The sequence below is a fragment of the Madurella fahalii genome (genome assembly GCF_045866475.1).
Source record: "Madurella fahalii IFM 68171 DNA, scaffold_1, whole genome shotgun sequence".
NCBI classification, from domain to species: Eukaryota; Fungi; Ascomycota; class Sordariomycetes; order Sordariales; genus Madurella; species Madurella fahalii.
In genome coordinates, this window is record NW_027263971.1 from 6,999,905 (window position 1) to 7,281,746 (window position 281,842).

The 281,842-nt window shown below is 47.8% G+C and overlaps 55 protein-coding genes across 55 annotated transcripts; 30 read left to right on the forward strand and 25 right to left on the reverse strand.

The window, feature by feature from the left end:
• Nucleotides 1–19,274: 19,274 nt before the first annotated feature.
• Nucleotides 19,275–20,561, reverse strand: MFIFM68171_02077 (uncharacterized protein; the record flags this gene model as incomplete). Its single annotated transcript, XM_071057499.1, has 4 exons — nt 19,275–19,347; nt 19,504–19,975; nt 20,068–20,330; nt 20,443–20,561. 4 exons carry the CDS (start codon nt 20,559–20,561, stop codon nt 19,275–19,277), a joined length of 927 nt encoding a protein of 308 aa, XP_070913600.1.
• A 17,981-nt stretch (nt 20,562–38,542) lies between these two features.
• MFIFM68171_02078 (uncharacterized protein) lies at nt 38,543–40,142 on the reverse strand (the record flags this gene model as incomplete). Its single annotated transcript, XM_071057500.1, has 2 exons — nt 38,543–39,428; nt 39,511–40,142. 2 exons carry the CDS (start codon nt 40,140–40,142, stop codon nt 38,543–38,545), a joined length of 1,518 nt encoding a protein of 505 aa, XP_070913601.1.
• Nucleotides 40,143–42,164: 2,022 nt separating this feature from the next.
• Nucleotides 42,165–43,634, forward strand: MFIFM68171_02079 (uncharacterized protein; the record flags this gene model as incomplete). The annotated part of the gene is made up of 2 exons (XM_071057501.1): nt 42,165–42,637; nt 42,704–43,634. 2 exons carry the CDS (start codon nt 42,165–42,167, stop codon nt 43,632–43,634), a joined length of 1,404 nt encoding a protein of 467 aa, XP_070913602.1.
• A 1,350-nt stretch (nt 43,635–44,984) lies between these two features.
• Nucleotides 44,985–46,657, forward strand: MFIFM68171_02080 (uncharacterized protein; the record flags this gene model as incomplete). Its single annotated transcript, XM_071057502.1, has 4 exons — nt 44,985–45,155; nt 45,254–45,370; nt 45,510–45,978; nt 46,110–46,657. 4 exons carry the CDS (start codon nt 44,985–44,987, stop codon nt 46,655–46,657), a joined length of 1,305 nt encoding a protein of 434 aa, XP_070913603.1.
• Nucleotides 46,658–72,645: 25,988 nt separating this feature from the next.
• On the forward strand, nt 72,646–73,152 carry MFIFM68171_02081 (uncharacterized protein; the record flags this gene model as incomplete). The annotated part of the gene is made up of 1 exon (XM_071057503.1): nt 72,646–73,152. The coding sequence occupies one exon, from the start codon at nt 72,646–72,648 to the stop codon at nt 73,150–73,152; it is 507 nt and encodes a 168-aa protein (XP_070913604.1).
• A 912-nt stretch (nt 73,153–74,064) lies between these two features.
• On the reverse strand, nt 74,065–75,297 carry MFIFM68171_02082 (uncharacterized protein; the record flags this gene model as incomplete). The annotated part of the gene is made up of 2 exons (XM_071057504.1): nt 74,065–74,879; nt 74,940–75,297. The coding sequence occupies 2 exons, from the start codon at nt 75,295–75,297 to the stop codon at nt 74,065–74,067; spliced, it is 1,173 nt and encodes a 390-aa protein (XP_070913605.1).
• Nucleotides 75,298–76,720: 1,423 nt separating this feature from the next.
• On the forward strand, nt 76,721–77,297 carry MFIFM68171_02083 (uncharacterized protein; the record flags this gene model as incomplete). The annotated part of the gene is made up of 3 exons (XM_071057505.1): nt 76,721–76,791; nt 76,843–77,001; nt 77,246–77,297. 3 exons carry the CDS (start codon nt 76,721–76,723, stop codon nt 77,295–77,297), a joined length of 282 nt encoding a protein of 93 aa, XP_070913606.1.
• Nucleotides 77,298–77,372: 75 nt separating this feature from the next.
• On the reverse strand, nt 77,373–78,253 carry MFIFM68171_02084 (uncharacterized protein; the record flags this gene model as incomplete). Its single annotated transcript, XM_071057506.1, has 2 exons — nt 77,373–78,043; nt 78,202–78,253. The coding sequence occupies 2 exons, from the start codon at nt 78,251–78,253 to the stop codon at nt 77,373–77,375; spliced, it is 723 nt and encodes a 240-aa protein (XP_070913607.1).
• A 503-nt stretch (nt 78,254–78,756) lies between these two features.
• Nucleotides 78,757–80,495, reverse strand: MFIFM68171_02085 (uncharacterized protein; the record flags this gene model as incomplete). Its single annotated transcript, XM_071057507.1, has 2 exons — nt 78,757–80,117; nt 80,180–80,495. The coding sequence occupies 2 exons, from the start codon at nt 80,493–80,495 to the stop codon at nt 78,757–78,759; spliced, it is 1,677 nt and encodes a 558-aa protein (XP_070913608.1).
• A 2,205-nt stretch (nt 80,496–82,700) lies between these two features.
• Nucleotides 82,701–83,270, reverse strand: MFIFM68171_02086 (uncharacterized protein; the record flags this gene model as incomplete). Its single annotated transcript, XM_071057508.1, has 1 exon — nt 82,701–83,270. One exon carries the CDS (start codon nt 83,268–83,270, stop codon nt 82,701–82,703), a length of 570 nt encoding a protein of 189 aa, XP_070913609.1.
• A 2,055-nt stretch (nt 83,271–85,325) lies between these two features.
• On the reverse strand, nt 85,326–86,803 carry MFIFM68171_02087 (uncharacterized protein; the record flags this gene model as incomplete). Its single annotated transcript, XM_071057509.1, has 2 exons — nt 85,326–85,798; nt 85,855–86,803. 2 exons carry the CDS (start codon nt 86,801–86,803, stop codon nt 85,326–85,328), a joined length of 1,422 nt encoding a protein of 473 aa, XP_070913610.1.
• A 2,200-nt stretch (nt 86,804–89,003) lies between these two features.
• On the forward strand, nt 89,004–91,864 carry MFIFM68171_02088 (uncharacterized protein; the record flags this gene model as incomplete). The annotated part of the gene is made up of 6 exons (XM_071057510.1): nt 89,004–89,611; nt 89,661–90,379; nt 90,438–90,726; nt 90,794–90,896; nt 90,951–91,054; nt 91,312–91,864. The coding sequence occupies 6 exons, from the start codon at nt 89,004–89,006 to the stop codon at nt 91,862–91,864; spliced, it is 2,376 nt and encodes a 791-aa protein (XP_070913611.1).
• A 568-nt stretch (nt 91,865–92,432) lies between these two features.
• Nucleotides 92,433–93,789, reverse strand: MFIFM68171_02089 (uncharacterized protein; the record flags this gene model as incomplete). The annotated part of the gene is made up of 2 exons (XM_071057511.1): nt 92,433–93,033; nt 93,095–93,789. 2 exons carry the CDS (start codon nt 93,787–93,789, stop codon nt 92,433–92,435), a joined length of 1,296 nt encoding a protein of 431 aa, XP_070913612.1.
• A 4,694-nt stretch (nt 93,790–98,483) lies between these two features.
• On the forward strand, nt 98,484–100,217 carry MFIFM68171_02090 (uncharacterized protein; the record flags this gene model as incomplete). Its single annotated transcript, XM_071057512.1, has 2 exons — nt 98,484–98,645; nt 98,718–100,217. 2 exons carry the CDS (start codon nt 98,484–98,486, stop codon nt 100,215–100,217), a joined length of 1,662 nt encoding a protein of 553 aa, XP_070913613.1.
• A 925-nt stretch (nt 100,218–101,142) lies between these two features.
• MFIFM68171_02091 (uncharacterized protein) lies at nt 101,143–101,517 on the forward strand (the record flags this gene model as incomplete). Its single annotated transcript, XM_071057513.1, has 1 exon — nt 101,143–101,517. One exon carries the CDS (start codon nt 101,143–101,145, stop codon nt 101,515–101,517), a length of 375 nt encoding a protein of 124 aa, XP_070913614.1.
• Nucleotides 101,518–112,632: 11,115 nt separating this feature from the next.
• Nucleotides 112,633–114,627, forward strand: MFIFM68171_02092 (uncharacterized protein; the record flags this gene model as incomplete). Its single annotated transcript, XM_071057514.1, has 1 exon — nt 112,633–114,627. One exon carries the CDS (start codon nt 112,633–112,635, stop codon nt 114,625–114,627), a length of 1,995 nt encoding a protein of 664 aa, XP_070913615.1.
• A 12,186-nt stretch (nt 114,628–126,813) lies between these two features.
• MFIFM68171_02093 (uncharacterized protein) lies at nt 126,814–127,893 on the forward strand (the record flags this gene model as incomplete). Its single annotated transcript, XM_071057515.1, has 1 exon — nt 126,814–127,893. One exon carries the CDS (start codon nt 126,814–126,816, stop codon nt 127,891–127,893), a length of 1,080 nt encoding a protein of 359 aa, XP_070913616.1.
• Nucleotides 127,894–127,932: 39 nt separating this feature from the next.
• Nucleotides 127,933–128,300, forward strand: MFIFM68171_02094 (uncharacterized protein; the record flags this gene model as incomplete). Its single annotated transcript, XM_071057516.1, has 2 exons — nt 127,933–128,132; nt 128,207–128,300. 2 exons carry the CDS (start codon nt 127,933–127,935, stop codon nt 128,298–128,300), a joined length of 294 nt encoding a protein of 97 aa, XP_070913617.1.
• Nucleotides 128,301–129,358: 1,058 nt separating this feature from the next.
• MFIFM68171_02095 (uncharacterized protein) lies at nt 129,359–130,966 on the reverse strand (the record flags this gene model as incomplete). The annotated part of the gene is made up of 7 exons (XM_071057517.1): nt 129,359–129,428; nt 129,491–129,754; nt 129,817–129,906; nt 129,972–130,131; nt 130,200–130,519; nt 130,584–130,649; nt 130,749–130,966. 7 exons carry the CDS (start codon nt 130,964–130,966, stop codon nt 129,359–129,361), a joined length of 1,188 nt encoding a protein of 395 aa, XP_070913618.1.
• A 3,694-nt stretch (nt 130,967–134,660) lies between these two features.
• MFIFM68171_02096 (uncharacterized protein) lies at nt 134,661–135,506 on the forward strand (the record flags this gene model as incomplete). Its single annotated transcript, XM_071057518.1, has 2 exons — nt 134,661–134,783; nt 134,859–135,506. 2 exons carry the CDS (start codon nt 134,661–134,663, stop codon nt 135,504–135,506), a joined length of 771 nt encoding a protein of 256 aa, XP_070913619.1.
• Nucleotides 135,507–136,358: 852 nt separating this feature from the next.
• MFIFM68171_02097 (uncharacterized protein) lies at nt 136,359–136,844 on the reverse strand (the record flags this gene model as incomplete). The annotated part of the gene is made up of 1 exon (XM_071057519.1): nt 136,359–136,844. The coding sequence occupies one exon, from the start codon at nt 136,842–136,844 to the stop codon at nt 136,359–136,361; it is 486 nt and encodes a 161-aa protein (XP_070913620.1).
• Nucleotides 136,845–139,017: 2,173 nt separating this feature from the next.
• On the reverse strand, nt 139,018–139,373 carry MFIFM68171_02098 (uncharacterized protein; the record flags this gene model as incomplete). The annotated part of the gene is made up of 2 exons (XM_071057520.1): nt 139,018–139,260; nt 139,317–139,373. The coding sequence occupies 2 exons, from the start codon at nt 139,371–139,373 to the stop codon at nt 139,018–139,020; spliced, it is 300 nt and encodes a 99-aa protein (XP_070913621.1).
• Nucleotides 139,374–139,402: 29 nt separating this feature from the next.
• MFIFM68171_02099 (uncharacterized protein) lies at nt 139,403–139,788 on the reverse strand (the record flags this gene model as incomplete). Its single annotated transcript, XM_071057521.1, has 2 exons — nt 139,403–139,479; nt 139,536–139,788. The coding sequence occupies 2 exons, from the start codon at nt 139,786–139,788 to the stop codon at nt 139,403–139,405; spliced, it is 330 nt and encodes a 109-aa protein (XP_070913622.1).
• Nucleotides 139,789–142,305: 2,517 nt separating this feature from the next.
• Nucleotides 142,306–142,662, reverse strand: MFIFM68171_02100 (uncharacterized protein; the record flags this gene model as incomplete). Its single annotated transcript, XM_071057522.1, has 1 exon — nt 142,306–142,662. The coding sequence occupies one exon, from the start codon at nt 142,660–142,662 to the stop codon at nt 142,306–142,308; it is 357 nt and encodes a 118-aa protein (XP_070913623.1).
• A 25,207-nt stretch (nt 142,663–167,869) lies between these two features.
• On the reverse strand, nt 167,870–168,592 carry MFIFM68171_02101 (uncharacterized protein; the record flags this gene model as incomplete). The annotated part of the gene is made up of 2 exons (XM_071057523.1): nt 167,870–168,244; nt 168,296–168,592. The coding sequence occupies 2 exons, from the start codon at nt 168,590–168,592 to the stop codon at nt 167,870–167,872; spliced, it is 672 nt and encodes a 223-aa protein (XP_070913624.1).
• Nucleotides 168,593–168,714: 122 nt separating this feature from the next.
• MFIFM68171_02102 (uncharacterized protein) lies at nt 168,715–169,173 on the reverse strand (the record flags this gene model as incomplete). Its single annotated transcript, XM_071057524.1, has 1 exon — nt 168,715–169,173. The coding sequence occupies one exon, from the start codon at nt 169,171–169,173 to the stop codon at nt 168,715–168,717; it is 459 nt and encodes a 152-aa protein (XP_070913625.1).
• A 769-nt stretch (nt 169,174–169,942) lies between these two features.
• MFIFM68171_02103 (uncharacterized protein) lies at nt 169,943–170,407 on the forward strand (the record flags this gene model as incomplete). The annotated part of the gene is made up of 2 exons (XM_071057525.1): nt 169,943–170,018; nt 170,085–170,407. The coding sequence occupies 2 exons, from the start codon at nt 169,943–169,945 to the stop codon at nt 170,405–170,407; spliced, it is 399 nt and encodes a 132-aa protein (XP_070913626.1).
• A 594-nt stretch (nt 170,408–171,001) lies between these two features.
• MFIFM68171_02104 (uncharacterized protein) lies at nt 171,002–171,586 on the forward strand (the record flags this gene model as incomplete). Its single annotated transcript, XM_071057526.1, has 3 exons — nt 171,002–171,098; nt 171,177–171,498; nt 171,550–171,586. The coding sequence occupies 3 exons, from the start codon at nt 171,002–171,004 to the stop codon at nt 171,584–171,586; spliced, it is 456 nt and encodes a 151-aa protein (XP_070913627.1).
• A 9-nt stretch (nt 171,587–171,595) lies between these two features.
• Nucleotides 171,596–172,208, forward strand: MFIFM68171_02105 (uncharacterized protein; the record flags this gene model as incomplete). Its single annotated transcript, XM_071057527.1, has 3 exons — nt 171,596–171,941; nt 171,999–172,121; nt 172,189–172,208. 3 exons carry the CDS (start codon nt 171,596–171,598, stop codon nt 172,206–172,208), a joined length of 489 nt encoding a protein of 162 aa, XP_070913628.1.
• A 63-nt stretch (nt 172,209–172,271) lies between these two features.
• Nucleotides 172,272–173,575, forward strand: MFIFM68171_02106 (uncharacterized protein; the record flags this gene model as incomplete). The annotated part of the gene is made up of 8 exons (XM_071057528.1): nt 172,272–172,339; nt 172,401–172,654; nt 172,774–172,842; nt 172,899–172,998; nt 173,064–173,105; nt 173,169–173,197; nt 173,271–173,414; nt 173,478–173,575. 8 exons carry the CDS (start codon nt 172,272–172,274, stop codon nt 173,573–173,575), a joined length of 804 nt encoding a protein of 267 aa, XP_070913629.1.
• Nucleotides 173,576–174,443: 868 nt separating this feature from the next.
• Nucleotides 174,444–175,350, reverse strand: MFIFM68171_02107 (uncharacterized protein; the record flags this gene model as incomplete). The annotated part of the gene is made up of 4 exons (XM_071057529.1): nt 174,444–174,451; nt 174,502–174,652; nt 174,730–174,903; nt 174,988–175,350. 4 exons carry the CDS (start codon nt 175,348–175,350, stop codon nt 174,444–174,446), a joined length of 696 nt encoding a protein of 231 aa, XP_070913630.1.
• A 1,745-nt stretch (nt 175,351–177,095) lies between these two features.
• On the forward strand, nt 177,096–177,317 carry MFIFM68171_02108 (uncharacterized protein; the record flags this gene model as incomplete). The annotated part of the gene is made up of 1 exon (XM_071057530.1): nt 177,096–177,317. The coding sequence occupies one exon, from the start codon at nt 177,096–177,098 to the stop codon at nt 177,315–177,317; it is 222 nt and encodes a 73-aa protein (XP_070913631.1).
• Nucleotides 177,318–177,994: 677 nt separating this feature from the next.
• Nucleotides 177,995–179,843, reverse strand: MFIFM68171_02109 (Kinase-like domain-containing protein; the record flags this gene model as incomplete). Its single annotated transcript, XM_071057531.1, has 2 exons — nt 177,995–178,966; nt 179,043–179,843. The coding sequence occupies 2 exons, from the start codon at nt 179,841–179,843 to the stop codon at nt 177,995–177,997; spliced, it is 1,773 nt and encodes a 590-aa protein (XP_070913632.1).
• A 4,385-nt stretch (nt 179,844–184,228) lies between these two features.
• MFIFM68171_02110 (feruloyl esterase) lies at nt 184,229–185,086 on the reverse strand (the record flags this gene model as incomplete). Its single annotated transcript, XM_071057532.1, has 1 exon — nt 184,229–185,086. The coding sequence occupies one exon, from the start codon at nt 185,084–185,086 to the stop codon at nt 184,229–184,231; it is 858 nt and encodes a 285-aa protein (XP_070913633.1).
• Nucleotides 185,087–187,209: 2,123 nt separating this feature from the next.
• Nucleotides 187,210–191,530, forward strand: MFIFM68171_02111 (uncharacterized protein; the record flags this gene model as incomplete). The annotated part of the gene is made up of 3 exons (XM_071057533.1): nt 187,210–189,458; nt 189,528–191,171; nt 191,524–191,530. 3 exons carry the CDS (start codon nt 187,210–187,212, stop codon nt 191,528–191,530), a joined length of 3,900 nt encoding a protein of 1,299 aa, XP_070913634.1.
• Nucleotides 191,531–195,808: 4,278 nt separating this feature from the next.
• Nucleotides 195,809–196,495, forward strand: MFIFM68171_02112 (uncharacterized protein; the record flags this gene model as incomplete). The annotated part of the gene is made up of 1 exon (XM_071057534.1): nt 195,809–196,495. One exon carries the CDS (start codon nt 195,809–195,811, stop codon nt 196,493–196,495), a length of 687 nt encoding a protein of 228 aa, XP_070913635.1.
• Nucleotides 196,496–202,281: 5,786 nt separating this feature from the next.
• On the forward strand, nt 202,282–202,708 carry MFIFM68171_02113 (uncharacterized protein; the record flags this gene model as incomplete). Its single annotated transcript, XM_071057535.1, has 2 exons — nt 202,282–202,325; nt 202,381–202,708. The coding sequence occupies 2 exons, from the start codon at nt 202,282–202,284 to the stop codon at nt 202,706–202,708; spliced, it is 372 nt and encodes a 123-aa protein (XP_070913636.1).
• Nucleotides 202,709–202,836: 128 nt separating this feature from the next.
• On the forward strand, nt 202,837–203,088 carry MFIFM68171_02114 (uncharacterized protein; the record flags this gene model as incomplete). Its single annotated transcript, XM_071057536.1, has 1 exon — nt 202,837–203,088. One exon carries the CDS (start codon nt 202,837–202,839, stop codon nt 203,086–203,088), a length of 252 nt encoding a protein of 83 aa, XP_070913637.1.
• A 2,373-nt stretch (nt 203,089–205,461) lies between these two features.
• On the reverse strand, nt 205,462–206,689 carry MFIFM68171_02115 (uncharacterized protein; the record flags this gene model as incomplete). The annotated part of the gene is made up of 5 exons (XM_071057537.1): nt 205,462–205,503; nt 205,594–205,776; nt 206,000–206,245; nt 206,330–206,395; nt 206,528–206,689. The coding sequence occupies 5 exons, from the start codon at nt 206,687–206,689 to the stop codon at nt 205,462–205,464; spliced, it is 699 nt and encodes a 232-aa protein (XP_070913638.1).
• Nucleotides 206,690–209,741: 3,052 nt separating this feature from the next.
• Nucleotides 209,742–210,728, forward strand: MFIFM68171_02116 (uncharacterized protein; the record flags this gene model as incomplete). Its single annotated transcript, XM_071057538.1, has 2 exons — nt 209,742–210,163; nt 210,221–210,728. The coding sequence occupies 2 exons, from the start codon at nt 209,742–209,744 to the stop codon at nt 210,726–210,728; spliced, it is 930 nt and encodes a 309-aa protein (XP_070913639.1).
• Nucleotides 210,729–212,714: 1,986 nt separating this feature from the next.
• Nucleotides 212,715–213,985, reverse strand: MFIFM68171_02117 (Rhodopsin domain-containing protein; the record flags this gene model as incomplete). The annotated part of the gene is made up of 4 exons (XM_071057539.1): nt 212,715–213,494; nt 213,568–213,638; nt 213,693–213,729; nt 213,797–213,985. The coding sequence occupies 4 exons, from the start codon at nt 213,983–213,985 to the stop codon at nt 212,715–212,717; spliced, it is 1,077 nt and encodes a 358-aa protein (XP_070913640.1).
• A 1,491-nt stretch (nt 213,986–215,476) lies between these two features.
• Nucleotides 215,477–217,412, forward strand: MFIFM68171_02118 (Heterokaryon incompatibility protein; the record flags this gene model as incomplete). Its single annotated transcript, XM_071057540.1, has 3 exons — nt 215,477–215,576; nt 215,633–215,799; nt 215,853–217,412. The coding sequence occupies 3 exons, from the start codon at nt 215,477–215,479 to the stop codon at nt 217,410–217,412; spliced, it is 1,827 nt and encodes a 608-aa protein (XP_070913641.1).
• A 2,490-nt stretch (nt 217,413–219,902) lies between these two features.
• MFIFM68171_02119 (uncharacterized protein) lies at nt 219,903–221,064 on the reverse strand (the record flags this gene model as incomplete). Its single annotated transcript, XM_071057541.1, has 2 exons — nt 219,903–220,697; nt 220,807–221,064. The coding sequence occupies 2 exons, from the start codon at nt 221,062–221,064 to the stop codon at nt 219,903–219,905; spliced, it is 1,053 nt and encodes a 350-aa protein (XP_070913642.1).
• A 3,881-nt stretch (nt 221,065–224,945) lies between these two features.
• MFIFM68171_02120 (uncharacterized protein) lies at nt 224,946–226,978 on the reverse strand (the record flags this gene model as incomplete). The annotated part of the gene is made up of 2 exons (XM_071057542.1): nt 224,946–226,780; nt 226,864–226,978. The coding sequence occupies 2 exons, from the start codon at nt 226,976–226,978 to the stop codon at nt 224,946–224,948; spliced, it is 1,950 nt and encodes a 649-aa protein (XP_070913643.1).
• Nucleotides 226,979–227,983: 1,005 nt separating this feature from the next.
• Nucleotides 227,984–228,789, forward strand: TRPA1_1 (Transient receptor putative cation channel sub A member 1; the record flags this gene model as incomplete). Its single annotated transcript, XM_071057543.1, has 2 exons — nt 227,984–227,994; nt 228,096–228,789. The coding sequence occupies 2 exons, from the start codon at nt 227,984–227,986 to the stop codon at nt 228,787–228,789; spliced, it is 705 nt and encodes a 234-aa protein (XP_070913644.1).
• Nucleotides 228,790–229,784: 995 nt separating this feature from the next.
• Nucleotides 229,785–232,351, forward strand: MFIFM68171_02122 (Heterokaryon incompatibility domain-containing protein; the record flags this gene model as incomplete). The annotated part of the gene is made up of 2 exons (XM_071057544.1): nt 229,785–230,773; nt 230,842–232,351. 2 exons carry the CDS (start codon nt 229,785–229,787, stop codon nt 232,349–232,351), a joined length of 2,499 nt encoding a protein of 832 aa, XP_070913645.1.
• Nucleotides 232,352–242,868: 10,517 nt separating this feature from the next.
• On the forward strand, nt 242,869–244,377 carry MFIFM68171_02123 (uncharacterized protein; the record flags this gene model as incomplete). The annotated part of the gene is made up of 8 exons (XM_071057545.1): nt 242,869–242,932; nt 243,080–243,175; nt 243,247–243,300; nt 243,384–243,416; nt 243,486–243,622; nt 243,799–243,818; nt 243,870–244,188; nt 244,258–244,377. 8 exons carry the CDS (start codon nt 242,869–242,871, stop codon nt 244,375–244,377), a joined length of 843 nt encoding a protein of 280 aa, XP_070913646.1.
• A 961-nt stretch (nt 244,378–245,338) lies between these two features.
• On the reverse strand, nt 245,339–245,767 carry MFIFM68171_02124 (uncharacterized protein; the record flags this gene model as incomplete). Its single annotated transcript, XM_071057546.1, has 3 exons — nt 245,339–245,377; nt 245,442–245,527; nt 245,596–245,767. The coding sequence occupies 3 exons, from the start codon at nt 245,765–245,767 to the stop codon at nt 245,339–245,341; spliced, it is 297 nt and encodes a 98-aa protein (XP_070913647.1).
• A 2,104-nt stretch (nt 245,768–247,871) lies between these two features.
• MFIFM68171_02125 (uncharacterized protein) lies at nt 247,872–249,626 on the reverse strand (the record flags this gene model as incomplete). The annotated part of the gene is made up of 3 exons (XM_071057547.1): nt 247,872–248,092; nt 248,153–248,604; nt 248,662–249,626. 3 exons carry the CDS (start codon nt 249,624–249,626, stop codon nt 247,872–247,874), a joined length of 1,638 nt encoding a protein of 545 aa, XP_070913648.1.
• Nucleotides 249,627–254,326: 4,700 nt separating this feature from the next.
• MFIFM68171_02126 (Aldehyde reductase 2) lies at nt 254,327–255,441 on the reverse strand (the record flags this gene model as incomplete). Its single annotated transcript, XM_071057548.1, has 2 exons — nt 254,327–254,643; nt 254,712–255,441. The coding sequence occupies 2 exons, from the start codon at nt 255,439–255,441 to the stop codon at nt 254,327–254,329; spliced, it is 1,047 nt and encodes a 348-aa protein (XP_070913649.1).
• Nucleotides 255,442–255,948: 507 nt separating this feature from the next.
• On the forward strand, nt 255,949–256,912 carry MFIFM68171_02127 (uncharacterized protein; the record flags this gene model as incomplete). The annotated part of the gene is made up of 3 exons (XM_071057549.1): nt 255,949–256,240; nt 256,345–256,655; nt 256,736–256,912. The coding sequence occupies 3 exons, from the start codon at nt 255,949–255,951 to the stop codon at nt 256,910–256,912; spliced, it is 780 nt and encodes a 259-aa protein (XP_070913650.1).
• Nucleotides 256,913–258,772: 1,860 nt separating this feature from the next.
• MFIFM68171_02128 (Omega-amidase NIT2) lies at nt 258,773–259,750 on the forward strand (the record flags this gene model as incomplete). The annotated part of the gene is made up of 1 exon (XM_071057550.1): nt 258,773–259,750. One exon carries the CDS (start codon nt 258,773–258,775, stop codon nt 259,748–259,750), a length of 978 nt encoding a protein of 325 aa, XP_070913651.1.
• A 2,459-nt stretch (nt 259,751–262,209) lies between these two features.
• Nucleotides 262,210–263,511, forward strand: MFIFM68171_02129 (uncharacterized protein; the record flags this gene model as incomplete). Its single annotated transcript, XM_071057551.1, has 3 exons — nt 262,210–262,337; nt 262,393–263,201; nt 263,267–263,511. The coding sequence occupies 3 exons, from the start codon at nt 262,210–262,212 to the stop codon at nt 263,509–263,511; spliced, it is 1,182 nt and encodes a 393-aa protein (XP_070913652.1).
• Nucleotides 263,512–264,420: 909 nt separating this feature from the next.
• Nucleotides 264,421–265,008, forward strand: MFIFM68171_02130 (uncharacterized protein; the record flags this gene model as incomplete). Its single annotated transcript, XM_071057552.1, has 2 exons — nt 264,421–264,757; nt 264,947–265,008. The coding sequence occupies 2 exons, from the start codon at nt 264,421–264,423 to the stop codon at nt 265,006–265,008; spliced, it is 399 nt and encodes a 132-aa protein (XP_070913653.1).
• Nucleotides 265,009–265,562: 554 nt separating this feature from the next.
• On the forward strand, nt 265,563–267,162 carry MFIFM68171_02131 (uncharacterized protein; the record flags this gene model as incomplete). Its single annotated transcript, XM_071057553.1, has 5 exons — nt 265,563–266,048; nt 266,173–266,207; nt 266,294–266,339; nt 266,654–267,004; nt 267,076–267,162. The coding sequence occupies 5 exons, from the start codon at nt 265,563–265,565 to the stop codon at nt 267,160–267,162; spliced, it is 1,005 nt and encodes a 334-aa protein (XP_070913654.1).
• Nucleotides 267,163–281,842: the final 14,680 nt, after the last annotated feature.

The following is a 281,842-nucleotide window of genomic DNA, read 5'->3' on the forward strand; positions in this document are numbered from 1 at the left end:
AGACCTGAGTATAAATATACTGTGAGGATCAAGGATCCAAAGGTAGTAAGATCAGAGTAACTGGGTACGAGTAGTGCATATGCAATGCAGGAGTAGAGTACTCGTTAGAGGTGGGATAGTGGTCTCATTGAACTCTACCTCTCTTCTAAGCTCTGTCTCTCACCCTCCTTCTTATACCCATGATAGTATCACTAAGGCTTACTTCTCTGCTCTACTACTTTGTCGTCCTCCTTGCTAATATGCTCCTTCAACGCTCATCTAACGTACTATTTGTGCTATTCCAGCTTAGTGTCGTTGTTACTTCTGAGGCTTGCTTATGCTGCGGCTCTGAGGTTTCCGGACCCATTTTATGCCGGCCCCACTCAGCTAGTCCTTACAAAGCCTCTCTCCTTCCAGGCTCCTACCCTCAGGAGCTATCCGGGCTACACATTCCTTCGTAGGTAGTGCTACCGACAATCTGTCTATAGGCTTTATATGTATTAGCTACGTATTTACCTGGCCTATATAGCATTCGAGGTACTGGCTATTAGGATATCGCCTATAGTGCTTTCTCGCGGTCCTCGAATTGCCGCCACTTCGTCTCTCCTTCCTTGCCTTTCCCACCGTACATACACTTGTAGCTGTAAGAGTTTATTATTACACTGGTGCTACGGGTTGTAAGTATAGAAGTATTAGGGTTATTACGTTGTATAGTATTAGCGATTATTTAGCTATATGTTACTGCCCTTCTCTAGTCTTTAATAATAGTGTATATACGGCCTCAATAACTCAGAAGCAGGGAGAAAAAGGGGGTTTTACTAAGGGAAGGAAGTCAGAGTTAGTAGTTTAAGGTAATTACATTTAAGCTATATAGTTGTAGTATAGAGGTAGCTCTGCTCTTACTAATTGTAGTCTTCCTAGCTCAACTATCTCGAGTTTCTTTATACTAGGTTTTGACCTTATTTTTAGGAGGAATAGAGCCTCCCCTAGCTCTGGGTATAAAGAGCACCTTCTTTATCCCAGTTCCTTTCCTCTCTTTTTCTTCACGGTCTTACTCTCGTAGGTTACGCTCTTCTTACTCCCTTATCTCGCTATCCTCTTCCTGTACCTTCTATACTCCGTTGCCGTTTGTTTTATATTTCTATAGTTCGGTCTACTAACTACTTGGTATATTGTAGTTGCTATCTCTATTCTCGCTATACTGCTCTCGCTCTACTACTCTCGCTCTACTCTCTATATTCCTTTCCCCTACCTAGTCCGCTATATCAGATAAACGTCCTATAAGTAGCGCCCTCTCTACTCTAATAGGGTTTCTATATACGCTAACTACTCCTTAGGCCGAAGATGATGAAGAGCCCGGTAGCCCCCCTAAGAAGTCCAAGGCCGCTCCTACGTCTACTGGTTCCTCGGTAAGTTTTTTAGTCCTCTCTTTTCTCACCTTCGCTACTTCTAACCTACTTATCTAGGCTGAAGAAGATGTCACTCTGTCCTCCTCGCCTACCGCCGACACTTCTAGGACTCGTAATAAACTCGCTGAGGGCGTCCATTGTATCATCCTGTAAATATCCCTCTCTCTAACTACTCCCTGCTGGTTATACATAGCTGCCGTATATACCTCCGCTGTATACTGAAGAAGGGTCCCTCCGCTAGCTATAAGAACTAAAAGAGCTCCAGTACCTGCTACTTCCGCTATGCGTACTACAACTATATCTGCCTTCCGGTAGGTCCTCCTCTTCTTATTTTACACTGCTCTTACAGCGTTTATTAGCGGTATCTAACTCTTATCAGGCCCCTCCCGATATACTGAATGCAGTAGTATGGTTTATAGAGGCCTTCGACTATATAGAGTTCCTTACTGCTAGTAAGGATATAAAATTTTTTATTTTTTTTTTTGACTTCTTCACTACATGTTTCTTACATTAACAGTGCTTTTCCTTAGGTTGCTGGTCTGGAAGAGGAGGCCTAAGAGACTAGCAATACCGCCCTATACACCCTCAAGGATTTCTCTACCCCCCGGCCCCGGTCCGCTGAGGTCGCTGCCCACTGTGCTAGCGCTAACTACGTTAGTCGTATACTGCGTCTCCGCTGTAATAGCAGCGTTACTGCAGGTTCGTTGCTTACCGTCCCTGCTCTTGTTAGCCCTTCGTCTACGTCTTCGGGCGCCGCTCCTGAACTTCTCCTCCTACTGGAGGCGTAGACTGTGGTTCTAACTAACATCTAGAAGCACTTAGACGATATAGAGGTACTGCTTTCGGGCGTTACAGACTATCTCGCCCCTATCGTAGAGGAGGGGGATATCGAGGTTGAAAGTAAGGAGGAGTAGATAGAACGCTACTTAGATACGAGTTTTTCGTAGATTTTTTAGTACCCCCTTGATAAATTAAAGCTTTTTCCCTCGCCTAATATGCCCCTATATACTTATACTCTATACTACCCCTACACCTTCGCGAACTTCGCCTCGTATACTCTCAATAGCAGTCTATCATTTAGGTACTCTCTAGATTTCTAGGTATTATCCTCAGGTAGATAGCTTTTCTATTTAATCAGGAACTATCTATTTCTCGCTAAATCCCTATAGTCGATAATAGTTTCTACCTCGTAATACTACTCCTCCGGCTCGACATCGACCCTTTCGCACTACTCTTATACTTGTTCCTCGCTGCCCTTAAATAGCTTAAGCAGAGTAATTAGGAAGACTCGATAGATATAGTAACGTTATAGAAGGTCCAGCTCGTATACCATCTTCCTATCGCCGATAACCTTAAGGATCTTTATTAGGGATAATAAAGCACCTAGATCAAGGGTACAGTACCCGGGACAGGGTCGCAACGTCTGGAACAGAGCTTCGGCATCTGGAACAGAACTCTGGTACCCGGAATAAGGCCACAACGCCTGGAACAAGGCTACAACGCCCAGAACAAGGCTCTGGCACTCTGAATAGGGCGTTGGCACCCGGAATAGGGCACTGGCACCCGGAACAGGGTCCAGCATCTCTAAACGCACTATAATCTCACCTGTGGAGCGAAGAAATCTCGTATTCAAGGAGATTTTCAAAATTAGCTCCACAGTAAGCAGGTGATCTATAATAAGCCCCCTTTCCAATTATCTCGAAGGTCGAAACGGCCGACAAGATCAAATCTATAATAACTACGGCTTTTCCTCACTTAGATAGAATCAACAATCAAGCACTTTGAAGTCTTTTCTTCACCTTCCTTCTTTCTATCATCCACTGTATGCCTTACCTTGTGCACAACTACACCTCAACAAAGGCTCATTCCGAGAAGCTGGGCCTGGAGATTGTTATAGATTTTGATACCGTCCTCCGCGAACAGTCTAAGAGATATCGTAATGGAATTTGCTATAACGATTGGAAATAAGGTAGTATTCCTCTGGATAGAGAGGAGAGACAAAAGAAACGGTTGTGATAGTTGTAGTAGGAGAGATATGGATAGGTCTTCTTAGGGAAGGAGTCTAGACAGGTTGACAGTAAAATGATGCTTTGACCCTTATCGCTCCTTTAGAACCCTAGTGGTTTTCCTCTTATTAGTTCGATAACTAGTTGAGATTTTATTCGAGGTCGTGTCCTATCTCTGTTTTTCTCTTACTTCTATTTTAGTCCCTTCTAGTTAGAAGGATATTGTTATCTGCTCGGCCGGCGATTGCTTATAGGATTAGCAATTCTATGATTTCTATTATCTTATCCGTCTCTAGTACCGGGGCCGTTGAGGTCTATAATAGCCGGATTAGCATATTTCCTAGCTGAAGTAGCTTGTTATCCTGAGATACAAGTACTCTATTAAGGCGAAAGAACTTTTTAACTCTATTAGCTATAAAGGAGGTCTTAATAGAGACGCTATCGAGTGTCTTCAGGAGATAGATGTTATTGTCCTTGACCTCCCTGATAATAAAGGGACCCTTCTAATGGTATTAGAACTTGTAGAATATACTTATATCGATCCTTCGGACTATATTGTAGACCAGGACGAGATCTGTAAAGGGGTTGTTCTGGGAACACGTTGAGGGAGATGGATCACGATGTCTTAATACCGAAAAGACCTGGACCAGCGGGCAATATCTTAATGAACAGCCTCCTATCAATTACACAGAGACTGATTCTTACGGATCAGAAGTCCCCCGCGTGAGAGGGTTTCCCACGGGGTTCTTATCTACCCTAGTACAGTGACATCATCCACCGTCATTTGGCTGGTTCTCCCGGTCTTGCCCCGTAGCTCTCATTACAAGATCTCCTTCGTTAACTTGTGTAAAGAGTTGTTCACAGGTACGTTGAGAGAGTTGGGATATGATATACCAGTACTGATAAGTTAACGATTGTGGGTAGAAGTCTTCACGAATAGCCTCCTTCTATTGACAGAGACTGATCCTTACGGATCAGAAGTTCCCCCGTATGTACAGCTGCAACATAGAGTTCTTATCTACCAGGTAACGTGACATTATTATAGGGCATTCGCCCAGTCGTCCTAATTCCATTAAGAGGCTCTCGTTACAATTATCCTCTCTCTTCAAATAGCTTGTCCGCAGACCCATTGCAGACGCGTTATTAAGAGGTTCCGTACTATTAGGGTAGTGCCGTATTTGCATTAGAATCGTAGTATATACATATAGGTTTCGCAGTCGCGTTGCTATAGCAACGCGGTTTGGTATACGCACAACCTCAATACCAAAACAAAATATCGCAATCCCTTTATTAGCAGGTTATCGTAGAAGAGTCCCGTACATTGCGTACGCATAGCCAGTACACGGCTATAAATTGTAGGTATATATAGCCCATCTTATATAAATATAAATACCCTATATATCTTCAATTGTGTTTAAACTCTTCCCTCTTTTCTTCTTTAAGTTCTCGTCTCGTATACACCGTCGTTTCTCTATTCTCACTCATCGTATACTTTTCGCCTCCGCCTCCTGTATCGTAACAATTAGCTACCTCTCGTCGCCGTCGTCCTTATTACAATAAACGTCGGTTCAGCTTCCGCTTCGCAGTTAATGCCGTATATACACTATATCAGTACAGCTCAGAAATAACTCCAACGCGTTAACGTACTTACAATCGACATTATCTACGACTTCAGCCGTTTCTCCTCTTCACGTTATACAGGCTGCTAGGAGAAGAAGGAAATTTGCTCTATAGTAAGTTACACCTGTTTTATATTGTTTTCGCGCCCTAACTATACAGGCTTCGGGTAGTATAATCGGCAACTCCGTCGATCCTATATTAATACCCGCGTTTGGTAATATATTAGTCATATATACAGAGTCCGATATATAGGGCAATAATATCTATACTTTTATAGAGGAGAATCGCTAGGCTATTATAGCTATTAATAAGGGCCTACTAAGCACCTTTATAGCTATAGAGATAGTATATCGGCGTTAATTCGGCCTAGCTAGTACTAAGAAACCCTTTCCTATAAGTACTATAAAAGGTAGATTTCGTATTTAACTCGACTAATTATCGTCTATAGCCTACTTACATTATATATATATCCTTAGTAACTACTTATCACTAATTCAATTCGCAGCTCCTTCCTCATCCGATTTAGGCCGAAAGAGCTACTGGCTCCGAGATTTGTCTTCCGATTCTTATCCCCGAGTTTTTACTAACAAATCGGTAGTTCGCTAAAGAGGGATATATCTAGAATATATATATTACTACGTACCTAGAGATAGGGGATTTAGAGTTCGTAGTATAGTCGAGTACTGAATATTTATTCTTTATAAAGGTTCGGAAGTATATATAGGTGGACTTACCTGAAGAGAATTAGTATATACTCGTATATTAGTTAGGAGGTTTTATCATCTATATTTCTAACAGTTCTTTCTAAAGGGTTTAAGGCGTTTTTATAGGTATTTCGATATTAAGGGAATGATACTCCAGATAGTAGTTTATCTATAGATCAATTAATCTCTTGTTATTTTTTCTTCTATTACAAATTATACTCTTTTCGGAACTAGGCAATAAACTTCTATATATTACCTATATCCGACTCTACTATCTACTAATTATATTCTAGGGGCTACCCTATCTATTTAACTAAATAATATTATTCCCTTTTAAAACATTTCTTATCCCGAATCTCTTCGACTTTTTATTCTTCATTATCCTCTAGTTCTAGTAGAAGTATTCGGAGTAAATTGTCCTCTATTCAACTGTACTAGAGTTCTAATAACGATATAGGAAATATATTATATAAACGATTGTACTTCTCTAGTAAAGCTAAATAGTAGACCAATAATCTAACCCGGTTTAGAATACAAAACAGGCCGATGAATTTCAGTATCAACTTCTTAGATATCTTAAACTTCAAATTCCAGGTAGATATTAAAATAAAACCTCTTCTTTTAAACTCCTTTTCTATATAATTTTCGTTATAGTATTGCTTTTAGGTCGCTACTACTTCTAACTAGTTCTACTCTAGCTATTTTCTTAATTCAGTAAGTTTTTCTACTCTTTCGATTACAGTAAGTACCCTCTTCCTAATAGCATTACCTTCGATACAACGGGAAATCAGGGGTTAATAGCCTATAAAAGCTTCAAAGGAACTTATCTTAATTATTGTATTAATAGTGTTATTAAGAACGAATTCTACTTCGGGAAGGAGGTTTACCTAGATAACCGGGTTCTCGTATATAAAACAATGAAGGTATTAAATAAGTATTTGGTTTACTTATTCTATCTATCTATCGGTTTATAGGTAAAAAGCGGTTAAAAGGCACTAGTATACTTTCTAAAGGTAATATAGATTGCTCTAGAATTATAATATAAAGACGGACCTACAATTGCTAATACAACCGTCCACAGCACCGTATTTAAACTCGATTTCTCTATAGACTAGCTTAGCCAACTCTTGGCTAGTAATAGTAGTAGAAACGGAGAAGAATCAGTTTATCTTCGTATACCGGTCTACAATCACCAAAATAGCATCTTTCTCAGAGCCGTCTAGAGTACAGATCGTAGGAAAACCTATAATAAAATCTATAGTGACCTTACTCTAAGGTCGTATAGGAATCGGTAACAACTTAAGAGACCTGTACAGCTTATATTATTATACCTTATTAACTTAGTAAACATAGTGAGTTCTATAGTAATCCTTTATATCTCGGCTTATACTATACTAGAAGAACTTCTATTACAGTAATTCAAGAGTTTTCTTAGTACTAAAATAGTTTGCTATCAGATCGTTATAAAATAAACAGAGTAACTCCTACTTAACAGCCTTTTTAGCTAGGACGAATAATCGTCCTAGTACTATAATTCCTGCTAATTTTCTAATACCTATTTAGGAAATACCTTCGGGTTTTGAATATAATTTATAAACTTTTCTTTGATTTTCAGAATTACTAGATCCGTAGCTTATAGCTCTAGGATCATTTCTATTATTGATTTCGACGGGTCTATAGTATAAACCACTTCTAATCAGGTATATTCTCTCGTATACCAATAAGGAATAATTTATTCTTACCCTAGCTATCCGGCTTCTTCTCGGTCCTAAGACTTCTATAAACGAATCTTCAGCGATCCGATAGTAACTTCTAGGGGATAACCTATTTCTTCGGGTTCCCAACTAGCTAATTTATTAGGGTCTTATATATAGGTAACTTCGCTATCTTCTAGTATATAATAGACATCTTTGCCCTTCCCTACAGTCTCTCTTTCAACCTGGTAACTAGTAGATTTACTAGGGTTTCATATACAAACTTCTTTACTCTCTTCTATACAACAGACAATTTTATCCCTTTCCGTAATCAATACCTTAATCTGGTTTACCCAAGCAATTTTACTCTCTATTATAGGCATCTATTTAAGCTTATCTAGGCTTTCTTAGTCCTTATAATCGGGTCTTCTCGAGGGCCTATCAACCGGGTTTTGTTTTCCAGGCTAGTATTTAATAGTAAAGTCAAATCCTAATAAATATATATACCACTTAGCTTAGCAGCTATTCAATCGGTTCTACTTTATAAATCCTTATAAATTATTATAGTCTGAAAACACAGTAACTTCGTACTAACTGCCTTCGATATAGTACCTCCAATGCTTAAAGGCCTCTATAATAGCTATTATTTCTTTATCCAGTATACTATAGTCCTTAGGGTACCTAGAGAACTTAGCTGACTAGAATATAACTAGATGTTTTCAGCTACCTTTCAGTACCTAAAACAAGACAGCTCCTATTACGAAGTCAGAGGTATCGGTCTCGATAATAATAGGGAGATTAGGATCAAAGTGGTATAGGACTAGCGCCTCGTTAAAGGTATTCTTAAGTCGGGTAAAAGCTATATACTTATCATCTTATAATTGAATATCTCTTAGTTTCCGTCCCTTTTATAGGCCTCTCAGTAGGTTAGTTAAAGGTAAAGCAATTTTAATATAATCGCAAATAAAACGGCGATAGAAGTTGCAAAACTCTAAGAAGACTTGAATATTATAGAATAATTGGGGTTCTAGCCACTCCTGGATTATCTAAATTTGCAACAAATCTATAGCAATACCTTTATAATTGAGGACATAGCTAAGGAAATGAACTTTATTCTAGTAAAAAGAATACTTACTAGGGTTACAATATAGTTATACCTCTTATAACTGTCCTAGGACATATCGGAGGTAGGTCGTATAGGCATCCCAGTTAGGGGAGAAGATTAAGATATCATCCAAATAATATATATAATAGTTATTTAGAAGTCCTCCTAATACTATATAGATATAGCTCTAGAAGGTTACTAGAGCATTTATTAGGCTAAAAGGTATAATAAGATACTCAAATAACCTATATCGAGTTCGGAATACAGTTTTCTATTCGTCTTCTTCTCGGATACGAATCCTATAATATATATCTTTAAGATCGAGTTTAAAGAAGAATTTTACTCTAGAGGCTCGATCTAGAATTTCCGAAATTAGGGGCAGTAGGCAACGATTTTTAACTGTAATACAATTAAGGCCATAGTAGTCTATATAAAGGTATAGAGTACTATCCTTTTTAGGTACGAAAAGAATAGGGCTTGTTATAGAGCTCTAGAACAAGCGAATCTAACCTTTTACTAGATTTTCCTCTAAATATTCCCTAAGAATTACAGGCTCCTTTTATAATAAAGGATAAATTGGTCTAATAGGGAGTATTGTATTAGAGAGTAGATTAATAGCGTGATTAATGTTCTTATAAGAAAGTAAAATACTTATACTATTAGGGTTTATAACGTCTATAAAATCCGTAATTTTAGAGGGGATTTCGTCTGGTTTTCGAGGGGTTTTCTCTTCTTCCTCCTCCTCTAAGAATAGTGCCTCTAGTACGTCTAGGTATTAGATAAAGGAATAGACTTTTACTTCTCTCCAGCATATCTTCTTAAATTTCTTAGGGCTTTCTGTACGAACCTTATTCGTTTCTATTATAAACTACTATATATAGTCGTAGAGGAAAAGCAAAATCTTAAATAAAGTTAGACTTATTATTCCTAGGAGGATAGGGGAATCATTAGTAATAATAGGGTAATTAATAGCGGTATAGGATATAGATATCTTCTTAATAACCCTTTAGCAGTCCGTTAATCCTAGAGGGACCTTGTAAATATTAAAAACCTCGATAATATAGAAACTTAGATACCGGATATAGGGCGATTCTATACCGATCTATCGGAGGTTATTCCACTTTATAAATTCTATACTAACTATATTAATCTTAGCTCCGGTATTTAGATTAACTATAATAGGTTTAGGGGAATAACCTAGTAGGATTCTGATAGTATGTATATAGGTTTCGGTAGGAACTTCTATTCTGAGGTACCGGTATAACCGGAGTTCACGCCCACCAGTATCTACTATTTCCCTAGCGATTTCTATAGAATCCCCTAGTCGGGAACCGGGTAACTCTACTAACCGATATACCTTTCTAGAAGCAATTATTAGCGAAATAGGTATTACTACTATAGATAAAACAGGTTAATAGATTTCTATAACTATCCGTTGGATTCAACTGGTCGGAGTATAAGAAGAGCGCTATAGGGTAGTCGTTAGATTTAGTATATAACGTCGGAAAGTAGGGGTTATACTAACGATTTCGATAAGACGACCTTCTTTAAAAACGAGATAATAGTTACCGATTCGAAGATAAATAAGAAATATAATAGGACAAATATTAGAGAGATTCTCGATATTTTCGGTACTAGAATCCTAGCTAAATTTTAGTAGCTAGCTTAACTATTTCTTCCCGAGTCTCTAGCTTATTATAGATATATAGGTTGATATAGTTGATAATCGAAGGCGAAAGTTTAGTATAAAACGTCCTAGCACGGCTCTTATTATCTTGCTATAGAAACTAGGCTTCGAGGGATTCTAGATATTAATAGAAATCTAAGGGGGACTAGTTCTCTCGTTATTTAATATCGTTAAGCTATTTAGCAACTATAGTCTCAGAATTAGTAAGGTCTCGAATATAATTCAGTATCTATTCCTTAAAGGCATTCCAGTCCTTTTCAATAGCTTATCGTTTAGTTGTCGAAAGGTTATTATAGTAACTATACTATCGGTTATAAGGCTTCTCTTCTATCTAGTCTAGGGCGAAAAGGATCCGATTTATATCGATCTTAAACCGCTTTAAGTCCCCTAGGAATATTCGGTATAAATCTTAGAGCTATTCTAGGCGGCATCGGTAAGAGATATTATTAGGAAGCTGGATAAGGTTCTTCACTTTAATCGCTCTAATATACTCTTAGTCGCTAGATTCCTCAGAGGGAGACCGGTATCGCCTTCTTTTCAGGTAGGAACCGCTAGGTAATATATCTAGCTTATAGAGCAGCTACTCTTCTCGCTCTTATAACTGTTTCACTTCCTCGAGTCGTTGGATCCAAGAACAGAGCGATTCTAATAGGCTTTTCGTAGCGTTTCGAAGGCGAAACCTAAGGGTCCAATAAGATATAAGAGGGTATAGGCGGTCGACTAGCTGCTATAGATAACTCGGATCAATATAGTATTATAAGGTAAGTAGGGGATTGCCGCCCATTTCCTTAGCTATCTTCTCCGGATCCAGGGGTTGTAGGGGTACTCATCGTATAGGTTATCTCGGTCAACGATAGAACGAGAAGGATTAGAATTGTAAGGAGTTGTTCACAGGTACATTAAGAGAGTTGGGACACGATATACCAATACCGATAAGTTAACGATTATAGGTAGAAGTCTTTACGAACAGCCTCCTTCTATTAACAGAGACTGATCTTTACAGATCAGAAGTTCCTCCGCATGTGTAGCTGCAACGCAGAGTTCTTATCTACCAGGTAACGTGACATTATTGTAGGGCACTCGCCTGGTCGTCCTAATTCCGTCAAGAGGCTCTCGTTACAACTTGTCCCTCTTTGGGCTGTAGATAGTACTTACCTGCTATATCTCGTCTATTCGCCAACCTCTTCCAGGCTACATTGACCCGGTCTATTGTAATGTCTATATTATACTGGTTATGTTAAAAGGACTTTGACTCTTAGCTTAATTAGTTATGTTGTTGCCTCTTTCTGACTCGTCTACCTCTCTATACAGAGGGAGACGATACCTTCCTAGTTGAGTAATCGCTAAAAAGGTATGTCGTTTTCGATTAGGGAGATAGGGTTATATTCGTATACGAGGCAGAAGGGGGTGAATCCTATCGAGCTCCGGACGGTAGTCCTATCTGCTATGAGGATATAAGGTAGGAGACTCTTATAGTTTTTACCTATCCTTCTTGTTATCTTTACTAGTAACGAGATAATAGGTATATAACCTGCCTCAGAAGTCCTATTCGCCTTTGAATTGTATAGCGAAATAGCTATACGTTGAACCGATATCTCCTAGAGAATCTACTCTACCTCTGCCTTGAATTCAGATCCTCTATCAATAATCACTTATATTGGAAGCCCCTAACGAAGTAAGATAGACCGTTTAATAAAGTCTGCTATAGATGCTATAAGTTTCCTCTTTAGAAGGACTGCTTCTACGAAACTAGTAATATTATAGCCAGCCTCTAGAAGGTATCCTATATACTTGTTTTTATATTGAATATACTATATATCGAGGTTCTAGATAATAAACGGCTAGGAGGCTTCTATAATGATATAGATTACTAGATCGTCGAAGTGTTTAAGTATCTACTTCTGATATTGCTTATATAACCGAATCTACTTGTCGATACTGACGTATATCCCCTTCTAGTAGTAGTGGTCTATAATCTGTTAATACATACTCTCTCGTCCTCGATAGCTGACCTCGTCGCAACATATAAGGAAGACCTTCTACTACTCTACCGCCGTATCTACAATACGCCGAGGCCTCTGGTTAGAGGTACGGGGACGAAGAAATAAGTGTCTACCTTCGATAATGTACTTTAACACCTCTATCTTGAATCGTCATCTCCTCTATCCAGGTCTGATGTAAGTTGGTTCGGACAGCATCGTCAAATACTATGCGATTTACTGCGATGTTTCCGAATAGCCTTCGGCCAATTCCTATAGGACAAGACAACTATCTTTATCTACCTCGATAATCATATAGGTAAAGATCTGAGTATCTATCTAGTTATTAATATTATCTTCGACATCCTTCTCTATCTAATTAAAGAGGCTAGGCAGTTTTCGGGATAAAGAGTCTGCTATAGTATTCCTAGACCTTGGGATATACTTGACGTTGAAGTTAAATAGACGAATCTAGGCAATCTACTATATTATAAGTGCCCCTAGTATATCACTTACGACTGTCGGAAACACGGCACCTCTGAATCTTGGGAAATGACAATTGAGGATCTTGTGTGTCTTGTTTTCATTGTCTTGCCTGTGTTCATTGTCTTGCTCCCGTCTATCTTTGCTGGAGAGTTTGCTCTTTTTATAGACGAGATACGCGTACAGGATGACGTCTGTATAGTGGTGCAGTTAGCTGCCAGCCTGCTTTAGCTATTTAGAGCACATAGGTTTGACTCCTGCACTAGATCCTGTGATCCTGATCCTTGGACTAGCGCCTGACCCTTTTGACAGTACCTTCTTCAATTCCCTTTTTTCTCAGCGTCTCCTCGTCCGGTCAGAGGGGGAGAGGCATTTAATGGAATGAAAATAGGAAAAACAACGATCTAGAAAGGATAAAGAAGTATATTTAAGGAAAAGTATATAAAGATCCTGACTAGTAGTATCATCTACAAAGCTAATAGGTATATCCCCTTTTTTAAAGTCAATCTAATTAGGGATTTCATCCTCTGTCCATACCTATCTCTTGAGTACGGAGACGGCTAGTTAGTTCGTCGATGCCCTTCCGACTGTCTTTTTAGAGATGATATAGGCTTTAACGATCTTATCTGCTATCATGACGTTAGTTGAGATTAACCGCCCCTTCTTAAAGTCAAACGTCAAGTTAGTATCCTTGGAGAACGGTATCCATAGGAGGATATTGTAGTCGCTATTCTTATCTAGAAGAATGAAGAAGTAGGTAGTAACCTGTTGTTCTGCTAGGCAGATCTTTGCCTACGTTTCTCCTTTGAATAGACGAGCTTTATAGAGTCCTCGTAAGACGATCTGTATCTCTTGTACCGGTAGGACGCATTTAATAGCAAGTCTTATCGAAATATAGTTGTATTCTAATCCCGAATTGAAGAGAGCGAGTTCTTTGTCTAAGATATAGGATTCGAAGTTAATATATAACGATAGTAATAGGTATGTATACGTAATGATGCCTAACTCGTTTTTCTAGTTAAATGTTAGACTGTTAAAGGTTTTCTCAACAGACTGTCTACCCTCTTGTAGATTGGGCCTGTAAACTGATTGAAATAGAGTCATTTTTAGAACTCTCTATGGACAAGTCTATAAGTTCTATTGTTAGTGATCCCAAAAAGTATAAGGATAGTCTGCTTTGTCTAGTCAGAGGAAGGTTCAACTATGATCTGGCTTATATTTATTTTAAAGGAGGTAGGCTGGGTAGTGTTTTCTCTCGGAGTCGTCTTACCGATCGATGTTAGGGATAGAGGTGCTGGACCCCTTATAATCAATGACTTCAAGCCTACTAGAGAGCTATATAATATACGTAATTAAGGCTTTCTTATAGGTAGGGAAGGCTTTAATAAGGTCCTCTATTATTACTAGTACTTTAACTACTATAGTCTTTTCGACCAACTAGTAAACTGGTAGTTTCTCGCCATCCTCTTTTTACTAAGCTGTCTTCTCCTCTTGAGAATCCTTAGGAGCTGTTATAGTACTTTCTAATATACTCTCCCTCTGATTAGAGGAAGACTATCGTCGTACCGACATAAGAATAACTCTAGGCCCCTTATCAGAGAGCCTTATACGGATCTCGTCCTCGATATCCGCTTCTACTTATATTCATTTAACGTTCTAGGTTTCTAGGGAACCGTCCTCCTAACTCTCTATAGCAGTCCTATCGTCGTCCAACTACTCCTCTGTCTTAAGAACCATCTTCTATACCAAGGTCTTAGGTCTTCTCTATGTAGTAAAGAAATTGAGATGTTCTGGCTCTATATAGTTAAAGATAGACTTGTCTCCATCTATATAGAGAGCTAGGTAGTTAACTGAAGTCCTTAGAGCTAATGCCTCTATAGAGGGTACGATAGATATAGTCTTATCCCTTAAAAGATCTAGATTCGGCTTATATAGCTTACTCTCAACGTCCTTATACTCCGAGTACCATTTTTAATATACGGTATAGCTGCTATGGCCTGGAATAAGAGAGGTATAAGCCTAGACGAGATCAGCAATCCCTGTATATATACTATTAACAATGTCGGCAATGTCCTTCTTAATTAGACAATAGATACGATCTGGCTCTATCTCGAGGAACTACTCGCGGTTGACGCTTTGATAGGCCAGTCCTCGAGCTTAATCCGCTATCTTGACATTGCACTGTATGATTATATAGCCTAGCTTGTTATAGTAGTAACAGTTGCTGTTCCTAACTATTATGCTTAGACGGTAAGTACTGGAGCCCACTCTACCTTGTCTATAATGCTAAAGGACTAAGGAGCTGAGTTCTTCGATTTCCTAGGTATTGATACAGACTCCAACGTTCTTGAGGCTATTAAACTGTTGTTGAACCTCCTTGAGCTGCATTTTCTAAATCGTAAGGGCTTTGAAATCGTTAATCATTTTGTCGAGGTCCTCCTCTATCTGATTAGAAAGAGAGACAGCTATATCTTCGTCGTCTTCCGCTCTCTCGTCTATAGCGACGGCTGTAGCAAGGGAGGATGTACGATCCTTAGTGGTCTCCTGAGGCTTAACCTTCTAAACTTGCCTATCGACAAGAAAACTATCTATAGCGATACTAAGAAGCTAGTTATGGAAATGTTACGTGGTGGGAGCCTAGATAGGCCAGACGGCCAGGATCCTAGAGGTCATGTGATCCCAGGATTCTGGAACCTTCTCTGGACACTAGCCCATCCCTGTCATATATTACTGGGCTCTCGCACTCTTGACAGTGAAGGGAGAGAACAACGAATTTTGATCATTTCTTACATTTTCCCACGTAACAGGAAATCAGCGTATCCTATAGCCTTGATATCGTTCTTCTACTTTCCTCGTCCTAGGAGAGTGATCTGTAGGTTGTTACTTATCTTAGTCTAGAACAGACTTGCTGCTGAAGTTTTAGTATCTTTGATCTTGTCACTTGGGAGCCGGGTAATAAGACGATCCTGCTCTGCTAGGGTATTGACTAGAGCCGGTATAGTTGACTCGATACGCCTTATATAGAAGCACTGAAGCTTAAGTACAATGTTCTTATCTTAATGAGAGTTCTGGTGTTTCCAATACTTATATAGATCTACCTTAAAGGTCTCCTAGTTAACGGGCTCGGGTCAGAGGGTCTTAACGATTGCTTGTATATCTACGTCGCACTACCGTTCCTATCTTCATACCGTATCGACATCCTCGTCGATATTGAAGTCGTTATAAGCGTCCTCGAAGTACTCTAAGTACTCTGTAATCCTATAACCGTTAAAGAGGCTAGTTAAACCGAAGTCCTTAAGGTAGGAGAATCCCATATTCGCGATAGACAGTATGTTAGTGAAGCGATTCTTATCTGTCTAGTTAGAAGGAGACTCGTTAAATAGTATATTAATTGGTGTTTCGTCTGATGTCCTTCGCTGAGAGGTAGTAAGATATAGTAGTCTAGTACAGCCGAGGCATCCTTCTATTGGCTAAAATTTTGGATATCTCTATTATCGATAGTTCTATTAACAATGACAATCCGATGTCTGTTGTTAGATAGGTTCTGACTTTCCTAGTAGGTTAAACGTATTCTTATACTTTGTCTCCCTCTGATTAGAGGGAGGATAATCTGATATGAATAACTTTGTCCCTTCTTAATATGTATTTCGTATCTAGACCAAGACCACTTACTATATCTGACTACGAAGTCGTTCGAGTCCTCGATCCGTCAGTATTCCGTACCCTAGCACTATAGCTAAGATAGCTAATAAAATCTTTACCAGGATCTTGACCGTAATATCAGTAGTCTTCCGGCGAATAGCGATCTAACTTGTTAGCGTCGTAACTAGTATTATAATTTCCGAATTAAGGTTACCGCCCTCTATGGAGCCTAACTAGTAATCTACTCCAACCCCGGCATCTCTCCTAATCTTCGACGATAGCTGGGAAACAAGATCCGTTTGGTTAGAGGGAGATAAAACTTTTTGGTACGAGATACCGCTCCTGGCTAGAGGAATTCTTGCTAGAGGAGTATATCGTCGAGACTGGTTCTGACGAACCACCTTGGGCAGTGTCAATGGTATTTGACGTGAGGCAACAAGTCCGGCAATCCGATTTGGACCCAGAGCTTTGCTCCTCCCCGACAGAGCCCCCATTTGAAATGGAGCGGAAAACACACATCCACTCCATCAACAAAACAACAAGATAACAAAACAAGGGGAGGACAACGACTGAGAAACCTGACAACAAACCAGGATTCCCAGCAACGCGGCTTGGACCAAAGTAGCAACAAAGACAGGTAGGACTCCCTCTGGTCAGAGGGAGACCGCAAAGACAGCTCCCAATGGAGCAAACAGATCGAAAGAAAGAATTGGTTGAACTGTTGATCTTGATTGTCCTTAACTGTCGAAGGCCGATAGTCAGGATAGTCTTAAATACAGAAAAAAAGTGGGCCCTCAGTCCGATCACTTGATCCAGCCCAGAGGGCCGGGAATCCGATACCCCGGACCTACACCGCCGGACCTGAAGTCCCAGAGTTGTCTTAGAGCGCTATCCGGCCAGTGCACTATTCCCCATTTCACTATATCTATCTCCAGGTCAATAAACTCCTATATACCTGATATTTCCATTTGTTTATAGAACTCAGTCTTCTATGGTTCTTAGTTCTTCGAAGATCTATAGCTAATGGTTACAGTTGTTGATATCGTAATTGGTTGAAGGTTATATATACGAAATGATATATAGATAGCTTATTAGCGTATAAGACTGTTAATTGTCAGACATAGCATGTATTCAGCTAGAAAGAGTAGGATATATTGTGTTTTCTATAAGTGTTATTCTGGTGAAAATTCATATCCCTAGGTAGATGTAGTTTTATCTACATAGCTAAGACTTAATACTTTATAGCCTTATCCCAAACTACCCTTATATCTAACAGTTATCTTATAGGCTTGGTATTTGAGATAAGATATAAGAGGGGGATTAAAAGACAACTATTCACTATATGGTAGCTGTAACTAGTAGAGAGAGGAGAGGAGAGGCACTGCAGTATAAAGCCACTAATGGTAACCTAGGTCAGGCTGAACACTATTCTGCGGACCAATGCTTCGGAGGGTCGGGACGTTGGGCATTGGACATTGGGTTCCCTCACCAACTGAGCGGTTCCGGTCAAAGTTTGACTGTCAAACTCGCCAAACTTACCAAACTGACGAACCTAGCAAACTTTTAAGCCTACTAAATCAACTAAACCGACGAGACGGAAAGAAAATAACGGTCAACATGACCAATCTAGCATGTATATTCAATCCAACAATCCATCAGGCTCCACCAACCTGACCGGCATGGCCGATGTCGCAAACCTGCCAGACCACAAGTTGGCTGAGCCGGCCGACATGGTAGACCTACCCTTACCTACCTAAGCCGGCCGGTATAATAGGCCTCACCGAGGGACTGATGACCGGCCGATGATCATGTGCTTTGGATACCTGAGATATGACTTATGAATGCTCGTAAAACGGCCAAACGTGTAAACAGCCACACGTAGAGAACCTAGCAGCCCATGACGAGCCATGAGGAACCTTGGGGGATACCGCAAGTCAATGATCCCGAGGGCTATAGATGAAGGACTTGGTCCACTGACACGTCCTGCTGATAACATATGCGATGACGACATGTACATGCCATGTCATGCCTAATGGGTGCCATAGAATGGGATGTTATGGGTTGGGATGGTATGGGGATACAAGAATAGAAAAAAAACAGACGAAGGACCTTCTCGGAGGGTCGATCGATGTCGATCGAATCAAACAAACTTGAACTTTCAAGTTTGGAATGCTAGAACGAAAGTTGCCAGATATTTCCCGCTGGGCGAGAGGATGACCTCGTCGGGATACTAAGCTGACAAGTTCAGTCCTCCGGGCTGCTAGCCTGGGATTGGAGGGATTAAAGGGTACGAAGACCACTCACGTACGGGTTTCCCGTTGCTCTTATCGATTTGTATTGTGCAACCGCGTTAGCGCCTTCGAGGACGACGTACAGATATCCGCCTTTTAGGTGTATCGCTGCGTGGCGCGGATCACTTCCCGGAACGGGGCCGGGGTAACGTCCACTAGGTCGAGTTTTCCTGTTTGGTTCGTATCAACAGCGTGCGTCCAAATGGAGTTCCGCGCGTCCGTGGCGTACAGGAACCGTCCGTCGGCGGAGATGGCTATGCCGTTCATCAGTCCGGCCGCAGTGGACCACCAAAAGCTGCGGGGGCCGAGTACGCGATGCTCTGCACCACGCCCGTCGGAGCTCCGGTTTTGGGGTCGGTGCTAAGCACATTTCCGCACCCCGGGACCGCGCCGTACACCACGTAGAGGGGCGTTCACGCAGCGATATTGAACTGTCCCGTTAGTGGGAATAGCCAAGTACAATTCCCTGCCCCGACCAGAGGGATGGCTGCCGAATGTATAAGCGATGACGCGTTGTGAGCTGTATATAAATGCCAGTTGTCGTCACTAATCCCGCTGCCGTAGAACGCTTTCTTGTCAGCCCAGATCCATCCACCATGACTGCCCCCCCCTCCGCGGTAGGGAAGCGCCTATTCTGGAACCTCCAAGAGCCCCTCCAATTACAAAATCGTTCCCTCACCCTGACTGACCCGATGTGGTACTCGGTGAGTCTTGGATCTGAAGAAAGACGACCAAAACGGCTGCGTATCTAGATACACATGGAGAGCCCGCGGGGCAACTTGGTTAGTAAATTGAAAGTAAGAAAGAAAACTTAAACGTCGTACTCAGCACCAGGATCCCTCCGTCGTGCGTCCCTCGTTAGAGGGAAGAGGAGAAGGATGAAGAAGGTGAAAGCGGTGCTTACCCAGCCGTAGCAGCCAAAACCTCAAAAGGCTTGACGGGGGTCCCCCAAATCAAGACCGATAAAAGGCCGACGAGGAAGGCAGTGATAACAACCAACTTGATCCCGAGAAGCTGGATGCCGGCCAATATCCACAAGGGGACAACAAGCACCGCGAGCGTCGAGAGGAAGAGGAGCAGGTCGGCAATCCGATCAGCCGTCCTGTCCGAGATCTGCACGGAGCTTGCACGATTGGTAAATATAACGTATCTGATCCACCTAGTAATCGGAAGTAGGACGTTTTGTTCAAAGACTTGTCTGATGACCGGCTTTTGTATGCTACCGACAGGGATGAGGTCCTCAGCTTCTACAAAGAGGGCTTCTTTCCTGCTGATTGGGTTGTCCCTGTTGTATAGCCAAGTCTTGACGTTCGTCGAGTGGGCATACGGCGCTCTTGGCCGAGCTCGGAGCCCGAGGTAGGCGGAGAGCAGCTCGTCTACATCATAAATAAACATAGTATTAGCTTTTGAAGCAGCATGGGATCGATCATCTGACCTAGAGTGGTGTGTTAGGAGATAAGGGACTCACCATACTCGCGTAACTTCTTATGAGCACTATCCAGAAGCTCCTTTCGCTCGGGCAGGTCTTGCCGAATCGTCCCGCCACCGGCGCCGCTGGCATTGCAGGCGATGGGCTGCTGATCGAGCTCGTCGATATCTTCTTCAATCTTAACTAAATTGTCCTGCAAGACGAGCAGGACTCGCGCGTGGAGCTGGTCGAAGCGGCGCAAGACGAAGAAGTCGTCATCTGAAGATAAAAAGGCGGTGAAGTCCTTGTATCCTATACATTCCCTAATTTTGTTTCGCAGGTTAATTAAAGGGAAGTGCAATGCTAGCTATTTGAATGATTTTTTTTTTTTTTTTTTTTTGAGATATTAAGGGGTGGTTGGAGGGGTTTGTTTACCGAGGGTTTCCACCAAGTTCGACTTCCGTCGACCGCCGGTGACTCAGCGAGGCGGTGCTGGGCAGGTGCGATGCCCGAGTTGTCATGACGCCTGAACGCAGGGACCAGAACCAGCTCATTATGGATCTGGTTAATACCGAGCCAAGTTGATTCCTATTGCAAAAGCGGAACCGCAATTGCAGAGCAGCAATTGCACCTTAAGTGTCACAATTCCGGTCTAGATCAAGGATGCAGCCTGAGCCGCAAGAAATTGGGAAAAGAATTGACAAAAAAAAAAAAAAGATTGGTAGGTTGTCACATCGCGCCCTAATCCGCTGTTTAACAAGATGGTTGCTGTATATCTGCCCAACTTTTTTAGTCCAGACGCAACTTGACCGTTACAGCTCTGCCGCGTGGGCAATAGTGATGCGTGTGTACTTGCGGCGAGTGAGCTGGCGAGCGCCCTGTGTGCTGTCCAAGATGTCTTGGCAGTTTGCTAGTGGTCCGACAGCCAGCACGGCCGTGACGCTCAATTAGATGCGCGCCTGCGTAGCTGCGCCGGTGCCCGATGGCAATCACCTTCGCTAACCAAAGTTTTACACACTTGCGTAAAGAGAGGCGCACGAGGCGCACGAGGCGCACGTAAATGCCCTAAGACAAACAGCCGCTGGCCAATCAGGAGGACGTTTGGCAGGGAACTGCATCAATTTCCACACAAGACCAGGCAGAAAGATACCTAGGTACTTTTAGCGAATCCCAGTATAAATGTACGTAGTCGTAGAGCCAGTCCTGAAAGGCACCTACCTAGCTTTCCACACAAACTGCTCTACTTGAAGCTCTTTGCTAGAACAGCCTGTTTGTAGCCGCGGTAGTGCTATCGGGTGCTTTCGAACCCAGTTTCTTGACTGCCCACTACTTTGTAGCCCAGCCCCCTCGGGTACGGATTGTCACACCGTGTTTCCCCAGGCAAGATAGACAGCAGTCTAAGGAGCCTGACACTAATAAGTTGACTCGGTATTACCACTACATCAATTGTCATTTGTGCTCCAACTCCCTAACCCTTCGAACTCTCCCTAGTTGCTGAATCTGCGACGGTACCGTACTGTTGGATTGGGTGAGCCGGCAGGGGAAGAGGCGAGAAAAACGAGTTCGGACTAAAAATGGAAGCGCCGGAGTCTTCTAGAATTTTAGGGACAAAGGAAGAGGGGAAAGAAGAGGTGAAAAATGAGGCGGAAATAGAGTTGGAAAAAGTGGAGCTAAAGGCGCGGAGACCCTCGTATAAACGGTGCGGCAAGGAATTCCCAAGAAAGAAACGCAAGTATCGGCCCTGCACTATATGTTAAAAGACGCCGTTTAGATAGAGTTTCAGCTGTTCTGCAGTCAGGATTAATGGATCCGCACTCAATATTTTCATCCACTCGGTCTGATCCCGTGCGTTAACGTCGTTTCACCCCGGGATAAGCCATTGCTGTCACGTTCCTATCTTGGTACCACGATCGTTGTAAGCGATGATATTGGTGTAACGCACGGCTTCAACTTCTATCTGTCAAAAGGATCAGGTGCCAAAGGATCAGGATCACAGGATCTAGTGCAGGAGCCAAACCCATGTAACGTATATTATAAGCGAACGGTCCACATAAGCGAACGGTTCACTTTCCAACGCGACGCGCCACCCTTGCACTCAACACAGATTTTCTCAACAACCCAACATGCCTCCTACTTCAAAGGAAGCCAGGCTAATCCTGGCCCTTGACGCTCTTCAAAATGACAAAAACCTAAGCCTACGAGGTGCAGCAAAGGTCTACAACGTCAGCCATACTACTCTTCGCAACCGTCGTAAGGGCCGGCCTACGCGACGCGATATTCTAGCCAACTTGCGGAAGCTTACGGATCTCGAAGAGCTGACGATAGTTCAGTATATAGTTGAACTATCTGAGCATGCATTCCCACCTAGACTGAGTGGTGTGGAAGATATGGCCAACCAACTACTACGTGTACGCGACACGCCCCCTGTCGGCAAGCTCTGGACCTACAACTTTGTCAAACGCCAGCCAGAGCTCCGGATACGTTGGATACGTCGGTACGACTACCAGAGGGCCAAGTACGAGGATCCAAAGGTTATTGTCAAAAGGGTCAGGCACTAGTCCAAGGATCAGGATCACAGGATCTAGTGCAGGAGTCAAACCCATGTATTCTAGTCAGCTAAAGCAGGCTGGCAGCTAACTGCGCCACTGTACGGACGTCATCCTGTACGCGTATCTCGTCTATAAAAGGAGCAAACTCTCCAGCATAGATAGACGGGCGGGAGACACGGAAAAACAACAATCAACTCGAGATACAACACAATCAAGAAGGACAAGACACAAAAGTCCTCAACTGTCATTTCCCAAGATTCAGAGGTGCCGTGTTTCCGACAATTAAGAGTCTCATTCGCTCAACCTCCGATTAGCAAGCCAACAAAGGAAGCACAATCAAAAGCATCCCTGAATCCGATTCAAGATGACAACCGTCAATAACGATAAGACTATTGTCCTGAACAGCTCTGACGACTGGGAATCCTAGAACCTGCAGTTCCAAGCCCAGGCCGTTGCCGGGAATATGTGGGCCCAGATTCAAGGCCTGACCCCATTTCTCAACGAGCCTACGGCTCCGGACCCAGCACGTCATAAACACAAGAGCCCTACTCAGTCAACTACTACGGCTAGAGGCCGTACCGAGTCTGTAGTTGAGGACGACCAGACGGCAACCTCGGCTACGGGTTCAACCACGTCAGCAATTGGAATCAGCGATCTTACGGCAGACGGTTTTCGTACCTTCCAACTCGAATAGTCCATTTACCAAGCCGAGCTCAAGAAATACGAGCAACAAACCGATAAGATCGAACGGCTAAAGCAGTAGATTCTGAAGACAGTCAGTCCACATTACCAGCTTACTTCCTGCGACCCGACCGAAACAATCTCAGAATGGTATTCGGCTCTTCAAACCCAAACCGGTATCAGCAACGACAAAGCACTCTCAGACGCTCGGGAGGTCTATCGACAAGCCGTCAAACCCCTCGTACGAGTCCCCAAGGACCTAATCAGATGGTCCGAAAATTGGGAGCAAGCGCTCTCTAACGCCCAAAGGAAGAAAGTTCCTGAGGCTCTATCGACAAGCGCCTGGTTCCAGGATTTCACTGATACAGTAAAGCCGATCATAAGTCACTGGGTTACGGCCTATAAGCTAGTGAAAGGAGCAAAGGCATCGCAGTTAACCTTGACCTACCGAGAGGTGGCTAACGACTTTCGGGAGGAGGTAAAGCAGTCAACGAGAGCCTGCAGACCGGGTAGCCACCGGATAGCAAAAGGCGCGTTTGGCCCTTCCTTCGCTGCCACAAAAGGTGGTAAAGAGGCCCATCAGGAGGACGCTTCTGATAGCGAAGTCGGCCCTGGTAGTGATAGGGGGGAACAAAATAATGGTTAACGAACGCAACAGGGTGGCTCTGGCGGTAGCAAGCCCAAAAAGCGGAGTAAAGCTCCGGGCAAGGCCGAGACCCCAGAGGGCAAAAGACCTAAAATAGGGCCAAGGAAGGCCTTAGGCACAGCTATAACCACATATCCCTGTTGTGGCCAGTTCCACCATTTGCAGAGATACTACTATGCCTTTCCGGAATTAGCACCCGAAGGTTTTACTGAAAGAGACCACGTTCGGATCAGGGTCAACGAGGCCTTGAAGGATCCAACGTTACAAAAAGAAGTCGAGAAGCTGAGGCATCAGATAGAGTCACAGAGTTGACTAGGCCGGAAAATCGGCCACTGCCCTAGCAGTTTTCTGATTACAAAGACAGCCTTCTTAACAACTGAGTATCCTTTAAAAAATTCAGCTATCCTAGACTCTGGAACTACTATTTACATCTTTAACCAAAGACACAGGTTCAATAATTATAAGAAGGCCGAGCCTGGCGACTACGTATGGGCCGGCGACAGCCTAGTACCTATCCAAGGGTACGGAGATGTAGATATCCAGATTCAGGGGCACTAGATACCGGAACGTTATATCTTACGGCTTCGAGATATGGCCTACTGCCCTGGATTTGTCTGCAACCTAGTCTCTTTGCGGCAACTGCGAAAGCAAGGAATCTGGTGGGATACAAGTCCTGGCAACAACTGCCTACGGAGGTCCAACGGCTTCGTCCTTGGCTACCTAGTGGATCGATACGACCAATTTATCCTAGAAGACCTACCTCATACCTTCTCCAACGCAGCCTTCGTCACACGCCGTAACAGGTTCAATACCTACACTCAAAGACGGCCCAGCAAAGCGATTGCTGACTTGTAGCATTTACGGCTTGGCCATCCTGGCCCACAGGCGTTGGAACACCTGGTCCAACACACCCAAGGCGTACGAATCAAGGGGCCCACTACAGTCGAATGTAAGGCGTGTGGAGTCTCTAAGGCCAAGCTTCAAATCCGACGACAACCCAGAGTCCACGACGAAGGTCCAGGTATACGCTTTGCCATTGACCTCTTCGATTTCAAAGAAGGGTATAACGGGTACCGATATCTGTTGTTGATAGTCGACAGATGGTCCGGGTTAGCCTGGGACTACTACCTTCAAGACAGGGAGGCCGAATCTATCATCTCAGCACTCGATCATTTCTTTAGTACCCTAGAGCAACAATACCAACTACAGCCTAAGGTAGTGGAATGCGACAACGAATTCCATCAGCCAGTTATTAAGGCCGTCTTCACACGACGCTTCATCAAGGTCGAGCCTTCGGCACCCAATACACCAGCGCAAAATAGGGGCGCCGAACGCTCAGGAGGTGTGATCATAGAAAAGATCAGGGCAATACGAGCCGGTGCTAAATTTCCTGCAATACTTTGGCCAGAGATTGCCAGAGCTGCAGTCTATCTATATAACCGGACCCCCAAATACGAGTACAACTGGAAGACCCCGTACGATCGATTCCATACCTACCTTGCCCACAGAGACAGCGTAGTAGTGGAAGACAGGAAGCCAGACCAAGCTCATCTCCGAGCTTACGGCTACAAAGCCTTTGCCTTAACAACAAGCGCTCAAAAAGGGGTATTCAATAAACCGAAAAATCTTCGGCAATGGAACCCAAAGCTGGAACCAAGAGCCTGGGTCGGCTACCTTGTCGGATACAGCTCTTCAAATATCTACAGGATCTGGAACCCGGTAACCAATAAGGTAATCAGCACAAGGGATATGATATTCAACGAAGGGGAGATCTTCAACGGGGACATCCAAGCCCTAAAAGACGACTACCTGCATCTCCAACTCGACGAACTAAGCCACCTTCTTACAACTATACAACTACCGGAACCAGAGATACCAAGATCCACGGCACTAGAAGAAGTTATCGAACTGCCGATACTAGATGCCGACGAGGACCACGAAGAAGAAGCAGCTGAAGAAGCGGCTGAAGAAGAGGCCGAAGAGGAGGTTGAATTTCTATATACATCCTCAAGATTTAAGCCGTATCCTACACCTCCTTTATCGCCGCCAGCTACATTATTTGCAGCTTCGATCCAACAAGCCGATCGTCAAGCCGTACTAGATTCAACCTTCAAACCCTGGATGGCTGCCTTTATAGCAGGACGGTTACAGCAACCAGTTGGCGTACGCGAAGGTCAGGTACTTACGAAGGCAATGGTACAACGACTTGCCAGACGGCCTTACGGCCTACAGACCCTCCACAGCCAAGATCTACCTCCACTGCCGAGATAGCACCACCAGCTCAAAGACCACCCATTCAAGGACCAATTTATCCAAGCCGAAAAGGATCACTTGCAAGTAAATGCCGAAATGGATTGTTGGACCAAAGTCGACCGGCAAGAGCCGCAGAAGGAAGACAAGTACGTATTAGGTTGTATATGGGTATATACCTACAAATTCAACCAAGACGGAACCTTTAAGAAATGCAAAGCAAGGCTAGTTGTTAGGGGTGACCAACAAAGACCATCGGCACAGGAGACCTACGCAGCTACCCTCGCTGCTAGATCATTTCGTATCGTAATGGCCATTGCGGCCAGATTCGACCTCGAATTAAAACAATTCGATGCAGTCAACGCCTTTGTCAACGCTACTCTAGAAGATGCTATCTATATACAGATGCCTCCCGGCTATAAAAGTCCTGGCAAAGTCTTACGGCTAAAGAAAGCCCTATACAGCCTCCGCGAGTCAGCACTACTTTAGCAAAAAGAACTCAAAACAACTCTCTCGACCCTAGGGCTCCAGGCCGTCCCACACGAGCCCTGTATCCTAATCAAAGACGGAATCCTGATCTTCTTCTATATCGACGATATTGTCTTGGGTTATAAGAAAGAAAAGGCAGCCGTCGCCCAGATACTGATCAATTTGCTGCAACGAAAGTACCAGCTTACAGGCAGGGATGACTTACGATGGTTCCTGGGTATCGAAGTTATAAGAGATCGATCAAAAGGATTGATCTGGCTGTCGCAAACGGCTTACCTTAACAAGATTGTCAACCTAGCTACGACGAGCCCAACGGCCAAGATCCCAATAGCTACGGCCGAATTGTTACCGTACGATAGTAAAGCAGAGCACCCGTCAATTACCAGTTATCAGCGGAAGACTGGGTCTATCCTATACGCCGCTGTAATCACGAGGCCCGATATAGCTTTTGCAGCATCACGGCTAGTCAGGTTCAATACGAACCCTGGGCCCGAGCACCATAAAGCCGCGGACCAAGTCCTCCACTACCTACATCACACACGTAAACTGGCCTTACGATTAGGGGGTGGCGACGACTATATTGTTGCCAGTAACGCCTCTTTTGCCGACAACAGCCTTGATCGAAAGAGCTCCCAGGCGTACGCTATGAAGCTGTTTGGTGGGCTTATAGGCTGGAGGGCTAACAAGCAAGAAACCGTCACCACATCTACTACAGAGGCCGAATTACTAGCCTTGGCACAAGCCGCCAAAGAGTCTCTCTTCGTAAGCCGACTACTGGCCGACCTGTCAGTCAAACTGGACGACCACCACATCAAGATTCAATGTGACAATCAGCAAACTATACGACTTGTCACGGCTGAAGTGGCTACCCTCCAGACCCGACTACGGCACGTGGATATTCACAACCACTGGTTGCGCCAGGAAGTGGCAAGCAAGAAAATCAAGGTGGAATACACGCCCTCAGCCAAGATAATAGCAGACGGGTTAACTAAGGCTCTTAACTATCCCTTACACCAAAGATTCATCAAGCAGCTAGGACTGATACAGATACCCAGTCTGCAAGAAAGAAGTCCAGATTCAAGCTCCTGATGGGTTGAATCTGAGGGGGTATGTCAAAAGGGTCAGGCGCTAGTCCAAGGATCAGGATCACAGGATCTAGTGCAGGAGTCAAACCCATATATTCTAGTCAGCTAAAGCAGGCTAGCAGCTAACTGCGCCACTATACGGACGTCATCCTATACGCATATCTCGTCTATAAAAGGAGCAAACTCTCCAGCATAGATAGACGGGCGGGAGACACGGAAAAACAACAATCAACTCGAGATACAACACAATCAAGAAGGACAAGACACAAAAGTCCTCAACTGTCATTTCCCAAGATTCAGAGGTACCGTGTTTCCGACAGTTATTAGCAAGTGATTTACACTTATATAGAACACTAAGGCTAAGTACGGTATTGTAGATGACGATATCTATAACTTCGATAAGACTGGGTTTATAATAGGGATTATCTCTGTAGGTATAGTTATTACAACCTCTGACGGCTATAGCAAGGGAAAGCTAGCCTAGCCTGGCAACCACAAGTAGGCAATAGTGATCCAGGGTGTCAATGCCCTTAGCTGGGTTATCCCTCCCTTCATTATCTTAGCCGGGTATTACCACCTTGCCAACTAGTACCGAGAGTACAACCTTCCAGCCAACTGGCATATTACGACTACCGATAATGGCTGGACTACTAATGTAGTAGGCCTAGATTGGATCAAGCACTTTGACTACTACTTAAAATCTCGGAAAAAGGGCATATACCGGTTGTTGATCCTCGACGGCCACGAAAGCTACTACTCGACCGAGTTCGAGCTCTACTACAAGCAAAACAATATCATTACGCTCTGCATACCTCCACACTCTTCCCACAAGTACCAGCCACTTGATATTGGCTGCTTTAGGCCACTGAAGCAGGTATACAGTCGCCAAGTCGAGGATTTAATACGTATATATATCAACCACGTCAGCAAGCTCGAGTTCCTCTATGCCTTCCGCGAGGCCTTCTTTGCTTCTATGACAGAGAGCAATATATAAGGTGGCTTTATAGGGGCTGGCCTTATACCGTATAATCCAGAGAGGGTGCTTTCTACCCTGGATATACAGCTTCGTATACCAATACCCCCAGCCTCACAGTTGAATACCGTACAACTTTGGATCTTCTAGACACTATACAACCCCCGAGAAGCCGAATCGCAGTCAATACTCATCAAGACTCGCATTACCAACCATCAAAACAGCTCTCCGACTTCGATGTTAGCTACTATAGATCAACTTACTAAGGGTACAATGGCTATAATACACCAAGTTGCTCTTCTATAGTCAGAGGTCTCTTCGCTTCGCAAGGCCAACGAGGCACTAAGCAAGTGCTGGAGAGCTAAAAGAATACGTATACAGCTTGGGAGATCACTTACTATACAAGATACACAGGATCTACTAGCCCAGAAGGCCGTGGGTAGGGAGGTAGTAAGAGATATACAGCCAGAAGGTAGTAGTACAAGGGGGGTCGTACGAAGGTTCGGTGTTATGGTGTAAAGGGGTTGTTCTGGGAATACGTTGAGGGAGATGGATCACGATATCTTAATACCGAAAAGACCTGGACCAGCGGGCGATATCTTAGTGAACAGCCTCCTATCAATTACACAGAGACTGATCCTTACGGATCAGAAGGTCCCTGCGTGAGAGGGTTTCCTACGGGGTTCTTATCTACCCTAGTACAGTGACATCATCTACCGTCATTCGGCCGGTTCTCCCGGTCTTGCCCTGTAGCTTTCATTACAATTTATCCTCCCCTCCGTGGAACCTGTCCTTAGGTTCATATCATCTGAAATTAGAAGGGTAGAAGTTGGGATGATATCGGGTAGATATCGAGTGCTGTTCGAACCGTGTAAAGTCCTTTGCCCCGGAGGTTATGTGGTGAAATGAGGGGTGACAATTTTTGTATTCGAGGGGTTTTCAGTAAAATTTCGGTTGCTGCCCGGGTTTGGTAGGGTACGGCTCTGCGGTGCCAGTACTCCACTTTTCCGGCTCCGGTATATGTCCCGAATTATCGTTAAATTGCCCGGATTTCTATCCGATTTCACGTATTACTCTTTTTATAGAACTTGAGTAGTGTATACGTATTTATAATTATGTAGCTTGTGTATAACTGCAAATTGCAGATGTATATTGACCCTCTTTGCTCGGGTATAAATACCCCTCTCCTCTCCTACTTCTTCTAAAATTTTTCTTCTTTAGGCCCTCTTTTATATATTGTTTCGTTCGCTCTTCGTCCTGCTCCTGTACGTAGCTCGCTGCCTGTCCTCGCCTCTCTCTCCTTCTCTCTTACTCTCTCTTACTCTCCTTTTCGTTGTTACTTCGGCCGCTTTTCCGTCGCGATAGACGCTTTTACCACCTTCGCCGCCGAGGTTATGCTGTATATAAAGTGCATTCACTTGGTATTTAAAAACATTAATCTTCGTTCCAGCGAGGTCCTTATAATTAACTGCTCTTTCAAGTAGTTAACTTCCTTACATTACTTTTACTGTAATATAAAGAAAGAATTGTATATACCGGTAAGTTATATATATTTTTTAACTGATTGATAGGGGATTTGTTGACGATTATAGGCTGCTACTAGAATAGTTAGTAACTCTATTGACTTTATAATTCTTATTAATACAGCTCGTACTATCGTCGACTATTATATAGAAGACGCCGAAAGCGAATTTAATAAGGAGGGTAATTGCCTTTAAGTTTCTATACTATCTCGCTATAGCTATAAAAAGATTGCTACTACTACTAAAGATCTAGTTAGGGCTTTCGATGCTGCCGAGACCGCTTATCGCTACTAATTCGGTATTTCCGGTACTACTAAGCTATCTTCTATAAGTACATTTATTTTACTTATTTTTATATATAATTTACTGATATTTCGATAGCAAGCTTATATAGTATATTACTCTATAGTCGTACTATATAGTTAACTCCGCCTATAGTAGTCGTCCTACTCTAGCTAGAACCGCAGCTATAATATCGAGGTTAGTCTCAGTTACTATATCTCTGCTACGTTATCACTGACTTTTTATAGTACGAGTCCGAGGTACGTGCCTAGGAGGTACAGTCTGCTACTCGTTTGTTGCTCGGCAATATTGGTTTTATAGGCTAGTCGGGCGTTAAACGCCGTTTCCTTAACGTAGTAAAGAAGGAGGTCGCTGCTAATATAGAGGAGGATACCTAATAGGTTTGGGTAGAGGTAGCTCCGGACTTGGTATTGGTACCGACTTTAATTTTTTGAATATCGTATAGTTTTCGGGAGGTTTTTCTTTTATTTAGGTTAGGGTTAGTGTCTGGGATACCCTGGGATATAGTTTTATATAGGTAGATATTAATTAATATCTTATTACCTATATTTTCGCTAATTTTCGTATATTTTTCGAAATTATAATACTAACTTTAATATATTCACTATATCTTCCTCTAATACCTATTGATTATACTCCGAAGGCCAGCCTATCTATTTAACTAAAAAGAAAGTTTTATCCTAAAATCGTCTTTTATTTCGAATCTCTTTAACTTCCTACTCTCCGTTGTCCTCTAGGTCTGGTATTAATATCGTAGATATATTATCTTCTTTTCGACCGTACTATAGTTCCAACATCGATATAGGAAAAATATTATATAGACAATCGTATTTTTCTAGAAGTACTAGCCGATAAGCCAGGGATCTAACTCGATTTAGGATATAGAATAGGCTAATAAACTTAGGTACTAACTTCTTCAGTAACTTAAACTTCAAATTTCGGGTTAACAATAAAACTAAACTTCCTCTTCTAAACTCTCTTTTTATATACCTCTTATTGTAATATCGCTTCTGAACTGTAACTACTTCAGCCTAATATTGCTCTAGCTGTTTTCTTAATTCAATAAGCTTTTCAATTCTTTCTATTATATTAGGTACCTTCCTTTCTTAAGTATCGTCCCCGATATAATGTGAGATCGGAGGTTAATAACCTATTAGTATTTTAAAAGGATTTATCTTAATTATAGAATTGACAGTACTGTTAATGATAAATTCGGCTTCTAGAAGAAGATTTGCCTAGGTAATAGGGTTTTAATATACGAAATAACGGAGGTACTGAATGAATATCTGATTTACTTACTTCGTTTGCCTGTCGGTTTATAGGTAAAAAGCTATAGACAACTGTTAATATACCTTTTATAGGTAATATAAATCGCTCTAGAACTGTGATATAAAAACAGAACCTCGATTACTAATATAGCTGTTAATAGGGCTATACTTAAGTTCAATTTCCTTATAAAGGAGTTCTACTAGTTCTTAGCTGGTAATAGTAATAGAGACTGGAAAAAACTGGTTTATCTTAGTATACCGGTTAATAACTACTAGAATTATATCTTTCTCTAAGCTATCTAGGCTCTTCACTATAGGAAAACCTACGATAAAGTCTATAGTGATCTCGCTCTAAGGACGTATTAGGATCGGTAACGATTCGAGCGATATATATAGCCTATACCGTCTTACTTTACTGACTTAATAGGTATAGTAGGTTCTATAATAGTCCTTAATATCTTTAGTTATGCTATATTAGAAGTACTTTCGTTATAGTAATTCGAGAGTCTTCTCGATATTAAAATGGCCTACTAACAAATTGTTATAAAAAAGCTAGAGTAACTTCTACTTAACGGCCTGCTCTACTAGGACGAATAATTGTCCTTGATATAGCAATTCTTACTTGCGTCCAAGTGCCTATTCGGGCGAAATACTCTAGTTTCGTACTGAGTTTAGCAACTTTTCCTTGATTTTTAGAGTTACCGGATCTATAGCTTATAGCTCTAGAATTAATTCTTTTATAGACTTTAATAGGTTTATAGTATAAACTACTTCTAGTCGAGTATACCTCTTTATATATTAACGAATAATAATTTACTTTTGTCTAAGCTAATCGGCTTCTTAGTAATCCTAAGGTTCTTATAGGCAGATATTTAGTAATCCTATAGTAACTTCTGACGGACAACCTATTATTCCGGGTTTCTAACTAGCGAGTTTACTAGGATCCTGTATACAGGTATCTTCGCCTTCTTCTGGTATATAGTGGGCTCTCTTATCCCCTTTTGTAGTCGTCTTTCCGACCCGGGTACTGGCCGATTCGCTAGGATCTTCTATACGAGCTCTTTCGCTCCTTTCTGTGTAGTAGGTAAATTTGTTTCTTTCTGCGATCAGTCCTCTAATCCGGTTTACCCGAGCGATTTTGCTCTCTAATATAGGTATCTATTCGAGTCTAGTTGGACGTTCTTTATCCTTATAATCTAGTCTTCTCGAAGGGCTATCGGCCGGGTTTCGCTTTCTAGGCTGGTACTTAATAATGAAGTCAAATCCTACTAAGTATATATACTATCTAGCTTGCCGGCCGTTCAATCGGTTTTGTTTTATAAACCTCTAAAGGTTATTATAATCTGAAAATATAGTGACTTCCTATTGACTCCCTTCTATATAGTATCGCCAATATTTAAAAGCTTCTATAATAGCTATTATCTCCTTGTTAGGAGTTCTATAGTCTATAGCCGGTCCAGAAAACTTCGCCGACTAGAATGTAATAGAATGTTTTTAGCCCTCTCTCGGGATCTGTAATAAGATGGCTCCTATTATAAAGTCAGAGGTATCTATTTCGATGACAATAGAGAGTTTAGAATCAAAATGATATAAGACCGGTATATCTTAGAAAGCCTTCTTAAGTTATATAAATACCGTATATCCTTTAGCCTCTAACTAGAGGGATCCCGGTTTTCGTCTATTCTATAACTCCTTTAGTAAACGAGTTAATAGTAATATAATATCTAAAAAGTTTCGGATAAACCGATAATAAAAGTTATAAAACCTTAAGAAAACTTGAATATCTCGATAGGATTAGGGTTTAGGCCAATCTTAGACAGTTTGAATTTGTATTGGGTCTATACCGATACCTTCTAGAGTGAGAATATAATCTAGGAATTCCACTTTATCCTAATAGAATGAACATTTACTGGGCTTATAGTATAACTGTACTTCTTTTAGTTATTCTAGGATATATCGGAGGTAAGTCGTATAGGTTTCTCGATTAGGGGAGAAAATTAAGATATTATCTAAATAATATATATAACAATTGTCTAGTAATCCACCTAAGGCTATATGGATATAGCTCTGAAAGGTAGTAGGAGTATTTGTCAGGCTAAAAGGTATAATAAGATACTTAAATAAACCGTATCGAGTATAGAAAGCTATCTTCCATTTATCTCCTTCTCGGATGTAAATCCGGTAGTAGGTGTCTTTGATATCCAACTTCGTAAAGTACTTTGCTCCGGATATTCGGTCTAAGATCTCTAAGATCAACGGTAATGGATACCAATTCTTAACGGTTATACAGTTAAGTCCTCGATAATCTATATATAAGTATAAAGTACTGTCCTTCTTAAGGATGAATAAAATAGGACTTATAGCGGAACTCTAGGATAAACGAATACAGCCTTTTACCAGGTTTTCATATAGATATTCCTCTAAAATCGAGAGTTTATATCGTGATAAAGGATAAATCGTTCTAACTAGAGGGGTAGTATTAGGAAGCAGATTAATAGTATAATCAGTACTTTTGAAAGAGAGTAAAATATCTGTATTACTGGGGTTTATAACATCTACGAAGTCCGAGATTTCTGGAGGGATATTATCCGGTTTTCGAGGGGTATTTTCTTCTTCTTCCTCTTCTAGGAAAAGTACCTCCGGTATATCCGGATATTGTATTAAGGAGTAAATAAAGGCTTCTCCTCGATATATCTTAAAGAATCTTTTAGGACTTTCGATTCGGATATACTCCGATTCTGCTATAAACTACTAGGAGGAACCTTCAGGGTATAATAAGATTTTTAAGGACGTTAAACTTAGTATCCTAAGAAGAATAGGGGAATTATTTATGATAAATAGATGATTAATAGCGGTATATAGAATGTATATTCTCTTGGTAATTCCTTGGCAATCCGTTAATTCTAAAGGAATTTCGTAAATACTAAATGCTTCGGCAATATAATGATCTATATATCGAATACAGGGTGATTATATCCTAATCTATCGGAGTTTATACTTCTTTATAAACTCCAGGCTAACGATATTAATCTCTACTCCTGTATCTAGATCGACTGTTATAGGTTTCAGGATGTAATCTAGTAAGGTTGCTGAAGTATATATTCGTTCTTTGACTAGAACCCCTAATTTATTATCTTTACCGATATAATAGGGGTTTATATCCGTCGGCTTCTGCTATATCCCTGGCAATATAAACGGAATCTACCGCTACAGATACTGGGGTACCTAGTAGCTTTGCCTACTGACACTTCCTTTTGCAGGTAGTTATTGGCGAAATGGATATTACTGCTGTAGATAAAATAAGTTAAAGGATTCCTATAGCTGTCTGTAGGATTCGATTAGTTAAAGTGAGAAGGGGTTGACGTAGGGTGATTATTATATTTCGTATATAGCGTTGTTAATTATAGGTTTCGGGGGTGAGTTCTATATAATAATGCCCTTTATAGACGAAATGACGTTTTGTAGGTTGGGGGAGAATAAGATAAATAAGGAGGATGCTAGGTCGAATACTAGGGGGTTTCTTGAGGTTTTCGGTACTGAAAACTGTATTAGATTTAGGTAGCTAATTTAACTATCTCTTCTCGAGTCTCTGGCTTATTATAAATATATAGGTCGATATAGTTACTAATTGTAGGTAAAAGCTTTATATAAAAGGTTAAAGTATAAGCCTTCTCGTCCTATTTAGGAAACTGGGCTTTAAGGGATTCTAGGTATTAATGAAAATCCAAGGGGGACTGAGCTTCTCGTTATTTAGTATTATTGAGTTACTTTGTAATAGTAGATTCCTAATTAGTGAGATCTCGAATATAATTTAGTATCTAATCTTTAAATATCTTCTAGTCCTTTTCGGCCTATTATTGTATATCTGCCGAAAGGTTATTATAGTGGCTGTACTAGCGATTGTAAAGACGCTCTTCTATTTAGTCTAAAGTAAAAAGAATTCGATTTATACCCGTTTTAAATCACTTCGGGTCTCCTATAAATACTTGCTACAGGTTTTAGAGCCATTCTAGGCGATGTCGATAGGTAGTGTTATTAGGGAGTTGAATCAGATGCTTTACTTTGATCGTTTTTCGGCTCTCTTTAGGATCGCTAGATTCTATCGAGGAGGAACGATATCGTCTTCTTTTCAGAGGGGGCTTGTCGGGTGATATACCTAACCTTCGAAGTAAACCCTCTTCTTGTTCTTATAAGTTCTTTAACGCTTCCAGCTGTTGAATCCGAAGACAGGTCGATTCTAATAGGTTATTATAGTATAGAGCAGGATATGGGATTTGAGAGTCTGAGACGGTATAGGAGGATATATAAGGTCGAATATTTGGTATCTCTAACCGATGAAGACGAATAGGATTTGCGGGCGATTGAGGCGTATTCTCCCAGGAACTCTCCCTTCGTTCCGATATATTTAAAGTGCTGATCGTGGGTACTATCTCGGCTAACGGTAGAACGGAAGGATCAGAATTGTAAAGGGGTTGTTCTGGGAACATATTGAGGGAGATGGATTACGATATCTTAATACCGAAAAGACCTGGACCAGCGGGCAATATCTTGGTAAACAGCCTCCTATCAATTATATAGAGACTGATCCTTACAGATCAGAAGGTCCCTGCGTGAGAGGGTTTCCTACGGGATTCTTATCTACCTTAGTACAGTGATATCATCCACCGTCATTCGGCCGGTTCTCCCGGTCTTGCTCCGTAGCTCTCATTACATATGGTGTGTGTGGCAAGCCTGGCTATAATGTATGTACTTGCCGGGAGGCTGCAGAATCCTCGGATTCAGCTGTTTCTAATGTAATTATCGTTGGTTCCTAGTGTTGTTGTGTTGCAATTGCAGATAGTATTTGTAGGGTTGTAGAAAGTGGACCGTTCGCTTATATAGACCGTTCGCTTATATGGACCGTTCGCTTATAATGTACGTTACTCTATTGAGCTAAGGAAGACTAGCAGCTAACTGCGCCACTGTACGGACGTCATCTTGTACGCGTATCTCGTCTATAAAAGGAGCAAACTCTCTAGCAAAGATAGACGCCAGAAGGTACACAATCAAGACAATTAAGACAACACACAAAAACCCTCAACTGTCATTTTTCCCAAGATTCAGAGGTACCGTGCTTTCCGACACTATCTAACGTACTTGATAAGCGAGTCGTGGGTATAACGAGTTGTGACTTCCATAGCGCGACGTGTTCTCTCTATCCCTTGTATTATTTTTCTCCTATAACCCAATATATCCCCCCTTCAAAGGAAGCTAGGGTAATCTTAACTCTCAAAGCTCTTCAAAACAACGAGAAATTAAAGCTTAAAGCTATAACCAAGCTCTATAACGTGCTACCTCTAACTCTCTATAACTAATATGTTGGCTGGTTTGTACAATGTAATATTACACCCAACTTACACTAGCTTACTAATTCTGAAGAGATAGCTATTGTTCAGTATATCCTTGAACTAGATTTACGATCTTTTCTGCTAAGACTATCAGGTATAGTGAGTTGGGGAAATATTCTCTAGAGGGCAAAGCTCTACTAATCAGAGATAGAGTTGCTAGGATAGTGCCCTAGGAGCTGGAACTTGCTGTGGACCTATTTTTCTTTCGCACCATAAATAGGGCCGTTCTGACCATTGCTCCTTAGACAGAACAATTAATTCAGCACTCTTTTCCACACTTGTTGCAGCCTCCATTGACGAGCTTTCTTTGTATATAAAGTGATCTCCTTTAGTCTCTAGTATATAGACTTATTCTAGAGGCTAGTTGTAGCTAGCTATAAGTAGCCAGCCTAGGTACGTCATACACTACTCTATAGCTTGTGCATATATATATATATATATAGATCTCTAGAAATAGCCTTCAGAATAAGTTTATAGTTATTACGAACATTTTCGAGGTTTATATCATAGAATCCAATATAAAATAAAAAGTCACCAACTTCAATTATAAGTTTCTTAACTATAAGGTATCATATAATATAGTAATTTATTTAGCAATTGAGATCTAATTCTAATATATATTTTAGATTTCTAATAACGTATTTGATAAACGACTCAACTAGGCAAGTAAGTCGACTACTTTCTACTATACTATAACAACTATCTACAATTACAATAAAACAACACTATGAACTAACTATAATTACATCAGAAACAACTGAATCAAATGATTCTATAGCCGCTTAGTAAGTGCATACATTGTGGCTAGGTTTACCACATACACTACAGTACTGAATCTTCATACAAACCCCTCCTATACTACCACTATCTGGCTGCATTTCTTGCACTCCCTCCCTATCCACAGTCCCCTGGCCTAGTGCCTCTTATACACCTTGTACAGTAAGTGATCCTCCAAGCTGTATATATGTTTTTCTAGCTCTCTGGCACTTACTTAGTACTTCGTTGGCCTTGTAGAGTGAAGAGACCTCTGACTGTAGGAGAGCCACCTAGTGCATTACAGCTATCGTACTTTTGATAAGCTGGTCTATAGCAGCTAATTGTGAGGATTGAGGATCCAAGGGTAGTAAGACCAGAGTGACTAGGTACGAGCAGTGTATACGCAACGCAAGAATAGAGTGCTCATTACGGGTGGGATAGTGGTCTCATTGAACTCTACCTACCTTCTAAGCTCTATCTCCAGCCCTCTTTCTTATGCCCATGGCAGTATCATTAGGGCTTACTTCCCCACTCTACTGCTTTATCGTCTTCCTTGCTAGTATACTCTTTCGACACTTATCTAACGCGCTACTTATGCCATTCCAGCTTTGTGTCATTATTGCTTCTAAAGCTCGTTTACACTGCGGCTCCAAAGCATTAATAGGTCGTCGTTTGGCACCGTGGAGCCGATGACCGGGCTCTGGTGGCTCTGCGGCAGAACCCAGCCCCGACTTCCGCTCTTATGGCCGGCAGGAGTAGCAGCCACTGGCGTGATGTCGAATCGCAGGATAACCATGGCCGCCTTGGCCAGGACGGCCGTCGTAGCAAAGTGCCGGCCGGGGCAGATGTTTCCCCCGTGGCCCCACGGCTTAAAGGCCGAGTTGTTGTACTTTGTCTTGCCATCCGTAATGAAACGCTTCGCGTCGAACACGTCGGACCGCGGGCCCCAGTCGGCCAACCCCGAGTGCTGCACCGACGCGGGCGTGACGAGATAGCCCCCTGCCTTGAGCTTGTACTGGCCGCTGAGTGTATGGTTACGGACAACCTTGCGAACCGACATATTGTTGCCGTGGAAACGGAACACCTCCAAGAGCGTCGAAAAGAGCGTAGGGCAGCGCGTCTTGATCGTGGCAGCGTTCAGGACCAGCAAGTCGGCGTCGTCCGGGTCGTTGTTGGTCATGGCCGCAAAGAGCTCCTCACGGCATAGCTCCAGCAGGCTCTGGTCCGAGACGAGATGCCACACAAGCCAAAACGTCGTCGGTCGCGAGTTTCCCAGAAGCGTGGCCGTCAGGATGACCTCGATGCGCGCAATCTCATGCTCGGGAATCCCGTACGACAGGAAAAAGTTGTAGCGGGACCGCAGGAGCTCCGATGCACCCGGGTCCTTGTGCCCGCCGATGCCAAAGTACTTGATGTACGCTCTCACCAGTGTCTCGCGGCCTTGGATGCCCTCTTTGGCGGTCAGAGGGCCGAGACCAAGCAGGATGGGAAATAGAGCCAATTCCATCGCGCTGTAATAAACACAAAACAAAAGGCTCTTTGTCAGATTTTGTTCTCTTGGGCCACTGCATGGCAGAAGCGCTAGACACTCACTTGTAGTATCCCTCCATCTTGGGGTCGTGATACGGGTTGTGAGGCCCGAACACGGCCTCCGTCATGCCGTTGGTCGAATGGCGCTTGAGAAACTCAAACATGCGCACCGTGGTGCCGACGGGGGTGCGGAGCTTGTCGCCGTCTAGTGAGGCAGAGTAGGCCAAACTAAACGCCTCGCCAAGCCTGTCGAGCTCGGGCATCTTGGGGCTCAAGGCGCTGTGCATGGCCTGATGGAAACCCTTCATGAAGTTGCCGTCGAATCCCAGGTCCTTTCTCAGTACCTCAACGGTCGGGCGGCCCAGGCCCATCATGTTGGCGGCCACATCGGCGAGAATGGGGCCCCATGAGATGGTCGGGGAGGGCCTGTGAGCGGCCAGGGCGAGGGATGGCGTGTTGATGACATAGGCGCGAACTCCGGGGAACCGCAGCGTGTAGACGGGGAGATCGTGTCGGGCCCTGAGAAAGACAAAATATGACATGCCCTTGGTAATCAACCCAACGTAGGGAGTAATGAAGGGAATCCCGGCGGCGATGACAGGGGGCTCGTCCTTATCTTGCGTGTAACGCAGAACTGCCCGCAAAAGCAGGTACAGGACCGGCAAGACGGTCAAGGATAAGATGGCGGCCAGCATGATGTTGTTCTGCACTGACTAACGAACCGAGGAAAAATAAGGTATGTAGGTGACTTCTAGAATGCACGATATTGGTAGTATGATCTCTATGAGGCGTAGGTGCCGATTCGCTAGTGGGCAAGTGTAACAAGTCTGGTAGTATTTATACTGGTGGTTCCTAGAAGTGGCAGCTCTGGACTCGAGTGATGATGAAGTTGATACAACACAGACCCCATCACCCCGTGAAACCACACCGAGTGCTGTGGTTCTGCCCTTCCCCAATCACTCTCAGCTCTTCCGAGGCGCAGTAGGCATCTACCTAGTGGGGATGTACCAGGTACATGAAGCCATCAACGTATTTCGACGTGATAGTGAACCTGCCTCGACACGAGGTTTCACACCAACCGCTCTGCAACGTGATAACAGGACCGATACCTCCTCCAAGTTTATTCGGCTGGATAACAGAGTTTAGATCTCGTCGGCATTGGCGGTGCTCGATTTACAGGGCCCAGACACTGACTAACAAGTCACCTTTGTTTGTTGGGCCGGAGATTCTGCGTCGCGCTTGGTGTAATCTACACAGGGAAGGCAATCAGAGCGACGATCAGCGGGAGGATATGCTGTAGGGCTGCAGCAGAGGGGCGCGTGTCGAGCGGACCAACGGCAGCAACGGACCACCTTGGCCCGGCACTTGTGATAGGCTCAAGGACTTTGGTCGCATGGGCGTCCAATCACCGTCCTTTGTCCAAGACGAAATTTCGCCCGCATTAAGCCATGTGTCTAGGTATTTACGGGACGTAGGTAATACAAGGCCCGGCGTCTGTCCGGCCGTTTCCAGTGCTCCTACGCAGCGCGGCTCGTTGGAGATGGATTTTGATGGGCTCGAAAGTGCCTCGGGTCGTGACCCTATCGTCCCTATCCGGAATGGGGAGAGAGGGGTTTAATGTATTCCATCAGGGACCACTTACTAGTGGATATCCATGCCTCACCTTTTCCGCAAGCCAACACCTTCCCTTTGCGCACAAAGCTTTACTTACCTATTCCCTGCCATAGCAACAATTCCACAGACTCCGTCTTTTCGCTCCTGCGACCCAAATAGGAAGAGTGGCGTTTACCGGCTTCGCATGATGGGACCTGGGCTGGTTTACGCATGCGGCGACGGGGGAAATAGAAACCTAGAATACATAGAGGTGATGGAAACATTTAGTTGTAAAGGCTTCATTAACTAGGGGGGGGGGGGGGGGTTGGTCGCCAATATTCGTCCAGTAAGGTACTGTCCCGTACTGTACCTAACTTCTAAGTAGTATACCTTATGTACTGTACTGTACAACTGGCATACGGACCAGTGACCACTGCCCCAAGCTTCCTGCAGTCGCAACCAACAGCTCAGTTGTTCCCCTCCTGAAAGGCAATGGAACCTACCTTGTAAGGCGCACGGGCTGCACATAAGGTAGGAGTTGCCGCCGGTTAGCCGGTGCCAAGACACAAATCACACTGTCGATTCAATTTGCGCCGTTGCGGGCGTCGCGTCTTTCCGTCTTCCCTCTCGAACTCTTCTGGGTTTATAGGGGACCAGATTTCGGTCCCAGTTCCCACCTACCACCCTTTCCCCTTGGCACCTTGACAATTTGTGTGTGCTAGCTGATTATTCACCGCCGCTGACGATTTATACTACTTTGGTCTTTTTTCGCGATGGCATCGTTGAGCGCGCACTTATTTGCCGCAGTCCCTGGCTGGGCATCCGGTCTCCATCTCTCGACCGTACTTCTTGGCCTACTCGCGGTGGCATATCTCTCTCTTTGGGTGATTCTCTACGCCACTCAGGACAGCAGGGAGCCACCGTTGGCACCATGCAGCATTCCTATCCCCTTTATTGGTCCCATTATTGAGATGCAACTGAAAGGGACCAAGTTCCCCCTGTACATGAAGTGATTACTTTTTGTATTTGTTTTTCTTTGTTCTTTTCCTATTCCTTTCTTTCTTGTTGCGGGTAGAATCATGTGAGATATCAAAAATCGTGAATGCTGACCACAGTCGTCGCCAATGGCGCCACATGCCAGATCAAAATACCCCAAGCCCATCTACACCCTTCGTCTCAAACCCGCCTCGCACGTGTACTTTATCAATTCAATAGACCTTATCCCCATCGTCCAGCGGCACTTTCGCACTCTCTCGTTCGACCCTCCCATCATCGATGGCGTTCACAAGATCCTGGGCGTGAGCCAAAACACACTGGACATCATGAACCAGGACGTGGTCGCCGACGGCGACGCCAGTTACCTAACTCGGCTCAACAAAGCTGTCCACTCCCTTCTGAGCCCCGGACCAATGCTTGCAGACATGAACAAGAAAGCCGTCTCTGCGCTGGAGCAGTCTATCTCCGAACTAGTAGCTCAGGGGCCGACGGCTGTCGACATGCTTGACTGGGTGCAGCGGACAGTCATGGGCGCCACCACCGACAGCGTGTTTGGTCCTCGCAATCCGTTTCGGGACCCCGATAATGTGGCTGCATGGATGTCAGTTTCCAGTCCCTTGCTTTTGGTGTCTTTGTTTGCTCCGACTGACCGGAATACGCAACACAGCGAGTTTGAGCGAGAAGGAATGCCGCGTCTGGCCATGGGCGCCTCGGAGCGCTTCATTCCGGCGGCCATTCGCGCGAGGGAGACGCTCTTCAAGGCATTCGACAAGTACCTCGCCGATGACTCCGTGTCCGAAGCGTCCACATTCTTTCAGCGGCGCATAGGTTTCCACTTCCGCGAAGGCATACCGCGCCGCGACATTAGCAAACTAGCAGTGGCTGACAACATTGCTTTCAGCTCCAACTTGGTGCCTACCGCATTCTGGCTACTGTACCACATCTACGCGGATCTCACCGTCCTCGCCGAGTGCCGCAGCGAGGTAGCCGAAGCAGTTAATGCGAGTGGTAACAACAACAGCATCAGCCACAGCACGACGCAGACCATCAGCTACGAGTACATCAAGAACTCGTGTCCCATTCTACAATCGACCTTAAAGGAGGTATTCCGGCACCATGGCGTAGGCCTCGTCCCGCGTCGGGCCCTGTCGGAGCTGATGCTCGATAACAAGTACCTGATCAAGAAGGGGGGCCTGATCCTCATCCCGTACACGGTCCAACACCAGGATCCAGCCAACTGGGGACCCAACCCCGAGCAGTTTCGCCACCGTCGTCACCTCAAGCCTGACTCGGAAGACACGCTGTCGGAATTCGTCAGGCCCAAGCAGCACGAGGGTGCCGCGCTCAGGGGGTTCGGATACGGCGCCCACCTGTGCCCCGGCCGCCACTTGGCCACGGCCGAACTGCTGCTCTTCACGGCACTGATTATGCTGCGTTTTGATATCCGACCTTTCCCCGATGGGAGCGAGTGGCCCAAGTTGGAGCCAAGCGAGGCATACCAGGTGGCTGCCCTGGGACGGCCAGACCATGACGTGCGGATTGAGTTTCGACCTCGCCCGGGAGTGAGCCAGGAGGGATGGGTAGTTGACTTCAGCTAAAGCTAAATATTCTAATTCTTCATTCCTCACTGGACCCCGCTGCTCGTTGGCGCATCGCGAGGCAAGATCGGGAAGGGCGAATGCGTTACAATACTGTCCCGCAGCGTAGCACTGGCAATACATATAGCACAGAGATAACGTTGCCTGTCGAGGTACCACATCGCCCTGCAAATCTTGATGTACTCGCACGCGGTGTATTCGTACCTTGGGGATACATGGCCTGCACATTTTGCAAGCGACTCCTTGTGTTGGGTGTGAATGGGGGCTTGTGAAGGCACAGCAAGGCCCTACCGGTACCCCTCAGAGACCTGGTGAGAAAGGAATTAGCTACGCCACTTCATTACCTCTACCAGTTCTACCACCTCTACAACCATACGACTCAAGGCACACGCTGCCAAGTGCTGAGAGTGCCACTCGTTGGGGGCAACAGCACAGACATGCATCGCCGTAGCAGTGCAGCGGCATGGTCAACAGTGACTGTTATCTGATATTAGGACCCATGTCACCGTACAACCAACACACCATACAACCAACACACCATACAACCAACACACCATTCAACCAGCACATCATACAACCAACACACGATACAACCAACACCATACAAGCAACGCACCGGACTACCAACACACCATACAACCAACACACCGTATCAACTTACCTCGCCACCTACCTGGCTTGAAGTCAGGAAGATTCCTCGGTGGAAGAGCATGAACTGGATGGCATTTTGGTTCTAGTAATCAATATGATACCTAAAGAAACCCGCCGATGAGATTCTAGGCAAACACTGCACCCTATAATGCGCATTCTTCTGTGGTCTGCCTGACAGGCCGCCCCTTGTTAAAACGGTCAACTGTATCTATGGGCCAATGGAAGACGGGATAAAAGCCTGTTGGGTTAAAAGGAAGAAAGGGAATCTCAGCGAGTCGCCACCTCCTCGATCGGCGGGCTCGCTGGCCGTCTGCCAACCCCGCCAGTAAACTGGCCACATCTAATGCGACACACCATCTGTATCTAGATTTTCTCGTTACACAGGACGCAGCCTCAATAGGGTTGCCCAGAGTTCGAACGCCACCTCAGGCCCTTGACATTAATTAATGCATAGAAGCTCTCTCGAATCGGACAGGAAGTTCAAGGTTGCTCCAACTCAATCACCGATCTACTCAGGGACCTATATCTTAAGTTACCCTTTCCTAGACCTCCGTCTTTCGGCGCGTGTCTCCCGCTTGGTCTGCCTTCTGACGAGGCAATCCTTTTTTTTTTTTTTTTGGGTCCCGCGTACGGCTCTGTCTCGTACGGAGAAAGAAAAGAAGAGACATTTGGCAAACCGCAAAAGCTCACAACGCCAGGATGGCAACCACCGCCGTTCTTCCCCCACATAAGGACGAGCGTCCGCTCGTTCTCGGCGTGACAACCGTTGCCACCGTGATTTGCACAATCTGCTTCGCTCTCCGTGCCTGGCAGCGCACCGAGCTCAAGGTCAAGTTTGGCGTCGACGATGGCCTCATCACTGTGTCATTTGTGGGTTTTCACGTCCCCCCTGTCTGTCTATATTCCCTCTGGTACCCAGAGAGATGGTATAACTTGAACAGATTGTGCTGATACGTGTGATTTCCTAGCTGATGATGTGGGCCATCTATGCCGTCTTCGCGTGCCATGTCATCTACGGCGGCCTCGGTGACGACCTGGTCGCCCTGTACCTTAATGACCCGCAGAAACTGAGCGAGTTTATCAAGGTACGCAAAAAAAAAAAAAAAAGGGGGGGAGGGGGGGGGGGGCAGCCTGCCCACTACCACCGACGTACCTTGGCTGCCTGCCTTACCAAAATAGGTGGCGCATCCACTGCAATCAGAACTGATGCGGAAGACAACACAGTTCGTATACGCGGAAAAGCTCGCCATTCCCATCGTTCTCACCGTCATCAAATGCAGCATTCTGGCCATGTACGTGCGCTTCTTTCCCACGCGCTTCATGAAGGTCAGCTGCTCGGCGGTCGGCGTCTTCATCGTCATCTTTGGCTTCGCCGTCTTTTTCCCCAGCGTGTTTGTCTGCACGCCGATCGAGAAGAACTGGAACCCCCGTGCCGAGGGTACTTGCAACCAGGCGGCCGACGATTGGACCGCCTGGCAGGACGGCATCCCCGAGTTCGTCACGGCCATTGTCCTTTTCGCCCTGCCAGTTTACGAGGTCTGGTGTCTCTCCTCCTCGTTCCGTAACAAGGTCGCCATCAGCGCTGTCTTCCTCGTTGGCAGCCTCAGTGTCATTGCCAGCGTTGTGAGGTTCGTCATCGCCTACCGGCAGCACGCCACGCTCGCCCGCGATCGCTCCAGCAGCCAGGGCATGTGTACGTGCCCCCGCTCCCATCCCTTGTATACCTTAGCTGCTTGTCATATCTGCCCTGCCCTGCCTCATGCACGAATACCAGCGTCAATCAAATACATCTTTGTGCCAGCTAACTCTATCTATCCGGAACAGTCAACATGAACGGAGCTAGGATGGTCGCCCAGCTCATGACGTGGGTCCATGTCGAGATCTGTGCAGGCTTCATCGCTAACTGTCTCCCCTCGCTGCGGCCGCTCGCCGTGTTGGTCCTGCAGGCGTTCGGCCTGGTGAAAAAAACCGAGTACCACGGCGAGCGCCGCAAGAGCCTACTGACTTTTGGCCGCACGGGCGCCCAGCACCCGGCCAACAGCCGCGACTATTTCGCCCGGCTCGAAGCCGGCGGCGACACGACGCTGACAGCTCGGACCTTTACCGAGATCAAGGCGTCCAAGTTCAGCAACAGCAGCGGCGAGGCCATAGATCGGATCGAGCCTGTGTTCCCGGGGGGATCGCCACTGGATGGGGATGGGCAAGCGTACGAACTGAGACAGGGCCCTTGGACTGGGGCCCGGGGGGTGACCGAGACCGCAGTTGTTCAGCAGTGTGTGTCGGTCTCCCTGGCTGGCGACCTCCCAGCCGACAGCGGGGAGAATATCATTCGATGTTGCTGCGGTGGAGCGCCACATCACAAACAATGCTAAGATACCTTACCTGCTGGAGTGGCCTGATAGCTACTGTCCTAGGCGGTCGGACCACGTATACGGAGTACGGACTGTGCTGATGGCAACCCGCCTTTGCTGGGTATCATGATGTAAAGGCGAACTTCGATGGAGAAGTCCGCCATTCCGTTCCCTTATGACGAAATGAATTCTCGGCAGCTACAAGTAAACAAACATAACGTTTATTATAAGCGAGCCGTAAATATAAGCGAGCCGTAATTTTTCTCCACAACGCACCTTCTCTACCTTCCACTGTCGGAAACACAGCACCTCTGAATCTTGGGAAATGACAGTTGAGAATTTTATATATCTTGAGTTAATTGTATGTGTTCTTGCGTTCTGTATTAGAGAGTTTGCTCCTTTTTATAGACGAGATACACGTACAGGATGACGTCCGCACAGTAGCGCAGTTGGCTACCAGTCTTCCTTAGCTTAATAGAATATATGGGTTTGGCTCCTGCACTAGATCCTATGATCCTAATCCTTTAGCACCTAATCCTTTTAACACACCCCCTCAGATTCAACCCATCAGGAACTTGAATCTGGACTCTCTTACAGACTGGATATCTATATCAGTCCTAGCTACTTGATAAATCTTTGGTGTAAGGGATAGTTAAGAGCCTTAGTTAACCCGTCTGCTATCATCTTAGCTAAGGGCATGTATTCCACCTTGATTTTCTTGCTTACCACTTCCTGGTGTAACCAGTGGTTATGAATATCCATGTGCTATAGTCGGGTCTGGAGGGTAGCCACTTCAGCCGTGACAAGTCGTATAGTCTACTGATTATCATACTGAATCTTGATGTGGTAGTCGTCCAGTTTAACTGATAGTTCGGCCAGTAGTCAGCTTATAAAGAGAGATTCTTTAGCAGCTTGTGCTAAAGCTAGTAATTCGGCCTCTATAGTAGATGTAGTAACGGTTTCTTACTTGTTAGCCCTCTAACCTATAAGCCTACTAAATAACTTTATAGTGTACACCTAAGAGCTCTTTCGATTAAAGCTGTTATCGGCGAAGAAGGCGTTGCTAGTAACAACGTAGTCGTCGCCACCCCCTAATTGCAGGGCTAATTTGCACGTATGGTATAGGTAGTGGAGGACTTGGTCCGCAGCTTTGTAATGCTTAGGCCTAGGGTTAGTATTGAATCTAACTAGTTATGATACTATAAAAGCTATATCAGGCCTTATAATCATAGTAGTATATAGGATAGATCTAGTCTTCTGCTAATAACTAGTAATTAACGAGTACTCTACTTTACTATCGTATAACAACAATTCGGCTATAGCTATTAGGATCTTAACCGTTAGATTCGTTATAGCTAGGTTAATAATCTTATTAAAGTAAGCTATTTATGATAGCTAGATCAATCCTTTTGATCGATCTCTTATAACTTCGATATCCAGGAACCACTATAAGTCATCCCCACCTGTAAACTAGTATTTTCGTTATAGCAGGTTGATTAGTATCTAAGTAACAGCTGCCTTTTCTTTCTTATAACCTAAAACAATATCGTCGACGTAGAAGAAAATCAGGATTCCGTCTTTGATTAAGATATAAGGTTCGTATAGGACAGCCTGGAATCCTAGAGTCGAGAGAGTCGTCTTAAGTTCTTTTTACCAAAGCAGTACTAACTTGCAGAGGTTGTATAGGGCTTTCTTCAGCTACAGGACTTTGCTAGGACTTTTATAGCCAGGAGGCATCTGTATATAGATAGTATCTTCTAGAGTAACGTTGATAAAGGCGTTAACTACATCGAACTGTTTTAATTCGAGGTCGAATCTAGCCGCAATAGCTATAACGATACGAAATGATCTAGCAACGAGGGTAGCTATATAGGTCTCCTATACCGATAGTCTTTATTAGTCACCTCTAATAACCAGCCTTACTTTATATTTCTTAAAGGTTTCGTCTTAGTTGAACTTATAGGTATATACCTATACACAATCTAATATATATTTATCTTCTTTCTACAGCTCTTACCGGTCGACCTTGATCCAACAATCTATTTCGGTATTTATTTACAAGTAATCCTTTTCGGCTTGGATAAATTGATCCTTAAATAGGTAGTCTTCGAGCTAGTAGTATCATCTCGGCAATAGAGGTAGATCTTAGTTGTAGAGGATCTATAGGCCGTAAGGCCGTCTAGCAAGTCGTTATACTATTACCTTCGTAAGTGCCTGACCATCGTATACGTCAACTAGTTACTATAACCGTCCTACTATAAAGGCGGCTATCCAGAGTTTGAAAGTTAAATCTAGTATGGCTTAACGATCGGCTTATTGGATCGAAGCTATAAGTAATACGGCCGGTAGTGTTAAAGGAGATATAGGATACAGCTCAAATCTTAAAGACGTATATAGAAATTGCACCTCTTCTTCAGCCTCTTCTTCAGCCGCTTCTTCAGCCGCTTCTTCAGCCGCTTCTTCAGCCGCCTCGTCTTCGTAGCCCTCGTCGGTATCTAGTATCAGCTATTCGACAACTTCTTCTTCTAGTGCCGTAGATCTTAGTATCTCTAGTTCCGGTAGTTATATAGTTGCAAGAAAGTAACTCAGTTCGTTGAGTTAGAGATACAGATAGTCGTCCTTTAGGGTTTAGATATCCCCGTCGAAGACCTCTCCTTCGTTAAATATCACATCCCTTATACTGATCACCTTGTTGGTTACTAGGTTCCAGATCCTGTAGATATTTGAAGAGCTGTACCCGACAAGGTAGCCGACCCAGGCTCTTAGTTCCAGCTTTAGGTTCCATTACCGAAGATTTTTCGGCTTGTTGAATACCCCTTTTTGAGCGCTTGTTATCAAGGTAAAGGCTTTACAGCCGTAAGCTCGGAGATAAGCTTAGTCTAGCTTCCTATCTTCTACCACTATACTATCTCTATAGGCAAGGTAGGTATAGAATTGATCGTACAGGGTCTTCCAGTTATACCTGTATTTAGGGGTCCGGTTATATAGGGAGACTACAGCTCTAGCAATCTCTAGCCAAAGTATTGCAGGAAATTTAGCACCGGCTCGCATTGCCCTAATCTTTTCTATAATCATACCCCCTAAGCATTCGGCACCCCCATTTTACACTGGCGTATTAGGTGCCGAAGGCTCGACCTTAATAAAGCGTCGTATAAAGATAACCTTAATAACTGGCTGATAGAATTCGTTATCGCATTCCACTATCTTAGGCTGTAGTTAGTTTTGTTGCTCTAGGGTACCGAAGAAATAATCGAGTACTGAGATAATAGATTCGGCCTCCCTATTCTAAAGGTAGTAGTCCCAGGCTAACCCGGACCACCTGTCGACTATTAACAACAGATATCGATAGCCGTTATACCCTTCTTTAAAGTCGAAGAGGTCAATGGCAAAGCATATATCTGGACCTTCGTCGTAGACTCTAGGTTATCGTCGGATTTAAAGCTTAGCCTTAGAGACTCTATACGCCTTATATTCGACTATAGTAGGCCCCTTGATTCGTACGTCTTAGGTGTGTTAGACCAGGTATTCCAACGCCTATAGGCCAGGATGGCCAAGCCGTAAATACTACAAGTTAGTAATCACTTTACTAGGCTGTCTTTTAGTATAGATATTGAACCTGTTACAGCGTATAACGAAGGCTGCATTGGAATAGAAGCGAGGTAGGTCTTCTAGGATAAACTAGTCGTATCGATCTACTAGGTAGCCAAGGACAAAGCCGTTAGATCTCCGTGGGCAGTTGTTGCCGGGACTTGTATCCCACTAGATCTCTTACTTTCGCAGTTACCGTAAAGAAACCAAGTTGCAGACAAATCCAGGGCAGTAAGCCATATCTCGAAGACATAAGATGTAGGCAGTTCTTGATCGGCGTTGCCGTATCTATTGCCATCGAAGTTGTGACAGCTGGTACCTCTGAATCTAGATATCCACATCTCCGTACCCTTAGATAGGTACTAGACTGTCACCGGCCTATATATAGTCGCCAGGCTCAGCCTTCTTATAATTATTGAACCTATATCTTTGGTTAAAGATATAAATAGTAGTTCCAGAGTCTAGAATAGCTGAATTTTTCAAAGGATACTCAGCTATTAAGAAAGCTGTCTTTATAATCAGAAAACTACCAGGGTAGTAGCCGATTTTCCAGCCTAGTCAACTTTATAACTCTATCTGATACCTCAGCTTCTCGACTTCCTTTTACAACGTCGGATCCTTTAAAGCCTCGTCGACCCTGATCCGAACATAGTCTCTTTCAGTAAAACCTTCGGGTGCTAATTCCGGAAAGGTATAGTAGTATCTCTGTAAACGGTAGAACTGGCCACAACAGGGACATATGGTTATAGCTATACCTAAGGCCTTCCTTAGCCCTATTTTAGGTCTTTTGCCCTCTAGGGTCTCGGCCTTACCCGGAGCTTTATTCCACTGCTTTTTGGGCTTACTACCGCCAGAGCCACCCTATTGCGTTCGTTGACTATTATTTTATTCCCCCCCATCACTACTAGGGCTAACCTCGCTATTAGAAGCATCCTCCTAATAGGCCTCTTTACCACCTTTTGTAGTAGCGAAGGAAGGGCCAAACATGCCTTTTACTATCCGGTAGCTACCCGGTCTACAGGCTCTCGTTAACTACTTTACCTCCTCCCGAAAGTCGTTAGCCACCTCTCAGTAGGTCAGGGTTAACTACAATGCCTTTACTCCTTTCACTAGCTTATAGGCCATAACCCAGTAACTTATAATCGGCTTTACCGCATCAATAAAATCCTAGAACCAGGCACTTGTCGATAGAACCTTAGGAACTTTCTTCCTTTAGACATTAGAAAGCGTTTACTCCCAATGTTACGTGGTGGGAGCCCAGATGGGCCAGACGACTAGGATCCCAGGGGTCATGTGACCCCAGGATTCTGGAACCTTCCTGGGCACTGGCCCATTCTTATCATATATTGAAATGGGGGATAGTGCACTGGCCGGATAGCACTCTAAGACAACTCTGGGACTTCGGGTCTGGCGGTGTAGGTCCGGGGTATCGGGTTCCCGGCCCTCCGGGCTGGATCAGGTGATCGGACTGAAGACCCATTTTTTTTCTGTATTTAAGACTGTCCTGACTGTCGGCCTCGACAGTCAAGGACAATCAAGATCAACAGTTCAACCAAATCTTTCTTTCGATTTGCTTGCTCCATTGGGAGCTGTCTTTGCGGCCTCCCTCTGATCAGAGGGAGTCCTGCCTATCTTTGTTGCTACTTTGGTCCAAGCCACGTTGCTGGGAATCCTGGTTTGTTGTCGGGTTTCTCAGTCGTTGTCCCTCCCCTTGTTTTGTTATCTTGTTGTTTTGTTGATGGAGTGGATGTGTGTTTTCCGCTCCATTTCAATATTACTGGGCTCCCGCACTCTTGACAGTGCAAGATAGACAACAACGAACTTGATCTTATTTTTTGACTTTCCCATGCGACACCCAATTTTCGGACTATCTGATTAGGTCCTTAGGGACTCGTACAAGGGGTTTAACGGCTTATCGATAGACTTCGCGAATGTCTGAAAGTACTTTGTCGTCACTGATACTAGCTTGGGTTTGAAGAGCTAAATACCATTCCAAGATTATCTCGGTCAGGTCGTAGGAAGTAAACTAATAATATAGACTGACTATCTTTAGAATCCACTGCTTTAGCCACTCGATCTTATCGGTTTATTACTTATACTTCTTAAATTCGGCTTAGTAAATAGACTATTCGAGTTAGAAGGTACGAAAACCGTCTACCGTAAAATCGCCGATTCCAATTACTAACGTAGTTGCAATTACTGACGTAGTTAAACCCGTAGCCGGAGTTACAGTCTAGTCGTCCTCAACTACAGATTCGGTACGGCCTCTAGCCGTAGTAGTTAACAAGGTAGGGTTCTTATGCTTATGACGTCCCGGGTCCGGAGCCGTAGACTCGTTGAGAAATGGGGTCAAACCTTGAATCTGGGCCCATATATTCCCGGCAACGGCCTAGGCTTGGAACTACAGGTTCTAGGATTCCCAGTTGTCAGAGCTGGTTAGGAAAATAGTTTTGTTGTTATTGACGGCTATTATCTTGAATTGGATTCAGGGATACTTTTGATTGTACTTCCTTTATTAGCTTACTAATTGGAGGTTGAGCAAATAAGACTCTTAATTGTCGGAAACATAGCACCTCTAAATCTTAGGAAATGATAGTTGAGAATTTTATATATCTTGAGTTGATTGTGTATATTCTTACGTTCTGTGTTAGAGAGTTTACTCCTTTTTATAGATGAGATACACGTACAGGATGATGTCCGCACAGTAGCGCAGTGTGAGGACCGGCTGGGTAGGGTCGGCGTGGGCGCAGGACGGAAGCCCCGAAGCCGCAGCGCCGGCGGGGTCGTAAAAGCAACAACAACGCTAGGCCAGAAGGGCGAGGATATCGTATCAGAGGAGCGTCGAAGGAGCGTATAAGCAAGGTCGATGACGGGGCAGCGAGCGGGGTAAGTGAGCCCAGACGCTGTCATTATAGAGTATAAGGAGGGGGGTGGAAGACAGGACTTAGGAGAGAGACAGAGTTCAATGAGACCACTATCCTACCTCTAACGAGCACTCTGCTCCTACGTTGCACGTGCACTGCTCGTACCCAGGCACTCTGGTCCTACTACCTTTAGGTCCTTAACCCTTATACGTTGAACTCTTTGCCTTCCGGGCGACTAGACTGTCCGGGGCGAGCATAGTACTAAGGCATCAGCGTACTACTCTCAATCAGCTTGCAAGCGAAACAGAAGGCTCGCTTATATCGAATAGCCAGCCTTCTAGTATCGTACAACTTCCTGATATTTATGAGATTTCGGACGCTCAGGTTCTTAATTCCCTTAGTATGACCTAAAGACACCTACCTGCGGACGAGCCGCTTATTAACCGCTCTCCTGTAGCGCAGATAGACGTACCCCTATCTGAGTAACAGCAGCGACTACTTGATGAGGAATGACGGCTCGACGAGTAGATTGCTGTTACGCGCCGGGAGGCTATACTATACTATAAGAGAGCTGAGTTTAAACTACTCCTCCATCAGAATTAACGTATGCTAGAACTAGCGTCTCTAGCTAATTCTATAGTATATCTATCCCAGGAGGCCCTTTTGACCCCTCCTAAGCCCGCTCCTATAACCCCTGCGAGCGTAGTACCCTAGTAGCTTAGGATAGTTGTATAGGTGGGAGTAATGTAGAAGACCCCGACTCTTACCTATCCTACATATAATAGGTCTAATATAACCGCTCTTTGTAATTTTCTCTTCGACTATAAGACGAACTTCTGCCTTCTCGGCAACGTTCTAAATAGCAACTATATATTATATATAGTAAGCTACCTATATAGAACCCCTAAGAATGCTTGGGTTAAGCATATTACTGAACAGGAAAACGACCCTTCCTTCGACCCTACTCTAGTAACGTAGGAGGAATTCGTTGAGTTCCTTCATAGTTAGCTCTCAGATCCGGAGACGTATACCCTCTCTATAGCTATATAGCTTGATAACCTACGTCAGCACGACGACGAGATAGTAACAGAATTCGTAGATCGATATACAACTATTACTACCGACCTCCCCTACTAGATAGAGGAGAGTTAGCGGGTAATTGGCCTCCTCCCGAAGTTCTATAGAGAGATTTACCTAGCGATTACCTACCAAGCTACCTTACCTACTACTTACTAGTAGCTAGTAAATACTACCTATCGGATTAAGGACAGTCAGTGGGTTAAAGGGACTTCAGGATACTACTCCCAACTACAACCCCCGCTAGAACCCCCTATAGCACCAGAGTCTGTCGAGAGAGGTGCCTAAGCTCTATTAGTGCGACTAGGGTACAATATCGTCTATTATAATTGCAGAAGGGAGGGCTATATCGCTAGGAACTGTCTATCAGAGCCGTCTAACCCCCTAGTACCGGAGAGGGCGGACAAGTAGTAACAACGCTGCTATACCTATAACCAGCTAGAGTACTATTCAACTAATTACCCTTAGATGGTATACCAGCACTGCAATCAAATAGGGTATATATTACTTCGGTGCCCTAGCGACGACCCTACTACTAGCAGCAACTAGATCCCTCTATAGGAATGCATAGAAGCCGTAGCAACAGAGAAATAGGATAACACCGGGGATACCTCTCGTCGTATAGAGTCCGATATAATAGTCAGGATACAAAGAAGCTGGAAAAAGGCATTTACGATACTCGACTCAGGAGCAGATTATAATCTAATCAGCTATAGCTATCTTACCAAGTACTCTCTCCTTAAGCACTTCGAGCTATCAGTAGGGATTGCCGGTATCGGAAATTAACCTATACGAACCTATAGAGTGTATCCCCTTTATATACATACCATCGACTGTAAAGGCAGAGCTTAGACGTATCTTCTACATCTTGTTGTCGCAGATATTGAGCCCTTTATCGTCCTACTTGGCTAGCCCTGGCTCGAAATAGCTAACCCCGATATCGACTTCTAGGCTAAGACATAGGCTTACTTGCCTAAGGTACTGCGAATAGGCTTATACATTAAGCCTAAGTAACAGTAGATCGGATCGGTATTTGCTCTCGCAGCTGTTATCCCCTCTAATGAGGACCCTACTAATATAGCATATAAGCTGGAGCAGCTGTAGCTCCTAGAGGCTTACCGGGTATATAAAAAGTTATTCTATAAGTCGGGGATTCTGCCCTTCCCCAAGATATCAGTAAAGTACTATATTAAGCTCATAGACGATATACAGCCGCCCTAGGGACCAATTTACCCGTTGGGGGTAACAGAACTTAAGACCCTATACAAGTAGCTCAAGGCTGCTACTGAGAAGGGCTAGATATAACCCTCTATAAGCCCTATAGGCGCCCCTATCTTATTCGTCCTAAAAAAGGGGGGCGAATTGCATTTTGTTATCGACTACCGAGGGCTGAACGCGGTAATATATAAGAACCGTATACCTATCCCGCTAATTAGAGAGATCCTTAACCGTCTATTAATGGCTAAGATCTATACCAAGATCGATTTAAAGGATATATACTATCGTATTAGGCTTAGCGAAGACGACGAGTAGAAGACTACCTTTCGTATACAATACAGCTACTACGAATTCTATATAATAGCGATAGAGCTAGCTAACGCCCTAATGACCTTCCAGATATACATTAACCAAGTGTTATCTAGGCTAGTAGACGTTATATATATATCATCTACTTAGACGATATCCTGATCTATAGTAATAACGAAGCGGCATATAAGCAGTATATAAAGGAAGTCCTCGATCGATTAGAGAAGGCTGACCTCTATACTAATCTTAAGAAGTGCCAATTCTATACTACTGAAGTCGAGTTCCTAGGGTATATAATCTTACTCGAGGGGATCGCTATAGAGCTATCCTACGTCAAGTCCGTTATACAGTAGCCGCTCCTTCGTAGCATATACGATATTCAAGTCTTCCTGGGATTTATAGGGTTCTACCGTTGCTTTATTAGGAACTATTCGAAGATTTATGCCCCTTTAACAGACCTCCTATATAGCAACTAGAAGCGCCTATTCGAGCTTACGAAGGAGGTAACCGAGGCGTTCGAGCTACTCAGACGTAAATTCGGCGAGGCTCCTATCCTTAGGCACTTCGATCCCTCCCTACCTATCCGTATAGAGATAGATACCTCGAAGCACGTAATTAGAGTAGTACTCTCGTAGCTCTATAAGGATCGTTAGCACCCTATTACTTTCAGATCGAGGAAGCTTATACCTAAAGAAACGTACTATAGTACCGGAGATAGGGAGCTACTTACGTTCGTCGATACGTTCCGAACTTGGTCCCAGTATCTCCTTTATACTCAGGTCCTAGTTATAGTCCTAACAGACTACCTTAACCTGGAGTACTAGAAGACTAAGAAGAGACTAAGCTTATAGCAACTGCATTAGAGCGACGATTTAACTGTATTTGACTTTGTTATTAAGTACCGCCCTGGTACTCAGAACCCTGCTAATAGACATTCGTATAGGCCAGACTATATAGAAGAAGAAGAGGTAGGTAAAGACACTGAGAACCTGCTACTTTAACTTCTATAGAATAGGGTTAAGCATAGGCAATAGGAGAACCCTAGCCCCTACCCCGTTGTTGCTACAGCCCGAAGACTACTCCAACTGTCTGCTATAGTTATGCTGCTGCTATATATAAGAACAGTAGAAGATAAAGAAGTTATTAAATAAGAAAGAGAAGAATTTAAGAGGTTACTACTGAACTAAGAAGGCTAGAATAACGTTATAGTCTAAGAAATCTGGGACTGTAACGAGAAGCACGGCCACAGCTCTATAGATAAGGACAAAGACGCTATATCAGATACCAATAAGTAGATACACATCACTAGCACTAGCCCCCCTAATAGGCTGTCCTATAGTTTTCGTTCTATATTCGGTACCGGGGGCCTCTACTATCGTATAGGGAATAACTCTTACGATAAGGCTATATCTAATCACTGTATGCCTATCGTAGGCGCCGCAGGCGCTAAAAACGGAGATTACGGGACCTAGGCGATAGGAGGGTAGCTGTCTTTAGAAGAAGTGTTATTCAAGGAGCAACTAAAAGATTAATAGCTTCAGTCTAACACTTACAAGTAGTAGTATAGGAGCGGCGAAGGCTCTTAGAGAGAAGGAGAGGACGAGCTTATCTGTTATCAAGGCAGAGTATATATTCCCCTATCTCTTAGATAGAAGCTGATTGAGAACTATTATAACGTACCGACCGCAGGCTATAGAGGCTTTAGGAAGATGTAGGAGTGCCTAGGGCGTAATTACTTTTAGCTGTCTATAAGAGAGGATATAGTAGCATACGTCAATGGTAATTGTATGACCTATCAACGTACGAAACCGCGTACGTACCGCCTTTACGGCTTATTCGTAGTGCTACTAGTACCCGACGGACTATAGTAGATAATTACAGTAGACTTCGTTACAGGCCTACCAACCTCGATCGACCCTCGGATAGGCAAGGCGTACAATACTACCTTAGTTATAGTAGACAAGTTTATAAAGTATACCCTCTATATCGCAACAACTACAACGTTTATAGCAAGTACCTTCGTAGAGCTATTCTTCGACTATATCTACCGACTCTTCGGACTTCCCTAGTCCATTATATCCGATAGGGGCAGCCTGTTTACAAGCTCCTTCTAGAAGACCTTATACGAGCTCTTGGATATCAAGTAGCATCTAAGTACTATATATTACCTACAGATAGATAGGTAGATAGAGCGTTAGAACTAGATACTCGAATATTATTTATACGCGTTCTGTAGCTATAATTAAGCAGATTAGGTATATTATCTATACCTCGCAGAGTATACCTATAACGGTTCCTACTATACAGTAATACAGTTAACGCCAGCCTTTCTTCTCTATAGGTTCTACCCCCGAAATCCCCTAGACCCTACAATAATCCCTAAAAGCTTAGTTCCCGCTATAGATAAACGAGTAAGACGCTTATCAGTAAGCCGTAAAAAGATCTATAATATCCTCGTTGCTACCAATAGGAACTACGAGAAGTAATATAATCGGAAACAGGAGAACAAGGCGTTTAAGGTTAGTCAGTGGGTCTAGCTCTCGATAAAGCACCTTAAGTAGTAGTATCCAAGTAGTAAACTCGTAGATAAGTATCTAGGACTCTTTAAGATCTTCAAGGTTATCGGCAATAGGAAGATGGTATATAAGCTGGACCTTCTACAATGCTATCGTATCTATTGAGTTTTCCTAATTACCCTGCTCGAGCTATTCAAGGGTAGCGAGGAATAAGTGTAAGAGCAGTACGAAAGGGTCGATATCGAGCTAGAAGAGTAGTATTACAAGGTAGAAGCTATTATCGACTATAGAGGTTTAGCGAGAAATAGGTAGTTCCTAATCAAATAGAAGGGCTATCTACCTAAGGATAATACCTAGGAACCCAGGGAATACTTGGATAATAGACTACTATTGAGAGCGTATAAAGTGAGGTTTACGAAGGCGTAAAGGCAGTACAGAGTATAAGTATATAAGAGTATATTAGGTAAGGGAAAAAGCTTCAATTTGTCTAAGAGCATTAAAAAACCTATAAAAAACCTGCGTCCAAGTAGCGCCCTATCTACTCCTCCTTACTCTCAACCTCAGTATCACCCTCCTCTATAATAGGGGTAAGGTGGTCCGCGATATACGAAAGTAGCGTCTCTATATCGCCCAAGCACTTCTAGATGTTGGTCAAGACCGTAGTCTATGCCTCCAATAGGAAGGGGAGCTTAGAGGCAGCGCCCGAGGGCGAGGACGAGGAACCGGTAGCAGCAGGGATAGCGAAAGACGAACCTATAGTAACGCCGCTATTGCAGCGGAGGCGCAGCGTACGACCAGTACGGTTAGTACTAGCACGGTAGGCGGCGACCTTGGCTAACCGGGGCCGGGGGGCAGAGAAATCCTTGAGGGCGTGTAGGGCGGTATTACCAGTCTCCTGGACCTCCTCCTCTAGACCAGTAACCTGAGGAAAAGCACCGTTAGCATAAGAAATATATAGCTAAGAAGCAAAAAAAAAAATTTCTAACTTATATCCTTACTAACAGCAGGGAACTCTATACAGTCGAAGGCCTTTATAAACCGGACTACAGTATTCAACGTATTGGGGGGGACCTAAAAACAGTTAGACGCTGCTAATAAGCACTATAGGAGTAGCGTAAAATAAGAGGGGGAGGACCTACCGGCAGACAGACATAGTTGTAGTACATATAGCGGAAACAGCGGGCACTAGAGCTCTTCTAGTTCTTACAGCTAGCGGAAGGACCTTTCTTTAGTATATAGCAGAGGTACAAGCGGCAGCTGTATATAATCAGCGGGGAGCTAGCGGCTAAGGGAGGAATACTTATAGAATAATACGGCGGGCGCCCTCGGCGAGCTTATTATAGGCCTTAGGGGTATCGGCGGTAGGCGGGGAGGACGGAGCGACGTCGTTTTCGGCCTAGAGAAGTAGGTTAGGAGTAGCGAATATAGGAAAAGGGAGGATCAGGAACCTACTAAGGAGCCAGGGGATGTAGGAGCAGCCTTAGACTTCTTAGAGGGATCGCTAGGCTCTTTATTATCTTCAGCTTAAGAAAGGATCAATATATACAGAGACCCTATAAGAGTAACAAGGGCGCTACTTATAGGGCGTTTGTCCGATATAGCGGACTAAGTAGAGGAGGGGGGGAGTATAGAGAGTAGAGTATAGAGAATAGAGAGTAGAGCGAGAGAGCCGAGCGAGAGTAGCGAGGGTAGAGACGGCGACTACAATATACCAGGCAGTCAGTAGACTGAACTATAGAAGTATAAAACAAGCGGCAGAGAAGTACAGAAGGTATAGGTAAAGGATAGAAAGGTAAGGGAGTAAGAAGGGCATAACCTACGAGAGCAAGACTATAAGGAAAAAGAGAGGAAAGGAATTGGGGAGAGAAAAGCCCTCTTTATACCCAGAACTAGAAGAGGTTCTACTTTTCCTAAAAATAAAGCGAAAGATCAGTATAAAGGAAGTTCGAGATAGTTAAGCCGGGACGACTATAATAAGCAAGGGCAGAGCTGTCTCCCTGCTACGACTATACAACCTAAATACAATTACCTTATACTACCTACTCTAACTTCCTTTTCTTAGCAAAAACCCTCTCTCCTTACTTCTAAGTTATTAAGGCTGTATATACACTATTATTGAGACCAAGGGAAGGCAATAATACATAGCTAAACAATCGCTGTACTATATAACGCAGTAACCCCGATACTTCCGCGCTTACAACCCGCAGCGTCTACATAATAACAAGCTCCGGTGGCTATAAGTACCTACGTAGCGAGGAAGGCAAGGAAGGAGAGACGACGCGGTGGCAACTCGAGGACCGCGAGAAAGCACTATAGGCGGTATCCCAATATCTAGCACCTCGAGCGCTACGCGGGGCGGGCAACCACGCAGCTAGTACGTACAAGGCCCGCAAACAAGATTGTCGACAGTATTACCTACGAAGGGGCACGTAGCCCGGATAGCTCCTAAGGGCAGGAGCCCGGAAGGAGGGAGGCTCTGTGAGGACCGGCTGGGTAGGGTCGGCGTGGGCGCAGGACAGAAGCCCCGAAGCCGTAGTGCCGGCAGGGTCACAAAAGCAACAACAACGCTAGGCCAGAAGGGCGAGGATATCACGTTAGAGGAGCGTCGAAGGAGCGTATAAGCAAGGTCGATGACGGGGCAGCGAGCGGGGTAAGTGAGCCCAGACGCTGTCATCGTAGAGTATAAGGAGAGGGGTGGAAGACAGGACTTAGAAGAGAGATAGAGTTCAATGAGACCACCATCCCACCCCTAACGAGCACTCTGCTCCTACGTTGCGCGTGCACTGCTCGTACCCAGGCACTCTGGTCCTACTACCCTTGAGTCCTTGACCCTCACACGCAGTTAGCTGCCAGTCTTCCTTAGCTCAATAGAATACATAGGTTTGGCTCCCGCACTAGATCCTATGATCTTGATCCTTTGGCACCTGATCCTTTTGATATCCACAACGTTTTCCTCTACCAAAAAATATAGTACCGCCTTCAAATGAAGCGCGGTTAATCCTAGCCCTTAAAGCTCTTAGAAAAGACCCTAAACTTCGTCTTTCTACTGCAGCACAGACCTATAATATTCCTTATAAAACTCTCCGTAACCGACGCGCCGGTCGGCCTGCACAACACGATATTCCAGCCAACTTATACAAGCTTACGGATTTAGAGGAGAATACAATTATTCAGTATATATCTGAGCTATATACGCGTATATTTCCTCCTCGGCTTCGTTTTATAGAAGTTATAGCCAACTGGTTATTACGCGAATGCGACGCACCCCCTGTCGGTAAGCTCTGGGCTTACAACTTCGTTAAACGCTAACCAGAGCTCCGAACGCGTTTTTCGCGTAAATACGACTACTAGAGAGCTAAATATAAAGATCTAAAGATTATTGGCGAGTAGTTTACACTTGTATATAATATAAAGGCTAAATATAGTATCCTTGATAAGGATATATATAATTTCGACGAGACTGGCTTTATAATAGATATTATTACCCCTACTATAGTAGTTACTACCTCAGATAGCCGTAGTAGGGCTAAAAAGGCCTAGCCTAGTAATCGAGAGTGGGCTACTGTTATCTGTCAGATAAAATGCAGATTTAGCATTCTACGACTAACAATCGTGGAGCTCCTCACCTTTTGGGTGTTTGGTGTAGTTGGTAGTTTGCGACAATTAAGAGTCTCATTCACTCAACCTCCGATTAAGCCAGCCAATAAAGGAAGCACATTTAAAAGCATCTCTGAACCTGATTTAAGATGACTGCTATCAACAACGATAAGACTGTCTACCTGACCAGTTCCGACGACTGGGAATCTTGGAACCTGCAGTTCCAAGCCCAGGTCGTTGCCAGCAATACATGGGCCCAGATTCAGGGTCTTACTCCATTTCTCAGCGAACCTATGGCTCTGGACCCAGCACGTCACAAGCACAAAAGCCCTACCCAGTCAACTATTACGGTTAGAGGTCGTACCGAATCTGTGGTTGAGGACGACCAGACAGCAACCCTGGCAACGGGTTCAACTATGTCAGCAATTAGAATCGACGACCTTACGGCAGACAGTTTTCGTATCTTCCAGTTCGAATGGTCTATTTACCAAGCCGAGCTCAAGAAGTACGAGCAACAAACCAATAAGATCGAGCGGCTGAAGCAGTGGATTCTGAAGACAGTTAGTCTACATTACCAGCTTACTTCCTACGACCCGACCGAGACAATCTCAGAATAGTATTCGGCTCTTCAAACCCAAGCCGGGATTAGTGACGAAAAGGCTCTTTCGGACACCCGCGAGGCCTACCGACAAGCCATCAAACCTCTCACACGAGTTCCTAAGTACCTGATTACCTGGTCCGAAAATTGAGAGCAAGCCCTCTCTAACACCCAAAGGAAGAAAGTTCCCGAGGCCTTATCAACAGGGGCCTGGTTCCAGGATTTCACTAATACGGTAAAGCCGATCATAAACTAACGTACGTGATAAGCGAGCCGTAAAAACAAGCGAGCCGTAAATTTTCCCCGTAACCCACCCTCTCTACCCTTCGCGACGTTTTCCTCTACCACAAAACATGCCATCGCCGTCAAATGAAGCGCGGCTAATTCTAGCCCTCGAAGCTCTTAGAAAAGACCCAAAACTTCGTCTTTCTACTGCAGCAAAGACCTATTCTGTTCCCTACAATACCCTCCGCGACCGACGTGCTGGTCGGCCTACACGACGCGATATTCCAGCCAACTCACACAAGCTTACGGATTTGGAAGAGCAAACGATTGTTCGATATATAGTTGAGCTATATACGCGTGTATTCTATCCTCGGCTTTGTTATGTAGAAGATATGGCCAACCGATTGCTACGCGAACGCGACGCGCCTCCTGTCGGCAAACGCTAGGCTCATAACTTTATTAAGCGCTAGCCAGAACTTCGGACGCGTTTTACACGTAAATACGATTACTAGAGGGCTAAATGCGAAGATCCAGAGATTATTCGCAAGTGGTTTTCACTTATATACAATACGAAGGCCAAGTACGGTATCCTTGATAACGATTCGTATAATTTCGACGAGACCGGCTTTATAATGGGCATCATTATCCCTACTATAGTAGTTACTACCTCTGATGGCCGTAGTAGGGCTAAATAGGCCCAGTTTGGTAATCGAGAGTGGGCTACAGTCATCTAAGGAGTGAATGCTCTAGGCTGGGCTATCCCACCATTTATCATCTTAGCTAGGCAATATTACCTTACCAACTGGTATTAAGAGTACAACCTTCCAGCTACCTGGTATATTGCAACAACCGATAATGGCTAGACCACCAATGAGAAAGGCATGGATTGGATTCGGTACTTCGATTTCTATATAGTATCTCGTACGAAGGGTAAATACCGACTATTAATCCTCGACGGCCACGATAGCCACTACTCCGAAGAATTCGAGACCTACTGCCAGGAACACAATATTATCACACTCTATATGCCTCCGCACTCTTCACATCTACTTCAGCCATTAGATGTTAGTTGTTTTAGGCTGTTGAAGAAGGCGTATAGCTGCCAGATTGAACAGCTAATGCGGATGAACATCACATATATCAGCAAACTAGAGTTTCTTTATAGGTTTAGAGAGGTGTTTTTTGCTTCGGTTACGGAAAAGAATATCCAGGGGGGGTTTGCCGGAGCCGGCCTTATACCGTACGATCCAGAGAGGGTAATATCTAAGCTGGATATGTATATTCGGACTCCAACACCCCCAGCCTCAAGCCTAACCATAGCACTACCTTAGGTCTCCCAAACGCTATATAACCCTCGAGAGGCCACCTCACAGTCAGCGTTTATCAAAACTCGAATTTCCAACTATCAAAGCAGCTCTCCTACCTCAATATTAACTGCTGTGGATCGATTAGTTAAAGGTACGACGGCTGTGATGCACGAGGTAGCTCTTCTCCGTACAGAGGTCTCTTCGCTATATAAGGCCAATAAGGAGCTTAGTAAGAGACGGAGAGCCAAAAAAACACGTATACGGCTTGGAGGTCACTTACTGTACAAGAGGCACAGGATCTACTGGATCAGAAGGCTGTGGGTAAGCAGGTAATCCAGGAAATACGACAAAATGGTAGTGGTGCAAAGGGGTCTCGTACGAAGATTCGGTGTTGTAGCGTGTGCGGCAAGCCTGGCCATAATGCACGTACGTGCAAGGAGGCTGCAGAATCGTCTGATTCATCTGTTTCTGATTCAGTTATTGTTATTTCCTAGTATTGTGGTTGTGTAATTGAGGATAGCTGTGAGGGGGTGGTAGAAAATTTACAACTCGCTTGTTTTTACGGCTCGCTTATCACGCACGTTACTGGATTATAGCCTACAAGCTAGCGAAAGGAGCAAAGGCATTGTAGTTAACTCTAACCTACCGAGAGGTAGCCAACGACTTTCGGGAGGAGGTAAAGCAGTCAATGAAGGCCAGCAGACTAGGTGGTCACCAGATAGTAAAAGGCTCGTTTGGCCCTTCCTTTGCCCCCACAAAAGGTGGTCCCACAAAAGGTAGGAAAGAGGCCCATCAGGAGAACGCTTCTGATAGCGAAGTCAACCCTGGTAGTGATAGGGGAGAACAAAACAATGGTCAACGAACGTAACAATGTGGCTCTGATGGCGGCAGGCCGAAAAAACGGCAAAACAAAGCCAAGACCCTAGAGGGCAAAAGACCTAAATTAGGGCCAAGGAAGGCCTTAGACACAGCCATCATAACCATATATGCCTGTTATAGCCAGTTCCACTATCTACAAAGATATTACTATGCCTTTCCAGAAATAGCACCCGAAAGCTTTGTCGAAAGAGACTATATTCGGGTCAGAGCCGACGAGGCCTTGAAGGATCCGACGTTGCAAAAAGAAGTCGAGAAGCTGAGGCATTAGATAGAGTCATAGAGTTGACTAGGCCGGAAAATCGGCCGCTGCCTTAGCAGTTTTCTAATTGCAAAGACAGCCTTCTTAACAACTGAATATCCTTTAAAGAATTCAGCTATCCTAGATTCTAGAACTACTATTTATATCTTTAACCGAAGAGACAAGTTCAACAATTTCAAGAAGGCCGAGCCTGGCGATTATATGTAGGCCGAGGACAGCTCAGTACCTATTCAAGGATATAGAGATGTGGATATCCAGATTCAGAGACACTAGCAACTACAGCCCCGATAGCTACAGATACGGCAATGCCGTCGAAAGGCCACCTATATCTTACAGCTTCGAGACGTAGCTTACTACTCTAGGTTCGCTTATAACCTAGTCTCCTTACGGCAGTTGCGAAAGCAAGGTATCTGGTGGGATATAAATCCTGGTAACAACTGCTTACGGAGGTCCAATAGCCTTATCCTTGGCTACCTAGTAGATCGATACGACCAGTTTGTCCTAGAAGACCTATCTCACATTTATTCCAACGTAGCCTTCGTCATACGCTGTAACAGGTTCAACATATACACCTAAAGATAGCCCAGCAAAGTGATCGCCAACTTGTAGCATCTACAGCTTGGCCACCCTGGCCTACAGGCGTTGGAGTACCTAGTCCAGCACACACAAGGCATACGAATCAAAGGGCCCACTACAGTCGAATGTAAGGCATGTGGAGTCTCCAAGACCAAGCTTTAAATTCGCCGGTAACTCCGAGACTACAACGAAGGCCCAGAGATACGATTTGCTATAGACCTCTTCGACTTCAAGGAAGAGTATAACGGCTACCGATATCTATTGTTGATAATCGACAGGTGGTTTGGCTTAGCCTGGGACTACTATCTTCAGGACAGAGAGGCCGAATCTATTACTTCAGCACTCGACCATTTCTTTAGTACCCTAGAGCAACAACACTAGATACAGCCCAAGGTAGTGGAATACGACAATGAATTCTATTAGCCAGTTATCAAGGCCGTCTTCATACGACGCTTTATTAAGGTCGAGCTTTCGGCACCTAATACGCCAGCGCAAAATAGAGGCACCGAATGCTCAGGGGGTGTGATCACAGAAAAGATCAGGGCAATGCGAGCCGGTACCAAATTTCCAGCAATGCTTTAGCTAGAGATTGCCAGAGCTGCAGTCTACCTGTACAATCGGACCTCTAAATACGGCTATAACTAGAAGACCCCGTACGATCGTTTCTATACCTACCTTGCCCACAGAGATGGTATAGTGGTAGAAGACAGGAAGCCAGACTAGGCCTATCTCTAAGCTTACGGCTGTAAAGCCTTCGCCTTAACAATAAGCGCTCAAAAGGGGGTATTCAAAAGGCCTAAAAATCTTCGGCAATGGAACTCAAAGTTGGAGCTAAGAGCCTAGGTCGGTTACCTCATCGGGTACAGCTCTTCAAATATCTATAGAATCTGGAACCCAGTAACCAATAAGGTGATTAGTATAAGGGATGTAGCATTTAACGAAAAGGAAATCTTCAATAGGAATATCCAAACCCTAAAGGACAACTACCTATATATCCAACTTAATAAGCTGAGCTACCTTCTTACAACTATATAACTACCTGAGCCAGAGATACCAAGATCTACAGCTCTAGAAAAAGAAACTATTGAACGGCCGATACTGGATGCCGACCAGGAAGAAGAACTAGCTGAAGAAAAGACTGAAGAGGAAATGCAATTTCTATACACGTGCTCAAGATTCGAGCTATATCCTACACCTTCTCTATCGCTACCAGCTGCTTTACTTACGGCTTCGATCCAACAAACCGATCGACAAACCGATCGTTAAGCTGATCTAGATACAACTTTCAAACTCTGGATAGCTGCCTTTATAGCAGATCGATTACAGTAACCGGTCGGTACGCGTAATAGCCAGATAGTCATGAAGGCAATGGTATAACGACTTGCTAGACGGCCTAATGACCTACAAACCCTCCACAGCCAAGATCTACCCCCTCTATCTAGGTGGCACTACCAACTCAAAGACTACCTATTCAAGGATCAATTTATCCAGGCCGAAAAAGATCATTTGCGAGTGAATACTGCAATGGATTATTGGGCCGAGGTCGACTAGCAAGAACCACAGAAAGAAGATAAGGATATTTTGGGTTGTATATAGGTATATACCTACAAATATAACGAAGATAGAACTCTCAAAAAGTGCAAGGTAAGGCTAGTTGTCAGGGGTGACTAATAAAGACTATCGGTATAGAAGACCTATATAGCTACCCTCGCTACAAGATCGTTCCGTATCGTTATAGCTATCGCGGCTAGGTTCGACCTTGAATTAAAGTAGTATGATGTAGTCAACACCTTTATCAACACTACCCTAGAAGACGTTGTCTATATACAGATGCCCCCTAGCTATAAGAGTCCTAGTAAGGTCTTACAGCTAAAGAAAGCCTTATACGGCCTCCGTGAATCACCATTACTTTGGCAAAAGGAGTTGAAGAAGACTCTCTTAGCCGTGAGGTTCCAGGTCGTCCTACACGAGCCCTGTATCCTGATCAAGGACGGAATCCTGATTTTCTTCTACATCAACGATATTGTCCTAGATTACAAGAAGGAAAAAGCAGCCGACGCCCAGACCCTGATCAACCTACTGTAGCAGAAATACCAGCTTACTGGTAGGGATGATTTACGGTGGTTCCTAGGTATTGAAGTTATAAGAGACCGATCCAAAGACTTGATCTGGTTATTACAAACAGCTTACCTTAGCAAGATTGTTAACCTGGCTATAACGAATCTAACAGCTAAGATCCTAATGGCTACGACTGAATTGTTGCTGTACAATAGTAAAGTCGAATACTCGTTGACCACCAGTTACCAACGGAAGACTAGATCTATTCTATACGCTGCTATAATCACGAGATCTGATATAGCCTTTACAGTATTATGGCTAGTCAGATTCAATACCAACCCTGGCCCCGAGCACTATAAAGCTGTAGATTAAGTCCTCCACTACCTATACCACATACGCATACTGGCCTTGCAGTTAGGGGGTAATAACGACTACATAGTAGCAAGCGATACCTCTTTTACCAATAACAGCCTTAATCAAAAGAGCTCCTAGGCCTACGCTATAAAGTTGTTTGGTGGGCTTGTAGGTTAGAGAGCCAACAAACAGGAAACCATTACCACATCTACTACAGAAGCTGAACTACTAGCCTTAGCACAAGCCACTAAAGAATCTCTCTTTATAAGCTGACTACTGGCTGAACTATCAGTCAAACTGGACAACCACTGTATCAAGATTCAGTATAACAATCAGCAGACTATACAACTTATTACGGCTGAAGTGGCTACCCTCTAGACCTGACTATGGCACATGGATATTCACAACCACTAGTTGCACCAGGAAGTGGCAAGCAAGAAAATCAAGGTGGAATACACGCCCTCAGCCAAGATAATAGCAGACGGACTAACCAAGGCTCTTAACTACCCCTTGCACCAAAGATTTATCAAGCAACTAGGGCTAACGCAGATACCCAGTCTACAAAAGAGAAGTCCAGATTCAAGCCCTTGATGGGTTAAATTTGAGGGGGTATGTCAAAAAGGGTTATATATCAAAAGGGTCAGGAAGCTGGATCCTAGATCTGTAAAACACGAACCCGGATCAGTGTGATCCGGATTAGTATGACTCGGATAAGTGTAATCCGATCTCTCGGAGACCTGTCAACCCGGGTCTCCGTAGTCCAGGAAATTGGGAATAAGAAGGAAGTTCACCTCCGTTAGACAAGGAAGAAAACAAGATATCCTCAATTTTCGATCCTGAATTTCTATCCTAAATTTAACTCCGAACGTTCAGAGATGCTGTACATCCGACAATTAAGAGTCTCAGTACCTCTTTAGTGCTAGCTGATTAAAAGGTCGTGGGTTCGATTCCCACGTAGAGCAGATCTGCCACCCGGCGAAAAGCGCCAAGACCTTACATAAGCTCAAGACGAGGTGCGGGTAAACGGAGTTGGTGGTCTCCAGGAGGCAAAAGGTCTCCAGCCCTAAACCCTCAGGATGTCTTTAGAGCTGAGGGGATGTATCAGATAAAATGCAGATTTAGCATTCTACGACTAACAATCGTGGAGCTCCTCACCTTTTGGGTGTTTAGTGTAGTTAGTAGTTTGCGACATTATCTAGAGGGTAAATGCTCAAGGCTAGGCTATCCTACTATTTATTATCCTAGCTATATAGTATCACCTTGCCAACTGGTATCGAGAATACAACCTTCTAGCTACCTAGTATATTGTAATAACTGACAATAGCTGGACTATAAATGAGAAAGACATAGATTAGATTCGGTACTTCAATTCGTATACAGCATCTCGTACGAAGGGTATATATCGGCTATTAATCCTCGACAGCTACGAGAGCTACCACTCCGAAGAATTCGAGATCTACTGTCAAAAACACAATATCAAAACACTTTATATGCCTCTATACTCCTCACACTTAGTTCAGCTATTAGATGTTGGTTATTTTGGGCCGTTGAAGAGGGTATATAGCGACTAGGTTGAGTAGTTTATGCGGATGAGTATCATATATATTAGTAAGCTGGAGTTTCTCTATGGGTTTAGAGAAGCGTTTTTTAATTCGATTATAGAAGAGAATATCCAAGGGGGCTTTACCGGGGCTGGCTTTATGCCGTATGACCCAGAGAGGGTAATATCCAAGCTGGATATACGTATTCGAACCCCAATACCCCTAGCCTTAAGCCTAGCTACCATACTACCTTAGGTCTCCCAAACGCCACACAACCCTCGAGAAGCTACCTCACAGTCAATGCTTATTAAAACTCGAATTTCCAACCATCAGGGTAGCTCTCCAACCTCAATACTCACTGCTGTAGACCAATTTACCAAAGGAGCGATAGCAATAATGCACGAGGTGGCTATTCTTCGTGCAGAGAACTCTGTACTATGTAAGGCCAATAAGAAGCTTAGTAAGAGACAGAGAGCTAAAAAAACACATATACGGCTTGGAGGGTCACTTACTGTACAAGAGGCACAGGATCTACTAGATCAGAAGGCTGTGGAGAAGCAGTTAGTCCAGGAAACACGATAAAGTGGTAGTGGTGCAAGGGGGTCTCGTACGAAGGTTCAGTGTTGTGGCGTGTGCGGCAAGCCTGGCCATAATACACGCACTTGCAAGGAGGCTGCAGAATTGTCTGATTCATCCGTTTCTAATTCAGCTATTGTTATTTCCTAGTGTTGTGGTTGTGTAATTAAAGAAAGTTGTGGTGGGGTGGTAGAAAAATTACGGCTCGCTTATATTTACGGCTCGCTTATATTTACGGCTCGCTTATATTTACGGCTCGCTTATAATATACGTTACCTATATACAAAACTACTATACACGGCTCTGTTGTCTCCTCTATTCACTGCCACCAGTTTTGCCAAGACCATTGAAATGGTGCAGAAACACACATCTACACCCACATTCCCATCAAAACAAGGGGGAGGACAAAGATGGCCAAAGTGCCAGACAGTCAAGAGAGACAAGACAGGCCAGGCGACACCACCACAAATTGGGTCCCTGCAGCCTAAACAAGGTCAAAACAACATGTGCAGATAGAGCTCCCTCTGGTCAGAGGGAGATCTCTTTGCACGCAAAAGAAGCTCGTCAATTGAGCCCGTAACAGGTGTTGAAAAAGTTCTGAATTGATTGTCCTGTCTAAAGAGCAATGGCCAGGACGGCCTTATGGTGCGAAAGAAAAATGGGCCCACGGCCAGTTCCGGCTCCGGGGCACCATCTTGGCAACTGTGGCCCTCTGGCCAGAGGGATCCTGATCCCTGGGGACTGTTTTCCCCAACTCACCATAACAATGTAGAATGACACAGAATCGACCAGGTTTCTCTCTAGACTGCGTCCGATACTTTAGATTGACTTCCAAAGCCGCCAGCGGTGCCATTTCTGCTTTGCACATAACCTAGTGTTTAGTTCTCCGAACTATTCGCCATTCCCAACAGAGCCTTATCTAAGCCAAGTCAACTTCCACCATTACCATATTCCTCGCTCTCTTAGCCACGTTATACGCAATGAAGCCAACACTTTTCCTCATCACTGCCATTAGCTTTCTCGCCCCCCTCGTCCAAGGGAGCTCTCTTGGACTGCAATGTCAGCGACGAAACAGTCATCCCAGCTTCATCCAACAAGCTGGTTGATCGCCAGGGCCCGATCCAAGTCATGCTCTGCAGAGGTTTCAGTGACATCACCTGCTGAATGTTTCCGGCAACACCCGGCATTTGCTGTGAAGTTTAACCATTGATGCTATCACAACTCCCCGCCCCCAATCTTCGATATCCTCCTGGCTAACCGGCATATTTCTCTGTCCAAAGACTCCCTCCACAGTGTCTGTTTGAGTGTTTTTACTGCAAGCCAATGTGCGCTTTTTTCTCTCACATTCTTTCCTTGAGTGTCACAACTTTCTTCTTTACTGTCGCGTTTGTATTCTCTTCTTGGCGGAATGCGGTGCGGGGTAAATAGGAAGTGGTGGTTGACAGCGGTAGTCGGCAGGGCGGTATCAGACAGGGAGCCGGAGAGACGGAGCCCGGAGCACGACCGTGCAACGGTTCCGTAGTCGATAAGTCGGCCAACGTGCGTCTCCTTCGGGGCCGAAAAATACCCCCCCCCCCGGGGGGATGTCGCGTGAACGTTCAAAGACCTGCGTCTGAACTATTAAAATGGACACGATCTCCCAGTCTGAGAGAGCAAAGCGAAGCTCCAATTTAAGACCAAGACCTGTGTATCCGGCAATCGCAGCGACCACCAGACCAGAAGGCAATATTGCTGCTCCGAGTGATAACCTGATAGGGACTTGGGCTAACGCCGCTCGCAGATGTGCACTTGGAAGAAGACTTTTTGCACGGGCAAGAATGGGACTTGCCAGTCGGAATTGGCCAGGGGGCGAGATGACAACTGCGGGAATCTCTGTAGTGACCTTCAAGCCACAGGCTGGACGGTGTTGCGGAAAGGCACTTGCCAAGCCTGCAATTATGCCACCCCTCCAGACAACAGCGACTCTGAGTGAGTGCTACACTAAAAAGGGAGGCTCGTTCGGAAGCTGGGGCTGGGCACACAGACGCTTTTACTAGGTTCTTAGTCCGTCCGCACTCTCTCGCACATACATAGCGAGAACTGCAACCAGTCAATCAATCACTTCAATAGCCTCCATGACCTGCATTGCGTACGAAGTGAGGTCCGTCTCTAATATGATAGCGTGGACGTGTGGTTGTTGAAACTTCCAACATCAACCCACGGTGCTGCACATACTGTAGTACAGTGCAGTATGTATTGTACAGCACATGACCTAAATACATTCTACCGACAATCAACCGATGCTCCATCTTTGAGCTGTGGGCGCTTCCCTCAGTTCTCTTTGCTTCGCTCTCCATTCGCGACCCGCCAGGCTCGAGTTACGTACAATGGCCCAAGAACTACCGCTCAACAAGGTAAGCCTAAGAGCTTTTCTCGGCAGATTTGCTTTTTACTGAATGCCTCTAACTCGTCGCAGCGTGTCACCGACATGCTCCAGAAAGAAAGCCCTATGCGTATCGCCGTCTTTCTACGAAGGAAATCGCCCTTCTATTCGCTTGGGAACGACGAGGTGGTTGCCAAAGCATGCAGCACCCTCGGCATCGACCCGGTAGCGAGCCGCGCCAAACTCATGACCATCTTAAAATGGGAACGCATAACCATCTTCGCCTTCAACGTCTGGTATGACGACTACGACTGGGCCACGGCACACCACAAGGTCGACCTTCCCGTTATTCTTGTCGATTATGGGAAGAAATTCTCCTTTGTCAAGGTGTGTACCCAAGGGTTTTGCGACGAGGTCAACGACTTCGTCGCACGCCAACACGAGCTCCACGGCTGGGATGCGAAACCGCCCTATCTGCAAGACCACACGCTCTCGGGCGTAGTGCCAACATACCCAAATCCCCGCTGCGTCAAACTTGTAGGGCCGGATGGCATTGCACGCCGTCAAGTGAAGACGCCGCCGCCGGGATCGACCACCGCATACCCGTCCTAGGGTAGTCGAGTTGTCTTTTCCTCCTGCAGGGGCAAAGAGGGGAACCTGCAGAATTTCTGCAGACCAGTGTGGAGGAAGCGTCGACGTCGATGGTGGTATCACTGCCTGCCCTGCACCTTCGAATCTGCACTCCGCTGCAGTGCAACGGCCCCGCCAGATCCGCAGTCCCCACACCTCCCCACGAAGTGCCACCACACCCGTCCGGCCGACGCCGTATCACAGCTACCCCCGACTTCACGTCATCGCCTCGCCGGACTTCAACCCGATCTACAGGCCCTGGACTTTTTCTTACAAACCCAGCATGCAACGCCCCTCTTATATTCACAACCCTCATACGATAAATTCTTGGAAAAAAAAAAAAAAAAAAAAACTCGCTACTCTTTACGCTCTCAATAAAAATTCTGTTTCCTTCGCTGTTTGATGGCTTTCTTGACGTGCTCGCCATCTTCTCCCCTTTGTTCCTCTCCGTACCTGTGATCGAGAATACGTATACAAATCCGACGACATCTTTGTCCATGCTGTCCGCGTGCCCGCCCCACAATGCGGGGTTGATGGAGGGGAAAGTGGCCCGTGCAGAAACCCAAGATCAGACGAAGCCGCCGCGTCGGCAACCTCAACCCGCAGACCAGGTCAACCCTCTGCAGCGCGCTTATACCCTTGGAGCATGGCCAGCCAACAATAATGGGCACTCAAGGCTCGTTTCGATACAGGGAGTAAATGTAGCCCTTTTCCGCTTCCTCATCAGTCTGCGCAGTGTCGAGATAGAGAGCGATGGGTTACCCCCGCACGGCGGAAAGGTCGAGCATCTAAGGGCATTCATTAATCTCTACAAGTCAAAGAACACTAAGGAAACTACGTACTTGAGCGAAGAAGCTAATTAACAAAGCCCTCGTCTCGGCCTTCGGCCCACTGCTAAGCCGGGGAGGGTAATGCCCATGCGCTGCGGATACCGTCGCACCACCTCTTATACGGGCGGCCCCTGAACTCTTCTTCCTCGTCCTCCTCCTCGCTACCTTCCACCTCGTCATCATCGGGTGCATTACTCTCCCGTACTCTTTTCTTGGGGCTCTTGCTCCGACTCTGTGAGCCGCTGGTGCTGCGCGGTCCAAACTCCGCCAAGTACTGATCCCCCGACATCTCACGCACCGCCTGGGCGAATGTTTGGGCCTGCACCACCAGCAAAGAGCGGGCAACCGGGCCGGGGAGGATGAACGTGCATTGTGCAAAGATGGCCCAGGCGAAACGCGCAAAGAGAAACTCAACCGCGACCTGCTTTAGCGGCTGTAACTCCACGTTGTGGTAAAGGGCGATCAGTTCATCGTCGGGCTTCCCGAACGGAACATGGCTAGTCCAAACCCCTTGCTTGGGTACCAGGACAAAACGTCGCGCGTCGAAGAGTTTGTGGACATCAGAGCGGAGGAGTATAATGTTTCGTGGATCGTCGGTTGTTATGCGATCGGGCCATTCAGCGTAGCGGAGCATCGCGTTATCAGCAAACCAGGAATACTCGGTTCGCGGGACGAGATGCGCGCTCTCCGTACCCAATGAATGATTTGTTAACCGGCACGAGACGTCGCGCGCGAGGACTATGCTTGCGAAACCTGCTTCCCGCGGCTGATCTGTTGCCGTCGGAATAGCCAAGTTGGGGTGGAGCCAAGAATCGGGGAGATTGTCGTGGGGGAAGCGAAAGGATGCAAAGTCAGGGACGATAGGATATCTTTCGTCAACTTGTACGCCAGAGGAAACCATTAGCGGAAATAGAGTCTAGGTTTAGATGAGGCTATTACCACTGTCAGGCAGCCGAAAGTAATAATCAGACTCTGTCAGAACATCGTCGGGACCCGCGAGGACGGCAGGGCCATCTCGCGTTGTAGATAGGAAGCCGTCCCATCTTGAGTTCGCGAGAAGTGCGCAAGCGACGCGCGCCGTCTCATGATGCACGCCGCCAGGACCATCAAGGGCCGAGAGCGGGAACAAGATATTGTTTGTGTCAGGATAGCCAGGGTGGCGGAACAGAATACGCTTGACGATGTTGGACGGAACATATACTGATTCGGGGTGAGAAGGTTTGCGATAGCGGCAGCGAATTGAAATTGGTACATTGCCGGGAAGATTTGGCGGGGGAGTGGATGAGGTTGGGTTCATTGCGTGTTTGGGAGACTGATGGCCGTGATGTATCGTCATTGGGGTCAGACCTTCAACTGAGATGATTAATTAATACACCTTCCCGAAAAACCACCCCACCTAGGATGAGCCGAAACTGCTCACGTGAGTCGAATCATCCTATTATTCGCCCTGGTTGTAGGCGAGCGATATCACTGGCCCGTCCGTTGGACGAATTAAAAGCGGCCGCACCTCGTATTCGCGGGAGACGAAATTGCTCAGAGGTTTTGGCCCGTGCACTACAGGGGTGATTTCAATTGGTTTCAATCAATTTACCGCGCTGGGGACTTGCACGAAATCCGCCTTCAACCCTCCGAAAACCAGTTCAGATTTTCCTACCATAAACCAATTAAAAAATTCTTTTTTCTACTAAACTTTTACCTTAATCAGAAGAGATATAGAGCCCTCTTTTCTTTTTTTTAAATGGTGGCTTGGGTGTCGCGGTAAAGTATTGTTCTTCAATGCATATAAATCGGCCTCTTGATTACCTTCAAAAACAGGGCTGGGCGGCCTGTGCAATACCCTCTAATACTAATTACAGTGTATATCGCCCCTGTAGTGCACGTGCCACAACCTCTGAGGGATAACGGCTCCCGTATTCGCCTCATCGTGGCTTGCGCTCCAGCACCGTCGTTTAAATGTGAAGAACACAAGCTTCTGATGACATTCGCGCCCGGCGTGCTTCGCTGCTGCGATTCGGAACCTCTCTGAACCTCTAGAGTAATATCTCAAAATTACAGCTTCAAAAACTTGGGTTGTACGCTGAGCTAGGTACATTAAGAGCTAGCATCATGGTGGATGCCATCTGGAATAAGCCCAATTATCTATATTCGCGAGTGCAAAGAGTGCGGCCAATTTGGCACATTTTCCTGCATTCTCTCGCTGAACTCGAAAGCTGAGAACCGCATCCACTGTATGCACCGTTCTCGCGGCAAAAGAAACCGCAAAACGTCTTCGTGCAGCCCACGCGACGATAAATGCAGCGATGAATCCCACGACTCCTCTTGCTAAGACGGATGTACCCTGAATGCAACCTTCTCGCTGTGAAAGAGGCAGGCAACGTGGCTCACTTTGGTGGCCTTGTTGGTATTCGCGCGCGCCAAACGAAAATAGGCGGGGCATGGGTCCGCTACTATAGTTGCCGGCCGATGTCACGGCCCAATAATCACGATCCAACAAGAACCATATGCTATCAACCCGAACTAGTATCCATATTTTGTCCCGGTGCAAGGCCAACAGGGTTTGGTCTTTCGGAGACGCCAACAACGACAGCAAATGGCTATATAATCATGAAACGACAGCCAGTCCGTCTAACCCGCCAGACAACCATCGACCTAAAATCTCCAACCTTTTCAAGCCTCGGCATTGTTCCCTATTCTCCTCCCTAGTCATTCGAGCCATAAGAATGGTTTCCAACAAGAAAAGATTGTACATTGCACTGTACCCCAGTGGAGTCGTCATTAATGAAGAACGAAGGTGGTCAAGCCCCTCCCCTGTCTCCTAGCCCCAACTCATGGCTTTCCACAGGTACCACTGGAGCTTTCTCATCGGTCCCAAGGTCGAGGACAAGCCCCAGGTTCCCGGCATGCGTTACCACGTCAAGAATCATCCAATCCAGGGTTGGGTGTACGAGGAAGTCCCGTTGGCCAACGCGCAGAGCACACCAACAATCTCCTCGCCCGCATTGTGATTGCCAAAGATCGAAGACGAAAGTCGGCTCGTCGAGATTCTTCGCACGACGCCCGTGGTCCAAAACGATCCTAACTGGCGTTGCCGCACATGGATCGCTGACGCTTTGTCACGGACGGCCAAGGACGGTAAGGCCGTCGGGACCTCGCAGTTGGGCTGGGGCGAGATCGAAGCACTGGCTCGCGATTACGTGGCGAGGAAAGCAATAGCAGGGAGGTATACAAGCGGCGATAGATATGAGGTCGCCGAAGCCGACATGGGATATGCTTGAAGGGAGAGAAGTTGTGCCCTAGACTGCAGGAACGTTGCTGCGTCTGGGAGACCAGTCCTAATAGGAATCACGATGTTCCATGTTGGTAAACCGCTTCCTAGAATTCCCCCCACCACTTCTGGCGTGTGATCTCCATCCTCAACTCCACGGGGTACGAATCAAGGAACCTGGCAATTGAATCTTGCCAAGCCTGCCGAGTCAGGTTCCCATACCATGCGGAAGTGTATTCCCAGTAGCAGGGATACCATCCCGCGAACTCCCAATCGATGATGCCAACGACTCGGTTGCCACGGACTAAGATGTTGAAGGGGTTTAAGTCTCCATGCGTAAAGACGGGGGGGGGCCACGGTCCGTCCTGCTTAGCAACCATTTCTTTAATGTCCTTCCAGTCTTGGTCATCTTGGCGGTCTGCATGCTCCTCTGGCCGGAGATACTCGCGGAGCCAGAGGTGGAAGTCCTGAATTGTCCTGAACGGCCCGAACCTAGGCCGGAATCTAGGAATGCGGGAGTCCCGTAAAGAGCCTCCTCTACAGCTCTCAATCCCCGTATCTGGAGCTGGTGGGAGCGCCCTTAGCTCCTTCATCATGCCCCGAAGCTGCGTGAAGATGCTCTCGCGATCAGCATCTGATAGGATCTTCCAGGCCTTTGCGAGCGACTGTCCATGGATCCGCTCCATAAGGATGAAGGCCCGGTTCTTGTGGATAAAAGAGCAGTACACGTGGGGTACCGGAATGGAAGTCTTGGCAGCAACGAAGTTCATGGTAGCGGCTTCGGTAAGGTGGACAAACGGTCCCGTCTTGACAATAAGGTGCTTGGAAATGGGCACGCAGGCCCATCATGTCGGTAGAACCGTGCGGTGGTCTGAAGCGCGAGGAGGGTAAAGATACGGTATAGAAACGTATCATTGATAGCCAAGTGGCCAGTACCCTCGTGCTGTGTGGCTGTATTGTCGGTAACGGGGACAAAGGGTCGCGACATGTCGAGATTGTTACAGAAAGTGAGAGTGTTGGTCGCAGACTAAACCCATGCGGAGAATGCTAAGTCCCCTGGGGGTCCGTGCGCAAGTCCCCGCACGTCAACTTGTCCCGCACAGCGTGAATGCCACCAGCAAATCGTCCAGTTCGGCGTATGGTTGCTATTCGAGTAGGTACCATACGGGCGCGAAATCTATTGGTGCGCCACGTCCAACCCAGCTATGGACCTCTGGTTCCTAGGTTTTGAGGCCAGAAGAGAAATACCGACTGTGGTTGGTTGGTAGTCAGCGAAACGCATGAAAAGCAAGGCTCCCACTGGCCCGATGCGTTTTCTATGCCGAGCCTCACATTGTCTAGTGTAGGGGGAAGAAAAGGTCCGTTTACAGCACAACGCTACCCTCTGTCAGTAATTTTTTGAACTAATACGTACTCGGACCCCTTTAAGGTACCTGCCCTGTACTGTACAAGATACACTCTGCTGCCTGGCTTTTTGCCAAACACCTTGATTTATACTAATGCAATGATCCGCTCCTCTTGCTGTTGAAAAGCCCTCGCCAGATCAGCCCCAGTCTTAAAATGCCTTTCCCATATTACCGAGGAGGATGATCGCTGCAAGCCAAGCACACCGATTCTACGAAAGGTATCCGAGGAGCCATCAACCAGCTGCAAAACAAGCAAGCCCTCGCACCTGTTTTCAAGCTGATGTGGGTACGAAGTGTCCTCGATCGCGCGAATGCAGGTCACAACACCCCTGTCACTGAGAAAATCTTCTTGAAAGCTGGAATAGCTGACGGAGAATTCGATGCTGCCGGCACCCACACCCAGATCGAGCTTGCATAGATAATCGTAGTGGCCCGGTTCCGCCCGCTTTAAAACCCCAGAGAGCGATCGAGTCGAGACTCTGACGCGCAGGGAAGAGACACTGCCGAACTCGTTCCCAGCGCCGCCGGGTTGCTGGATGCAGTATTCTTTCAGCGAGAGGTCGCACGTCATAGCGTGAAATATCACACACCCCTTCACGGACGCCCATGACCAGCTGGGCGCAATCCATTCTGACATGGCAGGAGGTCTGCCGTAGGCCGAACTGGAATCGCCCTTTCGGTACCACATGAGATCGCTGCGGAAAGTATGTTCCCACGCGCCGGCTAGATAGCGCCCCGGCTGCACGTTGCTTGCCGCGAACCTCCTCGCGATGCCGGCCAGTCCCGGGAGCCTATCTCGGTCGTATGTCAGGTTGAGCTCCGAGTACATGCCCACGATGTGATGCCATAACCCCGAAAATGCACTCCTGTCGGCGGGGGCCTTTGGGGATTCCCAGAAGCCCCGGACGAGTTTGCTAGGCGCGGGTGAGTCCGTGGGACTCCAGTCGGACGAGCATCTCTGAACGCACTCATAAGCGATTCCAGCGGCGGTGAAATGGACGACACGGGGCGATAGGAATCGTTCCTGAAACACCCAAGCGCGCTGAAGAAGCGGGTGGATTTCAGAGTCGGTGGAGGTCCAGTCTCCGGCCAACGTGATCGAACCCAAGTGGTACCCAGTCATCTCGCGAAAGAACAGTTGCCCCGGCGCATCAGAAATACCACTGGGAGCCGGAATCTCGACGGCCAGGAGGGTTGGCTCCGGATTGAAAAGCCTGTCGCGCCCATCCCTTGCCTTGGTAGCCATCAAGGTAAGGAAGCCGTTGCCGTACACTTCAGACATGCTGGCCGCCTCGCGCCGCCAATCATCTTCGTCGTCCTGGACGATGCAGATGGAATCGATCCGTAGAAACTCCTTGCCCAAGAGTCTCGTGAACACAGCGGCGTCTTGGAAAGTCTGGGGAAGGGTAGACCAGGGGCCTCGGTCACATTCCGCTGGAGTGTTGCCTTGGTAGTAAGGCAATCAGGACGAATATGGCCCCAGCAGTGGCTCAGACAGATATAGTCACCACACATCCCGTTCGACACCATGAGGCTCCCCTTCGGAGGCTGAGTCGGGCCTCGGTCGGTGATCCTGAGGACCCTGGTTGGAAGTGGCGGTTCGGGTGCCGGTGTGCACATGTCATGGTGTTGTGCGCATTTGTCCATCCAGTATTCCAAGGATCGCACACACGCCTGAGGGTCGGTCCGCGCGCGGGGATTTGGATGCTTCTTGACGAACGTGTCCGGGAGGTGACCGGGGTTGGCTGAGGCCACGTCCGAGACAAAGTAGAAACTGGGCAAATACCGGTCCCATCCCTCCCTACGATATTCACCAAAAACCATTCGACATGATCTCCATTCTTCCGCGCGCTGGGAAGCGCCGATATAGTGCCTTCGATATCACCGCGCAGACTTTGCAGCCACGCCAACCGGAAACTCGGATAGCTCTCAAGCTGAAAGTCTTCAATTGTGTGCTACACGCCGGAGTCCGTTCATCACGGAAGATGAGACACGGAAACGCTCTCCGCGGCAGACTGGATAAACAAAATCCGCAATAAGGAGCCGAAAGTATGCGTGATAGGTAATCGATAAGGTCTTTTTGGATTGGATCAGCGACCAACGCCCGATAGAGAAAACGAAGCCAAAAGTACACGATCCAGCTTTCGGCGATGCTCCCCCAGCTGCTTCTGTGGGGAGCCATTCGAGGGGGAAGGCAGTAAGCCTGAGAGGAGAGACGATTTGTGCCGGAGTGGATTGACAACAAACAAGAGCTGACATGGGACATGGCTGGACCATCGGCCGGGCACAAATACCATTTTTCCGTCTTGGCTAAGGTACCTAGGTAGGTTCAAGCCTGTAAGGGTACCTGTAATGGACAGCTGATCAGCGCTGCAAGTCTCAGAGACCCCTCAACGCAGAAGCGCGAGCCACCAGTAAACATGCAACGCAAAGCTGCCACTCCAATCATGTACTGTATGTGCTGCAATTGTTGGAACGAAGGCCCCAGGCACAGGTTACTTGGACAGCCTTGGCAAATGAGTCTGTAATTAGACGATGCCCAACCTCCAAAATAGTGCATTTTCTCCCTCCATTAACACAATCAACAATCAAGCAATATTACCAGAATATGGCCACATCATTCAATCATGCTAGAACTACTATATTGGATACCTTACGCTGAGTTCACCAAGATCCGGTGCTTCAACCTATGTCGGTTCCAACATCAAATCTACCTACCTAAAGACGCCCAGCTGTTTGTACTGCTGTCCGCCGCCGCTTCTAAAGAATCCGGTACCTTTATCTATGATTACGTAGCAATTTCCATGTTCATAGATCCGTCATGCAAATTCTTCGTCTCAAACGGCGTAGCTACCCTACGCTTCGGGCCTCTGTTTGATGCCAGGGAAGACCGCATCGACTAATTACATGATACAGGTTGGACTGCGGTATGGCTACGCCACCACCAGTGATGCAGAAGTCTTCCTCAAACTCAACTACGGCTGCGCTATAACCCTCTTTTACTCTCTAGGTAGCCAAGCCTAGACCCGAGGTCGAGGAGCACGGGGCCAGCTTCATCTGCTGCCCTGATATCAGCTAGGTAATTTATCGCGCTTGCTGATTATTTAGCCGTCCGCGACTAACTTCGACTTGACAACTTAGGGCGGACATGTGGCTTGAAAACATGGGAAGTCAACGTGCGGTCTATATTGCCAAGCGGACTCGTCGCAATGCCAGTTGGCGTTGGTTTTGCATTGCGGGTTCTGATTGGCTGATTTTGCGTGCCAGAGTTAAACCTGTAAAAAACACCCAGGCGCCAAAGCTGTGTGGTTGAGATCCTGTACTGCGGAGAGTTACCAGGTAGGTATTCCCCTAACGAACCGGCGGGATTACCCGCTGGCGCCGGCCGCTTGAAGCAAAGCCCTCAATGCAACCCCGGTTAAGTCATTGGATCGACAAACAGGTAGCAAGCTCCTAATACTTTTGCCAATAAATGTCAACCCCAACCCCAACCCCAACCCCTGTAGAGCGGCCGCATAAGACGGGTTCGAATCCCACCGATGGTGGAACAGCCGCGTTTAACAAACTAGATGGTCATTAGTTTTTAAAGAACCAGCCATTTCCAGAATACGAGGAGTTCTCGGCATACAGTGTTGTATTATTGGATCCCAGGTTTTCAGCGTGGGTGGACCAATCGGAGCTGGTTAGGAGGTCATGCCACAGCACGGTCTAAGACTCACTCAGCCTACACTATTGGCTCCCCGGGCAACCATCACGCATTCGGCTAGGTGCCAGGGTGGTCATCTCTTCCGAGGGCTGCAGTCTGGCTGCAGTCAAAAACCACCGGGTTCGCTATCTGTAAATCTATATATGTGCCATACAGGACTTCCTTGCATCCTTGCCTTTCTCTGACCAAAAAAGTGAACCCACAAACACTCACTTCCGGTCATTTACCTCTAGCACCGACGCAATGCTCATCCTCCTCCTCGCTCTCTTCTCGGGGCCTGCCCTCTCCTCACCCCCATTGACGACCAGCCAGCCACCACCGCTCTACACCATCCCCTGTACCATGGGCAACAACGCACCGTGCCCGACCTCGTGGTTCTGCACCCCGACGGAGCCCTGCCGGACCAGCAAGCCCTGCCACGGCGTGTGCTTCACCACGCCGACCCTCCCGCCGGTGATCCCCTGCACGGTTGGAGACAACGCGCCGTGTCCGACCGGGAGCACCTGCACGCCCACTATGGTCTCCACTCCCGGCGTGCCCTGGGGCGGCCAGTGCATCTCTGCGCCGACGCCCACGGGGACCATCTGCACCGTCGGCAACAACGCGCCTTGCTCCGCGGGCAGCACGTGCACGCCCACCATGACGTGCACGCCGGGCCTCCCCTGCGGCGGCGCCTGCATCGCGACGCCCACGCCCGTGACGCCGACGCCGTGCGTGGTCGGGGACAACGCGCCCTGCGGCGCGGGGAGCACATGCACGCCGACCATGACCTGCACGACGGGGACCCCTTGCGGCGGCGCGTGCATCGCGACCCCGACACCGCCCGTGTCGACCATCTGCACCGTCGGCGATAACCGGCCCTGCTCGCGGGGGAGTACCTGCACGCCGACCATGACGTGTCATCCCGGGACGCCGTGCGGGGGGGCGTGCATTGCGGCGCCCACGTCGACAAGAGCCTGTCATTGATCGCACTGCAGTAACAAGACATGGGAAACGTGGTTATAATTAGGTAGACGAAGGGCATTTTGGGGCTCTGATTCTGAGGGTGATTCGTCTGACGTATAATTATAACAGGGGATAAATTCCCCGGCCGGACAGCTCGCCGTCGTTATGAAGAGAAATAAACTGAAACAATCCAGAGGCGTGCACTTGGTTGGAATTTTTCTGCGGGTATGTTGAGTCCTCTGCCAGCGTCCCGTCTTCCCCGTCCCCGGCTCTAGCTACTTGCGCCACCGATCTTGAACCCGGAGAAGTTCGTGTCACCGTGACATGTTTGGCGGTTCGTGGAGCCCCAGCCGGTTCCCGGGCGGCCGCGACGTTGGCGCCCCTCCCCTGATGGGCCATGGCACAAGCGAGCCTAGAGGGGTTGAAGACCAGGGAGGAAATTAATATCCAGGAAGCCATGTTGTGGGGGCAACGACAACGTGGCCAAACTGGTGGTCAAATGGTGGTCTTGGGTAGCTGGATGTATACATACGCTGGTATATTGCATTGTAACTGATATTATATTTTGTTATAGCGATGTAAAAGTCATTCTGAGGAACGCTATAATGTTTGATATAACGTAGGAGAACTTAATGAAATAGACCCCCGCTATAAGCAATGGACTTTAAGTGCAAAATCGCTATTGCTTTAGTCTGTAGAAGAAAAGTGCTACTTCTAACCTGTAAAAATCGTGCTGTAATTCCTCTTTTGGAGAAAATCATTGCCTCTGAGACTAGCGCTTGTGAACACGATACAGAGCTGTAGTTTCCGGCTTCCAACACTGCTATACTTTATAATAGAGACCTAAGTAGTATTATTAGAGCTCTCAACAAGGGCTTGATTTGATAGAGAGGTGCTAATTACTTTGCTAGCGCGCGTTTCGGGTTCTTGCATGTTGTGTTCGTCTATATTGCTAATATTCTTCGGAATGAGGCGTTTGGAGTTGATTTGGTACCGCAAACGAGCAGAGAAATATTTATATGCCGCACGAGTAGATCCACGGACCTAAGTGCTGTCCAATAAGGTTGAATTCTTGATGTAAACGCGTGGATTGCGGCGCAAATAGCGGTCAATCCATCGTGGGCTAATGGGGTTTATCGCCGCCCTCAAGTAGCACCTCTTTCGCGAGGGCTACTACTTGTTTCTTGCTGGGGCTCGGCTAGCCTTTTCCTCGTTTAAACACCAATCGTCAAGGAAGTCATCTTGTGCAGGAGGGAGCCGCTGCTCTGGTATTTTGCTTTCTTTAACTGGTGTCGTGCCGCGGAGCCTGTAGGAGAGTGTGGAGGGCAAGATGCCGTATAATTAAAGCCGCGGCCTGCCGCTGGGACATGCCCCGGCGGACCCCAACAATTGCGGACTGGACATTCTGCTCCTTGACAGCGGCCATTTTGAATTTGGTATGGTTTGCTGCAAAATGGCTGAGCCGTGTCGCGTTGAAAAGGTGGCGCGTCGGGTGGGCGCGTGTTCCATCGTGGGGAGTATTTGGACATTCATGAGAACCCAAAGGCCTGTCATTCTGGCTCACTACAGAGCAGGGGCAGCTGCATCCAATTTTTGCCCGGCCCACCGTAACGAACAGTGCAACATGAGCACCTGACTCCGTTTCGTCGTCATATGCCCTCGGTTTTGAGAATCGTCGATATCTCTCGGCATCGAACAATCCGATGGTCCGGGGCTTGACAACTAGAATGCAGCTCCTGATTAGTTCCTCCAGAAGCGGACGCCATCAGACTGGTATCCGCTGATTGGCGGCGGACTCAGATCTTTTGCATGCAGCTCAGAGTGTCTTTGGATAGCGACAATGCATTATTGTTTCCACGTTGCTTGACGCGGGATGCTGCACTCGCTCCTGTGGGATTCATTCTTACAAGGCGCAGAGGTGATTCCGCTTGTCACAGCTCACAGCCACGCGAGAACAAGGGAGACTGGAAATTTCCTATAATTAGGTGTGCTCCTTCCTTATCTCATGCCACCACTACGAGCGCTTTCCTCAGAATGATGCGGTCGCTAAATGTCTTTCCATCCTCCTCCACCTCGGCATCATCCTTTACGACCGGCCCAAAGACGATGAAGACGACATCGTACGTCTCGGAACTAGCGATTGGCCCTGTTCCCCTCAGGCGTTTATTACAAATCTCAATCTCAGCACCACCCGCGCGTCGGAGTGGAATTGGCTGCAGCCACAAATAGGTCGACCTGCTCTTCCGAACCGCAAACGCACACTCGATAGCCTTGCTGCAGACCTGGGAGAGAACCTTAATTGTCTTTGGACCCTGCCTGATGACCGCTGAAAACTCTTGATAGATCTTGTCCGCCAGCCGTCGGTGAGGCTCGGGCTTCCTACTTCCCTTAGGCTGTTCTCGGAAGAGGAGTCGACCCATGATCTTTACGGTAAGAGTTCGCCATATCGTCATGTCCTCTCTGTGTGTCTCATCAACTATGCACATTCGATTAGTGGTGCGCGAGGTGTTGCGAGACGGAGATGATGCTTACTGGTAGATTGGCCATCCCCCGCCATGAGCCGCTCGAACCCCGCGAGCCCTCCCTCGATCGCCTCATCGCCGCAACCGAAGAATGGCTTGGCGAAGAGCTCGGCATGGATTAGGTTCGCAACCAGACTTCTAAACCACGCCAGCTTTGGCGGGCTCTCCGAGTTTTCCCAATCGTCGCTGGGGAAGCCTGACGACCAATGGCTCTTGGCGATGCTGGCGGCTGTTGTCTTGTCGACGTTAAATTCAAAGTGGCGTTGAACCAGCGCCTGGATCTTGCTTTCCAAGCTCATGAAGAGTTCTTCTATTTCGCCATCTGGGATGTCGGGCTCACCGCCGCCCAAGCAAAGTGGAGTTGCCGGCCCATTTATGGTCGGCGGCTGATGCTTCGGCTTTGAATCCTCGGTTGGCTTGGGATCGTCACCGGAGTTGTGATGTTCCAGGCCAGCATCTGATGGTGAATTGTTGGTCAGATCGTCGACCAGCGCCGGATCATTGGCGGCTAGTCTTGGTATGTTGTTGTTGGTCGAGCCCAAAGTATCAGTCTTGCCACTCGCACCAGGATCTAGAGATTGGCCCAGAGAGGTAGGAAAGACCGCATCATACATCTTTTTGAAGTCTTCCTCAAGAACCTCAACCCTCATCGCAAGCTTACCCTCCAGATCCTGGATTAGGTTGAAGTGGGTATGAAGCCGATCGACTCTCTCCAAGGTTGCCTCAAGTCGCTCGACCTTGACGACGGCCTCCTCGAGCTTTTCCAGTCGCCCGCGGATTTCCCTCTCCAAACTGTTGATGCGCTGCTCTGTCTCGTCACCCTTGACCTTGACGCAGTCCATATCAGTCTGGAGGGTCTTCAACTGGCTCTGGAACTCAGCAGGGTCCACGTCGGGCCCCGACAGACCGGTTGACATCGATACGCTGGCATTTGAGGATCCGTCATCATTCTGAAACATGTCACTAATTGAAGAGGATGGCGCTGCTGACAGCGACGACGACAAGGACGATGAGAATGTCAACGAAAGGCTTGGGGTCACTGGCTCGGTTGACTCCTGTGACCGAGCTGTGTTGGCTGATGGACCAGTCTGGATCGGTTGTGCGGTCCGGGTTGGCTGAGTTGGTCTATTCTCTTGCGTTTTGGCCTGGGCTTGCTGACTTAGATGTGTCGATTGGCCGGACCACGAAGCCTTCGGGTTCTGGATGGGCTGGTATGTTTGAGTCGACGGTAACATCTCGGTAGTCTTGGCAGTCTGAACTGGCCAGGCAGGTTCGGATTGGGCTGGCTGGGCTGGCTGGGCTGATTTCATCGATCCCGGAGCCACCTGCACCGGCAGTGTTGTCGTGGTTGACTTGTTTGACTGGGCTGTTGGAGCTGTGATAGGAGTTGGGCTGCGGGGAGACACCGTGGACGTTGCAGCCCGAGTGCTGAGGCTCTCCAACTTCCCTCTTGTTGCAGGATGCTCAATTTTCCCCTCCGATGACCGAGAGTTTCCACCTGCTTCTCCTTTCTGCACGTACCCGTCAATGTCTAGGGACGGGAGTCGTTGCGTCTCAGCACCCTGAGGTGAGGCGAGGTCGGATTCCTTCACGACCGGCGGCGTGGTCTCCCCGGAGATATCCGTGGATACGGCCTGGGGCCCTTGTGATGCAGACTCATCGATCCGCTCTTGCCCTCTTGAAGCAGGGCTAGGGTCGTGCTGCTGGGTTTGATTGTTGGAACGCGGCGCAACGACAGTCTTGCACGATGAGGGTACTTCTTCCGTGGTGGAGAGAGTCAGGGGGGCTCCACCGGCAATTGCTGAAGTCATCACGCCCGTAGGACTTGGAGGTCTGGGAGCCGGAGCGATGCCTTCAGTTGTTGTCTCCCCGACCTGGCCCGACTGGCCTTTTGCGCCGTTTGTTGACGATGTCTGTTCCTTCGAGGGAGCATGACCCGCGGGAGGAATACCCTGTGTCTGTTTGACGTCTCTGCTATTGGCAAATACAGGTGACTTGATTATGCTATCGGTATTGCCCGGGGTTGGAGGTGTGTTGACAACCGGTGTTGTCACAAGTTTATCTGACGCGCTCTGAGGCTGCGAGAGCCTGCTGCCATTCGAATTATGTCCCATGGTGTTTGTTTGGCACGCCGAAGAGATGGATAGTTAGAAGCGAATTTCCGATAAACGGAGGAGCAAGGACTTGGCGAGATGGCAAGCTGTGACAGTAAGGTGAGAGGATTCAATTCCTTCGGCAGCAAGATGCATGACTGTCCACGATGGCACTAAATGCGCCATGAAAGACAAACACTCACGACTGTCTACATTCGGTGAATAGCAAGGCTTTGGGAGGCCCCGGCAAGTGCGCCTGCAGTTGTGAGCTGGCACACACACCACCCAATCGGATCGCACGTCGGGCATCAGAACCCAACTCACACTTGTGACAATTATCACTCCGTAGAATTACTAGTGATGAGGCTGTACCCGCTGCCTTGGGCCGTAATCACGAAGCCATTTCATGCACTGCAAACTCAGCCCTCCAGGTCGCCAGTATTTCCCAATTGTTTCTGACCATTCAGTCAACAGCTTCGCAGGGGGGTTGGCTGCGCTGGGGCTACATTGACCCAGCGGCGGTCAGCACGCCCGATTGGGACGCAGCCATTTACGCTCAGCCCCAACCTCACATGACAAACAAATGGTCCCCGTTGCTCGCATTCTGCAAGCCACTGACGACGCTCTTCGACGTGGATGATCTTGTTTTGACAGCTCACCATGTTGAACGCCTTGAAGCCCAAGGCAAACCAACGCTCAGCTGCTTCGATATGCGGGCTTTCACCAACCCCCTTTTCAATGTTTGGGGCCATGGGGCTCACGTTTGCTTCTCCAAGCCCAACAAGATTTCAGTTCACTAGTATCCCTTGAGGACATTGACACGTGGATAAACTCGAGTTGAGAAACAGCATTACACAAATCCTTGTGCCATTGCCGCATCGTTGACCGTTTTTGAATATTTGTGTAAATTTGATGCCCAAGGCGGCCTCTCTGTCGCCGCTTTTCGAACTCATATGATGGGCCGACTCCGGCCTATTCTGGAGCGCAGGCAAGCACAATAAGTCTTCTTTTCCTTTAATCAATCATTTCAAGAGACACGATCTTGACGGTTACCACCTTGCCCATCATGCCCTCCGCAATGCCTCAGTTCATGGATGGTCTCAAGGCGGGACTACCCCTATCTACCACGACTTCGGCACGCAAAGCAGGTCCAGTGTCGTCTATTGATGCATACTCAACTTCGACAACGGTTGGTGTCTCAGCTTCCACCGAAGTCACCGAGGCCATTGAAGTCGCAGAAGCTACCGAGGTCGCTGAGACCGAGGTTACCGAAGTCACTGTAGTTGCCGAAGCCGCAGCGACCGTTGACATTTCTGATGTACCAATCGCATCACCCAACACTACCTGGGCCAAGGTGCCAGAGATGTCCACCTCCAAGATTTCCGAAGCGCCGACGTCCCAGTCCTCAGACTCCTCGGCTGGCATATCCTACACTAGATTCGACTCTTATGAGATGGTCAGCTCACCCGCCAAGGTCTCCAAAGTGACCAAGACGACTTCCATCTCAGAGACTGGGGCATCGACTGTGGCATCCGACATGTCCACGTCTAAATTCGCCATTGCCATGCGAGAACCAAAGCCAGTCAAGAATTCGTTCAAGAGCTTGGGCCTCAAACACGGCGTTGCCGGCAACAAGCTGGTCATTGGTATCGACTTTGGGACGACCTACACCGGGTAACTTGCCTGCCCCCGTCTTCAAGCCCACACCGCTGACATCAGCAAGAATTGCCTATGGCCTCACATCCGACCCCTCTCATATCAAGGTCGTCAAAGAGTGGCCGGGCCGCGCCGTCCGTGGGCGGAACGACATTGTAAAGATCCCCACCATCATCAAGTACGGCGCTATCAAGGACAACAACGTCAAGGATGTCGACTTCGACTGGGGCTACAAGGTCAACGACAACGCCAATGGGGTGATCCGTGGGTTCAAGCTGGGTCTCGACCCGAGCAAGCGTGAGTTTTGGACCGAAGCCGCCGGCATACCCGCCGAGGACGACATGGTCCATTTTCATGAGGAGACAGCAAAAGTGGAGATGGAACGCCTGTTCCGCAGCACCGTCGATATTGTGGCCGATTATATCGGGGCCGTGTACCAGCACGCCATGGCCAAGATCCGCAAGGCCGAGGTTGCCGAGGTCGCCGCCCTGCCCAAGGAGTTCGTTATTACCGTGCCCGCCATTTGGTCCGACATGGCCAAGAGCGCCACCCTGTGCGCCGCCCGCGATGCCCATCTGGATCTGAAGCTTGTGGGCCCCGGGGATCTGGTCACCGAACCGGAAGCCGCCGCGCTGTACGCACTGCAGGGTTTCCAGAACAGGGGGCTCCGGAAGGGCGACACCTTTGTCCTGTGCGACGCAGGAGGCGGCACCGTCGATCTGATTTCGTACCAGATCACCTTGCTAGAGCCGAGAATGCAGGTCAAAGAAGTTGTCTCAGCGGCAGGTGCGTTGTCCTTGTTTGATCTGACAACAAATAGCTAATAGAAAAAAAAATAAAACAGGTGGCGCTGTCGGATCCCTGATGATCAACAACGGCTTTGAGCGCTACCTCCGCCAGATCCTCGGTGACGACGTCCTCTCAGAGATGAAATCCGGAGACGGGACCTCGTTCAACACGGTGATGCGCGAGTTTGACCAAAAGATCAAGCCCTACTTCTGCTCGGCCGAGCAGTGGGACGACGGCGGTGATGAGGATGATGAAGGGGTCGACGACATCATCAACATTCCCGGGGTCAACATCAAGGATGACCCGGAGAATAACGTATTCCAAAACACGCTCACCATCACAGGGTAAGTACTCGATTTACTCGCTCATCTCTCCGCTGATTGAAGCCATGCTTACTTTATATCGCTGTAGTGATGTCCTAGAGGAAATATTCAACCCTCTGGTCACCGCGACGCTGAAGCTCGTGCGCCAGCAGATCAATGGGGTGAAGCAGAAGACGGGGCGCGGACCAAAGGTACTTGCCTTTTCCACTCGCTCCGCCAAGTCAATTTGAGACTAATGTTTGCAGTACATCCTTCTCGTCGGAGGTTTCGGCGCCAGCCCGTATCTCAGTCGCCGACTGGAAGAGATGGTCAGTTCAGAGTCCATTCAAGTCATCCGACCCGACGACGCGTAAGTTCATTTTCTTTAACCCTAATGACATCCTCTCTCCAACTTCGATCCCACCTCCATTCTCATCACCTTTGCATTCTTCTCCCACTCTTTTCTCACCCCCCTCTCTACCACCACTCACCAACTCTCAACTCTCAAACACTCTCCAAGTCCTTCCCCTGAGCCAAATCCAACCCCCCCACCCCCACCCCTTCCCCCGCCGGTCCCCACCAACCAGTTCCCCCGCCGAAACTAAACAGTAATTATAAATAAAACAGGCAAGCCGCCGTAGTAAAAGGCGCAGTCCTTTACAAAATGCCAAACACACCTTCCGTAATCGCGAGCGTAGCCCCGACCAACCTCGGTGTCCGCGCAAACGTGCAGTATAACGCGCTCGAGCACCCCGCCTCGGTGGCGGCGCACACGTTTACCGACTCCAACGAGGGCGTGATGCGCGTGCCCAAGATGACGTGGTTCATCATGAAGGGGTCCGACCTGAACCGGGACGACCAGGTGCGGTTCCCGTGCTACAGGGACATCCCTCTCGATTACGAACCCGACAATCTCCGATTCGAGGACGAGCTAGAGGAGTCGGACGAGAATCTGCCGCCGCAGTTTCCGTGGGAGGGGAAAGGCGTGAGGAGGAAATGTGTCCTGACGAGCGATCTCCGCGGCGTGGACAAGAGCCAGCTCGTCAGACGGAGGGACACCAGTGGTTCCGAGTACTACTCGATCCACTACGAGCTGGTCGTCACCATCCAGCCGGCCCTCATGACCTTTTCGGTCGAGTGCCAGGGCAAGACGTTTGCTCTTGCGAATGTGGAGTTTTAGGATCGGTGTACAGAGCTGGAAGTCGAGAGAAATAAATTAGATTGGATTGTTTACCGGTAGAATTGATCTCTCTTGTAAACATGCTACCCAATACCCAGACCTTTGATCTCCGCTGCCGTGACTCCCGTTTTAACTATGTTCAAACCATCGACAAAACAAGTATGAGGTCCAGTTGTATCCATAGCGAGTGATCAGCGTCAGGAGGTGTGGTAAGAAGGCTAGCTCTGGCACGAGTTCGCTCACACACTTCGCCGGGTGCGAGAAACTGGAAGGCAGGGTTGTTGGTGGATTTGGGAGATAATTAGTTTCACCCTGGCGGATAACCTTTGGCTCGACCCTAACCTTTATCTTAAAGCCTTATTCCAGCCTTTATTATTTATGTTATATATATCTCTTGTACAAATTGGTCTTAGCTGGTAATATAGTTGCAGCTCCTTATTTCACTACGATCCGCAATCTCTTTCGGGTAAGCCAAGATGTCATGGGAATACATTTAATCCTTCACCTAAAGATGCTATTCAACGCAAAACCTCTTTTTACTGCCTGGGCGCTTAAATGGCGATGCGTGTTATGCCCATTCCCCCCTTTTTGCACGTTCGCAGAGCTGAAGCAGAGTCCTTGCAGCCCACTCGAAATCATCGAGCGTCAAGTAAATCTGACCACTGATCCTGCACCAGAACTGGCCGTCGTAGAGCTTGATTGGGAGGTACGTCTCGTACTCAGCAGGCGTGAGCTCCTGCATCCACTTTGCAACCTTTCGTCCACAGCTCTCGTCGATAGCGAGATCCTCAAGTGTCAGGGGCAGTCGCACGTTGGTGAAACAACAGTGCTGAAACGAGCTTGATGAGCCCCCGAGGACCTCGGTGTCCAGAATCTCAGCCATTTTAGCTCCGCCCTGACGTGCAATATCTTCGCAATACTGAAGGATCCTGGCTTCGCCGCCGCAAACTTCCGACCTAAACTTGAGCGCCAGGGGGATGCAGCAGTACGGCGTGTTGTCCGTTGTCGACACTTTATCGAAGAGCCGGGAGAAGTACTCGAGCGGGTCCATCTTTGCGCGATCATCCCTGGCCTCGTAGCCCCAGGATGTTGGAAGGGTGGACGATATCAGCTTTTGATTCCGGAAGGGCACATACAAAACAGCGCACCCTCTGGGGACCATGAGCCACCTGTAAAGTGTCAGTGCTGGTACAAGGTGATCAGGGCCTCAAACTTGAGAGTTAGGCATACTTGTAGCAGTTGCTGACCATGAAATCCGGTCCGACTTCGCCGAGGTTCGTCAGGTCGATATGGCCAAGTCCGTGGGCGCCATCAATGAGGCTCATAATGCCGAGTTCCTTACAAGTTGCCACCAGTGTTTCCCACGGAAACCGTGCACCGGGAAAGGTGAGAACCGTGTCAAACATGGCGAGCTTTGGCTGTTTGCCTTGAGCCTTTACTTCCTCGGCGGCAAGGCGGAACCGGCGCACAATTTCGTCATCTTCGATGGGATAGGTGATATTAATCTGGTGAGACGACACCGGACAGGTCTCGGATAATGCCTGTATGGTTTTTGCACATGCTCCGTAGATAGTGTTGAAGTAGAGAACAACATCCCCTTGGTCGAAGGACAGATTGCGAAGGACGGTATTCACGCCAGTGGTGGCATTTGGGACCAGAACAACTTCACCAGGGTCAGCCCCAAGAAGAGGCGCCACAGCTGATCGGCTCTCTTTGAGAAGCTTTAGGTAACTGTACCGGATGAAAGTATCTGGTCGTGCTTCGGTTTCGAGTTGGAGCTGTCGTTGGTACTCCTGAACCATTCTCGGTATCGTTCCGAACGACCCATGATTGAGCGGCCGATACCCCTCGGCGAATGAGAAATGCTTGGAGCGAATTTCAGCCCCAAATTGGGTGAGCTTGATATTCAGCCCTTGTGCATGCATGGCAGCCTTGCTACATCTGCTCGACAACGGTGAGTGGTGACAACAATGCAGCTGGGTGGGAGGTTGATCTATTTCGGATGAAAAGAGGCAGAGACCTTCATCAATGGGGGAATGACGGGGTCCTACAGGCGGCAAAGTCTGTGGCGGTCGCTAAGTCCCCAAAACTCGATGCAGGTGGGTTTGTAATCGTTACGGAGGCGGCCCCTGTTCGGGAACGCCAACAGGACCTCGTCCGGCAAAACATCGGGTGAGCGATGCGCCGAGCCAGCTGAGTCAGCAGCCGCAGTCGTGCAACCCCAGAGTATTTTGCTCCGCATCACAACCGTATGACCTCTGTCGGTAGAGAGGCTGAGGCGTATAGGCGGCGAAAGATGTCCATGATGAGGAACGACAATGACCAAAAGAACTGTTGTTTGTTGCACCGTTCCGAGCCCTTTTGTATCGGGTAGTGGCTTGAGAAGATAGGCTTTGATGCCGTCGCGCGACATGCCGGTATCTGATATATCGTCATTGATGACCGCTAGACGATCCTGGGACTCTGCGCGGCCTTCCTTCAGGTGGCTAGGGATTGAAGATGCAACGGTTCCCTACTCCAGTGCATCTGCCGTATCCAGCTTATCTTTGCCAAGCCCGTAAAAGAGCTTTTCGTAGTAGGATTGCCGATACCTGAGATATTATCGCCTTCTGCTGATTGTCTTTCCCAGTCGATCCGTAAGCTACAGTTCGATATTACTAAACTTTAATCGTATATATTAAATATCGTGAGATTCAAAGTGAGAGGTATTGGTAGATCTTATATTAATATATCGGTTATAGGGTACTAGGTTCCGAATCGTTACGGTAAGGCAAAGGAGGTAGTTGACTATATTAGCTATATTGTCAGCAATTTAGCTAAGCTCAGTATCGGGAGAATTGTCTTCCGAGTCACTATACGCGATATCCTCCTCTTTCAGACTATCCTGATCTCAGGGTATCTATTCCCCGCTGGTAATGGCTATAGCATTCTCAATTAACTAGATAAGGTCTATTAGGAGGTTGATGACCTAGGCTTTAATATAGGAAGTATCGCGGAGCCGATAGTCCAGGGAACTCATGCCCGTTTTATATGCTCCGATGTTTCTGTCAAAAGGGTCAGGTGTCAGTCCAAAGGATCAGGATCACAGGATCTAGTGTGAGAGCCAAACCCATGTACTCTATTGAGCTGAGGAAGACTGGCAGCTAACTGCGCCACTGTACAGACGTCATCCTGTACGTGTATCTCGTCTATAAAAGGAGCAGACTCCAGTGGAGACAGACGCGAGGAAGACAAGACACACCAAAAATCCAAAACTGTCATTTCCCAAGATTCAGAGGTGCCGTGTTTCCGACAGTACCGTATCCAATCTACTCTAGAGCTGGTGCGTACCCCAGAGTCGAGCACCCAGACCTCCGACACCCTTCCTAGTCCAACCAGCGTGCAGTTGGAGGGCCCGCCAGAGCGGCGGTGAGTAGATTTTTTGGATTCCAGGGCAAAAGTCTTCGATCGGAATTGCTCCGGTAACGGAAAAGCTCCTGCCAGCGTGCCAACCTCTGCGCAGGGCTCGGTGGGTATATAGGTGGTTGGTTAAGTGTGAACCCCACCGTGGATATAGCTATTTAGTGCTTAGTATAGTGGCTAACGGCCTATGAATACAGAAGGTTGAGCTCTGAGAAACCGTATCCAGTGCCTTGCAGGCACATCACACCCAGTGAGAGCTGCGGACCGCGCTGTACCCCCTGTGCCCTTGTGGCACTTGTCAGATAGGATGCTGTCATGATGCCCCCCGAGCATCCAGTCAGACTCGAGCTGACTGGCAGTCTGGCTATGCCAGGCTGATAGCAATGCTAAGCCACTGAACAGACGTAATGCTCGTCATGCAACACAGTCTATGAAGAACCAGATCTCTGACTCTGCCAGAGACCCAACACAGATCACAATCAATTCAATCATATCTGAACCCCATTCAATCCAAGGTGCCGTGCTTCTGACCGCACTACGTGCCACACTGGCCAAGCCTGTATTTCAACAACATGACTTCTAAATACTGCTTGGTGATGTCCATCAGACCTGTAAAGGTAAACACAAAGGTAAGGAGGTCGGTCTCCTCTGGATTAGTAAATTTGGCATGGTATTTGATCCCCTACTTGTCGAACTCCTTGATCAACGTGGCTGTTGGGGTATACCCACCAAGCTTCCCTTTCCGAATTCGTTGCTTGGCATTGTAGATGTCCTTCCAGGTATAGCTAGAATTGGGGAAGTCATTACGAATGAGAGCGGCCATCTCTCTAGCACGAATACCGTTGTGTTCAGAGGCGTGGGCGATGGTGGTGAGAACTTCTTCTGTGAGCTTGCGATGTTGGGGGTGCGTAGAGGGGTGAGAGGAGGCCGAGTGATTGTGAGATGCCCTTTCCCTTTCCTCCTCGAGGCCGGATTGTAATTGCCACAGAGTAGGGGTAATCCTCTTGGCTATAGCTCTCCACGGGCAACCGCATTTTCTTGTTCCATTTTGACGAAGGCCAGTACCTCCGTCTCCCCTGGGCTTGCTGGTGCGGCCACAAACAAGGTAGTACCAAGTATATTCCCCCTTCTTATTCTTGCGGCCCTGTTGGCGTGTGATTGAGAATCCCCTCGCTTGTGACCAGGCGTTGACACGGACCTGGAGCTCCTCAACGGTCGAGGCTGTAAGTTTTGGTGGATCGGGGATAGGTTCTTCGTCTGAGGTCTCGCCGCCCTGTTCAACCTCTTTTTCGCCGTTTGTCGCTTACAATGCCACCCCGTTCAGACCCGCTGAAGGTGTGGCCTAACTGCGCGATTGTTCTATCAATTGAACTCTCTCGATCTCTTCCTGCGCGCAAAATCTCTGGCGTTGCACGACTTGCGGTTGCTGACTCAGCAGACCCGGCCTAACGCTCACCCAATGTTTTGCCGGATGAGATCCCGCAACTAACGTTAGGTGACAAAAAAAAAGCCGCACTCACAACCAAAAAAATTCCCCTACACAACCAAAACTTAACGTACTTGCATAACGAGTGGCCTACTATAACGAGTAGCCCACTTTCGTTCGACGTCAATCACTTTATATAAGTTAATTCAGCTACAATATCTCAAAGTCGATGAGGTCACAAATCACCCGAGAGCAGGCGCTGGGCCTGAGGGTGCCGGGGACAGTGATGAGATGACGAGGCCACGGCTCCCTTGTGCACAACGTCAGATTTGATGGAGTCCAGACTGCGTCAGGAGGTCCATATCTGAGTCCCCGGCCACCACGACAGAAAGGTTCTGTGGGCATCGAGGGTTTTGAGGAGGGGCCAGCAACCGGTACTAACTTTTTTCATCATTTAACCGCTGGGCCACTTTGCCGGGGACAGTGATGGGATGACGAAACCACAGCTGCCTTGTACACAACGTCAGATTTGATGGAGTCCAAGCTGCCCGGGGAGGTCCATATCTGAGTCCCCGGCCACTACGACAGAAAGGTTCTGTGGGCATCGGGGGGTTTTGAGGAACATTTTGATTGGTGTCATAATTTGATGACTTCGAAAGGAGGGCAACGGAGACGTGCATCGAACATGTACACCGCGGCTGCGCGTCCGCGGCACCCCAGCACCATTCCCGGCGGTCATACAGCAGCATGATGGTTCAAGGCAGTATACAGCTCAACTATGACAATCCTGCGTCGGCCGGCTCCTGCAACCTTGGCATCCAGAAGTTGGGGAAGAAGGACGTGGCTCTGGGCCCGTGCAAGTTGGAGGGTATGTGTTTGTACTTCCATCGTACTTTTGGCACGTTCTTTTTCGAAAAGGGCAATCAACAGATCTTTCTCTTCGTGATCAGGCATCAACACACGTGCAATCCGTGCAAGGGCAGTAGCTGCCAGTGTAGCACTTTCTGTGATCCTTTTCGCGATCGTGTAACCCCGCAGCCTCGCTAAGGCCCCTGACAACAAACGGCCAGAATTTACAACACCACCTCCACAATAAGCTGAGTTCGAGGCATTTAATTCGCAAATCTCAAGCGTCTGCGAGCCCTACAACACAGATTACATCAACGTTAGACAGGCTGACCTGATCTTTATACAGGACAGTACAAGACATATCTTCAAATAATGTGGCTAAAGGATCTTGTTGGAAGTGAGCGCTGGATCTTTGCAGCCGGGAGCGCCCATTAACAGGCGCCAGATTACCTAAGCGCACAATACGATAAGCTTTCCTCAGCTCCTCCTGCCCAGGCGCGATCTGAGTGCAACCATACCACAATGGATCAATTGAATCAAGCTCTACGGATCGTATTTGTGTGTGCCTAATGAGCCCGATTTACTTGAAGAGTGCTACAGACTGTAGTTCCCAACACTATCCAGTTCACCTTGGCGGATGTATATGACCAACCGAACCAGGTTAGTTTTACTCCCTACCAATATTTTCGGAGCACTGAACCAATTGTATTTCGCTGGATTTGGTACTCATCTCTGGTTTGCTAGAGCTCTCTCACCATGCAAGTGCATTCACTGTTTCTGTCTCTCAGTGGCTACAGACACAGTGCTGCCGATGATTGGGCGTGGTGCCGGCGGCATCCGGTGTCGGCGAGAAGCGGGGGATGGGACCCTTTTTGGCGAGAACTAGCCACTTAACCTACGAGGGTCAATTCAATTCACGAAAAGCCATCCGCCTTTGTCTGAATGGACAATCATAACTACATCGCCGAAATTGAACGGGACCGTGAAGATGAGAAGGAGCGAGAACGCGAGGCGGCCTTCAACCGTTATACTTACATTGGCCGCACCACTAGCTATTGGTTTGAGATAGAACGAAATGGAATCGTTGTAGAAAGCGATAGGCAGGTACGTCTTCCAACTCGTATATAACCGCAGTTCCCGTTAGCTTAACGGGCGGCCTCTGTCCTGCTGTTCTAGGAGAGAGAGGAATTCGAATGGGCTAGGGAGGGTCAAGAAAGCGAACGCACGAAGGTGCTGCGACGCGAGTTCGACGACGACTGGATGCAAGTCTTGGACAATAACTTTGCCACGGCATTCTTCGATGAACTTGAACGCTTCACTCGTGGCAGGGTTCCTCAATATTGCGATGCTTATTCTACAGGCCTATGCAAGCGATGTACAACATTTAGAGCCGACGTGGACGTGCGCAAGATGTTGAAGCCATGTTTCGCGTGTCGACTTCTACCATGGCGGTCCATGGCGGTCAAGGAGAGACTTAGGTTTCTCAAGACTCCGTCTCTGAGGGTGTGCGTGCCTCCTGCGAGTAGAAAGGACGCACACTCCGGTATACAGATCGGATTTCCAGTCCTGCCGGGACCACTCTCTCAGATTCGAGTCGACCTCTTCAAGCAGTGGCTTCAAGCTTGCGACGGGTACCATCCCGTATGCCATCGAGACTACGGCCAACTTCAGGACTACAGCCAAAGGGATAGCGAAGAGGAAGCGTTATCAAGACTTCCCACCAGAGTCATTGACATCAACTTCGGCACCCACTTGCGCCTTAAAGATTTCAGCAATGTTGACCGTTACAAAGAAGACGTTCGGTACATCACCTTATCCCACTGCTGGGGCAACCTTCCCGACGAACGCAAACGTCAGTACTGCCTCACAACCGAAAATATCAACCAGCGACTTAAAGACGGCTTCTCCATCGCCGAACTCCCCAAGACCTTCCGCGACGCCATCACCATGACCCACCGACTCAGCATCCCCTACCTATGGATCGACTCCCTCTGCATAATCCAATATGGTGACAATCTGGCCGACTGGAAGAAAGAAGCCGCGCGCATGGAAACCGTCTTCCGCAACGCCTACTGCACCATCGCCGCTACATCCGCCAAAGATTCAGACACAGGTTTCCTCCTCCCTGACTCTGATAAGCAGCGAGCCTCCTACTCCTCTTCCTCTTCCTCCTCCTCCTCTTTCTCCTCCTCCTCACCAGAGTACCTAACCCTCCACTCCCTCCACGGCCCTGTTCACATCAGCCCCATCGCCGACAACTTCGAAACAGACGTCAACAACGGTCTCCTGAACACCCGCGCCTGGGTCCTCCAAGAGCGCGCCCTATCGGCGCGAACTATTCACTTCTCAACCTCTCAAGCCTACTTCGAATGCGGCCACGGCGTCCGCTGCGAGACGTTAACACGGATTCAAAACTCAAAGAACCTATTTCTCAGCGACCCCGACTTTCCCCGCTCACTACGGCTCCGCGCTGGCCGTGATAGAGTCCTCCTTTTCCAGGATCTGTTCACGACGTATTCAAGGCTCGGAATCACGGTGCCAACGGATAGATCACTTGCTATTGCGGGCTTGGAGAAGAGGCTGGCGGGGGTGTTTGAAACGAGGTGCTGCTTTGGTGTGGTGGAGAGGTATCTACATCAGAGTTTACTGTGGGAGAGGTCTAGGGAGGAAAAATAGAGAGGACGTAAGAAAGGGAAAATGGGTAGGATTACGTATCCCGAGGGTAGGGAAGTCCCGTCTTGGTCATGGATGGCGTGGGAGGGTGGTGTGGATTATTTGGATATTGGTACGGAGGGGTTGGAGTGGGATCAGGATGTCAGTCTGGCGGAGGATGGCAAGACGTTGACGGCGAGGGTGAGGCGATTTAGTAAGAATTGTTGGGTGGAGAGGAATGGTTCTTGTTCGTTTGGTGTGTTTGAGGATGGAGAGAATGGGGGTGATTCTGGATGGGTCCGATTTGATCGGAAAAGGCGGATTCATTTGCGCAAGCATAGGTGTGTTATTGTTGGGAGGGAGGAGACCTCATATCGCCCGGGCCTGCTTGCTCCTTCGCTGGATGGGTGGGATTACTACGTTTTGGTTGTGGGACAGGTTGAGGTAGGGCGACGGAGGGTGTTTGAAAGGATTGGCGTCGGGTGTATTCCAGTCGGGTGTATTTCGTTTCGTGGGTCTGAGAGGGTGATGGACACAATTGTTTGACTGTTGATTGCGTTCAGACGTCATTGTTAAAACTGGCCTTGGGCACCTTCCACTAAAGGTACTGTCACCATGTGTTTGACTTATGATTCTGCTTGATGTGGAAAATCTTTCCAAGAATCCTTGAACAATACCTATGTATACCACATCCCCCGGTTACTTGGCACTATTATCTACATATCACCATGAAGCACTGACAAAGGAACCGGGATCTTATTGAAAGCTAAGTACGACCATCAACGGTTTCCACCCTTGGCTACCCTTCACGAACAGACAAACGTAGACCCTTCAAATCCATCTCAATCTTGGCCCAGGCCCTGGGCAGCAGGATCCCCGTCATCCAGTAATTTCCCTGATAGCCCTTGTCTAGCAGTACAAATATGTTCCTGACCTGGGGTCCTGACGCATGGACCCAGCGTGGTGGAAGACCAATGTCCCGGGCAGGTTGGTCCTCGCCTGGCCCGTATCGCCGGGGCGTACCATGGCAAGGACAAAGTCGGCTGACTTTGAAGGTTTCGGTGCGAGTCCAATTGGTAAACGCCACGAGCACGGCGTCGGCCTTGCCGCATACCATGGACGGGTCGCTCTCTGTCTTAGGCAGCTGTCGGAGCTCGCGGAAGCAGGTGAGTACATGGCCTTTCGTGGACTGCTCGACAAGATGACCCCTGTTCTCGAAGGCGAGGGCCCCGAGGGATCCGGTGGCCACTTTGTGGGGGAGAAAGGCGTAGGCGGCTACGGCCTTGTTCTGCATTTAAACACCAGCTTCCGCCTGCGCCAGTAGCGATAGGAGTCGGAAGCGGGCGTTAAGCGCATGAAGGGCCGTCACCAGCCTCGGCTGCTGCAGTGACGAGGCCACGGCCGGGTTGCCCATGCCGTGAGCACATCTCCCTCGCTGACAAGGGGCTTTACTCCCACCATCGTTTTGGGTGCTGAGGTCGACCTGGGCCTGACGTTGCAGTTCGGCTACCGCCGCCTTGGAGAGGAAGATGGTGCGGGACTCGACGACGGGATTCCGCAAAAGGTCCGAGGCAAACCGTAGCCCAAACTTAAGCATGGCTAAACACGTCAGCCGCTGCATGGCCCAGACGTAATTGCTCTCTCCCCGGCGGGCGTGTCTGTGGCGGCGCATATGGCGTCCTCTCGCGCACCCAGAACGGGCGGGACTTGATTGCCACAGGGACGCCGTCTGGTATCGGCTTCGAGAGCGGCTTCATCGTCGACGAACTAGACGAGTACGCGCTCGCCTTCAACCTAAGCACCAACCCCAGGAGACGCTTGTCAAGGTCAAGCGACCCGTGTCGATTCGGGCCAGATCATTAACCTAGTCAACGCAGCGGCTGACTTGGACCTTGAAAAGCCTGAGCAAGAGGTGATACCCTTCCAGGATGTCAATGTCTACGCGGACCCTTTGGGCTGCATTATTGGTACCCAAGTTTACCCGCCGGACTTCGTTATTCAGGGCAAGGCATTCATGTTCGACAAGAAGGTGGATATCGACTATCATATCGGCAGCGAAGACCTAAAGCTCAAGGGTAAGATCGAGGGCTTTATACTAGATCCCCTAGCTCTCCGTGGCAGGAAGCGTACCGACGGTATGTAGGACAAGAATGCCCTTATCGACTTTGAAATCACTGAGAGGCAGTGCTTCGAGGTCAGCGGGAGAGTGGTATTATAGGACCTCGAAACCAGCATCTTCGTCAAGGCCTAGGTTATGCTAGCCTAGAGCTCGAGTTTAACTTTGAGCTGGCGTGGAGCGACCTGCTCAACTTCTAGGTAGACGGCAAGCTAATCAAAGCTGTTGCTACTACCTTGGACGAGGATGCCGAGAAGGGTGTTGTTGCTAGGAAAAAGGGCAGTGCTACTGCTCTAGCTAATCTCGAGGATATAGACTTCTAGCTATATACCCTGATAGAGTAGTATATCCTAACCGAGATCTCGGAGGCAATATGAAAGTGATTGGAGAGCGTCTGGGCGTCAGTTTACAATGGGATCGAGGAAGCTAAGTGTAAGGTAGACGAGGCTAAAGCCGAATTCGAGTGAAGTGTAAGGAGGCCAAATAGGGGGTACAAAGGACATAGGCTAAGTTCGATATTACTATCGAGGACGTCTAGGCGGACCCCTATAAGAAGGAGGTGTACTAGTAGGGACGGCTGTAGAATGAGCGATATATCCTCGAAGAAGAAAAGTGTACTGACGAGCATATCTGTACTGCCACTACTATCTTAGACGGTAAGCAAAAGGCATTCTAGGACGCTATAGATGAAAAGAAGTAGTACCTAGCTTAGAAGTGGTACAATAGTAAGGATGCCGTTAATGCCAAAACCCTCAACCTCTAGAGGTTGTGTAAGACCTTTTAGAGAGATTTAAGTAGCGCTATCTAGATGCTAGAGAGTGCTAAGTCGCGTATAAGAGATGAAGAATGTAAGATTTTTTTCCCCTTTATACTATTTTTGCTATACTAGACTTTGAGATACTAGTAGCTATTTCGAGGTGTATAGAATGAGTTAAAAGGGAGGTAAACGAGGTAATTTATAACCTTGATAATGTAACATAGTACAAAATGTTATTTAAGATAAATTACTTATCTTAGAAGCTACCTCTATAGTAGAATAGTATTCGTTAGCTAATCGCTCGAAATCTTTATAAACATTCTAGGTTAGTTATTCTAGAAGCCTAGCTACTTACCTTGAAGGTAATACTCGATGTAGCTCTATTTATCCTCGATAGTACGAGGTTTATTTTGAGACTATTACTTATAATATTATACTTAAACCTTTAAACCTAACTAAGGGAGCTCTCTTATCTACGAAGTTGTTATAATGAAGTGGAAAAAGTGCACTAATCACATGGTGCTCTAAGATAACTCCGAGACTTCAGGTTCCCAGCCCTCTGGGCTAGATTAGGTAATCAAACTGAGAACCCACTTTTTTTCTGTATTTAAGACTGTCCTGACTATCGGCCTTCAACAGACAGAACGATATCAAGAATAATCAATCAATTCTTTCTTTTGATTTGCTTGCTCTATTAGGAGCCGTCTTTACAACCTCTCTCTAATCAGATGGAGTCCTACCTATCTTTGTTGGCACCTTGGTCTAAGCTACGTTGCTGGGAATCCTAGTTTGTTGTCAGGTTTCTCAATCGTTGTCCCATCTCTTGTTTTATTATCTTACTGTTTTGTTGATAGTGTGGATGTATATTTTTCGCTCCATTTCAATAAGATAACATTTTCGAAGCTATATAAGTGGTTCTCGACAGCGTAGTAGTTATATACTCGGTAGATATTAAGATAGTAAAGAGAGCCATAGTTATAACTAAGATAACAGCGTTGAGGATTAAGTAGAAGGTAGTGACAATAGAGGATATATTACTCGTAGCTTAGTAGAGAACTCTTGTAGCTATATATATCGTAGTAAGGGTATCGACTTTATTACGTTCTAGATAACCTTTGAAGTATTAGACTTTATATAGATATAAGAAGTTGTTTACAAGTACGTTGAGGGAGTTAGGACACGATATACCAGTACCGATAAGTTAATGATTATAGATAGAAGTCTTCACGAATAGCCTCCTTCTATTGACGGAGACTAATCCTTATAGATCAGAAGTTTCCTATATATACAGCTGTTATACGGAGTTTTTATCTACCAGGTAACGTGATATTATTGTAGGGTATTTGCCCAGTCATCTTAATTCCATTAAAAGACTCTTATTATAACCATCCTCTCCCTTCAAATACCCTGTCTATAGGTCTATTGCAAACACGTTATTAAGAGGTTCCGCGTTATTAGAGTAGTATCGTATTTGCATTGGAATTATGGCGTGTACATGTAGGTTTCGTAGTTACGTTGCTATAACAACGTAGATTGGTACGTATATAGTCTCAATATTAAAATAAAATGTTACGATCCCCTTATCAGCAGGTTATCGTAGAAGAGTCCTATATATTATAGTATGTGGTTAGTGTACAGCTATAAATTATAGGTGTGTATAGGCTACTTTGTATAAATATAAATACTCTACGTATCTTCAATTCTTTCTGAACTCTTCTCTCTTTTCTTCTTTAAGTCCTCGTCTCGTATATACCGTCGTTTCTCTACTCCTACTCATCACGTGTTTTTCGCCTCCGCCTCCTCTATTATAATAATCAGCTATATCTCGTTGCCTCCGTCCTTATTACAATGAATGTCGGTTCAGCCTCCACTTTACGGTTAACGCTGTATATACACTATATCGGTACGGCTTAGAAATAACTCGAGTATACTAATGTACTTACAATTGACATTATCTACGACTTCGGCCGCTCCTCCTCTTCGTATTATACAGGCTGCTAGGAGAAAAAGGAAATTTACTTTATAGTAAGTTACGTCTATTTCACTTTGTTTTTACGCCCTAATTGTATAGGCTCCAGGTAGTATAATCAGTGACTCCATCGATCTTATATTGATATTTATATTCGGTAATACATTGGTCGCATATATAGAGTCTGATATATAGGGCGACGATATCTATGCTTTTATAGAGAAGAATCGCTAGGCTATTGCAGCTGTTAATAAGGGCCTGCTAAGTGTCTTTATAGCTATAGAGATAGTATATCAGTATCAATTTAGCCTAGCTGGTACTAAAAAACCCTTTCCTATAAATATTATAAAGGGTAGCTTTCGTATTTGATTCGACTGATTATCGTCTATAGCCTATTTACATTATATATACGTCCCTAGTAACTACTTATTACCAACTTAATTCGCAGCTCCTTCTTTATCCTATTCGGACCGAGGGAGCTACTAGCTCCAAGGTTTATCTTCCTATTCTTATCCCAGAGTTTTTACTAACTAATCGGTAGTTCGCTAAAGAAATATATATCTAGAATATATATATTACTATATACCTAGAGATAGGGGACTTAGAGTTCGTAGCTTGGTCAAATACTAAATATATATTCTTTATAAAGGTTTGAGAGTATATACAGACGAACTTACCTAAAAAGAATTAATACATACTTATATATTAGTTAGGTTATATTATCTATATTTCTAATAGTTCTTTCTAAAGGATTCGGGATATTTTTATAGGTATTTCGATATTAAGGGAATGTGTAAGAGGGCGCGCAGTAAACCACTCTGCCAATGAACCAAAAGATCCGCCAGTTCAATCACTCCGTGATTGAATGCTGCGCACCACTTGTTTATATCACGTACCTGTGACAACTATCCTCCCCTCTGGAAGAGCTCGCCCCCGAGCTCCTTCGCGGCGGCTTCCGACCGCTAAGGATAGCAGGCAAGTGTCAGACCCCCAATGATCTGCATGACTCGTAGTAGAGTAGAGAGCCAATCTACCTGTAACTGGATATCTGCTGCCTCTCGCAGTGCTTAGTAGGCCTCTTCTCTCAGCCAGGGTTGCCACTCTTCTGCTGTACACCTATCAGTGGAAGATTATCCGCATCCACGTCATTTGAGTCTTGACGAAGCGTGCCGCCACCATGTCATACGTCACTGTGAGCACAACGAAAGAGGTTGCCACCCCGCACCCGTCGCAAGTGCCTAAGCTTGCATTCGAACGTAGGACCTCCAGTACACCCAAGGAGTGATTGAACAATTGTAAGAGGGCGCGCAGTAAACCACTCTGCCAATGAACCAAAAGATCTGCCAGTTCAATCACTCCGTGATTGAACGCTGCGCACCACTTGCTTATATCACGTACCTGTGACAGAATGATACTCCGGGTAGTAGTTTATCTATAGATCAATTAATCTCTTATTATTTTCTCTTCTATTACGAATCGCATTCTTTTCAGAACAGGGCGATAAGTTTCTATACGTTACCTATATCCGATTCTACTATCTACTAATTATATTCTAAGGGCTATTCTATCTACTTAAGCAAATAATACTACTCTCCTTCAAAATATCTTTTATCCCGAATCTCTTTAACTTCCTATTCTTTATTATCCCCTAGTTCTAATAGAGGTATCTAGAGTGAATCATCCTCTTTTCGACCGTACTAGGGTTCCAACAACGATATAGGAAATATATTATATAAACGATTATACTTCTCTAGTAAAGCTAAATAGTAGGCTAATAATCTAACCCGGTTTAGAATATAAAATAGGCTGATAAATTTCGATATCAACTTCTTAGATATCTTAAACTTCAAATTCCACATAGATAGCAAAATAAAACTTTCTTTTCTAGACTCCTTTTCTCTATAATTTTTATTATAGTATCACTTTTAGGTTACTACTACTTCTAACCAATTCTGTTCTAGCCGTTTTTTTAATTCAATAAGTTTTTCTATTCTTTCGATTATAGTAGGTACTCTCTTCCTAATAGCATCGCCCTCGATATAACAGGAAATCGGGGGTTAATAGCCTATAAGAACTTTAAAGGAACTTATCTTAATTATTGTATTAACAGTATTGTTAATAACGAATTCTATTTCGAGAAAGAGGTTTATCTAGATAACTGGGTTCTCGTATATAAAATAACGAAGGTATTAAATAAGTATTTAGTTTACTCGTTCTATTTATCTATCGGTTTATAGGTAAAAAATTATTGAAAGGTATCGGTATACTTTCTGAAGGTAATATAAATCGCTCTAGAATTATGATATAAAGACGGACCTATAGTTGCTGATATAACTGTTAATAGTACTATATTTGAGCTCGATTTCTCCATATACTAGCTTAGTTAACTCTTAGCTAATAATAGTAGTAGAAATAAGGAAGAATCGGTTTATCTTTGTATACCGATCTACGATTACTAAAATAATGTCCTTTTCGGAACCGTCTAGAGTACGGATCGCGGGAAAACCTATAATAAAATCTATAGTGACCTTACTCCAGGGTTATATAGGAATTGGTAACGACTCGAAGGACCTATATAGTTTATACTATTATACTTTATTGACTTAGTAAGTATAGTAGGTTCTATAGTAATCTTTTATATCTCGGCTAATACTATACTAGAAGAACTTCTATTATAGTAATTCGAAAGTTTTCTCGGTACTAAAATAGCTTACTATTAGATTATTATAAAATAAGCGGAGTAACTCCTATTTAATAGCCTCTTCAGCTAGGACAAATAATCGTCTTTAGTACTGTAATTTCTATTGATTTCCTAATACCTATTTAGATAATACCTTCGGGCTTTATATAGGATTTATAAGCTTTTTCTTAATTTTTAAAGTCACCGGATCTATAGCTTGTAGCTCCAGGATTATTTCCATTATTAATTTCGACGGGTCTATAGTATAAACTGCTTCTAATCAGATATATTCTCTTGTATACCGACGAGTAATAATTTGTTCTTACCCTAACTATCCAGCTGCTTCTTAGTCCTAAGGCTCCTATAAGCGAACCTTTAGTAATCTGATAGTAACTTCTAAGAGATAACCTATTACTTCAGGTTCCTAACTAGCTAATTTGCTAGGGTCTTATATATAGGTAACTTCACTATCTTCTAGTATGTAATAGGTATCTTTACCCTTCCCCACTATCTCTCTTTCGACTCGGTAACTAGCAGATTTACTAGGGTTTTATACATAAACTTCTTTACTCTCTTCTACATAACAGATAATTTTGTCTCTTTCCGCGATTAGTACCTTAATCCGGTTTACCCGAGCAATTTTGCTCTTTATCATAGGTATTTATTTAAGCCTATCTAGGCTTTTTTAGTCCTTATAATCGGGTTTTCTCGAGGGCCTATCGACCAGATTTCGCTTTCTAAGCTAGTACTTAATAGTAAAGTCAAATTCTAATAAATATATATACTACTTAGCTTAGTAGCTACTTAATCAGTTCTACTTTATAAATCCTTATAAATTATTATAGTCCGAAAATATAGTAACTTCGTGCTAATTCCCTTCGATATAGTGCCTCTAATATTTAAAGGCCTCTATAATAGCTATTATTTCTTTATCAGGTATACTATAGTCCTTAGGGTACCTAGAGAATTTAGTCGACTAGAATATAATTAGATGTTTTCAGCTACCTTTTGGTGCCTAAAACAAGACAGCTCCTATTACGAAGTTAGAGGCATCGGTTTCGATAATAATAGGGAGATTGGGATTAAAGTAGTATAGGACTAGCACCTCGCTAAAGGTATTCTTGAATCAGGTAAAAGCTCTATACTTATTGCCTTATAATCGAATGTCTCCTAGTTTCCGTCCCTTTTATAGACTTTTCAGCAGATTGGTCAAAAGTAGGGCGATTTTGGTATAATCGCGAATAAAATAGCGATAGAAGTTGTAAAACTCTAAGAAGACTTAAATATTATAGAATAATTGGGGTTCTGGCTACTCCTAGATTATCTGAATTCGTGATGAATCTATAGCGATGCCCTTATAATTGAGGATATAGCTAAGGAAATGAACTTTATTCTAGTAAAGAGAATACTGCCTAGGGTTACAATATAGTTACGCTTCTTATAACTATCCTAGGATATATTGGAGGTAGGTTGTATAGGTATTCTAGTCAGAGGAGAAGATTAAGATATTATCTAAATAATATATATAACAGTTATCTAGAAGTCCTTCTAATGCTATATAGATATAGTTCTAGAAGATTACTAGAGTATTTATCAAGTTAAAAGGTATAATAAGATATTTAAATAACCTATATTGAGTTCGGAATACGGTCTTCTATTCATCTCCTTCTCGGATGCGAATCCTATAGTATACGTCCTTAAGGTCGAACTTAGAGAAGAATTTTGCTTTAGAGGCTCGATCTAGAATTTCCGAAATTAGGGGCAGTAGATAACGATTCTTGACTGTGATGTGGTTGAGGCTACAGTAGTCTATATAAAGGTATAGAGTACCATCCTTTTTAGATACGAAAAGAATAGAGCTCTAGAATAAACGAATCCGACCTTTCACTAGGTTTTCCTCTAAATATTCCCTGAAAATTATAAGCTCCTTTTGTAATAAGAGGTAAATTGGTCTAATAGGGGGTATTGTATTAGGGAGTAGGTTAATAGCATAATCAATATTCTTATAAGAAGGTAAAATGCTTATACTATTAAGATTTATAACGTCTGTAAAATCTATAATCTCAAAGGGAATTTTGCCTAGTTTTCGAGGAGTTTTCTCTTCTTCCTCCTCTAGGAATAGTACCTCTAGTACATCTAGGTATTAGATAAGAGAATAGACTTTTACTTCTCTTTAATACATCTTCTTAAATTTCTTAGAGCTTTCTATATAAACCTTGTTCATTTCTGTTATAAAGTACTATATATAGTTGTAGGGGAAAAGCAAAATCTTAAGTAAAGTTAGACTTATTATTCCTAGGAGGATAGGGGAATTATCAGTAATAATAGGGTAATTAACAACGGTATAGAGTATAGATATCTTTTTAGTAAATCTCTTAGCAGTCTATTAATCCTAGAGGGACCTTATAAATACTAAAAACTTCGGCGATATAGAAACCTAGATACCGGATATAGGGCGATTCTATACCGACCTATCAGAGGTTATTCCGCTTTACGAATTCTATACTAACTATATTAATCTCAGCTCTGGTATCTAGATCAACTGTAACAGGTTTAGAGGAATAATCTAGTAAGATTCTGATAGTATATATACGGGTTTCGGTAGAAACTCCTATTTCTGAGGTACCGGTATAACTAGAGTTTATACCTACTGGTATCTACTGTTTTCCCGGCGATTTCCATAGAATCTCCTAGTCGGGAACCGGGTAACCCTACTAACCGATATACCCTTCTAGAGGTAATTATTAGCGAAATAGGTATTACTACTGCAGATAAAACAGGTTAATAGATTTCTATAACTATCTATTGGATTCAACTAATCAGAGTATAAAGGGAGTACTATAGGGTAGTCGTTAAATTTGGTATATAACGTCGGAAAATAGGGGTTATACTAATGATTTCGATAAAACAATCCTCTTCGAAAGCAGGATAATAGTTACCGATTCGAAGATAAATAAGGAGTATAATAGGATGAATACTAGGGAGATTCCCGATATCTTTGGTACTGGAATCCTAGCTAAATCTAGGTAGCTAGTTTAATTATTTCTTCTTAAGTCTCTAGCTTATTATAGATGTATAGGTTGATATAGTTGATAATCGAAGGCGAAAGTTTAGTATAAAACGTCTGAATACAGCTCTTATTATCTTGCTATAGAAACCAGGTTTCAAGGGATTCTAGATATTAATAGAAATCTAAAGGGAACTAATTCTCTTACTATTTAATATCGTTAAACTGCTTAGCAACTATAGTCTTAGAATTAGCAACGTCTCGAATATAATTTAGTATCTATTCTTTAAAGGCATTCTAGTTCTTTTCAATAGCTTATTACTTAGTTATCGAGAGATTATTATAGTAAGTATACTATCGGTTATAAGACTTCTCTTCTATCTGGTCTAAAGTAAAAAGGATCTAATTTATATCGGTCTTAAACCACTTCAAGTCCTCTAAGAATACTTAGTATAAATCTTAGAGCTATTCTAGGTGGTGTCAGTAAAAGATATTATTAGGAAACTAGATAAAGTCCTTTACTTTAATCGTTCTAATATACTTCTAGTTATTAGATTCCTTAGAGGGGGACCGGTATCACTTTCTTTTCGGGTAGAAACTACTAGGTGATATATCCAGCTTATAGAGTAGCCGCTCTTCTCACTCTCGTAACTATTTTACCTCTTCGAATCACTGGATTCGAGAACAGAGCGATTCTAATAGGTTTTCGTAGCGTTTCAAAGGCGAAATCTAAGGGTCCGACAAGGTATAAGAGGGTATAGGCGGTTGAGTAGCTGCTATAGATAACTCAGATCGATGTAGTATTATAGGGTAAGTAGGGGATTGCTGCCTGTTTCCTTGGCTATCTTCTCTAGATCTAGAGGTTATAGAGGTACTCATCGTATACACTATCTCGGTCAACGGTAGAATGAGAAGGATTAGAATTATAAGAAGTTGTTTATAGGTACGTTAAGGGAGTTAGGACATGATATACCAGTACCGATAAGTTAACGATTATAGCTAGAAGTCTTTACGAACAGCCTCCTTCTATTGACAGAGACTGATCCTTATAGATCAGAAGTTCTCTGCGTATATAGCTGCTACACGGAGTTTTTATCTACTAGGTAACGTGACATTATTACGGGGCATTCGCCCGGTCGTCCTAATTCCGTCAAGAGGCTCTCGTTACAATAGAAGAATATGATCTGGGTTGATATTGCCAAGGCCGGACTCGACGCCACTCAAGCCATTACGTCGATAATTTTATAGCTAGTAAATAGCTCGTTAAGCGGTTAGCAGATATACTAAACATCGAGCTAGTTAAACTAATAGAATTCTTCAAGACTATTACCTAAGGTAAACCTTTCATAATCTAGGTCAAAGGCACCATTTAGATCAGCCCTATAATATTAGCACTACCTAGAGCCTGCTAGACGTACTAGACTTTATTATCATTCATTGTAAAATGTTGTAAATCTATAGAGAACGTGTTCGAGCTTTTCAAAGTGAGCAAATAGGAGAGAGAAAATTGTTTATAACCCCGTTACACCCTTGCTTCCCGAGCTTGTCTAAGAGCGGCTATCTCCCTCTACAAGGGCAGGACGATTGCATATGGCGCAAGCCCCTCCTCATCCACTTTCGCTTCGCTCACGCACCTTCTCCTCGAAAGGAGAAGAGGGGTGTCGTCGTCGCGTGTGGCGCGGGGGAGCGAGGCTGTATACCCGGCGACATACCTTCGAGTTACAACTCAGGCGCTGCGTAATCCTTCGGAGGGAAAATTTACCGAAAGGTTTAACGGTGGTGGCCCGATCGCGGGAACTGCCGCCGATCCCGGACGTTGGACCGCACTGGGAAACATTTCGGCTGAGGTTTTTTTTTTTAAAAAAAAATAAAAATAAATAAAAAATAAATAAACATAAATAAATAAATAAATGGACCGTCTCAGCCATTCGCTTCTCCAGAGGCTAGCCGCGAGCCGTGTCGCCATCGAAGCAGTCGAACCCGTGATCGACGGAGGGCGGTTCGCCGCAAAGGCAATTGCCGGCGTGCCCTTCCTGGTAGAAGCCGACATCTTTTGTGACGGCTATGATGTTATCGCCGCAGCTATTCTCCATCGTCGCCAGGGCGACCAGCAATGGATCGAGACGCCCATGTGCCAGTTGGCGAACGATCGCTGGCGCGCCGCCATCACCTTCACCGGGCCAGGCTATCATAAGTTCAGCATCATCGCCTGGCGCGATCTTTTTGCGACTTGTCGGATCGAAATTGCTAAGAAGCACGAGGCGGGGCAGAAGATGACGCTCGAGCTGGAGGAAGGCAAACGTCTGATCGAGCAGGTACTTTCCGCCCATGAGGGTGCAATTGGTAGCGACCGGTCGGCGCTCAAGGCACTGCTGGACGAAGTCAATGCATCCATATCGGAAGGCGACAGGCTTGCTGTCCTGATGAGCGACGGCGTGGCGGCGCTGATGGCGCGCTGTGCTATGAGGGTGAACCTAACCAAGACCGAAACTGCCTTCCCCGTTTTCGTCGACCGTGAACGGGCGGCTTTCAGCGCTTGGTATGAATTGATGCCGCGCTCGCAATCCGGTACTACGGACAGGCATGGCACCTTCGACGACATCATCACGCGGCTCCCTTACGTGCAGGGTCTCGGCTTCGACGTGCTCTATTTTCCGCCGATCCATCCGATCGGCCGCGTCAACCGTAAGGGCCGCAACAACAGCCTAACACCTGGGCCGAACGATCCCGGCAGTCCCTACGCTATCGGTTCCGCGGAAGGCGGGCACGACGCCATCCATCCCGAACTCGGCACTTTGCAGGATTTCACCCGTCTGATACAGGCGGCGCACCGGCACGGGCTGGAAATCGCGCTGGATTTCGCCATTCAGTGCTCGCCGGACCATCCCTGGATCATGGAGCATCCCGAATGGTTCGACTGGCGTCCGGACGGCACGATCAAATTCGCCGAGAACCCACCGAAGAAGTACGAGGACATCGTCAACGTCCATTTCTATTGCGATGCCATCCCCGGCCTCTGGTATGCGCTACGCGATATCGTGCTTTTTTGGCTGGGGCACGGTGTACGCATCTTCCGCGTCGACAATCCGCATACGAAGCCCTTGCCCTTCTGGGAATGGATGATCGGAGAGTTGCGGCGGGCCGATCCCGGCGTTATCTTCCTTGCTGAGGCCTTCACCCGGCCGAAGATGATGAAACGCCTCGCCAAGGTCGGCTTCAATCAGTCCTACACCTATTTCATCTGGCGCAACACCAAGCAGGAACTGACGGACTATCTAACCGAGCTCACGCGCGGGGACTGCCGCCATACCATGCGGCCGAATTTTTTCGTCAACACACCCGACATCAATCCCTATTACCTTCAGACAAGCGGCAGGCCGGGCTTCCGGGTGCGACTATTCCTCGCTGCCACGCTCGGCGCCAATTATGGCGTCTATAGCGGCTTCGAACTCTGTGAGACCGCCGCCATACCGGGCAAGGAGGAATACCTCAACTCCGAGAAATATGAGATCCGCGCCCGGGACTGGGATCAGCCGGGCAACATCAGGTCGGATATCGCCTTCATTAACCGGTTGCGGCAGGAGAACCCGGCGCTCCGGCAGTTCACCAACCTCAATTTCTATAACGCCTGGAACGATGCCATCCTCTATTATGGCAAGTTCTCTGACGATCTTTCCAATTTCCTGCTCTTCGCTGTCAATCTCGATCCACATGCGTCTCAAGGTGCGCAGTTCGAGGTGCCACTGTGGGAGTTCGGCCTGGCCGACGACGCGATGATCGAGGCTGAAGACCTAGTCATAGGCGAGCATTTCGTCTGGACCGGCAAGATCCAGCATATGCATCTCGATCCCCACCACCGACCTTATATGGCTTGGCGGCTCGTTACGTCGGGAGGCCGAAGATGATCAACATCTCAACCCGCAGCATATCCCTATCTAGCATATAGAGAACCCGCATACGCTTGGAGAACTTAGGCTTGGTTTTAAATCTCTAGGGGAAACCTGCGCTAATAGAGTGGTCATCTCTGTACAAAGTTGGGTGGCCCAAGGCAGCCGAGGCACCCAGAACAGCCACCTCGCCGTCGAAAATCGAACACTGGGAAGCGAGGATGAAATCGCTCGCATTGCCATCATTCTACATTCTTTGGGGTACTCACTCCGCACTTTCCATGTTTATAAGTATGTTATATCCATTGTTCACCTAATCTTTGCTCTCTTCGTTTTCAAGCAAATACATTTACACCTATAATTCCTTGCTTCTGTATTGGAATTATTTTCCTCCTTAGATCTAAGTAGAGCAATGTAGAATAAGAGTAACAGGCATTAGCCTAGTATGACGATTTTGTCTAATCTAATACTTCGGAAGAGATTTCTAATAGTAACAATGATGTAGGAAATAGATTCAGAGTAGCTAAATAGTATACAATAATGTATAACCAATGTTTTAACATTACAATTAAGAGGTTAACTGTATAAAGACTTGTTTACTAGTAAGGCTACGTAAAGAGTAACTATAACGTGCGTGATAAACGAGTCAGCTAGACAAGCGAGTTAGCCACTTTCTAATGCGACGCGTCTCCTCTGTATAAAACACTAAATTCCTCCACAGCCAACAATGGAAACTATTTCGTACGAAGCTAGGATAAACCTAGCACTCACTGCTATTCAACGGCACCCAAAGCTTAGCAACAGAGCCGTAGCAAAGATTTATACCGTTAATAAGGATACCCTCTGTGACCGACGTACTGGCTGGTCTGTACGATGTAATATTCCAGCCAACTCGCGTAAGCTCACCGATTTAGAGGAGAAAACGATTGTTCAGTATATTATTGTGCTATATGTATATGTATTCTACCTCCGGCTTTCGTACGTAGAAGATATAGGCAACCGATTGCTATACGAACGTGACACGCTGCCTGTTAGCATACAATAGGCTGACAACTTCGTCAAATGCTAACTAGAACTTCGGACGCGTTTTATATATAAATACGACTACTAGAGAGCTAAATTGTCACGTGGGATTTCAAAAATAAGATAAAATTTGCGCTGTCTAAGAAAGCTCTGGGCAGAGTGTGCGGGAGCACCGAAATATATGACAGGAAGTGGGCCAGTACCCGCAGAAGGTTCCAGAATCTCAGAGGTCATGGGGACCCCAGGATCTGGGCCACCTGGCCCATCTGGGCTCCCACCACGTAACATAAATAGGAAGATCTAAAAGTTATTTGCAAGTGGTTTGCCCTTATATACAACGTTAAGGTTAAATACGGTATTCTTAACAATAATTTATATAATTTCGACGAGATCGGCTTTATAATAGGCATTATCATCGCTACTATAGTAGTTACTACCTTAGACGGCTATAGTAGGGCTAAATAGACCCAGCTTGGAAATCGGGAGTAGGCTATAGTTATCTAAGGAGTGAATACTCTAGGCTAGATTATCCTACCATTTATTATCTTAACTAGATAATATCACCTCGCTAACTAGTATTAAGAGTATAATCTTCCGGCTAACTAGCATATTGTAATAACTGATAACAGGTAGACTACTAATTAAAAGAGTATAGATTAGATTCAGCACTTCGATTTTCATATAGCATCTCGTACGAAGGGTACGCATCGACTACTTATCCTTAACGGCCACGATAGCCACCACTCCGAAGAATTCAAGACCTACTACCAGGAGCACAACATTATCACACTCTATATACCTCTACACTCCTCGCACCTACTTCAGCTATTAAATATTAGTTGTTTTAGGCCGTTAAAGAAAACATATAGTAGCCAAATTGAATAGTTGATACAGATGAATATCACACATATCAGCAAGTTGGAATTTCTCTATACGTTCAGAGAGGTGTTTTTTACTTCGATCACAGAAATGAATATCCAAGGGGAGTTTGCCGGAGCTGGCCTTATACCGTACAACCCAGAGAGGATAATATCTAAGCTAGATATGCATATTCAAACCCCAATACCCCTAGCCTCAAGCTCAGGCACAGCACTACCTTGGCTCTCCCAAACACCACATAACCCTCGAGAAGCCACTTCACAGTCAGAGCTTATCAAAAATCGAATATCTAACCATCATAGTAGCTCTCTAACCTCTATACTGGCTGCTATAGACTGATTAGCTAAAGGTACAATGGCTATAATATATAAGGTTGTTCTTCTACATACGGAGGTCTCGGCACTTCAGAAGGCCAATGAGGGACTTAGTAAGCAACGGAGAGCCAAAAAAACACGTATACGGCTTGGAGGATGACTTACTGTATAGGAGGCACAGGATCTACTAGATCAAAAGGCTGTAGGTGAGCAGCTGGTCCAGGAAACACGACAAAGTGTTGGTGGTACAGGGAGGTCTCGTACGAAAATTCGGTGTTGTGACGAGTACAGCAAGTCTGGCTATAATGCGCGCACTTGCAAGGAGGCTGCAGAATCGTCTGATTCATCTGTTTCCAATTCAGTTATTGTTATTTCCTAGTATTATAGTTGTATAATTGAGGGTAGATGTAGTAGGGTGGTAGAAAGTGGCGTACTCGCTTATCTAGCGCACTCGCTTATTACGCACATTAAAAAAATGGACAAAACTATAGACCCTAGTTTTAATCTAAAGAGTAAAGGAAAGAAGACTCTATTTAACTTATAAACTTCTAAAAACACTAGTAAAAGTAAGGCTATAAGTTCTACAAGTAGTAGCAAGTAGATTCAGAAGTATAAACTAGCTAATAACTCTAGGGATTTATTAATTAGCTCTCCTATAAAAAAATAAGGGTTGTATTATAATATTTCATAAATATTCTCATATTAGTTCTCTATCTTCTACTTCAAACTATAAATAGTACCTACTAATAGATAATTATTATAGAATACCTCTACTACTACAAGAGTTATAAAAACTCGTTAAAATAGATTATATAGCTATATTATAGAGTGGTATACTATTGCTAAGTATTTACACGATTGTCTTTAAGAGGTAGAGGATGAGATTGAGACTATAATACAGGAGCTTCTAGATAATAAGCTGTAAATGAAGGACTGGTACTAGCAGAGCCTGTAAAATAGGTTTATTTATTATATTGTTTGAGATATCTTTAGATTCTTCTTCGTTTTATAAATAAGAGACCTATAAAGGATATATATCTACCTCTTTTATAATATAAAGCTGTAAATAATATATATTTGCCTCTTTTATAATTTAAAACTTTAAGAATTTAAGAACTATTCTATTAGAACTTCCAGATATACAATATGTTTTAGTTTATACTGCTCTTTTTATAGATCCTGAAAATAAATAGAGATATTACGAATAGCTGTAACTCGAGATATTACTATATAAAGCTGTCTATAAAAAAATATAGACTCTCGAAAACCAACCTTAATATAAGAAAAAGATTGACCCTATGCGTTAATAATAGATATTACAAAATAGAGCTAGATAGAAAACTGAATCTGTAAAATAATATAAGGAAAGCTATAATAATTTGAAGAAAGTTTGATATAAGGTATTATCTGTAACTAGCTTATAAACTCTTCTAAGAGAATTCAGCTCTTAATAACAAACTAGTCTAACCATATAATAACTAAATAGGTTTTGTTATATAATCCCTCTTGAAGGTGAAGATTTCGAAGTAAAATAATAGAGATATTAACTTTTAACTCTAATATAAGAGGAGTAATAAAAGTAAAATCTAGAGAAAAGAGAAACTTAGGAGATAAAACAGGGGTGTTAATACTACTCTCTAACAGGTTATCAACTGTATTTGAAGAGAAATACTGTTTGCTCTTCCTAGAAAAGTAGATAGAACTATAGAGTTAATATCTATAACTATAACTAACTGAGAATATAGAATAGCCTAGTCTATAAAAAGAGTATACTCAGTAGCTGTAAAAGCTAGGATTTTCTAGAGATAGACCTATTGAGTTGGCTTCTTTTAGGAGAATCAGTGAGTGAAGGTTAGTAATAGATCTACATACTTATGGAATTCAAGGTTGTAAGAGAGTTCTTAAAGCTACTATATAAAAGCTCTATTTTCTAGATCTACTCCTTGAATCTATATGTTCTCTATAAACTTCTAGACCTGTAACTGTAGCTAGATCTGAGACTTTTGAAGGTAAGCCTATACAATCTAAGTACAACTTTCTTATTAGATAATAGGAATGATTTGAGTAAGGTTACCTCTAAGAATTGTAGAAATACCGCTAAATAGACTGTTATAGCTACAAATATTCTGTAAAATATAGTCTAGTACCTTGAAGTAAAACTGATGCTATATTAGAACTTTATTCTAGATAATATGCTTAGCTCTCTATAATAGAACTGCTAGTAATATATTTTAATAGAAACTATAAGATAATAACTCTATAATATCCTTAACAGGTATCTTGAACTGAGAGTATAAGGTTTGGCTACCATTAAGAAGTAGGGTTATAATTCTAGAAGAAGTAACATAGAGTACAACTTACCCTTAAGATCTGTAAAACAAAGAGAGACAATGGTAAAGAAAAGTCTTCCCAGTCCTATCTAGACCCTATATAAAGTAATAGGTAGTTTATAGATCCTAGTTAATATAAGAAGTAATCTTCTTAATAGAGTAGACTAGCCTAGATTTAGCTTTAAGCAGATATCTATAAATATAGAGTATTATTATTTAGGGCTATAAGAAAGCTCGAAGGTTAAGAGGTAGTTCCTATTAGTAGACTGCTACTTATACTAAAAACCAGGGAGACCAAAGTTCTGTGAAATCTTCCCAAACTCTATAAACAACTTGTAAAGTAAAAATAATCTGTAATCAAGATAGAGATCTTATAAATCTTATAGGATATTTGTAAACTGAGTAATATATAATAGAAGGTTATTATAGAGAGAGTCTTAAAACTAGAACCATAGATCTAATAGATCTACTATATCTCTAGTAAGTAGGTATATAATAAATAGATACTATAAAGCTTAGTTACTCTACTAAGTATAGATCTCCTAGAAGTAGTCTACTTACCGCTAGTCAAAATTAAGTAATTTAGCAGCTAAGTAAGTAACCTGAAAAGTAGAATAAATACAGCTATTAATAGTTTATAAATGTTTAAAAGACTATAGACTAAGGATATTACAAAGCAGAATCTATGGGAAATATCGCTCCTCTAAAGTAGGAGAGATATACTATATATAAGCAATACAAGTACCTCATTAACAAATTTTCCAAATACGATTCTCCTTACCCTAGATATGTTAGATAGAGAAATTAATATATAATAAGTTACAGGAACTGCTATATATAGTATTTGTTAATATATAAGCTTAGAAAATATAAAAAGAGCTATATATAACTCTAAGCTATAACCCTAACCCTAAGCTAATATCCTCTTAGCAATATAAGTGAGTCTATATATATTGCAATTGATTTAATTAACTTTGAAACAGGATTAAGAGATTGAAATCTCGGTCTACGGAACTAAACTGTATGAAACTTGGCTCTATGGAACCAGATCTAAGGCACTTATACCATATTAGATCAGACACTGATCCGGATCGCTGTGATCAGTTACGGACCACAGTGATCAATATCTGTGCCCATACGATAGTTTCGTATCTCTGTACCTGGAACCTAAGCTTGAAACTATAGATCCAGATCACTGTGATCCGATGCGATCAAACGTGATCCATATACCCAGACTCATATCCATAGATCTGGATCCCAGTAGTTCAATGCAAGGAAATAAAAATAAGAGGGAGTTTCGCCCTCGTCTCCAATTCCTAGATAGTTAAGTGAAGTAAGTAAGCAAATAAGCAGTGACGTCTGGCACGTACATATACACAATAAAAACGAACGATCAATTGCATTTGCTTTGAAAAAACACTTTGCACTTGAGATTTAAACCCTGAACCTCATCTTTATCAATCTTCATACCTATCACTATACTTACCAACTGTGTTCTCTATTGCAAAAGTCTCCCGCTCTCACAGGTTAAATAGTTCTATCCCAACCTTCCGCTTCTCACCTTGCTCTGTGCTAGGTAAAAAGGAGATCTGTGTCTCTTGACAGCTTTGATATACAAGAGCTAGTAATTCTATCAAGTCATTCTACACTTACTACTAGAAATTAAGGTGATTCCTTTATAAATATTATAGTAGTTCTATATTCGATCTATTTACTTTTAATTATATACTTATATAAGTCAAGAGTTAATATAATAAAAAACAAGTTTAAACACTATATAGTAACAAAAAAAACGTTAAAGTAAAAAGAGTTTAGTAAAATTATTAGATAAATTATATAGGGTATTGATATTTTTAGTTCGACTATAAATTCGCTAAGGATATAAGACCTTGAAGACATTTACTATCCTATGGAAGTTATAACAATGAATGCTAGATAGAACTTAGTACTGTTTCTAAGCTAGAGTTATCCTCTCTTATATTTAATAATTTAGCTACTTTGTACTTATCTATATCTGGGAAGAAGTAAAAAACGAGAGAATCTGGAAGTTAATAGTCTATATTATTAATCTCTACTATACTACTTTTGGTTTTACAGCTTTATATCAACTACATTATAATGCAGCTTAATGTTCGATGGTGTATAGAGGTATAAAAGCTGACTACTACCTCGCAATCCTCTAGAGATTTGTTAGTCTATATAAGAAGAGAATCGTAGATCTGATAACTTACAAATCTTTATATTACCTTTATAATCAATTAATACATTTGAATATATTAGTTCCTGGTACTTAAGCTTATTCTTCTCTAGATAAGAAATTCTACTGAGTATCTACTAATATTAGTAATAATATAGTAGTCAACTAGGAGAGAACTAACCTATCCTAACATCGATGCTAATCAGATTTCATTGAGAAGAGGATTTTTATATGCTATGTCGTATAATAACAGCAGTATAAACTGAAAATAACTAAAAATATATTCTTGAATAAAGAATGTTTATGTAAATAAAGGGACTTTTTATATCGAATTTGCCGAATAGATTGTAGTTATATCTTTATATCTGGTCTATTACTAGTGGAAAGTTCTTACATAAGAAAGCATCTTTGTCTATAGATAAGTTATTATCTAAGAACGAGGTTCTATATAATACAGTAGATTTTATCTCTACTATAGTAACGTACTTGTTATTACCAAACTGCAACTTATAAAGTTGTTTTTATTTCTTCTAAAGTAATATTTAGATAGCTAGTATTGGCTTATATACATTGATTTCCAATATTATATTTCTTATCTTTATAAACTCGGTAATTGTAATATTAGGTCTATCATTATCCTTCGCTCAACAGATTGGCTCAGAGATATCCCTATCTCTTTCTTCGTTATAGCTAACTAGACTATCTATACTAAGATGCTTTGCTAAATATATATTATCTGGTTTCAACTACTTCTTTATAAAAGAAGGTAATGCTACTGAAGTGAAGATATTAGTCTATTGATGACTATTGAGAAAAATAGTACTACGTTTTACTATTTGGAAGAGTATTACTATAAGCTAACCTAATGGTCTACTACAGTACTCTAGTAAGGGAGATATTTAATTAGAAAGCTTGGGTGAATATACTCTTTTAGCTATTTATAAGAGCTAAACAAAGTATATTAAGAGGTCTAGAATGTGGACCCTATTAGATTAGGCTCATTTAGGACTTACTATATAATAATAGTTATATTATAGCTTTGATAGGGTTAGATATTCGATTATAAAGTATATCTTATATAGCTATAAATCTAAAGAGTAATTCTAACGTATATGATAAGCGAGTGACCAGAACAAGCGAGTGACCACTTTTTCACCACCCCACCACAACCATCCTCAATTATACAACCACAACACTAGGAAATAACAATAACTGAATTGGAAATAGATGAATCAGACGATTCTGCAGCCTCCTTGCACGTACGCGTATTATGACCAGGTTTGCTGCATACGCCACAGCACCGAATCTTCGTACAAGCCTCCCCTGTACCACTACCATTTTGTTGTGTTTCCTGGATTACCTGTCCACCCATAGCCTTCTGATCTAGTAGATCCTATGCTTCTTATACGGTAAGTGATCCTCCAAGCCGTACACATGTTTTTTTGGCTCTCCGTCTCTTACTAAGCCCCTCATTGGCCTTGCCTAGTGCAGAAACCTCGCTACATAAAATAGCCACCTCGTACATCACAGCCATCGTTCCTTTAGCTAACAGGTCTATAGCAGCTAGTATAGGTGTTAGAGAGCTACCCTGATACTTGGATATCCGGGTTTTAATAAGCTCTAACTGTAAAGTAGCTTCTCGAGGGTTATATGGTGTTTGTGAGACCCAAGATTGTGCTGTACCTGGCCTTGAGCTTAGGGGTATTAGGGTGTGAATGCGTATATCCAGCTTAGATATTACCCTCTCTGGGTCGTACGGTATAAGGCCGGCTCCGGCAAAGCTACCCTAGATATTTTCTTCTGTAATTGAAGTAAAAAAAGCTGCTCTGAACCTACAGAGAAACTCCAGCTTACTGATATATATAATACTTATCCGTATCAACTACTCAACTTAGCAGCTATATACCTTCTTCAACGGTACAAAACAACTAACATCTAATAGCTGAAGTAGGTACGAGGAATACGAAGGTATATAGAGTATAATAATGTTGTATTCCTAGTAGTAGGTCTCAAATTCCTCGGTATAGTGACTATCGTAGCTATCCAGGATTAATAGCCGGTATATACCCTTCGTATAAGATGCTATATAGTAATTGAAGTACTTGATCTAATCAAGGTCTACTGTATTTGTAGTCCAGCCATTATCGGTTATTGCAATATACCAGGTTGCCGGAAGATTGCACTCTCGATACAAGTTAGTAAGGTAGTATTGCCTAGCTAGGATAATGAATAGTGGAATGGCCCAGCCTTAAGTATTTACTCCTTGGATAACCGTAGCCTACTTATAATTACCAAGCTAGGCCTGTTTAGCTCTACTATAGCCATCTAAGGTAGTAACTACTATAGTTGGGGTAATAATACCTATTATAAAGCCGGTCTCATCAAAATTATACGAGTCTTTGTCGAGGATGCTATATTTGGTCTTAGTATTTTATACGAATATAAACTACTCGCGAATAATCTTTAGATCTTCGTATTTAGCCCTCTAGTAGTCGTATTTACGTATAAAACGCATACGAAGGTCTAGCTAGCATTTGATGAAGTTGTAAGTCCATCGTACGCTAACAGGGGGCGTGTCGCGTTCGTATAGCAATCGGTTGGCCATATCTTCCACGTATATATGCCGGAGATGGAATACACGTGTACACAGCTCAACTATATATCATACGATTGTTTGCTCTTCTAAATCCGTAAGTTTACACGAGTTGGCTAGAATATCACGTCGTGCAGGCCGACCAGTACGTCGACGCCTAAGGGTGCTGCGATCAACGTTATAGATATTTGCTGCAGTTGTAACCTTAAGATTTGGATCTTTTTCAAGAGCGGCAATAGCCAGAATTAATTGGGCTTCGTTTGAAGTAATCTCCATTTTGCGTTATTAAGAAATTGAGATGTTGGTGGTAGGGTGGTATGTTTGGTAGAAAAGTGGTCACTCGCTTGTTCTGGTCACTCGCTTATCATATACGTTATAGCTTAAAAAGATATCTCTAAGAATAGTGAACTTATAAATTAATATTTTTAAGATAGTATTATATTTACTAGCTATAGTTTTAGCTATTAGATACTACATTAAATAAGTGAAATTGTGTGAGAGTTAAGGACCTGAGGGTAGTAGGACTAGAGTGCCTAGGTACGAGTAATGTATACGTAACGTGGGAGTAGACTGTTCGTTAGAGGTGGGATGGTGGTCTCATTAAACTCTGTCTCTCTCCTAAACCCTGTCTTCCACCCTCCTCTTTATACCCTACAATGATAGTGTCTGAGCTCACTTACTCCGCTCACTGCCCCATCATCGTCCTTGCTTATATGTTCCTACGACGCCCCTCTAATGCAATATCTACGCTCTTCTGGCTTAGCATTGTTGTTACTTCTTATGACTCTATCAGTGTTATAGCTTCGGAGCTTCTGTCCTATACTAGCACCGACCCTTCCCAGCTAGTCATCACAGCTAAGCTAGACCATTTATTGACTATCAACAATAGATAATAGTAATCGTTATACCCTTCCTTGAAGTGGAAGAGGTTAATGTCAAAAGGATCAGGTGCTAGTCCAAAGGATCAAGATCATAGGATCTAGTGCGGGAGTCAAACCCATGTATTCTAGTCAGCTAAAGCAAGCTGGCAGCCAACTGCGCCACTGTGCGGACGTTATCCTGTACGTATATCTCGTCTATAAAAGGAGCAAACTCTCTAGCAAAGATAGACAGGGGCACACAACAAGACAAGCAAGACAATCAACTCAAAACACACATAAAATCCTAAACTGTCGTTTCCCAAGATTCAGAGGTGCCGTGTTTCCGACAGTTAATAGTAAAATGTATACTTATACCTTCGTCGTAGTCCCTAAGTTGTCGCTAGATTTGAAGCTTAGCCTTGGAGACTCTATATACCTATAACGAGAGTTTTTAGACGAAGGTCAAGAAGACTAGCTAAATGATGGTAGATAATGTCACAATACAGGATAGATAGGAACTCCGTGAGAGAACTCTCTCATACAGCGCACTTCTAATCTATAAATATCAGTCTCTATATAGTCAATGATAATAGGAGGCTGTTTATAAAGTTATTACCCACTAATCGAGATCTTTTCGGTATTGAGACATTGTAATCCATTTCTCTCAACGTATCTCAGAGTAATCTCCTTTACAATTCTGATCCTTTTATTCTACTGCTAGCCAAGATAGCACCTACCATAAGTACCTTCTATAAGTTGGAAGCAGAGTCAAGTCTAGGGGAAAATACCTCCCAATCGTCTACAAATCCTATATGCCTTCATCGGTTGGAATCACCAGGACTTTAACTCCATATATCTTTATATACCTTTTCAGACTCTCAGATTCCGTATTAAGCTCCATACCCTAATAACCTATTGGAATTCACTTGTCTTCGGATACAATAACTAGAAGTACTGAAGCAACTATAAGAATAAGAAGAGGGTTTACTGTCGGAAAGCACGGCACCTCTGAATCTTGGGAAATGACAGTTGAGGGTTTTGTGTGTTTTGTCTTGATTGTCTCTCTCTTCTCTCGTCTCCCTTAGAGAGTTTACTCCTTTATAGACGAGATATATATATAGGATAACGTCTGTACAGTAGCGTAGTTAGTTGCCAGCCTGCTTTAGCTGACTAGAGTACATGTGTTTGACTCCTGCACTAGATCCTGTGATCCTGATCCTTTGACACCTGATCTTTTTGACACTATCCTCAATTACACAACCACAACACTAGGAAATAACAATAACTGAATCGGAAACAGATGAATCAGACGATTCTGCAGCCTCCTTGCACGTACGTGCATTATGGCCAGGCTTACCGCACACACCACAGCACCGAATCTTTGTACGAGACCCCCTGCACCACCACCATTTGCTGTGTTTCCTGGGCTACCTGCTCCCCCATAGCCTTCTGATCTAGTAGATTCTGTGGCTCTTGTACAGTAAGTGACCCTCCAAGCTGCATACGTGTTTTTTTTTTTGGCTCTCCGTCGCTGTAACGGTCCCAGGAGTGTATTGCAACTATCTGATGACGACTCTACGAGTACACTGAACTTGAGGAGAAGAAAAGAGGAAAACTTTGCAGACGAGCGGGCCCTCTGACTAGGGCGAGCGCGGTGGTCCGAGCGTGCCATCAGCGCGTTCTGGGAATAGCTTCATCCAGGGGCTTAGTAGTCTGTGCTCCCGTGGCATGGCCAAGGGTTGCCGAGGCCTGTGCCGGGCTCAGCTCGTTACAGTCGCTTACTAAACCTCTCATCAGCCTTGCAGAGTGCCCAGACCTCAATATGGAGACAAGAGATAAGGAATCAAGAGGGATATTGCCATATTGGTGGATACGGGGCCCAGAGAGTTGGGTATAAATGACAGCAAGATGACCGGACTATAGATGGGATGAATTCTCATATCCAACACAGCTTGTACGGTCTTATTCATTCCTTCAACTTCACTGACCTATTACAAAAGATCTTGAAATGGCTGGCACATCCTTCTCAGAGTCAGGCTACGGCGGCGGCAAGAGGCAGGCCCTCACCCCGCCAGAGTCCCCTACGAAGGCCCAGGCACCGGCCAAGCCCTTGACTCACGGCCATGGCCACAAGAAGACGGACAGCTCGAGCAGCTTCAGCCATGTCCTCGAGCACCACATCACCGTCCCTCGGCCCTCAACCCCATCAAACACGATCGAGGTGCCCGCCATCCGCTCACCAGATGCCCACGCCGAGCAATACATGAACGCCCTCTCGGCATCCCCCTCGATGAAGGAGCGGCGCGTCTCACGCAACTCCTTCGGCGCCTCCCTCCCCATCCCACGCACGAAACGCAAGTCCAGCTTGAGCAGCGTGACCTTTGCCGACGTTAAGGACGCCCTAGCCGACGCACCGAGCAGCAGCAGCGGCATCGCGCAACCAACCCGCACCATCCTCGCCTCGCGCGTCCAAGACATCTTCAAAGACCAAGTCGCGGCGGCGAAGAACATGGCCTTCGTCTTCGACATCGACGGCGTGCTGGTGCACGGCGACAGGCTGATTCCCGAGGGGAAGCGCGTGCTGGACATGCTCAACGGGAACAACCAGCTCGGCATCAAGATCCCGCACATCTTCCTGACCAACGGCTCCGGCAAGCCCGAGGCGGCGCGCACCGAGCAGCTGAGCCGCATCCTCGGCAACCCCGTGTCGACCGACCAGTTCATCCAAAGCCACACGCCCATGCGCGCCCTGGCCGAGTACTACAAGACAGTCCTCGTCGTCGGCGGCGAGGGCGACCGGTGCCGCGACGTCGCCGAGGAGTACGGCTTCGCCGACATCATCACCCCGGCCGACATCGTCGCCTGGGACCCGTCCATCGCGCCGTACCTGACCTGCGCAGTCGTCTCTACCCGGCCACGACGCGATTTCTCGCAGATCAACATCGAGGCGATCCTGGTGTTTTCCGACTCGCGCGACTACGCCACAGACATGCAGGTCATCGTGGATTTGCTGCTGTCGGAAAACTGCCGGCTCGGCACGGCGGCCAAGGATCCCGTCTCCCAGCGGATTCCGATTTACTTCTCCTAGGGCGACATGCTGTGTCCGACGGAGCACCCGTTCCCGCGCATGAGCCAGGGCGCGTTCCGCATCGGGCTCGAGGCTATGTATAAGGCTCTGACGGGAGTCGATCTGGAGCGCGCGACGTATACGTACGCCGACGAGGTGCTGGCTAGTTGGATGGAGGTGTTGCATGGCGAGGACAGGCTGCCGGAGAACGTGTACATGATTGGGGATAACCCGGCTTCGGATACTGTTGGCGGGAACATGTATGGGTGGAATACGTGTCTTGTTAGGACGGGCGTGTTTAGGCAGTGTCCTCTCGGGGGAATTCCGGGTGTAGCTTCTCCCTCATCCTCGACCAGCTCCTTGCTGAGTTTCTGGAAGTTGACGAGAGCCTGCTGGAGAGAGTCTACCGCATTTTTCACTTCTTCTAAAAGGTACATGCTGGCTCCGTTCCGTCTCTGCTGATACGCCAATTCTTGTCGGAGCCGGCCATTCTCCCAAGTTCTTTGCTCGATAAACGTCCATGTTCCAGCACAGCAGAGCTACCTAATCAGCGGCCATAAAAGTGAGCAACCCAGCGGTATAACTAACGCTAAAATGGGCGACCCCGCGTTCGACTGTCGGTTCAACAGGGATGCTCGTAGCCATGATTGTGTTTACCCTGGTGGTCGGCTTCTTGGAAAATTCCCTACATGCCAATATGGGTACCAATCACGCTGGTAGTAAGAAATCGGGCTCTCTTCACCTCCAGCTCGCCTCCCTGTTCCTCACGGCTCGTACTGAGGTCACCGTGCTACGAAGCTTGCCAACCCGGCACCTGGCCCGCCCTTCCTCACAAGATGAATTAGGCTGCCTGCTCTGAGAGAGCTATAGAAGAGGCTCCAGCCAATGTCTGTTCTACATTGTAACGAGTCAGCGCAGAGATGGTGGGGGTCAATGTCCTGGCTAAGCGGACAGTTTGCCCCGGAGAAGAGATGGTGTTAGCCAAAGTGCCCCGCTTTATCTGTCGGGATGTTATATAGATGGCCACAGATCCCACAAACTTCATGTTCGGAGCTTCTCCATGCTTGCCCAGGGTCCCAGGCGGCCAGCTTGGTGCCAGAACATCGTAATTACAATCAGAACCACGACTCAAATATTTATTTTTTTTCTTTTTGGGGTGGGGATACCAAAGAACAACAAGAACATATAAGCAATATAAATCACATAGTCGCAAACTCTTTACTAGTCTTTAGACAGAGAGTGCCGTGCTCCTTGATAAAAGAGAGATAGGTTAATTACGTAAATAGATCGCAACACGACCAGCCAAAGGAGCTCCCAGTACCTGCACGGGACCTCGCCTGATCCTAACAGACCCGCCTGAATGGAGGTATCCTCGAGCCAATAAAAAAAAATAAACAATCTTCTCTTCGTTCTGGAGCTATTCTGTGTACGGGGTTCCCGGGGAAAAGGGTCATCTTTCCCGTTCAAAGCACTAGATCCGTACTTATCAGAGCACAATATCCATCGTCTCATCCTCATTCAAGTATTCTTTGTTGCGGTATCGCTGAGCAAGTTTACTGCGGGCAGGTTACTTAGTATCCCGCCATGCTAGGACAATGAGACAGGAGGAGGAACATACGTGAACTCGATAGTACCCGTAGCGATGGTCCTCAACCCATCGATAAACTTCAGGAGCTCATCACGCTCCCGTTTGCTGGCACCGCTCACCATCTTGAGGAGTCTGTCGGCGATTTCGTCGAAGCTGTCGCGGTAAGCTTCCAGTTTTGCCATCAGCTCGCGGATCACGTCGTCGAGCGGCAGACCCTGGTGGTACATGACAGCAACGGCGTTGTGGACGCATCCACCAGCCAGCTCCTTCTTCAGCGATAAAATGTCGTTCTCGCTGGTTGATGTGACTTGTAAGCTAAATGGTCAGGACTTGGTGTCAAGAGAGGGAAAACTGACATGAGGACAATGGTGGTAACCTCATCCAACAATGACTGCATCTCGGAGGATTTCATGATCCAGACCGGTAACCGCAGGCCAAGCCCAATTCTGTCTCCCGCGCTCAGCACATGTAAATTACGTAGACGCTTCGCGCAGGCAGCACTCCCACTCACTGTGCGATGTAGCCATATTGACGGACGGCAGATGTGTAGAGCCGGACCCGCAAGTACGCCTCCAGGTCGTCCGAGACTTTGCTTTGCAGGCGTTCTCTCTGCTCGATCTCGCAATGGTCAATGTACTGCTTGATCTCCTTGTAGAGCAGCTCGCGGAAGACTGTGTAGTGTTTGCGTGAGTACTTATCGAGCGACCCGATAACCACTACACTCTTCGACTGGACAAACCTTTGCTCGTGGTAGGCTGAATCCTCTGGCCAAACTCTTTGAAGACGCTATTGGGCAAGTTTGGACTTGGAGGATTCCATTCAGGACCCGGCTGGAACCAGGATGACATCTTGAAGATGATGCCCGTCTGGGGCGGGACCGGGGGCAACCCTAGACAATGCCTGGTATAGTCAAGGACCTGCTGCCGATATCGACAAGACAGGGCAAAGTCTTGCGAGACGGACCCGTCTCTCTCGTCCATGGCGTCGTCGCAGTGGAAGAGCCAAAACGAGTAGAGGCCGCAGGTGTAGAGCTCATCCCAATCGGCGTCCGGAAACCAGCTGAACACTCGGGAATCAGTTGCTGTCGAAGATCAACGTCAGGTAAGTAGTCATTAGTACATACCAGGATGTAAAGAAGGCAAAGTCGTACTTTAGAGCCCGCCTCCGCATCTCCTGGTCGGGATAAACGCTACCAAGAGGATTGTTAGTCTTTTCATAAGATTTAGGGGTTTTTGGAGGGGGAAGATTAGGAGGGAGAAAAGGGGGGAGGGGGCCTGACTTCACTAACATTTCGGTAATCCCGTCGAGCCGAGCCTTGAGACGCTTGTAGTACTTATTCCGGCCGCCACTAGGCCAGTTCGGGAATAATGACAGCATATCCGGGACATGCATGACTTGTCCCGTCAGCTTGGCGATCAAGTCGGCATGGGGTTCGTTGTTAGGGGGCGGCACCCTGCCGCTCTCGGCGGACTTTCGCGACAATGTAGTATGCTCTACGGAAGACATTTTATGCAACGAAGCGGGTGTGAGGCATTTTCCCTTGGGCATCGAGGGTGGGAGGACACAAGAGGAGCAAGGGACGGGACCGTCGCGGCTCTCCTTATGGCTACCCAAGAGCGAGGAGAGACCGGAGAGACCGGACATTTTAGGTGAGCGGGCAGCCAATGGCGTGTCGTGGTGGAATTGTGCCGCTAGGTTGGTTCGGATTCCTGGGCCTGCCGGATTCGGTGTCTGGCATGGTGGAGATGGGGAGAGGCTCAACGAATGGGTTCTATCCACGCGGTTTTGCAGACCCCATCCAAAACTTCGGACCGCATATGCTAGTTGCGTTCCCGGCAAAACATGCATATAGCCTCCAGTTCCCGGGTTGCCCCCAGGGAAACAGCTGATTGCTAGCCCCCTGTCGTTGCAGCGTGTTGCCACACCCCGTTGGCAGGACACGCCGTTGGATTGGGGCAGTTTACTCGGCTGTCACGCTGTGATGATGCAGACTAATGCTTGCTACGACGAAAAGGCCGCTTGCACACTCTACCCAGGCCGCGTCGCCTCGGTATGGCAAATGCAGTATTACTCCCAGATCACACCGCTAGACCTAGATAGGAATGCTAGACGACGTTCCGGCCCACAGGGACGGGTCGCTTGTGGGACTAAGGGATTCGTGTCGGAAATGCCAGCCCGCCCTTTGACCTGCCGCTGGCCCACCGGGGCATGATAGGGACGCCATGTCCCACCCATTCCCCATCCCTTTCCCCTTCCACAGCGTTTTCCGCAAACTCGATTCCAACTTGCCGCCACGTTCCCGTCACTGGACTCTCCGGCCCTCACAATGGTATCGCTGGACTGGGTGCCAAGCCTGTTCTCATCCCTTAGGGGGTGTTAAGGCTGCAGCAGCGCTTCTAGTGAGACACACTACAATATCCTCTGTATGGAAAAGGTATGTTTGATGGGAATCTAACACACGAAACAGTTAGTAATCATCCCGGCCGCTCGGTTTATCTACAATATTTACTTCCACCCCTTAGCCGGGTTTCCTAGCCCGCTCTTGTACCGTGGATCCAACCTAGGGAAGATCTCTCAGTAGATAAGAGGCAATATTACCAACAAGATCCATAAACTCTACCAGATCTACGGTCCCGTCGTCCGTATCGCGCCTTAGGAATTGTCCTATATCAGCGCCCAGGCATGGAAGGACATCTATACGGGCTAAAAAGGCAAGGAACCTATGCCGTCGAATACAATATACGGCGAAAATGAACTCGAGTTCTTCGGCGGCTACAGCATCATATAGCAGGCCTGGGTGGCGGCGAACACTTTTGTAGATACATATCACGCTCGTTTTCTATCCTTTCTTTATCCCGATAGGCACAACTCTTGTCTTCCATTCTCGGGAAAGCGCCCTATCCCGGAGTTACTAGTATCATTTCTGTTCTCATATCGCTTCCTGCGGTGTCACAGTACATAAGCAGCCTGTAGACTCAACAGTACCCACCTGAACTGTTGTAACCGTCCCAAAATTGTGGTCTCAACAGAGGGACATTACCAGTCTTCGCCCTGCTGCCATTCCTCGTTTCTGGGTTACGCGATCAGCATGTTAGCGATAGCGTCCTCACACAACAGGGTTCGGGGCAATATGAGTGGATTACGAACCCGTCGTCAACCTCAAACCTAAGATTCGGGGGAACAAATTGTTGTGCTCAATAGGGCTCAAACCCGGGCTGTGAGTGGCAGGTGGTGATGGCTCGAGGCAGACCAAGTCTAAAGGGCTTAGTGGGTGGGGCTGAGACACGCGCTAACAAACCCGAGTTGTCCTGTATTGGGTGTTCAAGCGTCCCACCTGTGTTTCGCCATCTGGCATGTGGTAGGCTGCATCGGACTGTTAGCTGAGGTAGACAGAGCCGGGACAGCAAGCCAACCGAAACCTGCAGCCAGAATAGTATGCATGGTACGTGCGTCCATATTCCTCGTGGTACACAAAAGCAGCCAGGGATACCGTCTCGTCGCTGCACAAGTTTTAGGCGGGGCGGGGTTGCGGCAGCGGTACTAACTGTTTAATTTACTGCTCGTTCTGGAGTGCCGCCTAAGCCAACGGACTGACATTCGTCATCCGTACCCGACATGAGGGGAAGCAGCTGGAGAGGAGAGCTCCGATCTTGTGGGAGGGGGAAGGGGAGGACCCGACACTCTGGTTCGCCCTGCTCTGCTGGAGCTAACCGCAACACCCAGTTAACCCCGCTTCAAAAGCCCGGGGGGCACACGAGGCATGGCGGTGCCAGCTCGCTTACCCAGAAGGGGCTGCTGCCGCGACGATCCCCATCCCAAACGGAAATAGCTCCCAAAACTCAACTGAGGAACAAACTCTCATCCGAGCTCGCACGGAAGTTCTTGCCACGCAAGCAATCCTAGTGGGTAGCGTACCTTAGTATCGGTACCATCATCACAGCCACGAAGGCATGCGTTCGAATTCTGAACACCACACTATTCCCCATTCAATTTCACTAGGGTGCCACGCGGGGACTCCACTCAGTTAAGTACCAATGGTACCGCACACGTTCATCTTGTGAGTAATTATGTAATAACCCCAACAATCACCCCGACGAATTTTGGCTGAGCAAAGTATACGCTTATCGCACAACCCAGCACAGGACGACGTGTTTGATGGCAAAGCTTTTATCCGTGCCGGCCGTGGACAAGTTTGCGATGCCAAAGAAAAATGCTTCTGTTGGGTCGCTGATCCAGGCGTCATTTCATCAGAGTATCAAAGGAAGTATGCTGATGTTCCCCCAATGAGCGAGGCTAGAAACTCCAATTCCGGAAGACGATCTCCCAAAGCAGACAGCCTCGTCATGGCCGGCTTCCCAGCGTCAAATCCTCCAAAGTGACGTCGGGAAAAAAAATACAGCACCAACGACACCGCTTCGGAAATCATCGAGTGCAGCGGCCTCCACGTGTCGCAATTAAGAGCCGGGTTATTCAAGTTCATAGGCCTGGGGATCATCCCAATCAAACCCGCAGCGGGGCCAGCTTACCAGCAACCTGGCCGATCCTCAATCGTCGGCAAACTCGGGAACAGGGCTTTTGCCTCCTGTCCCGGTAGGTATCGAGACGCCACGATTGGGCTAATCCGACATGCGCCTATACGTATTGGATCAGCCAGCGTTAAATAAATGCATGTCGATCCTAGGAGAAGCAGGCAAGGCGCCGTGGAACCGCCGAGTTCCGAGTTACTATTGTTTGACTGTTGGCAGTGGAAGTGGGGACTTTGCTGTGCATCTAACCAACGACTTGGGTTGGGCAAGGCCGCGAAGGTACATCCGTAGCTGTTGGCAAACGCAAGGCATGACCTGCAAGGCACTGATTGGCTTCGGAAGCGCCCCAACGACAGTCGGCGGTTTCGTGACACAAACAGCAAGCCTCACTGCAAAACCCCGCCCCAACATAGCCACATCACGCAGAGGTGGTCAAGCTCATGGCCGGTGATAGACGGTCTCCCTCGCGTACGTCTAAATCCCTTCTCCCACTCCCAGATATATTCGAGCAGCCCATAGACCCGCAGGCGGTGTCTTCAACTACGCGCCGGCACAGTCGTTACAATATGCCTAGTGTCACAGGACGCCGCCGTCGCCATGAGAATCGCCGTCCGATCCAGAAATCTCGCCGGCCAGCATCGACTGCCAGCCGAGTACATCTTGCGGGGCTGATTATGTGGTTGCCTCGGCGGGACGGCCTACATAACCATTCCGAGCTCCCCAGCGGGTGCTACGAACACCCGGTGGTAGTCCTCTCTCCACAGGCATCAGCTGCAGACAAAGTCGTGATTCTAATCGTACGCATGATGTGTCTCCGAGAATCAAGCGGAGGCAGTTAGAAAACTAATGACTCCGCTCGTCCAACCGTGTAGTTGACATCCTTCGGCGAAACGGACGTCATCACCAAGTTCCCAAACAACCGCAGGCTTCGGTGCGCGTACCTGCCCATCCACACAGCCAGTCCGCATCCAGACACGGACCTGCAGCTCCATCTCGAGAAGCCCGCGGTGCTCCGGCGGAAGACCTATGCCAATACCCGGGAGAAACACACCGTTCCTCTTGACATACTGCGCGCCTACAACCGCCAGGACCTCCGGACCCGGTACGCGTTAACCAGCGATTCATACAAGCAACTGATCCAGCACACCGACTTCCTCGTGCCAGTCTACTCGCTGCCGAGCGGCCTTCTTCGTCTCGACAACGACGATGAAGGCGGCATAATCTCAATCAACATCTCCGCGCCGGACGTACGCCAAACCAGCCCCGTCCCGCAACTAGGACGCCCGGCAACCCCCCCGCGACTGGCATACGGCACAATCCTCCCGGAGCCGCCGAGGCCGTCCGGCCCCGTCCCAGAGCCGCACCGGCCCACCCATGGGTTCTCCTACATCCCGCCCAGGCTGGCGCGCCCCGCACAGCGCCGTCCTTGTCAACGTTTGACACGCTGCCGCGCTATCATTCACGCGCTCGTCCGAGATATAATATTAGTCGTATTGGATATACCGCCAAGTAGGTCCTAGCACTAAGTACTATCGCTGTGGTGTTCGGTGCCTTTTTCTTTGGGTTGCGGTCGGCGTTGGCGTATCGCGCCGAGCTGGGGCATGGATTGCTGCGCTGCGTGAGCTGGAGCGGGCTTCATGCATTCCGGTTGGTGAGGGGAGCGGTGGAAGGGGTAGTTCGTGGCGCGGTCTGACCTGTGGAGCGAGTTGCCGCGTTGCTGGTTAGGGACCGGGCTTGCTTGAGCGGTGGCGTTCATGACACGTTTCTATGAGAAGGGTTGCCTGGCTTGGCCCTGTTTGGAAAGAAAGAAATTCGGACGTTTCCCTCCGTTTCGCGACTCGACGCAATGTCTCCTAAATGGATGATGGGCTAGGGCATATAGGACCATGCTAATGTCATCCCCGTTACAAGACAATCTCCGAGATAAATGTCCTTGAATCAGTCGGATTCAAAGGTTTCGCTGGCTTTAGCCGCTATACATAGACATAGAGTAAGAGCACGGCATGCTGGCAGTGTAGCACTTCAAGGAGGAATCCGGATCTTAGAAAGAACCAGACAGTAAGCGGATTGCGGGGGATAGGAAGGCGCGAGTCTTGGAGTGCATGCATCGTGTTATCGGGGGATATGTATGAATCGCGGTATAGGGGCAGCTCCACTCACAATATCGTCGATGGCTATACCAAGGGCGTTGGGACATGTTCGGGATGCCCAGGCCTAGCAGGCAATACCCCCCTTGTCATGGGCCCCTTCACAGCGCGACAAATAGAAACCGTGATGCCGGTTTTTTCGAGAAGCGTCTCCGTTAAATGATGGACTTGGTGCAGAGGGGGGGCCTCGATAACCTCGAGTGTTATAACCTTAGGGCGGGGGAACTAAGATGGTTGATTGGCGAGCGCCGACAGGTCGTGGTAGATGGTCGGCCAATGGAATACCGCACCCAGGCGCAGGCGTCGTATTGACGGCGGTAATCTGGCGAGAAAGTCATCGGAAACGGCCAGCGCATACCGGCCACTTCGACTAGAGCTACGAAAGCATAGTCCGCAGAATATCAGCTGCTCTAACTCAAGGGCCTCCAGGACTGAGAATGATGCTAAGGGCAGGCCCGAAATATCGCTCTCCACCATTAGCCAGTCACTGTGCTGTATGATTCGCTTGACATCACTAACTGCATCATCCTGGCCGCTCTCGTCGTTGCTGCCATCTAGTTCCCCCGGCCCAGCCTCACGTACAGAGTAACATAGACGGCGCAATGTAGCCTTCACGGGACCGAGATGACGCTCCGGACTGAGAATATCTGTGGCGTAAATATCGCCGTCGCTGTACTCCAAGACTTCCAGCACCGGACATTCACGGGGCATCGTCGCCAACTGCGAAATGAAAATGCCGTTGAGGGCCAACTAGCGCAGCCTCTGGAGGGGTAAGCCCCAGGGCTTGTGCATATATCTTGACATCGTCATCCCCCCGACACAGCGGCGCAGTCCGGGCGATGAAGTCTTCAAGGTCTGGCGCCTGGCGTATGAGATTCCTGGCCTGGTAAAGACGATACGTTGTTCCCGCAAGGGGGTGTTTCTTGTCGCCACGGAAACCCAGGCAGGTTAAGGCGGGCAGTGGATACCACCAGCCGGTCCAGCACCAGCCATCACTCCTGCGCCGCTCAAAGCCGACCTCGAGGCACAGCTGTGAGAGGTTTGGCGTGGATGCTATCGCCAGCTCGCCGAAGTTCTCGATGGATGGGCGGTCGCGGGTTATTGCAGCAGATAGCGCAGATGGCCGACGATGCGCTCTGCCGGTTGGCAATAGAGGCCATCGGGGCCGCCAACGGACTTGCCGCAGGTAATTTGGGTCTGTACAGGGAGATTGCTTTCACGGCGGCAGCAAGGTCCTGCCGCTGGAGAACGGCGAAAAGGAAGGATGCCAGCCGCCGGTGTTGGTCGTAGTAGCCATCTCTCTCGCGGGCGTGTTACCAATGGAATAGGACAGGCTGTGCAATCTGCTGCGGTCGCCTGGAGCACCGGCTGAGCCGTGCGAGGGCTGCCTGGCCCGGCGATGCCGCGTCAACGACATCTGGTGCTGTGCCAACTACTCGAATTTCCTGACAGTGCAGGCAAAGCGAGATGCCGATCTGGAAGATGAGCTCGGTCGGTAGGTCTGCAAGGGCGACCATCGCGCCGTGTGCCGTGTGCCGCGATTGACGATTGCAGAAAAGCTCCGAGGTGGACAATGGTGCCTGCCTTGTCCGAGCGTCCGAGCATGGTGTAATTACTGCTTGGTACAGTATGGTGCAGACTATCGGTGGGGGCTTATCTGATATGTAGTAATTACGGTTAATTACTGTACCTGAATGTCTTTCCATGGAAGCCTCACGGTTGCCTCTCGCGCTTCTTTTCCCGGCGGGAGTGAGTTTCGTTTCGTCCGCAATTGAAGCATAAGAGGCGGAATGCAAGAAAGGGAACCACCAGAACCCCGCCGCCGCAGACGTCCGGCACTGTCGTGCGTCGACTGCCGCCGGCGCAAAGTCTCTGGCCTTGCACGACTGCGGTTGCTGACTCAGCAGACCCGACCCAACGCTCGCCCGAAGTTTTGCCGAACGAGATCCCGTTCGCGTTCCCGCACCGGGGCCGCCTCCGTAACGACTACAAACGGCGCCGGCGACGGAGGCCGGAAGGCGTCGCCCATTCTACTTTGTTCACACACATCGAGTCTTCCAGAACGCGCCTCCCGCGCATTCGCGATGGCGATGCATTTTCGGCGCCAGGATCCCGCCCCCCTGTTGGGGATGCGAACCAACTGCGTCCGACCCTCGAGGCTCGGTGCTGGCCTGGCTCGCGCATGCCGTCGTGGCCTCCCTCCTTCCCCCTCCCGAACCCCAGAATCCCTTCTTCTCTACTTGCTCGTCATCCTTCCTACTCCTAACGCACTCCTTGGCTCACTATGACGGTACAACAGCAGTTGCGCTTCTCCGAGGTGGACCAGGAAAGCGTTAATGCGCTCCTCCAGGATTACTTGGACAGTGCCATAGAGGAGGAGGGCAACGAGCAACCCTTCGTTGCTCCGGCCACGCAAGCGGAGCGCGATAGAATATGGACTGCCTAGACGAGTATGTCTTCTCCCCCTTCCCAAGCTTCCCCAACACGAACCGAATCTCGACATTTCCTGCGACAACGTGCTGATGTGTTGCTAATTTTATCATTTCTAAAGTTTCTGTGGACTTACCAGAAAAAAAGAAGGTGAAATTGACAGCCATGGTACTCCCCTGATGTATGTATTTGTGGGTGCCCAATAAGCCCAATTGTTGATTGAGAGCCACAGACTGTAGTTCCAACAGGTGCTACACACTTGGGTGTGTGCTACACGAAAGGGACATGGGTCGGATAGCATTTCGTCGGTTGTACGAATTATAATACCCTTTTCTCTGGTATAAGGAATACGGAGTTCCTGTTCGCACGGGACGCCTTGTTTTCTACCCGTCACTGACCAAACGATAGATACTCTGCCTTCTGTTCTGCGCGAAGCCCACCATCTCTGCACCTGCTACTCCACCTTAGGCCCTCCAGGAGGGAACGGAACATTCTGGTCAAGCCACTTGGCATTGCCGGCATCGTACATGAAGTAGTGCTGGTAAATACCCGTCATGTCAAACGTCGTCGAAGGCGTTCCCTGATTATCAATAACGGTCGAAGTACGGTCCTTCTCCTCGTACCAAAGGCAGATGCTCTCGCGTGGCATATACTCGCCGTGTGCCCCCTTGATAAGTTTGTTGACGTCGATGTAGATCTGCGTGTCCGTTAGCTTCTTCGATGTATATATGACAGAAAGGAGGGATGAATTACGGGCTTCCACTCTTCCGTGTCGGGGTCTTGCAGACCGATGATGACATGGACGGGCATGTAGTCGTTCTCGCCGACATTCAGGGAGTTCAATCCGCATTGGGATCATTGTCGTTTACGACCCATTCGCCGACGCTGTTCAGGTTATATGACTGTCCGGCGCCGCCTTTGGGAAATCAGCAATGATTAACGGGAAAAAGAGCCTCAGTGGAGGTAACATACAGGCTTGCCAGACACCAGAGTATTCGACCTTAGCTCCAGGGGCGGGGACTTTCGTGGCCCAGTTTAGACCATACTGGACCTTCCAGGAGATGTTCATATTCGGGGCAAGCATGTTGGAGGTGTAGACCACCTTGAAAATTGGGTCTCCTTTGGGGCTCGAGACGGACTTGGCGACCTGCAGCTGGTACTGGTTATTTAACAAGATATTCAGGTCATTGCTGTGCTCTTGAACGGTGACGGTATAGGTCGTCATGATGAGATGTTGTTCGATGGCCAAGTTAGTCCGATACTGATCACTGCTGATGCACTCTTATCAAGTTGCTCAAAAGATGGGCATCATCGCACCTTTATAATTAACGTCTCCTATGCTCACAAGGCAGATGCATGCCCGATATTACGTCGCACGGAAGTGACCCTCAGAAGGACATCTGCTAATGGTGGGATTAGGAATTCTGGGGCGAACTGTAACTCCGCTGTATCTATCCTCGTTGGTGATGTCTTGACCTATCACAAGAAGGTCAAGCGGCTGAGCTAGCCTAGTAGTAACTATTCTACCAATAGAGGTTTTAATATAGCCGCGACTACCGTATTGGGCTGCGAAGATCGAGAGGGCATCTCCCAAAGATAACTCAGGCGTCAATGACACCCACGGCTGACTGGCGCGCTAGCAGAGTGAGCAGTCTCGGCACGGTCGCTACTGACGCGGTGGTACTACATCATCTCGTACGGCAGCACCCCAATGTCGGCAACCCCCCACCGGTGATGGTAGGACACATTTGGAGGCATCTAATAGGCTTCGTAGGGGCAGCACATTTACGCTCTGAAACGTACTATTGGTAGCTGTCTGACCCACAACTCGATTAGTGTTACAACCTGTCTTTTCTCAGTAGCTGCGAATAGGTTGCACTAGAGAGCATCCCTTATATGACGCCGATGCAATGAATTAAGCCCAATGTCGTACGGTGGTCATGCTGTAATGGATATTTTAGTTTGGCAAAAGCGGCCTAGACTGTCCCGACTGTTGTGATTGCTGCCCGAAGTCCGAAATATGATTTGAGTGGCCCTTCTGTTGATACATTGTGCGAATTGCGGAGGAGGGTGGATAATAATGGGGGAACGGGTCAGCCAGGCGATATGCGCGTTACCGGCAAACCTAGGCTCCTGCAACCCTTGGTGCCCGCCTGAAGTCGTTGTCAAGATGACGGTCTTCAGCGCGTGGGGTTTGATTAACAATTTGGACGACCATCTTCGGCATTACGACTGAACCGTTGATTAATATAGATTAAACTCCCAGCACCCATACCATCTCAAACCCACAACGGCTCCATATTCTCATGCTAGCCGCTAAATACCTGCTCGCCAACGTATCTAGTGAGGCACTTGACCAGCTGGACGCATTGGCATCGCGACTACCTCGGTATTGCAGATAGGGAGTTTTTAGGGGGTAGAAGATTGTAACTACCGTCCATACCAGATTTCAGAAGATTGAGCGCATTGTTTGATAAAGCTTTCCAGGTGCATCAATCACGCCGTTATGTCGTCATTGCGGGCAAGAATATCCTTTCGATGCGCTGGATTGTGATGTAACCCTCATGCAGTAAATGCCGGTGCTCGGGTGTGAACTTCAGAGGTAGAGAGGCAAAGCTTAATTAACACAGTCGCGCCAAGAGCCTATAGCACAGAAAACCCATGCGATTCAAAGACACCTGGCCAGCATTGATGGAGCGGCCTGTGGGGGCCAAACTGGCTTTCGTTGTCTGATCCCACACACCTGACATTGTCTGTATACCCAAGTAAAACTTACCATCACTTCCGCAATAGATACATGTAAGTACCTGCTGTATCAGCTCATCGGTTAGGGGTTTGACCTCGAGAGTCTAGATAACTACGTGGGGTTATAAACTAATCTTGCGACAAGGAGCCAGGCATCGACGAAAGACCCCGTGGCTCCGAGTAGACCCTCTGGAGCAGTTGGGCATTTCTCGGGCCTGATAACTCACACAAATCCAGCGGGACGATTAGCAGAGAGTTCCGCTGAGTTGGCGTTCCTCTAGGCTGCATGGCTGCCTGACCCCGAATTGAAGGGGCAGTTAAAAGGGCAGCGATACATCAGTGCGATCTGTTATACACTTCGCCAAACTGCCTCGCCATGCAGTCTAGCAGTCAGAATGAGATTCGTTATAGTCTGGAAGTCCTCTTTGTAGCAATTCACTCTACCCCCAAATCCCAAATTGAAACACCCCAGCCGTCGGCACGGGGTGCGGGACCGGGACGGCCTGGGTCCGGCCCGGGTGACGATGTAGCGGAAGCAGCGTGGCTTGACAGGCACTTCAGCGGGGGCCGCCGTGCGAGGGGCCGTCCGGCCCGGTACACGTGTCACGGGCCAGCGTTTCGGGGAGAATGGACCGTAAAGCTTCAAGAAAGTACCCATTCGTCCTTCCAATTCGTAGAGGCAACTGTTATATCTGTTATTATAATTTGATCAGACTGCTCGAAGAACCCGTCCACTAGACTTCCGATCCTCAACACGCCGGCACTTAGAACCCTAGACGCCGTCGAGCCAATACAGATTCGGTATTCTGCCGTCAGCTCGCTTAGAAATCGTTTAATATCAATTCGGGTATTCTTATAGGAATAATTCTCTTTTCTCCCTAAAAATGCTAAATGTGGCTGTTATCAATACCAGGCGCTAAAGAAACATGATCCGTTTTATAAGGCAATACCAACATAGGGCCAAGAATCCAACATCTACTATACCCTCATCGCCTACCTAAGCGCCGCTAAAGACCAAAAGACTCTGAGTACTGACTCCGCTAAAGCCATACCAGCGTAGCAATTCCCGGCTACGGTGAATAGAGAACTCGGCTACGACCATAACGCTTATATTTTCGGGGCCGATACTAGCTTCACCTAACAGCCGTAGGACCGTATAGAGCGTCTGCTCTGTAGCGAGGACATCATCTACCACTAATACGGACATGCCCTTAGGGACCGTATCCCGGTCCATCTCGATCCTTGCCTTCGAGTTGTAATTGGATGTTGAAGACGAGATATACAATAGGGACTTAACGACGGATATGGTAGGTGGGGGCAGTTTACCGGCCTCGCAGATCAGCGCCAAGGGCATATCAACCTATACGGCTAACGCCGATGTATAGACGAAGCTGTCGGCCTCGTAGCATGCTACTATATCAACTACGGCCTACTGGCCGGAGAAGTGGCATTCTAGTAGGGCCGTGTATAGGGCTAGCCTGTAACGAGGGCCCTCTGGGCCAGACCAGGGGAACCGGCCGAATGATGGTAGATGATGTCACTATACTAGGGTAGATAAGAACTCCGTGGGAAACCTTCTCACACGGGGAACTTCTGATCCGTAAGGATCAGTCTCTGTGTAGTCGATGACAATAGGAGGCTATTCGTGAAGCTATTACCCACTGATCGAACCCTTTTCGGTACTGAGATATCGTAATCCATCTCCCTTAACGTGTTCCCAGAACAACTCCCTTTATATAGCCTGCCTAGCTACTAGAAGATACCAAGTATATAGTGGAATTCGATACCCGAGTACGGAAAGTCCGAGATTGAGTATACTATAGCTACTAGCCGCTATAGGTCCTTATAGAGGAAGGGGAGTAGGTGGTGTTCGGAAAATCCTCTAGCCACCTTATCTCCAGTTACGTCGTTGTTAAAGACGAGACTAGGGCAGTAGTTCAAGGGTATTGGATCCGGCTCACTATTGCAGTTGCACGTCTGGCGAGCTCGCTATATCCCATTACTAGCTTGAATGTAAACCTCGAGCAGTCTACTCTCCGGTATAAGGTGCGATAAGGACGTGACCAGTGCCTCGTCTCTTATACCCGTAATGAATAGTATATCTATATCTACGATGCCGTATACCATCTCTAGGATATGCCTCTCTGGCAGCCGGGGCCTTTGCTATACCTGGTTCTGGAAAAAGGCTGCTAATGCCGACCGGTATTGCTCCTTATAGGTACGGTCCTATAATAGATAGTTTACATCAGTGCTAGTAGCTACCGCATACTTGTGCTTAGCTGCTTCGCTGATGCTAACTGTTACGGGGTTTCCGTCGTGGTCCCGTAACTGGTGACCTCAAGGGCGTCAGCCTTGACGCTGAGGTAGGCACTTCATGAACACTGGCATGATCTATAACAAAGTAAGATATGATGATGGTTGATTGAATGAAGGTCCTCTGAGGACAAATCTGAGGGGTCTTTATAGACGTATGCGATGACCCCTGGGCCGTCATCCCTGACGGGATATGGGCCCAGGCACTGCTGAGCAGTGCTAGCCTCCGCCACGTAACACTAACGGTATATGCCTCGAAGCCTCTGTTGGTGAATACGGAGACCTAGATATAGGCGTAGTAGTCCTTTCTGGCGCTGCTCTCGTGTGTGACGAAAACAATGAGCTTTGGCTTTATTACTATCCTCGGGAGCGGATAGATATACGACAATATATTATGCAGGTCCCAGTAGCTGCGTTTGAGATGAGCTAGGCACAGTAAGTTCGGTCCGAATGCCCTAGTAGCCAGTATAGCGTCTTAGGGGTCTGGTCCAAAGTGTAAAGGGGTTGTTCTGGGAACACGTTGAGGGAGATGGACTACGATGTCTCAGTGCCGAAAAAACCTTGGCCAGCGGGCGATATCGTGGTGAACAGCCTCCTATTGTCATTGGCTATACAGAGACTGATTCTTGCGGATTAGAAGTCCCCCACGTGGGAGGGTCTCCCACCGGGGCTTTATCTACCTCAGTACTGTGACATCATCCACCGTCATTCGGCTGGTTTCCCCGGTCTGGCCTAGAGGCTCTCGTTACACAAAGTCAGTGCCGTATACTCCGTAGTTTACAGGTAACAACTTTATAGACCTAGTCTATAATGGCTCAAGCGTCCTCGACCCCGTCCTACTCGTAGGGCTAGACGCTGGTTACTATATAGGCGAAGTCCCAGTCTCAGCAGCTAAATGCGGTAGAGTCTGCTACTATATTGTCGACCGCTCCGCTATTATAGAGTAGATGGAGATTGTGAGGGACGAGTAACATCTAGGCGAGGCATGGGGGCACTGCAAATACTGACTCAATTCTGCTAATTGAAAACTAAGGAGGAAAGGAGGAAACGATACGAGGCGTGCGTCCTACGTACAAGAAAAGGGGCGCGCGTGTCCTAGCTAACTAATCAGAGTCGGTCCTCAATCCAGGGGTTGTCCCCTGGTCTTCGGTCACTTTCTGTCACAGAGATAGTAAAGCGGTATCGGGTATATCTCTATAGCTGCTATCAGGATGTCGGCGATATTAGCCTCTCTAATATGTTTTAGGAATATATACTGCTTGAAGGAGGACGTTTTGCTGCCACTGTGACTACTATACATCCCGGATATATATATCTTAGCGTTGAATACGCCGACGGAGTCTACTATTCGGAAGCTTGTTTATAGACCTAGAATTACAGCGACGTTCATATATACGGGCAGAGGTGTTTTATAGCTAGTCCCGGCTATAGACGTCTCGAATATAGTTATGCCAAGACACAAGCTCCTGCTGTCCTAGTACAGATATATATCGGTAGAATAGGTCCAAGGTAGTTATCTGGCTACTAATTTGTTAAAGTTACTGAGCTAACCTATGCTTCGTGCTAGTTGTTTAGTATCAAGAGGCAAAGACCTCCTTTTTACCTAGCACAGAGCAAGGTGAGAAGTAGAAAGTTAGGATGGAACTACTTAACCTGTGAGAGCGAGAGACTCTTGTAACAGAGAACACGGTCGGCAAGTACAGCGGTAGGTAGGAAGATTGACAAAGATGAGGTTCAGGGTTCAAGTCTCAAGTGTAGAGTGTTTTTCTGTAAAGGGGGTTGTTCTGGGAACATGTTGAGGGAGATGGACTACGATGTCTCAGTACCGAAAAGGGTTCGATCAGTAGGCGATAGCTTCACGAACAGCCTCCTATTGTCATTGACTATACAGAGACTGATCCTTGCGGATCAGAAGTTCCCTGCGTAAGAGGGTTTCCCACGGAGTTCTTATCTACCCTAGTACAGTGACATCATCCACTGTCATTCGGCCGGTTCCCCCGGTCTGGCCTAGAGGGCTCTCGTTATAATTTATCCTCCCCTCTGTAGAACCTGTCCTCAGGTTCATATTATCTGAACTCAGGGAAGGGTAGTGGTTGGGATGATATCGGGTAGGTATCGAGTGCTGTTCGAACCGCGTAAAGTTGGATAAGGATTGAAGCGCTGTACCTTACAGGGCTCCTTTGCCCCGGGGATTGCGTGGTGAGAAAGAATTGTGACTTTGGTGAGGGGTAACAAGTTTTTGTATTCGAGGGGTTTTCGGTAAAATTTCGGTTACTGCCCGGGTTTAGTGGGGTACGGTTCTGTGGTGCCGGTGCTCTACTCTTCCGGCTCTGGTACGTGTTCCGAATTATCGCCAAATTACCCGGATTTCCGTCCGATTTCAAGTATCATTCTTTCGTAGAACTTGAACAGTATATACGCTCTTGCAATTGCGTAGCTTGTATACAACTACAAATTATAGACGTATATTGACCCTCTTTACTCGGGTATAAATACCCCTCTCCTTTCCTACTTTTTCTAAAACTTTTCTTCTTCAAGCCCTCTTCTATACGTTGTTTCACTTGCTTTTCGCTCTACTCCTGTATATGGCTCGCTGCCCGTCCTCGTCTCTCTCTCCCTCTCTCTCTCTCTTCCTCTCTCTCTCTATTCCTCTCTCTCTCTCTTCCTCTCTCTCTCTCTCTCTCTTCTCGTTATCGCTTCGGCTATTTTTCTGTTGCGATAGACGCTTTTACCGCCTCCGCCGTCGAGGTCACGCTGTATATAAAATGCATTTGCTCAGCGCTTAAAAATACCAACCCTCGCTCCAGCGAGGTCCTTACAATTGACTGTTCTTTCGAGCAGTCGATCTCTTCGCGTTGCTCCCATTATAACGTAAAGAAAGAGTTGTATATGCCGGTAAGTTGTATATATTTCCGGTAGATTGGTAGGGGATTTGCTAACGATTGCAGGCCGCTACTAGAATGGTTAGCAACTCCGTCGACCTTATAATCCTTATCGATACGGCTTATACTATCGTCGATTATTGTATAGAGGACGCCGAGGGCAAGCTCGACGAGGAGGGTAATCGCCTTTAAGTTTCTATACTATCTTACCGCAGCTATAAGAAGGTCACTACTACTGCCAAAGATCTAGTCGGGGCTTTCGACGCTACCGAGACCGCTTATCACCGCTAATTCGGCATTTCCGACGCTACTAAGCCGTCTTCTATAAGTACATTTATCTCGCTTGTCTTCGTATACAAATCGCTGACATCTCGATAGCAAGCTTATATAATATATTACTTTATAGTCGCGCTATATAGCTAACTCCGCCTATAACAGTCATCCCGCCCTAGCCGGAACTGCAGCTGTAATATCGAGGTAAGTCTTAGTTACTATATTCCTACTAAGTTATCGTTGACTTTTTATAATACGAGTCTAAGGTACATACCTAGGAGGTGCAGTCTATTGTTTATCTGTCGCTTAGTAATATTAGTTTCGTAGGTTAGTCGGACGCTAAATGCCGTTTCCTTAAGAAGGTTAAGGAGAAGATCGCTGCTAATATAGAGGATATAGAGGCCTAGCAGATTTAGATAGAGGTAGCTCCTGACTTGGAGCTAGTACCGACCTCAATTTTCTGAGATTTATATTGTTTTCGGGGGGTTTTTCTAGGGTATTTCGGTTAGGGCTAGCATCTAGTATACCCCGGGATATAGTTTTATACAGGTAGATATTAATTAATATCTTATCGCCTACACTTTCACTAATTTTCGCGTGTTTTTCGAAATTGCGATACTAACTTAGGTACATTCGCTATATCTTCCTCTGATACCCATTGATTGTACTCCGAGGGCCAGCCTGCTCATTTGACTAAAAAGAAGGTTTTACCCTGGAATTTTCTCTTATCTCGAATCTCTTCAACTTCCTACTCTCTGTCGTCCTCAAGGTCTAGTATCGGCATTACGGACGAATCGTCTCCTTTTCGGCTATACCACGGTTCCAACATTAATATAGGAAATATATTATATAAACGATTGTATTTGTCCGGAAGTACCAGACGATAAACTAGTGATCCGACTCTATTTAGGATATAAAATGGACCGATAAACTTAGATATTAATTTCTTCGGTAACTTGAATCTCAAATTCCAGATTGATAACAATATTAAACTTCTATTCTTGAACTCCTTTTTTATATACTTCTTATTGTAATATCGTTTCTAGACTACTATAGCTTCAGCCTAATTTTATTCTAATTGTTTTCTCAGCTTAGTAAGTTTTTTAATTCTTTTAATTATACTAGATATCCTCCTCTCTTGTATATCACCTTCGATACAGCAGGAAATCGGAGGTTAATAACCTATTAGTACTTCAAAGGGACCTATCTTGATTGTAGAATTGACAGTACTATTAATAATAAATTTGCTTCTAGGAGGAGATTTACCTAGGTAATTTGGTTTTGGTATATAAAATAACGGAGGTATTGAATGAGTATCTAGTTTATTCGCTCCGTTTACCTGTCGGTTTACGGGTAAAAAGCGGTCGAAAGCCGCTTATATACCTTTTACAGGTAATATAGATCATTCTAAAACTGTAATGTGAAAATAGAACCTCGATTACTGATATAACTATCAATAGAGCTATATTTGAGTTCAATCTCTTTATAAACAAGCTCTATTAATTCTTGGCTGGTAATAGTAGTAGATACTAGGAAGAATCGGTTTATCTTTATATACCGATCGACAACTACTAGAATTACGTCCTTTTCGGAGCTATCGGGACTCTTTACTATAGGAAAACCTACAATAAAGTCTATAGTAATCTCGCTCTAAAGTCGTATAGGAATCGATAACGATTTAAACAATCTATACGGCTTATACTGTTTTATCTTATTGACTTAGTAGGTATAGCAGGTTTTGCAGTAGTCTTTGATATCTTTAGTTATACTATACTAGAAGTATTTTCTTTATAATAGTTCGAGAGTCTTCTCGATATTAAAATAACCTACTAACGGATCGTTATAAAAAAGCTGGAGTAACTCCTACTTAATAGCTTGTTCGGCCAGGACGAACAATCGTTCTTGATATAGCAATTCTTACTCGTATCTAAGTACCTATTCGGGCGAAACTCTCTAGTTTCGGGCTAGACTCACTAGTCTTTCCTTGATTTTCAGAGTTACCGGATCTATAGCTTATAGCTCTAGGATTAATTCTCTTATAGATTTCGACGGTTCTATAGTATAAACCGCTTCTAGTCGAGTATACTCTCTTGTATATTGATAAGTAATAATCTGTTCCTGTCTAAGCTAATCGGCTTCTTAGTAATCCTGAGGTCCTAGTAGGTAAATATTTAGCGATTCTATAGTAACTTCTGAGGGACAACCTATTATTTCGGGTTTCTAACTAGCTAGTTTACTAGGGTCCTATATACTAGCATCTTCGCTATTCTCTGGTATACAGTAGGCTCTCTTAACCCCTTCTGCAGTCGTCTTTCCGACCCGGGTACTAGCTGATTTGCCAGGGTTTCTTATACAAGCTAATTTACTCTCTTCTATATAATAAGCAATCTTATTTCTTTCTATAATCAGCTTTCTAATCCGGTTTACCCGAGTAATTTTGTTTTTAAAAGTAGGTATCTATTCGAGTCTGGTTGGACGTTCTTTGTCCTTATAATCTGGTCTTCTTAAGGGGTTATCGGCCGGATTTCGCTTTCTAGGCTGATACTTGATAGTGAAATTAAATCTTACTAGATATATATACTATCTAGCCTATCGGCCGTTCAATCGGTTTTACTTTATAAACTTTTATAGGTTATTGTAATCCGAAAATACAGTGACTTTATAGCGACTTCCTTTAATATAGTATTACTAATGCTTAAAAGCTTCTATAATAGCTATTATCTCCTTGTTAAGAGTTCTATAGTCCTTAGCCGGTCTAGAAAACTTCGTTGACTAGAATGTAATAGGACGTTTTCGACTCCTTTTCGGGACCTGCGATAGGATAGCTTTTATTGCAAAGTTAGAGGCGTCTGTTTTAATGATGATAGGGAGTTTGGGGTCGAAATGATGTAAAACTGGTGTATCCTGAAATGCTCTTTTGAGCTATATAAATGCTATATGCTCTTCGGCTTCTAACTGGAGGGTCCCTAGTTTTCGTCTATTCTATAACCCCTTTAGTAAATTGCTTAATAGTAATATAATCTTCGAATAATCTCGAATAAATCGACAGTAAAAATTGTAAAATCCTAAGAAAATTTGGATGTCTCGATAGGATTGGGGTTCAGGCTAATCTTGGATAGTCTGAATTCGTATTGAATCTATGCCGATACCTTTAGGAGTTAAAATATAACTTAAAAACTCTATCTGATTTTGGTAGAAAGAATATTTACTAGGTTTGTAGTACAACTGTGCTTATCTTAGGTGTTCTAGGACTCGTTGGAGGTAAGTTATATAGGTTTCCCGGTCTAGGGAGAAAATTAAAATGTTATCCAAATAATATATATAATAATCGTCTAGTAGCCCGTCTAAAGTAGTCTGAATATAACTTTAGAAAGTTACGGGAGTATTTGTTAGACTAAAAGGCATAATAAGATACTCGAATAGACCGTATCGGGTATAGAAGGCTGTCTTCTATTCGTCTCTTTCTTAGATACGAATTCGGTAGTATACCTCTTTCAGGTCTAACTTCGTGAAATATTTTGTTCTGGACACCCGGTCTAAAAATTCCGAGATCAACGGTAAAGGGTACTGATTCTTGACCGTTATCCGGTTGAGTCTACGGTAATCTATATATAAGTATAGGGTACTATCTTTCTTCGAGATGAATAAGATAGGACTTATAGGTAAACTCTAGGATAGGCGAATATAGCCTTTTACCAGGTTTTCGTATAGATATTCCTCTAAAATCGAAAGTTTATATCGTAATAGAGGGTAAAGAGGTCTAATAGGAGGAACAGTATTAGGGAGTAGATCAATAGTATAATCAGTACTTTTAAAAGAAGGTAGAATATCTGTGTTACTGGAGTTTATAATATCTATAAAGTCTGAAATTTCAGGAGGGATATTGTCTGGTTTTCGGGAGGATTCTCCTCTTCCTCCTCTGGAAAAAGTACCTCCGGTATATCTGGGTGCTATATCAAAGAGTAAATATAAGCTTCTCCTCGATATATTTTTAGGAATTTCTTCGGGTTTTTAATTTGAATATACTCCGATTCTGTTATAAACTATTATAAATTCCCTTCTAGGTATAACAAGATCTTATAGGATATTAAACTTAGTATCCTAAGAAGAATAGAGGAATTGTTTATAATAAGGGGATAATTGATAGTAGTATAAGAAATATATATTCTCTTAGTAATTCTTTAGCAGTCTATTAGCTCTAAAGGAACTTTATAAATACTAAATGCTTCAACAATATAATAATCTATAAACCGAATATAGGGTAATTGCATCCCGATCTATCGGAGCTTCTACTGCTTTACGAACTCTAGACTAACGATATTAATCTCTGCTCTAGTATCGAGATCGACTATAATAGACTTAGGAGTATAGTTTAATAAGGTTATAGAAATGTATATTCGTTCTTTGACTGGAACCCCTGGTATATCGTCTTTACCGACGTAATTGGGGTTTATATCTGCCGGTATCTTCCGTTTCCCTGCCGATTTAGGCGCGATCTACTACCTCGGTAACTGGGGTACCTAGTAGCTTTGTTCACTGATACTCCCTTTTGTAGGTAGTTATTAGCGAAATAGGTGTTATTACTATAAATAAAATAAATTAAAGGGTTTCCCTGACTATCTATAGGGTTTAACTGATTGAAATAAGATGGGGTTGATATAGAGTGGTCATTAGGTTTTATATATAGCGTCGTTGACTATATATTTCGTTGGTAATAATAGGATAATAACGCTCTTCGAGGATAAAATAACGATTTATAGGTTAGGGAAGAATGCGATAAAGGAGAAGAGTAAGAAGGATATCGGGACGAATACTTAGGGGCTTCCTGAGATTTTCGGTGCTAGAAACTATATTAAATTTGAGTAGCGAGTTTGACTATCTCTTCCCGAGTCTCTGGCTTGTTATAGACGTATAAGTTGATATAGTTATTAATTACGGACAAAAGCTTCGTATAAAAGGTAAGAGTATAAGCCTTTTCGTCCTACTTCAGGAATTAGACCTTAAGGGATTCTAAGTACTGATAAAAGTCTAAAGGAGACTGGTTTTCTCGTTACTTAGTATTATTGAGCTGCTTTATAATAGTAGATTCTTGATCTATAAGATCTCGAATACAGTTCAGTATCTAATCTTCAAATTCTTTCTAGTCGTTTTCGGCCTCTTATTATATATCTGTCGGAAGATTGTTGTAATAACTGTACTATCGATTACAAGGACGTTTTTCCATTTGATCTAAAGCGAAAAGGATCCAGTTTATACCCGTTTTAAACCGTTTCAGGTCTCCTATAAATGCTCGCTGTAGATCTTGGAGCCATTCTAAACGGCGTCGATAGGTAGTGTTGTTAGGGAACTGAATTAAATGCTTTACCTTGATCGCCTTTCGGTCCTTATTATAGTTACTAGAATCTGCTAAAGGAGAACGATATCGCCTACGTTTCGGTGAGGATTTGCCTAGTAAGATGCCTAGCTTCCGAAGTAAACCCTCTTCTTATTCTTGCAGTTATTTCAGTACTTCTAGTTACTGTATCCGAAGACGGGTTGATTCTAATAGGTTATTATGGTGAGGAGCTTGATACGGAACCCGAGAGTCCGAAAGGGTATACGAAGATATACGAGGTCGAAGTCCTAGTGATTCCGACCGATAAAGGTATATAGGATTTGTAGGTGATTGGGAGGTGTTTTCCCCGGGACTCGACTCTGCTCCCAGCTTACGGGAGGTACTTATCGTAGGTGCCATCTCGGCTAACGGTAGAACAGAAGGATCAGAATTGTAAAGGGGGTTATTCTGGGAACACGTTGAGGGAGATGGACTACGATATCTCAGTACCGAAAAGGGTTCGATCAGTGGGCGATAGCTTCACGAACAGCCTCCTATTGTCATTGACTACATAGAGACTGATCCTTGCGGATCAGAAGTTCCCTGTATGAGAGGGTTTCCCACGGGGTTCTTATCTACCCTAGTACAGTGACATCATCTACCGTCATTCGGCCGGTTCCCCCGGTCTGGCCCAGAGGGCTCTCGTTACATTTTCAAAGTAAATGCAATTGATCGTGCGTTTTGATTGTGTGTGTGTACGTACCAGACGTCACTGCTTGCTTAACTATACAGGATTTGGGGACGAGGGCGAAACTCCCTCTTATCCTTATTTCCTTGCATTGAACTACTGGGATCCAGATCCACGGATATGGGTCCGGGCGTATGGATCACGTTTGATCGCATCGGATCACAGTGATCCGGATCCATAGTTTCAGGCTTAGGTTCCAGGTCCAGAGATACGAAACTGTCGTATAGACACAGATATTGATCACTATGATCCGTAACGGATCACAGCGATCCGGATCAGTGTCTGACCCAATATAGTATAGGTGCCTTAGATCCGGTTCTATGGAGCCAGGTTTCATACAGTTTAGTTCCGTAGACCTGGATTTCAATCTCTTGATCCTGTTTCAAAGTGTGAGGGTCAAAGACCCAAGGGTAGTAGGACCAGAGTGCCTGGGTACGAGCAGTGCACGCGCAACGTAGGAGCAGAGTGCTCGTTAGGGGTAGGACGGTGGTCTCATTGAACTCTGTCTCTCTCCTAAGTCCTGTCTTCCACCCCCCTCTTTATGCCCTGCGATGACAGCGTCTGGGCTCACTTACCCCGCTCGCTACCTCGTCATCGACCTTACTTACACGCTCCTTCGACGCTCCTCTGACACGATATCCTCGCCCTTCTGGCCTAGCGTTGTTGTTGCTTTTGCGACCCCGCCGGCGCTACGGCTTCGGGGCTCCCGTCCTGCGCCTACGCCGACCTTATCCAGCCGGTCCTCACAGAGCCTCCCTCCTTCCGGGCTCCTGCCCTCAGGAGCCATCCGGGCCACATGCTCCTTCGTAGGTGATATTGTCGATAACCTTACCTGCAGGCCTTGTACGCACTAGCTACGTACCTGCCTGCCCCACATAGCGCTCGAGGTGCTAGATGTTGGGATGCCGCCTATAGTGCTTTCTCGCGGTCCTCGAGTTGCCGCCGCGTCGTCTCTCCTTCCTTGCCTTCCTCACCACGCAGGCACTTGCAGCTGCAGGAACTTGTAGTTGCATATACGCTGCGGGTTGTAAGCGCGGGAGTATCGGGGTCACTACGTTGTATAGTACGGCGAATGTTTGGCTATATATTGTTGCCCTCCCTTGGTCTCAACAATAGCGTATACGCAGCCTCAATGACTTAAAAGTAGGGGAGAGGGGGTTTTTACTGAAAAAGGAAGTCAGAGTTGGTAGTATAGGGTAATTGCATTCAGGTTATATAGTCGTAGCAGGGAGGCAGCTCTACCCTTACTTATCGTAGTCGTCCCGGCTTAACTATTTCGAACTTCCTTTATACTGATCTTTGGCCTTATTTTTAAGAAAAGTAGGGCCTCCCCCAGTTCTGGGTATAAAGAGGGCTTTCCTCCTCCCAGTTCCTTTCCTCTCTTTTTCCTTACGGTCTTACTCTTATAGGTTGCGCCCTTCTTACTCCCTTACCTCTCTATCCTTCACCCGTACCTTCTACATTTCTCTACCGTTTGTTTTATACTTCTGTAGTTCGGTCTGCTGACTGCCTAGTATATTATAGTCGCCGTCCCCGCCCTCGCCGCTCTCGCTCTACTCTCTCGCTCTACTCTCTCGCTCTGCTCTCTACACTTCCCCCCCTCTCTACTTGGTCCGCTATATCGGACAAACGCCCTATAAGTAGCGCCCTCGCTACTCTTACAGGGTCTCTGCATATACTAATCCTTTCTTAGGCTGAAGACGATGAAGAGCCCGGCGGTCCCCCTAAGAAGTCTAAAGCCGCTCCTATATCTCCTAGCTCCTCAGTAGGTTTCTAGTCCTCCCTTTTCTCGCCTTCGCTGCTCCTAACCTACTTCTCTAGGCCGAAGACGACGTTACTCCGTCCTCCCTGCCCACTACCGATACCCCTAAAGCCCGCGACAAGCTCGCCGAGGGTACCCGCCGCGTCATTCTGTAAGTATTCTTCCCTCGGCTGTTAGCTCCCCGCTAATTGTACGTAGCTACCGCTCGTACCTCCGCCATATACTGAAGAAAGGTCTTTCTACTAGCTATAAGAACTAGAAGAGCTCCGGTACCCGCTGTTTCCGCTATACGTACTACAACTATATCTACCTGCCGGTAGGTCCTCCCTCTCTTATTTTACACTGCTCTTATAGTACTTGTTAGTAGTGTCTGACTATTTTTAGGTCCCCCCCGATACATTGAATACGGTAGTCCGGTTTATAGAGGCCTTCGACTATATAGAGTTCCGGACCGTTAGTAAGGATATAAGTTAAAATTTTTTTTTTTTTTTTTTTTTTTTTTACTTCTTAATTATATATTTCTTACACTAACGGTGCTTTTCTTCAGGTTACTGGTCTAGAGGAGGAGGTCTAGGAGACTGGTAATACCGCTCTACGTACCCTCAAGGATTTCTCTACCCCCCGGCCCCGGTCCACTGAGGTCGCTGCCTACTGTACCAGCACTAACTGCGCTGGTCGTACACTACGCCTCCGCTGCAATAGCGGTATTACTATAGATTCGTCTTTCGCTGTCCCTACTACTACCGGTTCCTCGTCCTCGCCCTCGGGCACTGCCCCTAAGCTCCCTCTCTTATTAGAGGCGTAGACTACAGTCTTAACCAACATCTAGAAGTACTTGGGCAATATAGAGGTACTACTTTCGTATATCATAGACCACCTTACCCCTATTATAGAGGAGGGTAATACTGAGGTTGAAAGTAAGGAGGAGTAGATAGGGCGCTACTTGGGTACAGGTTTTTCGTAGATTTTTTAATGCCCTTAGATAAATTAAAGCTTTTTCTCTTACCTAATATGCTCTTATATACTTATACTCTGTACTGCCCTTATACCTTCGTAAACCTCGCTTTATATACCCTCAACAGTAGTCTATTATCTAAGTATTCCCTAGGTTCCCAGGTATTATCCTCAGGTAGATAGCCCTTCTATTTAATTAGGAACTACCTATTTCTTACTAAACCCCTATAGTCGATAATAGCTTCTACCTTATAATACTACTCTTCTAGTTCGACGTCGACCCTTTTACACTACTCTTACATTTATTCCTTACTACCCTTGAATAGCTCGAGTAGGGTAATTGGGAAAACTCGATAGATACGATAGCGTTATAGAAGGTCCAGCTCGTATACTATCTTCCTATCGCCGATAACCTTAAGGATCTTGAAGGGCCCTAGATACTTATCTACGAGTTTACTACTTAAATACCGCTATTTAAGGTACTTTATTGAGAGCTAAACCTACTAACCAACCTTAAACGTCTTATCCTCCTGCTTTCGATTATACTACTTCTCGTAGTTCCTATTAGTAGCGATAAGGATATTATAGATCTTTTCGTAGCTTGCCGATAAGCGTCTTACTCATTTATCTGCAGTAGGAACTAAGCTCTTGAGGATTGTTATAGGGTCTAGGGGATCTCGGGGGTAGAATCTATAGAGAAGAAAGGCTAGTATTGACCGTATTGCTGTATAGTAGGAACCGTTATAGGTATACTCTATAAGGTATAGATAATACGCCTAATCCGCTTGATCGTAGCTATAGAACATATATAAGTAATACTCGAGTATCTGGTTCTGATACTCTGTCTACCTATCTGTCTGCAGGTGATACACGGTATTTAGGCGCCGCTTGATACCCAAGAGCTCGTATAAGGTCTTCCAGAAGGAGCTTGTAAATAGGCTGCCCCTATCGGATACAATAGACTGGGGAAATCCAAAGGGTCGGTAGATATAGTCGAAGAACAGCTCTACAAAGGCACTCGCTATAAGCGTTGTAGTTATTACGATATAGAGGGCGTACTTCGTAAACTTATCTACTACAACTAGGGCAGCGTTATACGCCTTGCCTATCCGAAGGTCGATCGAGGTTAGTAGGCCTATAACGAAGTCCACTATAATCATCTGCTATAGTCCGTCGGGTACTAGCAGCACTACAAGTAAGCTGTAAGGGCAGTGCGTATGCAGCTTCGTACGTTAGTAGGTCATACAGTTACCGTTGACGTATATTACTACGTCCTTTCTTATAGACGGCTAAAAGTAATTGCGCCCTAGACGCTCCTACGTCTTCCTAAAGCCTCTATAGCCTATAGTCGGTATATTGTAATAGCTTTTAATTAGCTCGTACCTAAGGGATAGGGGAATATATACTCTGCCTTGATAACGGATAAGCCCGTCCTCTCCTTCTCTCTAAGAGCCTTCGCCGCTCCTATACCGCTACTTACAAGCGTCAGACTAAAGCTATTAATCTTTTAGTTACTCCTCGAGTAATACTTCTTCTAAAGACAGCTACCCTCCTATTACCTAGGTCCCGTAATCTCTGTTTTTAGTACCTACGGCGCCTACGATAGGCATACGGTAATCAGGCGTAGCCTCATTGTAAGAGTTATTCTCTATATAACGGTAGAGGCCCCTAGCGCCGAATATAGAACGAGAACTACAGGATAGCCTATCGGAGGGGCTAGCGCTAGCGATACGTATCTACTTATTAGTATCCGATATAGCGTCTTCGTCCTTATCTATAGAGCTACGGCCGTACTTCTCGCTGTAGTCCCAGACCTCTTAGACCACAATATTACTTTAGCCTTCTTAGTTCAGTAATAACCTCTTAAACTTTTCTCTTTCTTGCTCAATAACTTCTTTATCTTCTACTGTTCTTATATACAGCGGCAGCGTAACTATAGCAGACAGTCGGAGTAGTCTTCGAGCTGCAGCGATAACGGGGTAGGGGCTAGGGTTCTCCTGTCGCCTACGCTCAATCCTGTTCTATAGGAGTTGAAGTAGCGGGTTCTCAGTGCTTTCGCCTGCCTCTTCTTCTTCTATATAGTCTGGCCTATACGAAAGTCCATTAGTAGGGTTCTGAGTACTAGGGTAGTACTTAATAACGAAGTCAAATACAGCTAAGTCGTTGCTCCAATGTAGTTACTATAAGCTTAGTCTCTTCTTAGTCTTCCAGTACTCTAAGTTAAGGTAGTCTGTCAGGACTATAACTAGGACCTGAATATAAAGGAGATACTGGGACCAAGTTCGGAATATATCGACGAACGTAAGTAGCTCTCTATCTCCGGTACTATAGCGCGTTTCTTCAGGTATAAGCTTCCTCGATCTAAAAGCGATAGGGTACCAACGATCCTTATAGAGCTGCGAGAGCACTACTCCAATCGCGCGCTTCGAGGTATCTGTCTCTATATAGATGGGTAGGGAGGGATCGAAGTACCTAAGGATAGGGGCCTCGCCGAATTTGCATCTAAGTAGCTCGAACACCTCGGTTACCTCCTTCGTAAACTCGAATAGGCGCTTCTAGTCGCTATACAGGAGGTCTGTCAAAGGGGTACAAATCTTCGAATAGTTCCTAATAAAGTGACAGTAGAACCCTGTAAATCCTAGGAAGACTTGAATATCGTATACACTACGAAGGAGCGGCTACTGCGTAATAGACTCGACGCAGGATAGCTCTATAGCGATCCCCTCAGGTAAGATTATATACCCTAGGAACTCGACTTCAGTAGTATAGAATTGGCACTTCTTGAGATTGGCATAGAGGTCGGCCTTTTCCAATCGATCGAGGACTTCTTTTATATACTGCTTATACGCTACTTCGTTGTCGCTATAGATCAGAATATCGTCTAAGTAGATGATATATATAACGTCTACCAGTCCAGATAACGCTTAGTTGATATACGTCTAGAAGGTCGCTAGGGCGTTAGTTAGTCCCATCGCTATTATACGGAACTCGTAGTAGCTGTATTGTATACGAAAGGCGGTCTTCTACTCGTCGCCCTCGCTAAGTCTAATGCGATAGTACGTATCCTTTAAATCGATCTTGGTATAGATCTTAGCCGTTAATAGACGGTTAAGGATCTCTCTAATTAGCGGGATAGGTACGTGGTTCTTATATATTACCGCGTTCAGCCCTCGGTAGTCGATAATAAGGCGCAATTTGCCCCCCTTTTTTAGGACAAATAAGATAGGGGTGCCTGTAGGGCTTGTAGAGGGTCGTATCCAGCCCTTCTTAGTAGCGGCCCTGAGCCACTTGTATAGGGTCTCGAGTTCTGTTACCCCTAATAGGTAAATTGGTCCCCAGGGCGGCTGCATATCGTCCACGAGCTCAATACGGTGCTTTACTGATGTCTTGGGGAAGGGCAGGATCCCCGACTTATAGAATAGCTTTTCGTATACCCGGTAAGCCTCCGGGAGCTGCGGTTGCTCCAGCTTATACGCTATGTTAGCAGGGTCCTCGTTAGAGGGGATAACAGCTGCGAGGGCAAATACCGATCCGACCTACTGTTGCTTGGGCTCAACGTATAAGCCCACTCGCAGCGCCTCCGGCGGGTAAGCCTATATCTTAGCCTAGAAGTCGATATCGGGGTTGGCTATTTCGAGTTAGGGCTGGCCAAGTAGGACGATAAAGGGCTTAATATCCGCGACAACAAAGTATAGGAGGTACGTCTGAGCCCTACCCTCATAGTCGACGGCATATATATAAAGGGGATATACTCCGTAAGTTCGTATAGGTTGATTTCCAATGCCGGCAATCCCTACCGATAGCTCGAAGTGCTTAAGGAGGGAGTGCTCGGTAAGGTAGCTGTAGCTGATCAGATTGTAATCTGCTCCTGAGTCGAATATCGTAAGTGTCTTTTTCCAGCTTCCTTGTATCCTGACTATCATATTGGACTCTATACGATAAGAGGTGTCCCCGGTGTTGTCCTATTTCTCTGTTACTGCAGCTCCTGCGTATTTCTGTAGAGGGATCTGGTTGCTGCTGGTAGTAGGGTCGTCGCTGGGGTACCGAAGTAACGTATATCCTACTTGATTGCAGCGCCGGTATACCGCTTAAGGGCAATTGGTTGAATAGTATCCCGGCTGATTATAGGTATAGCAGTGTTGTTGCTGCTTGTCCGCCCTCTCCGGCGCTGGGGGGTTAGACGGCCCTAACAGATAGTTCCTAGCAATATAGCCCTCCCTTCTGTAGTTGTAGTAGATGATATTACGCCCTGGTCGTGCTAGTGGAGCTTAGGCGCCTCTCTCGACAGACTCTGGTACTGTAGGGGGTTCTAGCAGGGGTCGTAATCGGGAGTGGTATCCTGAAGTCCCTTTAACCCGCTAACTATCCTTAATCCAACGGGCGGTACTTACTAGCTGCTAGTAAGTAGTAGGTAAGGTGGCTTAGTAGGTAATCGCTAGGCGAATCTCCCTATAGAACTTCGGGAGGAGGCTAATTACCTACTGACTCTCTTCTATCTGGTAGGGGAGGTCGGTAGTGATAGTTATATATCGATCTATAAATTCCGTTACCGTCTTGTCGTTATATTGACGCAGGTTATCAAGCTGCGTAGCCGCAGAGAGGGCGTGTATCTCTGGATCTGAGAGCTGACTGCGAAGGAACTTAACGAATTCCTCCTACGTTATTAGAGCAGGGTCGAAGGAAGGGTCATTTTCCTGCTTAGTGATATGCTTGACCTAGGTGTTCTTAGGGGTCCTGTATAGGCAGCTTACCGTATATATAACGTAGTCGCTGCTTGGAACGTTGCTGAGAAGGCGGAAGTTCGCCTTATAGTCGAAGAGAAAATTGCGAAGAGCGGTTATATTAGACCCATTGTACGTAGGATAGGTGAGAGTCGGGGTCTTCTATATCACTCCTACCTATATGACTGTCCTAAGCTGCTGGGGCACTACGCTTACGGGGGTCGTAGGAGCGGGCTCAGGAGGGGTCAAAAGGGCCTCCCGGGATGGATACACTATAGGATTAGCCAGAGGCACTGGTTCTAACGCACGTTGATTCTGATAGAGGAGTAGCTCAAACTCAGCTCTCTTGCAGCGTAGTACAGCCTCCCGGCATACGATAGCAATCTGCTCGTCGAGCCGTTATTCCTTATCAAGCAGTCGCTACTATTGCTCAGATAGGGGTACGTCTGTCTGCGCTGCGGGAGAGCGGTTAATAAGCGGCTCGTCCGCAGGTAGGCGCCCTTAGGTCATACTGAGGGAATTAAGGACCTGAGTATCCGAAATCTCAGGAATATCAGGAAGTTGTATAATACTGGAAGGCTGGCTATTCGACGTGAGCGAGCCTTCTGTTTCGCTTGTAAGCTGATTGAGAGTAGCGTACTGATGCCTTGGTGCTATGCTCGCCCCGGACGGTCTAGTCGCCCGGAAGGCAAAGAGTTCAACGTATGAGGGTCAAAGACCCAAGGGTAGTAGGACCAGAGTGCCTGGGTACGAGCAGTGTACACGCAATGTAGGAGCAGAGTGCTCGTTAGGGGTGGGACGGTGGTCTCATTGAACTCTGTCTCTCTCCTAAGTCCTGTCTTCCACCCCCCTCTTTATGCCCTGCGATGACAGCGTCTGGGCTCACTTACCCCGCTCGCTGCCTCGTCATCGACCTTGCTTGCACGCTCCTTCGACGCTCCTCTGACGCGATATCCTCGCCCTTCTGGCCTAGCGTTGTTGTTACTTTTGCGACCCCGCCGGCGCTGCGGCTTCGGGGCTCCCGTCCTGCGCCCACGCCGACCTTACCCAGCCGGTCCTCACACAAAGTCAATTAAATCAATTGCAATATATAACGTGTTTTATCAGTGAGTGGGCCATATCAGCGAGTAGGCCACTTTTTACGCGACGTGACACGTTTACCCTCAACAACAAACTTTCCTCCACATCCAAAATGCCCTCGAAATCAAATGAAGCCCATATAATCTTAGCCCTTCAAGCTCTTCAAAAGGATAAGAATCTAAGCGTACGAGCCGTAGCTAAGATCTATAGAGTCGCCCAAAATACCCTAGGGCACCAACGCGACAGCAAGCCTATACGACGCGATACTACACCGAAGTTGAGGAAGCTTACCGAATTGGAAGAGGAGGTTATTGTTCAATATACTATTGAGCTAGATGCCCGAGGATTTCCACCAAGGTTGCGTAGTATAGAAGATATAGCCAACCGATTACTACACGTACGCGACGCGTCCCCTGTCGGCAAGCTCTGGGCCCATCGATTTATCAAACGTAAGGAAGAGATTCGAATACGCTAGTTGCGTAGATACGACTTCCAGAGGGCCAAGTACGAAGATCCAAAGGCCATTGACGAGTAGTTCACCCTCGTACGGAATGTCAAGGCCAAGTATAGTATTGTAGATAACGATATCTACAACTTCGACGAGACTAGGTTTATAATAGGCATCATCTTCGCGGGTATAGTAGTTACGACCTCGGATGGCCGTAGCAAGGCAAAGCTAGCTCAGCCTAGTAACTGCGAATGGGCGACGGTTATCCAGGGGGTCAATGCCCTCGGCTAGGCCATCCCTCCGTTCATCATTTTGGCTGTACAGTACCACCTTGCCAACTAGTATACCGAATGCGACCTCCCGGCTAACTGGCGTATCGTAACTACCGAGAACGGCTGGACTACCAATATAGTAGGCCTAGATTGGATTAAGCACTTCGACTACCATACGGCGCCCCGGGTAAAGGGCAAGTACCGGTTGTTGATCTTCGACGGCCACGAGAGCCACTACTCGACCGAATTCGAGCTCTATTACCAGCAGAACAACATCATTACGCTTTATATGCCTCTACATTCCTCGCACCTCCTCCAGCCACTCGATATCAGCTGCTTTAGGCCGCTAAAGAAGGCGTACGGTCGCCAGGTTGAAGACTTGATACGGATATATGTCAACCATATGAGCAAGCTCGAGTTCCTTTGTAGCTTCCGTAAAGCCTTCTTGCCTCGATGACAGAGAAGAATGTCCAGGGTGGCTTTACAGGTGCTGGCCTTATACCATACGATCCAGAGAGGGTGATATCCAAGCTGGATATGAAGCTTCGTACACTAACACCCCTCAGCTCGCAGGCCGGCACACCACAACCTTGGGTCTTCCAAACACCACACAACTCTCAAGAAGCAACCTCGCAGTCAACGCTTATTAAGACTCGCATTACCAACCATCAAAACAGCTCTCCAACTTCGATATTCACTGCGGTAGACCAGCTTACTAAGGGTACGATGGCTGTAATACACCAGGTAGCCCTGCTTCAGTCAGAGGTCTCTTCACTCCGTAAAGCCAACGAGGCACTTAGTAAACGCCGGAGAGCTAAAAAAACACGCGTACAGCTTGGAGGATCACTTGCAGTACAAGATGCAAGGGATCAACTAGACCAGAAGGCCGTGGTTGGGGAGGTGGCGTAAGAAAAGGAGCAGGATGGTGGTAATACAAAGTGGGTTCGTACAAAGGTTCGGTACTGTAGTATATGTGGCAAGCCTGGCTATAATGCCCGCACTTACCAGGAGGTTGCAGAAGCATCGGATTCAGCTGCTTCCGATGTAATAATAGTTGGTTCCTAATGTTATTGTATTGCAATTGAGGGTAGTTGTTATAGGGGTAGCGGAAGGTGGCCCACTCGCTGATATGGCCCACTCACTGATAAAACACGTTATGGACTCCCTTATATTGCCAAGAGAATATTAACTCAGGGTTAGGGTTATAGCTTAGAGATATATATAGCTCTTTTTATATTTTCTAAGCTTATATATTAACACCTTTCTCATTGGTAGTCCAACCATTGTCAGTTATTGCAATGCGCTAGGTAGCTGGAAGGTTGCACTCTTGATACCAATTAGCAAGGTGATATCGGAAACACGGCACCTCTGAATTTTGGGAAATGACAGTTTAGGATTTTTATGTGTCTTGTCTTGATTGTATTGATTGTCTCTATCTTCATTGTCTGTCCTGTCTATCTTTGCTGGAGAGTTTACTCCTTTTATAGACGAGATACGTGTACAGGATGACGTCCGTATAGTGGCGCAGTTAGCTGCCAGTCTTTCTTAGCTCAATAGAGTACATGGGTTTGGCTCCCACACTAGATCCTGTGATCCTGATCCTTTGGCACATGATCCTTTTGACAGGTGATATTGCCCAGCTAAGATAATGAATGGTGGGATGGCCCAGCCCAAGGCATTCACTCCTTGGATAACTGTACCCCACTCTTAATTGCTAGGCTAGGTCTGTTTAGCCCTACTACGGCCATCTGAGGTAGTAACTACTATAGAGGCAATGATAATGCCCATCATAAACCCAGTCTCATCGAAGTTATACGAATCGTCGTCGAGAATACCGTATTTAACCTTAATGTTATACACAAGTGCAAACCACTCGCGAATAACTTTTAGATCTTCGCATTTAGCCCTCTGGTAGTCGTATTTACGCGTAAAACGCATTCGAAGTTCTGGTTGGCGCTTGACGAAGTTGTGAGCCCATCGTATACCAACAGGCGGCGCGTCGCGTTTACGTAGCAATCGATTGGCCATATCTTCCACGTACGCGAGCCGAGGATAAAATACGTGTATACATAGCTCAGTTATGTATTGAACAATCGTTTTCTCCTCCAAATCCGTAAGCTTGCGTAAATTAGCTGGTATATCGCATCTTACAGGCCGACCGGCGTGTCGGTAACGAAGGATATCCTTACTGACGGTATAGATTTTCGCTACAGCTCGGCCGCTGAGATTTTGGTCTCGTTGACTAGCGTTGAGCACCAGTTGCATTTTAGCTTCGTACGAAAGATTTTCCATTATTAGTCGTAGAGCAATGTGATGTTTTGTATAGAAGAGGTGTGTTGCGTTGGAAAGTGGATCGCTCACATGTCTGGATCACTCGCTTATCATACACGTTATATATAATGTTTATCTGTATTAGCTATTCAATCTAGTAGCTATACGCCTTCTTTAACAACCTAAAACAACTAACATCTAATAGCTGAAGTAGATATAAAGAGTGCGGAGGTATATAGAGTGTAATAATATTATACTCCTAGCAGTAGGTCTCAAATTCTTCGGAGTAGTGGCTATTGTAGCCGTCGAGGATCAACAGTCGGTATTTGCCCTTTATACGAGATGCTATATAGAAATCGAAGTACCGAATCCAATCTATACCTTTCTCATTGGTAGTCCAGCCATTATCGGTTATTGCAATGTACTAGATAGCCGGAAGATTATACTCTTAATACTAGTTAATAAGGTAATATTACCCAGCTAAGATAATAAATGGTGGGATAGCCCAGCCTAGAGCATTCACTCCTTAGATGACTATAGCCTACTCTCGATTACCAGGCTAGGTCTATTTAGTCCTCCTACGGCCATTAGAGGTAGTAATGAGTTGGGAAAAACAGCCTCCAGAGGGCAGAGTCCCTCTGATCAGAGGGACACAGTTGCTAGGATGGTGCCCCGGGGGCTGGAACTTGCCGTGGGCCCATTTTTCTTTCGCACCATAAGTAGGGCCGTCCTGGCCATTGCTCCTTAGACAGGACAATCAATTCAGTACCTTTCTTCACACTTGTTGCAAGCTCAATTGACGAGCTCTCCTTGCGTGCAAAGCGATCTCTCTCTGATCAGAGGGAGCTCTATCTGCACATGTTGTTTTGACCTTGTTTAGGCTGCAGGGACCCGATTTGTGGTGGTGTCGCCTGGCCTATCTTGTCTATCTTGTCTGTCGGGCATTTGGCCGTCTTTGCCCTCCCCCTTGTTTTTGGTGGGTATGTGGGTGTAGATGTGTGTTTCTGCACCATTTCAGTAACTACTATAGTAAGGATGATAATGCCCATTATAAAGCCGGTCTCGTCGAAATTATACGAATCGTTATTAAGAATACCGTACTTGGCCTTCGTATTATACACAAGTGAAAACCACTCGCGAATAATCTCTGGATCTTCATACTTAGCCCTCTAATAGTCGTATTTACGTATAAAACGTATCCGAAGTTCTGGCTGGCACTTAATAAAGTTGTAAGCCCAGTGTTTGCCGATAGGGGGCGCATCGCATTTACATAGCAATCGGTTGGCCATATCTTCTATATAACAAAGCCGAGGATGGAATGCACGCGTATATAGCTCAACTATGTATCGAACAATCGTTTGCTCTTCCAAATCCGTAAGCTTGCGTAAGTTGGCTGGAATATCGCGTCGTACAGACCGACCGGCACGTCGGTCGCGGAGGGTATTATAGCGAACAGAATAGGTCTTTACTACAGTAGAAAGACGAAGTTTTAGGTCTTTTCTAAGAGCTTCGAGGGCTAGAATTAGCCGCGCTTCATTTGACGGCGATGGCATATCTTGTGGTAGAGGAAAACGTCGCGAAGGGTAGAGAGAGTGGGTTACAGGGAAAATTTACAGCTCGCTTGTTTTTACGGCTCGCTTATCACGCACGTTAACGTATAATTATAACAGAGGATAAATTCCCTGGCCAGACGGTTCGCCGTTCTTAAGAAGACATATAAACTGAAAGAATCTAGAGGTGTGTACTTAGTTGGAATTATTCTGCAGATATTTTGAGGTTTTCTGCCGGCATCCTATCTTCCCAGTCCCAGGTTCTAGCTACTTGCATAAGGGGGTTTTAACAGACAGACTGAGATTCTTACTCTTGCCTGTAGCTCCCAAGTGCGTGGATAGAAAGTTCAAACTTCTACGGGCGCTCGTTCCAGGAACACCCGTTCCCTTCTCTCACTTTTCCCGGAATCGACTGTTGCCCCGTCTACAGAACCTAGGCCTAGGACAAGTGGCTTGCTTAGCCGGCTCTATAATAATGGATACCTTCAAGTCAATAAAGCTTAGACACTCTCGTCTAGAAATTAAACTACTTACCGCCGATGGATATGCCGTCGTCCAATTAAGTGGGTTGTCTTTAGCAAGGGGCAGTCGCGCTGGACTTGCGTATGACCCCTGAATTGTTATGCTTGTAGTCTCGCTAGGGGCCGCGAGCGAGCCATCCTGTCTCTCAGACCCTACCGTCACCAGTCGGTGTAACGACGGAAAACAACGCTTCTTCCACCTCTTCTTCCCATCTTGGTCTCCAGCTGCCTCCTCGCTGAATGCTATAATACTCTTCCACTCCTCAAAACTTAAAAAGGGCTCGCGAACCAGCTCCTGCTTTTGGGGCTCCGGAGTATCTAGCGGCGGTACCGGTGGTTGCGGAGGCGGAGGAGGGTCTTCACATACAAGGCTGCGCTATCCAGTCGTCAGACCGTCCAGTAACCACTGCATATCGTGTAGCAAGTCCTCGAATAATATCGGACCCTCGTAGGAGTAGCGGATAAACGACTCGGCTTTAGCCGCCATCAGATCCCAGAGATGGCGCAGGTCTAAAAATTCAACCCGCAACAGCACGATGATTGCAAGCGCTATGGCTACGCCGTCTACGTCCATCGGCTTGTTTACAAATAGCCCTGGCCCATCGTGGCTCCCAAGTAAAAGCGAGATTGTAAGTGATACACCGCGGTCACGAACGGCGAGCCCAGCAGCTCTACTTTCTCCTAGTAGGGGAAGCTGAACAAGCCGTTATAGTTCTGGTGCTGCAAGAGCTTGGTGACATAGTCCTCGCGAATCCAAACCTCGCTCGATCGCGTCTATATATTTGGGGCCACTCGTAAGGCCCGCGAGGACGGAAAGTTGTTAATGGGCGCCTGTATCTCACAAGCACTTGCGAGTATTTTGTAATCCTTGAACCATAACGCTGGGTCCTTTTTGTCGCTACTCTTTATTCCGTCGGTACTAACGACCCCCACAGGATTGGAGAAGCTGGGAAACAATAACTCTGGGTCCGTTTTGTCGCTGTTCTTCGTTCTATCGGGACTATCGACCCCTATAGGGTCGAATAAGTTGGGAAACGGCTTGTCTCCGTGCCTTGGCGACATCTTAAACGAGGTTGTTATCGCCTCTACGGAGTTCTCAGATTGCCTTTGCTTATACCGCCGGCTTCCTATCCTCTCTAATATTTGCTGTTGGTCTTCACGGACTTGTTTTTGCTCGCCATGGACCCGTTGAAAGCTTCTTGTACCGTCGGTACGGTGCCCAGCGATAGCGATGGGTAACTATTTTGTGCCGCTGTTGCCGGGGGGGATGATCGGCGTATAAAGTGTAAGCCTGGGGTTAGTGGCAAATGCTGTTTAACGGTTCCCTGGTTGTCAAGCCTTATACAAGCGCTCTATGCCCATTCCGTAGTACGTTGGAGGCTGTTGGCCCGGAAAGGAAAGAATTTGACGGGCCTGGACCGCCGCCAAAAGCAGCGCCCCTCGGGGGATTCCCTATATCAGGCCCATTGGGGTCGCTGGGGGGTGTGAGCTGGGCCTATTGGATCGAGGCGCACCGTAGCCGACTCCTCCGTTTGGGCCGTCCTCGTCGTCATCGCTTCTTTCGTCCCTGCCGTCATATCCGTCTTGCGAACTGTCAGTCTCATCTTCATTGTCGTCAGTGTCATCATCTAACTCCTCCAACGCGCCGAGGTCCGCAAAGTGGTTAGGAGCCCCGCCGCTCAATACACCTCTGGACCTAAGGAGGCCGAGGTCGCTTTCGACGACGACCTCAATCCCTGGTTCTGAGAAATTCATGAAGGGGTCTGTATTCGAAACTTGGCTGGAATTGGATCGCAAGCGGCCTTCGACGGCGTAAAAGCTTGTCCACTTGGTGGTGAGCTCCTATTTGCAGCCAAGGCGCTCTCCCTCGGCTCGTACGAGTTCTCGTTCGGCCATCGAGCCGGCGGACGGCGCGTTGGGATCGAGATGGATGCGACTCTGGCCACGCTCCAGATCGCCGAGCAGGGCACGCGCGGCGAATTTATGGATAGTGGTGTCTCGCACGTGGAGGGACTTGATCGGGTCCCAGATGTCGACCACTTTGCCGTTAGGCTGCGTCGCTTGAAGGCGGAGGCCGGTTAGCGGTGCGGTGGACGGAAGCGCCTCGTAAAGGATGAAGACACGGTTCCAGAGAAAGGGGCTGAGGGTCGAGGCGGCAGCCGGCGACTCCATCATCTTGAATTTCGCGTCGATATAGTTTCGAACTGCGGTGGATTCGCGCCCTGCTTCAGGATTAGCTTAGGGAGGCGAGGGTTGGAAGACTTGCAGGGTGGTCGTAGACTCCCTCCGGCGGCGGCTCACGTTCGATGTCGACTCCGTGTTCTAACTATACGGATGGGTCCAATGTTGCCCGCCAAGGTTGCTTTCAAGACAGCCACGAGCCGAGACTCCCATCCGCCAAGGTTGGCAATCGGAATGACCTCCGTATACCCCCCGCCAAGCTTGGCAATGCCCTTAACCAGCGGGTGGGACACGGCAGCGCCAATGCCCATATAGAAGAATCGGATCCGGTTGCCGCTAGCCGCCCTGGCATTCTTGACGAAGCTGAGCGTATCATCCAGACCCCAGACCTCTCCATCCGTGAGCGCCACGATATCGGTGGCTCGATGGGTATCCCGGGCCTGGACCGCGGCCCGAAGCGCGGGCAGCAACCTGGTTCCTCCCATGTCGGCCTTGAACCCGCTGCGGACGTAGTGTGAGAGCCTCCTGTAGAGTGTTGTTTGAATACTCTGCCGGACGGTTGAACAGGGACTCATTGTTCGTTCCAAAGCAATGGATATTAAACCGCCGATCGGGCGGGATTCCCTTGAGGAAGTACTCCATCGCCGATTTAAGTGCTGTGATCTTGTCATTCATGGAGCCAGACCGGTCAGCAATAAAGACAATCTCGTAACTGGCTTCCGGGTTAGAAAGCGAGGTATCCGGGAGTGGCAGCATAAATATGGCCGGAATTATTAGCATTACGGCCCTGTGGTTCTCCAACTCAGGGTAGAGTTCAGCACAGGCCTGTAGCATCTCGAGGCCCTCCTTGGGGCTGGTTTGAATTTCGAGGATAAAGTCCCTGTCGAGGCACCTGGCGGTCTTGGGCAGACATACAAGCGCTGACCTGGGGTCCTCCGACTGGCCCGACTCCGCCAACTCACACCAGCTCTAGCAAGTCCTTCGGCTCACCCCAACTTCAACTTCCGCATCTCGGTAAGATATACAGGTAACGGACGAAATGGCGTCCGGCACTAGGATCGCCGCTTCGATAGACAGATTGTCAAGGCTGGCCGACGCCTCGAGTACCTCGCCGATGCCAGGTAGAGGAGTCCCAAACCGAGGTGCGATATAGATCGGCAAAGTGAACGTGGTCAGCCAAGAGCCGTCCCTGAGGCCGTATTTCAAAAATGTTATATATGAGATATCGACTCTAAGCCTAGTATTTACCGGGATATTTCCGAGAGTGGTCGTAGAGATCTCGGGCGTCTCCTCTTCGAGCAGCCCAGCCGTTTCATTAGTCCTTGTGGCTCGGTTGAAGACGTCATGGGCTTCCCTTTTCGGTTTGACCTTGCCGTTCAAGATCTTGTCCTTGCCGACACGACAGACAAAGTCGGTGACGGTACAGCTATAGGGAAACGGAAAGGTGTAGGAAGCCTTGGGGATGACATTGCGCGTACCGTTTTAGAAGAGCTGGGTGACAGAGACTTTGGCTGTGTTATAAATCAGTTGAGCTGTGATAGTGACGGCAATGGGTGGCAGGAACCCGCCGCGAGAAGCCGGATTGAGGCCTTCATCGACCTGCAAGCGATGAACAGCGTTTTCCGCTTAGCGGGCGTGCTCCTGTCTGGGTCTTGGCTCCTCGCCGCCGCCATAGTCCAGGATACGACCGTTGTCGAATTCCATCAGACGCCGGGGCCCGCCATCACCCTCGACCTGGTAGAGGTGTCGAGGTCGCTGCCGTTGAGCTCTAACGGCCTCATTCTCGAGGGAGAGGCGTTCCGGATATAAGGAGGAGTGGGCTCACGAGTATCCTAATGAATACCGGACTCGTGCTGCTGGTTAAACGCCATTTCTCTATACGTTTCTTTGGCAAGCCTCGGCAAAGCAGGGCATACGCGGTATAGAAGACATAAACTACTCGATCTTGTGTGAATTGGAAGGCGACCTGAAGGGTGAATTTACTACAAGTTCGATACGAGCTAAAGGGGCCTAGGTAGTCGAAAGACAGGGCTGAGAGCTTGAGACAAGAAATGCCAACAAAGTATTACTGGGCACACCGCTAGATGTGCCGAGCGGGGTGACCAATATGCCTTATAAGGCGTACTCAGCCAGCCGGCCCCAGCTTGGCACCGTGGTTCGCGCGCCGTCACACATCCGAGGCTGTGTAACTATATTAAGGCTCAACGCTGCTGCTTACCCGCGTCTATGAATGTACTTATCTAAGCTAGGCTCGGCGGGGTTCAGGCATCCGATAAGACCAGGCTTAGCCATAGCCTCATCCCGCCCTGGGTTCTCCCCCTCACTTCGTCTGTGGCCACCTCAGTAGACTTTAGTCAAATGAGCTGCATACTCGGACTGATAAATAATCTCCCGTATACTAACATGGTCTCTCCAGTGTCTTTTGGCGACGCCTTTCTTATGGCCAAGCTTGCTATGACTCTAGGGAGAGCCTTCACTAAAGGCCGCAAGTCCGCGCCTCGTGAGTTTCGAGAGGTTGAGAATTAGCTCTATTCCTTAAGCGCAGCTTTGTCTGCCTTAAGCGAGGTGCACGACTCAGTGAGCTCGGCCCTCAAAATCGACCTGGCCCGGCTCTTATCTCTATCGCAGGAGCGGCAGTCGAGCGGTGCGGATGTCCTCGACTCGATGTTCATAAGCTGCAAGGAGATACTCGTGCATCTCGAGAAACTGGTTGAGACGTATAGTTCTCTAAGAAAGCCGAGAGATCCCGGCGCTCCAGTGACGCGGAAGTGGAAACAAGAGCTCAAAGACAGTTGGAAGAAGATCGCCTGGACGACTGAAGGCGGTGACCTGGCTATACTGAGAAGCCAGCTTACCGTTCACACGAACCGTCTTAACCTCATCTTGACCGTAGTCACCCAGTTTGTTATCCTTGAAACTTTCGTGAGGACGGGAGCTAATAGGGACGACAGCACGAAAACTGACCGGGTGGAGCACGGCATCGGCTAAGTGGCCGCCATGCTGAAGGAGATCTATACCTGGTTCGTAGAAAATCTTCGGGACGGGACAATCACTCCGATGCCACGCACGCCGGGCGATGGCCTCATGGTTAAGCAAGCAGTCCAGACCCAGTCCCCGAACAACACTCATTTCGCCTTGTACGTTCAGTCGCCAAATGGCCAGAAACTGCTCTGCCCAACCGCGTGTCTTCATCAGGGATGGACTGTCTACAGGCGCGCTAGCGTTGGTAGCAGCGGATTATCCTCTACGCAGCAACCGGTGTTTGAGTGTCAATGCAGGGATCTATTAACAGGGGCATCAGGCTCCCCGGGGCCTCACCACGCCGCTGTATGCGTGCTTGCATGTAAGTTTCTGTCACAATGGACCAGATAGAAACGACAGCTGATGACTTAATGGCCAGTGTCTTACTTTAGTTTTCCCATGCGTCTTGCAGGAAAAACCAGTGCGTGGATGATCTACAAGGCCACCGATAGATCCAGAAACAGATTGGTCTCCTTGGTCATCACGGGCATTGCAACGACGAGTATGTCTCCTGGAGCCCCTGAGAATATCGTTAAGCACTCGGCCGTGAGAGATCTGACGTATCTTAGGGATTGCGGAATTCGAATAGTCTTTCATAGGGGTGCTCGGAGCGAAGACAGCTCGATCATTTCTCCGTCGTGGACAAGGGACAATGTTAGCATATCTCCCGCCGCCTGGACCTGAAGGATCGTGCGAGGTCCGTATGGCCGATTTGATGGCGTAAGTGTGCTGCCTGTATCGCTCTGCGGCTCATCAGTGACTAAGTCGAGGAAATACGTAGGGATGTCCGAACGATCCGCGGACTGATCGAAACCGTGACCTTTATAACAAACGGCCGATTGTACACTCGGGACTCGGTCGACGACATCCAGTTGCTTCACTACGCGCTGGTACAAAAAGAAGATCTGCTGGGAAATGCGGTTTTGCAACCCGCCGGACGGGGGACACCAGACACCAATGCCGAGTTGGTCCTTTTTTGTCGAAGCGATGCTCTCGCCTCTCAAGTTAGCGACGTCGACCGAATGATTGTAAAGCGTAAGCAACTTCTGCGCCGCTCTGGAAATGCAGGAGCTGACGAGGCTTGTAGTGTCGTACAAGACCCGAATAACTGAGACAGAGGACTGTGGGCTGTTGCTGAGTTGACTGCGCCGGAGAGACAGCCGAGGAGGAGCAAACCGTCCTGACGGGTGTTGATGTGTCATTCAAACTCACGACACCAGAGGGTAACTCCGCCCTTTCTCGGAATTCCAAGGTGGAGATAGCTGACGGTGGCACGCAGCTGCGCAAGAGTTTCAGACCAAGCTTGAGGACATGAGGATGGAGCTCTTCGTTATGTACTTGAAGGCACCTCTGCCACATGAGAAGCTTGTGTTACAGCTGTAGGTGGAATAATACCTTACGCAACGGGGGCCATAGGGAGTAATACTGACACCGGAGCCTGCAGGCAGGCCGGCGGCATCCACACTGAAGATATTAATATGGCCGAGTCGGATATATATGTAGTTCAGTCTACGAGGACATAGCAGCTTCGACTCATTGTGGCTAGCAGAGACGGCTGCACAACTCTCAGCCAGGAATGTGAGTTTGCCGATTACTGATCCTCGACTCCAGGATAATTAGCCTATCAAAGCGCAGCTAACTTTCCCAACAGTGGCAAAGGACTTTCTACCCGCGCAGGGCGGAAAGCCCAACTATAAATCACCGACATACGTGGCCCAAATTTCGGACACTGGCACTCTCAAGGTGCACTTGTACAAAAACGGGTTTGAGATATTGGAGTTCTCAGACGTTCAAAGCATGTCCATTTCCAACTTCCAGTCCCCCAAAATGACAGACAGGTCTAACCGCAAACACCCAGCGGACCGTCTTGTTGAGCTGGGTCTGGCAGCCCTCTCCCTCTCCGGCGATCAGTTGACGTTACCGGGACTGCTCTCCCGTCGGCTCACGGAGCATTGAAGATCTTCTACCAAAACTATTGGGCCAGAGCAATGCAAGAATTTCAATTTTCCGTGGCTGGAGTTTGTGAACCTTGTTCGAACCATTATCTTGATCTCCGACGACGTGCCGCACGAGCTTGGCGATAGGTAGCACAAGTACCATACCTATGAAGCTAAGGGCTGTCGGAAGAAGTTGGGCTCCTGCAGCCTAGACAACGTCAAACTAATATATATAGATACAGCTCCTCTAGTCAGAGGGAGATTACTTTGCATGTAAAGAAAGCTCGTTAATTGAGCCTGCAACAGATGTGGAAAAGGGTGCTGAAATGATTGTCCTGTCTCAGGGGCAATGGTCCTACTTAATTATAGTGCAAAAGAAAAATGGGCCCTCGGCGAGTTCCAGCCCCCGGGGCGCCATCCTAGTAAGTATAGCCCTCTGATCGGAGGGACCCTGTCCTCTGAGGACAGTTATCCCCAACTCACGATAAAGTCGCTCCTTAGATAATCTCACTAGTAAGCAATCTAACTTTCCAGCCTTACTTAGCTACCATCGAAACATTTGTTATCGTGTACCCTTCGGCTTCACCGAATCCACCGCCCAATGAAGACACCTTCCGAGAACCCTTGCAGAAGCTCGGGCACCTAAATTCGTCACATAACTCCACTAACTTGCTCTAGGGTTAGAGTCCATACCTCGCTAAGTAAGCGATGTTCGTTAGAGGGATATAAAAAGCTCTATCAGAAAGAGGTCCTCATTACCACCCAGTCGCCTAGAAACAATGCTTCGTAGCCGAATACGAGTACAATGTTTCTGGCACAGTCCTAACTTTGAAGATCAATCTCTTTTTACCAGGTCAAGTCCAATAGCTTTCTCTTCATCTTCTGGCTTAGGCCACTTTAAAGTGTCCAACTCAGCACGCCAAGGGCATCCTCTCTTCGTCTTACACGGGTGGCCGCTGTCACGTGTAGCGAAATACCAGGCGCCAACCACAATACCAGTTAATCCGACCGCAAAGGCGAATAAGATCCAGATCTTGCTCGATACAACCGACCCATCAGTGATATCCCAGGAGAAGAATGTGGTGGAAAAGATAGACTGCTCGTATATTTCATGTTATTAGCCTACACCGTGACGGCGATAATCGAGACCGGTGTGGGCGGATCGACACATACCGCAACCGTGGAGATCGGAAGGAATATCATGGTGACTAGCGCGATCGAGCGCATTTGCGAACTGTCCTTCTTCATTTCCTGGGATAATCCCGTATTGGCCCTGGCTAGATCTGTGTTGATATGTGACAGCTGCAGATTCGTCATGTTGTCCTGCCGGGTGAAGTGGTTCCAGAGCTGAGCTCGAAGTCAGCTTCAACCACAGCAAAGTACTAGAGGCACAGTGGGAATCCGTAACCATGTGAGTTCGCTTTGACTCACCGTTTGCATGGTCAAGGTCATGTTGTCCATCATCATGCGGCAGTCGTTGGTCTTGTCTTCGAGTTCGTTCGTCATATCTTGCAGCCTCAGCCTGATCAAATGGCTGATGTCGCTATAATATCCCGTCCCCATATAGGAAGCCACCCACTCATCCACTGTGTGCGTTGCCGCTTTCAGCTTGGCTAACTGCTGATTAGCCGTAGCAATCTCATTGACGAGCTCCCGCGACTCATAGCTGGCTTTGAGATATGAGGTCATTTCCTGTTTGTCCATATTCAGATGGAGTTCAGCACCCGAGAACGCCCTTAGCGCAAAATTGTCAAGAAGACACTCAACGGCTTCACCAAGCCGGATTCGCTCCATCTCGAAGAATAGGCCAGATAAATGCAACGGGTGGTCGTACGCGAAATCCCACCTATCTATTCTCTTCCTAACCTCGACGATCTGTTTCCGGTTGCATCCATAAATTATTGCAAGGCTTACACCGAGTCGTGGGAGGTACGTCGAGGAAAGGGCGAGGTCAGCCGGCAGGCGAGAAGAACTTCGAGCAGTACATGCTGTGAGTAGGGGTCGATAAGTAGGGATCACTTCTACTGCAGTGACTGGCATGAAGCTTACTAATTGGAAACATCTCCTGTTCAGAGTCTTTCTGTTGCCAGTTCCCTTGTCTTTCAGCCTCTCCGTTTCCCCAACACTTGACTTTCAAAGTTGGCTGCTTCACGCTTACCTGCTGTCCCCCATTCCCCAGCTTCTCGTTTATGATACGGATAGGATGAGTCTGTAGAGAAAAGTGGCATATTTCCCTGCCGATTGCTCGCGTAACTCTTGGGTGTACACGGAAGCATTGAACGAGTCGTCGGAAACTGCGCCGATCTAGTGGAAGGTAGCTAACCGGCGACTGAGACGCAGAGAAAATCGGGCTTACTCTGCCGGTGAGTCTAGAATGGGACTTCAGTATTAGGAAATGTATTTTCGTCTAAAGCGATGATGGGGTTCGCCCATGGAGTCCTCATACACAACATAAAGCCCAGGCGAATATTCTTGCGTTGGCCGGGATGTCATCTGTCACTGTAGTCAGGCGACCTGTGCCCCACTTTAACGGATGATGTACTGAACGTGTTGAAGCCAGGCTTCCCAATCCGCTGTTGTCTTCAAAGTTGTGCTCTCGGCTTTCTATAGCTCTGGTTAGCCGTGTGTTAAGCTGGGATCTACCGTTGCTGTATTTAGTCGGGGCACAGCGAATCTTTATTCTCATGCCACTTTGTTTTGCGACTTTATCCCTCTCTTTTGCCGGCCTACCTCTTGGTTTGCCAACTTTGTGATCACTGTGGATTCACCAGGAAAGCCGAACTTGAAATTAGCGTAATCGCAGTCCGTCCAGTGGAATGATGTACGGTCGAAATCCATCATGGAGAAATCAACGAGCGTTCTGAGGCCTCGTGGATTGGGTGCGGGGCGAATAAGGTAACACGGGGCGCTGAAACGAATGAGATTTTCCGCTGATGAAGCCTCCCGTCTTTATGCGTGGTCAGCTCAGATTGGATACTGAATAAGCAAGCGGAGCTGTTGCGATCTGAAAGGGTTTAGCGCATCCAAGAGTGAGAGCGCAGTTAGCTGCAGGGGATCTCTTTTGTAAATACCGCTCAAAGTCTCCCAGATATTGGGATCTCAACAAGGCACACTTTGCTCTTCTTTTCTCCTACCAACGCTCTATTCCTGAGCCGCCTTTTCGCTCCCTGCAGTGTCACAGGAGCAATGCTACCCAACTGCATCAAGATTAAAAGAAACAAAAGGCCAATTTCGCGCACCTGCATGCAGCGGCATGCAAGCATCTTATCTTGCTTTTAGTTACACGGTGTGGAGGCTGTGCACAAGCCGGTTGCTACTGATGCCACGTCATGAACTGAGGCACACTTAATTATAAGGCATCGTTTCGGAGTGGTCCGCGAACCCGAATCCGAGCCCAACTGTTGGCCTGGCAGAGCACTCGTGCCGAGCACATTTTTGAATGGCCGGAAATAAAGCATTATAATTTGTGACTTGTGCTTTTCCTCCAAGTTGGGACGCCACTTTCACACCCTTTACTCAACCCCTCTTATCGTCACGTCATGACCACGACACCATCCACCGCTGGCACCAGCACCTCGAGCACCAACCCCTCGAGCACCAGCACCGCTGGCACCAGCACCTCGTGCACAAGCCCCTCGAGCACGTCTACCTCGGGCGTCAGGTACCAATACACGCTACGCAAGAAGTACCGCGACATGCTGAAGCTCAAGAACATACTGGACCAAGAATTTGGGGAGGACTACGACATAAGAGTACAGTAGAGGACCAATTTTCGATGCAACTTTCAATGCAGATAGACTCACATCGAGGCACAGCTCAAGAGCGACCGATGGATTATTTCGCTTTCACAGCCGATAGAACAGGTTAGTCTGAGGAGTCAACGAGAGTGGCTACCGATCGCATTTAAAACTAACGTGTAGCGTCTAAATGCAGGATAGGCTCGATCTTATAGATCAACAGATCTACACACATTATTGAGCCGGAGTGGTTATTGCCGCAAGTGCTATGTCATTGTACATGATCAGTCAGTTGGGTAGAGTGATTAGTACACAGTTTTCCATGACGTGACGTTGCTGAGGCTATTGGGACTGAGTCTACCTCCACGGCACCAAGGCACTGGATAAAAGCCGTTCCTAACTCAGGTTAACCAGGCACCCAGCTTAATATCCCAAATTATCTAATACACACACTTCCTCCCTCTGGGAATCGACAGAATTCACCTAAAATGACGGACGGCGTTATAATTGGGATTTAATGACAATAACTCAACCATGACTTGTAATAAGATAGTGGTATCAATAAACAGCACCGCAACAATTAGGAAGTGGTTTTCCGCCTTATCTCCGAGTCGTAAAACAACGAAACACCGACCGCCTCCGTCTATAATAGCAATTCCCTTATCTCCGGGAGAGAGAATAACGCGCCAATTCCGCCAGTCTTAGTCGTCAAGTGGCGCGTGGAGGCTCTCACCACGCAGATTCCTCAGCTCAATGACGAGTTCCGTGATCTGAATACGCTCCGTCGGGTAAGGCGTTAGCATCTTGTTTTGGATCAGGTCGAGGAATTTAGTAACGTAGTTGCTGGGTGGGAACGGGTTTTCCGTTCTCTTCAGCTTGTTGATCCACTCGAGGACAGACCCCTTAATGTGGGCCGTTTTCGTTCCGTCCCTGCTGTCGGTCTGAATGACGAAGAAAGTGTCGAAATAGAAACTCTCCAAGCTTGGATTGGCTTCGGTCCTGGACTGCACGAAGCGATCAGACGCGCTCTCGTAACCGCACAGGTACCAGGTGACGAATTCGAGGTACATGCAGCCCAGCGAGAAGATGTCGGCACGACGCGATAGCAAGTTCTGGTCCAAGTCGAATTCGGGAGCGCGGTACGTGTTGGACGTCTCGATGCCGCCGGGATTGATTCCGGATCGCGAGTAGCGCGTGTGCAAGCGGCCGAGGCCGAAGTCTGTCATGACCAGTTCGGTAGCGGTGTCTTGTTCGAAATATAACACGTTCTCCGCCTTGACGTCACCATGGCGCCCGTAGATTTCCTGTTGGTTTTGGGGGATGTCGGGGTAGTGCGAGAGCTGCTCGTCTCGTTCGCCGTGCACTAACTGAAGCGCACGGGCGAGTTTGTAGCATTGGTCAGCCATCCAAGTCTCACGTCCTCGCCGCTGCTCCGGAGTGTCGTGGTTCTTCCAGAAATGCCATAGGTTGCCTTCAGCCCATGGAAACACCAAGTAGAACTCGGAGTTGCCGGTTTGGTCGCGAATCTCAAACGTGGCCAGGAGCTCGATCAGGTGCGAGTTATTTACCCGCTTGACATACAGCAGCGAAGCAAGCTCCTTGTTGAATGCCTCTACATCGGACGAAAAGAGTTGTTTCAGAGCGAATGATTTTTGATCGGTCGTCGGATCTCCCTGATGATCCATATAACATTCCAATGTCAGCGCCGCCGATGCTTGCGGTGAGGCATAAGGCAATGGAGGGTAGTACATTGAGAGAGCTGAACTCGCAATTGTCTGCATGAAACCAAACCCTCGTAACCCGTCCGAACCCCCCAGCCAGGTCTTTTTCCCCGGCCTCCTTTGCATCGGTCTGAGTTGCGATGGTTCTGAACGGGGTTTTGATAGGAAGGAGGTCGTTGGATCGAAGAATGTAATGGATATGGCGGTCGCCGGAAAGGACGCGCTTGAGATAGAGTGCGTTGACGGCGCGACTAGAGGTGACCAGGTTGTCCCACGTATTAAGGCTCCAGTTCTCCGAGCTCAACGCGGTGTGCTCGTGGTCAGGCTCCCGGCAGCAAGGGGGCGCGGTCGGAACACCGTTGTGCTGTGCAGCTAGGGGGAGGCATGCATCCCACATCCCCTCGTCACGTAACTGATGGAACTCGTCGTGCTTCTCTGCTAGGATCAAAGTGGCTAGGAGCTTCCAGCAAGGCTTTTTACCGAAACAGATGTCGTCTCGCCTCCGTTTTAATTCATCCTCTTGCGCATGAGGATCTAAGAGTCTCAGAGCTGTGAAGACCAGGTTTGGATTCATGAAATCTCGCAGCGCCTTGGACGGGATGTAGCGCGATCTGTCACCACTGGAATGACCATCCCAGTCGTATCTTGCCTCTAGCTCCTTGCGTAACTTAGCGATAGTTTCCATATGTTGCGGCGGCGGCGGCGGCCAGGTAGCAGTGTCGTTCCTATCAAAGTATCCGACGTAACTTTGGCCTAGATCCGTGCATTTCTCGACGGCGTCTACATTGTCGAGACCTAATGGTCGCCTGGAATGCGGACCGTGTGGCATGATTATCTACTCGATGATTTGATGTAAGTCAATGTTGGTTGGGGCGGCTGCTGCTGCGATATATTTGTGCTCCTCGTTGGGTTGCGAACTACGGTTGGTCAAAGTCAAAGGCTACATAACTTTAATAGGTACTCACAGAGGCATCCGATGCATGAGATGAGTTGGGTCTCTGGTTTACTAACTAGCAAATCAATGTTAGCCGTCTTTCGGAGCCCAGGCAGCCTAGTCGGCTGACTGAGGCTCACCGAGGTTGACCGAGAACGCGTTGAAATAATTTGTGTTCGCCAGCATTTTGCCCACCCAACATGCTGGCTACTGCTGTACTTGCGGGGTCGGGGGAGGGGGGGGGTTCGGGGGTTGGGAGGTCCTTGAACCTATCATAGAGTTTACTCCGTGCCCACCGTAACGCCCGAAGTCACTTACATCGCGGCGGACAACATACCTGGATGTCAAGCCTGAGCATGCGAATAAACCTACTTCCTGACATCACCGACTCAACCCGCATTTTTAGCATGGTAGGTTTGTCCGGCTTCTCTAACAGAAGCGTCAGATGCAGTTCCGGCCGCTCGTATGTGAGGAACGGAGTTTGGCTTGAGGAGGTTCTGCTCATCACATCCTATAACAGACTAATTACTTCCAACGAGTCGAGAAAATTTATGTACATTTTGTCCCAATTAGTTAGGTTCATACATGACGTTTTTATTGTTGAAAACTATAATTCACCTACAGTTTGTGAGAACACTGTCATGGAGGAAGGTAGTACTGAAGTACAACTCACGGGCTGTGTACTGTAGTTACTTGATAGGGGGTACCTTAGGTACCTATACGTAAAGTGGCGAGGTTACGCAGTAGACAGCCTTGGCCGTGGCGCAGTGATAGGCAGACCTGCAGGCTAACCAGGAGTTGTGTGGGTGGGGACCTTCACCTGCATGCGCGCATAATACCTAACGGTTGGCCAGCAAGTTAAGGTATTTCAATCCAGATTCTTTCTCTGCCATAATAAACGTGGTCAAATCAGATGAAGGTGGTAAAATTCGTCTGACTCGGCACGTAAAATTCCTTTTCCGTGGCAACAACGAGCTGCACTTCCTACTCTGCGGTTCGCGGCGTTAGGAAGGGAGGCCCACACTTCAAATTTTACAAATTTGCGGCTCAACTTGGCCGCGGTATAAACCGACAATGAAGGGCCCTCCGAAGTCAGTCCCACTATCAGAGGTAGGTTTTCAAGACATTAGTCCCAAGCTTTACACAGCACCGACAAACCGAGCTAAGGCAACGCCTAACACGATATCCCTTGATCTTATTTCTTCCTGGCGCTTACATGAAAGCAATACAGTGCCCAGAAGACCACAATGCGGGGTCCCATGCTTACGTTACATTGCTGAGTCGTCCACATTCTGACAGCACCACCGGCACCGGGCTGTCATCATCCGGTTCCTCCCTACGATCCGTTTTGAGGCACGCCAAGTTTTGTGACCGGGAAGACGGTGGCGGCGCTATTGTCAGTCTGCCGTCTACGGTCGTAAGTGCCAACCGGTTAAGCATTTCGCTCAAAAAGTTCTTCCCTGGACCGGACGAGTACTCTGTCCAGGTACGATGCCATGAACTTACCTCACACCCCACCTATGGTAGGCAGTAGCTCACACCGGATTACAGCTCAACCGGGATGTGTATTATATTTCGCTTCCGAACCAAAGCGCAGAGAAGCTTCGGAGGAAGTTCATTTGAGTTCATTCTCATTTACATGATGTTAGTCTCAGGTGCTCAGGCCTGCTAGGCGTAAGATACCGCTTGTTCCTGTACCCACCTTTGTAGACTCACTTCAAGAAGCTAATCAAATCGCATAGGCAAAACTTGTTAGAAGACAAGGACCTTCTTATTTCTTCGTACAAGGCAAGACAAAGATGGAGAAGGCTGGGTAATACTTAACTTAGAAAGTGGAAGCTATCAGAAACAAGGAAATGAGATGCAAGTGTAGTTGTCGGAGGCATTACAAAAGGAATAGACGTTCAGAGTTCAAATCGAATAAGTGGTTTTTCAAAGTGGCTCAATTGATCGTGTGTGTGATTGTATATATATGTCGGACTATATTTTCTACGCTCGGAGGGCGAGGGAGAACCTCACTCTTATCCTTCATTTCCTGTGGAGTGAAATGGCATAAAAATACATATCTACATCAACATGCCATTAAAATAAAAGGGAGGATAAAGGTAGCTAAATATCAGACATATAAGATAAATAGAACAGGTAAGGCAATACTATAACAAATTAGTTCCAATCCTGTTTCCATGTATCCTTTTCGTCAAGTATATATCGGTCAAGGCATAACCAGCCGAAGATGCTCCGTGTTGTGTTTTGGTGGTCTACGTTTCCTTAGTCCAACAGGGGGCAAAGCGGCTGTCATTATTGTGCTCAGCGCGATAACACATCTGTGCCAATGTATGTAAAAGTGACAGGACAGTGCATAAGCTACGCAATGTAAGGCACAAATGATCTGCCGGGGTAATGTACGATACTGTATATTGCTAACTAGGCGACTCACGCTCGGACAGATATAAAGCTAACAGTATCAAGACCCTGCAAGAATTGGTAACGAGAGCGCAGGCAAACCTCCTACCCAGACAGTTCATAGCTGAATATATATCTTTCCAACCCCCCCCCCCCCCTTCACAGTAAAACCGAAGAGAGGAGGGTGAAGTGAGATAGCATCCTAACTTCTACTTTGCCCCATAGTAGACAAGAATCATACAACTCTCGTCCCGGTCATCGTCACCGGAGGCTGCAGCTTAATCGGCTTCTATCTAGTCACTGGTCCCCTCAGGCTCGAAGTTAAGCCTGACTGCCAGATCCAATCATCGATATAACACAGGTCGCAACCATGTTCCTGGCGTCATCTACCATACTTACAACATATTGAGTTGGGGAAAACTGCCCCCGGAGAGCAGGGTCCCTCTGGTCAGAGGGACACACTTACTAGAATGGCGCCCCGGGAGCTGGAACTTATCGTAGGCCCATTTTTCTTTTATACCATAAATAGGGCCGTCCTGGCTATTACTCCTTACACAGTACAATCAATTCGGCACTCTTTCCACACTTATTTCAGGCTCAATTGACAAGCTTTCTTTGCGAACAAAACGATCTCCCTCTGACTAAAAGGAGCTCTATCTGCATATATTATTTTGACCTTATTTAGGTTATAGGGACCTAATTTATAGTGGTGTTGCCTGGCCCGTCTTGTCTACCTTGTCTGTCTGGTATATAGCCGCTTTTGCCCTCCTCCTTGTTTTGATGGGTATGCAACTATAGATGTGTATTTCTATACCATTTCCTTACTTTGATACGCGTACTTGATTTCATCCTAGAGGTTTTTTGCGGACGGATCTTATGATCTGGAAGAAGGACTTAGTAGGGAGAGATTACCTGCCTCGTACTTGTAGACAGTGCATGCATTAACTGAATGACCATTGAAATAGATAAAGCCGCGGCCTTAGGTAGCTGGAAACCGGCTAGCAGGGGTATTAAATGCTAGTGGTACCCCAGATGTAGCAACCCTTACAAAGGTTAAAGGGCTAGTAATATCCTAGCTAGGACAAGCAATAGGTAAGAGACAACGAAGCTCAACGGCTTAGGCTTTTATTCGGGTACTAGGGGATTTTAGAACGTTAGTAACTATAGAGCGACGGCCTCAGTGAGCCTTAGACTACTTATACTATAGATACAGCACGTATTGACTCGGACTGAACTTAGAGACTTCTTTATCCTGACAGGGGGTATTCGGCCTTATAGAAGCCGGCCGTATCGTTGGCCTCGTATATCCGGTTGCTGATATCATAGAGGGTTCCTTTCTCACAGGTCTATATATAGTAGGGGACGGTATATTCGGGGATACTTTGCCTTGCCAAGGAGCTTTAGGGCGCAACAACGCTGATATTGTATACGTATATGCCGAGCAAGAAATAGTAGATAGTAGCGAGAACAGCTTTGTCTCTATATGATGAACGTTTCGGTGTTTGTTAAAACGGACCTGTTGATGTATGCTCAACTAACCAGCGGATTTTAGAAGTAGCGGCTAGGTGATCGAGCTCTACACAACTATTATCACAAAACCTGTCAGGATATTGATCTCAATCTAGCTATCTTTTGTTTTACCCGTAGCTTATAACTACATTGTAACAATTTAGTGCAACCGAGTAGGTACATTCTGGTTTGAGGTTGCGACGCTAAAGACGTAGTACTGAGAAACGGTAGGACAGGTATAACTAGTCCATATCGGCCCTATATACGGTTGAAAAAATATACCGTCTCACGTAGATTCAACTCTCTTCTCCTTTCTGGAACATGACTGTGCTTAGTTTTCAATTCAAGTTCCGCCCCCACAACACCCCCTAGGTAAACTGCGAGAAGAACTCCCAGGTATTCTGTGGGGCAAAAGGAGCCCCCTGTCCGTCCCGCTGGGAGGGGTTATGATCGCCCGAGTGCACCACCCAAGTCACCGGGTAGCCCTCCCTGCAACCACTGTAGACCGTCTTGACCGACCTACCCCCATTAGGCTGCGGCTCCGACGAGACTGCTGTGCACCCGTTGTTCCTAACGAATCTGTCGCGCATCGATCGGCCGCCTGCCACGTTCAGGACCGAATCCGAGGTGCCGTGCTGGCCATAGTAGGCAACCGGTTCGGTGCCGCCCGAGCAGCCGCTGAGCAGGCCGCCCGACAAGACAGCGATAGCGCGGATCTCCTGGGGTCGTGCGCATGCTATAGCGAATGACATGGCGCCACCGTAGCTGAAGCCGGTCGAGAAGCGAAGCCGCGTGTCGACGCACAGGTCCGCCTCGACCGTCCTCACCATGCTGTCGAAGAAGGCGACATCCTCGCCCCCCTGATTGGCCCAGCCGGCATTGAGTCCGTTGGGCACTACGAAGATGGCGCTGTTGTTGGCCAGCGGCGGCAGCCCGTAATACGGCAGCACACCGCCCCGGTTCGGGTCCTCGCCGTTGACGATCTTGGTCGCGCTGCCGCCCAGCTGATGCCAGGTGAAGATCAACCGGTACGCTCGGTTCTTATCGTAGTTGTCCGGGAGCTTCATGATATACTCGCGCCGCTTGCCGTTGACAGTCATGGTGTAAGTCTGGCTGCGAATGGTAGGGTCCTTGCCGCAGCCCGCAGACCGCTCGGCTAAGGCGGCCCCTATCAACACCAGGCCCATAAAGGCCACGGCAAAGAGAAAGTTAGATCGGCGCTTCATTGTGAGATTCCAGTTACAAGCGAAGACAGGAAAGCTAACAGATCAGAGACCAAATTAAACAGCGTCTCAATTGATCGAGCATGCACTTATATACCTTCACCTGCCCTCCGTCTCCTCTGTCAGTGGTCCTGCTCTAACAGGCATCGGAGCAAGTCAGATCATGAAAGTTACCCGGCGTATCTTGCCGACTTTAGGCGGCGAGGACCGTGATTCTGCCAATGTTGCGATCACTTTAACAAGACAGAATCTCTCAGAGAACGATGCATTTTGATCAACGCTGGGTAGAAACACTTAGTTATTACTGGCGCGCTACAAAGCGTTTTATCATCTGTAGTCAAGGCGTAGTAGAAACACCAAAGATTATTGGTGCGCTTGTAGGGTTACACTGAGCGACAAAGACATCTGCTTCGGCGGTAGTCAAAGACCATCTGGCGTTTCATCGTCACCTGCTCGGCCGTAATATGCGACGGTGGTTGGGTGCGATCCCGACCCGGCCCGGATACCAGCTTCCCTGTCCCGCAACTCCGGATAAAGTGGGATTGGCTCCTCCCACAGCTCCCATTGCCGACTCTGAATGCCGAAACCGAGATATTTTGGTTCCGAGTTAGGGGACCGGGGCGTCGGGCCAAAAGCCCTCCGAATACTTTAGCCATCGATGATGATTGAGGCGCTTGCAACGCCCACTGAGCTATTCTTTCCGCTCTGAAGCGTCCCTCGCCTACAATACTCGTCTGCCCCGATTCCACTATTTCCGAAATGAGCGTAGCAACACCCAACCACAGACTACTGCGTATATCTTTGGGCATACTCGTAATTAGCATGTCGCATATTTCTCGATCATGGTCTCGGATTTATATCGAACGAGATACACAAATACGGCTCCTAGACACTTGCTTCCTCCCCAAATGCCCGTATAGGGTTGGTCATCACGATGCATCCTTTGCGCATTTACGTGGTCTAATCAGCAGTCGTTGTTTCACATTTACGGTTTTTCCCACCCACCCAGGTCCCGTGCTAAGAAAAATTCTTTTTTTTTTTTGTTTCTTTTTTTTTTCTGTTGGGGACCCCTCCACTGCACGTGTCTAGAACAGGTAGCGGATGGTAGATGGGTAGGTAAAGACTTTGGAGGGAGGTAGAGTCCAATGAGACTACAGTTCAACCCATGACGGGCACTCCGCTATTTCATTGCGCGTGTACTGCTCGTACCCAGATGCTCTAGTCCTACTACCCTTAGATCTCCAATCCTTACAGAGAGACTTCTTTGTCATCCTATGTCGCGCTGGAAACCGCACTTGTGGAGCTCGGCTCTCACCGCCGAGCTCAGCAGTTCATCACGTGAGCTCGTCCAGACCATTTCCTTTGTGTATTTAAACCAGTTCTTCAGTCTCCTACTGCAGTAGATAGATCTTCAGAGACTTCAACCTTTCCACGCACTTCCCACGACATCTGCTGAGCTCCTGTACGCGTGACATCCTATATATCTGAGAGGATTGTATAAGGGGGAATATACCAGCCTACCGAATACAGCATTAATCTCGTTGTCTGGGTATTGAGAAGGCGTATAGTGAAGGGGTTGCTCCAGATTAGTGTCGATAAGTAGGGACGTAAGAGAGAGGTGCCGACACAGCCCGTCTTATGTCTGCAGAGTATTACATACGACCGCCACTTAGCGTGCGCTTGGAATGTTTCCCCGCCTACGACAATCGTGGCTGAGACAATGCAGGCTCGCCGCCATATCTCGTTGGCAACAATCGCCGCTTGTGACGCAGCCCCACTCGACGGACGAATACGAGGGGCGTTGATGGGCCGAGGCATCCCCCCAATCGAAGCGCTGCGCAGTGGTGAAGGTACTTCCTGGCTGCGGTGCATTGGCGGCCAAGTCTCGATGTCGCTGGGGCTCCTCTTGTCTCATTTGTGACCTGAGGATGCAGGCATTTGTTGAACATGGAAACCTTAGCGCCCAAGCTGGGCCACGTGGCACTCTATAGCAGAAACACCAAGGACCTCCCCGAGCCTGAAAGTCGTTATCATGAATTGATACAGCAGTCAGGGCCCCCCATCCGAAGGATCCCGTTGGGATCACAACCTCTTTGCGACTTGGATAAGATTTTGCACCGGGAACTATGTGCGACCCTTATTGTGGCCTCATCGGCCGCCGTCAGAAAGGTATCCAGACTTCGGACACCGCCGCCGCTCCGATTACTCAAACCCTTCCACCAACCCTTCAGGCTCCGTCAGCTCTCAATATCTTGCCGGGAAACCAGGGGGACAACTCCATCTCATTATCTGTTCCGTCTCAAATTTTGACTCCAAAAAAACCATCTACCAAGGGGCTCAATGCAGATACCACCACTCCCGATACTCGGCAATTCGTGTCAAAGCTAACTCCTATCGTATCACTTGACACACCATCGGCGCAACAGCTTAACGAAAGCGCTGCTACTTCTTCGAGGAGTCAGTCAGTCCGGACCGAGCCGGCTTCATATTCGGTCTCCGTCACTTCTCTAGATAGCAACAACGCCACCGCTTCCAAGAATACTACTCAGCCAGTCGAGTCTGAGCCAGATAACCCGGCCCATCTCCTCGTCCCATATGCCGCTCAGGAGCTTCTAGACACGGCATCGGCGAGACAGCTTAGCGCGAACGACTATTCCGTGGGTTGGATCTGCGCTGTGCCTGTCGAGTACGTCGCTGCGCAGGCGATGCTCGACGAGGTGCACAGGCGGCCCGCGGCCTTGGCACATACCGATATCAACGACTACGTGTTTGGAAGAGTTGGGAAGCACAACGTCGTTGTTACAGTTCTCGCTAGCGGCGGGTACGGAACTACCTCGGCGACCAGGGTAGCGGGAGATATGCAAGCCAGCTTCCCCAATGTCAAGAACGGACTCATGGTCGGCATTGGTGGTGGTTCGCCGAGCCCAAAAAACGACGTCCGCCTGGGGGATATCGTCGTTAGTGTACCCGGAAACGGCAGGCCAGGGGTTTTCCAGTACGACTACGGAAAGGCGGTGCAAGGTCGGGCATTTGAAACGACCGGCGCGCTCAACCAACCCCCGCGCATCTTGCTGAACGCGGTGGCGGGGCTCCGGGCGGATTATCACAACGCCAGTGGCGGCCACCGGCTCGAAGAGGCCGTCGACAAGATCCTCGAGAGCCGGCCGCACCTCCGCGAGATTTTCCAGCGTCCAGGTCCGGAGGCGGATCGTCTCTTCAAGTCTAGCGTCACCCACGACGTCAGCTGCGGCGGAGACAAGTGTTCGTACGAGAAGCCGGAGCATCTCGAGCAGCGGAGGGAGCGAGCGAGCAAAGCCCGCTCCGAAATACACTACGGCCTCATTGCCTCTGCGAACCAGGTGATGAAGAACGCGCTGGTACGCGATGAGTTGGCATCACAGGGCGTTCTGTGTTTTGAGATGGAGGCCGCGGGGCTGATGAACGACTTCCCGTGTCTGGTGGTGCGCGGGATATGCGACTACTCCGACACGCATAAGAACAAGATATGGCAAGGGTACGCAGCAATGATGGCAGCCGCCTACGCGAAGAATCTCCTCTACCGCCTCGCCCCTATCCAGGGGCCAATCAGCAAGAATAGTGAGGACGAGGCGCGCGAGGCCCGTGAGATTCTCGAGTGGATCACGCCCATCAACTATGGCCCCCGACAGAGCGATTTCCTCAGGAGGAGACAGCCAGGCACCGGCCTGTGGCTGTTACATTCAGAGGCATACCGCACATGGGTGGATACCAAGAGCCTTACGCTGTTCTGCCCAGGCATCCCGGGAGCCGGTAAGACTATCCTCACCGCTGCCGTTGTCGACGATCTCTGTGAGAGATTCAAGCACGATGCGAGCGTCGGCATCGCCTACCTCTACCTCAGCTCCGAGCAGCGCGCCGACCAGACGCCCGAGAAGCTGCTCGCGAGTCTCGCAAAGCAATTACTCCAAGGTTGGGTCCCACTCCCTGACGGTCTGCGGAACAAGTACAAGTCACGCAAGGACAAATCAACGGACCCCTCGGCAAGCGATCTACTGGAGATCCTAGAGTGCGCCGTCCGGCTATATGCGAGGACTTTTATTGTGGTTGACGGGCTGGACGAATGCGAGAAGACCGCGTTCGTAGCCAGGCTGTCTGAGAAAATCTTCAGCTTTCAGCTTCGGCTCGGAATTAGCTTCTTCGCAACCTCGCGGCCCATTCCGGTCATTGAAAAACTGTTCGATGCGGACGTATGCCTGAGGCAGAGAGTGCTTGCTAGTAACGACGACATCGAGAAATTCGTCAACGGACACCTGGACGAACTGTCGGGATTCGTGAGTGAGATGCCTGAGCTGCAGAGCGACATCGTGAACACGATAATAAACGCCTCGGGCGGAATGTAAGCGCGCCACCCATCAACCCGGATACGGATGCTAACATGAACTGACTTATGAAAAAAAAACGACAGGTTCCTCCTGGCCGAGCTGTACTTGACCTTTCTGGAGGATAAGACCACGCCCGCCGAAATCAGGGAGACGCTAGTGCAGTTCCAGAGCGAAGGCAACGCCCATGTCAAATCGACCGAAGACGAGAAACGAGAGGTGCTCAGCCGCGCGTACGACCGAGTCACAAGGAGGATCGACAGCCAGAAAAAGGGGCTGCAGAAGCTCGCGCGAAGGGTCCTGACATGGGTCTTCCATGCGAGGCGACCGCTGACCGAGACGGAGCTCCGGCACGCGCTGAGCGTCCAGCCCGGCACGACCGCCATCGACGAGCAAAACGTGCAGCGCACCGAGAACATGGTGTCAGTGTGTATGGGATTGGTTACCGTCGACGCCGACAGTGGCAGAATACGGTTCATCCACGCCACGGTGCGCGAATACTTCGAGCAACAGCAGGCTAATGCCTCACCAACCCTGATCCTGGATCCGAACGAAGAGCCGACTATCGCCGCGATATGCGTGTCATACCTGTCCTTTGCCGTCTTTTCCGAGCTCCCTCCCAGTGGCTTTCTGACCGAAAGGGATCTTCATGTAAGATGCGAGGAGCACCCGCTCTACGAGTACGCCGCTAGGTACTGGGGCCATCACGCGCGCGAGAGCCGCAGCTCTTCGAGGACGGACCAGCTGATTTCCGACTTCCTCGATCGCGAACCAAACGTCGCGGCTGCGAGTCAGGTGCTTACGGCTCTTATGGGCTTCGGCGAGCTAGTGTCCACCCAGATCGAGGTGGAGACATCCGACCAGAGCGAAGATGACACACCTGAGCGGAGTGAGCACGGCGAAGCACTAGATGCAGAGGCGGAGGCGGAGGCGGAGGCGGAAGCGGATGCGAAGGTGGAGATGGTAAAAACGGAGATTCCCATGCGGCTAACCGCCGCGCATCTCATTGCGCACTTCGGGCTGGAGAGGCAGGTTTCAGCTTTCCTCGAACGCGGGCGGCCGATGGATGGCCGGGACTTTGCCGGGATGTCGCCGCTCATCTGGGCCGCTCGGGGCGGGCACGAAGCCGTGGTCGACCTGCTGCTGGCGAGCCATGGCGTGGACGCGGAGGCGGCGGACAAGCAAGGGAGGACACCGTTATTGTGGGCTATGTGGTTCGGTAGGCAGGCGGTGGTCGAGCGCCTGCTGGGCTCTGGTAAGGTCAGCCCGGAAGCGCACCCGCCGGCGAAGCCGGTCCTCGGCGTTCTGGAGGACACCCCAGTCGATGGTGTGTATGCGGTGAACGAATTCTTCCTCAAGTTAATGCTCAGAGAGCGGGACGTCAAGTTTCATCTAACCCCGCTCGCGTGGGCCGCGTTCATTGGACGCCGGTCATTGGTGCAGGTCTTGCTGACGGCGATGGGCCAAAGAGAGGAGCTGGAGGGTGGGGAGGCCGACGTCCTGAACGCCCGAGATCCCAAGTACGGCCGCACCCCCCTGTGGTGGGCTGTCAGGCACGGACATCGAGAGGCCGCCCAGCTCCTGCTGGAAACAGACGGCGTTGACCCAGACGCCCAGGACAACCGGCTCCAGAGCCCGCTGGCGAGGGCGGCGGTCAACGGACACGTGCAACTCGTCGAGCTTCTATTGCCTTCTGAGGGGCACCGCGTCGACCTGAACTCGAAGGATAAGTACGGACTGACGCCTCTCTGCTCGGCTGCGTCGTACGGGCACCAGGAAGTCGTGCGGCTACTATTGGCGCAACCGGGAATTGAGTTGAATCCTCGGGAAGAGGGCGGCTCGACGCCGCTACTGAAGGCAGCCGAGAACGGCCGCACCAAAACGGTCGAGATGATACTGGCTCAAGACGGCGTAGACTTGAACCCGAGAGACGGAGACGGCTGTACGCCCTTGCTTGTTGCGGCTAGGCATGGACACACCGGAGTGGTGAGGCTGCTTCTGGCGACGGACGGGGTAGACCTTAATGTCACAGACAAAATCGGACGCACCCCACTACTGGCAGCCGCTGATAACGACTATCAGGAAGTAGTGGAACTGCTTTCTCCGGCTACATTACAAAACGCCAGAGAGCTGCATAGGCCAGCTGACAGGGGCCAAGAGGTCTATCTAGATCGCCCAAGGCACGAACAGGGTCCAAGGCGTGGAAATTTGAAAGTCATACGGGTGAGAATCGGGAGCACAGAGTCCATAGAGCCAGTTATCATGGATAAGGAACGCAGATGGAGAAGGTTCCCCTGCTGCTGCTTTATGTAGTGAGTTAGACAGTGGGAGAAGAAAAAGGAAAAAAGGGGCGTTGGGTTTCTCATTTAGTAGTGTCGATCGGTAAGCCCCTTCATCTGTAAGAAACCTCTACATTGATTTTCAAAACACGATTTTTCTTTGCCTCTGTAATTATCTAGAGGGTGTGTCATAAATGTAAATATGTTGTCAGTCGCTGAATGTGGTGGGTGGAAGGAGGCCGTAAAGGCGTGTTTGTAACTTTCCGTGGCGAAGGCAATTTATATCCAGGGAATGCAGTGGTCTTGGCCGTTATAGCAGCTCACGGTTCGGGTACTTGGGAGGGGTTGGTAATTCGCGCTCGTTAAGTGATAGGAATGACAAGTTTTGGACTCGTACCAGAAAGGAGGAACAGGCCGCACCGGGATCTTGAAGACGCGACCAATGGGATTGACGTTAAGCGGTTTCGAAGGCCAATGGACCAGTATCTTAGATTAGAATTATAGTACGGTTGCAGATACTAATCCGTGGGGAGTCGAAAGACTGAGGAGCTGAGACCGAAACGTTGGAGACTGAGAACTGTGATACCTAGAGACTAAGTGTAACTTCAGGGGCTGGGTTCGAGGATGTTACATGATAATTAGGTCATCCTGGGCTTCGAGCTTGTCAATGCCTAGCCTTCTTGCAATTGCCTTGTAAGCCTAGGAACGTCGTGCTCTCTATCGGCGTGGACCTGAAAGACGTAGATAGGCTCCGCAAGATCAGCGGTAGGGGTATTCAAATACCACCTCCTGAGCAAACTAAATCCCATTTTTAGAGGATGATGAAGAAGGTGTAGTGGATGTGGTCCTTGTCCGGTCGTCGACTATAAACTGAGGCTCGCTCAGCGTGGTGACAATGGATTGTTCAATATGGCACCGGAATTTAGACCGCGGCGCCGTTCCAGGCCAAAGGTACGCCATACAAGCGCCAATGGACAATGTCATGCTGGTAATGTGGGTTCCCCCTTATCCGGTAGCCTGGCGTGCAGCGGAATGAGAATGAGCCAATGGCTTTTTATATGCTAATGGGGCGAGAACGCCTAGATGTTGGGCGCGGTTTGTTCTGCAATTAAGGACACCATTGAGTCCCCCCGGCCTTTGTTATGTCAAGATCCTCTCAATATCCCTGGGAACTAACCTTCATATCTTTGATCCGCGGATATCTGTACAATGACTGAGCCATGTCCCCACAGTCCTGATGCTTTTCTGAGCTACGACTTCGGAATCGAAAGCGAGTCGAAGGTCCTGCCGCCATCCTCCGACAATGAGTCGTTAGAGTGTACTAGCTCAACGTTGCAAGAGATTGTATCCGAGTTTAAGGACGTATGCGACCAGTTATTTCACAGTCATGGCACTCTTCCTATGGACTTCATGTACCTCAGTCACGATGCCCTTGGCAACATCACTCGCTTTCGGGCACTAATCATGTCCACCATCGACCATTCTATGGACCAAGCTAAGCACGCCAAAAGGCAGTTTTATCAGACGCTTCAAGTCTATGTATCGATTGACAACATCGCCGACTTCTTTGACAGTATTCCTGCTCCTGGTGGGACCGTCGATGACTGTGGTGTCGGCCTTGGGATGAGTTGGAATAAATTAAACGATGCGAAACCCGCCCGTTAAGGTGGCGGCACATCTCCCGGACTCTCGCTCTGTACAGAGTCGTCATGCTACATATCGAGACTGCTCGACCCGCTTAAGTCGGTTCCAAGGCTTTGTCTATTTCCGCGGAGCTCAAATCAGGAGGGTGCGTACCTGTACCACTCGTCTATTCGACTTTGCAATGTTCACGACCGAGGTATGGCTATCCCACGGTTGGGCTCCCAACGTGACTTTTCGATACCATGTCGAAACCTGCACATTATGGGACGCCGTCAAGGTGGCTTTCTATCCGCTTGGTAAGAAGACTGTCTCCCGGCGACAACCACATTAATGAGCCATGTAGGGAAAGGTTCAATTCTCCATGGGCGTTGACTCCGACGATACAGTTCTCCTCCAGTCCCGAGGCGTCTCAGTGTCTCACATGTTGTATGAGACGAATCTGGGCATCGCACCCCGCCACGACGCAAGTGACCTTGCTCAGGCACAGATCCGGCTTTGCTCACATTTTGCCCATCTTGCTCGCCCTTCACGAATACTTTCGGTCGGGCTGTGCCGCAGCATGTTGGTAATTACTTCAACTATGGCCGAGTGGGTCGTAACTGGTCCTATGTCGCGAAGGCCAAATGAGCCCTTTCGAAACAGACCGCATTGCCGGAACTTCGCCCAACTTTCCCCCTCACACAAAACCCCAACCCTGATTACATGCTTGATCTGGCCGCGGCGAGTACATCCCAGAGGATAACGGGCTCCAGCCATTAGCAAGCGTACATTAAGGCCTACAGTATGGTCTGCGCAGAGGCTCTTCATCCCCTCCTATTCCCCGCAACTTGGGCGTCTTTCTTTTCCTCGCTTTCGCTCCTGACCTTTTCTGATTAGAAGTCACACGCTTGCAACGCTGCAACGCACGAGCTGTCTTATTATAACCACCTCAACTTGGCTCTGTGGCCTTGCTCTAACCAGAGCAGTGGCGGAATAGTGCTAGGGTTGGGATTCGCGCTAGATAATATTGTCAGAAAGGAGGGTTTGTCAGATGGGATGGGCTGTCTGCCAGAGACTGGCAAAAAGAAGGGTTTGAGCCAGGAATTCATCCACTGAGCCGCTGTACAATCGTAAACCTCTTCTTGCGGTAAGTCTATAATAAGTAGGCTTTTTGGCGTTGTTAGAAAGCCATAGAATAGCCATAATACAAAAAGCTCACCGGTGTGCAACCCAAGGAGCCGTGCTTCTGACATGCCTATACCGAGAGTAGCGGGTCGTGACCAACGAAGATGAACAGTGGAAATTAGGCTGGTGCATAATCTGAGGGTGTCAGAGCGACAATGAACGTAATAATGGACTTGCCATGGCCAGGTGTATGACTTGGCAAAGATGGCCTTGAATAGGAGCCTTTCCTCGTAGCAGAGGTATTCTTCAGAGCATCATATCATCGGTTGGAAACTACCATCTTCTTGTCCGGAACCACGCGTCACAAGCCCCCCATATGTTCCAAACAACATGCAATCGTGGCAAAGCCCTTCTTCGTCTGATGTGAATCCACGCGGCAAATATGATCCTACCACGGTGCCTATGCTGCCTCAACTTCTAGATCTTCCATACCGATAGCCTTGCAGCCCGTTAACCCCGTCAATACACTGTACCACCAAGCTCCTTCTCAAGATTCCACAACGCCCTTTTATATTTGAACTCGCCCTCCTCAGGTAAGTAATCCCTCCACCCCTCCTCCACACTTTCCACAACCACATTGCCCGCCTTGTTCATCTCAGCCTTTGCAGTGTGTCCTACTATCTACGGAATTGACCATTCATCCCTCGCGAGATACATACAACGGACCTCGAGCTTCCTTAGTACCCCATCGCTTTGAGCATGAAACCTCTCAAACAGGCACGCGCGACCGCCTCGCAGCCCGCGTAAACTCGGTCATCGAAGGAGTTGAACTCTCTTCCCTCCGGGGTGCGCATGGATGCGAAACAGCTAACAATATCGAGAATGGTGACGTTGATCAGGAGGGCGTTGAGACGATGGAGTTTCGTAACGAGTGCGTCTGTCATCTGAAGGTTGGCTGGCGAAGCAGAGAGAAGAGACTCGGCCTCGCCAAGTGGGAGATCCATCTCCAAATGCTTCAAATTCGGCAAATCCTTAGCAACATTCACTAGAACCTCTGGCGTCCAGATGGAAGATGAAAAATCGTGCGGCGGTGTATGGATCACCAAACTAGTCAGGGACTCCGCATGCCGAAAAACGGCAGGCCAGAGCTCCGACCAGTCAGACTCGTAGTTCGGAACCAAGAGCTCCTCAAGGGCGGAAATCGAACTGATATAATTGTGGATGACAGTGAGGTCTTTGCAGGGGACGTAGCAGAGGCACGACACGAGTAGCGGCTGATGGAGAGCTGGAGTTTCTTGATTTTGGCACCATTGTCAGGCTGGGATTGTTGGAGGGTCTGCATGATTTTTCCGGGACAGGCACGGCCAAAAGTGACAGTACCGGACGCGATGTCCATGATTTCGAGATCGGAGACTCACTGGGGTGTATTCGCCCTGAACTGTCGGTATCAATCGCCCGATTCTGGGACCGAGCCGCTCTCGGCCCGGGGATGGGTCGTCCAGGAACTCGTCTTATCGCCACGCACACTATACTTTGGATCGCGGATGGTGTTCTGGGGCTGCACGAGGGGGAAGGCGTCGGAACAGGAGCCGGAACTTGCGACGTTTTCGCAGCCCCTGGGCGTTAAGAAATCCTTCCACTACTTGATCAACAAGGCCAAGGATGGACAGTACGAGGACTGGAGGGAGGCTTGGTGGGAGATTATTCAGGAGTATACATCCTGCAAGCTGACGTTCGACTCGGATAGGTGGCCCGCGATCTCTGGCATTGCGAAGATAGTCGAGGCTCAATCCGGTCTCCGCTTAGCGTACGGCCTGTGGGAGATAGGGATGGCGGAGGAGTTATTATGGCAAGTCGTTAAGCCGCCAAAGAGAGAAAGGTTCGACAACGGAGCGCCGTCGTGGTCGTGGCTTAGTGTCGACACAAAGGTGTATAAATTGTGGTACGATCTCATCGGTGCCTTTCGATTAACCGTATCGATTTCCTTGCAGGCACATCCCGAGGACCACAAGAGACTCTCCGCATGAGGGCACATGGTGGGGCTTCGGTGGGACATCCAATACGATGGCAGCACAACCCCCGACTACCTTTACCGTTTTCTTGCTCCAGAGGGCTGAGTCCGGGGAGTGGGACGGCCGTTGGTCTCTAGATATCCTCCCCCAAGAGCAGTGGGATCTGTTCGCGCTGCAGTTTATTTTCGCCAATAGGGACCAGGAAGCGACTAGACTTGTGCTGAGGCGCATAAGGCAACCTGCAGGCGAGCTTTGGACTTGAGTTTGGATATATCGGTTGATGAACATGCCGGACAGAATAAAGGAAGAACCCCCGTGTTCAGGAAGTATCCAGACGATAGTACTAGTTTAAATACTATAACGGTCCCAGGAGTATATTGCAACTATCAGATGACGAGTCTACGAGTACACTGAACTTGAGGAGAAGAAAAGAAGAAGAGGTAAACTTTGTAGACGAGCGGGCCCTCTGACTAGGGCGAGCGTGGTGGTCCGGGCGTACTATTAGTATATTCTGGGAATAGCTTTATCTAGGGGTTTAGTAGTCTGTGCTCCGGTGGTATGGCCGAGGGTTGCCGAGGCCTGTACCGGGCTCAGCCTGTTATAATACCCCCCTCCTCCCTCCCGGGGTCTGATTGGTCTGTGATTTTCCTGTCCTTAGCTTCGAACCTATCTAGGGCCTCGGTTTCTAGGAAACTGCTTAAGGGCTCCTATGTAGGGCGTATATAACCCGTCTACTTAACTAGGAGTTAGGTGCCCCTCCTCGTCTTTTTGGCCTCGAGGATCTCCTCAACCTGCTACTCCTCTACATTCGCGTCATCCGGATCGTTATTAGCTACAGCCGGGGGCTAGGTATCGTCTTAGGTTTACAACGGTAGAGAGTCGTCTAATACTCTCTTCAAGAGTATTATGTAGAATACATTGTAGATCCCGGGAGGTATATCAAGGCGACAGGTATACAACCAATTAGCTCGGTAACAGTATATTTCGCATTAAGCTAGTCGAGCTTCTTCGACAGCCTATCAGTTTTAATATTCTTCAGCCGTAGCCTATAACAGGCTGAGCCCCGCACAGACCTCGGCAACCCTCGGCCATACCACCGGAGCACAGACTACTAAACCCCTAGATGAAGCTATTCCCAGAACACGCTGATGGCACGCCCGGACCACCGCGCTCGCCCTAGTCAGAGGGCTCGCTCGTCTGCAAAGTTTTCCTCTTCTTCTTTTCTTCTCCTCAAGTTCAGTGTACTCGTAGAGTCGTCATCATATAGTTACAATACACTCCTGGGGCCGTTACATCCAACAGGAATGTTCTACAGCGGGCATTTTCCTTGCTGATTGCAGAGAGCATCGCCATGCTCACCCGACACGCTTCAGCATGCATGCCTGGCCAACCAGAAAGGGATGGGACTACAACCCGTTCCCAACTGCCAATCACAATGTTGATACCATCAAACCACCGGATCGGCTGTCCACGTCGTCGGAATTAATTGGCGATCATCACGTCGAGTTTGAGGCGCCTTCGTGTCAAACGCCAAGTACCCGGGAAATTCCGACAATGTTCGTAACCTTTACTAGGTCCTTTTAAAACAACGGTTGAATCTAGATTCTTCTCAAAACATCTGGATCCACTCCTACCATGTGCATTAGGCGGATAAGCATTAAATAATTACCCGGATTGCGATTGTGTTGCAATCGAAGAGATCGTCAACTCCGACCCCCTTCCTCCTTCAACAACGACATAAACCGAAATCTCTACAATGTTAACCGCAATATAACGAAAGTCGACACCTTCTCCAAGTCTCCCTTGATGAACCCTGGCCGATTCTCTGGCTGTACCTAGCCCTTCCTTACGCGCCGATAAGTTTAATAACTCGGAAGAACCGTTGGAGAAGGGAAGGGAGATCGGGAGTGGAAGCTGAGAGCTATGGTTGCTTCAACGCTCTTGGAATTTTTCCACTACTTCCCTTCACGCTTCTCTATGTCCCCGCTACTGAGGGCATCCATGCGCATACCCAAGAATGGTACGCCGCGCCAGCATTGGATGCTCCTATTTTCCGAGTCTTCTCTGCCGACGCAAGTCCGGATGTCGATATCGGCATACAGCTTTGGTAGCTGTAAGGTTAGGGTGTCCTGGGTATATTTGTTTAGCTGCACAAGGAACAGGACGAAAGTTGCGTCGAAGCGAATTCCACAGGCACAGACATTCACAATTACACGCACACATATAGGTAATCACATGAAACACACACACACACACGCATGCACACAAAGGTAGAGGTATAGTTCCTACACCATTCTACCCTTATATAGAGTGTACCGGACCTTCTGTTGTTCTATAGTACAGGAAACCGTACCCCGGAAGGCCGGATGAAAACCTGCACCGGAAATTCCGCACACACATAGGTATTGGTATGTGCCGCGATCTAACGAACCGATAACGCGACACGCTCCCTCCTTAGCGAGCCGCACAAGTGCACACGCACACGTTCCACCCAACGAAGCATCCCGACGATTCGATGTGGTTGTTCACCGTCTCTGGGCAACATCCCCTCTCAATACCCTGTGACTCGCAGTGTTGCTGGCAGTGCTCATTCCAATCCGTTTCACACCCACCGGCCTCCCACTCAATCTGTCTCGTGCATGCCTGGCGCTTGTCGACACCGAGGATGTCGGACTCGCCCTGGGTTGGAGCCGCCACGACAGCGGCCGCGAGGGTGGCGAGCATTACGACGACGGATCCGGTCTTCATGATGGTTGAGTAGGTAGGTGTTAATCTTTAGACGTATAGTAAATGATGACAGTCTTAGAGTGTCAAGATTGTTGTTGTTGTACAAGAGTGGGAAAACGATGAGAAAGGACGTGGGGTGAGAGACATTCCTAAGCTGTCGGACGATGGGCAACACCCAGATTCTTATACTTTTTCTCCTCTCCTAAATAGCTTTTCAAGAGAGGGGAAGTGCAACATCGCCCCATTTTTGCCCGATTTCCAGTCAGTCCGAAGATCTGTCATCTAACAATCGTCATTGGTTCTAGGTCCTATGACTCAGAGGTTGTAGGTAAGGGATCATCGTGAGACCGGGTCAGGGATTGGTAGATCTAACGAGCGCCTGGGTTTCTCAAAACACTCGGGACCAGCAACGGCGCAACAAGCCAAATCACCCACATATTATAGTAAGAAGATCTGCATAAGACGGAATAATCCACCAGCTACTGCCATACAAGCGCTGTTGACCTGCATTTACGAGGAAGACGAGAGATTTGAGAGATGATGGACTTGTAGTCAAGATCTTCCGGATGTCGCTCCACTGCAACCTGATTGTGCCGTCGCTCCAGGCTAACAATGCCGCCCCGGTTTGAACAACTGCTTGTATAAAGGCAGATACGATATAGCCGCTCTGGAACTGCTTGAATAACACCTCTTACTGAGTGATCTTGGCATAGCTGAGGTGCCACCGTTATGTAACTCACTCCTGTCTAGCTAAGAAACATGTAAGGCTAGGATTCTTATAATGTAGGATACCTAGGTGCGCCGGGCGCTAATATTTTTTGGGTCTCGGTGCTCCCCTAGGCAATGATTTGCGGGAAGTGCGGAGGTACACCCGGTGTCCGGAGAGTTATGAAGTCAAGAGTTGACCAAATGTGACCTAATGCAGGGGAGGAGTTCAGTTATCGCAGAGTATACCATATTCGGGAACATTTTTCAAAATACAACGTCACGGGAGGATGAGCTATGCGGTCGTCTAATATGTACAGAAAATCCAGCTTGTGTTAACGAGCTCTCCCGCTGCTCTTAGGTCTGTTACCAAGACATAAACGGGATCAGGTCGATTCGATATCATGGAGCACAGTATCACAACACATTGAATGCAATAGGACGTTGGCAAATTCTCTTCGGTGAGAGTGGAGTTGGCCTCTACCGGGCCTTTGCTAGCTGATATCCAACATCGACAGCTGTAGTCTGTCTAGATCCTACAATATTGCAGCCCAAGTAGTTCCCTTAGCACTGTTGAGCAAAATGTGAGTTTGGTGATCATCGACCTGCTTTCTACGTATGACTGTGTACGGTCTAGGTATTAACAGATGATAGACTGGATAACGGCGTTGCTAGATAGAGGTTGCGCAATGTAGGTATACTTACCTAAGGTACCTAATTAATACTTAGTGACGCAGTTTTGGAGCGAATTTGTGACGCCGGGAAAGGCCCGAAGTTCTGCCAATGTGCGGGGTTCGGGCCAATATCCGAGGCTTTCTGACTGGTACAGGGGTTTAAACTTGAGACTCATAGAACAGTGGAATCGAAGGAAGGTTGTCTCCGTATAAATTCTTGGCCCCGTTGAAACTGCTGCGGCAAATGGCCCGTTCGGGCTGGCCGGCGACATCGCCACACTCCAGATAGAAGACGTAACGGCCGCAGTAACAGCCATCATCGTCCGGCCCTATCCACACTTCCATGCGGTGGAGAATCTGGCTCCAGTTGAGGTAGATGGGCATAGCGACAGTTGCCGAGATGATCGATGCTGAGTGTCGTCTTGTGGAGGGGTATTTTAGATTAGATAGAGAGCGCTTACCAGCGATGGGCAGTTGCTGTCGAGAATGCCTAGCTTTCGTGCTGCGTGCCAGCGGTGATGATTTAGGGTATGTTTGGGAAGATCACGAACCGCGGAGCGGACTCTGCTTTCAAGCTTTTCGTCTCACTAAGTTCCCGACAGACTTGCCGTACGCAGAATGGTTTGTCTGTTTCTAAGGCTCGCTAAAGTGACCTTGCTCCGGGTGGCTGATGCCGATTAACAAGCATTGGACGGCAGTCCGTTAAGCAGGCGCACCAACAGAGACCATCATCTGGTACTGTTTGTCCCACCCCATCCCACCCCCCCCCCCCCTTCCCTTCTCTTCGACGGCTTCCGACCACTTCACTGCCGGTGTAACTCTTGCCAGCCCGGTGGAGCTGTCGCAGGGAATGCGGTGTATCCCGTTCTCCCAGGACCAACAATAGCTCTGGGAAAGTGTCCAACATGCTGCACGCTATGTGAGGATGATGTCCCGGCCCGCCAGGCACCTTATGTTAAGCACCTAAACCGGCGTCTCGTGACTCAACCGGCCGAACCCGGAGGAGTGTCGCAGGGAATGTGGCGTTGTCTCACAACACGTACTAGATAATTTCCAGAAGGGTGGCGTGAGATAAGTCATCTTGCAAGCATTTCCCATCAGCGTTGTTCCACTTTTCCCTGCTCCAGGTAGGCAAAGGCCCATCGCTTCCAAAATCAGGAGGGACCTGATGCAAGGAGCCGACTCTGTCACCCAGTTGCTAAGTTCCGCCCCGGTAATAAAGAACATATATGCCAGACACCCCGGTCTTGCTCAGTCGGGAAGCGGGCGGGGCGAGAGGCAAATCTGCGGGTTGGGGGCCTGTGCAAACAAAGGGAAATACGGACGCATTGCCCCCTTTCGGGCCTTCCCATTTTCTTGAGTCTCGAAACCTGTCTTCAGCCCGCCGCTCACGACTTCCAGTACGCCTCGATCATCTGTGGAATTCGTCTTCTTCTGCTGTCATGGACAGTATACTAGGCTTGAACGGTTTCTTATGGGCCGGCAGTGGCTTTGACCGGAGGCTAGGCCACACTTCCCAAGTCTTCTTCGACTGGGACTCATACCGATCGCTTGATATCGTTCACGTCGGCCACGAATTACCAGACAGCTTTGCTGATGATGAGGGGACGAGCGACATATGAGTGGGCAAACGGCACCGTGCGTCTTTTGCGTCGACTCGTCGATGACCTACCACCGGACGTGACAGCCATCACCATGAGCGCGTCGGGAGAACTTTTGTGGACGAGCACCGACCCCATGTACGACCGTGGACACATACTATCCTTCGGCCCACGGGTGTCAGCTTCCGCGTAGGCGATCGATCGGAACATTGGTCCGATCGGACCTCACTGTCCTCAGCCGCTTGGGGCCGTTGGTGGTCAAGACTTCGTACACATATCCCGCTTCGGCTAAAGAGAAGGTGGTCGCCTTCAAATTCAACCTCGGCGGAAGCGGGAAGCGCGGCGGGTACTGGGATGAGATCCAGATTCGGTGCCGGCTGCCCACGCATCCCTATATCCTCCCTATTGAATCGCTTGTCGTGGGGGAACTCAGCGGCTTGGGAGTCGTTGGCTATACCATGCCCATCGTTGCCGCTCCTACGCTCGATAAGCACGTCCCGAGGCCCTTCAGGTTACGGTAGCTTCGGGAGCTGATAGGGCTTGTCGATGAACTGAATCTTGACTTTGGAATCGTCCATCAAGACATTGCCGCTCGGAATCTGTTCTATCAACCCTGACACCGACTCCATCCTGCTCCTCGATTTCGATTATGCCGTGCAAATCTGCAGGAAGCCCGGCCCTGGCGAACGGCGGACATTCAACGGCGAATTGCCGAGAGAAACGACATCAAGGGCGTGATGTGTTCCTTTGTTGCATCGTCACGCGCGATCCCAAGTACGGCACTATGATGCTCGAGAAAATGGGCGAGGAAGAGTTCGAGGACCCGAAGAGGTGGGTCCAGCACTCCGAGGTCGAGCTGGACAACCATGTCTCGGTCTTCTTCGAGGAGCTGATGGCCTGAGTACGGAAGCGTCGCGAGGGTCCACAACTCCGCCATCACACCCAGGTGCCCAGGCATTTTGAGTACCCCGGGAAACCCGGACCGCCTGTTGATAAGTGGAAACACGGAATTAACTTGTCAGGCTACGGTATCCACCGCCGCATGAGGATCGAAGCCGGCCGACCGGTGCTTAGGTGGGAGCACCCGCCTGAGGCGAAGGTAGACAAGACTCGACGGCTGCTTGCCACCGGACGGTATGCCGATGAGGAAGTTAAGGAGGGCTTCATCCTTGTCCCGGACCCGATACGGGGCTTCCCTCAACGCCGGTCCGGATTACAAGGTCGGTCCTTAAACGGCAGCCGTTTGTTAACCGCCGTCCGGGCTGCGAAGAGGATGCTGCTCGCAGACATGTCGAGTAGGAAGGTTGCAACCAAGACGTCGTGTTACAATAATTTTCCTCTCTTTTCATATTCGTTTTATTTTGGTTTGATCCCTCTTGCCAACCCCCTCTTTCCTCCCCCCCCCCCCCCCCTCTCTCTCTGTCTGCCTGCCTGTCTTTTTTTTTTTTTCCTCTTTTCCTTTTTTTTCGGTGCCTCAAGACGGCCTGGCGAACTCATAGGACCATTTAGCAACCCATATCGTCGGCTCTAGTGATTGTCAGCTTTGTTCCATTATATTTATTTACTCTCTCCCGACTTTTCCTGCTACGTTAGGTAGATAGACGTTTCGGGCTTTAACAAAAAGTGCCCTTTTTGCAACCTCTAACAAATCCTCGCACACGGGACAATTCTTCCTCTTCTTTTTCTTTCATGATGTGCGTGGTGTTATGAATTCGTAACAAACACCAGTTATTTCACAGACAAAATAATACGAATCGCACGCCTGCTTCACCTTCGTTGATTTTCCAAAGCGCCATATCACGGTTTCCCCGTGCCGAACATATTGTATTAGTATCGTTTGCTTTCAAAAGCGATAACACAAGCAAAGCAATTCACAGCCAACCAACCAGGTCGAGGAATTCTAGCCCAGTCGTTACAAAGCTGAATGCGGAGTTCGTAAAGGGACAGCTTGGCCAGCGGCAGTTTCGGCAGTCACAGCACAGCAACTCCCGGGACGGGACATTCCTCTATTCTCCATCGCTCATCTAAGCTACCTTTCCGTGCTGGCCTCCTTTGGGTTATCCGTATCATCAGCCATCAGCCAGCACCGCATAAGGTGATTAGTTCCTCCAAAGCCGAGTTTTCCGTCTCCAAGGCTTTCCCTGCGGCCCGAGAACCAAAGGGGTCCAAAAGACGGTGAATGCAGGGAAAACGTACTGGGTCTGTGATGAGCGCAAGAATCTGGAGCGTTCAGCCGGTCAGAGTTCACCAAAAGGAACTCACCGAATTGGGATCTCGCGCAAACGGATCCAAAACATTATTCCGCAGCCGGGGTTCCAACTGTTGTCATTTTTTAGATGGCACCTACAAACGATTTACCCCCTGTAACTTTCACATTCCGGCTCTGGTTGAAATTGCAGGTCTCGTTCATCGGTTGCAGACCTCAAAATTGAGGCCTTGGCCCAAGAGTGGTGTGTTAGGCTGGCTCTGGAGACGTACCACACCAATGTTGTAGACCGGCACCCGGCGGGCGGCGAAGCTGTCTCACATGTGCGTGGCTGTGACGGCGATGGCTGGATTCTGATACCACTGCGGCGGCCCCAAGGGTCTGTCATAGTTCGGCATATCCGTGTGGGGGAAATATACAGATGGGTACATATTCAGCTAATGCAGCAACCCCTCGGGCAAAGGCTTTCAGCACATTGCCAGGCACTGCTGCACCTTAGGTAGGATGGCGTGCGCGGCAGCGCAGAAGATAGAGGCCGGCCTTCCCGGCTTTAGCGTGGAGCAACTACTAGTTCGGCAGCCATGTCTTGGGCGTCTTGGGTGGCGGATGGATAACTACCGCCTGGAACCGACGGGAGTTTGCATGCCCACCTTCCATCCAAAGGCGAACCGAGTGACAAGCTGCTTCACCAGGCATGTCCGTGCTCGCTGTGAGATTGTTGCTGGGTCCGCGGAGCTGGGCTGTCCATACATGGACATCAATAGGTACCTTAAAATAGGTTACCTGTGACCATATAGATTTCTTGGTGAAAGGGTGGCACAGATCTACGGATACTCGCCTGCCACGCCATGGGCCAAGAGAGAGAATCTGTCTGACAATCGAGAACTGCGGATTGAGGAATTACCGCCAAGAGAAGACAGCGAAGCTACCAACGATATCGGTCAGCGCCGGGGCTTCTAGGCCGCGGGCGCGGGCACACACTGCGACCAGCTGTCAGTCTCGCGCCTACCTAGGTCTCTGCGCGATCTCTTACTTGTGCATACCACCGATTGTAAGGGGTGCAAACTCCTATGGCGCAAGCCGTTGGGCCCGCTGTACCCACTCCCACCGCTGCGTCATGAGATTAATATTCCGTTTCAGATAGGAGGGGGAGAGGGAGAGCGTGGGGGGGTGGAAGTAAGCCGGAAAACCGGCACTCACTACTGTCCCCACAAAGTTTGCACTGCAGCGGCTGCAGAGGTCGCCGTCACAAATGTCGTGGTGCCCTTGGTGGTCAAGGTTGTTGTAGATGGAGATGACGGGCTCATGCTCGTACTTGTCGTCGAGCCCGGCAGGGCTGTTGTTGACACGCCAGGACCGCCCTGTCCCCACGAAAAACACCCGCTTGTGCAGTTCAGCTGGAAAAATTCTATGACTGTATTCTCCTGTACCTGATATCATGCGGTACGCCTTCGGCACTATACGCCTCTAGCCACCCACTCTCCCTGTATACACTCTTCGTCTACCCGGGAAGCGGCGTATTGCTCTTCACCCTGACCAGCGTGCTCCCCAGCCTCAGGACCTCGGTCTATAGCTTGACTCCCTCTAGGTGATTGGTATAACTGACTACCTTATCCCTAGTCCCGTGGAAGATCTGTACTTTGGGCCGCCACCCCTTAAATCCGGGCCACGCGGCGTCCACGAGGGCCGCCCACTTAGCCGGCGTCTTGACGACCTCGCCTGTAGCGCACTCGGCGTTCCAGTACCCGTAAACCCCGGCGTTGTCGTGCCCCGCGGGGGCGTAGCACCCGAACGGGACGCCCGCGAACGCCACGCCGGCCGCGAATACGTCCGGGTACGTGCCGAGTAGCACCTACATCATCATACTACCCGAGCTGACCCCGGTGACGAAGACGCGCCGGGGGTCGGCCACGTGCCGATCCAGCGTCTACCGCACTATGCTGAGGATACCTAGGCAGACGCCGCCCCCGTCGTGCGTCAGCGTCTCCCTAGACGACACGTCCTAGTACTGGTCCGACGCCGCGGGGCTGTGGCCCGGGTAGATGACGATGAAGTCGTGCTACGCGGCCAGTGTGGCCCACTGCGAGCCCGTGTATACGGCCTGCGCCGTACTGTGGCACTAGTGTGGGTTTACGAGGATGGCTTGGTTCGGAGGCAGAGTGTCGGGGACGAGGAGGTGGAACGTGAGGTTGCGTGGGTTAGGACCGAAGGGGGTGGTGATTTGCTGGAGGCTGGCGGCGTGGGTGAGGGGGAGGAGGGCGCAGAGGACGAGGGCTGAGAGGGATATGGGCTTCATTCTGGCGGTTAGGAGAGGGAGTAAGAGGGGACGGTGTTGGAGGTAGGCGAGGTTCGTTGGGGCATGTTCTTTTGGTGCCCTTTAAGGGAGACCGGTTTGAGTAAATACTAGTGAATTTGAGGCTCGATTAAAGCGGACGAACCATCTCGGCTACATGCCTTGTGGAGTGTTAGGCGGGCTGCTCTTCTGGGCCGCAAGGCCGCAACTTCGGCGCCGTTGCTCGGAGCGTGGCCGTCCGTGGCCTGATTAGGCGCTGCGGTGCTGGGAAGCGCCGATGCGCGGGAATTTTAGCTGGGACGGCTAGGAACTTTGGGGCGTTTGAACGCCGTAGAGGCAAAATGAAGCGATGTGGTATATAGCTTAATAGGCCCCACACTGCCACTAATAACAGCCTGATAATCTGAGACGAATCTGGGCACACGAAATTTCCTTTTTCGTTCGTAGTCCTGAGCTGGGGTGAGCTGTGGCTGATTTGTCCTGAGCTTCCCCTGGTTCTTCCCTGAGCTAGGGTGATGCTATACGCGGCCGCTGTACATCCTCAGAGGCCCGTTTTCAGTCTCCCTGGTTAAAGTTGCCTTTTGAGAGCCTAGCTTTGGACTATGAAGTAAACTACTGTGGACCGGAAATTAGGCTTATAGGTCATGTGCTTACGCTTAATATGTCCACGGCTAAGACAAAAGGGACTTATTATATATCTATTAAGGCTAACATCATACGTAGATGTTGGGGGTAGAGGTTGGTGAGGCAATCTAATAATAGTATCGAGAGGACTTCACTACCAGCTAGCCGGCAGCGATGTGTTTGGCATTTTGGGTTGGATAATCGATGGTCTCTAAGAAAGCATTGCCTAGTGTGTATTCTAAGAGCCGAGGAAACCGATACCAATTTTAGAGCAGAGAGAGGAGTTTGTTTGAATAAAAGGTCCATGTTTCGGGATTGCTAGGACTGGTTTGTGTATGTTGCCCACTTCTGAGCAACGAAGTTATGCTACCGTGGGTCGAGAATTGGGCTTACGGTTTATACTTATACTTAGCATGTTCATTATCAAGATAAAAAATGGCTTATTGCCTAATAAGTACCTCTTCCGAGGCCAATATCACACTAAATAGGGTGTCACAATTACATTTTGCTAGTCGAGATCACGTTGTATTGTTGCTACCCAGCATTTTTTGGTTCGAAATGAGATGTATTGCCTAAAGACAATATCACAGCACTTGGAAAGGTTTTTACATCACATAGTAATTTCTATATAGAAATGGACTAGAATTAATATACTTTCTGAGTTGTTTATACACTAGTATACTATATATTAATATGTTCTAAGCTAGGATATTATGCACTACTATAACATATCTTATTAGCGAACGTTACATATCACCGAACGTTATACTTCCTACTACACTATAACAAACTATTCTCAATTGCAATATATTCAACACTAAGAACTAACTATAATTATATCAGAAATTGATAAATTAGATGATTCTACAGTCTTTTAGTAGGTACATGTATTATAGCCAGGCTTACCATACATATCATAGCAATAAACCTTTATATAACTGCTTTGTACTCTACTACTATTTAGCTGCGTTTCTTCTACTACCTCCCCATCTACGGCCTTCTAACCTAGTAGATCCGTTACCTCTTGTATAGTAAGTGACTCTCTTAGCGGTATACGTTTTTTTTTTTTTTTTTTTTTTTTTTTTGGCTCTCCGGTGTTTACTTAACACGTCATTAGCCATGTGGAGTGAAAAGACCTCTATATGAAGGAGAGCTACTTGGTGCACTATTATTATTGTTCCTTTAGTAAATTAGTCTATAGCAGCTAGAATAGAAGTCGGTGAATTATTTTGATAGTTAGCCATATAAATCTTGATAAACGTTGACTATGAATCGGTTTCTCGAAGGTTGCATAAGCATATAGGAGACTCGGGGTTATATAGTAGTAAACTGTGAGCTTGGAGGTATTAGTGTATGAAGCTTTATCTCTAGCTTAGAAAATACTCTCTAGATTGTAACGATACTAAGCTAGCCCCTATAAAGCCGGCCTGTATATTCTTCTCTGTTATAGAAGTAAATAAGGTTTCGCAGGAGCCATTGGAGAACTCGAGCTTACTTACGTAGTGTAACAAGCTGAGCCCGGTGCAGGCCTTGACAACCCTCGGCCAACCCCTGACAAACACGGACCATTGACCCACTGGATGAAGCTATTCCCAAATGTCGACCACCGAAGATTCTAGCAAGACGCCCAGGCGACCACACGCAAGGATAAAGAGGCCTAGAGAGTCCCAAGAATCTTCTGTCTTTCCTTTCTCTTCTCAAGTTCAGTGTACTCGTAGAGTCGTCACCAGATAGTTGCAATACACTTCTGAGACCGTTACAAAATCAGCCATCTCACTACCCGGACAATTTTGCAAGCCCTGTAGTCTCTTATATAGAGATGGCAGAGAGACGCCAAGATGAGTCGAATGAGATACCTACCCAGGTCCAAAGGTTGAGCGCGGTGTCTCCTACATTTTTAACTCAAGTTGAGAACCTCGACGAAGAGTAGTACATCCCGAGCGGACCCGCCTACCCCCCCCGCTCCCCGGACCAACAAGCGAGACTAAAGCGCCGAGTGGGTTTCAGCCTTTCGGTCAGTCTGACCCTTTTAATATGGTATAGGTCCTGCCAAGACGAGCTGATCAGAAATACTCTGTTCCGTAGTCCGACTTAGTAAAAGACGACTAGGAGACAACCTGAGTGAAAGTTGAGTTCGACGCCGCTGTACTCGACGCCTGAACGGACATTTGCTATGGCAATGTGCCTGTGCCCCCTTGAGTTGCCCTTCAGAGTGATTAGCGTCCTTATTATGATTTCTCGAATCATCGTTCCTCCCCAAACTGCCACAACTGACCCTCAGCTGTGGGCGCAATTCCGCTATCGCCATCGTAATGCGTAATAAAGGGGACGTGCGATTAATGTGGCTGGATAAACTACTTGGATGTGTGTGGACCACTGAATTTGGTGGTGTTCGCTGTTTCCCCAGCTTGCTCCGACTTGCGGGCCTGGCATGCGAATCACCACCCATCACCCAAAAATACCAGCCTTCCAATCCAGCTCCAGTTCCTCTCTATATAGAGGTAAAACCTTTTCGCAATTCCTCGCCGGGCTCAAAGCAAATGCCAGCAAGGCTGCAGATTCCAAACCCAGGAAGCCGCAGAGTTTTCGAGATGGCCTTATCCGCGCACGAGTGCACTATAAGCGTAACTGCTTCATCGCTTCGATTCGGGACGAGGATATCTGCCACTTCGCATCTATACAACACAACCGCAATAGCTGCATACTCTTCAAATCGTTCGTCCGCAATAGCTACAATGTCTGCTACTTTATAGAATTTGCCAATAGCGATAGGTGGGTTATACAGGTGCCTCTGGCCCCGACACTTGCATTGGACGCCACCGATAAGCTCGAGAGCGAGGTTGCGGCGATACAGCAAGAATGTTTCCATCGTCTCTAAAGACGTTGCCGAAACTAAGTGCCCCGCCTTAGGCTCGTAGCCACAAGGACAACGATTCCGATCCCGCAGATCCATACTTATGCCCTCGGTGACAGCCCCGCGCCTTTCCCCTCGTTTCTCATTCTTGAATACACCGAGGGCCGAAAGCTAAATTACATCGAATTTAAGGAGTTAGCGGCTGAACAGCGCGACCGCCTAGACACATCCCTCGCCGATATATACATCCAGCTTAGACACCTCGAGTTCCCTTCGATTGGTCGCCTTGTCCAAGGTCCGGAAGGCGTGCAGATCGGCAAGAGGGTTGTCACACTCGATATAAACATGCAAGAGCTGGAAAATGTAGCTCCTTCCAAGGTCATGGACTCGTCCTATAGTGATAGTGGCACGCTACTGCAATCAGCTGATCGATACAGGGAGATGCTGTTGGACCTCGCCGACAACGTATTTTGCAAGGGCCACGGTACTGTCTCGAATGAGGAAGGAGCCGAAGACTACCTTACCACCTCTACATCTTCCGCCAGCACGCCGAGCGTTGGATAGACCATAGTCTCGATCAGGGACTATTTGTCTTCGTCTACAGTAACTTGGAAATCTTCAACCTGATCCTAGACCACGAAATGAACGTCATCTCGGTTCTAGATTAGGAACGGAGTCGAGTAGTGCCCTTCCAATTCTTTTTACCCCCATTAATAGCTAAGTAGTACTCCATTCGAGTCTCTGTGCTATAGTTACCGGTATAGCAAGTATCTTGAGCGCTTTGACGAGTTTTTAGCTATTCTCCGGGCTCGAGAACGGGAGAAATATAGGAACGAGCTCTTGGCTAGCGAGTGGGATAAGCGAAAACAACAAAGCGGCTTCGTAGTTGCCTATGCGCTAGAGCATTGGACTGCAATGGACTGATTCGCTAATAGATATATCAACTTGAGGGTTTATAGCGGGAAAAAGGACCTGCCAGGACAAGTCAACGCTTTCATACAAAGCGATCCTGCTCGCAAAGCGTTAGCTAAGCAAAAAGGTCTCGACTGGACTTCTTACAAGGCTGAGTTGGAAGAGCTGGGTAGGACATCTACCAGCCATCCAGATCAGCAAGTGGAGGAGACCTCACGGCATGGACAGGAGCACTTTACGTCAAGTTCTGGTTAGCAGCGCTTGGAGTGGCTATACTGTACGCCTATCCTATCTCCCGCTCGCTACGGCCCCTCTGCTCCTTGAGTTTCTCAAGCTGTTCAATGCGGGCATCGGTGGTCTTTGTCGTCTTGGTCGCCATCTAAATTCCTATCAACACGAAAGCAAAGATCCTAGATAATGGGATAGCCTAGGGATGCTCACCTTGAAACAATATGAGTTTGAACGTGGGCTTTAACTCAAAGATTAACGCTAGAAAATGAGGGTCTAAGTATTGTAGATATAGCTAAACGGTTACAAATTTCTTGAAATGCTCTGACTTGAAATTTACAGGTTTCTGTGAGGCCTCTTTTCTTTTGTTGGCATCGAGTAAACCAAATGGTCCAACTTTAGCCTCGCGCTAATCGACGATGCTGGTGATATGGCCTGTCTGTGTGTCGACATAAATGTTATTCTCCAGGTCCCAGTGGTTGAGGACTATAGGATAATTTATTACTGAAGAAGGATAGGAACTGCGCTTTAACCTTACCTAACAACAGCAGAAAGCGGGCGGCTAGTTCGTCCGAGATGCGTTCCAGGAGGGACATGTAGTCGGTTTGGATCGAGGCTAGACGGAGGACGTGGTTGCTGGTAGGTTAGGCCATGCGGAAGCGACGAGTCTAGATTGTCACTGGTTAAACACAGAACTCATTGCTTGCTTTTTGAGACTGTGCCGTAGACAGCCAAAAGTGTACGGCCAAGGCGTGATCAGACATAACGGTACCGGGAGTTAAAGTCTTTCGTATTCGACACTGCACTAACAAATGTAGTATGAATTCGCCTTTACCACGGTTTGTTTTTTTAACGTATCTTACTCGTCGAAAATTAGCGCTACTTATCGCAAATCCTGCATTTTTTTTGCCCCAAAGGCGGGCATCGTCTCTGGCCAGAGAACCAAGGCCCTCTCAAAACCAGAAATCGAGGGACCGGCATATAGATTGGTACCTATGTGGCATCGGAAGCTTTCACAACATACAATGAAGACATGAAACCAGTCACGGTCGTTTTAAAGAACACATAGCTCCAATCACCTGCCAAAAACACCACCGGCTTGGCCCAAGAATTACTGAACCCCACCCCACCCTCAGCACCGCAGACTACTGAAACAGCCGTCAACCCCTAGGTTCATTGATTCACCAAGCATGACGGTTCTGACGCTACACTATTCGTCTGATACACGGCCCTCTGCACTTGAATTGCCCCATCACGTTTCGCAGGTGTCCGTGGATACGAGTCGGAACGCTGTATCCGTGTCGTCGTCGTCGTCCTCATTCCAAGGAGTCTCTCCTCATCTTCGATCGAAAGGGCTGCCAGTGTCGTTCATATTAGTGAATCCCGCATGCAAGAAAACTCTGCAGGAGCTCACTCACCCGTTTTATCATCCGTGCTATCCCCCCTCCCAGCAGAAGGCATCCGCATCTCAAACTCCGTCTTATCCGCAAAACGGAACGATTCAGCGCTCCCCCCAGTCTGGGCACTCGTCGTAGTCGTCGTCCTGAATTTCGGGGTCCTCTGCGACTCCCTCCTCCCACCGCCGCCGCCAACCGTGTGTGGATAATAACTATCATAACTCGGCCCGTCCATCCCAGTAGTGATACCAAGACCCGGGAAGTACCTAGCGAAGAAGGGTCGCAGCGTAGGTAGGCTGGAGCATGTCAAAGCTGAAGCAAGTTCGCCGATTGACCAGCCTGAGGACTCTACGTGTTGCCAGGTGACGTCTTCATGAAGGTCGAGGAACTTGATTCTGATAACAGATATAGCAACGGTGAAGAAGCCGAGAGAGAAGATGCCGAAGAGCATGATCTTCTGCTTCTTCCCTAGGTTCAAGTGCTTGATGGCTGGCATTGGTAGCAGGAAAATGGCGACATCTGTAACGATATTGCCCGCGGCATTCACGTAGATTTGCGGCGCGTTTGGCATGCAGTCGGCTTGGATGGACTTGTCCCAGAGCCCCTGGATGGGGCGGCAGATGAGGAGGGCGATGAGGACTTGGGCGAAGCCCCAGAGGCCGACGGCAATGATGGCAATGATGTAGACTATGCGCATGCGCTGGATAGCCAGGATGCGGTAGTATTGCAGGAGGAAGGTCATTTTGGCTGCTAGGAGGCCGGCATGGTAGAGGAGAAGGGTAACCCAGAATGTCTGCAGAAGAGGTCAATCAGAGAGAAGATGCACGGAAAGAAAATGATTATGGGGGGGAAAGGGGTAGCAATACCTTCCAATACAGTGGAATCAAAGTAGGAGGCTGGATAGCCCAGATGTGCCGACCGAGGCCGTACTTAGTTGCTAAAGGAATGCCGTCAGTTTGAGTCTTGGATGTAGAATGCGACGAATACGAACACACTGCAATGGCAATTCCTTCGCCCCATGTTATGAACTATTGGGGATTTGGGTTAGCCACACGTGCATGTTTTGGTTCACCGATTTCTTGTTCCGTTGCATACCATGGCGACTATCGCAGCCCAGTCGTCCATACCCATCTTGTTGATGAGCACCTTTCTCGTCCATGTGCGTAAACCCACCATAATTGTGGCGATGGTGAGGCAAAAGACGACGCAAAAGATGGCTAACCCGGATCTGTCATCGTAATAGCCGGGGATGAGCTCCGGTGGGGGCGCGCCTGTGTCCGCCATCTTCCTGGTTATCGTGTCGTGGTGGACAATTTAGGTGGACTTCAAACCGGAACAGTAACCGACTTACACAGCGGTAAAAGCCATGCACCAGCGGAACAATAGAAGGACAATCCACCTCCAGCACAACAGAGGACCATGGCAGGTCTAGGGCGGTCTTTATTCGCAGTGTATGACATACCACAGAAAATGGAGAATTGATTTGTGGCTTGTCGGGAAGCAATCTCGGTTCTTAGAACAGCGCTTGGTCCCCTCGGGAAATGTGGTCAAAGCGTCTGTGACTACAGGTAAGATGTTTGGGTCGCCTCTGATTGAACAACCAGAATGCAGGGGTCTCTGGAACGAGGCAATAGATTTTATCCAGCGTTGCATGCGATCATGCGGCGCAACTAGCTTAGCAGAGCTTGACACGGCTTGACAACGCACTGTCCACAGCTGATCTTCATAGGGTTGTATGCAAAGTGCGGGGTTACAGGCAACCAGCACCAGTCCACCAGGCCATCTTTTATAGGATGGACAGTGGTGGGACCCCGACTTCCTCTTGGCATTTGCGATCCTAGCGTCGGGAGAGCTTGGGATTAGATCGCCAGTTTTTGCTTATCCAAGTTTGATAAGGTGCCGACTGACCGGACAACAGTATTTAGTGACAGCTTGAGTCAACCTTAATTCTGTCGTTTTACAGATGCCACCAAACATGGGATAAGCAATGTGAAAATGGGTAGCAGAAGGATACCTGACTTGTACTTGATTGAGGGGGAGAAGGGCTCTCCAGCCTAGGTTCACAGAGTGAGGAACCCTTGAAACACTGGGTGCCAAGCCGGCTCCCCCAGACGAACTGGCTTGGCATGTCTCCAATGGTGACAGCTTGGATTTGTTGGGTTCTCCCTGACGAGGTCATCCCGAGGAACTTGTATACATCCAGAATCGACGGTGGCTATTTCTCCAGAACCTGATAGCGAGAGGAGGAGTCAATACAGAGGAACGAATAAACCTCCAGGGCACCCTTTCATGCCATTGTGGGCAAGGCGGTGCCTGCGGGTTAGTCGATACGCCAAAGGTATCGGAACGGCGGACCCGGGGGCAAGCCTATCAGGGAATTGCCGTCGTGCTCGAACTTCCATCGAAGGCAGTGGACGCAGAGCCAGTGCCGCTTATTCTGGTCAAAGGCTCACGAATTCCGTCATTCTCAGGTACCTCCTACTGAGATGCCGCGGCTATCTGAATCAGTGTCGGAGTATGGTGTAACTCGCGGCACTGGAACGCCTGACCCTGTGTGGAACGTGAGATGCCCGACCAATTATTCTTAAACTGCCCTACAGCCTTGCTGGAGGCTGCCGCCAGCAGCCAATCACTAATAGCCGGCCCCACTGTTGATTCCCTTTGACCAAACCCACCTTTGTGACTGCACCCGACAATCCCACGACCTTGCGGTTCTCAGCAAGTTAAACACTGATAGAAAGTCCATCCCTCCTGCACACCAGTGCGTTTTCCGCCATGAACGGCGAACTTACCAAGGCGCGGTCCCGTCGTTCTCGTGCGACGCCGACTACCGCCGTGACGAAGCTGCTGGCCGCCGCTGCAGTCGAAGGTGCAGGTAGGCAGTCAACCCTGTTTCGCGAAAGCAGACGATAGTTAACCCGCCACGTACAGAGATTCTGAGGGTGCGGTCTCCAGTGAACGAAGGTCTCGTCCGAGACGCGACGTGCGAGCAGACGGCGAAGAGGGAACTCAACGCGACATCCGAGCTGCCGACGAAGAGGACCCGGTTGTCGGACGCACAACGGCTTGGAGCCGAGGAGGTAAAACGGGCGGACAAGGTACGGGGACGTTCCCTCACGCAAGCCAATGACTAACCCGGGAGGTCATGTAGACCACTAGACGACATCCAAAGCCTAAGCCTCCCAAGCGTCGAGACACCTCCCTTCCTGAGCCCAAGGTCGAGAAGCAAGAACAAGTCTCTCCAACCACGCAGTTGCAGAAACGACAGATCGACAGCGGCGGTGACGACAACGGATACCAGCTGAAGCGGGCGCGGTTAACGCGAAAAAACTTGGGCTTCTTCAACAAGATGGCGAGGAAGGGAACCAAAAGGGGGTCGGCATATGCATCTGCTCCTCGCGACTCTACGGTCGACTCGTCACCAACAAAGACCACCTCGACAACAACATCAGGTTTTGCTATCCAGCTCTCTAAGAATCGCGTCCTCCACCCCCTCTACTCTAAGCCTCCTACGAATCTCGCGGATATCCGCGAACGATACAACCTACCTCGCAAAACGGCTTCGCCTACGGAGTCAGTATACAATGACTACGCTAATACAATTGGGGGTGTCCCTAACGAGGCGACTATGGTTGTTGAGATGAGCGGACAGCTGCTGAAGAAGTACGACGATAAGAATTATAAAAGAGCCTTCAAACAGGCATTTACGGCCTTTCCAAAGGATGTTGGTTTCAACAATGGCCTGTCCGCTCCGCAGCCTGACTTTATCGAAAGTCTTCGGATGCAAGAATACCGCCCGTTCCCAGTTGACGACCATATTCAGGGAGCCGTACTTTACAAGGATAACCCCCTTTCCTTGACATTGCCGCATATAGCCGCTGAATGGAAGGGACGCGGAAAGGACATGGAAGAAGCGAGGCTACAGAGTGCCTATGACGGAGCAGCCCTTGTCTACGCCCGGAACCAGGCACTCGCCTACCTCGGAAAACCTGACCCCCCCGGCCATGCCGCGGTCACAACTTTCACCACTGATGGTACCAATCTCAACCAATTTGCACACTATGCAGCTCAGTCGGAAGACGGCACACTTGAATACCATCAGCATCTCGTCAGGTCGACAAACCTAATAGAATCTCGCCAAGGATTCAGAGACGGCCGAAGAGGATTTAGGAATGCACAAGACCACGCGAGGGAGCAGTCGTACGCCCTAAGTAACCAGCTAAAGGAATACTGGAAGCAGCGTCACGGTAGCCTCCAACCCATCGCCCAAGGAGCTCCTCTACCTGATCTCGATGACGTTCCAGAAGAGCCTTTACCCGCACAAGAGAGCATCTCTTGTCCTGATGACGGCGAAGTTAAAGAGCCGCCTCCGTTAGCCAAATCTACGCGACACAAGCACACAAGCAAAAAAGCCCCTCCAGCATGTCTTACTGACAACGAGTCTGGCTACGAAATCATCGACAAACCATCCTACGCGCCGGTGCCTCCACAATCGTCCAGGAAGCTTCGAAGGTCAACTCGCCTCTTAAATGCCCGCCAACTATCCTCGGACAATTCCGGAAACACCGCGGCCAGGAAATACAAATCTTCGTCGCGCAGAAAGCCTGAAACCAAAGCAGAGTGTTGGAAGTGGGATGCCAAACGACGCAGGTACTTCCGCCAGCACGTCGATGGGGCTGTCGCTTCGGCAGAGGATGGGTTCTCGGGATAACCTGTCGTACGGCTTAGGAGATCAGGCCAGATTGCAAACAGTGTCAATTAGCTCTATGTATCCTTAGCTCTTTACAGATGTCACCATATCCAAAGCGCTTGGAATGTGCGTGCTGAGCAGAGAAGGAGTGCCCAGAATACAGTCGTTAGCGAAAATCAGCTTCCTCCCTTTTCTGCTCTCCAAAAGTTGCTGTGCAGGGGCCATATCCAATTTTGGTGCTTACACCGTCTTGCTTATACAAGCCCGGCCCGAAACAGGTTCGATGCCCTAGGATAGTTTATAGCTTGAGAAGCCTATTTCACTGGCGCTGTGCTGTAGGTAAGTCGTATGTCCCATGGTCAAATGCTACAACGAAGTTATGAAGCTGCCCCACACCTTTTCACGTCCCTTGCACCAACAGTATCTTTTATCGGGGCAGAGCCACCCATAACGACGTTCGTAGTGGCTGGTGATGGCTGTGGTTGCGGACCGGGGCCGGGCCCATCTAGGAGTCAATGAAACACTGTCTTTGCTCGCCCCTCTACGACGTGGATCAGCGGCTACTGTCACGGTCTAGTCTAACCCTTGTCATGAAATGCCTAGTGTCATAACAGAGCCCTCACTTCGGCTAGCGAAGCCTGCCATTCTTTCCCTCAATAAGACCGTCAAATTCTGGCTGCCGCAACTGCTTGTTTCCCTACCCCTATGATACCTAGTTTATTTTACCTATTGTATGCTGGCCTGCTCTCAGCCAATCGCCCGCTAGACCATGCCCATATCATCTCACCTCGGCCGCCACAACTTTGCTAGTGGCGATTCGCTTCACTCTGGCCCATAACGCCGACTCGGTCGGCACTGTATCGTCTGGCACGGTCTCCAAGTCGATACCGTAGCGTTGGCCCGCCATGTCTTTGTCTCACCGCCTGAGCGCGTACTCGCCCGGTACGTTAAAGATGCCACGCCGCTTCAGATCCACGTCAGTCATCCTGTCGGCGCCGGGCGAGATGAAGACAACTATCTGATCTTTGGTGCCGTCCTCTGTCGTTGAAACGTGGTCGCTGTGCGTACCTCCCTCTTAGCCCAAAATCTTGGAACCAAAGAGAAGGCTGATATGATAATAGTAGCGATACTGGACGGTGACATCGGGAGGATGCGCTCCATAGTCTGGCTCGAGGCGAAGCTGACAAGCAAGCAAGCTAGCATGGCTTTGTACCTGGCTTAGAGGATACGCGTCGATGACTCGCTCTAAATGAGCCGCCGCCGTCCGTAGTCGTACAGCGTGCCGTTGATGGGAATGGGGTGATCGCCCAGTTCGGACCGTAGCTGGTCACTGATCAGGTGCGTCATCGATCGTGCCCAGAGAGCGTCCAGCGCGTCCAAGACCCTTTTACGTGATGCTGCATCGGTACGCTGAAAGTCATCCATAGTGAGCCGGCTTAGTGAGCCGGCTTGGTGCGCCAGACGATGTAAGGGCGACAAAGGATGGTGTGTACTTCAGGGTCGTTTCCCCATCTCCTGCCAGTTTGCATGTGGAGGGGCGAGTCTCGTGTGTCGAGGCCAAAAGTAGGCGTTGTTCCAGTTGTAAAGAACCTCTTTCCAGCCCATGATATTTACAGCCCGGCAAGCTATCGTGGGCGCAGCAGGCGCCCCGTGGACATCGAAGCTCGGCAGCACGAAGGTAGCGTCGACGTCCTCGACCCCAACAGCGGTGTTGCAGACGGCGAAGGTCATGCTCGAGCCGGCACAACTCTTGGACGTTCTCATTCCGTACATGAGCACTGAGGGGCAGTGGCTGACACCACCTTGGAGACTCGCCCAAAGCTGCTTACCGTTGCGATGACAGCCGGATTCATACCATATCCCAGCCTTCTGTTAGCATTGGCATTGGCGTCGAAACAAGTTGGGGCCCAGCCGTCACCATCCCTCTGCAATGTCAGACCCCCGCCGGTTGCATTACAGCCTTCGGAGATGGGCTCGAGCGGCACTTTAACGGCCCAGTGCACATAGTCGAGCGTTACGTTGGTGGTACCGATGACCAAGTCTCGGTACGTCGCTGGGAACGACGAACACTGGCTGTTAAACACGGTGCAAGTTGAGCCGCGCCCGCGCAGCCGCGACCCGGAGCTCGAGGCATGAGCCTGACGATCCAACATCGTCCGGATTCACCAACCGGATCCGGGCGACGGCGTACATGGCGGTGAAGTTCTCGAGCGGCAGCACACTGCTGACGCCAAATGACGGGTTCCAGGACGTCATGAAACTGGACGAAACAGGCGCTCTAGGCCTTCTATATAGTCAGTGCTTAGTATACAAGGTCTTTTAACAGCGAGTATTGGCACAATGTCACCAGTTACAAAACAGCTTCAGTGGGTGGTGAAAAGCCAATGGGAAGCTGCGGCAACTTTGTTCTATAGTTGACCTAGTTTTCCATAAGAAAGAAGAGGTTGCCATTGGGATCCTGAGATAGGGGCTATGGTTAGAGCACTCTACAATCCCCGGAGGCTGCGTCTCCTAAGCCCACACCGTCCGCTTGGATACGATCAGGTAATTCATGACGCCCACTGCAAAATCCCCATGCTTCCTCATGACCGGGTCCATTCGCGCCCTCTGATCGTCATCTAGAATACTGGTGCCGACGAGCCGGCAGACAATCTCGCGCATGGCAATGTCGCTGTCGGGGGTATTGGTGTAGAGCTCGTCGACAACTGCCGGGAAACACTCGGCGTCTGTCCATGCCATCTCCGCCGCGCGGTAAAACCTATCTCGCGCTAGGAGCTTGAGGGCTGGGACGTCGAATTTATCAGCCATGATGTAGAGCCGAAGAGGTAAGAATAAAGTCTGGTGAACTTGCAGCTCCTTAAACAACTGCATCCCAGCTTCGTCAGTGCAGCCAAGTTGCTTTTCCAGTTCCGCCAGCCTCTTTTTTGTGGGAAGATCTGGTCCGTCGCTGTCTGCGTCACCATCACCGTGGAACTCGTTGTATTCTTCCTCAGGTTCCTCGCTAGGTGAGGGCGACTCGGTGAGGTAGCTCTCGTCTTCTGTTTGAATATCGACGTCTGGGGTGGGCTGCTGTGTTCCGTCCACGGCTTCCCACTTTAGGTGCGTTTCTGATGGGCTAACATTGACGCCTGGGGCCGTGTTTAGCTCAGCTGCAACCTCATTGGACGACAGCATACAGACGTCGTCGGGTTGCCCTCTCCTCAGGCTTACGCCGTCATCGTATGATCCCGTATAGAGGAACTGAAGAAAGCGCTCTAAGACATCGGGGTCGTCCTCTGGCAGCTCAACCACGCCCGAAGCTGTCTCCTGCGGCGCACAGTATTGGTTAGCTTCAAGTGAGCTCGAGCTCCTTTTTGTACACCTAAGGTGTGTAAGGACCCCTCCTGGGCCTAGTTGTAAGACGGCGATTCCTTACCATAAACCCACTCGTGAGAGCCTTGTCAAAGAAGGACGACTGCGAACAGACAATGGCACGATGCGCTTTAAATTCGCGGCCGCCGCAGCGGATTGCCATGTCCGAGTATTTCTCCGACAAGAACAGGCGCGAGAGTGATGCGAACACAGCCGTGGTCCGTAGGTCTTCAATCACGCCGTACTCGCCATCCCGATATTTGGTGCCGACCGAAGACGGCGACCGTGAAGCAGCGGTCGGTGTGCGGTCGACGTCGCCCATCGAAAGTCGACCGAGTGCGAGAGCGCCTATACAGTGCAAAACGAATCCCGTCACGTGGGCCAAAGAAGGACGAGGGTGGCAAAAAGCGCGGGCAGTAACAGGCGACTGTGTGATGAGAGAAGACGGGACGGCTGCCTTGCAGGGACGGTGGATGATTAGGACGAGGGCAACCTGTGTGGCTTTGCTGCGCCTTGCGCCCACTCTTGTAATTACCGTACAGCACTAATAATTTACGATCACGTGCGTGCACCACGAACTCAAGGGCAAAACTCGCAAGAATTCTGCTACATTAGGAGGTTCCCACTGGGCTCAAGCAAGAGTCCCTACACATACGATGATCCAATAAACGTTTTTTAAGATTAAGTAAGGTAGGGCCTGGACAATTGGCTGGTGTCAAGCGATAGCAGCGGTTTTCTCACAACAACAACTGGGAAGAGCAGGAAAATCTGGTGCTGTTGTTGTTGTTGTTGTTGTTGTTGTGTGGAAAAGAGCTAATTAACTAAACGCCCATGAAGTGGGAGCAACAATTAACAAAGGGCCCAAAAGGCAAGGCACATTGAAGTGGGCAAGCTGGCTGACTAAGGTACCTTAATGATGTGGTCGCCACATCAAAAGCCTACCTTGGGTGGCCGTAAACCGGAGATGGTTGCTCTGCCGGGACGTTGAAAATCAAGTACTGAGTAGGTTTTAGCTTTTTGGTCTGGATGGAAGTTGTATAAGCCGAGTCGAAGCTCCAGTCGGTAAGTCTTAGGGATCCGACCCCTTTCAGTATCATGTGGGTCCTGCTAAGACGAGCCTATTGGAAATACTCTGCTCTGTGGTCCGACTTAGTCAAAGACAAGATTAGGGTAGGGAAAACCCACCCACGGGTACCCATGGGTTACCCAGAAATTACTGGGTATAACCTACCCTACCCAAAATCATTTTGGTACAGGTGGGTAATCCCTGTCAAAAGGATCAGGTGCTAGTCCAAGGATCAGGATCACAGGATCTAGTGCAGGAGTCAAACCCATGTATTCTAGTCAGCTAAAGCAGGCTGGCAGCTGACTGCGCCACTGTACAGACGTCATTCTGTACGTGTATCTCGTCTATAAAGGAGTAAGCTCTCTAAGGGAGACGAGAACAGGAGACGGGGGGGGGGGGGACAGAGAGACAATCAAGACAAGACACAAAAATCCTCAACTGTCATTTCCCTAGATTCAGAGGTGCCGTGTTTCCGACAGGAACTTGCCGTGGACCCATTTTTCTTTCGCACCATAAGTAGAGCAGTCCTGGCCATTGCTCCTTAGAGAGGACAATCAATTCAGTACTTTTCTTCACACTTGTTGCAAGCTCAATTGACGAGCTCTCCTTTGATTGTCCTGTCTAAGGAGCAATGGCCAGGACGGCCCTACTTATGGTGCGAAAGAAAAATGGGCCCATGGCAAGTTCCAGCCCCCGGGGCACCATCCTAGCAACCGTGTCCCTCTGATCAGAGGGACCCTGCCCTCTGGGGACTGTTTTCCCCAACTCACTATACACAACTGCATACCATTTATCGACTAACAGCCAAAGCAAACGAATAATCTAGACAATTGAATCGGCACTAAGACACTACATTCAATCAATAGAAGACTTCTGTCGATAGCCAGATGTCGTTCTACGCCTACAATCGAACATAACAACGCCTGATCGGTCACAACTAGCAAATCGCTAAACGAGATCACCGAAGGATTCAAGCCAACCAACATTACCGATATTATAGCCCGAAAAACCGTCACCAGAGACCTTAACCTCCTATACACTCGAATTAAAGCACACAACGCCATCGCAATCGCGTTAATAACAACGAAATACCACTACAATCGACAACACCTTCTCCGATTCTTCAACACAGGAGACATAGTCTAGCTCCGATTACACAAAGGCTACTATATACCTGCAACTGACGTTGTCGGCCACAAATTTGGCCAACAATACACCAGACTACTCGAGATCGTCGAACACATCGGCCGATCCGCCTACAAACTACGCCTACCGCCGTCGTAGCGCATCTACGACGTTGTCAGCGTCGACCATCTCGAACCACATACATTCGATCTATTCAGTCGACAACTACCTGCAATCTAGCCCGTCAAAACCGTTGACCATGATGCCAAAGAGATCATTGACCACCATCAACAATCATATAACCACCAATGTCTTGTTAGTTTTAACAGTTTAGGAGCAGAGTTTAACCAATAGATGACAGAACAGCAGATAGCAACGAAGGCACTAAACAAGCTTAGAGAATAGCTTTAAAACAACAGAAATAACAAGATAATAGTATATTTCGACGAGGACGTCGAGTTCTTTTTGTATGGTGGCTTAGGGTAACCCTAACCCTGACCTTTGTTGACCTCCGGCTAATCTGCTGACTAAGTTGAGTCCCGATTTTATTGACGTCCAGCAATCTCCGGGTTCGCAGTCCGCTTCGTTAGTGAGTAAAGTTCCGGCTAGCGGTCCGTCAAATCTCGTACCCAGGCGTCGCAGTCCCAGTTAACCTCAGAACCCAAACGGTTTGCTAATCGCTGGGCTACTCTACCGAGCACATCGCCGCTCCTGTTGTTCGTATTTACGGAGCTGGCCGAAAAGATAGTGTACATTGACCGTTGATCACGCTTGTTGCTTCATGATACTTACTACTTCTTAGGGCGAAGACTTCTATAACAAACGGCCAACTCCGGTCTCTCTCCGAAGAAGTCGTTCGCATCTGTCCTCCTGACTGATCCGTGCCTCAAAATTTCCCGACGCCACCTGCGTGACCGCGACCGTGACTGTGACGAGTTGCGAGCCGATGTACTCTGTAATCCATGTGTTGCCGTCGACGTTTGAGAGGAGGCAACGGACTACCTTGTCTGAACCGAGGAAGGCAACCGCTTTTAGTCCTAGCGTCTATATTATAGGCAAGGTATTACCTATAGAGTAGCAGGCCCTCTGGTGCGCGCGGCAGGTGGCGGAGGCCCGGCTTCGGCGATACCTCGACGGGCACTGGCGCGACTTGATTCACGGGGGCATCGCCGAGCGCGCGGCCGAGGAATACGAGGACGAACAAACGAGTCCGCGGTCGAGAAGCATGTTCCGACTGCTGGCGAACCCGAATCAGGACTTTCCCCCTCCCCTCGAAGGCGACGACTGTAGCGACTTCACCCCTATATCATCTCGCCGCGTTTATGCCTCGGCCGCTGCTATCGCTTAACCCCGACCACCATCTGCCTCGTTACACCATTGCCAACTTCTCGGGCAGGTTGCCCGAGCTGGGACGGCGCGATCCATTCCACGTAACGCCGGATGATTACCTACACAAGGTTCAGCAACAAGACGTCGAGGCTTTCCGGAGTCTGGTAATCATGTCAGATAAGGTATCTTCTGTAAAACTTGTCGGATGGCTGACGAGTTTTGCTCGATGCGTCCAAGATGGGAGTGATATTCCGGTCTATGAATAGGGAGCGGCTGACAGATTGATCTCAAACTTCTTAGCCAAGTAGATGAGGAGGAACTCCTACGGTAGGTATCTTGAATCACAAGGCCAGTGCTGAATGGTAGTTGCAGTTCATCTCGTTGGTTCAGTGCTAATCGCTGGATCTCTCCTAACCTGTCCGTGTCCACCTACATTCTCTCTCTCTCTCTCTCTCTCTCTCTTCCGTTTCCTGTCAGCCAACAGCGGGTACGGGAAGCCGTCTCGTATTTGAAAAAAAAAAACTCTCGATGCTTTGCACTTCCGTCCTCGTGCTGGATCGGGACGTCCCTGTGTTGAGCCAACCTGATAGCTACCTTACCTTAGGTACCTTACCTATTCAAGGCACCAAGTGGAGCACCGCCGTTCCCTGTTTGTAAACAAATTTGAGGAGTGTCCATGCACACTACTCGCCGGCCTCTGAGTCCTCGCCACTGTCGGCGCTTTCGCCGCCCTCGTCACTTTGTTCCGCCAGGCTGGGGGAGTCCCAGCCAGCGGCCACGGGTTGGACGGGATCGAGGTCGGCCGGGTCGAGATCGAGGTTGGCGACGACGCACAGATATTTGTCGGCCGCAAACATGGCCATGCTTGCCTGCACGTTCTCCCTCTTCTGGATTGCATCCTCAAGATCCTGTCCGCAGGCTTTCAATGCCTTGTCGAGCTCGCCCATCGCATGCTTCGCAACGTCATTGTCTCCGCGCGCGACGGCAGCCTTGGCATCGAGGGCGTGTTGGCGCACCTCGTCGGCATGCTCTGTCGCATGGGTCGCCGCCTCGGCAGCGGCTTGGACGTCGGCCGTGATCCCGGCAAGGGTTTCGGCCGCGCCTCTCGCCGCCTCCGCTTGGCACTTTCTTCCCTCGTTTGTCTTGGTCGCCGCGCGCTTGAAACGGTCGACTTTGTCTCTGATCTTGGCCCCGTCTTGCTGCATGGTATGGATGTGGCCGAGGACCTCGAAGCTGACCTCGGCTACGTTCAGGTGTCTGGCCTGGTCCTCGGTCAATCCCGAAGTCTTATCCTTGAACTGCAGAGCCTGGGTCTTCAGATGCGCTGCGGTGGCGCTCAGCACCTCAGCCCTCCCCACGGCATCCTGGACGGCGTTTGTGTAGTCTTGCAGTTTCGCCCAGGCCGGGGCGGACTCGACGTAGAAATCCGCAAGTCGAACGTGGTGTGCGGCGCGGGCGTCGCGGGCCGCGTCCGCCGCGTGCCTGCTCGCCGCTCTCTCGTGCTCCTCCACCGCGACGCGCTCGGCTCGGGCGAGGGCGGAGAGCGACGCGGCGCGGATGCAAGCCTTGTCGGCCCTCCTCGCGACGTCGACCACTTGCTCGCGGTGTTGCTCCCGCGCGAACAGCCAGCCCACGTACGCAGCTCGACCTTCGGATCCGGCCTTCTCCTTGGCCGCCGTCGCCGCGGCCGACGCGTTCTCGGTGGCCCCCAGCTTGGCCTCGGCTTGCAAGGCGAGACGCTGCTGGTCCGCCATCCGACCTTCCCTAGCAGCCGTCTTGGCCCTGGTGGCGAGATCATGCACCTCGCTCGACAGTCTGAGCGATTCTTGGCCGGCAAGAAACGCCTTGTCTGCCTCGGCCGCGACGGAGTCCGCAGCGCCGGCGACCTCCTCGGCGTGTGTAGCCAGCACGCCTCGCACTACGGCGCCATATTGCTGTTGTTGTTGTTGTTGTTGTTGTTGTGCCTGTCGGGCGACGACGGAGGAGGAGACCTGGGACCTGCTGTCGAGGGGAGTGGTCCAGGCTGCCGATGGCTCCTCATAAAACGCAGCAGCCCTCAGGTTCTGCTCTAGATGGCGCAGGCACTGGCTGGCCGCCTCGGCGTCGGACTGAGCCCTCTTGACTGCCGCCTCGGCCCTCGTGCAGTACCCGTCGACGCGGTCGCTGGTCTCGCGCACGGCTTGCTGATGCTCCTCGCGTACGTACTGCCAGGCGAGCGGTATGGCGCCCATGAAGAACCAGGTGCGGAACCACGGGAGCAGCGCGAGCACCACGAAGGGCAGCGGCGCCCACGCCGTCACCTTGGCCGTTGCCAAGGACACGAGCGGGTGCGCCTTCCCGACGAGAGCCGCGTAGTTGTGATAGGTGTAGCGCAGCGGCCCGGCCAGGTTGGCCGTGGAGACCAGGAGCGAGCCGAACACCAGGCTTACCAGCAAGAGCAGCTGCAGGTATGGATCGAACAGGGGACCTGTTCCGATGGCGGATGGCGCGTACAAGGCGAAGAGGGCGAGGATGGCATCTAGGTGGATGCCCAGGTAATATTCGATCAGCAAAACGAAGCAGGTGCGAGATGGCTTAGTTAGGTATGGAGATGACACTTACACTGCGCCGGCTTCGACAGCTTGATGATCGATGTGCCGGGCTCGCTGCTCGCCGGTTCGAACCCGTGCGAGTCTTGAGTCGCCAATTCATCTTCGGCCTGAGGTAGGTAAGACATCTTGGGCCTGCTGCTCGGAACGAAACTGGGTTTGGTTGGAGGTAACTAAAGGTAGGCGAGGGAAGAAGTACCAGAGAGGATGACTATGAAGTTTACCTACCTCTAGGTAAGGTAGGTATGTATCTAGGTTTAGCTTCACGGAGTCTGCCTCGGACATCGGCCACGACCTATGTGGCCTGGACGTCCACGCAGAAAGAGCTTCAAGGGCAGAAATGCAGGTTCTGGCCTATCTGCACGCTCGCTTCCTCAATTGAGCAGCCCGCCGGATGGCATAGCGGAGTAGGTAGTACAACATGTAAGGCAGACGTCGATGCGAGTCTCGTATGATTAGGGTTTCATTCAACCAGACGTTCACAAATGCGCCCATGTCTCTTGATTCGTTGCCTTCTCCATTCAGCTCAGCTTTGATGCATCCCGCATGAGCCGTGGCCGGGCTTGAGCCCTCTCAGCCCGGGGATTGGACAATGCAGGCGCAGGAGACCTGGTGCAGGCAGCACCAGGGAATTTCCGACGGCCTAGGCCGTCGTAGAACCCGCTTTCCGGAGAGTGAGCGATGGGCGCGTGGAGGGGGGCCCGGGCTACCACCTTCCACTCTCCAGACGCTGGGTCGCTTCGTCACATCTGCGTGCCATTGGAACCAAAAAGCAGTCCGATTCGCCTGACAGTTGCAGGAGATACCAGAAATAATAGGCGGCCTGCTATCATTAAAATCCCAGAGATGCCGTGAGCGAAAGGCTTCTCGTAATATATGCCTATGTTCATGGCTGTCTGAGGCGCTGACGACCGCTCCCTACGTAGCTTCGCCCCCTCTACCAGGCATTTATCAGCCAAATATCTGGCTCACTTGGTATTTTCCTTTGGTTCAAGACAAAAATTCTCTCATTTCGCCGCCTCATCCATCCCCTTTCGCGTCCCCATCGGGGTTTCGGCCAGATAACCCAAGATTCTGGAAATCAACCCGCTGAGAAGTTTTATTCGCCGGTGTACCTACCATCTGGCACAAACATGGCTTATAAGTAAGCGCGTGACAACACTCAGTGACTTCCATATAACATAGGCACTTAGCAAGGGGTGCAACGGCGGAACTGACGGAATGCACTTCATTGATATATGATAGGTACCTCTATCGGGCCGTCCGGACGGGCAGATTGAGAACTGTCAGACGCTGCATCAGAAGGCAGAACGAGAACAAGCGCATCTACAGAGACATTGGGGACTCGAAGGGCCGGACACCACTCATACTGGCAGCCCGCATGGGGGACGAGGTGATTTTCAAAGTCGTCGCCGCGCTAAAACGGCCACCGCCGAATCCCGACTTACAAGACTCCCAGGGGAGAACGGCCCTGATCGAGGCCGCGCGAAGGGGGTACGCAAATATGGTCAACATCCTCATCAACAAGCTCAACGCAGACGTGGACCTGGCCGACAACGAGCGCAGCACGCCCGTTTTGTGGGCAGCCAGAAAAAACAAGTGGTCGGTGGCGAAACTGCTTACCGACAATCAGGCAGCCGTCGATGGTCCCAATAATAAGCAGGAGATCCCGCTCCACTTCGCCATCCGCACAGGAAACTACAACTACGTCTTGGAGATGCTCAACGCCGATCCCGGGAAAGCGAGCATCAGCGTTACAGACAAGATGAGCCGGACGCCGCTGCATATGGCGGCCGAGAAAGGAGACATCCAAATTGTCAGGTTGCTCTTGCTAAATGGCGCTTTTATAAATAAGGTTGCTACAGACATGCTGGGTTTTACACCATACATGAGCGCTATGAATAGGGGTTATGTAGCGGTAGCCGCTATGCTATATTAGTGGATCTTAGCCAATGTATCAGGTTATATAATAGAGGGCCTACATCCGTCGAGCGTCAATACTGTCACGACCCATGGCATGACCAAGGAGGACTTATAGCAGGAAGGGGGCTACTGGTCTCCGCGACGTTGTCGTAGTGTCCTGTTTTGCGCTCCATCTACCTCTTAGCGGACTACTTCGTGAACTCGTTCTCGCCTGGGTGTTTTGTCCTTTGGACCGCTTAGGGCGCGCTGTTCACTCTGCCCCGCGGAGCTGCGACGGGAGCCTGGAGGACGTGGCCAAGTCGGCCGGATCGAGGTGCTGAAGCCAAGTTGAGTCCCGATTTATCGACGTCCAGCAATCCCCAGGTTCGCAGTCCGCCTCGTTGGTGAACAAAGTTCCGGCTAGCGGTCCGTTAAATCTCGTACCCAGGCATCGCAGTCCCAGTCAAATAATCGCGCCTTATTGGTAGATGCAATGGCTAATACAAGGCCAACAACCCCTTTAACACAGAGCCTGTCCAACTCGTGTACATGTAGTTTCATATACCTCCGGTATACTTCGTCGTGAGTGATCTCGGCACCCTCGCCAATGTCGAACGCTTCGTACAGGGCTTTCAGAGGAAAACTAAGAGAATGAGCGGTTCTGCCAAGAAATTCGTTCGGCCACACAACACAATTGCTTCCAGCTCGTATGCCTCAGGCAGCAACTTTTGTGAGATCATTGCGCAAATCTGAATGTCTCTAACAGGTCACTGGCAACTTTACAGGTAAAGATGTTAGACAGATCTTGTCACTCATTGGCCGACGCATCCCCTTACCACCCAAGGGATAAAGCCTACAGCATCCCCGCCAGCGATTCCGTCCTTCCACAGGTACGTTTGCAATACTCCAGCTCTCGGTTCCCCTCCACCCCCTTCTAGGAAAAAAAAACACTGCCGACTTTTAACACTTGGTTTGAACTTTGTTCCATCGCGTTCTGGCACCACTGACACCCACCCTCCTGTGAGCATCACGATGGAACACCTTCTCGCTCCGGCTGGCTCGAAGCCAATCAACATCCCATACGTCGGCACCGAGACGTTCGAGTCTGCTGATTCACGCGCCCCAGATGATACAGTCCTCTCCAATTTCAAGGGCTACTGGCAGCGCAAGGGCTGGGAGGTGGACCGGGAGACGAAGGCTCTAAAGCTCGACCACCGCGCTCCCAGCGAAGTCGTCTCCCTGCTGCAGACGGCCTTTTACTTTGGCTGTCTCATTTCCATTTTCAGGGAAGTGGAAATCGCCGTCCGCACCGAAGACTTCCTCGAGAGGGCACCTGGTCACAGCGCCGGCAAGATCTTTGTCCGCACGACAAAACTGCGTGATCTTATGAGGAGATGGATTCAGAAAGAAACTCAGAGCAACTTCAATTCCTCTGCAAGGATCCACCGTGGATATCACATCCGAGAGATGTTGGGCTTCACATTCCACTTTTTCCAGGGAATTATGCAGAAGAGCGACCGCATGCAGGAGCCACACAAAAGCGACATGGAGCTCATCGGCCTGTCCATCATGGCCATGGGAGAGAGTATGCATTCTGTCGCGGCCACGATATACGGATACGACGCTCGCGAGACGCCTGAGTGGGGCCCCAGCCCCGTACTCAAGGCCCGTCTTCGAGACAACGGGTGGTGCGTCAGCGACGCGCCCTTTTTCCCCGACTCCCCAACCCGGTCTACCATCAGCATCGAGTACTACTTTGGAGGGATGGCCTGTCCCCGAGAGCGCGGCGATCACTCGGCATGTACCACGGCCATCTGCAGCAAGTATCTCGAGGTTGTCGACTGGAAGACGTACCAGCAGAAACATGTGGTGCCCTCGTGTCGCTGCGCCCCCGTCCAGGTGGCACCCGCGGCGGCCGAAATCGTCGAGCAGACTCGCATCCCGGTCGTTCACTGGGACGGAGAGTCCCTGCGTGTTTTTGCTAGCGACTCTGTGACAAAATACGTCACGATTTCACACGTGTTAGTCAAACTCCCCGGCCCCCGTCTCGAGAGCCACTTCTGCTGACCGAGATGTCGAAAAACGTCAGCTGGGCCGATGGGCTGGGTAACAACCAGACAAACAGTCTTCTGACGTGCCAACTGAATCGCGTTCAGCGGCTCGTCAACCAGCTCTACACAGAGAGCCACCTATCATCGAGCCACCACCACGAGACCGCTGCGGCATCCGCAGAAGGACTAGCCATCCCGTTTTGGATCGACACGCTCTGTGTGCCTGTGCACAACAAGATCCTCCGCAGGAAGGCCATCTACAAGATGGCCGACATATACAGAGGCGCCGACAGGGTTCTTGTCATCGACTCCACGATCATCACCCTGCCCAGAGCAGCCGACGTCGTGCAGAAGCACCTGCAAATCTCGCTGTCGGGATGGCACCATCGGCTGTGGACGCTCCAAGAGGGTCAACTGGCGAGCACCCTGTTCTTTCAGTTTGCCGACGGCGCCGAGTCCTTCTATGACATGAGCCGGAGAGAGTTAGCGGACTCCTCCAACCCAAGAGACCCGGCCACCCTGTGCTCCCCCGTGCGGTATCTATGCGCAACGCAGCTCGAGGCCTTCTACCGGTACTTTGAACGTGGGGTGACCGCCAGCGACGACATCACCACCAGGCTCCGTCTGTGTGCCAAGTATCAACGGAGCCGACAGACGAGCAGACCCATCGACGAGCCGCTCTGCATGGCTGCCATCTTGGGACTTGACCCCAGTCCGATGTTCCCGCACGACGAGGACATCGTCGAGCGCATGGCCGTCTTCTATCAGCTGATCGGCCGCTTCGATCCGCGCATCATTTTTCACAACCTTCCCCGCCTGCCGAAGGACGGGTACCGCTGGGCTCCGGCCTCGTTTCTGCACCAGGTTCCCGATCTGCTCGAGGGAGTGGAGGAACTGTCCGCTCAAGCCCCGCCGGCAGTGGCGCTCATACCTAACAACGCGGGCGGTTTACCCGTTCGATTCGGAGGTCTAGAAATCATCCTGGGAGCGAACGTCATCTCTTCTTCTTCAAACCCCGGGCCTATCTTCTTCCGCCCTTGGGCGGGCGGCTATGCGTTCCCGCCGCAGCAGTGGACGTATGATAACAAATCGGCCTGGTTCATGTGCACATACAAGCTGGAAATCCTCCCAGACCCCAACGGAAAGTATCCGGAGCTCAACCTCATCGGGGCCTCGAACGTGAACGCGAACGCGGACGCGCGGTACGCGGTCATCTTCCCTCCAAAAGGTCTGCTCAAGCCGGACCAGTTACCGCCCATGGGGTTGCTGGGTCTCATCGAGGCCAACATCCCTCCGAATCCCACTCCGATCGGGCACACGGGAGGATTTGGTTTTGGTTTCGGTATGATGAACAACACAGTAGTCTGGACTGCCGGGGACCATAAGCCGGGTAACCACGTGCCCGCGTACACGGTGCCCTGGAGGATCCCCGTGCGGTGCGCCGGCCGCGTGCGCGTCACCATGCCGGCAACGCACGAGGTACCCGCGGGTGTGTCGTTCGCCTTTGCCGTGGCATTTGGGGAGAATCAGGAGTGGTGTGTCCGTTGAAGCGAGAACATACCTTCTCCTGAACAATTTAAATGTGCATCCGTTTGACGAGAAACCTTGACAGAATCCTAGAGTCTTGTCCGCGACTATCTCCAAGGTGACCTTCGCCTTGGTGCTAATTACCCACTTTTTTCATCCAACCATCGATGCTTTGTTAACGACCTTGAACCCTGGACTCTAACAAGGGTGACTAAGTAAAGGGGATGTGGAGTATGAAGGTCAATACCAAGCGGCGTTTCGGCCGGATCAATCGTGGTGTTCTGTTTGGTTGTGGTGAGGGGGGTTGTTGGGAATTTGTTCAGTGATAGTCCATCCTGGACGGATGCTTACCAAGGTTAAACCCGTCGTTTCTTGCCGTTGGTATATGTGGTGTGCGATGACAAGCCGCGCGCGTTTAGCAGGATGTTCGTCGTGAGGCTCGGTATCGGATCGACTGTGCTTCCTTTCGCTTCCGGGTTGGGAAGGAAGACGGCGACGCGGCACAGTTGGCGAGGTTGCCCACTACATCCACTTTGGTGGAGAAACGGGTCTTGCGTTATGCTCTCGAGGCAGGTACGACCGTACGACACAGTAGGGCTTCTGCTCTCATCCACAGCAACTGTGGCCGGAAAGCTTCAGTTGGAAAGTCTTGCTCCACTTTCGCGCGAAAATCTTGTGCGCCAAATACAGATTCTGGAAATTTCAACAGTGCGTCATTCAACACAGAACGATAACTACCTTAAACTTCCAAACTCGTTCAAGCCGAGCCCAAGCAGCTTCCACATCCTCGACAAGTCCTAAGTTGTTGGCACGAAGCGCTCCATTCTTGATCACCTCCTGCGCCCTCCGGGACTTGCGCAGTCGTCACTCGATCGATTCCCGCCTCCCTTCTCCCTCTGCTCCGTCGCAATCCACCCCTTCCAACCACGATAAATCCCCATTCTCACAGCAATGGTCCCCAAGACTGCTTTACCACAACGATTATGTCGAGCATGAGGCGGTGTCCCAGTCGCGGGGACCGGGACGAACCAGTGGGCATGTCGCTCAAGACATCTCAGGCGCCCTTTATCAGAAATAAACGACAGGTTCCATCGCATCCCTTGATCTTGTCGCCAGCTTTCTTTATCTTCCCATTCCGACAGTCTGGATCATTCAGATTAGATCAGGTAAACATGAACCAAAGTGGTGACGGCGAAAGGGCTCATTGTGATCAGCTAACATATTATCGATAGTAAACGCCAACCCTGGATCGTATATTTCACCACCCTAAAATCGATAACTACCTATGCTTATAATTACGTAACTCTTCGTTACGTTTAATTAGTCTAAATTAGCTCTGGCTTAGCTTTAGCTAATATTTACTTATTAAATAGTATAGCCTTCTGAAAAGGTGTAATTTTAGCTAAAGGGTTTAAAAATAGTCCTATATAAGTAAAGGGTCTAGAAGTAGGATATTTGCACTTATAATAGCTACTACTTAAAACTTCATAAATATTTAGCTTTCTACTTAGGAATACTTATATTTATTACTAGTTATTAATATTAGAGATATTTAAAAAATACTTTTACTAATAGGTGTTATTAGGAGATAAAAGGTATTTTATATATTAAAACTCTTTAGAACTCGTTAAATAACTATATTTAGAAAATATTCTAGTACTAGGGTAGCTTAAAGGATTTTTAGAAGTACTCTTATATTTCTTTTCTACATTTCTGTGAGGATCAAGGATTTAAAGGTATTAGGACTGGAGTGCCTAGGTATAAGCAGTGTACACGCAACGTTGGAGTAGAGTACTCGTTAGAGGTAGGATGATAGTCTCATTGAACTCTATCTCTCTTCTAAGCCCTATCTCCTACTCTCTTTATACCTTACGATGATAGTATCTAGGCTCACTTACCTTACTTGTTACTTTGTTATCGTCTTTACTTCTATACTCCTTTGATACTCCTTTAATATAATATTTACACCCTTCTAGCTTAGCGTTGTTATTACTTTTTATAACCCTATTGATACTACAGTTTCAGGGCTTTGTCCTACACTAACGCCAACTCTACCTAGTTGGTCCTTATAGAGCCTCCTTTTTTCTAGGCTTCTGCTCTCAGGAGCTATCTAGGTTATATGCCCCTTCATAGATAATGCTATCAACAATCTTATTTACAGGCCTTGTACGCACTAGCTGCGTAGTTACCTACCCTGTATAGCACTCGAGGTACTAGATATTAGATACCACCTATTGTACTTTCTCGTAGTCCTCGAGTTGCTGCTACGCCGTTTTTTCTTTCTTTACCTTCCTCGCTATATAGGCACTTGTAGCTATAAGAACTTGTTATTGTATATATACTACAAGTTATAAGTATAAAAGTATTAGAATCATCATATTATATAGTATTGTAATTGTTTAGTTATATATTATTGTTTACCCTTAGTCTTAACAATAGTATATATATAGTTTTAATGACATACAAGTAGGGAAAGGGGAGTTTTTACTAGAGAAAAAGAGTTGGAGTTAGTGATATAAACTAATTGCACTTAGGTTATATAGCTATAGTATAAAAGCAACTTGGCTTTTACTACTCGCAGTTATCCCAGCTAAGCAACCTTGAGCTTTCTTTTATACTAGTCTTCGGTTTTATTTTTAGAAAAAGCAGGGTCTCCCTAGTTCTAGGTATAAAAAGGGTTTTCTTCCCTCTAGTTTCCTTTCTTCTCTTTTTTCCTTAGTCTTACTCTTGTAGGTTATATCTTTCTTACTCTCTTACCTCTCTATCTCTTTACTCGTACCTCCTATACTTCTCTACTACTTGTTTTATACTTCTATAGTTCAGTCTACTAACTACCTGGTATATTATAGTCATTATCCCTATCTTTATACTCTTACTTAGCTCTCTTACTCTACTCTCTACACTCTACTCCCCTCTACTTAGTCTGCTATATTAGACAAACACCCTATAAGTAGCGCCTTTACTGCTCCTATAGGATCTTGTTGATTAGGTAAAGCATACAGTAGATGATGGAAAAGAAGGAAGGTGAAGAGAAGACTTCAAAGTACTTAGTTGTTAATTCTATCTAAGTGAGGGAAAGTCGTAGTTATTATAGATTTGATCTTGTCGGCCGTTTCGGCTTTCGGGATAATTGGAAAAGGGGCTTATTGTAGATCACCTGTTTACTGTGAGGCTAATTTTGAAGATCTCTTTGAATACGAGATTTCTTTGCTCCTCACGTAAGATTATGGTGGCGGAATTTGAATACGAGATTCCTTCGCTCCATAGATGAGATTATAGTGCGTTTGGAGATGCTGGACCCTGTTCCAGGTGCTAGTGCCCTGTTCTGGGTACCAACGCCCTGTCCCGAGTGCCAGAGCCGTATTCTGGGCGTTGTGACCTTATTCTGGGCGTTGTAGCCTTGTTCTGGGCGTTGTGGCCTTATTCCGAGTACTATAGCCCTGTCCTAGGTACCGGAGTTCTGTTCTAGATGCCGAAGCTCTGTTCCAGACGTTGCAGCCCTGTTCCGGGTACCGTACCCTTGACCTAGGTGCTGTATTATCCCCAATAGGTCTCTATATATACTAATCCTTTCTTAGGCTAAAGATGATAAAGAGCTTAACGTAATCCACAAGCGAGCGCCACATACAAGCGAGCGCCCTATTTTCCACTACCCTACCACAACTATCCTCAATTGCAAATCAACAACAGTATCAACCAACTACAATTACATCATAAATAGCTGAATCAGATGATTCTACAACCTCCCGGCAAGTATACACATTATGACCAAGCTTGCCGCACACGCCATAGCACTGAACCTTCGTACGAGACCCCCTTACACGACTACCTTCTAGCTATGTATCTTCTTCTACCTCCCTACCCACAGCCTTCTAGGTCAGTAGATTCTGCGCATCTTGTACAGTAAGTGATCCTCCAAGCTGCATACGTATCCTTTTAGCTCTCCAACGTTTGTTTAGTACCTCATTGGCCTTGCAAAGCGAAGAGACCTCTGACCAAAAGAGGGTCACCTAGTACATCATAGCCATCGTATCCTTGGTAAGTTGATCTACAGCACCCAATATTGAAGTTGGAGAGCTGTTTTGATAGTTGCCAGGCTGGGCTAGCTTTGCCTTACCACAGCCATCCGAGGTTGTAACTACTATGCCTACAAAGATGATGCCTATCATAAACCTAACCTCTTCGAAGTTGTAGACATCGTCGTCTAGGATACCATACTTGGCCCTAGTATTCCGTACAAGCGTAAACCAGGCGCTAATAATCTTCGGATCCTCGTATTTAGCCCTCTGGTAGTCGTATCTATGCGTTCAACACGTTCGGAGCTCTGGCTGGCGTTTGACGAAGTTGGAGGCCTAGTTCTTGCTGACAGGGGACGCGTCGTGTACGCGTAGCAGGTGGTTGGCCATATCTTCCACACCACACAGTCTGGGTGGAAATGCACGTACAACTAGCTCAACGATATATTGAACAATAGCCTGCTCTTCGGATTCAGTGAGATTCTTCGAATTGGCCATATAGTCGTGTCATGCAAGCTTGCCAGCTAGTCGACGACGGATAGTTCGGGGGACAACGTCGTAGGCCCTTGCTGTAGTTCCAATCTTGAGTTTTGGGTTGTTCCGAATAGCCTCAACGGCCAAGATTACTCTGGCTTCCTTTGAAGTAGGAGGCATATTGGGTTGATAAGAAAATTGATGTTAGGTGTAGGAGGAACGCGTCGCGTAGAAAACAGGGCGCTCGCTTGTATGTGGCGCTCGCTTGTGGATTACGTTAGTAGCTCCTCTAAAAAGTCTAAAACTGCCTCTACGTCCTCTAGCTCTTTAGTAGGTTTCTAGTCCTCCCCTTTCTCGCCTTTGCTACTTCTAACCTACTTCTCTAGACTATAGATAGTATCACTCTATCTTCTAAACCTGTTGCCGATACTTCTAAAGCCTGCAACAAGCTTACTGGGGGCATCTACTGCATTATCCTATAAATATTCCTCTCTCAGCTACTAGCTCTCTACTAATTATATATAGCTACCACTCGTACCTCTACTATATACTGAAGAAAGATCTCTCTACTAGCTACAAAAACCAAAAGAGCTCTAGGATCCGCTATTTCTACTGTATATATTACAACTATATTTACTTACTAGTAAGTCTTCTCTCTCTTCTTTTACACTACTCTTATAGCATTTGTTAATAGTATCTAACTATTTTTAGGTCCCCTTTAATGCATTAGATACAGTAGTCTAGTTTATAGAGGCCTTCGACTATATAGAGTTCCTTGCTACTAGTAAGAATATAGGAAAAATTTTTTTAACTTCTTAGCTATATATTTCTTATACTAACAGTACTTTTCCTTAGGTTACTAGTCTAGAGGAAGAGGTATAGAAGACTGGCAATATAGCTTTATATACCTTCAAGGATTTCTCTACCTCCTAGCTCTGGTCTACTAAGGTCGCTATCCACTGTACTAACGCTAACTATACTAGGTCGTATACTACACCCCTACTATAATAGTAAGGTCGTCCTGACCATTGCTCTTTAGACAGGACAATTAATTCAGTACTTTTCTTCCCACTTGTTGCAAGCTCAATTGACGAGCTTTCTTTACGTGCAAAGCGATCTCTCTCTGATTAGAGGGAGCTCTATCTACACATGTTGTTTTGACCTTGTTTAGGCTGCAGAGACCTAATTTGTGGTGGTGTCGCCTAGCCTATCCTGTCTATCTTGTCTGTCTGGCATTTGGCTGTCTTTGCTCTCTCCCTTGTTTTGGATGGCTATGTGGGTGTAGATGTGTGTTTCTGCACTATTTCACCAGATATTCCCTAGGTTCCTAGGTATTATCCTCAGGTAGATAACCCTTCTATTTGATTAGGAACTGCCTATTTCTCACTAAACCTCTATAGTCGATAATAGCTTCTACTTTGTAATACTGCTCTTCTAGCTCGAATCGACTCTTTCGCACTGCTCTTGCATTTGTTCCTCGCTGCTCTTGAATAGCTCGAGCAGGGTAATTGGGAAAATTCGATAAATACGATAGTGTTATAGGAGGTCTAGCTCTATTAGGGATAATACAGCACTTAGGTCAAGGGTATGGTACCCGGAATAGGCTCACAATATCTGGAATAGAGCTTCGGCATCTGGAACAGAACTCCGACACCTGGGACAGGGCTACAGTACCCGGAATAAGGCCACAACGTCTAGAACAAGGCCACAACGCCCAGAACAGAGCTTTGGCACCCGGAACAGGGCGCTGGCACCTGGAACAAGATCCAGCATCTCCAAACGCACTGTAATCTCACCTGTGAAGTGAAAGAATCTCGTATTCAAATTCCTCCACTATAATCTTACGTGAGGAGCAAAGAAATCTCGTATTCAAAGAGATCTCCAAAATTAGCCCCACAGTAAGTAGGTGATCTACAATAAACCTCCTATCTAATTATCTCGAAGGTCAAAACGGCTAACAATATCAAATCTATAATAACTATGGCTTTTCCTCACTTAGATATAATTAAAAAACAAATAAGCACTTTGAAGTCTTTTCTTCACCTTCCTTCTTTTCCATTATCTACTGTGTACCTTACCTAATCAACATTCTATCTCCTAGGCTAATATTTAATAGTAAAGTCGAACTCTACTAGATATATCCTACTAGCTATTCAATTAGTTTTACTTCATAAACCCTCGTAAGTTATTATAATCCGAAAATATAGTAACTCTTTACTAACTCTTTTCTACATAATATTACGAGTATTTAAAAGCTTCCACAATAGCTATTATCTCTTTATCAGGAGTTCTATAGATCTTAGTTAGTCTAGAAAACTTCGCCGACTAGAATATAACAAGATATTTTCAGCTCTCTTCTGGGGACCTATAATAGGACAGTCCCTATTACAAAGTCAGAGATATCTATCTCAATAACGATAAGGAGTATTGCGAAACAAAAGATGAGGAAAAGGTCTGGTTCTGCTTATCCCTCAAAGCACGTGAAGGTAGAAGAATTACACTATTTATATGACAAAGTTGACCTCTAACAGACTCAGATCATATAATAAAGTAGCTTATAATAGACTGAGGTTCAAATCTATCAACTTGTAACACCTCTCCTAAGAGAAGATATTAGTATCATACTTGATATTAAAGGTCTATATAACTAGCAAGGAATTTAAGTTAGCAATGTCCTTTCTACAAATATAAGGTACTCTTAAATTAAACTGATAAACCAAAATAGCATTATACTACTTACAAAGGCTATTAATAGATAAGTTAGTATATAGAAAGCCAGAGATATACCTTCTAAATTTCTTTAGTATCATTCTTATCTATATAGCAATCTATAATACTTATATATAACTGCTTATACTAGTGGAAATACTCTTATAACGTTCTCTAGAACTCGATCCTATATATTTAGTACAGATATTCGAGGAAATCCATTACTATCTCTCAGTCTACTTCCCTAATTACACCTCGCTAGGTTCCTACCCGTTTAGTAGATTCGTAGTATCTCTAGATCAATTAGCGACATCGCTAATAGGATAGGAGGGAACTGTCGCAAACTACCAACTACACCAAACACCTAAAAGGTGGGGAGCTCCACGATTGTTAGTCGTAGGATGCTAAATCTGCGTTTTATCTGACAGGAACTAGTATATTACCTCTTCTATTTTCGTAGTATACTAGTGATATTGATCTTAGTGTTATCAGTATAATCAGGCTTCAGGAACTAAACGTCCTTAAGCTACTTGCAGAAAGCTGTATATTACTCAGCCGTAAAGGCCTCTAGCCGTTTCGCAATCTACCTCTCGGCTTCTCGTTAGGTAAAACGCTAGACAAAATTTGCATTATAACGCTTATCATTTGCGAGAGGCTACAAGAGGCGACGCAGTACCATAACGATGACATTAAGTGCCAAGGGTCACCGGCTCTAACAGGAAAGCCGATGAGAGAGGAAAGTACTGTCAAAAGGGTCAGGTGCCAGTCCAAAGGATCAGGATCACAGGATCTAGTGTGGGAGCCAAACCCATGTACTCTATTGAGCTAAGGAAGACTGGCAGCCAGCTGCGCCACTGTACGGACGTCATCCTGTACGTGTATCTCGTCTATAAAAGGAGCAAACTCTCCAGCAAAGATAGACGAGAGGAAGACAAGACAATCAAGACAAGACACATAAAATCCTCAACTGTCATTTCACAAGATCCAGAGGTGCCGTGTTTCCGACAAGTACGAGGGCTATCATTTTATATCGCGCTGAGTCGGGGCGCCAAAAATAGATATTTGGTAGAAGAAAACAGTTTCCTAGATCCTGGATTGAGGACGAATGTTCGAAAGATAGCTGCCCAGAGCCGGGCTGCCTATTAGCGCTTAGAATATAGTGGGGTCGCGGCAGGGTCGCAGCTCTACAGTATAGATAGATTGATTAGAGGGGCTAGCAGCGCGGGGAGGTACCGAGTACTCGACAGTGACCAGTGCCCTGCACTATCAAGGCCGCTGAAAATAGCGACATAGCCCAGCCAAATTCGGCGGCCACAACAGCGAATTCTCGAGTTAATGTGTATTTAATCCACCAAAATCCCTAGCTCAACTTAAACAGAACAACGAACAATTCTTCTTTTCTGACCCTACCTTGCGAGCTCGGTGGTGTGGTGGCATCATAGTAAGCTAGTCCGATTTCCCTAGCCAGATGATGGTATCAAATGCTCGCCTGTAGATCTAGTCCATGATGGCATTCTGATATGACTTTTCCTTGTTGGTCTCGTCCTGGTTGATGCAGATTGCGTCGATCCAAAGCGCCCTAGGCCTTATTATTCCCATGTTTGGGGTGGAGACAAGGGCATCGAAGAGGTTCTGCGATACGAAAAAATCCGAGTCGTTGCAAGTGATTGCGCGGGGGTTCGCTGGGCTGCCCCAGACATATGAGAGCGCAGTGTATAATTAGCGTGCGAGTGCGAGTGGGATTTGGGCACCATAGCTCTGGAATCATACTCATTTCCACTCTGAGTTTGAGCGGTATCCTGCATTTCTCAAGGCGGCATATCGGCTTGCTTGTTGAGTCTCCGTGCTTTAGAAAAAGGACTGCGGATTTCGCCAAACCAGAGACGTAACTTTGGATCCTTGTGATAATACCCTCAACAAAAGTTCTCTGAACTCAGCGTCGTTACCACGGGAGCTCTCACAGCGCTTCAGAATGGAAGCTGACCTGTTCTTAGAGAAAAGCTGGGCCCACGATTCTTTATTGGAGTTGATTTGGGGTGTGTCTCTGCAGCAAGTTGTGACGGGAAAGCCGAATTACGGTGGCATGAATCCATCGGGAATAGGAGCCGGAGTGGCGTGCGGCAAACTCATTAGAAGGCGGAGAAAAGTTGCGAGGCATGAATAGCAGTGGTCAGCAAATAATACATACCTTCAACCAGCAGTACCGCATCCTCCACATCAAAGGCTTCATGAAGTAAACCATCTAGTGCCATCTGGCGACTTAGCCGATATCTTTGCAGCAGACGCACTGCCTGTGCCATGACCGAATGGGGAGATAGTAACGTATGATGGTTCAAGACCGAGTAGCTTGGTAACATTTGGGTTAACTGGCAAGGACCCTATTGTCGAAGACTCTCTTGCAGAGATCGGATCCAGCGGGTAGGTATTGGGACATAGAACTCTCTCCAAGGGTGGTCTCGGTCCTTTATCGGGTACTAGGGCCCGCCGTCTGGATGATTGTGGAGTTCACTCAGCTGAGATGCGGTCTGGAGAAAAGGCGGTCGGGACTGGTCGTGGGAAGCACTGTGAAGGAAGGTGCAGATTCATCCCGGCGACCACCTCAACTGTGGAGGCGTTTGATCCGACGGAATCAACCCAGACCCGATGGTGGTTTATACCGGTGACAAGTATAGCCACCAATTTGGAAAGGGTTATACAGTGTCGTTGGTCTAGCCGGCTCAGTTGCTATGCCGACTGTGCAGTGCTGCCGCCTGACTGTGCTACGAACTGACCGATGTCGCGAAATTGCCTAAATATCACCCTAATGCAAAAGACTGAACTGATAAAACTTGTTTCGCTCTAACAAGGACTGGGAGTATCGGGTGTATCTATATCGTGAGGTAGTGGTAGTATCATTGGAGGAACTCAGAACCGGTTGAGGGCCCGAATCTATTGGCATCACGGTATGAGGTGCGTTGAAGCTCACGGGTGGGGGGTTTGGGAATGTACTGAACTCCCGGATTTTAGTTGAACCTGAGTTCTATCGATGGTTGGTTTCCTATCTTGGTGCTCGGCTATACGCTCTTGCCTGTGTTTGAACCATTTCAATTTGTGTTTTAGACGGCCGAGTGATTTCTCGTACGATGTGGGGACTGTTCAGATAGAGCCTACCACTTTAGGAACGCGCACGTCTTGCCAACCAACGACGAAGGATGAGGCGCAGTTCGACCGATATGCCAGGACCCAGTATACTAGCATTTAACCGGCTATCGGCACACCCTAGGCAAGAGTAGCCTTGTATTCGACGGGAAAGGCGTAATAGGCCGTATTCATATTGGAGACGGCTAGACAGTAAGTTAAATGCCTTTTCTCCCACGACTGCGCAGTCATAAACTCCAGGATCCACCACCCATCTTCCCCAAAAGTTAGTAGCATACGAATCTCTGGTTATACCCGGGGAGCATTATAGCGTATCAACCTTACAAGGAAAAGGCATTATAGTATAATATACGCAGCTGGACGCGGTGGACATAGGCAGGAGTGGTTGTCGCAACCATTGTCGTTGTTGTAGCCGCTATCGCTATTCCCGTGGTGATCGTTTCGAAGCATAACAGCGAAGGAAGATATCCAGATTACACCAAACTCAACTACACACTACGTAAAACCTGTAAGTAAGCTAGGATATACTAGCAATCAACTTTCAGTAACAGTGCGGGCGACTGACCATGTTAAACGTAGATAGAACCGAACGCTTTTTCGACAACTTCCACTACCGCAAGAGCGATAATCCAAGTAAGTTTCCGCTCCACCCCAGTTTCACCAAACCTCTCGCGGCTAGCGAACTGATCGCAGGGCTAACTCTAGTTGGTAAAAAGCATACGGGCATGTTCACTACGTCGACCCAGACTGCGCGGCGATATATATAAGACTCCAAGCGGGCTACTGTTCTGCAGAGAAAGGAGACTGATGACATATAGACCAGAACCTGATACCAACCTTGACCGACTCGGTCATAATAAAGGTCGATACCTCAGTCGAACCCTCCTCCTACCCCGGACGCATTAACAGGCCGCTTCTCCATACGACTCGAGTCCAAGAGACAAATACAACCAAGGTCTCTTCCTCTTCGACATCAAACACAGCCCCTTCGGATGCGCGACCTGACCGGCACTGTGGCTCGTCGACCCGTCCAACTGGCCCGACCACAGCGAGATAGACATTATGGAGGCTATGAACCCTGGCGCCCCCGTCCTTCCCCGACCTAGGAAACTCAGCGGTATTGCACACCAGCCCGTCCTGCCGCATAGACGGTAAGCGCAACATGACAGGCTCCAACACCCCAAACAACCGACTGCGAATAGCAGCCTCAACCACAACGCCGGCTGCGGTGTTTCTTCTGGCCCCAAGACGTTCGGCCCCGCCTTCAACGCGGCAGGCGGCGGTATCATGGCTGTCCAGTGGCGCGCTGAGGGCATCCGCGTCTGGCAGTTTGCGAGGGCGGCTATCCCCGCGGACATCAAAGCCGGCAATCCAGATCCGGCTGTCCAGTCTGTGCCGCTGGCTGATTTCCCCAACACGAACTGCGATATCGGGGCGCACTTTCGGAATGCGAGCATTGTTGGCCAATATCGACTTGTGCGGGGGATGCCATGCCTGAGAAGGTGTGGAGTGCTTCGGGTTGTGAGTATCCATGTCTCTGATGTTGGGATGAGATGAAACTTGGAGAGTAGGTGCTGACGTGTAGTAAAGCACAAATGCGTCGGCGACTGGACGAAGACTAACTGTACCGACTTTGTGGCGAATAACCCCCAGGCCTTTGCAAATGCGTACTGGGAGTTTGGCGAGTTTCAGATCTACTATGCTTCTTGATAGGGGTAGTGAGTGATAGAAAGAAAGATATTAGAATTGATAGACAGGAGCAGTTCCTCCTGGATATACTTGCCGTTTGATTGAACTTACACGACATAGGTTGTAACCGCTTGGTAATACATCGGAAATAGGGGAACCAATATCAAGGCTCGAACTTTCTGGGTTCCGCTATGTGGTAGTCCAATGAAGCTTGTTATTGGCGGCGGCTGCGGGCGTCGTTGCAGTTGCATGTACACCGCTTGGAACAACCCACCGATCTGACTGTAAGCCGTATTTATACCTTGGAAATCGTTGTCTCAGTTGTCATCATAGAGGCAAGGTGAACATGATCTAAAGCCGGTGTATATATTGAGCGTCAGTTCCTATTGCTTTTATCCAAAGGATAACAACAGAAATCATTATAGCACTTGACTCCGTTCTCTCCCAGACGTTCACCTACCTCCCGCAAGAATGAAGGCAACTTGGATGTTCATGGTTGCTACAGAGGTATTACGCCCGTCATTCTTGCTGCCCCTTGGACGATCGCGATTACCGACAAGGATATCTCGAACCCCCTGGGGTTAGTATCACCTGATCAGCTAAACGTTGATAAATTCTGATCACCCATTCGACCATACTGCAGGACTAGCCCGCTCGAAACATTCCACCTCCGCGATGACTGCTCGTTTTGCGAAGGGTATTGCAAAGACAAGGGATACGAAAGATTCGAATACGAGAATGGCCATTGCACAGGCTTCTAGACGGGTCCACCGTTTCTGCGCCAGTCGATGGAGTTGAAGGACAAAAGGGGGCGTTGTGGTTGTGGGAATAACATGTACGGTACATGAGATAGAGGGAATCTCAGGTTTCTCGACCAAACGACCCATTATTACAAACATCTCTTTCGAAAATCCAGAGAGAGGGAGTCATTTTTCAAACGACTTATACATTTGTCATCTTAGCCAGCTCGATATAACATCCCTCATCCAACCATGCGTTGGCAGGCAACACCTTGTCCAGCCTAGATGAATACCAAGTCAGTGTATTGAACTAACTCATCTGTCAGCTCTCCAAGGCGGACTTACTACTGGAGCGGCGCAGCATGACGCTGACTTGCCACTCTCGGCGCACATTGCCGCGAACTCGTCGCTGGATTCAGGATATCTGGGAGCTGTAGCGAGTTAGAAAATGCTTATGAAGGACAGCATAGTAAGGTAGACAATAGAAAAGGGTACGTACGGGCTGTGCAATCGGCACCAGCGCCGCCGAGGACATGGGCTGCGCAGCACCTCGGGCTCAAGTAGGGGGCGCTCGGACAGACGACGGTTCCACTGCCGGTAACTCCAGAATCGGTAGTCGGGAGAGCGACAGCGGCGCCGGCGAGGAGCAGGATTGTGGCGATGGACTTCATGATGCTGAGCAGATACGGGTATTCGCGAAGTACGGGAAGGATGAAATGTTGCCGGTTGAGTCGGGTTTAGGGTAAAGAGATTGTTGGAATTAGGAAGGGTGGATGATGGTGGTGCAGGATTAGAGTGAGTTGCGATGATGGGAACCGTCTTTATAAAACTCAGGCGGGAACTCCAGGCGGGAACTTGAAAGCTGAGAGAGGCGGATGCTGCTAGACTTGTGGGGAGCTGCCAGGGGATGTGGCCGAGACACCGCCGTGTGGAAATAAACAATACCCACGCCGAGAAAGCCACAGAATGAAATTGTTGTCATTGGATACGTTAGAGCAGAATCAATGGACTCCATTGATTGAGTGGTGGGCTGATAGGCCAGGCTCGCAACACCGGCAACAGCCGTCCACGCAGATCCGCGGCATCGCATCGTGCATCGCATCGTGCAGCCGAAAAACAACGGACGACAGCCGCGAGCCGCAACGTTGGGCAACGCAGCGCCAGTCTGATGCCGGCGTGACGTGTTAGTGTACTCGGGTGAATGAGACATCGCAGCACGCTGTTGTCCCGGACAATTTGATGCCACGCCAAGGCGCGCTACGATAGGCAGGCTGGGAAATACCTATGCGGATCCAAATGTCCCAGTTCTGGGCCCCTGCTTAACTCACACGGAGATCGTTTTTGCGCCCTCGTCCCAAAAGCGCAGTCCCGGAGAGGATCGCCTGGAAACGAACGAAGTGTGGGGAGCCCATGCTATCCGTCAGCCTCCAAGATGGCATCGGCCGAAATTTGAGGCGCTGCAACGAAGGATGGCACAGGCCGCCGTTCGAGATGACGTGCCGGCTGAAACGTAGATACCAGTTCTTCCTTTGCATCAAGGTTGTAGTCCACCTTGACGTTCAGCATCTGAAGCATCAATGGCGCCGTCGCTGCCGATGATGTCTCCCATGACGCCGGCATGTCCTTTCCGCGCGAGCCACCGTGGCGCTGAATCTTACTGGGTTAACTTAGGTTCCGGGAGGGATGCTGTGGCGACGAAAGGGATTCCGGCAACAGCCGAGAGCGTGGAAATCTCGTCGACCCAACAGTACGACGGCGTTTCGTAGTTGCCTTTGGATTCGGTAGAGATGTTACGTGGAGAGTTGCGGTGAGGGGTTGGTCAGGATCTAGCGAAGGGTGAAGACGGGGACGGATGAGGCCTGCAACGGGGCCCAAATCGCACAATTAGTTTCGATCGCTGGTCTTTGTTCTGCTCGGCTGTCCCGGAGAATTTGTGCTCGGTCAAGAAGATTCCGCGCAGTGCTCCAGCGGGGCCACCCGACGTTGGGCGTACTTGGAAGGAAAGAGGAAGCTGTTGGAGGGGGGCATGTGAAACAGTTGCGAGTCCTGGACTGGCGCGGGAAACCCAGCCTAAGATTCACAACGTTTAACCACTCCTAATCTCTTAGCCAACTAGAGGATGAATGCTCCCTAATTGTATAACGACCTAGACTTAAATAATCTTACAGGGAGCGCCTTAGCATCCATTTTAAGCGCCGCCAAAGAAGGCCGCATCCTCAGAATAAGGTAAAACATTACGGTATAAGCGGAGAATTCTCCCGAAGAGGCTAGAATACTTTAATTCAGTTACCAAATATCAGGGTCGGCTATTGCACCCACCTGGGTGCAACAGAATAAGGAAAGTGACGGGACAGCTTCCAGGGCTTACGGGCCCGCAGGGCATCAGCTGCGAAAACGCTGCTTCCTCCATGGGATGCGTAGGTAGATGGTGGTAAGGTCCAACGTTGAACTCTGATTCTCCATTGTAATTGGAATTGTCGCCTGGGAGCCATTCCTATGGATTACACATTACCTACTTTCCGTCAAAAGAAAACGTTAGCCCGGGGACTAAAAACGGGCCTTTGAGGCTGTGTAGCGGCTGCGTATGGGATCACCCTAGCTCAGGATTACGAACGAAAAAGGAAATTTTGTGAGCCCAGATTCGTCTCATACATCTAGGCTGTATTGGCTTCAGAGGAGAGCAGAGAGTACTCGAGCTTCTGAAGCCCCCACCGGCCCTGGCAACGCCGCGTCCATCAACCCCTCCCCTCCCCTCCCCTTTTCCCCCTGGGGCCGCTACCAAACCCTCTTGAGAAGAACCTTCATATCACGGTCAGGCGGCTGGGCGGCTCCGCCGGACCACCTGACATCGTTTAGTGCCGGTCTATCTGAAGGTGTCCCATCTCGATTCACCCATCCAAGAAATTCAACATTGAACCTGGACACCATTATCGCAATAGCCAACATGATCTCCTGCTTCGCGAAAAATCGGCCGGGACAGATCGACACTCCACCACCTTTGCGAGCGTTAGCGATGTCTTCTGTAAGGTGAAGTTCACGGTGTGTCGACAACTCACCATAGGGAAAGAAGTCGTTGGGTCCACCAGCCATCACAAACTGCCGTACCCGCTTTCCATGACCGTCATCGACGTATTTCACATGCCTCTCAGCCCAGAACTCTGACGCCGGATGTTTGTCCCTGCCCCAGATGGACTCGTCGTAGTGCGTGATTTCCGTGGCTGCCTGTAGAATTGTGCCCTTCTCGGGGGTAATACCACCGCTCAACTCAATGGGGCCTGTAATTTCCCTGGTGACATTCATCGAGACGTGCAAGCGCAGACCCTCAATATATATGGACTGCAAGAGGGGTAATGAGGTAAGAGTCTGGGCGTTGATGGTCCGTTGTCCTGAAATCGGACAGGTCTCATATGTTGTTTCGAGTTCTTCTCGGACGGCTTTGAAGAGTTTGGGGTCCTTGAAAATTTCCATCACGCACCACGCTGTGACTGGGATGGTATTTGCGTTGGCACTTGGACAAAACAGTTAGCATCTCCAACGACGGAATTCAGGGGACGATGAGAGATACCCAAATAGAGTTAGGACGCCAAGGGCACTGGCCATAGCCTGAAGCGAGAAATCCTTCTCCCTCATCCACCTCAGGAGCTCCCTAATAAAGCGACATCCAAGAATAGGTTCCCACTCAGGATCTCCCTCAGTATCCCAGTCGAAATCCTTAAAAGCCGACTCAAGATAACGTGCCACCGCGCCATGAAATCGGTCCCTTTTGTTACACGTGTCGCGGTTCAACCATCTCGGAAGTCCCCAGACCAGGCTGGCCGCAACCTCGTCCAAACTCCACAGCAGATCGAACAAGTCGGGCGTCATTTCCAATATACGCTTCCCATTAACAGCCGTGACGACAGCCGTCGCCATATCTTTCAACAGGAAATCATAGACGCAAACTTCCATCCCCTTGCCCAACGGAAACCTCTCAAGTCGCTCCTCGAAAAAGCGCTGATAATTCTTGGCCAAGACATTCGTCTCATTCGTCCTGGTGATATAACGATGCATGATGTTGTGCATACCAGCCCAATACCGTCGCTCCTCCGGTGTATCTTCCGTCCCGGGGGCCGGAACCTTGAGTCGCCCGGATTTGTCATTGGCGAACTTGGCATAGTCATCTCCCGTAATGTTCCAGATGTGCTTCTGGACCATGAGGATGAAGACGTCCGAATTAACGCTTGCCGAGGTGCGGAACATGGCCTGGATATTGTTGGCGCCGGTAACCAGGTAGGCTTTGGTGGTCCCGAGGTAGAATTGTACGATATTCTTCTCGCGCAGGGCGGATTTGGCGCGGGCGTAAAATGTCTCCATGTCGGTCATGTAGAGAAGGGTGATGGAGAGGCGCGGAATGGTGCCAGAGAGGACTGGGATGGGTGATTTGGGTCGGAGGAGAGAGGTGGCGGTGGCTGCGATGAAGACGGTGGCGATGGCTAGAAGCAAAGCATCTCGGGGGTGGTCGAGGACCCACTGTAGGTTGAGTCCCGACATTTTGAATTTGGGAGGGTTGTCCGGAGTTCAAGCTTCGTTTTAATAATGCAGTCGTTCCTGGGGATGGCCAGTCGAAGACGTGGAATCGCAACGCACTCTCACTCTCAATGATCGATTGTGCAGTGTTTTTTGCGAGTTGCGCCAAGGGAGGGGAAGGGCGGTGACTTCTATGTCATTGGTTTGCGGCATCGAGGGCTTTATAGGTGAGTAGCTACACTTGAGCACATTGAGAAATGTCAACCCGCGTCCCAGATACCCGGCTCGGATTAGCCGCCAGTCGCATATGCACCTTATCTGGGCGCCTGCGTTCTCGAATCACACTTGTATCTGCCATGAGGTATCATTGTCCTTCCTCACTATCAGACGCGATCGCCAGTAAAGTCTCGTCAGCATGTCGTCAAGCCAGCCCTCCCTGGTAGCATAAGAGAAGCCGGGTTCGGGTTTGCGGGTTTGAGCTGACAGACAACTCTGTTCCAATTAGGTACTGAGGTAAGAATCTCAAACACGACCGGTAGTACACCGAGAAGATATCCGAGTGCCCAGTTGCAAACGCCTGCTTTCACCCCAGGAGGCCCCTCGCACGCCGTAGACTCAATGGGGAAGTGTATGCAGGTGATCGAATGTTGTGTGACGTTCGCCCATCCAATGCACTTCTCTCGTTCCAGAGCTCGGGCTTGGCATTTTCGCAACCCCACCTCCCGGGACCAATGACAAATGACATAACATGATCGAATCTGGATTGTCTTCTGCAGTCCTGTCACATGTTAACAGTACCTAGGATATCTCTTTGACTGAAACCTTCAGACCACGAGACAATACACCGCCGCCGTTGAACAGCCTTCCGTTTGGCCTTCCCGTACTGAGACGCCGAGTCAAGCTCAAAGGTAAAGAACCCAACCCGCGAATACAGCCCCGCCTCACTGACATTCTCTACAGGAACAATATCCGATACTATTATCAACGCGCTTGGAGCCGCTCTCCGATACCTCACAAGCATTCTCTGTGGCAGCCAGAAGCGTCACACCTATCTCCGTGCCAACCCCGCACTTACCAACGATACGCCGACCAAGGTAGAACCAGTTTCGGCCCCCCTTGTTCGGCACCCGAGAAGGGGGTTGAGCCAGTTGCCGCCTGAGGGCAAGCACTAAAAAATCCCAGGAAATTCTAGTAGAATTAACTTTACCGAGCTATTCGATCAGTCAAATAGTTTTTCATTTCTCTGAAGCCGGCAGGAACTGATCTTGGGTTGGATCTCACTGTGTCGCGGGTCCCATACCAACCCCTGCAAAACTAGCCAAAAAAAGTGTGACCCAACTTTTTGACAGGACTGTAGTAGACATAAGATTAGTAAATGTTAAACAATGGTTTACAACAAAGTCGTGTGTACGCTGTCCCTTTCGATTCTACCCACTTTCTCTACAACTGTCGATGGGGATGGTAAGGATGAAGAGGATTTCCACGCATCAACACTACCATGAGAGCACAACGTGTGTGTCGGATATGCCGACAAACGCCAAATCCGGAGTTGGCGCCTGCCGGTCCAGTGTTGTGACAGACTTTCAGCCACTCGCATGCAACCCCCCCAACCTTCCTTGGTCCCTGGGCTCCAATCAAACGTACACCCCGAGGAGAGCGGGGCAAGTGAGACTACCTTTTCCTAGGATTGGCGAATGTGGCCTTGACGGAAGGCCAATGAGATTCTGTCAGGGGTCCGACTCCAGACGAGAGAGCGGCTGTCTGTCCAACGCCCAGCGCTCGGTCCGATACTCGACCGCCCCGCAGGCACGGAAGTTCGCGACGACTTCGCCCACGTGTTCCATCCGCTTCTGGCTTTATACGCCTGACTTGAGTTCTCGGACCAAACCAAGTCTTCCGCATTCCTTCTACGGCCGGTATTTTGCGCTTCTCTTGCACGGCGATCACCCTCCAAACCTGCGTCCGAATCACCCCGCACCTCAGCAGCGATAGACTATTCGGAAATCAACCATGACTCCACCCGAGCGCGATCACAAGCAGACTGCGGATCGGCGAACTAGTTTTTCTGGCTCGGAGGCTACACCTGGGTGCTGCAGATAAGAAAAAAAGCTATGCACAACCAGCTACCAAATCAACCACCGCCTTTGCAGTCGGTAGTAGCCATGCCCGACAGAAGGCCGCCAGAGACAGGCCTAACCACTCTGAAGGTAAGCTAGCGAGCGGTAACCGGGTTCAAGGAAATAACCTATATGTTGCTACAAGCGGCAGCACCTAATCCCTAACACTTGAAGTACACTTGGAAGGTAGCCAAGCCGGTAATCCCGTTTGCGGCACTCCGGCTGCGGGTAACCAAGACTTGTACCTGGCCTGGGGCAAGCACGGCTGCCCACCATCGAGCCTCGTCTGGACTGACATCTCTGACGTCCACTGACAGGCTAAGGTAATCGGGTAGAAGGGTTGTTTGCGTGTCTGGGGTATAGTCATCGGCCTTGCTGTTCGTATAGACAAGCGATACACCCTCGGGCATAATCTCGGCCCACCGTGCGAAGAGAATGTATGCCCAGGCCAAGATAAGCACAGCGAGATAGTTCTGGTCACCTCGTGCGAACCAAGATGCCCAGCGTGGTGAGGAGCTTCCTCTGACAGGGGTGGGCCGGTATACGATCGAGGGCTTGCAGGCGATCTGCCCCGGGCAATACATGCCCTGGTTGGAGCCAAGCGATCCCGGGCGCGTCGCGTAATGCTATACGGCCCCGTTATGTATGTACATATAGGTCTCTAAGAACGGACTTCGGAACAAGTCTATAGACGTTACAAACTTTTTCGAGTCCTATAGGTAGTTCAAATTTCAGACAGTCAGCGCCTATTGGTGCGTATGAAGGAGCTATGTATTCTGCATGCTTGGAATTGCAATATTCAACCGAAAAGTCGGGAGTAAAGACCGACTAGTCAATCTCCTATTTTTTTTCGGCTTCAAGTTCCAGGCTGCTCGGGTTCGCTCCACCCACGCCTCGGAGGGCAGGAAGCACCGGCAGCAACTGAGCACTGAAATCATTCTATGCCAATCATCAGGAATCACGTTAAGCATGGTGATCCAGATGGGCCCCCCATAGAACGTCTACGCAAAAGATATAGTAGTCAACGGGCTCTGAGTACATAGGTGGCGGATATTCTCGCCAGTCAGCGATACACCCTGGAGGACTCAGTTAGCATTGAGAGGTAGCCGCTGTGCAATAGTTGCGTACCCTTTGGCTGCACCAAACCTGCTACCCACTCCGTTGCCATTCCTTCAGCGAGCCCTCTTAGAAATATTGGGCTGACCGGATTCGTCATACGTTATGAAATAAACTTGGCGGATTGATGTTGCTAGCTGCAAAGTTGCGAATGTCAAGCGACAATGACGTCCAACGAGCCTGGCATGTGCTGCTCATTAGGCAGGAAACAGATACTGATCCACCTTGGGGAAGGAAGCTGAGAAAAGTAAAAGAGACAAGAACCACCACAATGATTATTTCCTATCCTCCCAAGGCCATTTGGTTTGAGGGGAGGTCGGGTACCTCTTTTTTCCCTCGGGGATTTCCTTGATACCACACCCCACATAGCCGACTCGTGACGTTCGCAAGGGTCATCAAAAGGAACCTCGACTGCAAAAGGTTGACAGGGCTCTGCCTGCTACTTTGATAATTGAGGGGGTTGGACAGATAGCGGACCACATCGACAAGCCGCGAGATTCGACTGATATTGGATGAAGGCAAGGATTTAGACACGCTTAATCTTCTGCCTCTTTCAAAAGCTAAGCAAAGAGGTCTGAAGGGTGAAGCCCAGCGATGGTAGTAGATCCTGAGCTAACGGAAATACCCGTCAGGTTGTGCAGAGTAGACAGTTACACAAGCTCCAGTTGGCAAGCGGCGGATTTCTGAGTCAAGAGGAGCGGCGAGAGCTCAAGTCCAACCAATTATAGCAATTGCGGGGGCATCTCGAGGCCAGTGGATTGGAAGAAACACAATGAAAAATCTTGTAGGTAGGGAGAGAGAAGGGCGTAGTGTGCCTACACATTAAGGCGTTAGCTGCGTCATCGATGCATGGAAATCGATGCCCAATGACCATATTCTTCTTCAATCTTTGCGAGGTCAAAGGTGTCATCCGTGATCACCGGCAGACCATTTGTGGTGAGACTCAATTTGTGTTTGTGGCTGCTTTGTAAGTGGAAGAGCTGAAGAGGGAATGTGGAATGAACCTGAATTCATAAATGAGGAGTCTAAAGGGCAAGACTTAGGAGGGACATAAAGTTCAATGAGACCACAATCGTACCCCTAACGAGCTCTCTACTCCCCCGTTGCTTGTACACTACTAATTACCAGAGACTCTGGTCTTTCTACCTTGGATCCTGGATCCTCACAACATCAGAGACTAGCCAGAACCACAGGACAAATCATATACACAGTACGATCATGGAGTTACAATCCCATCAATTTCACCAAAATCTAGAGTACCATAATTCTAACATGATACGGCCAAAAAGAGTGCCAGACATTGTTATGAGAGACCTGGCGATCTTGGTCGGATGGGAGGTAAAAGTTGGCTTGGCAAAATCAGTTTATTAACATCACTATAAGATTTAAACGGGCAAGGGCTCAATAATGCTGCTCAGATTCCACCAAGCTAAAAGACGGCTACTGAAAGGAAGGCGGGATGAAAGAATGCCACTGAACGTTGTTGTCTTCTCAGCCCTCAAGGTATGGATTTGTGATATTTTCAAAGATGCTATCCTCCAAAGACGTCCATCCATTCTTGCCTGGTTTGTCGGACCACTTCTTCAGAAGCGCGACAGATTCAGTTTGATCGAGTGATACCTTCAGATGATGCGGATCAGGGTAGTCATCAACAAACTTCTTCTGCGGACGAAGCCTGCACAGTATAGAGAGTATCTCATTCCAGTGAGCGCTATGGCCCCAAGATTGGAGGCGTGCGTTCTTGACCTCAGGATCCAGAACGGCTGCCACATGGATCAACGCCACGTCTTTTACATCCGCATAGAAGGCTATTATTGTAAGAGTCAGATCACGGCTCAGCTGAAGTTTGATAGTTAGCGTGAGGAGCAGTTCTTACAGGCCTGCAATGGGTCCATTGCCGCTTTGTTACCCCTGTAGGCGTGGACCACCCAATTGGCCTGCCCTTCAATGTGTTTCTTGTTGAGGGGCTCTCCGGTCATCCCTGCGGGAGACACGACATTGACATTGAAGTGGAGGTCATTGCTCTCGACAAACTTCCAGACTTCCTTCTCGGCGGCTACCTTGCTGGCAGGGTAGTTGGCGATGGCATGAGACATGCCATATGGAGGTGCCGCCCATGCAGCTTCAAGGACTGCATCATTCCAGGAGTCTCGCCCGATGATGCCATTGTCAATACCACTAAGAAGTGGCGAGGCAACAAGGGCGCTGCTTGTAAACACAACCTCCTTAACCGAGGGCTCTCGGATGGCCGCTTTCATAATCGACCGAATGGCGGCTACCATGGGGGTGATAACGTCGTTTGGATCCGGGACAATGTTCGTAACGTAGGCAGTATGAATGATAGCAGCAACACCTTTGATTGCCTCATCGTAGGCGCCATCAGCACCTAGATGAGGGACGGCGACGAGCTCGATGGCCCCGATGTCGGCATATGACTTGAAGCGGCCTTCCAAGAGCCACGAAGATTGAGTTGGATCGCGGACCGTACCTCGAACCTTGAAACCCCTTTGCAGGAATTGAAGGCATATATGGGATGCGAGGAAGCCGCTAGCACCGGTCACCAGGATCCAGGAGCCAGTAGGGATAGACGTAGTCAAAGAGGACATGGTGCTGAAAGAGAACCGATGCTCTGCTGGGTTCGATGGACGTGAAGAGTAACATATAGTAACGAGTGGAGATTGCTCTTAATTCAAAGCCTCGGAAATTATGCCCTTATATAGTACTGGCTGGTAAGTTTTTAACCACCTTATATCTGCTCGAACCCAACTCTGCGAGGATCTTGTCCTAAGCAATACCAGTAGCTCGCCAAAATCTCTATGGAGGCACATCCCGATCGGGTAATCCTTAATCTTGGCAGATACCGGCGTCTGACAAATGTTGACAGGCTTCACCTTGTGAGCCGGGTAGCAGTCATCATGGCTTGACATCGCCAGGGTTTATATATAGCACTATCCGGATCGGGTAATCCTTTGTCTTGGCAGGAACCGACTTCTGACAAATGCGCTTCGGGCGTCCGAGAGATTTTCGTGACCTTTTAAACTTCCTCCGCAACATCAGTATCACCTCACTGGAACCGAGTGCCTTCTGGGCCTCTCCCCTGTCAAGCTTCAAGTATGACCCGCCAGTTCCACTTTGTTGCCGTCTCAAATCCGACGGAAGCCCCTTCATCCGAGTCCAAGAAATTGGCCTATTCACACGCCTTTCGCCAGGCACACGCCCGGAGAAGACATGAGCAGACGGAAAAGTACAGAAAAGAGATAGCCAGTGTCCTGGTTAACAAGGTCTTCACTGCATCCGAGGAAGCTGTCTCGAGCGCTCTGAGCCAAGTACTCAGCAGTAATAAAGACCCGTTCTCATCCTTGGCAAGACCGCTCTCTTCGGTGGAATATTTCTTGTTCAATCAATGTATGTCCATCGTAATCCTATTTCTTCTACTGAAAGCATGGGAGAAGATCCCCCTCAAGGTCAACAACCTTCTCGCCCCTTTTCTGACATCGCTCTGGTCACAGATATTCACGTAATCGTGCCGTTCACTGTTGGCCACTGCGGCTTATTCGACCATCTGGGAGACAACAAGACCCAGATGCTTCGAGAATGGGTCGGTCTCGCCATCACAGATGACACGCTCATGATCGCCGCTATTCTCCTGAGTACATGCCGCTACATTCTGCAGGTCCAGCCAGGCAACCTCATCATTGAACAATTGGCTCTGGAGTATAAGCAAACATGCCTTCAGACACTACGGCAAGAAATGAACAACACGTCTACCCCCGTCAGTATCATGACTGTTGCTAAAGCACTTGCCCTTGCCGTGGACGAGGTAATGTCTTTCTGGAGCTCATGGCACGATTGGGCTGTTTTTTCGTTCCTGAAACAGACGACTGATAATTTCTCATCCAGGTGACGGCGGGTGAGCACACTATTGCTCGGAAGCATCTGAAAGGCGTACTTGCTATGGTCGATTCAAGCGGTGGTACAAGGGAGCTCGGCTTGACAGGCCTTTTAGAACGGATGTACCGAAAATTCATGGAAGCATTGGAGCTTAAGGACCCAGAGATAGACCTCCTAAGTACGTAGCACGACGCTAACGCAAGGGTGAGATACCACAAAACGGAGCTCCCAACCTTGGACCTATATTCCTCATCGGGATTGGCCATATCACGGAGAACTTACAGGGCCAGGTTGCCGACGTGTTTTTGGTCCACGTCCACTATGACCCTACCATCATACACTAGATGGGGCCATCCATTTACCATGGGCCGACACTCTCCCAGACTTGACCCAGTTTATACCACTTTACTAGGCACAAATGAGTCTTAAATCAATTAAATCCGCTGCATTCCTTCCAGAATTGGGTTCTGACCGCGAATACATGACATCAGACGAGCATTGTGAACGCCCGAGCGATAGTTGGCTATGATCGATGTTGCTATCTAACTGTGGCCAAGATGATTTGGGGCGTAGCCGCTTAATGGCGCTTCAAGCTTCAGGAGTAAGCATTCTGCTCCAGTCCCACGTCTAACTGGACCCCACAAAACAAGCAATAACATCTGTGACAGCGAGCTTGGCTTGCAGCAAATCCGAAAGCAGAGCACAACCCGAGGTCGAGAGAGCCAAGGTGCCTTTGCCACGAATGTGGAGCAGGGCTGGCAGCTATGATCGTGTTGCGTAGACCGTTCGAAGTGATTTCTATGTGCTCCGTCTCCGGCAGCGCAGGCTCTGCACCTAGACCCCAACAAACAGGCCTGGCTGGCCTCGGGTGCATTGGATACCCTGGAGCGGGCGGGGGACAGCCCGGAACAATCCACTTGGTGGACAATCATAAAGCGCGGGTCCAACGCCGGATCTTGGGAATCCTACCCTTGCTCCCAAGTGAGGGGTAGTGGCGGGAACGAAACCTGACACTGCCGCAGCTGATTGCATCCGGGCAAACGATAAAGCCAAGACTTAAATTCTTGGGAACTAGGCTTAGGTTCAGGTTCGGAATGATGCAGCTGATATGGTAATGTCTAGGTTGACGTACGACCGCCTGACAGCAACGAGACCGCAATCTTGATGATGATGTTCGACAAAGGTGCGTCCCACGACGAGGGCATGCTGCCCAACCGTCACACAATATCAGACGCAGCAGGTATTCCCGCACTTCCGCACCCTGAACTTTGGCTTCTGAAGATACCCGCTCTACTCCTTTCGAAGTCTTTCAAAGTCGTCAACCATTTAATCAACTGAGTGTTCGCCATCCTCAATCACTCAAGACGCTATCGCGCATATCAAGGGAAGAGTCATGGACGTTTCCCGGATGACTTGTATCAAAGTGCTAGAAGATTCGAAGATATGATCTAGAACGCAACAGCGCCGGGAATCTACGATAGTATGAAAGGACTTCATGATGGATGTGTTCGTCAACCGACTAAAGCGGTGCGACCCGAAGCATCCGCTAGACGGCTTGGGACGGATGCTCTGAGCGGTTCGAGGGGCCGTGTATTGAATAACGACGGGGATTGCGGGAGCTAGGGGTACTTGCGCGTTCTACGGGAGTTCACAGCACGAAATCATTTGCGCGAATGACAAGACTTTCGGATCCCAGCGGGGCCTTTCTAGCTAAGAAGGGGATATTCCAATGAACATTCAGGCTCGGAATGACTGTGGAGCCGGATTACCAATTTCTCGCAACGCATACCCAAGCTAGGCTAGACAAGAGGGTCATCGTAACTTGTGGCACATGACTTGCACGTAACATTCCAAGTTGAACGTTACACCCGCGGGGGAGATAGATTTTGACATGAATGATAGACCTTCCCCGTGAAGGACTCGAGACGAACATATATATGATTGCCTTGTACTGTACGTTGCGGCATTGGGGCTGGAGTCAGGACTCAAGAACTTAAAGACTGCTCAGTAACTACGGTATAATTAGTACAAGCCATCCCGACTAAAATGTCAGACCTTAAGATCGCATCCGTCCAGTTCGAGAACGCCTCAGGCGACAAAGCCTTCAACCTAGCCGCCATCGACCGCCTATCCGCTCAAGCCGCCCATCAAGGCTGCAAAGTCGTTGCCTTCCACGAATGCTCCATCACCGGCTACACCTTCGCCTCCCACCTCACCCACTCCCAACTCCTCGCCCTCGCGGAACCCATCCCCTCCGGCCCCAGCACTCAATCCCTCCTCCACATCTCCCGCACCCACAATATCGCCATCCTCGCCGGCCTCTTTGAGCTCGACCCCTCCCCATCCCCCGACAGCACCTCCCTTCCCAGAATCTACAACACCTACGTCTGCGTCCACCCGACCCTCGGCCTCGTCGCCAAGTACCGCAAACTCCACCCCTTCATCTCCCGGCACCTCTCCCCCGGCAACTCGTACGTCGTCTTCGATCTCTACGGCTGGAAATGCGGCATCCTCATCTGCTACGACAACAACGTCGTCGAGAACGTCCGCGCCACCGCCCTGCTGGGCGCCGAGATCCTCTTCACGCCGCACGTGACCATGTGCACGCCCTCGACGCGGCCGGGGGCGGGGTTCGTGGACCCGAAGCTGTGGGAGGCGCGGGAGCGGGATCCGACAACGCTGAGGGCCGAGTTCCGGGGGTTGAAGGGACGGGGCTGGCTGATGAAGTGGCTGCCGGCGAGGGCGTACGATAACGGGGTGTACGTGGTGTTCAGCAACCCGATTGGGATGGACGGGGAGCAGCTGAAGAACGGGTGCGCGATGGTGCTGGATCCGTTTGGGGATGTGGTTGCTGAGTGTGGGAAGCTGGGGGAGGATCTGGCGGTTGCGCTCTGTACGAGGGAGAAGCTGACGCTGGCTGGGGGTTGGAGGTATCGGCAGGCGAGAAGGCCCGAGTTGTATCGGGGGGTTATCGGACAGAGGAATGAGTCGGTGTTGAAGGTTGCTTGGCTCGGGGGGGAATAGGGCAACGATTCTTAGACAGGATACAATTACAACACCTTTCCCCACGCTTCTTGTGAGCTCGACTTGAGAGCTATCCTTGCGTGCAAGATGACCTCCCTCTGAGCAGAGGAAGCTCTATCTGCACATGCTGTTTTGACCTTGTCTGGGTGCAGGGACCCGGTTTATCCTGGTTTCGCCTAACCCATCTTATCTGTCTTGTCTGTCTTGCCTGTCCAGATATTTTGCCCTCCCCCTTCGTTTCGTTGGCTATGTGGGTGTAGATGAGTGTTTCTACACCATTTCAATACGAGTCCCTAAGCAGCTTCCTAGAAACAGAGGTGTTAGATAAGTTCGACGCTGAAAACAGGGAAATCATAGGCTAACTAGACCTCGAGAGGGAGAAGGGGGATATTGTAACAGGCTAGGCTAGGCACAGGCCTCGGCAACCCTCAGCTAGCCCACGGGAGTGCAGACCACCAGACCCCCAAACAAAGCTATTCCAGGAGCGCGTCTATAGTACGCCTGGACCACTGCACTCGCTCTAATTATAGGGTCCACACATCTCCAAATCTTCTATCTTTTTCCGTTCTTTTCTCAAGTTCAGTATACTCGTAGAGTGGTTACAAGATAGTTGCGATAAACTCCTAGAACCGTTACAGTCTTTACCTTTTAGTAATGGGCTTGTAGCAATATATTACAATTGGTGCTACCCTTACTACGAGAATCCTGGAGTGAAGAAGAGAAGAAAAGAAAAGAAAAGGAGAAAAAGATACGAAGATAGCGTCCTTCCCATATTAGAGGATGCGACGTAATCTGGGCACGTGCTACGTACAAAGTGGGAATAGCTTCGACTAGGGAGTCCATATATAGCCGAGGGTCACCGAGGCCCTTAACGGCAAAGTTGTGACAAATTTGTCTAACCCGATACTTCTGAAAGGGTTCGCTGAAGGAATGGTCTTGACGATGAGTAGTAGATTCGGTGAAGCCAAAGGTTCACAACGATCGCACAAGCAATTGTCTCAATGGTAGCTGTAGCTAACAAGTTATATTGCTTACTGAAGAACCCAAGCTGGTTCTTCAGAACGAGTGACTATATAGATGTCTAAATCCCAAGTGCCTTCGTACCTTGCTTGGTGTGCTCGGTCGATTTTTCCATCGATCACACCAAGCAACTGCGCTGCTCGGTCGCCAAGCAACATTGATCTACCGGGCATCTTCTGACTGGTCAGTCTCCGTTCGGGCCATGGCGTGTCTGGTTGGCTGGTCCCCCCTCTGTTAGTTCATGACAATGTTATGAGCATATAAGTATAGATATAGGTTTTTGCACTATTTAACCCAAAACTTCAGTTTGTAAATGTTCTAAAGCGAAGCGGACTTAGGAAAGGGGTCATCGGTCAATCAAAACAAATATTAGAACATATAGGCCTGCCGGACTAATTAATACTTTAGCGACGTTGGCGATATTTGAAACCGACTCGCCGCATTCCAACACGGGCAAAATAATGGCCATTTGGTGGTCGCTGGTGCACCGCACTATGGCGACAAGGGAGCTATCACGTTGGAAATTGACAGGTAAGCAGCGTGGGGGCTTAATGGTCGTTTTACTTGCCAAATGCCCCGGTGTTGGCCCCAACCTGTCGGCCCCAGATCGTCACCCATATCTAAATTACCAACGCGGACCGGCCCGCCAGCGCGTAAAGTGACCATCGTGCGGGGGCCACCTCCGCACATCTAGGAATTCTAGCTCCCAGGAATTCTTCGCCCTTTTTTTTTTTTGGCTTGGAATTAACCATCTTTGAAACCACAACTGGTGAAGCCACGCCTCACCACTGCTGTGCTCTTCGTAGCAGTGTTTCATGCACCAGACTCCTGTCCTACATGCGTAGCCAACGGCGGCTTCCATTGCTATGCTAAAGGTGATAACGAAACTACGAATCTCCAGCCTAGTAAGCACATCAGATCGAAGAGTCACCTCTCAAAAGGCTGATGGGCTATTTCTCACGCCGTAGTTAGCTCATTCAGGTTCGCCATGCCTATGGCGAGATTCGGGCGGCGTAGCACGCCTCCCCGCTACGTGCAGGCAGGAAAGGACGCCGCTCTGCCGACCGGCCGTTGCACATCCAAGTGTGCGGGCCGGAGCCCCACGCCATCAGCTGGATGGGCCTAGTGCAGGCGGCTGTAACGGCCCACCCACACCGATGTGACCACCTGTGGCTGGGATACCGACGAGAGTGATAGCGATGACGACGACGATTATGCTCGCCTTGTCCGGAAGTTCCACAAAGCTGCCAACAATTTCCCAGGCAGAGAAACTACCGCGGCCCCGAGCCCTTCTCATAGTGCCTGTGGTGCCATGGAGGAGGACCGGGCCGCTGCTAAGCCAGCATTCCTTGATCTTGGAGCCGGGGTTCGATATACTTCTGTGTTGGAGAAGCATGTAGCTGTGGACTTCGACCCGGCCTTAGGATCTCGGCTACAGCATGATGCACCTGCTGGGCACCCAGATCAAAGTCGGCTACAGCCGGTCGGTGGGCGAGTTCATCTTTGAGTTGGTCGACAAACACTGGGTCGTTTCCCTGCATGGCTCGCAATCGGTTACCACCCGCCGGTCCGTCCCGATTCCGGACTGATCCCCCTTTATCCCAACTTTAGCTCGCACCTAGAGCCGACTTTCTCGTTCGGCAGGACCGTCCTCCCCGTGTCAGAGGTGTGTGCAACGGGGATTTCTTTTGCTCAGAGTTCGGCATTGACATTAAGCACTCGTCCCTGACAGACGGGCACCTGATACGTGCTCTTGTTTTGGACATTGACAGAACCTCTGGCCGCAACCCCAGGGAGCTGGATCCTGAGTGTCTCTCGCTACACGAGGTGCAACTCAGCCTGTCATGCCCTGCCTATCGGATCAACGCCACTTGCCACTTCAAAGACCACGTGGGCAGCCTGGCTGTGGTTGTCGCGGGTCATTCACAAGAGGCCGGTCTAGGATTCTCAGCCGACCATTTCTCGTCGAAACCCTTTGTTATTTTCTTGGATAGAAAGGAGACCGAATTGTGGCAAGAGCCTGGCGCCGATTGGTTGGACGAGACGTTGGCCGCCGTCGGGATTGGATCCTTCCGGATGACGAGAAGGCATCTTCGGGTAGGTGCTGGGAGTGAAAACAAGGTGCTAGTTGAGTGCGACTGCGAAAACGCAGAGAGGCATCGGCCTCCCCCCAATCAACGCGGGGAGAACATCCAAGGCATAGACGCCGCTCTCAGCGAGGCTGCAGCCCAGGGTGACGAGCAGATGATGTCGTGGCTGATCGGCCGAGGAGCCAATGCGAATGATCAGCTCGGAGGCCTTTACGGTACACTCTTGCTCGCCGCCTGCTGCCACCGGAACGTGCGCATCGTCAGGCTCTTTCTGACAAGTGGTGCTGACGCGAATGCGGCCGCTCGGTTCACTCAACCGAGCTTGAAGTTACTGGATCATGGTATGGGGTACCGTTGCAGTTGGCCTGTCTGCTGGGACTGCGTGCTATCGCCCGCGCGCTCATAGAGGGCGGCGCGAATGTTAACACGAGCGTGGGACCGGAGGGTAGCCCCCTCCAGGCGGCAGTCCGGAGGCGCTACGACGTGGTTCTCATGCAACTTCTGTTCGATCATGGTGCCGACGCCAACGGCGGCAGCATCTACGGCACACTCCTGATGGCCATGTTCCACCAAGACCACCCTCTACTGGACGCAGCCGAACTGCTAGTCAGGCACGGCGCGGATATCAACAACACGGCCGCCCTCGCCTAGGCCGACTCGACGGCCGCAACGGCGAACGGCGTGCCGACTCTGCGGCCCAGGAGGTGAGCCCTAGACGGCCGCCGCCACCACCTTGTCGGCCGGCGGTTGGCACAAAAACCAGCCACGCCCGCCTCGTTCACGTCATTCCATCGCTGTCAAGATGGATCAGCCGGATCTGGGCATCGTTCAGCGCGTTAACACGTAGGTCTCGGCCGTCGCCGAGAGGCCGTGGCTTTACCAGCTTTGCCACAAACAACGTTTCCGCCCGTACTACAAGCCGCAGCCACCCGCGGACAAGCTGTTTTCTTACGTACGACGATACTTGGCTGAGGTCTGCAGCGACTGCTTGATTTCTGACCCGGTGGCAGCGTTCAAAAATATTCACAATATGGGGAAGAACAGCAAGATACCCCATGGCTGTTATGTTGGTAAAACCGTCTGGTTATATGAAACGAATATGGGCACTCACAGTTTCTATTGCCGTAGATGGTCCTGAGCTGCGGTGAGCTGCGACTGATTTCACCTGAGCTCCCCCTAATTTTCCCTGAGCTAGGGTGATCCTAGTGTTGCCGCCGCACAGCCCCGAATATCCATTTCTGTTCCCCCCACAGGGCTAAAGTTGCCTTTTAACAAAAATGCGGACGGCAGTGAGTCCTTTGGTTTAGCACGGTCCGAGTCATCTCGATGGCAGGAATATGGGATCTTCTTATTTGCCACCTTGAACTGGCTACCGACTATCGACCAAAACACAAGCCAGTGATACGATCAAACACCGGCAGAACCCCGGCCCACTGAGACCTGGCAAAAGAGACGCAGTCCCTTCTATCAAATCGTGACGGAATATATCAACCACACCCAGAGACGCTGCCACCGTTACCGCCACTCGTCACTCACGCATTCTCCGACAAAGCACCCAGAATGTCATTCGGTTGGTCAGCCGGCGACATCGCTACTGCTGTGGCAATAGCGTACAAGATTTATGAAGCCCTCGACAGTTGCGATGGGGCCGCCAAAGAGTATCGCGAAGTAGTCTCCTTCCTCAAAGAGCTGACCCGGACGTTGGAGCCTCTCAAGACCTTCACAGCATGGAAAGCCTACCCAGCGTATGGGAAAAATATCAAGGAGCAGATCGACTTCATCAAAGTGCCAGTTGATAATTTTCCCCGAGACGTGCTCGAGTATGAGCCTAGCCTAGATGCTGATGCTTGGAGTGGTCATCACCGACACATCCTCGAGAAGTTGAAAGGTCCTGGCCGTATGACGGGGGCGGGTGGTGGCTATAGCGGGCTTGGCAGGCGGTGGTTGTGGAAAGAAACTGGGGTAGGCGGCAGGATCGGCTAAAAATTACAACACCACAACCAGCCCGCGAAGTGGGCTGGCAACCACTAGTTGAATAAGACAGTGTACTATCGATCTCCGATCCCTCGGGGGCGATTGCCGGAAGGCAAGCTCATTCTGACTGGCCTGCACCGTGCGGGTCCAGAACTACTCGGACTCGCGCAATAGCCGTTGCAGCTTGGCCCTAATGCACTTCCACCGGGTGGATCGGATTCCTTTCTTTAGCTTAGAATTCCTCCATCTTGGTCTGGATAATTGCAGCTGTGCCTCAACCATATTTTACTCGTACGCGGGGAGCCAGGCCCATTATTGGAATGCGTCCATGTAGGCAGTTAACATTAGAGTTATCTGCGCGGGGAATTTTGAACTTGCTGTCCCATCCTAGCTACTACTAATTAGTATCATAACGTTGGTAGGCGTTGGAAAAAAAAAAAAAAAAACTTTTTTTTGGAACGAAACTTCTAGTTTAACCTAAACCGCCCCACCCCAGGTCCAGTAAAATCAGTAAATCATAGTCGTTGGGCTGCAGGGGCATGGCGGGCAAAAGCCAATCATGGAAACGCGTTTTGTGACGATTTGTGCCTAGCCACCCAGCGCTGTGTACTACCAGTACTGTACTGTATTGAATAAATTTTCGGTACCTAGCGAACGACTGCGATCTCCATTTCCTCGGACGCTCTAGGTACCTACCTACCTTACCTTAGTATGAGGTGGTAGTAGAAATGGCACTGACGGCGGTCCCTACGAGACCTCTGTACCGGTATTCTCCCCTGCCCGCGGGGGCAATTCGGCTGCTGCACCTCATGCCGCACGGGGGAAACAGGGGCGCACCTATACAGTGCCGACTCGTCGACTACTCCCTCGAGGGGCCGAACGAGGACGACACGCAACACCACCTATACGAGGCGCTGTCGTACGTCTGGGGTCTCGGCAACCAACATGCATGCAATCATTATAACCGCCACTACATCTCCATCGAAGAGCACTGCAGCTTCCCGGTAACGACCAATCTGCACGCCGCGCTGCAACGCCTTCGGAGCCGCCAGCTGGTGAGGGTCGTGTGGGTGGATGCCATCTGTATTAACCAGGCCGACGATCGGGAAAAGGGCGAGCAAGTCCGGCGCATGGCCGAAATTTATAGCAATGCAAATCGTGTCATCGTCTGGCTCGGCGAGGCCGACGGTGGGGGAGACCAAGCTCTGGAGGAGGTAGGCCTAGCCGCCGCTGCCGTCAGGAGGTCAAGATCGGAACTGCAGCCAGCTAGTACCAACATGAAAGATGTCACCACCACCACCACCACCACCACCACCACAACAACAATAAAAATATCAGCGTTGCTCCAACGGAGCTGGTTCCAGCGCATATAGGTACGTGCCAAGTGCTTGCTTTCACCTTAAATGTCTTGTTTTTGCAATATCTGGACAGATGATAGATTCCCTCTCGTTCTTTACAGGTGCTCCAGGAGGTGGCTGCGGCTCGAGAGATACTCGTCAAGTGCGGTTCGGCTGAGATCAGCGGGCTCGCCTTCTGCCTAGGCCTCGAGTCGCTGAGAAGCAGCGGCGCCGAAGCCGGCTTACGAGACGGCATTCGTCCGGTCATGTACCTGATACGAGGGGCTGGCTGCCGACGCCGAGGAACGGCCGTCTCGGATCGCTTCACCTTGGGTATACGCCCCCTGGGCGAGATGGTCGACATGTACCGCTCCCACCAGGCCACCGACCGCTGCGACAAGGTCTTCGCCCTGCTCGGCATGAGCTCCGACGATCAGATTCCCCCGGCCGTGATGGCCAACTACGAGACATCGTGGGGGTAGCTGCTCAGGGAACTCGTCCGACACCTCCTCGGCGACCGGGTAGCAATCACGACGGGCGACGACGTCGAGATTGCTGTGATCAAGGGCCAGGCTTCCGTGCTGGCCGTGATAGAGTCGGTCGAGCTAACCGGCAGAAATGGCAACGACAACAACATGCAGCGCGTTGCTCTGCGGCTGCGGGGGGGATGGAAGACGACGTGGATGCTGCCACCGTTGGCTCGACGCGTACAGCCGGGCGACCTCGTCTGCTTGCTGAGCGGGGCGGCGAGGCCTTCCATCCTCCGGCACTGTCGAGATTACCTTGCCGTGGTCATGATCACGGCCCCTGCGCTTCCGCCGCCGACGCCCGTGGTCCGTCGGAGCGGGCCACGAGACAATCCGAGATGGCGCTTATGCTGGAGGACGCAGGCCTGTACCGACAGGCCGAGCACATACTTCAGGAAGCCGTGCGAGGTCACGTCGAGGCGCTCGGGCCGGAAGACGTCCGCTTGCTGGCGACCAAGGACTAGCTCGCCACCATTTATAACAAACTGGGGTATTTCGCAAAGGCAAGGCAGCTATTCACCGAGGTGCTCCGGGCGAGGACGCGAATCCAGGGCTCCAACCACCCAGATACACTGCGCTGCAGGGCCGGTCTGGCATCGGCCAATAGGCAGTTACTGGGAAGGTATCTGAAGCGGACATTTGAAGCCTGTTTCTTCCTCTGGATAATAGCTGTCAAGCTCCATCCGGTTTATGACGCCTATAAGACGGTACGTAGACAGCAGAGGATGGGTGTGCCACTGAAGGATGCACTCGTCCAGGGGCTAGTAACACTATTAGGCGCGCTTCTAGATGTAAAAGACTAGACAGCGTATTTAGAGTACAATTACCGCTAATAAGAATGGGGGATATCTAGATATGAAACGAGACGGGAATATTAGGGGTAGCTCTCTAATTAGATAGCAATACAGTCACAGTCAAAAAGTAGAGTCACACTTTTTCCCCTACTTTGTATGGGAATTTGTATGGGAAGCGTTGAAGGTCAACTTAGAGCCAATGCAGCCAGCTTCTACAAGCGGCAAAATAGAAAATGACCTCTTAGGTAGAGGATTTAGCTTAAAATACCTCTAATACTATTTTTCTTTTATTTTTAAAAAATGTTGGTAATATATTAATAGGTAGTGATAAAGTTGAGTTTTAGCTATTTTAGGCAAAATTTTAATTAAAATAGCTAAAACCTAACTCTGTTACTCCCTATTAATAAACTATTAACATTTTTTAAAAATAAAAGAAAAATAGTATTAGAGGTATTTTAAGCTAAATACTCTACCTAAGAGGTCATTTTCTATTTCGCCGCTTGTAGAAGCTGGCTGCATTGGCTCTAAGTTGACCTTCAACGCTTCCCATACAAATTCCCATACAGAGTGGGGGAAAAGGTGTGACTCTACTTTTTGACTGTGACTTTAGCTAATAATAAGTATAATATCAGTATTACTTTTGGTTTTATTTTAACTTTGCCTACTAGCTATAAACTTCTACTAAAATAATTAACAAAAACAAAAAATAAATGGCAGGGGAAAAGTTTTTTATAGACGTTTCATACTTAATGTAACTAATAACATAACTAAAGAGAGTTGGAGTAAAGTAGTAGAAATAGTTAGCTCGCTTATTAAGCTATTTTACTTATCATATATATTACAAATAATACCTATTAAATAAGGTAATAATTTTATATAAGAAATAAAATATAACTAGAATATTATAGATAGAGATCTCCTAATATTTCTCTATATAACGGAGTTGTTCTAGGAATATGTTGATGGAGATGGACCACGATGTCTCAGTACCGAAAAGACCTTAGCCAGCAGGTGATATCATAGTGAACAGCCTCCTATTGTCATTGACTATATAGAGACTGATCTTTATAAATTAGAAGTCTCTTATATAGGAGAGTTTTCTATAGGGGCTTTATCTACCTCAGTACGGTAACATCATCTACTATTATTTGGCAGGTTCTCTTAGTCTGGCCTAGAGGGCTCTCGTTATAATTTATCCTCCTCTCTATAGAACCTATCCTCAGATTCACTTTATCTGAAATCAGAGAAGGGTGGAGGTTAGGATAACATCAGATAGATATCAAGTACTGTTCGAACCTTGCAAGGTTAGATAAAAGTTGAAATATTGTATCTTACAGTACTCTTAAAGTGCTACACCTCATAGGGCTCCTTTACTCTGAAGGATTATATAGTAAGAAAGAATTGTAACTTAGGTATAGAGTAAAAGTTTTTATCTTCGAGGAATTTTCGGTAAGATCTCGGCTACTACCTAGGTTTAATAGATTATACAGCTCTGTAGCTCTAGTACTCCACTTTCCCGGCTCCGGTATACATCTTGAATTATCATCAAATTATCTAGATTTCTATCTAATTTTACATATTGCTCTTTCACAGAACTTGAACAGTATATACACTCTTGTAATTTCGTAGTTTGTATACAACTACAAATTATAGACATATATTAACCCTCTTTACTCGGATATAAATACCCCTCTCCTCTCCTACTTTTTCCAAAACTTTTCTTCTTTAGACCCTCTTCTATACATTGCTTCGCTCGCTTTTCGCTCTACTCCTATACATAGCTCACTACCTGCTCTCATCTCTCTTCTCTCTCTCTCTCTCTCTCTCTCACTCTCCTTTTTCGTTGTCACTTCAGCTACTTTTCTGTTGCGATAGACGCTTTCGCTACCTCTACTACTGAGATTATACTATATATGAAATGCATTTGCTCGGCCCTTAAAAACACTAACCCTCACTCTAGTAAAGTTCTTTCAATTGACTATTCTTTCGAGTAGTTGATCTCCTTATATTACTCTTACTATAACATAAAGAAAGAGTTGTATATACTAGTAAGTCATATATATTTTTTAAGCAGATTAGTAAGAAATTTACTGACAATTATGGGCTACTACCGGAATAGTTAGCAGTACTATTAACATTATAATTCTCGTTGATATAGCTCGTACTATCATCGATTATTATATAGGGGACGCTGAAAGCGAATTCGACGAGAAGAGTAATTGCCCTTAGAATTCTATACTATCTTACTATAGCTGTAAGAAGATCGCTACCACTATTAAAGGCCTAGTTAAGGCTTTTAATAATGCCGAAACTATTTATTGCTGCTAATTCGATGTTTCTAATGCTGCTAAACTATCTTCTATAAGTATATTTAGCTTACTTATTTTTATATACAAATTGCTAACATCTTAATAACAAGTTTACATAGTATATTACTTTATAGTTACATTATATAGCTAACTCTATCTATAGTAATTATCCTATTCTAGTCAGAACTATAGTTATAATATCGAGGTTAGTCTTAGTCACTATATTTTCACTAAGTTATCACTAATATTTTATAGTACAAGTCTGAGGTATATATCTAGAAGGTATAGTCTATTACTTATCTATTATTCAGTAATATTAGTTTCGTAGGCTAGTCGAGCACTAAACACTATTTCTTTAATATAGTAAAGAAGGAGATTACTACTAATATAGAGGATATAGATGCTTAGCAAGTTTAGATAGAGGTAGCTCCGAACTTAGTACTAGTATCGATCTAAATTTTCTGAGGTTTATATTGTTTTCAAAGGGTTCTTCTATAGTATTTCGGTTAGGATTAGTATCTAGTATACCCTAGGATCTAGTTTTATATAGATAGATATTAATTGATATCTTATCGCCTACGTTTTTACTAGTTTTTATATATTTTTCGAAATTATAATACTAACTTAGGTATATTCACTATATCTTCCTCTAATACTTATTGATTATACTCTGAAGGCTAGTCTACTTATTTAACTAAAAAAAAGGTTTTACTCTAGAACTTTCTCTTATCTCGAATCTCTTTAACTTCTTATTCTCTATTATTCTCTAGGTCTAGTATTAGTATTATAGATATATTATCTTCTTTTCGACTATACTATAGTTCCAATATCGATATAAGAAAAACATTATATAGATAATCTTACTTTTCTAAGAGTACTAGTTGATAAACTAGAGATCTAACTCGATTTAGGATAGAATAGACTAATAAACTTAGGTACTAACTTCTTTAGCAATTTAAACTTTAGGTTTCAGGTTAATAATAATACCAAACTTCTATTCTTAAACTCCTTTTTTATATAACGTGTCTTATATGCGAAAGATATATATAAACGAAAGATACACGAAACCGCGACCTCGCAACTTTCTACTTTTATCTAAAACATCTCCTCAGCTAAACATACTATAGAAAAACGACGAAGGTCAAGTAATATTAGTACTTCAGGCTATGTAAAATGATCTAAAGCTAAGTATACGAGCTACTGGGAAAATCTACTTTATAGATCACTAAAAACTAGGTCGTTGTAAATACAGTATTCGACAACGATATAATATTCTGGCTAACTCCCGAAAACTAACTGACCTAGAAAACTTAGTTATTGTTTAATATATTCTTGACCTAGATTCTAAAGGATTTTCTCTCTACTTATCTAGTATAGAAGGTATGGCCAACTAACTGTTTACTAAATACAATACAAGACGTATTAGTATGCTCTAGGCATATAACTTCGTTAAATGCTACTTGCTACGCATTTCAATCGGAAATACGACTACTAGAGGGCTTAATGCAAAGATCTAGAGATTATTTACAACTTGTTCGCGCTTATACGGAATATAATTGCGAAGTACGGAATCTAAGAGGCGGATATCTATAACTTTGACGAGACTGGGTTTTAGATAGGTGTTATTTCGACTATAATGGTCATTATAAGCTCTAAACGATATAGTAGGGCAAAATCGAAGTAACCTAGTAATTGCAAATAGGTAACGGTAATCCAGGGTATTAATGCAACTAGCTAAGTAATCCTACTATTCATTATTATCAAGGGCAAATATCACCTCTTGTCTTAGTACGAAGACAGTCTACTACCGAAGGATTAGGTTATCGCTATATCTGAAAATAATTGGACTATCGACGAAAGAGGTCTAGAATAGGTTTAGTACTTTAATAAGTATACTAGAGCTCGTATAACCGGAGTTTATTACCTCCTTGTCCTCGACAGCTATAATCGTTACTACTCGACTAACTTTGAGATATACTATAGAGAGAATAATATTATTATCCTCTATATACCTCTCTATTCGTCTTATATCCTCTAGCCGCTCGATATTAGGTACTTTAGCCCATTTAAGACAGTATACGGTAAGTAAATCGAGGAGATGATATAGACAAGTGTGACTTATATCACTAAAGAGGACTTCTTTTCCGCATTTTATATAGCTTCTAGGTAATAATAATATACGATAATATTTAGGAAGGTTTTCGAGGTACTAGACTTATTCCTTTTAATTCCCAGAAGGTAATCTACTAGCTAGATATCCGTCTTAAAACGCTAATACCCTTGAACTTAAGGCCCAGTAGTGTCTATACCTAGGTTTCCAAGACGCTAAACAACGCGACTAAAGCCTCCTCGTAGTCTAATCTTATTAAGACTCGGATTACCCGATATCCAAATAGCTCCCCGACCGAGATTTTAAAGGCAGTTAACTTCCTTATAAAAGGGATATCTAAAATAATGTATTATTTAGTATTATTGAGAGTAGAGAACCAGAGCTTCTGAGTAGTAAATAAGGCACTAAGTAAGTGCTGGAGGGCTAAAAAGTAACGGCTACGGCAAGGCAGATCGCTTTTTGTACAGGATGCACAGGATTTGTAGGACTAGAGAGACGTTGGGATGTAGATTAGGGAGGAAATGCAGGCGAGTAGTGGTCAGAAGCTGAGGACCGAGACGTGTACACGGCGTTGTAGCAACTGCGACGAGCCTAGCTATAATACACATACCTGTCAGATAGTAGTAGAGATATCTGAAAAAGATGATTCTAAGTAGTTTCAATTGTTTTGAGCTGTTTTGGTAGAATTATTATACTTGTTGTTGTATAGGTGCAATTTTGTGTATCTTTCGCTTATATGTATCTTTCGTATATAAAACACGTTATTTCTCATTATAATATCGTTTCTAAACTACTATAGCTTCAGCCTAATTTTATTTTAACTATTTTCTTAGCTCAATAAGTTTTTCAATTCTTTCTATTATACTAGATATCCTCCTTTCTTATATATCACCTTTGATATAGTAGGAAATTAGAGGTTAATAACCTATTAGTACTTTAAAGAGACTTATCTTGATTATAGAATTGACAATACTATTAATAATAAATTCTGTTTCTAGGAAGAAATTTATCTAAGTAATTTAGTTTTAATATATAAAATAACACAGGTTTTGAATAAGTATCTAGTTTATTTACTCTATTTACCTATCGATTTATAGGTAAAAAGTAGTTAAAAGCCACTTATATACCTTTTATAGATAATATAGATCGCTCTAAAACTATAATATAAAAACAGAACCTCGATTATTAATATAACTATTAATAGAGCTATACTTAAGTTCAGTCTCTTTATAAATAAGCTCTATTAATTCTTAGTCAGTAATAGTAGTAGATACTAGGAAGAATCGGTTTATCTTTATATACCAATCGATAACTACTAGAATTATATTCTTTTAGAGCTATTAGAACTCTTTACTATAGAAAAACCTAAATAAAGTCTATAGTAATCTCGTTCTAAAGTTATATAGGAATTAGGAATAACTTAAGTACCTTATATAGCTTATACCGTCTTATGTTATTAACTTAGTAGGTATAGTAGGTTTTATAGTAATCTTTAATATCTTTAGTTATACTATACTAGAAGTATTTTTTTATAATAGTTCGAGAGTTTTCTCGATACTAAAATAACCTATTAATAGATTGTTATAAAAAAGTTGAAGTAACTCCTATTTAATATCTTACTCTACTAGGATAAATAATTATCTTTAATATAGTAATTCTTATTTGTATCTAAATACCTATTTAGGTAAAACTCTCTAGTTTAGAGCTAGATTTACCAGCCTTTCCTTAATTTTCAGAGTTACTAGATCTATAGCTTATAGCTCTCAGACTAATTCTCTTATAGATTTCAATAGATCTATAGTATAAACTATTTCTAGTTAAGTATACTCTCTTATATATTAATAAGTAATAATCTATTCTTATCTAAGCTAATTAACTTCTTAATAATTCTAAAATCCTAGTAGGTAAATACTTAGTAATCTTATAGTAACTTCTAAAGAATAATCTATTGTTGCGGGTTTCTAACTAGCTAGTTTACTAGTATTCTATATATTAGTATCTTTACTATTCTCTCGTACTCAGTAGACTCTCTTAACTTTTTCTATAGTCACCTTTCTAACCTAGGTATAAGAGGGTGTGTAGTAAACCACTCTGCTAATGAACCAAAAGATCTGCTAGTTCAATCACTCTGTAATTGAATGCTATGCACCACTTGTTTATATCATATACCCGGGGTTGTGCCCTCAGCCGGTCCCGTGACAACTATCCTCCCCTATAGAAGAGCTTACTTCCGAGCTCCTTCGTAGTAGCTTCTGACTGCTAAGGATAGTAGGCAAGTGTCAAACCCCTAATAATCTGCATAACTCGCCGTGGGTGGGAACTGTCGGAAACACGGCACCTCTGAATCTTGGGAAATGACAGTTTAGGATTTTGTATGTCTTGTCTTGATTTTTGATTGATTTTCTTCTTGTGTTCTATGTCGTGTCATCTATCTTTGCTGGAGAGTTGGCTCCTTTTATATACGAGATACACATACAGGATGACATCTGCACAGTGGCGCAGTTGACTGCCAGTCTTCCTTAGCTCAATAGAGTACATGGGTTTGGCTCCCGCATTAGATCCTGTGATCCTGATCCTTTGGACTAGCACCTGATCCTTTTGACAGGAACCCAAACCACGTACACCCCGTAAGGCCTGGGGCGAAGCACGCTGCTACCATGTAATACGTCACTGTGAGCACCAACGAAGGAGGGGAACCCTAACATCAATCGCCACTCTCAAGGGCATCTCGCTCGCCGATATACGGCACCTAGCCGAATTGAACGCAGGACCTCCAGTGCATCCACGGAGTGATTGAACAATTGTAAGAAGACGTACAGTAAACTACTCTGCTAATGAACTAAAAGATCTACCAGTTCAATCATGGAGTAATTGAACGCTGCATACCACTTACTTATATCACATACCTGGGGCTACGCCCTCAGCCGGTCCTGTGATAGATATAGCTTGATGTAGGTAGATATTAATTAATGTCTCGTTGCCTACATTTTCGCTGGTTTTCGTATATTTTTCGAAATTGCAATACTAACTTTAGTGCATTCGCTATATCTTTCCCCAATATCTATTGATTGTATTCTGAAGGCCAGCCTACCTATTTAACTAAAAAGAAGGTTTCGCTTTAGAATTGTTTCTTATCTCGGATCTCTTTAATTTCCTACTCTCCGTTATCCTCTAAATCTGGTATTGGTATTACGATATATCGTCTTCTTTTCGACCATGCTATGGTTCTAATATTGATATAGGAAAAACATTATACAGACGATTGTACTTTTCTGGGAGTACTAGTTGATAAGCTAGAGATCTAACTCGATTTAGGATACGGAATAAGCTGATAAACTTGGGTACTAACTTCTTTAGCAACTTGAACTTCAAATTCTGGGTTAACAATAAAATTAAATTTCCTTTTTTAAAGTTTCTTTTCGTATACCTCTTATTATAATATTGCTTCTAAACTATAACTACTTTAGCCTAATATTGCTCTAACTATTTTCTTAATTTAGTAAGCTTTTTAATTCTATCTATTATATTAGGTACCCTCTTTTCTTAAATATTATCCTCGATGTAATATAAGATTAGAGATTAATAACCTATTAGTACTTTAAAGAGATTTATCTTGATTATAGAATTAATAGTACTATTAATAACAAATTCAGCTTCTAGAAGAAAATTCGCCTAGGTAACAGGGTTTTCGTATATGAAATAACGGAGGTATGGAATAAGTATCTGACTTACTCACTCCGTTTACCTGTCGGTTTGTAGATAAAAAGCTATAGACAATCGTTAATACATCTTTTGTAGGTAATATAAATCGTTCCAGAACTATGATATGAAAACAGAACCTTGATCACTAATATAGCTATCAATAAAGCTATATTTAAATTCAATTTCCTTATAAAGTAGTTTTACCAGTTCTTATCTGGTAATAGTAATAGAAACTGGAAAAAACCAATTTATTTGAGTATATTAGTTAATAACTACTCGAATTATATCTTTCTCTGAGCTATCTAGGCTCTTTACTATAGGAAAACATACGATGAAATCTATAGTGATTTCACTCTAAGGACATATTAGGATTGGTAGTAATTCGAGTAATCTATATAGCTTATACTGTTTTGCTTTACTAACTTAGTAGGTATAGTAAGTTCTATACTAGTCCTTTACATCTTTGGTTATGCTATACCAGAAGTATTTTCGTTGTAGTAATTCGAGAGTCTTCTCGATGTTAAAATAGCCTACTAACAAATCATTATAAAAAAGCTAGAGTAACTTCTATTTAATAGCCTACTCTACTAGGATAAATAATCGTCCTTAGTATAGCAATTCTTATTTATATCTAAGTAACGTATATTATAAGCGAGCTGACCATATAAGCGAGCTGACCACTTTCCACTACCTCACCACAACTATCCTCAATTACAACACCACCACTAGGAAATAACAATAACTGAACCAGAAATAGATGAATCGGACGATTCTCTAGCCTCCTGACACGTACGTGCATTATGACCGGCCTTGCCGCACGTACCACAGCACTGAATCTTCGTAGTAGACCCCCTTGTACTACCACTATCTTATCGTCTTTCGTAGATTACCTGCTTATCTGCAGCCTTTTAATCCAGTAGATCTTGTGCCTCTTGTACGGTAAAAGACCCTCCAAGCCGTATACGTGTTTTTTTAGCTCTCCGTCGCTTACTAAGCCTCTCATTGGCCTTTCGCAGTGCCGAGACCTCTGTACGTAAAAGAGCCACTTCGTACATTATAGCCATCGTACCTTTGGCTAATTGGTCTACGGCACCTAGTATAGGTGTTGGAGAACTGCCTTAGTGGTTGGATAACCGGCCTTTAATAAAGTCTTTCTGTGAGGCAGCCTCTCGGGAGTTTTGTAGTGTTTGAGATTGCCAAGGTAGTGCTGTATCTGGCTGTGAGATTGGTGGAGTTGGGGTTCGGAGACGTATATCCATTTTGGAAATAACTCTTTCTGGATCGTATAGCATAAGACCTGCTCCGGTAAAGGCTTCTTAGATATTCTTCTCGGTAAAAGAAGTAAAAAATATTGCTCTGAACGCATAAAGAAATTCTAATTTGGTGATATATGTGATATGCATACGTATAAGTTCCTCGATTTGGTAGCCGTAAGCCCTCTTCAACAGTCCAAAATAACTAATATCTAATAGTTGGACTAGGTACGAAGAGTGTGGAGGTATATAAAGTGTGATAATATTGTGTTTCTATTAGTAGGCCTCGAATTGGTCGGAGTGGTAGCTCTCGTGGCCATCGAGAACTAGGAGCTGGTATTTGCCTTTAATACGAGATGTTGTATGAAAATCGAAATGCTGAATCCAATCTAGGCCTTTCTTATTGGTAGTCCAGCCATTATCGGTTATACCGATATACCAGGTAGCTGGAAGATTGCATTCTCGATACTAACTTTCCTAGTGGTATTTCCCTTTCAAAGGATAAATAGTGGGATAGCCCAGCCTTGAGCATTTACTCCTTAGATAATTGTAGCCTATTCACAATTACCAGGCTGAACTTTTTAGCTTTCCTATAGCTATCGGAGGTAATAACAACTATGCCAGTAGTAATTACACCTATTAGATACCGGGTCTCATCAAAGTTATATATATCTTCGTCGAGGATACTATATTTAGCTTTGGTATTATATATAAGTATAAACTACTCGCGAATAACTTTAGGATCTTCGTATTTAGCTCTCTGGTAGTCGTATCTACGTGTAAAACGCGTCCGGAGTTCTAGTTAGCGTTTGACGAAGTTGTGAGCCCAAAGATTACCGATAGGGGGTGTGTCATATTCGAGTAGCAATCGGTTGGCCATATCTTCTACAAAACGAAGCCGAGGAGGAAATGCATGTATATATAACTCAGTTATATACTGAATAATCGTATGCTCCTCCAGATCTGTAAATTTCTGTAAGTTGGGTCGAGCATCTTGTCGTGCAGGTATACCCTTACGTCGGTTTCGAAGAGTGGTTTTATTGACTCCATAGATCTTTGCTACAGCTCGGATACTAAGTTTCGGATTATTTTTGAGAGCGTCGATAGCTAGGTTTATCTTAGCTTCGTATAAAGATATTGCCATTGTTAGTTGTAAAGAAATTTGGTATTTTGTGTAGGGGGGATGCGTCGTAGTGGGAAGTGGTCAGCTCGCTTATATGGTCAGCTTGCTTATAATATACGTTAACGCTATACTGTAAGAGAGCTAAGCTAGAGCTACTCCTCTGTAATGAGAGCTACGGGGCAAGACCGGGAGAACCGGCCGAATAATAGTGGATGATGTCATTGTACTAGGGTAGATAAGAACCCCGTGGGAAACCCTCTCACGCGGGGGACTTCTGATCCGTAAGGATCAGTCTCTGTGTAATTGATAGGAGGCTGTTCACCAAGATATCGCCTGCTGGTCTAGGTCTTTTCGGTATTAAGATATTGTAGTCCATCTCCCTTAACGTGTTCCTAGAACAACCTCCTTACAATTCTGATCCTTCTGTTCTATCGTTGGCTGAGATAGTACCTACGATCAGCACTTTGAATATGTCGGAGCGAGGGGAGAGTTCCCGGGAGAATATGCCTCAATCGCCTGCAAATCCTATTCGTCTTTATCGGTTAGAGATACCAAATATTCGACCTTATGTGTCCTCCTATACCGTCTCAGATTCTTAAATCCTATATCCCGCTCCATACTATAATAACCTATTGGAATCGACCTGTCTTTAGATTCAATAGCTAGAAGCGTTGAAGAACTTGCGAGAATAAGAAGATTTGCTCGAAAGTTGGGTATGTTACTAGACGAGCCCTCTCCGAAAAGAAGATAATATTATTCCTCCTTAGCAGAATCTAATAATCTTGAAGAGAGCCGAAAAGCGATTAAAGTGAAGCATCTGATTCAGCTCCCTGATAATATTACCTATCGATATCGCCTAGAATAGCTTTAAGACCTATAGCGAGTATTTATAGGAGACCCGAAGCGATTTAAAACGGGTATAAATCTGTGAGGACCGGCTGGGTAAGGTCGGCGTGGGCGTAGGACGGGAGCCCCGAAGCCGCAGCGCCGGCGGGGTCGCAAAAGCAACAACAACGCTAGGCTAGAAGGGCGAGGATATTGCGTCAGAGGAGCGTCGAAGGAGCGTACAAGCAAGGTCGATAACGAGGCAGCGAGCAGGGTAAGTGAGCCCAGATGCTGTCATCGTAGGGCATAAAGAGGGGGGTGGAAGACAGGACTTAGGAGAGAGACAGAGTTCAATGAGACTACCGTCCCACCCCTAACGAGCACTCTGCTCCTACGTTGCACATACACTGCTCGTACCCAGGCACTCTGGTCCTACTACCCTTGGGTCTTTGACCCTCATACATTGAACTCTTTGCCTTCCGGGCGACTAGACCGTCCGGGGCGAGCATAGCACCAAGGCGTCAGCACGCTACTCTCAATTAGCTTGTAAGCGAAACAGAAGGCTCGCTTACGTCGAATAACCAGCCTTCCAGTATCGCACAACTTCCTGATATTCCTGAGATTTCGGATACTCAGGTCCTTAATTCCCTCAGCATGACCCAAAGGCGCCTACCTGCGGACGAGCCGCTTATTAACCGCTCTCCTACAGCGTAGACGGACGTACCCCTATCTGAGCAACAGCAGCGACTGCTTGATAAGGAACGACGGCTCGACGAGCAGATTACTATCGCGCGCCGGGAGGCTGTACTACACCGCAAGAGAGCTGAGCTTAAGCTGCTCCTCCATTAGAATTAACGTACGCCAGAACCAGCGCCTCTGGCTAATCCTATAGTATATCTATCCCGGGAGGCCCTTTTGACCCCTCCTGAGCCCACTCCTACGACCCCCGCGAACGTAGCACCCCAGTAGCTTAGGACAGTCGCATAGGTAGGAGTAACGTAGAAGACCCCGACTCTCACCTATCCTATATACAATGGGTCCAATATAACCACTCTTCGCAATTTTCTCTTCGACTGCAAGGCGAACTTCCGCCTTCTCGGCAACGTTCTAAGCAGCGACTGCGTTACGTATGCAATAAACTGCCTACACGGGACCCCCAAGAACACCTAGGTCAAGTACATCATTGAGCAGGAAAATAACCCTTCCTTCGACCCTGCCCTAGTAACGTAGGAGGAATTCATTGAGTTCCTTCACAATCAGCTCTCAGATCTAGAGACACACGCCCTCTCTACAGCTACGTAGCTTGATAACCTACGTCAGCGCGACGACGAGACGGTAATGGAATTTGTAGATCGATATATAACTATTACTGCCGACCTCCCCTACCAGATAGAGGAGAGTTAGCAGGTAATTGGCCTCCTCCCGAAGTTCCGTAGGGAGATTTACCTAGCAATTACCTGCCAAGCCACCTTACCTACTACTTACTAGCAGCTAGTAAGTACCGCCTATCGGATTGAGGATAGTCAGTAGGTTGAAGGGACTTCAGGATACCACTCCCGATTATAACTCCCGCTAGAACCCCCTACAACGCCAGAGTCTGTCGAGAGAGGCGCCCAAGCTCCGCTAATACAACTAGGGTGCAATATCGTCTGCTATAACTACGGAAGGAAGGGCTATATTACCAGGAACTATCTATTAGGGCTGTCCAACCCCCTAGCGCTGGAGAGGGCGGACAAGCAGCAACAACGTTACTATATCTGTAATCAGCCGAGGCACTATTCAACCAATTGCCCTCAAACGGTATACCGGCACTACAATCAAGCAGGGCACACGTCACTTCGGTGCCCTAGCGACGACCCTGCCACTAGCAGCAACCAGATCCCTCTACGGGAACGCGCAGGAGCCGCAGCGACAGAGAAATAGGACAACGCCGGGGACACCTCTCGTCGTATAGAGTCCGATATAATGGTCAGGATACAAGAAAGCTGGAAAAAGGCACTTGCGATACTCGACTCAGGAGCAGATTACAATCTAATTAGCTATAGCTATCTTACCAAGTACTCCCTCCTTAAGCACTTCGAGCCATCGGTAGGGATTGCCGGCATTGGAAATCAACCTGTACGAACCTACGGAGTATATCCCCTTTACATACATGCTGTCGACTATAAAGGTAGAGTTCAGACGTATCTCCTACGCTTTGTTGTCGCGGATATTGAGCCCTTCGTCGTCCTATTCGGCCAGCCCTGGCTCGAAATAGCCAACCCCGACATCGACTTCTGGGCCAAGACATGGGCTTACCTGCCTAAGGCGCTACGAGTAGGCTTATACGTTGAGCCCAAGTAATAGTGGGTCAGATCGGTATTTGCCTTCATAGCTATTATCCCCTCTAACGAGGACCCTGCCAACGTAGTATATAAGCTGGAGCAGCCGCAGCTCCCGGAGGCTTACCGGGCATACGAAAAGCTGTTCTATAAGTCGGGGATCCTACCCTTCCCTAAGACGTCGGTAAAGTACTGTATTAAGCTCGTAGACGATGCGTAGCCGCCCTAGGGACCAATTTACCCGTTGGGGGTAATAGAACTTGAGACCCTATATAAGTGGCTCAGGGCTACTACTGAGAAGGGCTGGATACAACCCTCTATAAGCCCTGCAGGCGCCCCTATCTTATTCGTCCTAAAAAAGGGGGGCGAATTGCACCTTGTTGTCGACTACCGAGGGCTGAACACGGTAATATATAAGAACCGCGTACCTATCCTACTAATTAGAGAGATCCTTAACCGTCTATCAATGGCTAAGATCTATACTAAGATCGATTTGAAGGATATATTCTATCGTATTAGGCTCAGTGAGGACGACAAGTAGAAGACTGCCTTTCGTATATAATACAGCTACTACGAGTTCCATATAATAGCGATAGGGCTAGCCAACGCCCTAGCGACCTTCCAGACGTACATTAACCAAGCGTTATCTAGGCTAGTAGACGTTACGTATATTGTCTACTTAGACGATATCCTAATCTATAGCGATA